This window comes from Amia ocellicauda, chromosome 2, assembly GCF_036373705.1.
Source record: "Amia ocellicauda isolate fAmiCal2 chromosome 2, fAmiCal2.hap1, whole genome shotgun sequence".
NCBI classification, from domain to species: domain Eukaryota; kingdom Metazoa; phylum Chordata; class Actinopteri; order Amiiformes; family Amiidae; genus Amia; species Amia ocellicauda.
In genome coordinates, this window is record NC_089851.1 from 35146084 (window position 1) to 35434441 (window position 288358).

A 288358-nucleotide genomic window follows, 5' to 3' on the forward strand; every position below is an offset into this window, starting at 1 on the left:
TTGATGCACGTGGGGAGCGAAGGCTGGCCCGTGTGGTCCGATCCAACAGACGAGCTACTGTAGCTCAAATTGCTGAAAAAGTGAATGCTGGTTCTGATAGAAAGGTGTCAGAACACACAGTGCATCGCAGTTTGTTGCATATGGGGCTGCGTAGCCGCAGACCAGTCAGGGTGCCCATGCTGACCCCTGTCCACTGACGAAAGCGCCTACAATGGGCACGTGAGCATCAGAACTGGACCACGGAGCAATGGAAGAAGGTGGCCTGGTCTGATGAATCACGAATTCAAGGTGTTGACTTGGCCTCCAAATTCCCCAGATCTCAATCCAATCGAGCATCTGTGGGATGTGCTGGACAAACAAGTCCGATCCATGGAGGACCCACCTCGCAACTTACAGGACTTAAAGGATCTGCTGTTAACGTCTTGGTGCCAGATACCACAGCACACCTTCAGAGGTCTAGTGGAGTCCATGCCTCGACGGGTCAGGGCTGTTTTGGGACCCACACAATATTAGGCAGGTGGTCATAATATCATGGCTGATCGGTGTATATATATATATATATATATATATATATATATATATATATATATATATATATATATATATATATATATATATATATATTCTATCTACATTTATGTACACTGCAAGTTCAACCTTATCTGAAAAAATAAACTGTGTAAATGGGCAACTGTGTGTAAAATAATGCTATATCTTGAAACAATTGTAAATAACCCTTAATAAAGTGCATAGAAATATGAATAAGAAAGAATATTAATAAGAAATTAACTGATAAAGAAATGGACAGTATTATGATAATTAAGTGATTAACACTCTATTTGCTTTGCAAACTTCAGGAAATTATGTTGTTAATCCATTTCTTCACAGTAATTGCCAATCAAGAAGTAATTTCTATTTTAGTCAATTTTAATATTAAAGCAATGGGTTTTATTAAATCTAATATGTAGTATTTTGCATTTTTGTTTTGCTGTAGACAAGGTTTGTTTAGTCTGCAAAGTAAATGAAGCAATCAAATGAGAGACGGCATGGTTCTTTGTTGTCAATGCAGAAAGTGGTTTCATGGAGCTGCCTTTCAACAAACATCATCAAACCTCCAAAGTATTTCATTTGTGAGACCGGCTTGTAAATCAAAATATTTCTGTTTTGTGACAACAATCTTATTATGTTTTCAATGCATGTTTGGTATTCCAGGCCTGTCATTCCACTTTTATTTTATATATTAGTTTATTTTAAAGAAAGTGTAAATCCTGTGTGGGATTTGGAGATATAGGCCGTCCTTGTTTTCCCCATTATAATCAATGGGCATTGCGTTTTGTCATTCGTTTTAATCTGTCCCTTGTATTTCACAGAAACATCTCTTTCCACAGATTAAGTACGGGTGTGTGGTGTGTGATATTGTCTGATACTTCGTCCACATTGCTGAATGATGTTTTATCTGTGATCGTGTGAACGTCACCGTTTCAGAGATCAGTGCTATTGTGAAATCGAGCGTGATGCTGATTGGCTAAAATTGATATATTGCGTTTTCATCAGTCAAAGGTCAAATTTCGTTTTTAACATTGGGATTACAAGACATAACTAATTTTAGATTAGTTAAAGCGATGCTCTTTGTGATTATATCCATATAACTCGAATTGTGTGTGGAATTGGCTTCATTATCACGTTTTGCCAGAAGCTCTTCAAATGTTTGCTCCCTAATAGGGGTGTAACGATTGCACACATTTTCCATTCGGTTCAATTTGCGATTGTAGTTATTTTCTTCACACACTTGTCTCCAAATTAATAACCTTTTTCTAACAATTATTTGAACATTGCCAGCCAGGAAATCAACAATAACAGTATTAACAGTAAATGAACAGTAAGGGCTTATGAAACGCACTGTAATGGACTTAAGTAGTTCTAGATAGGACTTTTAACTAGCTAAATTAATATAACCAAAACACAATCGTAGTAATTTAGTTGGAATTTATTGAACTGCATTTTTTAATCGACAGCTTATAATTTAATTTGTTTTAAGGGCACAGAGAGAGAGAGCAAGACAGACAGACAGACAGACAGAGAGAGAGCGAGACAGGCAGACAGAGAGAGCGAGAGAGACAGCGAGAGACAGAGACAGACAGAGAGACAGACAGAGAGACAGAGAGAGAGAGACAGAGACAGACACAGAGACGGAGAGACAGACAGAGAGAGACAGACACAGAGAGAGACAGAGACAGACAGACAGATAGAGAGACAGAGACAGACAGACAGATAGAGAGACAGAGAGACAGATAGAGACAGATAGAGAGAGGGAGGCACATCTTTTGGCTCTGCTAGCAGTTCTGATGGGTTGAAAAGGGAAAATCCACAGACTCGGCCAGCACGACTTCCAGCTTGGCCTCAATCTCTTTCTCCTTCACAGCACTGAGGCAGATGTCCTGGGAAGAGAAAGCAGTCACTAGATCCAGTAGATCTCATAGCTCAGCCACCTCAATCGCCAGCTTCTCACACTGGGAGCATCATGTTCGCTACTGGTTCGTTAAGCATGCCGGCTGCTCATTACAGAGGAATCTGGTCCGTGATTGGCTGAAGGGGTATTCAAGTGTTTGATCCCAATGAACTCCAAATCTGTGCTTCAAACTCCAGCCTGCTCAGAGGACCCGAATGAAATGATTTCCGTGTCTGTATAAGTTGGTGATTGAAATGGTGACCTGTAAACCTGCAGGCTCTCAACGGCCGAGGTCAGATACCCCTGGCAGTGAGATCCTGTCCTTTGCCTACGATGATCCTTAATTCAGGTACCTTTAAACACATACATAGATGCACAGATAGATATAGATAGAAGAACATTTTAAATTAACAAAGACGCCACATTTCCCATGTTTGTAATTCGCAATTGGCAGCTGGGTCATATTTTCATTTACCTCCAGCCCTCGTCATGTAATGTTATAGAACGTGTTGTGTGACGCACTAGTTAGTACCTCAATATCCTCCTTGTTCTCCAGCAGAGGGGCCTCCATTACGTGCCTGAGCAAGACGTTGTCCGACTCCACATGGAAATGGTGTCCAGTGACTTCCGCAATGCGCTGCCAGTGTCGAGACAGCACTGCCTGCAGGACGGGGGGATTAAAAGCAAGTCAGGTCGATGTCCGAGTGGATTCTGAGCGGCTGAAACTAGGGGTTTCTCTGAACAAAAGTATTATTGGTATTATTACTTAATCTGGAGCAAATCTTTATTTAAGGCAATTTATAAGGTTAATAATCCATACTAGATTGATAGTACAGCATTACACTCACCTAAAGGATTATTAGGAACACCATACTAATACTGTGTTTGACCCCCTTTCGCCTTCAGAACTGCCTTAATTCTACGTGGCATTGATTCAACAAGGTGCTGAAAGCATTCTTTAGAAATGTTGGCCCATATTGATAGGATAGCATCTTGCAGTTGATGGAGATTTGTGGGATGCACATCCAGGGCACGAAGCTCCCGTTCCTCCACATCCCAAAGATGCTCTATTGGGTTGAGATCTGGTGACTGTGGGGGCCAGTTTAGTACAGTGAACTCATTGTCATGTTCAAGAAACCAATTTGAAATGATTCGCCCTTTGTGACATGGTGCATTATCCTGCTGGAAGTAGCCATCAGAGGATGGGTACATGGTGGTCATAAAGGGATGGACATGGTCAGAAACAATGCTCAGGTAGGCCGTGGCATTTAAACGATGCCCAATTGGCACTAAGGGGCCTAAAGTGTGCCAAGAAAACATCCCCCACACCATTACACCACCACCACCAGCCTGCACAGTGGTAACAAGGCATGATGGATCCATGTTCTCATTCTGTTTACGCCAAATTCTGACACTACCATCTGAATGTCTCAACAGAAATCGAGACTCATCAGACCAGGCAACATTTTTCCAGTCTTCAACTGTCCAATTTTGGTGAGCTTGTGCAAATTGTAGCCTCTTTTTCCTATTTGTAGTGGAGATGAGTGGTACCCGGTGGGGTCTTCTGCTGTTGTAGCCCATCCGCCTCAAGGTTGTACGTGTTGTGGCTTCACAAATGCTTTGCTGCATACCTCGGTTGTAACGAGTGGTTATTTCAGTCAAAGTTGCTCTTCTATCAGCTTGAAGCAGTCGGCCCATTCTCCTCTGACCTCTAGCATCAACAAGGCATTTTCGCCCACAGGACTGCCGCATACTGGATGTTTTTCCCTTTTCACACCATTCTTTGTAAACCCTAGAAATGGTTGTGCGTGAAAATCCCAGTAACTGAGCAGATTGTGAAATACTCAGACCGGCCCGTCTGGCACCAACAACCATGCCACGCTCAAAATTGCTTAAATCACCTTTCTCTCCCATTCAGACATTCAGTTTGGAGTTCAGGAGATTGTCTTGACCAGGACCACACCCCTAAATGCATTGAAGCAACTGCCATGTGATTGGTTGGTTAGATAATTGCATTAATGAGAAATTGAACAGGTGTTCCTAATAATCCTTTAGGTGAGTGTATATCATACAATAGAATTACAAATATAATGAAGAAAACCATTCAATAGGGTTTCAATCAGCACAAGACAGCTGCCCCGGCTCGAGGAGCGATGGACAGGCTTTCACAATCCCACCTTGTTGGCCATCCTCTGCACCAGAGGCCAGGATTCGCTGAAGTCGTCGATCTTGGTCTTCAGGTCATTGAACGCCTGCCACTCCTTCAGTGCTTTGGGAAGTTTGCGAATCCTTTTTAAGGAACCAGAAACAAAAGATGAACGTCACAGAAAGGAAGTGAAAGCTGAGCAGACTGGCCCACTTTGGCATTCCCCACATTGTGTGAAGCACGAACAGAACCACACGCTCTTCTGCACGACGTACCGATTCTGGAAGCCCAGCAGTTCGTTATTGATCTTTTCGTTGTCCAGCTCGCTCCACAGTACGTCGTAGTACCCGCTGACACTCTCCATCACCGAGTCGTGCAGGCTGTAGAGTTCCTGCAGCAGAGCGAGCTCACGCTTGGTCCTCTGAAGGTCAGGGTACTCTGGGAAATACAGGCACCAAAACAAATCACAAGATGGTTCCGCTGGAAAATCGGTGTGGAGGTTTTGGAGTTTTAGGCATAGGCATATAAATGTAAAATATAATTAATATGGAAACAAAATCAAATGCATAAAAAACACGAAGCTCCCCCTGTATTTTCTCTCAGCCCCCATAAAGATAAAATGATGATGAAGTAACGGCGCGGTCAAACAGTCCGACAAAACTCCGTCAGCCGCCCCTTGTATTTTGTCTCAGCCTCCCTAAAAATAATACAATAAAAGAATCCATGAATGAAGAAGTAACTCCGCAAAACACTGTCAGCAACCCCCCCCACTCTGACACTGGAAAAAACACCCTCCTGGACACCATTTCGAAACCCCCCTAAAACTTGAAGTCTAGAAACTCTAAACCTTTCCAATTGCGCCTCTCTCTCTATCTCTCTCTCTCTCTCTCTCTCTAAATACATCGACCGATCAGCCATAACATTATGACCACTGACAGGTGAAGTGAATAACACTGATAATCTCGTTATCATGGCACCTATCAGTGGGTGGGATATATTAGGCAGCAAGTGAACATTTTGTGTTAGAAGCAGGAAAAACGGGCAAGCATAAGGATCTGAGCGACTTTGACAAGGGCCAAATTGTGATGGCTAGACGACTGGGTCAGAGCATCTCCAAAACTGCAGCTCTTGTGGGGTGTTCCCGGTCTGCAGTGGTCAGTAACTATCAAAAGTGGTCCAAGGAAGGAAAAGCGGTGACAGGGTCATGGGCGGCCAAGGCTCATTGATGCACGTGCATTGATTTACTTCTTGTAGGAAGCAGAACCAAACCAAACTTGGATCGGAACATTTTTCTTGGAACTCCTCGTATGTTGCAACAGTGCTCAACTAAAGGAACCTTTTGCTTTTCACGATTAAACCTTCCTGGTCATTACTAATGCAAGCCGTTTTCATATTTAATCCTTACAGTACATTTTTGATATTAAGAATTGTGTTTTACAGTTGTACGCTTGTCGATTTCAAAAGCGTTATTCTGTAGTAATGTAGGCCTAATGCTTATATTTTGCAAGTCTCTCCTTGTTGGAAAAGAGTGAGTCAATTTAACAGCTAAATTAAGTCAGCATATTACATTGTAGCCTTTCACAGGCATTAATCTTTGGCTCATTTAAAGACATCTGTTAATAATAATATTGATTGTAACATCGATAGAATCATTTATGATTTCATTTCTCTTCATTTTAAATGCCTTTTAAGATTGCGAGGATCATGTTGTAGCAACACTCCCAATTAATATACAGCTCTTGACATCAGAGTAATGCATCCTCCCCAGGCAGACGCATCTGACGGGGTTCCTGAGTGTCTTGTGGGCTTCCTCACAAGGTCATTACCATTCACTTTGAGGCCAAACAGCTCCTCTCCTGCAGAGTAAGTGATGTAGTTCCTCCACAGCTCGTCAAACTGGGCCTGGAAGGTCTGCAGCCTGTCACTGGCTTCACGCGGGGCAACGCCCTGCACCCCCGGCCCCCTGACAAGATGAACGGGGAGGGCTAAATGTGACGTGTTTTTAAAACAGTACAGAACAGCATATCGAATGCACCTTGTTAGTCAACTTGGATAAATGCATCTGCCAAATGAACACATGATCCAATCATAGCAATCTGGACAAGTGGTTTCATACATTCTGTTGTAGTTTATAGCCTGTATTTCATTGTTTATTCATTTATTTGATATTTTAGGACAAGCATGGCTTTCACAGAACAGCAGACATGCATGTGCAATATATACAATATAGGATGGCTACTGTTGACAAAATATGATCATATTGACAAAGCTTCAGAAGTGAACAGTAGTAATGTTGTTATATACTGCACACAGTTCTCTGATTACATTTTTTGCTCGTGTTTTCTAATCAGTCAGCTGAACATTTATACTATTAGTATTATTTAAATCTTGGCAGACGCCCTGATCCAGGGCAACGTACAAAATATAAGCGCAATACAAAGTGCAAAAATGCAGTGCAGTTCAAGGCATAAAACATTACAAATTCCAATTTACATAATACAGTGCAATTCAAAGCATAATACGTTTTACAAATTCCAATTTACACAAGTGTATACAATATATGGGGTCTTACATCCTGGACTGTAAAAGCTGAGTGCAGACAAGATGTTAGGTCACAGTCAAGGGCCACAGGAAAGGGAGCATAGGGGAAATCAAAACAACATTACTAGTACTAGTAATACGAGGACGTTTCTCACCGTCTTAAATTATTAAAAGACAATGTTATCATCAAATGTGCTCCGACTTTTTAAACTGATCCTGCCCTCAGTCTCAGTCACTTTTTTACCTCTCCTCGTAGTCGCTGTGAAAACTCTGCACAGCAGTCTGAAAGGCCTGCACCCCTGCGAGTAAGTCTAATTTAATTGCTGGCTGGACCTCCACTAGTGTGTTCTGGGTCTGCTGGACCTGGGGAATGAAAACGGTTAAGAACACTGAGGGAGACAAGCTCCACAAATCCCTCATTTCATTCATTTTGCACAGTTAAGACGAACGGTTTCATTCCCAACTCAAAGTATACCCAGCTTTTCCACGGTGTATTCTGTGCAGCGCACTGCTGAGATGAGCCCAGCTCTTTACCACAGACTTCATCATTTCAATGTCAGCCCAGGAAAGGAAAATGAAAACCTTGACTCTGGCAAGATCTGTTTTAAACTACTGTAGCAATTTCAGGGGCTGTGGTGGATGGCCGTTATGTGCCGGCAAAGTATCTGTCTTTTCTGGCCAACAGGACCACAGTCAGGACCAGGGACAGCTCAGCAGCCACATCCACAGGGCAAAAGAGAGGCGCACCTGCCCCAGGGCCAAGCAAGTTAATGCTGCGAACAGGTGGCCCTAAGCACCCTGTGAGTTTTCCTTCGTCTTGGAGAACTGAACACCCGGGACCGACCTAGGATTGGAACTACCCTTCTGCATGAAGACCCGACTTGCAAAACGAACATTCCCTGTGGTTGTATCGCCTGTCCAACCAAATCAAGCCACAGACTCAAGTCTGTTTTGAACAGCTTATTTGTCGTTTATGCTCTGTTCTCCCCCTTTTCCAGAGGCCCGCCCTACAGCGCTACACTACACTCTATTTTCTACACTGCTTCGACGTCAAAGGTAGTTACAGTTTACAGTAGTTTATATTTACATTCAAATTTTGTTCAATTTTCAATAACAATTTAAAAACAAAATGGCGTTCACACATGGGTAGTTATTCAGAGTCTGAAGTAAAACACTAAGAAGTAGACCGACCGCACAGCTCTTCATTTGTTTAAGCATTTTGAAAATCAATGTCCTAGTCCTCTAGCAAAACACTAAAAACAGTGATTGTTTCTCACGTTGCTGCCATCTGCTGAATTACCTCTATGTACTGATTAGCTTGAATTGAAAAAACATCAACAACAATTATGAAAAGTTTTAGATTTGATTATTAGTTAAAGAAACTTTATCCAGTTGGCACGTGCCCCTCCACCCCCCCCCGCCTGACTGCACCCACCTGTGAGTTGAGTTTCCTCCAGACATAGGCCAGGCTGTCCACCCTCTCTGCGTTGCCATCTCTGAACAGCAGCTCGTGCCGGTTCAGCAGGGCGAAGGCCTCCTCCACATGGCCCACGGTCATGTCGATACGGACCTCGGCCTCTCGCACCTCCTTCAGCGCCGCCATGGCCCCCCGCACGTCCTCCAGGTGCTCCACGGGACGGCTCAGCCTCTTGCCCAGGCCGTCGATGAAGCCGTACACTTCCTCCATATCAGCGGAAGCCTTCCCGTTGAGGGCCGCGCCGAACGCACGCTTCCAGTGCCGGCACTCCTGGCTCAACGAGAGTTTCACCGGCTCCACATCCAGCTGCACTGAGCCCACGGTGCTGGTGGCCGGCATCTCGGCGATCTGGGCCTCCAGACACTTGAGAAGAGAAGAGAAATGACGTCTGCAGAATAGAGCCTTGCCTCCTCTTTCGCTGAGCAAAGAATCTCAGACTGCACTCTAATTAAAACTCCCATCCCACCCACCCCCTTCACAGAAAGACAGGACCTGCTGGGGGGCTGAAAAAAACCTGAAACGTACGCTGAAGAAAATGTAAGCAATGAAAAATGAGATGAACTGATGTAAAAAAAAAATTGAGATGGGTGGGATGTTTCTTGTGCAAAATACTGTCATATATATTTGAAAGGAGGACTCACAGAGTAGGAGGCAATCTGAGCGCTGAACTCAGACAGTGTGGGGCTGCTCTCCAGAAACTCCTTCACCCTCTCCTCTGGGTCCTGAGGGAAGAGCAGACAAGTAAAGCACAGCCAGACACGGCAGGGCCACGGTGAGGGGGCATTAACAGCACCACTGCACTAAGGAGGGGAGATCCATCTAGTGCACAAAAGAAAATCAGGCATTGGCCCGCCGATCCAATTTAAAAGCACTGGAAATCGCAGGACTGGATTAAAAACTACTTGTGTTATAGACACAAAAGCTAGAATGTGTAAGAAAAAAACCTCAAACCTCTACTTGCTCAAAATAACTTTTCTTTACCTTAATGCACTCAAGGTGAAGTGAGAAATAATTGCCATTCCCTTAAGACATTTGTAGCATCACTTAACAATGTTTATGACCAACCCTAAACCTGAAAAATAAGCCATATATTACAAAATTAAGTGCAGTGAAAAGGAAGGGAACCCTCACATTAATAAAATAACCTTTCCTTTCCAAAATTGCATTAAAAGTGCAGGGAGAAACACTCAGTGTCATCCAAACTGATTCCAGAGCAGCATGTGTGGACCAGCAGTGTTTAAACTCCACATAGGAAAGTCCCTTTTAATTAATTCCCCATTCAACTATTCTGCTCACTAGGGCTGTGCGATATGACGATATATATCGTATGACGATAGAAAAGCGTCTATCGTTTCACATTATGCTATATCGTTTATATCGTGGTGTCGCCAATTGCAATCTTTACGGCAGTATTTTTCGTCATTAGGACGCTTTGCGTTCTTCCCGGTTCTTCCACACGTGTCGTATGCGGCATGAGGACATGAGGACAGTGAAGTGACACACAATAACCAACACAACCAAGAGATAATTGAATGCACAAGCGCACACGGTCCACCCCGCATTCATCGCCGGGCTAAACTCGATCTGCAAACACCCCGACCCCCGCTAATTAAAACTGATATCATTTGTATAAAATTAAAAACTTTTGTTTGCATTTTAATTAATTGGAAAGCAATGCAAACGCATGCAGAAAGTATAATTTTCTTTTTATTAAGATGGTGAAGTGGTTCAACAGTTGTATTATTATTATTATGACTATTATTATTACTATTTTGTATTAACAACGTGCTGTACTTGTAAGTAGAATCAAGATGCGACAGTCAGAAAGAAATGTCCCTGTCCCCTAGCAGATGTTAATGCGCCACTATAAACCCGGCTGTGGTAAATCTTCCTGAATCTGTACCATTTTTCAGCGCATGTGTTGCGTGATTACAATTACTTGTCTTATTGTTGTTATGTGACAGTAAATCATACTGTGTATATGTATATATGTGCTCTGAGGAAGATAAGTCGAAACGCGTAAGCATTATGATGTTCACTTTTTCTCTAATAAATAATTTTTGAGACATCGAATATGGACTGTTTTTAGACGGGAGCTGCTGTCCTTCCTTCCTTGACCGGATAATTGTTCTATATAAAATCCCTGGGATAAGGCACCCCGCATTTAAGATTTATTAAAACTATTGTAATGCCAGCTATTTGTAAACTTATGTATATATATCCCATAACAACATAACACACGTAATAGTAATCACACAACACTTGCCCTGTAATGTGTTGCATTCTGCAAATATTTACCATGACAACCTGCATGTAGTATTTGTTAGTTTTGCTTATTGGAGGATTAACGAAATACTTGTAGTTTGAATGTCTTTGGTCTTATTTTGTGGCTTGATTGGATAAAAACAAGAAATATCGAGATACATATCGTGTATCGCCCAAACTTCTAAAAATAGCGAGATATAATTTTTAAGTCATATCGCCCAGCCCTACTGCTCACAAAAGACACAGAAGAAGCCAAGACTCTAGAGTAGCAGAGCGGCCTTGAGAGCCACCAGTGTCTGCAGCACAAGGCAGGCTGGAGGACAGACCTGGCTCCACAGGCTGGAGAAACAAGAGAAGCCCTTCAGGTGGTCCTTGGCATCGGTCTTCAGGGCAGAGACGATGGAGCCCAGCTGCACCACCAGCTTGCTGATGTCCTTGTGCTCGCTCAGCTGCCTGGCCAGCGGCTTCAGCACCACCTGCTTGGTCATCGTGTCGTCATCCCCAGTGTCCCTCAGCACATTCTCCACCTGAAACCAGCCCTATTTCATCACCTGATCCAACGCTTCCCATCTTTTTGCTCGTTTCTTTGTTTCTATAGAGCTTTCTTATATATTGCTTCATTGCTATGGCTTTCTCAAGAGAATCTTAACCCCAATGTTCGCTGAGTAACAAAACCAAGAGGGTTGACTGTACCTGACGTCTGAAGGGGTTCGACTGTACCTGCAGCTGCTGGTGTTGTAAATGAGCAAACGTCCACAGAGGAATGTCCTTCGCCATGGACAGCACGGTGTTCACAGCCCTGTTCAGAGCACTCTGGAAGACGAGCAGAATGACATCACCAGCCAGTGAGGATTGCCCATCACTTTCCCACAACGTAGTGCTGGATACTCCAACAAGCCCACCTGAATGTCATCGAGGCTGGGCCTGATGACCACGTTGGGAATTTCCAGCTGGATGGCGGCTCTGAACAGCGGACTCTGGGCAGCCAGGCAGCGCGTGTTCGACCGGTCCTTAGAGTTCACCACACGGAGACGCTGCTTGAGGGCATCCAGAGATAGTTTGGTGCCTGTGAGAGGAGAGGATACCATAGAGGGGTGAACTCTAACCCCAAACCCAAAGTTGAACCCCAAACCTGATCCCGAACCCTTACCGTAACCCTCACCATAACCTCAGCTCTCTCCTTAAAGCCCCTCCCATATACGTACAGAACACATTTGAATGCATTTTCCTCTCCAGTGCAAAAATGATTCACATCTTTCGTTCTACACAAAACCCAGCACCAACACCAAACATGTGCTTGAGTGACAGCTACGTTTTCTATTACTACTCATTTGCACACATACATTGTCCTGTGCTGGATTTACACAAAAACAGCAGCAAAAAAAGCTTCGCAATCACCCCAGACTGAGTTCTGACGCCACTATATTTTAGGGGGCAGGGGGTGATATTCAGCCTGTCCGTCAGTCTTACACTTAGCGAGGGCATCTGTGTTCTTCTGACACAGCTGCCCCATCATGTTGTAGAAGCTGCAGGGCAGGCAGTCCTGGCAACGAGTCTTCTGCTTGGTATCAGGCTGGAGACAAGGGAAGGCAGCCTGACCGTGACAAACAACACTGTTACACTGGGATAGCAATGTCCACAAGACTCAAGTGTATTGGCATCGAATGCATCTTAATAAACACTGGCCAGGGTAACAAGAAAGCACTGCTGTAAAGTAGGTTGGCTTTCATTACATTCAACATGTATTATTACTGCTCTCCCTTACTACTGTAAAGCTGTAATTAGCATTCTTAATCCACGTTTCTCTTTTAATCACAGAGATCTGTTGACGCAAGGCAGAATAAAATATTGAGACCAGTAAGACTGACCCTCAGTTTAAACAATTACAAGTTTCGACTAACCTCCAAGTTGACCCTGTCTGCAGGTTTCATCTTCCTCTTGAGATCTTCAATGAGCTCATACATGGTCCTCTCCACCTGCTGGCTTTGTCTGCAGGGAACACAAATGGGAACCAGTCTTGGTCGGAGGTGAGGTGAGGGCTTCAGGTAAATGTGCTGTGACTGACATTTCAATTATTAGTGTAGATGCACTGAGGAATGTCTAGGTCCTGTAGAGGATTCCTGTCATTTCAACAGTCAGGAATGGCTTTATAGCAACTGCCATATTTTATGGTTTCCCATTCAATTCACATGCTGCAGAAAAAAGCACTGTGGATAGGTAGTTTTATGACAACTAGCAACATTACTGATTATCCATACACTTTCCAATTATTCTCTCTTCAGAGTAGACTTAGGTTCAAATGCACAGGCAAATACTTGCATACATTGCATTCACCGTATTCCTCGCTTTCAGACCTTCTAATCACACCAGCTACAAATTGAGTTCAAATCAAACTCTGCTGTTCACGATCTTCTCCACCTTTGGAGGATGCTGTTTTGGAGCTGCTGACAAGATGGTAACTATGATAAAGTCCAATGGATGGATGGTATCTGGTACTCAGAATGCATTGTAATTGACTCACACGCTCAGAGCCCTCCCCGCTGCCGCCACCACCCTCTCTGCCATGTCCTGGAAGCTCAGCGGCTCTACTGGCTGCTCATCCGACAGGTCGAGCAGGGCAGTGCTGCACATGGCCTGCAGGACTCTCTCCACACGGCACTCCAGCGCGTCTCCAGACCACTTGCCCATCTGCTGCAGCCCCTCCAGGGCACCGTACACTGTGTCGATGACTGCGATGGGCAACAGGGACACGGGGAGAAGAGAGGCAGAAGTGGACTTAGACATGCAGACTCCTGTTGTTAAGTGAGAACCATGAATATTGTAACGTTCTGCACAAATGGGTGTCTCTGTATGTCTGCACCAGAGCCTGTGACAATTAGGAGGGGAGATCTCACATCTTTCTATGTCCAGGGACGTCCAGGTCAGCATGGTGAGCCCTGGAGAGAGAGCCTCGTCCACTTGCATCACAAAGGGCTGCATCACAGGCTGCAGGATGTCCGGGACCTTGTTCAGAGCTTCCTGGAAATCCTGCAGCATGTCCTGCAGTCTGAACAACCGAAAAGAGATACCTGACACACATATCGAGAATACTAAGTTACTAAACATTGGGTGGGTGAAATGAAGGACTGAAGACATTGTATTGCACAGTGCTATACTGGGAGCCTCCAGGACTGCAGCTGTTCAGCCCCGTGCACTGGTGCAAGTCGGCACAGGACAGATGCTGGAAATTCAAGACATGCACAGCTTTAGCCCTAAAGACGCTGCGCCGTGTTGGGGTTGCAGCCCCTCACCGCCCTCGGACTCCGGGTCCAGCTCCCAGTCTGAAAGCACTGGATCCACTCACCTGATCTGCTGCGCCTTGAGCCGGGCCTCTCTGGCACACATGCCGAGCAGCACCTCAGGAACCTCTAAACCCATCCTCTGCAGATACCGGGCCTCCCGCAGGCACAACAGGACCAGCGGGTCCAGGTTCACACACAGCTCCTGACATGCAGACCAGACAGGGAAAACATGTTGCTGCCAGAGTGCCTCGACACAATTCCTTGAGTTTTTACTCTTATTTGATTTATTATTATTATAGTTAAAGCTCCTATGACCTATACAGCAGGTGGTGACCTTATTATTAAGCTTTCATCCTAAGTGGCTTACATGTTTATTTAAACAGTTGGGCTTTTACTGGCGCAGTCTGAATACCTAGCTCAAGTGCGTCACCATTTGAAACTAACACCCTCCAGTTACACACTGCTGCGCCAGTGGCTAAATTTCTCCACAAAGACTCACAGATAAACAGCGTGACAGGAAGGCGTAGAAATGGTGACTATAGACCCTGCAGTGAATCACAATTAAGGTCCCAAACGAAAGTCCAATATCGGCCCAATAAAGAGACTGGCTTCTTGTGCTACTGTACCTTGGTTTCAGGATGTCTGACGAGAAGCGAGACGCCCAGACTACTCGGCGCAAACTCCACCACCTGGCACCAGACACGGTGATGATCCAGCTCGTACTCCAGCATTGCCTCCGCAATCCTGTTGTAGCTGCGAATGATCTTCCTCATCTCCGGCACCTGCCAGGACCACATCCGTCAAGACACTACGCTGCGGTTTCTTAATTTTATTTACATTTATTAAAGAGTTTGAAACACATGTATATGCAGCAATATATCTGTGCCAGATTCATTCACATGCTCGAGATTCACGCTCTTGAAATGCTCTGGTCATGTATAAACCTTTCCTCAATGTTCACTTTCACTGAAATGCTGACCCTAGACAGTGCATGCTCCAGGGCTGGGAATCCACCAGCAACTGAACCCTCTTGCTATCCATCACAAACCCTCTACTCAGTACATTATTATTATGTCTTGCTTTCTTTGTCTCATGAAAATAAGTTGCTATGAAGTACTGGGTTTGTAAATTGCAAGGTCCAAGTTTTCATTGATGTCCAATGTTCAATGTTTGCCTGTCATTCAAATGATGCTATGTATACATTTAATTTAAATATTATTACTGATCTGTATTTCATGTATAAATCACCCTGCCTGTTGTCTTCTCTGATAAGAAATATGGAAAATAAAGTGAAAGTATGGTTCGTGTACAATGTTCTAATACTAATGCATTATTTCAAAACTTGAGAAAGAATACCTTAAGGATTGCAGGTTTATTTTTCAGGACATTCATCGTTAACTCTATGTTTCTGAAGAGTGTCCGGGCCCACATTATCTTCCCAGCCACCTGTGAATTAAAAAAGTTCAGTGAAATAAACCTTACATATGTATATTGTAATCACTAGATTTAAAATACACACACACACTCAACTATCCTGGAAATACACACAGATACAAATGTTATTTAACAAAGCTACAAACAATTAAAAATAATACATCAGTTGATGAATTAGATGGAAGCCCTGCTGCCAGCTGCAAGAAACAGCTCAAATTACTTTTCCTCAGTTTCCTCTTCAAGTGTTCACAAAGTGTCAGTGTTGCACAAAGCACTGCAACAAACTGTTGACTCACAGGGGGGAAGTTGCGGGCTGTGGGGGGGCAGTCCTTCTGCTCGTTGTAGAGCTTGCAAACCTGGTCCAGGTCGTGGCTGTACCTCTGCAGGACTGACCGGTACTTGTCTGTCAGGTCCAGATGCTCCCCGGCCATCTGTTCAAACCTTGCCAGCAGGGCCAGCATTCTCTCAGTCTAATGGGCAAACGGGGCAACAGCTCAGATTCCCACTCAACTGAAAAGGAAGACCTTCTACGTATTGCAGTGCAGGTCAACCCCAGCCCTGGAGAAGCACAGTCTGCACTTGTGTATTATTATTAGACAATTTAGTCATAGTCAACAGCTGCTGCTAAATACAAGGAAAGATTTTTGTTCCCACACAATGACACTTTTTCTTCCAAGTTATACCTAATTGGAGGAACCTACAATCAGAGATTAAGAGAAGCTTATCCTCTGGTATATTAAAATGAGCACCTTAGACATTTTTGGTGGAGCTTGCATTCCTTCATTTCTAATAGATCTTAGAGTTGGTGAGAGAATGTGCTTTCAGTCCAGATCAGTTGCTGAACTACCCAGAGTGACTTCATTCAAAATGAATGTGGCGTAAACGGAGAGACTCACGGTTAAGCACTGCTCGAAGCGGGAGTCCAGGAGGCTCTGCAGAGACTGGTACAGCCCTTGCACCTGGTACCTGAACTCGACGTAGTCAGTGTCAAACTGCACATGGGAGCAAGAGACATAAGGTAGACAAAGATCTGAAACTGGAAGAATCTATGTACTATATATGTTGCATCTCCTGTTACTATAGCACAACCTGCTGAAATGCTAAACTCTGTACTGAATCTACGGTTATTAAACTCAAAAAACACCTTGTGAAACGCTATGCTCTGTACCTCCTGCTTGCGATGGTCAAGGACATTGTAGGTCTTGGACTCTATGGTGGAGACCAGGGTCTCAAAGCGGATGTACACCTCCTCCACCCCTTCGACCTTCACGTGCTGGAGGGCTGACAGACCCTCGATGGTGTCCACCATGTCAGCGATCTTCTCCAGCCGTTTGCACAAAGTGTTGAACTTCCCGAAGATGTAGTTTTCACTGAGACACCACGAGGGAAGCATTAAGGGGATGACTGTCTTGTCATTTCGATTGCGCTGTCACCTAGTACTAGGTGAGCATCTTGAGCCTTGAGACATGATTCAAGGTCTAATACATGGGGACATTCAAGGTTTTTTCTTGTTTTATTTCTAAGAATGCTTGTATAATGTAAATACAATGAGCGACATCATGTCATAAAAGACAAATATAAGAAAACAATACATATTAAAATTATTTTCAATTACATTTTATATGTATACAACTGTTTCTGATTCTATATGAATTGTCTGTCAAATAGTCTTCATGTTGCTTTAAATTTAAATTGTAAAAAGCTTTGTGGATATGTTATATGAAAGGTACTGTTTACAATTCATTATTATTATAAATGTATCTTTTACCCCCCTCCCCAAACAAACACACACAGTTCAAGTTCATGCATCTTTAGAATACCTGGCTTTAGAAGTCCCCCTGTGACCAGCACTTTCACAACTCTTTTGCACTGTGCATTCAATAGATCACCTGAATTCATCTGGGTTCTCCCTCAGCCTCTCTCGAACCCGCTGGAAGCAGCGCTGGTACTCCTGGTTGAGGTCAGTGCACTCCTTGATCCTTCTCAGCAACTCCTCCCTGCAAAAGAGCACAGGGGCATCCCCCAGCAACAGTCTTATAATACAGTCCCCTGGAGCTGATGCAAAGAACACATCTAAACTCTATCTCAGTCGGTCCTGCAGGTCTCCTAACACCCCCACCTGGAATCGGTGCTTAATTGATTCAGATTCAGCAATTCAATAGTTCAGTTGAGTAACTGAGAGATCGCGTGTAACCAAAACCAGAAGGCACTGCGGGCCATCTCCTGTTTCTCTACACCAGGGATCGGCAACTGGCGGCCCGCGGGACAAATCTGGCCGCCAGCATTATTATTTGGCCCTCCAAAGCCCCCCCGTTCTTACCAGAGAAAGCACCCTCAGCCACTGTTTCAGACATGGGAAAGAGGTCGTGACGGTTCAATTATGTTCGGTTAACAAATTAAGAACCCGAGTGGAAAGGAAAACCAAAAACTCTCGGCTCTCTTGGACGGGATCTGCAGTACCTGCTGTGCTCCCAGATGTTGGAGACGCCCTGGCAGAGGTACGCCTTGCATGTGCTGATCATCTGGTTGGTGATCTTGGCAAAGAGAGAGGTCATGCGCTCCGAGGTGTTATAGTACCGAGACACGCTGTGGATCATCCGAATGCTGTTCATGAGGCTTGGCAGGTGTTCCAGCATGCCGGCCTGAGACGCACAGAGAAAAGTGCTCTTTGGTTTACAAAGCTTTACAAGAACGCGTGAAACCACAGATAGAATTTCAATAAAGCCAGGATCGAATCCTAGGCGAGCATGTGGATCAGAAGTTTGAAACCTTTTAACCAGCATGCTGTCATGAACGCCTGCTGTAGCAGAAGTTTAAAACTGCAATACCATGCACAAGGATCCAAGCAAACCCTAAGAGCAAGAGCACAGCCCTCTCAATGTGACTGACGTAGCTGTCTCAGAATTCACTGCCTCTGTCTGTTGACTCTACAGCTCTCGCCGCGTTAATGATACTTACAGGGCAGCACTTTCCAAGGGCGGTGAACTGCTTCTCCAGCGTACACAGGTACCTCACGTTGTCATTCGCTTCACTGGCTGAACTGGTGATTTTGCCATCCTGAGGGAAGAAGGAGAGTGATCTTTACGGACTCCAAAATGCCTCCTTTTCCGTCTCTAAACTCCAATGGTAAATCTTTCCACCTGAATGGTTTGAATATGCGTTTATTATTTATTTTTGTCGCTGCTCTTTGTTTAAACAATTACATTCGTCCATCAGACACATCTACTCATGCAGCTGTCAGAAGCCATATTTTTACTGAAATAATTGGCCTGAATGGTGAGTGAAGGCTAATATTCAATAAGAAATAAACTGGAACCTTCTTTTCTGGAATTGATGTGCTTTGATAATATGTTGGCCTATTCTACTCACATAAAGGAATTTCTAAGTTGTGCCCTTTGGTATAAATGCAAGTTTGAAGTGAGTGCAATCAAGAAACCCAATCTAAACTCTTCATGGAAATTCACAGAGTGTAACTCACCAGCTGCTTCCAGATCTTCACAGTTCTGGACTTGGCCACCTGCAGGACACCCACGACCTTCTTCACATGTGGACTACTGATTTCATCCCCCAGGCTGACAGAATAAACACATGATTATTACACAGAGCGCAATCCAGCAGGGATCCCCGCAGACAGACTCAGACTCCAAGACACAGGACGTCCCGCAGGTGGCCAAGTGGCTAAGGAGGAAGTACCACAACCTTTCCAAAATGGGGCAAGTGAACTCTTTCCTGGCTGCCAGGTGAACATTATTAAGTGAGTCTAGATCAACAAATCTGAACACTGCTTTTCATTTGTGTTACATAAAAACAAGATGACATACAAGCATATCAACTGATCTGCTATACTCAGATCTTTTTTATCCACCTTGGTGAAACTAGGCTTTATTATTTTTTTAATCCATGAGACACATTTTAGTTATTGGGGGCCTTCTGGTTTGCTTTTTCCACACCATTTACTTCACAGATATTTTACCTGAACACATCTGTATTTCCGGAGTGTGTTAATGCCCAGCAGTACATGCAAAGACAACTATAATGCACAGGTGCTCTACACCCTTGCTCTGTCTCAGTGCTGGGCAGCCCTGGTCCTGCAGTTTGAACTCCCAATCTCGTCACTCTACAGCCCTAGCAACTTGAAAAAGCTGTGCCACTGGTTTCATTTAGAAAAATCAATAAACCACTTCAATTAAAGTGGCTGAGAGCTAATGTGGGACAAAAAGCAGACAGACCCCCACGGGTCGAGGACCCAGCGCGGCTCCTTAGTCGCTCCCGTGACTTGGAGTCGTCACACACCTGCTGAAAGTGGCCACCCGCTTCTTCCAGTGCTCCAGCTCGGCAGACGGCCCAATGTCATCGGCGTCCCTCCTCATCTGCTCGCTCTCTGTCAGCACCAGCTCGATCTGCCACACCCAGCGCAGGAGCTCCGCCTCCATAGCTTCCACCAGCTCTGAGGTCCCTGCTGCAGGAGGGAGGGAGCAGATGGGGGTTGCAAGCACTTGAAATTGCTCTTCACATATTTTTACAATTCATTAATTGATTTATATATGGTCCGTGCAATCTAATTTGGGTTCCATCTGCAAAACATTATAGTCATAATAACATGTGTTACTTAAAACCAGGCTTCAAAAATGAATGCATGAGATTTATATCTTGCTTTACCCGTTTATAGTCACAGTCTAAAACAGGATTCCTATGAAAGGCTGTATTGAAGAGAGTGGGCGAGTATAGAGTACAGCACGCCTGCAAGTGGCAGAGGAGAGATTGTGCGCAGGGCCACACTCAGTCCTGCAGGGTCTGCAGATATCTTTCCCTTACATCCCCAACAGCTTGCACTGGTGAAAATGATGAACCGCTTCAATTGAGGGCATAAGGAGTTGCATTACAAGAAAATTAACTGAGAAGCTGAGGGGAAACAACAAGCAGAAAAGAGGCCCAGCGCCCTCTAGAAACAGGTCTGCCCAGCGCCACAGTGAGGCTGGGGGTTTGCACGTGGGCAGTACCGGCCGCAGTGTAGTCAGAGGGGCCCTGCAGGTTGTCCAGGTTGTATCCCAGGTCCTGAGCTTTGAGCTGGAATTTCCCCTCCATGTTCAGCCTGGTGGAAGACAGACAGCTGACAAACGTCTCCACTGAGCTGAGGAAGTCCTGCACCTCAGAGCTGTTCACTCCCTCCTTCACTGCACCCCAGTTCTGTGGGACAACATTATTAAGTGCAGGGCGACTTACAACATAAGTGTGGGGACATAAGTGCATTATATTACCCATTATATTAATCCAAGGGGGCTGATTTTGCAAGCGCTGCATGCGTCCTACATACACAACATAACAAGAGGAACAACAGCTCTAGAACAGCTTCATTCACAGATTACAGTAATAACATTATGATATAATATATGAAATAGTAACGGCTGAAATGGTGGAGTGAAAGCAAGAAGCAGTCTTTAGATTTTGCCTTGGGTTTACTTTCTGGTCTTGGGTTTTTGAGACAAATGTGTAAATAAAAAGATATACTTTGTACTACACATGTAACTACACACATGCACACACTGCCTCAGCTCCTCCACATACACTGATTTTTTTGAGCTTGACAGCAGTGCACACTGCTGGGAACAAATCTTTGAACAGCCCTGGCTGAACAAACGCAGAAAAGGCATGTAATGTCATCTGTTTAAAATGAATCTTCACTGCATGACTGAATGCAATATGCATTATTGTTATATCATCTTGCTGTAGTTTCTGGGACAGTGTCGAAACCCCTATCAGCCCCCCTGTCTCCCACACCTCTGAAAGTGAGTGTGTACCTCTTGCGCTCTGAGCGCTGGCAGCATGACCTGAGAGAACAGCATCTCCACGCTGTGCAGTATGTTCCCATCGGATCCATCCAGCATCCCGAAAGTCACCTCCTGCAACGCAAACCGTTGAGGGTGAGATTTCCCTCCACTACACAACCGAGCAAGAGTAAGGATGCGTCAACAGAGCAGCTTATTTATGGAGGACCTACGATGATCTGTCTGTTAGAAGAGTCTTGAGAATCACAGTGGCGGCATGGACAAAAGCACTTTAATTTACACCACAATAAGGAAGTTGACTGCTTGGGCTGGTATTTGTCCATTCAGTGGGACAGCCAGGTAGGGTTGCTTACGAGCTCATTTACCAGCGAAGGCTGGCTCAGACTGTACCTGTGAGACATTGGCTGTCGTTATAGCCTTCTCTGTCGTTCTCAGAAAGAATAAACACAGTCCAGTCAAACCCTAAAGGGGGAAAAAGACAATTTAAAAGGTGTTTGAATTTCAAATAAAACAAATCATTCTACAAGAGTCAGAAAGTGGGCCTTTGATTCTCTGTCCAGCTCTGTCAGAAATGAGCAGCAGGGGGACCACAAGCTTTAAAAGGCAATCCTGAATGATCTGAACGAGACGTTATTTAATTCACAGCCCTGAGAGGGACAGTGAGCCTAACCTCAGCACAGCCACTGATCACAAAGAGCTTCTTCTGGGCTTGTTCAGATGGGGTGCACACACTGGAGCTGTCCGTCCACGGGGGAGTGCTCTGCTTGCCCTGAAAAGAGAGAAGAAGGTTTCAAAGGCATATTTGTCAATGGTGTGCGATTGTGAGAGGTTGTAGTTTGGTTGTTTTTTGGTTCTGATAAATATGGGTCTCTCATCACCAGTGCATTACACTTAAAACATACACTTTTTAAAATAATATGAATAATATGAAAAAGGAAAATAAAAATAAAAATCACAAGTGTCTAGTTGATGGAGTAAAAGACTAAAGTCTAAAAACAAAAGGTAACATTACCATGCTGTCCCCTTGGTAGAAGAAAAGCAAGGCCTTTCCTCCATTTTGTGCAAAGAAATCCTGGATGCTGGAAAACTACGAGGACAGACAGGAACACAGGACATCCTCAGTCACATGATGTGTTTACACTGTTCATCAGATCAAGGCTAAAGGAGTTCGCAGGCTGTGTGCAGTGCGCTGACACTTACATTCAAAATGTAACCACCAAAACTAACACATACACACAGCTGCACTAAAATGCTAGTTGAGAGTGTAATTATAGACCGAGTTGTGAAATATGTCAAATATTGTATGTTGTTGAAGGCTAAAGTGTTGTTTTTTTCTTTGATTCTGGAATCAGTCACTTAAACTGTTGATATCTTCAATTTAATTAGAAATTGATACAAGAAGAACATGCCCTTGTATATTATCATTATTATTATTATTGTATACTACTATTATTATTGGTACCTTCTGATCAGAGACGAGGGCCTGCTCCACCTCAGCCTCCCCCAGTCCCACTGCATCTGCCAGGCTGGAGACGAGGTACCGGTGCCGCAGGTCCAGCTGGGACCGGCGCTGCTCTCTGGCGGCCGTCACCCTGCGCGCCTCGGCACACAGCACACAGCACCGTCTTCTCACCAGACATCTGAAACGCCAAACACCATCAGCCACTCTGTGATTTATTTGTACTCGCTGCCTCTTGCGTGTTTGGCGCTGGTGCGACCAAATGAAGGCAATCGTGCAACTTTAAAATCCGTGAAACAAACAATGCACACACGCAGCAGATCTAATGCTGGCAGCACACAGGAGTATTTCCATCCGACAGAAATCTCTCACACAGTGTTGCCACGTCCTCTCCTTAACTTCCCCCCAAATTGGTCCTAAAAATCCTCTAAATCATATATATTCCCCCCAGAATTTGAAATGAAGTGAGGTCCTGAGGAGGGGTTGCTGGTGAAATGAGGTCCGGGGGGAAAGAGGATGGGGGGCTGGTGAAGTGAGGTCCGGGGGGAAAGGGGATGGGGGGCTGGTGAAGTGAGGTCCGGGGGGAAAGGGGATGGGGGGCTGGTGAAGTGAGGTCCGGGGGGAAAGGGGATGGGGGGCTGGTGAAGTGAGGTCCGGGATCCCCCAGGCACTTAAAAATCCCCCAATCTGGCAACAGTGGCTGAACTAGAGCCCAATATTATTGGGGAGTGGGTTAGTCCATCTTCACTGTTCAAGGCCAGGCTTAATATTTTAAAACTGAATGAGAGCATTGTGGGACAATGAGGAATGTTTTACTTTAGCCCCCTGTTTGGTATCCATTTCCCCCATAAGTGTGAGTCTGCAGCCCTGTGCTCTGCCTCACACTGGGGATGAGCAGCTGCCGGCCTGCACTGAGGCTGCGCAGTAAGGGCTCTTATCCGCTGTTGAAAAGTTGCATTTGAATGTCGCAGTTAAACTGTCAAACTGAGCACACGGTGCAGTAACACAGCAGCTACACTCAGGCTGGTTGGGACTGTGCGCACAGTTAGCCCACACAGTGTTGCCAGGTCCTGTCCAGAAATTCACCCCAATGTGGTCCTAAAAGTCCCCCGAATCACGTATCCCCCCCAAACATGATTGCTGGTGAAGTGAGGTCCGGGGGGAAGAAATCGATTGTGAAACCCCCGAATTCCCCCAAGTTCAAAATAATATCCCCGGATGTGGCAACAGTGGCCGCACATAGTGTCGCTCAAACAGACGTTAGGAAGCCGCTCAGCTTAACGCGCACACAACAGAAAATGCGCGACCTACTCGCCAACCGCACACATCGCCTCACCCGCGATGTATTAAGCATGCAAACATAACCTGCAGATAGACATGTACATTTATTTCCAATGTCAAAACACAAACCATCAATAAATCAAATACTTACGGACGTATACTGGACCAGACTAGTTCAATTTGAAAATCGCGATCGGTTATCGACAGCTTGAATGCACTTGACAGCTACGGCAAGAACCGAGGGACAACCCTAGCGCCTGAAAAGTGACTTGCACAAACTGAAGCTACGGCAGGCACCGAGGGACAAAAAGAGTCAAAGGGTGCGCATAGAACTAAATAAACCTGCCAGTATCTGTCGCTTTGCAAAAACGGAGTAGTGGGCAGCACGCTGGTACTGCTTTGCTGAGGAGAAACAACTTGTGACAAAGTGTGAAACAGGGTCAGTCCGGACCGAGAGTCATTGCACTGCAGTGGCTCCTATAGCAGCCCTGCCCGCTGCTGAGCGCCAGGATGCGCGCATTGATGCGCATCTACAGCGCAGATGGCGGTCCGGGCGGCTCGGTACCGGGCTGGACTGGGGCAGGAGGGCACTGGACTCACACACACAGATATTGGCTTTGTTTTCCTCATTTCTGTACATGAGCAGCTCAACTGCGCATCGTTTGACATGCGGACATATTTCAGCCTCGCCTCCAAAATACAGAAGTGCGCGCCCGGCCAGAGGCTGCCGACGCCATTGCTGCCACACATTGAACACACACACACACACACACACATATATATATATACACTCACCTAAAGGATTATTAGGAACACCTGTTCAATTTCTCATTAATGCAATTATCTAACCAAACAATCACATGGCAGTTGCTTCAATGCATTTAGGGGTGTGGTCCTGGTCAAGACAATCTCCTGAACTCCAAACTGAATGTCTGAATGGGAAAGAAAGGTGATTTAAGCAATTTTGAGCGTGGCATGGTTGTTGGTGCCAGACGGGCCGCTCTGAGTATTTCACAATCTGCTCAGTTACTGGGATTTTCACGCACAACCATTTCTAGGGTTTACAAAGAATGGTGTGAAAAGGGAAAAACATCCAGTATGCGGCAGTCCTGTGGGCGAAAATGCCTTGTTGATGCTAGAGGTCAGAGGAGAATGGGCCGACTGATTCAAGCTGATAGAAGAGCAACTTTGACTGAAATAACCACTCGTTACAACCGAGGTATGCAGCAAAGCATTTGTGAAGCCACAACACGTACAACCTTGAGGCGGATGGGCTACAACAGCAGAAGACCCCACCGGGTACCACTCATCTCCACTACAAATAGGAAAAAGAGGCTACAATTTGCACAAGCTCACCAAAATTGGACAGTTGAAGACTGGAAAAATGTTGCCTGGTCTGATGAGTCTCGATTTCTGTTGAGACATTCAGATGGTAGAGTCAGAATTTGGCGTAAACAGAATGAGAACATGGATCCATCATGCCTTGTTACCACTGTGCAGGCTGGTGGTGGTGGTGTAATGGTGTGGGGGATGTTTTCTTGGCACACTTTAGGCCCCTTAGTGCCAATTGGGCATCGTTTAAATGCCACGGCCTACCTGAGCATTGTTTCTGACCATGTCCATCCCTTTATGACCACCATGTACCCATCCTCTGATGGCTACTTCCAGCAGGATAATGCACCATGTCACAAAGGTCAAATCATTTCAAATTGGTTTCTTGAACATGACAATGAGTTCACTGTACTAAACTGGCCCCCACAGTCACCAGATCTCAACCCAATAGAGCATCTTTGGGATGTGGTGGAACGGGAGCTTCGTGCCCTGGATGTGCATCCCACAAATCTCCATCAACTGCAAGATGCTATCCTATCAATATGGGCCAACATTTCTAAAGAATGCTTTCAGCACCTTGTTGAATCAATGCCACGTAGAATTAAGGCAGTTCTGAAGGCGAAAGGGGGTCAAACACAGTATTAGTATGGTGTTCCTAATAATCCTTTAGGTGAGTGTATATATATATATATATATATATATATATATATATATATATATATATATATATATATATATATATATATATATATATCACATAATTATGCGCCAGGCCATTGTCACACAATAACACACTGAACTACAATACAGGAGACAAACACCCATGTCACACGCTGGGGATTGTGTACGAAATTACTTTAGGTTGGGATTTCGCCCCAGGGAAATGTCACAGTATTTGGCTCATGCACACCATGTCATACTAAGCATTAGGACACTCAGGTCAAGGCCGTAATTATAATATATATTGGGGGGACACATCCAAATATGCTCAAAATGTCCCCTACACTATATTGATTTAAAAAATACAAATTAATCAAAATGTGCTATGCTACTACAGGCAAGCACGCACCACCGCCGAAATAATCATTAGCAAATGTAATTATAATCATAACTAAACTTAACAAATTGCCATTATTATTACTGCCGGTTCTGCGTGTGGTTTGTCCAAGTGGAGTTGCCGTAGCCCAGAAGGGGTCGCTGCTCCACTGCTGTGGGTCTAGAGGTGCTTCAATATCAAACACTGTACTGTCTCTCTGTTGCATTACTTTCAAATGCATTAAAAAGTGCTAAACTAGAATGTAACTGTCGATTGTGATCAATACGTCATTTTGTGCTGGAACTGCAATTGTGCAAATAAATCATATTTTGCTAAAAAGTGTCAGTAATTGCATGGAGTGGAAACACGTTTTTGGTGAAAACGGGCCGATTTGCGAGTGCTAATTAATCAACCACCACTAACGTTAGTGATCATAGCTAGTTACCTGGAAAGTTAATTAGCCACACATTCACCAGCGACCCACAATGGTTTTCACTCAATGTGTTTATTGCGTTATATCTGTCAGAAAGCCCATGTGAAGACTGAGTAAAGTGTCATTATGTTGCGCTGCGTGTGTAATCGATGTAGACAGCAGCAGCTTCATTGAATGCATATTCGTATCGTATACTGTATAGCTGTACTTGCTTATGATAAGCAGCATTATTAGTGTCTGATTAAAGTGCAAGCAGTTGTATTACAGTCAGCTTTCATTCACAGTGAGTGTCATCGTGAGCAAGAGGAAGGTGGCAGTGGCATTGGTCAGTTTTTGGGCAGCCTCAGAAAAGAAGAAAAGTAAGTTGAAAGCAGTGAGAAAATGAGAACCAGTCAGATGATAGAAGTATACAGTAGTACAAGAGATATCATAATCGTTGCCATTCAGATCAGAAATGGTTAGTAATCCATTCCTGAACATCATGGCAAGAAACAGCACTTGTTTACTCGCCCAACATTACACTATTAGACATTATTGTAAAAAATAAATAAAAAGTTCATCCCATGTGTGAGTGAATTTTAAAGTATTTTAATTTTTTAAACATTTTTATGGGGGGAGGACCCCCGAGCCCCCGGCAGATTTGGTCCCCCCCAATGTTGACTCCATGGCTACAGCCTTGACTCAGGTGTATCCTTAAGAAACAGCGATTCTTTTGCGAAATGCTCATGTTAAATTAAGCAACACATACATTTATTGTGCAAAGTTTGACATTTTAATTTAAGCTTTTCAACAAAGCTGTTTTATAAACGAAATCCCATAATACTGCAATTCCACAATGGTAAAATACTGATTATACTAGACATTTCAAGGAATGGAAGTCTAATATTCAGAAGATACACATTAAGTTCAACATGTGCATAGGCATGTTTTGTGCGTGTGTCTATGTATGCGTGTTTTACTCAAGATAATAATAATGTGTGAATGTTACAAATAAGCTTGGGGAGTCATATTATAATGCGTGTATGTATATTTCCATCCAGGCTAAAATGACAGTCTGACAATATAAATACTGTGCATTTGTTCAGGATCACTCATATTGAGTATTTTCTATTTTTAAGTTATTAGATTATTACTGTTGTCTCGATAGGATCTGTGTTGTCCCAGGTTCAATTTGAGCGACATTCTCTGTTTGTCCATGATCACATACATATTCCTAATCTTCAAATAATAATGTTTGTAGGAGCCAATTTATGTATTCATAAACATTTTAATAATATATGTTTTGTTTAACTTGTATTTCTGTATGTTGCATTGAGTATACATAATTCAATTATTTTTCATTTGATGATAATGAATGTAATTGATAATTGGATGAGAACAGGGAAGGAGTGAAATAGTTCAGGAAACTGGACAGGATGGGGAATAGATGGTGTATTGTTGGGTCACAAACTGGTTTTCAACCACCTGTACCTTGTTTTCAAGAAAATAAGTAAATAAAGATGATGCAAATAAAATCTGGATGCATGGACTTTGACAAATAAATGTACGAAATATAAGCAACGGGGTATATTACTAATTGACAGAATTGTGTGTGTGTTGGAAAGGGGCATTTGGAGGTGTGATTGTTTCCCCCTGTGGAGTCTGGACCTTGACTATACCTTGACCAAGAATTTGGACCCTGACAAAAAGTAATTGACTACCCCTGGTATAGGTTGCATTCCTCCATTGAGCTGCCTTAGAGGAAACCGGGTCCTTCTTCAGTATTGCAGCTCCACAGGGTCCTGTACAGTATGGATAGTCAACAATGATTGTCTCTGTGTGTTTTCATTTGTGTGTTCAGTTGTTTTGACAGGTTATGCTTTGCCTTGTAACTTTGACATGAAACATGCAATAATGATTGTGTTTGTCCATTGTATTTACCGCCTGTGAGAATTCCTGTGGTGAATGATCTGTGTTTTACCCAAAAAACAACAACAAAACAACAGCAATCAACATGAAAATGAAAAATATGTCCCTATATTTTCTTGTTCTGATTTTGGGAAACTGAACTGAGGGGGGCCCTCTAGTGGGTAAAGCAAGGTATGCCATGCAGGCACATGGTAAAGAATATGGCAATATAAATTCATATTGATATTAACGTTCCTGTTAATTCATGCTTATCAATTACCCCCTATGTTTTCATAGTTTAAGCCAAGAGAAAACGACAAGTACTCCAGTAGAGTCTACATAGGAGCTGTTTAAAGTCTGATTCTTCATAGAAATCAATATCATGGCTGCTAATTGAAAGGAGTTAAGAAAGCGTTGGCCCTCACACCACCCACAGGAAGGTGAATAAGTGTCAGGAGGTAGTTACATAGGCGACCCTTTTGAAAAATAGTCAATCCCGGTGATATTAAATATTAACTGAAAAGTTGTGGTTGCAAAAGTATTCAATCCCTTTGGTGTGGCAATCCTAAATTAATTCAGCTGCTCAAATTACCTTAACAAGCCACACAATTAGTGTAATGGCCTAAGTTCTTCTGTCAGCTTTCTACAAGCACTGTAAATGTTTTATATTTCTTTACCATATTTCAGCTATATGTGCTGTATGGTCCTCGTGACCAAATAGCTGCTGGGGTTCACATCCCTGTCCTGCAGCTGTAGTGCTCCTCCCAAGAGGTGAAGATGCTTTCCTGAGGGCGGACTGTCTCTCCCGCAGGTGCATCCGTGTGAACAAGCTGCAGCGGGACGACACAGAGCTTGTGAGGAGAGCAGGCTGCTGTGCTGCGACCCAGGCCTGCCATGGGCTCACTGTGGGTCGACCCTGGAGAGCTGTGGTGCAGGGGAGCGTTCCTCTCTCCTTATTTCCCTTTCTTCCTTCTTGCTCTCCTCCTCTCTCACGCTTGGTTTCAGCCCAGGGCGCACCCTGAAATCCAGTGACGAGAAACCGTTCTGAACCTGCCATTTGTAACTGTTTGATTTTATTGCTCCAGGTATGGTGACACCACCTTAAAATACCTGAATATGTTTAAAATACTGGACATATGTACTGTATGTATGAAATATTAATAGGAATCAATATTAATCACAGAAAGTTGACCTGTTGTCAGTCAGCTAGTTTACATGACCAAATGTTTGTATTTATTTACACTATAATCTGATCGTTTTTTTGTCTTGGACTTTAATTATAATAGCAATTAAATAGATTTGCTTACTGGCTGACAATAGTAATGCTTCTGTTTTTCTTTTTTCAGTTTTCTGAGAGAGTGAAAATAACCATGAAAAAGAAAGCTTGCATTCATAGTCGCTGTTGTTAACTGATTTCAATATTTCATGTATAAACATTTGATTTCCGCAGACACCCCAATTAAGGCACAATAGCATCACTAAAGCCTGCAGAACACCGGACAGTTTTTGACTAACAAAACCTCAGGGTTTGTATTACAGTTCATTATACACTGTCCTCACTACTTACATTTTAAGAAAACATTTAATGATTAAAAAAAATCTTTAGAGATACAGAAAATACAAAATTAATTGTTACTTCTTCATGGATGACCATTCAGGAGGCCAATTTTTAATCAAAGCAGGAAGTAGTACACAATAATAAAATTAGCCTTGTTTGAAATCATTGATACAAAACACACATACATGGGGGGGGGTGCATATACGTGGCAGCTACTACATCCCTGTCAAATCAAATTTAATCAAAAATCTCTTACATATCATCAAAGGAACAGGAAAGCAACATTGAATACACTTATTTAAAGCAACACAGCTATCCCAGTTCCCCCTGGTATTCATTAGTGTAGTGCTTTGCCACTTTTTACTGGATAGCATATGTATAATCACCTGATTATCAATCAACAAATGGTTCATTCATTAGAATACACTAAACCAAAACAAATCCAATGACACGGGTGTTCTAGTAAAGGATGGCACAACTGGTGAAGTCAGCAGGACAGTAACAATCACTAAAGATTGTAATGCAAAGCGTCTCATAATAGTTCAATCTTCTTGGTAAGCCACTTTTACATGATAGGGCTTCAAATGTTTCTGTCAGCATAGTGTCACCCTGTGAAATAGTTTGCAAATGTATGTTGATTAGCCAGGGCCGGTTCTAGACATTTGGAGGCCCTAGGCAATATTTATGTTGGAGGCCCCCCATCTTGATTGGTGGACTAGCATATAGGGATGTTACATGTTAAATTGGGATTTGTTATGTGGGGGGGCTCTGTGGTTTCAGGCTTTCGAGGGGTGCACATGTGTATGCAAAGTCTACAAAATCTAATCAATTGATAAACTAAAATATAACAAGTTGAGAGAGTCCTCTGCTATGAACACTAAAATCATTCTAGATGCTGCCAGTGTGCAAAGCTACATCTGATGACAATAAAATCTTTCTGTAGGCCTGTGCCCTCTCCTTTGTGTCAGTATCAAATATAGGAATGATGTAACCATTAAAGCAGAGAATATAAATACAAAATATTAAGAGTAGAACAGTCTTTTTATTAGGAAAATTAAACTGGAATTGAGTTATATCCTACAGCATTACAGTACACAAGTTGTACACAGTTAGTTCCATCAAAGGGAGCCCAACAAATTCCATAACTTCACAATGTGCTCAAGTCATTACACTTAAGTCCATCATAGAGAACACAAAATGTAGCCTATGACATAAAAATGCACAAAACTCTTATCGGTATGTTAATTTATCAGATCCCAGATGGGCTGATGAATACACGTTTGAATACACCATACAGGGGTGGACTGGGACTAGAAAGTGGTCCTGGACTCTCTAGCACAGAGGGGCCCACGGTGCCCGGTCCACAACACAGCAAACAATCTGCCCGACACCATATGATCTGAAACGACTCGAACAGCAGGCGTGTAGGCGCTACAACATGCTAGTGAGCTGGCGGACCTGAGAACAAATGAAAAGTGTTCAGAAGACCTAGGGGTCCAGTTCCAAATTTCGGAATTTATTTTCACGAATAAAAATGTTTTGAAAACATAGGCTTTTGCTTCACAAATCTCACCCTGTGGCAACAAACAGGGATCCTACTGTACATGTTAAGTAGTGTCTCAGTGGTGACTAACGCAGGCCTAGCCTAGCTTTTGAAGTCATCTGTAAGCTTCCTCCTCTTTGCCTCTTTAACCTCTGAAACTTTGAGATCGGATCATCGGTAGGAAACGAACTTGCGACTTACAGTCTTGTATAATAAGAATGCAAAAAAACAAATTAAACGAAACCTTACGTACACTTCACGCCAAAGTGGCGGGAGCATAAACCCTCACTCCGATTGCCCTGTGACTGATGCTATCGAAGATTTTTTGAAGCTCTGACATAATCTTGTCAACTTTAGGAGCAGACTTCATTTATTATGTGCTACAAAGGCTACGCTTTTGCATCATTGCTTGAATTAGTAAGAACGAGAAAGGTGTAAAAAAATATATAGCCTGTTTTGTTGAACATGTATGAGGAAAGTCATAAGCCTATGTGCCGGGGCTCAGCCCCGGACGGCCCCGGCCCAATTGAACCCCTGCTCGTCAGCATCATTTAAATTTTCATTGTTATGCGGACGATACTCGGCTTTACCTCTCAGTTACACCTAATGACTGTATTCCTGAAATAAAGGATTGGATGTCATATAATTGGGTGCTGGAGTCCTTATGAAGGTCATTCAGGTTTGGGTTCAGGCTCATCATATAGTAGGTAAAGAAGTGAAGATACTAATCCAGTAATTTAACCGCAGCTCTGGCAACTTCTTTATCTGCTCCTTGGCCTCCAGTGGGAGGCTGTGCAGCAGGTGTTGTGAAAATGGGGACAGAGCTCACAGTAACAGCAAAGGGTCCGTAAACAATTTTATTTATTGGTGGGTCGTAACCACAAAAAATAAAAGAAATGGGCCTTTATTCCGCCACAGCTCCCTGCAGATCCAAGGGGGGATATGTGGCCGTGGTGTGGCTATCTTGTGGCGCCCCCTGGGCCACTGTTGTGAGGTTGATGGTGTGTGATGCCGAGCTGGGGGAGGTGGTCAGGCACGGCCCTGAACTGCCCTGCACTTCCCTGCTCTTCCCTGAACCCTGGAGGAGGGAAGGACCAGTGGAACAGCTAACCAGCCGCTGTTCCCTCCGCAAATGGCTCCCCTCCTCCATAAAACCGAAGGGCACCTGGCTTCCTGTTGAGAGAGAGAGACTTTTAACAATCATTTAACCAAGCATGTATCTACAAACAATACCAACAGAGAACAACATCACCAGACCTGACTGGGGAAAACTCCCCGTCAATGAGTACTAAACAATCACAAGTGTTCTCTTTTCTTCCATTTTTTCCCCTTTAAAAAGAAATCCTTCAACCCACACTCCCCAACCCCACTAAAAATAAAGTTAAATAAAAACATTGAGCGTCCCCTCCACACTCAGCGAACAGAGTGCTTCTCTCACACCCCACTTCCCTCGAAACCCTTCCAGATCATACATTCATTTAAAACAGGCAAGATCCACCTTAAGCCTACTAATCACCATCACTCTGAACAGTCTCTCCAACTGAGTCAACCCTGAGCCCGCCATCTTATTCTTTAAAATTTAAAATAGCCAGCTTGGCCTCCCCAGGAGAGAGTTAACAATCACACACACATCACTGTACCTCTTCCTATAGGGGTCATTTTCTGCAATTTCAAAATTCCTCCCTCCTAAAAAGAAAAATACTGGAAGGCTGTCAAATGTGACATTTGTTTTAGGTTTAAGTGAAAGCCAGACCTTACCCCCAGAATCCTTCATTTGCTCCATCCATTCCTCATCATCATCATCTTCCCCTAGGTGTATGCACCACAGGGATATGAGGATTGAGGCAAAGCTGCACTTCTCCTTTTTCCTGGAGGAATATGTTTTAATTTTCTCCTTCTTCTCATCTACATCAATTAGGCGTTCAGCCTCCAATATGGAACTCGGAGGTTGACCCATAGAGAGAGAATACGATCAGTTTACTCAAATACAATCAGTTCACTCGAATATGAATGGAGGTTCGCCACTGAAATGCACTGTGACCACTCGAGTCAAAATCCTTTCTAGATCAGATTGAATCTGTGATGTCACAGTCACACAGAGATATCCAAGGTTTGCATCATAATGGGTTGATGATGTCACAGCCATGTTCAAGCAGTTATGTGTTTCAGTACTGCTTCACTAATGTATGAAGACCTGGTCTAATGGAGATTATCAGACATTATCACAATGTTGTCTGAGATGGTTCATTGTATGAGCAATTGGCCATCTGGCGGGTAGATCTGCGCCTTGAACTGAAATTAAACTTTTCCACATCCCTGGGGAACCCCTGTCATTTTAATTTCCTTCTTCATTTTTTGACAAGGGACAGATTGGCAGTATAGGCCACAGTTCCAAATGAAATTAAGAAAAAGAACCTGATGCCATTCCTTTACTTAATGGTTGATAATAATAACAATAATAATACAGTCATTATATTATTGCAAGGAGTATTTATTTTATTTTGTACTTAAAAATTGTGTGCATGTGTCTTAAAGAACGTCTTGTACATCAGGACAAGTGTAGGCTACCCCCAATTATTCTGATTAATCAGTTTGGCTTGTCATTTTTAACAAAACGGGAAGTAAAATCCACACGTGTGCACCATTTAAAACCAGTACCACTGGGGATAGTATGACCTGTTATTTTGACTCCCATAATACAAATATTATACTTAATGAAGGCAACACATTTGAAATCCGGACATTATATAAATAACTAGAAAAACCTAATAATTTAAATAAGTGGAAATTACTTATTATTAATAGTTATATTATGTAGCCTATATCTGATATATGGTCTACCACCAAAACTTGAAACAAAATCATGAAAAAACGAAATAGGTGGGATACTAAAAAAAAACACTCATTATGTATAATATATACAGCTCTGGAAAGAATTAAGAGACCACTGCAATTTTTTTCCTAAATCAGCATCTCTACATGTATGGCAGCCATTGCATTCCATTCATATTTTTATTTTGAATTTGGAAGAAATGCTGTTCCAATGCCAGGTCCTCTCCTTAATTTTCCCCCAAACTGGTCATACAAATCCCCATAATCACATATATCCCCCCCAAATATTTAAAACATTTTTTTATACAGAAACCTGGTTTGATATTGTTACAAGATTATATGATATAGCCCTAACGGTGTTTGACACTGGTCTATATCCCACCCTCTTTGTGAAATGACGTGTGAGTATATATGTAAGCAGTTTGTAATGTGACAGCACAACTTCAACTTAAAGCCTACCTTAAAATCAGCATGCCAGTGTGTCCGCCATAATGCCAAATTGCTCGTCATTGCCATCCTGGTTGCTGTTGCTTATGTAGATGTGAGATGTAAAACGTCTGAGCATCTCTCGGCTGGGCTTGAACAGTACATGGTTTATGTTCATTTGTCTCAAGCTGTATCTGATTCTCATTATGGCTTCTGCAGTTTTGACGTGCATTTTTTTTCTTACTTTCATTTTAATACAGTTGTGGTTAGAGAATGCTTGTTCTACTGTTGCATTGGACAATTAGTGCCAGTGTGCTCATATCTTGTATTGCCACCTCAATCACAAGCTCCTGAAACGTCTGCCCAGAATTCTTCTCTTCCACATGTGTGCAGCTACTGTGTATTTGGAATCCATTGACATTCATTTACTGTAGCATTAATGTCACGGCACACTGCTTTAAATGTCACTGCATGCTCGGTGACGTTTGGCCGTACCTGAGAGGTGGACACATTTGGATGCAGCATTGTTATTTTTTCAAGTGTCAAAATATTGTCTGGCAGTCATTTTTTTAACCTCAATACAGAGACCTACAAGGAATTCCTTGCAATGCTCCTTTACCTCAGATAGAAGGACATTATTTTCAGCATTCCCACATTCCGAAGATATTGACTCACGTCTTGAAAGCAACCTAGTGTCAGCCAGAAGAACCAGTTTGATACATCTTTCATTTCCTAAAATGTCAAACAGTTGCCTGTTTTCATGCTGCCTCTTGCTGCTGTGAGCAAACCAGTTGTAAGACTCTCCAACTACAACTCCAGGTTTCTTGGAAGCACACTGCAAGCTGTTTCTGCTGCTAGATGGACAGAATGACAAACACACCTCACTACAACTAAATGACTGCACATCTCTATAAGTACTGATGACACTGCACACTGTTGTCCTACCATCACATTTGCACCATCCACACCAATGCCAATGAAATGGTCGATTTTTAATCCATCAGCATGCAGTGTTTTAATTATAAGGTTTGTCAAAGAGTGTGCTTTTGCCACTTAAATCTTAAAAAGTTTGTAAAATGTAGTTACAAGTTGATGTTGCAACTCACTTGAGTAGCAAATCACACAAAGTAGCTTCACTGTTGATCTGTTTCAGTAGATCTGATTGAGGGTCAAGAGATAGCAGCATTTCTGTCAGGCAATAGAGCCATGTTCTGCAAGGAAAAACACATTTTTTAATTCTGTCTGTTAATAATATTAATGGCACTACAAAACGTGACATGGATGCTGTTCTCTCTCCTCTGTTCAACTTAACGCACTTGTGGTGTTTAGCTGAGTTAGCGTGGACTAACAGATCTTTCTTGTGTGCTTTCAGAATTGCCTGGCGGTACCTACAGCGAGCTGAAAAATTGTCTACAGGAACAGACAGCCATTCTGTAAAGAAACAAAGATAGAGATGCACTTCTCTCATGAGACGATTAAAAACCTTCATAATGCTGAGGAATCACTAACTGTTAATACAACAATAATGTAAACAAAGGTATTTACTGCATTCAAACCACTGCACAGCTGACAATTATAATAATGAACTATTTGATTTTATACCAAATATAAACCACAGGTGATGTGAAAACGTATATAAATGACTTGCCAATAATAGCAAACACAAATATTAACATGTAAATGAAAATACAGCGAAATATAACATAGGTACATGGCATTACATTGATTATTTTCAAAAATCTGTCCAGAACCGCAATTCACAATTAAACAAAAAAACGTAACATATAATTTTAGAAAACGCACTAATATCTTTATCTTTAGACCTACACAAAATAAACCCTACAGCAGAATAATGGCTGCTTAATTCGCTGTCCTTTTCTTTTAATGTAGTGTGGCACCCCCCAAGTGATCTACGCCACGCTTTGATATAGCAGGAGCAAAGGGAACTCCGAATCCAAACTTTACAATCCCCACTCAGATCCCTTCCAAACTAAATGGGAGAATAATGTAAACACCAGCGTGCATAGAGGATGTTCTTCCCTATCACAGGCAAGGATCTTTATTATAAAACACAGATAAAAACAAATAAACATGTACTGGTTACTAAAAGAAGAGAAAGTTCTCCAAGATGTTTGGGCCAGCCTACCTGCCAAATTCCTTCAAAAACTGCGTGCAAGTGTACCTAGAAGAATTGATGCTGATGTGTATTTTTGAAAGCATTTTTACTTTAGAGCATTTTTTCACACCTGCCTAAAACTTTTGCACAGTACTGTATACCTGTGCCTCTGCAGACTTGAACAAAAATACTTGTTTTATCTTTAGTAACTTCCCCTCATACTCCTCATTTTTTCATATGAGCTTATTTTTCTCTGTTGCACCAACAAAGCTCGCAATCTCTGTCCACGGTCACAGAATTGATATGGTGTAAAATGAAATCATTCTGTTCTTTATATTCCTTCAGTGTGAATTGTTTGTAATATGTACATTCATTTCCTGCAGGGACGGCTGAGTGGTGAAAAATGAAAAACAACCCCAATTAAAAACAACCTGAGAGAAAATGACATGGCTGTCTAAATCTATTTGAATTGATCAGTTCAGTATTCTTTGGCCCATTGCAGAATAAACATTTTTATATTATTTAAATTATTAGTATTATTACTACTACTTTATTTATATATTTATTGAGTAAGTCACTTAGGAGACAACTTTATCCAAAGAAATGAATAAAATACATCCTGTATTTCAAGTCTAAAGCTATCTAATTCACAGGTTCCTTTTGGGAGGGGAAGGGGTGTGATTTCATATCCCTTAAACAGATCAAACTAACTGCATATTAGATTTTTTTTTTTTCAGGAAGCCTGACAGTGTACAACCAGCGCTGGGGAACTTCACTTGGCATTGCCTGAGGGAGGTGATTGATGTCTAACATGGATAATGTTTAACTCCCAGATCCTAACAACAGCGATGGGCTCCCAGGCTAAATGTATACAGAAGTTTTCAACATGTATATTTTGTTATTCCTTCAGAACATGGAAAGCAGGAGATCACAAAGGGGATTGCATCAGCCACAACCACAATTTCCATCACTTTGTGTAGTTCTTTCAAAAACATATAATTGCTAGATGTCTCTCTAAAATATGTACCAAGAACATCAAACTCTACACACACACACACACACACACATATATAAATATACATTATATATTTGTGTACATAATGACATGCATGTGAGGAAGGCCATGCTACCCAGCTGCTCTTGTGTTGAAGAGACAACTGTGGCAGGTCCCATTTCTATGTGTTCAAAATATCATTGCCCTGGGGGAACAGTTTTCACTATACAGTTCTTCAAATAGGCCAACTATTCTTGTTTTGTAATCACCCACATACACCGAGGTAGGAAAAGTTATTAAAATATCAAAAGTAGGCTTACATTATCATCATTAGGACTTAGAGTTTATATGCTTATCGATGCAGAAAATATTACACGCATCTTTCACATGTTGGCAAATCTTAAGAAAAAATAATCTGCATGTCAGACTAGTTACAAGTGATCTTTCTTTTATTTTTTTTGGAGCTGTGTGAAAGTAGTACTTCTAGATTTTTGTTTAATAGTATTGGGCAGCTTTTCTCTAACCTCATAATTGCAGTAGAACAGAAATAGATTTTTTCCAGCTTGGTCACAGAGGAGGCGGTTTGGAAAAAAATAGAAATATCTTATAAAATCCCTTTTTCCCCACCAACACAGGAGGAGAAAACATGTCAGCAAATCTTGCAGGATACTGATGGAAAATGAAAAACGAATCGAAATGAACTCAAAAGCCCATGTGCATTACTATTTCATGCAATCAATGTTTCAATTCAAATTCAGATATATAATGAACATTTTTATAGATTAATGGTATATTCGCTTAAAAGTTGTTCTCTAAAATTGTATTAATGTTAATTTTCAATCCGCCTGAAAATGTGAGATTGTTTTGATATACCAATAAATATAATACAAATACATATTTAAAAAAATGCTATTAATCCCACAGTGAAAGAAGGTTTAGGTGTATAAAATATTAAATAGAAAAATGCATATAATTTGTGGCACCATCTCAACAAAATAGTTACGTGTAATTAAGCATTTTTAGAGTAAAAGTCTCTTGTTTTTGTTTATTTCTCTGTTTTTCTCATTTTTTTCTGCAGTTCTGCACATTGCTCTACCATGTTTTTGTATGGTTTGTATAATGTTGTATTACATGTTTTCATGCTTCATTGCTTTTCCTCTGTGTAACTGTATAACTCTGTGAAATATGCTTGGTTTCTACCAAAAAACACTGCTAAAAAAGGCTAAATACATACAAGTTAATACACTTCCATACAAATTAAAAGTTAATTCTGAGCCAGACACACCTATCTTATTACATATTTCATCCAATTGCAACATTTTATTTTGGCTTTGAACATACCACTTCTGGAATATACCACCTCTGTCAATAATCAGTAGTAGTGCTAGATCTCACAGTTCTATAATACCCCTGTTTAAAAAAAAAACACACAGATCATTCTTTCAGACTTCTTTAGAATCTAAAATGTGCTACCACTTATAATAAGGAATTGTTTTAGAATCAGATACTCATGCTCTTCATGAAATCAATCACCTCAATTGAACTGTGCTCAAAATGAATAGCCTTAACATAATCCACTTTCATCTGGGTATTCCACAGGGTAACTAAACCTGAATTTCTGCTGTTAAGTGTTGGGCAGGATAATTGAATTGGTCAGACTAGGCTTGTTTTTATGTCTGTCATTTCCCCTTTGTCCTCCACTCAAAAGAACCCCAGAGTAGCTGTGACAACGCCTGTGATACAGCATTGATTACTGCTACTGTGAGACCTGTGACCCTGCCATGTTGTGGCAAAACCAGCAGTGCTAGACCCAGCTTTAAAGAGCATTCAACAGCCACAGTAGTATCTGATATCTTTCCCTGGTGTAAATTTCAGTCAGCCTGACATGGAAAAGTCACAAAAGTTTTTCTCGAGATGTTTCAGCTGCATTGTTCAGGAAATCAGATGCTATGACATGAGCAGTCAGACCCAACATGGATTACAACCACGTGATCCAAACTAGCCACAATCCCACTACTTCCAAAAGGTCTTTCTGGTGTTGCCACCTTTACTGGCTCATGTTCACTGTCTGTCCTGTTATGTTCTCCCCCTCTGAGCTGTGCAGAAGACTCAGCGACTGAACAACATCAGTTTAAATGATCCAAGTCACCACACCACTCTAGTGCATGTGATCAGACCTCTCTCAGATTTGAACCCCTGTCTCTGGCCCGCCTTTGAGCATCGGGTCCATGCAGCTTCAAATAATAAAAAACTCAACCAAAAAACTGTGACACCAAATGACTAGCCCCTTGATACAAGGTAACAGGTTTTGGTTTACAATAAGCCCTGTTACAGTATACAGTTTTGAGTTAGGAAGAGAAACCTGCTGTCCTAATGCAGTTGTTTTTCTTATGGAAGTAAAGAACAACAGTACTGTTGTTTTGTCAAATTAATTAAAAACTTCAGCTGTTAACAGTTGGGAATAATTAAACTGAAGTATCCTTTTAAACACATGTATAATTCACCTGAAGGTATGTACTGAAAATTGTCAATGCAACAATTACACATCACCATGGCTGAACAACAGTGGAATGGTCCGATTACAGAGGTCAGATCGGGAGCATTGATGCGTGTCTCATATTTCAGGACAATTAACTGCCACACTCCGTAGATCCCCAAATCCCTTCTTTTCCAACTACAATGGATGATGAAATAATCCCTTAGGGGGAAAGACAGACCAAGACATGTGTGGCTGAACAGAACACAAAAACAGCTCCAATCAGCCTAAAACAATATACCAAAGCCTACTCCTTCTCCATGGCTTATATCACAACAAAAAAAGTTAGTATAGAACATTTCTTTGTCATTCCTTTTTTTAAGTAATGCACTTTAATAATAGTTCTTGTTATGTGACGTATGGACTGTGCCAATGGAGTAAAGGAAGTGGTGATTGCAGTTTAGTGGCTGCCATCCTTGGTTGCTCTGACTGGCAAACCAAAAGGTCAATACAAAAAGCTGTGACAAGGATAAAGTAGCATGATCAGGCAAGTGTGGAATTGAGTCATGTATGATTGACCAGAGCAAGCAGCCAAACGCCTCCTGAGAATGACATCATTGAAAGCTGATCTCCAGCACTTGATAAAGGAAACAACCTGTGCACGATCATAATACTTATAAGAAAGAGTAGTTAGTGTTGATATTATTTTAGCTATTATTGTTCTGTAGTCCTTAAAAAATGTTTTAAGTTAAATATTTTCTTTAGGACCCTGGTTCTGCTTTCATTTGGGTGTATCACACATATAATATGATAAAACACAAAACAAATATTGGGAGTTGGTGTTCATCATCAGGATATAAAGGTGCCTTTCATGGTATAGAGCACTGACCCACATTCATGCCTCAATGGTTCACTCATTTTAATGGCATGCCGGAAGCTGACCCCACAAAGACAGCCTCGGGCTCCACTCTGTGTGTATAGATGATCTTGGCAAATTCTGTATCAGAAAAAGCAGTTTTGCTGGCTTGCACAGATTTCCACCTCCTTCAAAGATAAACAAACCAAAAAATACCAGTATTTTTCATGTAATGTGTGTATTAGTTATGTACATGTATTTGGGCCTCTTTCAATAAATGGTATGTTTATATACATATGTTAAGCATGATTACTATGTGCCTTATACATCTGTTATATTCACTAGCACAGATATGACAGTGGTATACCACAGCGGGTGTGGAACATAGTGTGTGTAAAAAGTACTGTGGAGTCATTTACACATAATGCATGTTAGTGTGTGAAAGTATATTTAGGTGAGGTTGAGGTGTTGATGGTACTGAGGTGTTTAATTTGTGGGTTATATTTGGATTAGTTTCAATGCAATAGTACATCAGTCTGCCGCAGTGCATGGCACCTAATAGTAGCAACACATCTTGAAGCTTCACACAGAAGTGTACAAAGGGGAACTTGACCATTCGTGAATAAATCTAATGCAGTATGTAAATAAGGTGTTCATACTTTTAGATTAAGCAGTATTATATGTTTTCTTGGTTTGACACTTTAAGATTTATAGCCCAGACATGGCTAGTTCCAATATAAGCTGTGTCATAGCCAACTGTGACTCATGGTATAAAATACTTTACTTGGATAAATGTATCAAGGCTCCTTATTTTAATTTTATTGTGGTATGTCTGTCCCCATGTCCTAGGAACAGTACATACATATATTGTTTGCAAACACTACACACATTTCAAAAATATTAACATGAATATATTTATTTTAAAATATTTAAAATTATACCTAACTGTAAAATGTACCCTGTGCTGATACTTTAAGTATATGTCAGAGAAATTATGTGAATATATCGGAAGAAGTATATTGGCTATATTTTGCAATGAATTGCTATTTCGATAGTTATATTTAAGCAAAATATAAAATGTAAGAAAATATAAATACAGTTTAGGTACATATACATTTTCATATTTCATGATTTTGTCTCATCTGCCTGTAAAACCAACAACCGTACAACACCACATGTCTGTTAGTGGAGGCGGTCAGACAGAAACCACAAAAGAACAAAGATACTGAGCAAAATTGTAATCTGGCAGCTTGGTTGAGAGTTTAGCTGCAGCCTTCTATGAACAGAAGATATAACACTGATTGCAAGTTTGTACTGTGGCATCCCTTATGAAAAAGTAAAGTACACTATAAGTACATAGTAGTATACCTCAAGTGCCCTTACAGTATACTTTACTATGTTTCTGTTTCGTAAAGGATCTATATCTGTATCATAATTTAAAAGTAATGCCTTATTTACTGGTTGTGAACTAGCCATTCTGGGATGGAAATAACACCCTCATTGCAGGCTGAGCCTTTCCAGGTTTCGTTAGTTTACAGGTCCTTGTATATGAACTGAGCCAACAGAAAGCGCTGGGCGTGTTTTGCAACTCGTTACTCATACATCTGCACAGACAGACAAAGAGCTAAAGTTACAATAATATATTTGCACTTGATCTGCATTTTGTACTACTGCGTTTTAGCTGCAAGTGACTGCCAGTGTAAACGCAGTATAACAGAACTGAACTGTCCTATCCTTGCATGTAGAGATACATGCTTTTCCACAATCCCCAGTGATTAAGTTTATCCAGTTATTTCGCAAATCATTGTGGAGCAATATGCTGCTCTAGCACAGTATCATGGCAACCTGAAGCGGTCTGTCAGGTTTCAGGTTTTGCTGAGGTAAAAGAAGATGTGGGGCTTTTGCTCAAAGCGGGCGATCTCCACACAATCATTTCTGCACACGTGTTCCACGTTGCCTCCCGCGTTTGTGTGGCTTTAAAAAGACGCGCTTTGGCAAGGGCAGAAACCTGGCCACGTTGTTAAATCGTTTCATTTCATCCCTCACTTCTCCCTCTTCTTTCTTTCTTTCCTGCTGCATCTTCTCCGCTGCCCTGCTCCTGCTAATGAGGACACGCAGCCAATAGGAGAGGAGCCCCCGTTGGACACGCCCCCCGGGACAAGCCACGCCCCCGCACTCCGCGCTCAGGGAAGCCCGTGTCTTATTGTCCTCCCGGCCCGCACCGCCCGCACCGCCCGCACAGCCCGCCCTGCCCCTCGCCTGAGACGTGGGCTCTTCCGCGGACAAGCTGACGGTAGCGGCCGCAGGGGGACATGTCCGAGAGGTTTCTAGTTGTCCCTGTGGGGAAGGTGGCAGGTTGCCCGAGCGGGGTGCACACTGACTCTGCACCTGGCCGGAGAGGGGAGGGGAGCGGCAATGGCAGCTGCCCTGTGGCTGAGGAGCACGCTGTGCCCATCTTGGAGTATAGCAGAGAGCCCAACAAATATGGTAAGAAGTTGCATCATCATCATCATTATTATTATTATTAGTAGTAGTAGTAGTAGTAGTAGTAGTAGTAGTTGTTATGGTGATGATCATGTATTTCCGGGACAATGCATTAATTAAAGTTGTAATAAATCGTGTCTAACAGTCTTTGCATGTATTAAATGAAGTATGAAGCAGTATTGATTCATAATAAATCACGACCGGTCTATATAAATGCACATGCATGTACAATTGAAACTATCCAACAAACTCCTATTACATTTGAATTCTGAACCAAATTTGACTTTGTTACACACAGTGTTCCGTCATGATGCGTTTGTTCTTTGTGCCCTAAAAAACTTAATATCTAAGTTGTGTGTGCTAAGTTTTAAACCTAGGCATTGCTCATAACAGTATTTGATCGCATGTCGAGTCTTAAAGCTCGGTCTCAGTACCTGTGTGTGGTTCTTTTAAGTGTTCTGACGTCACACTTCAATTAAGCCTGTTGTCTTCATTTAGACTATGTGTTCAGGGACTGCGGGGGTGAAGGACACCTCTCACTCACAAGTGCATGGTCTTGTGGTTACATTAAACAGATTGCACTTGATTTGGCTGTATGTGCAGGAGGATGTTGAGGGATAAGGCATTGTGTTGTTGCTGTTGACAGTCACAGTCAGAACAAATTGTCCCTCGGGTGTCAGTAATTCGTAGAAGACAGTCAGGCTCCAGACATCGCTTGTGCAAGTATCTCTCGCCATTTTCCCATCCACACATCATACGGCTCAAATGCGCCTGATGGAAACACACAGCTGCCAGTTAACGAAAATGTCATCAGAGCACCTTGGGGTAAGATGACAACCGCATTTATGGTCTGCAGAATAATCCCCCAGAGCTTGGCTTTTTTAACAGTCCCTCAAATAAACAGCAGAGGTTTTATTTTGGGATGGCATGCAATTACACAGAGCCCACACACAGGCACATCATCCACAATGGAAAGTTGCTCTTCGCGTTTCTGAAATTAGACTCAGTGACGGGGCCATTTCAATTAGGATCCCTAGCTTTCACAGTCATTGTCCAGGAACAGAGAGCAGCAGACACGGACTCTGAAAGCATTGATGCATGTAATTTCATTCTCAGTTTTTTTTAGGTCCATTTATAAACTACAATGCCAATAAACTCTGCTCCACCACTTTGGTTTTTGCTATGGATTTTCATGCACAAGACCATACTTTGCTTTGTTGTGGTGGTTTCAGCTGTGTGTTGGTGTTGAGATATCTTGAATTGAGGCCAGTTTAATATTTTCTCTCAGCTGAAGTGATGGACTCATAGCTGTAAGTGACACTAGTCCTAAGAGATTAATCTACACTAGATGTGAGGTTCCTGAGGGTTCTTGTGTTGTTTAGCCAACAACATTTTTCTGTGTAATTTAGTTTTTGCCTCAGTACTTGAATACTAATGACATATGTGTCGAGTGCTACTCAGACTCCCCATTACCTGTAGGAAACATTAAGAATGAAATAACCCAGGTAATTGGTGAAATTCCTTCCTAATAAGATGGTAATATGGGAAAATACGAGGATCATTTACAAATGTTACATAAAACCCAAGACTGCAGTGTATATTAGCACTTGTTTTTCCAGGACCAGCTCCTTAGTTCTTAATGATGCTGAAACATTATTTAATTATGACACGTCTGACAAAACACCCTGGAAACCAGAACAGGCAGGGAAATCTAATTCACTTTCTTATATTTATTTTGTAACAGAGTTAATCATCAGTCATGTCTTACATATTTTAAATTCATGACTGGCTCTGTAGCTCCCAATGCTTGTAATGAGGGAGGTGGGTATTGTCAGCCAAGGGGCCGAATAATTATTACTAGATACATGCAGAAAATATTTGATATGTACCAGCATCTGTGTGTTGTACAAGGTTTTAATATGGAACTAGAATGTGAAACAAGATTGATTTTCTGTATTTAGACAGAACCACAAAGTGATACAGAGAGATGTTGGCTTATAAATTGACTGTTGTGGAGGGGCAATAAACAAACTCTTCTTTTATTGCCGTTTGTAATGTAGAAAACTGTCATAACATTCATGTTTTATATACAGAAAGATAGTGTGTGGGACTAAATCATAACATTAACCCACTTTGTAAGATGCTTCATTCTTCTAATGTGATATATTGTAACAATTGTAAGTTTCCCTGGATAAGAAATGTAATAATAATCATCATAATTCCCACCCACCTACTGCATTTTTGAGGAAACCGTTGTACTGTAGAAGATTGAATGTCTGGTACAATTTGTTATTTCCTGGAATTCTTGGAAAAATATGGATGATGCCAGGAGTTATTGTATTATTTCCCCCAGATCAGTAGTGTTCTTTCGTTTGTAAACGAGACTAATATAACTGTAATCTGAATATGTAGCAGTTGGTATGTTTTATTTTACTTGAACTACCCCCATTTTACTTGTCATTTAAGCATTACACATGCAGTGGTTACAAAAAATGATTATTTTATTTTTTTCAAACAAGAAATGTTGATAATTAGGAATTCAGGAATAACCTAGTTTATGTGGAATGTTTTTCAAGCGTACAATCCATAGTGCCTTGATATATAGCCTACATCCTCATCATCATCATCAGCCTGCCTATATCGATCCACTGCTAGATGAAGGTCTCCCCAAGATGTTTCCACTTCCGCCTCTGCAAGATGCTTCGATGTACAGCTTCTCTTTTCCATTTTTTTAAATCTCTTTGGATCCTTTCAGTAACTTCCCACTGTTCATCTCGCCATGTTTCTAGCCCATTGCCATTTTAACATTTTCACACTTTCAATTATGTCACATATTTTGGTTATTCAAATATATTAGTTACAACTTATTCATTAAGTTCAAGAATTGCGCACTTGCTTTTCAGTGATATTAAGAATATTTTAGACTTTAATTGAACCGTTGAAAATGTGGCTTGTCCGTTTCCCAATCAAACACTACCTGGGAAAGTTGAACTTGGGAAGGAGTTTCTATGAACATAGGAACTTGCGTGCCCCTCTTTGAAAATACTTGGGATTGCTATGCTTAAATCCTACCCAGACACAGCTTTTCTGCCTGGAGGGAGGAAACAAATCCTAAAAAAAAGACATATTTAATGATTGCTAAAGGAAAACTATCTTGAGTGATAAGAGTATATTGCCATTTCCATTGAAATTATAGTTGGAAAACATGAAAGAATCTGTTACAAAATGTAATTGTTATTTACATGTCACAGACACTGCAGCTGCACAAACAAATTTAATTATACCCAAACATATTTATTTTATTTTATGTAGTCAACACATGCAGTCCAGACGTTGCAGTTCTTTGTAGAATAATGGTTGATGTATGAAGGCAAGGTGGTCAAATAAAGTATAAGAGATGAACGTTGGATAAACTAGCAAATACAGACAGTTTGGTCTTTAAACTGAAAACCGCAGTACAAGACATTTAGTCACTCGCAAGTAAAAGGAAATACACGTGCAATTCAGTCTTATTTATTTAAAATGTAAAAACAGGAAAGTTTCTTGTTGTTCAGATGGAGTTTGTAGTGTGCTTTGCCCTAAGGCTTTTGTCCTTTCCTTCTGCCAAACAGATTGGGGTGGGTTGTTTTTTAAAATTAGTAATTTGTTTCTTTTTGAATTTCTTTAAACTAGTTTCCCTTTTCCACTTACCATTCTACACACATGGGCCATTTATTAGGGAAAACTGCTTTGCTAAATTATGAATAGACATTTGTTTAATAATAAAACATGTATGACTTAGTTCTACTTTATTTGTTTCCTTAGTGGAGTTATAACTGACGATAAAGAGCTGTCAGTTTTATAACATTGCCACATCACAGAAATTAGTGATTTGTATCTTCTGTTACTTGGTAATCACTGCCTGTTTTCATCATGCAAATGTTTCTAGGAATCCAGTGCTCTAGTGGTGTGAATTTTCAGAGATATATTCTTTCCCCCTTAAAAGATGTTTGGGCAATATTAATGCTGCCAAATAATGTGAAACGGCCCAGTCGTTGCATTCAATTCTTAATTGTCTACCATTTTCAATTGTGCACATCTATCGGTTTGATCTCGGCGGAGTGAGATAAGTACTTGCTTTTGAATTACTTTTTGATCAAACTTCTGCCATTGAAAAATGAGAAATGGCGGAAATTGCTGGAGAACAGGGAACAGTGATGCGTGCTTTGTTTGGTGAAGGTAGTTAGGAAGGGAGGGTCTATAGTCTACCACCCTATTAAACTGAGCCATTGAAAACCGAAATCCATGGCTATAATGCCCTCTATCTGTGTGGGACTTGGGCTGTGAATTACATTAACAAAAACATGCATTAGCACTTATGCTGTAGTCAGTATAAAAAAAGTCAGTAGTTCATGGACCGTAATTATCAGTCCATTAACAAAGCACTCTACAGCATGGGGTCTCAGTACCTCTGTGTTTTCCACTGGCTGGATACTGGACACAAGTTTTTTGACATTTTCTATAACTTTTTAGCTGATTCCATGTTGTGGAATTTGACTTTTGTCAATTCACTGCTGAAAGTTGACTTACTGTTTTTTAGTTGTTTCTTTAATTCAACAGCATGTGCTGATTTAATGTGTTGAAGCACTCTGGCAACTTTGCAAAGGACCCTTTACCAAATTAAATTGAACAGTTAACTTATTGATTAAGCAACGTGTGTTCTTTGTTTTGTTGTTTGTTTGGTTAGAATTAATAGCATGTGAGAGATGCGTTTGTTCTTTCTGGAAAAATAATTTAGGATACATTTTACTACAAACTTTCTTTGATTCTCCCAAAGTTACACAAGTAGTTTGGAATTTGAATTAGTTTCCATCCAAATTGAGTGACTGTTCATATCAATGCATTAGGCATTGGTTCTTAGACATTAATCAGATTAATCATAGTGACGCACAAACTAGCCTATCTTTGGGTTTGTGAGTTCGACATGTCTTTTGTAGTGAGCCAAGTTTATTTTGTGTGATAGCAATATACATTTTTCATAGAGAATTTTACATAAATTGAAGGTAAGACATGATTAAGTCTAGCAAATTTAGTTTCCAACAGTACATATTATTCCAGGGGGTTAACAGTGGAAGTGTTAACCAAAAATTTTTCATATTTACCATTCCATATTTATAAAACCTTTTTGAAAAATCAATAAAGCCCATATGTCTCCCTCATTGATCAGTCTTTTCTGAACAGTTGGCTGCTTGGTTAGATTGATAGACTGAGAGACAGATTACATACATGAATCAAGTCTGATTTATATGTAAACCGTTGTTGTGGTCTATGTTGCCACTTACAAAAGTACACTAACAGAAGGTTGAAAATGGTAAAGGAGAAATCGGAATAAAATTAAGATCAATTATACTAAAACTTTATAAAAAAAATTACATTTAAAAGTGAGGCTTTGTTTTCCTACCTTGTAAACACTTTTTCTGAATTGTAGCAAGTAATATGTTTTTGATGGAGTTGTATTTTTTTGTAGTGTTTGAAAATGTGTTTGTTTATTCTTGCAGTGCATTTGTGCTGCATTATATGATACACAAGTTTTGACTAAAGCCCTAGTTTTAATAAAAATAGAGAATAATCTGCTTGTCACTTGAGCTCCTTGAAAACAATATACATAATTATGAATTGCATAATAAGAGAAGAATTATGTTCTTCGGCTTTTGGACATCTTCTGCTGGTATTCCCTGCTCTCTGAAAGGTGTTCCTGTCTCCTAATAGTGAAATATTTAGCTTCAGTTTAGATTAAGTGGACCCACCAACTAGATTTAGAGACGCATTTCATCACCTGATGCATCACTGTATCTCCTCATACTCTAAATAGTGCAGTGTCTTAAGAAACAAGCACATTTCATTGAGCACCACCAACAGAAAACGCACAACACTGCTAATGGAAGAAGCGTCACATTTAAATGTTGTTCAGTCCATTTTGTTAGGATTGGTTGCTAATGGGCAATGCCAAAGGGTCAGGGTCATAAAGTCCTTTCATGTCTAGGTAATGAAAGTAATATCAACAACTCCAAAGGCAATACAATGTATGATTTTCCAAAACATGCCAGCCACTGTTAACCATGGAAACAGACTCTGTACTTGTGTGAGTCTTATTTGGGAAATACACAGCCCTGTAAAGTGCTCTCTTAAATCTTTTATTACCCAATTTAATTTCCCAATAGGACAGCATTATCAGACCCTTTGGACACGTCTTTTGGAGAGACCCATCAAATAAAAATAAAAAAAATGCTCAAACAAATGTGAACATAATGTTTGGGTGGACGTCAAAGAACTTAAACGGCATGGCTGCACTGCAAGGCAATTGGTGTTTTGTCTTAATTTCTGTCCCTTGCCCAGTGGTGTTTTTCTAAAGGCAGTGTCTGGTTTTGGAACGGTTAAGGTTTTTGTCTTTTGAAAAATATTATTGAAATAACATATTTTACTGAAGTGTCTCCAGCATTGGAAATATATTATAATTTCTTTGAAAATTGTCACCATAAAAATCTAAATAAATATTTATGCGATTTTAATATTTTTGCCCTTATGTTCTTAAAATAACAAAGATAAATGACTGTCCATAATGTCAAACACAATTTCACAGAAGCTTAAGAAATATATTATGTTTTGTCTTAGTCCCTTTCTTTTTTCTAAAATTATTTTATTGTCTTAAAAAGTTACTTATGCATACTGTCTTTATTATTATTTTTACTTCCTTTAGTTTAGTTTGTTTAGTTGTTTAAGTTTATTACTCTTACTTTGTTAGGGCTTTACCAGTACAGTTGGTACAGTAAATTAATCAAGTTTTGTTTTGTTCAGTCTCTTCTCAAACTTACCGCATTTAAGTAATTGTGTCTTTTACATCAACAAAACATTAGCTGAGTAAATGCGAATTACTGGTGTACAGTTTTATTTTCTATCTTTTTCTTCATGTTGATTTGTCTCTCTGGTCAGCAGGTGGCAGTAGTGCATAGACATTGGATAATAAAATGCTAAATATAGAGCAATATATGCAGTTAGCAGTAGTTTATGTATCAAAGTGGTGATGTGTATATTGATTCATCATAGTCCTCAACTAGACAGAGAGCGAAAGCTGTAGAAGTAAGGCTAGTTTAGTGAAGAAGAGCATCCATGGTAATGATTGCCCCCAAAGAGGTGTCACCGAGAGGTTAAAGGAACTGAACCTCTAGTCTTAAACCGATGGTGAGAGGATAGTATTCAAGTTCTTTAAATACTGAAAAGTTTTGAAACAGTCTTCCCAGGGGATTACTCCAGTTTAAACAAATAAACAAGTAACCAACGTTATAATTGGAAAGAAAGGAAAATGACCAAAATAGAGGCATTGAGTTTGTGGGTATCTAGCCAAGCACCCAGCCAGATAGTTGAAGGTGACTATGTGGGCTCCTCCAGGAAACATCTGGATGAATTTTCAGAGAAATCTAGGGGAACTACTAATTACTAGATGTGGGCAATATGCATTAAACATAATAACAAGGTACTTTAGACCTTACAGATGATAACCATATGTTTCACGGTATTTTAAGCATTTGTATCAAGGTTGGCTTTTAATTATGCTTTCATGTCCTGAATAGGACAGTGGGGCAGAAGATGTAAAAAAAAAAAAACATGATTTAATCCAATCCAACAATATTTGTATCCAGAATATATTGTTATATATATTACCCAACCCTACTAACATCTAGGCTAAAAAACAAATTAGTCAACATGATGTGAATGGCTTCCTGTCAACTATTATCTTATGTTCTGTAGAGGAATATCTTAATTTCTGTATGGAAACTGGAGTGAAGGGCATACTTAAATATATCTCAACATTTTTTTTTTTTTTTTTTTTTTTAATGATGTTCATGTCAAAATGGTTGTCAAGTTGTTAAATGCCTGTCTCTTGTGCTTGTATAGAATTTCAGTCATATATATATAGGCTATACGTGCTGCTCCCTGCCTGGAGCCATCCATTGAAAAATATGTATTTAAAGCCTGATAACTGCCTCACCTTTATTGATTGTGTTGCTCAGTGATGGTACTGATAATGAAGGAAAGCATTAGCAAAGCCCGAATTACAGATCAGGCAAAAGATCCTAAAGTGATTGCTCTTTATGGCAATCCGTTTAATTTACGGTTGAGCTCGCACTAACACAGATAGATGTGACAGATGTATTTGAATTGCAGCTAATTCTGAATGAGCACTCTCTGTCTCTGTCTCTGTGATACTTGCCATAATGTGTTGACAGCTAGTGACAATTTGTGTTTCCATAAAGCATTAACATTGCAGATGTGTTTTATTTTTGGTTTGTAGTTCTCTGGTAGGGACAATTCCACACAATTGACAGTGAATTTATGGGAAGTAAACTGCATAATTCACAGCCCTTGTACCTTTCTTTTCTTTCTTTTCCTGTGCTGTCTTGCATGTAGAGACTGGAAAAAACAAAACAATGTGATGTTCTGCCTGTCAAGATACCCCTTGGAATCTGCTAAACAAAAGCCTGCTTTATGATGTATTAATATTTGTATTTGTAATATTATTGTGTAATATTCTTTTCATACTGGAATTTTCTATACATTCTCGATTGCTCTTCTGAGGGGATAGGTAGTTACAGGGTTGGGTAGTAGTACATCTGAAGCTGCTTTACCTTTCAGTATATAAGAATTTATTGTGGGATCTTTGCAAATTGTTTAAAAACTATTATTCGTCCTTCATTTGCTCAAAATATTGATTTTATACCTTAAAAATGCTCTTCTCTTTAGAAGCAGGAGAGAAAGACATTAGCATTTGAAAGTGATTTTCTGTGGAATTTGATTCATTTCCATTTCAGTGGAGGGGTAACTGTTAGAACAACAAAAGCACTCTGATCGTTGGCTAATCAATGACAACAAGGCAGTGTGCATGAAGCTCCTGCATATATTTGTTTCACTGATCGTGTGGGTGCTTTTCACTGCAACCTAGGACATCAAAGCACTTCTGAGCTTCTGAGCACTGCATCCCATTAAATGCAAATATGCAAAAGTAGTGGAAGGAACTTTAGAGAAGCATTTAAGTTTGATGAGCGAAACTACAGCATGACCTGAAGATAACACGCGAGTAAATGCCACTTTAGGTTGTACACATTTATCCAAGGTACAAAATGTGTTAAAAATACATTGGCTTCAGTCATTTGTGCTCTTTTTTTTCTGTAATCCTGTGCATTGACATCAGGGCAAGCAGTCATGCTTTTTGTCTTGCGGTATACATTAAATCAAATATGACTGAAAATTCCTTTAGTCTTTAGGAGGAATATAACCAATGAAGTTCCTCATTCCCTGGGGCGACATAGCACGGGCAGCTCATAAAGTTTGAGGTCTGTGAATGTTAATTCTTACAGCTGTTGGACTGTGCCCTCTGTAGCACTAATAATACAACTGTGAACAATATGAGGCTGCCAACTCGTAGGAATATTTTCTTCAGCGGTGGCCCGGCCTCCAGGGTTCTTCTGGATTGTCTAGGGATAATTTTTTAAGGGAATCTAACCCTGGGAATGAATCGTCAAAACATTCGGGAATTGTTATCTTATGTTATATTGGAGCTATTTTTTTTAAAATCTTATTACTGTTCTCAATCCTTATAAAGACATGCTAGTTTAACTGGACAAGTTGACCTTTTGCCCTTAATGGTATTTAAAGGGCATTTTCTACCCAGTCAAATTCATGGTCCTGCCATATCCAATACCTACATATATATAAAAAAAAAACATAATAAACTGAGAATTTGTTAGGGTTTGGACTGTTTTCAAGACAATGGAGATGCTTTTTATAGTGTTTGAAGGTTTACTTTTTGTTTCAAGTGCCTCTCTATCTTTAGGGCTTGAGCTTTTGGCCATTTATTTTCCTTATCACTGCTTGCCTTTAAATTTTAATCAGTTATCGTTAGGACATGCATGCTGATTAGTTAAATGTGCAGTAGAGAATGATGCACAACGAGAAAACTAACACAAGAAGCTAAATCGGGGGTGAAAATGAAATGGCAGTTTAAATAGGATGGGCAGCGACGAAGGATTAATATCCTTGGTTAACTGTAGCGTTTCAATGTCAGAGAGAGCAGCAGAATCAGTGGCTCAATCACAACATGAGATCACATCCTCTCAGCCTGTCTCTGAGCATCGTTTTCTGAGATCTTTTTTCTGCCTCAGTAGCTGTGTAATATTCCCTGACATTAATAAGATCATTCACCGCACACTCAACTGGGCTATCCTCTGTGCTCCACAGAATAATGGTGCTCTTGTTGGGCTTTATTATTGTGGAATGTGCCTAATTTAGAATGCATTCTTTATTTTGGAGCCATGTTAAAATAAAAGCATGAGTTTCATTAAAGACCTTTACAGTTCCTTATCCATTCCACCTCTTATATAAGATGTTTCCCATGAACGTCGGATCGGTGTGTCAGTGCAGTTTCCTGGAAATAAATTCACTTTTTTTTGTCTTGGAGACATTCATTTGAAGAGTAAAGGAGGGCTGTTGTAGCAGGAAAAATCTGTGTTTTGTCAAGCGTCACGGAAAGACCTCGCTGCTTCCTGCTTGCTATGAAGCGGATTGTGACCAGACCCTACAGCAGCTTTACTGTTTGCAATATTGGTAAAGTCCCAGTATCAGAAAACACAAAGTATCCACTCTCTGGGACTATAGCGTATCATTATTTGTTTTGGTAATTCAAATACATTATTGATGCACAATGTGTGTGTAACTCATAATAAAGTTAGCATAATCATTATATATAAACCCACAAATGTAGGGGAAAGTTGTAATGGCTAACGTATTAAAAGATGTAATATTAACAGGTTTGGATATCGAACAAAGTCTCCAATGCAGTAGAACTCCTGTATTAGATTGGTAGAAATGATAGTCCAAACTTTTGACATTAAGCTACAATCGAAAACATTTCATATTGAAATCCAAATCCAAATTTTTTTTATTTGTAATTTAAGTTATCCGTGATAAACAACTCTACACGAGTTGCCTTTTGTTCAGATCCAGTTTTCATTCAGGTATATTAAAACAACTAAGAGTTCAATACCAGACTGAGATGATGTAATCATGGCCTCGATTACCTTGTGTTATAAAATCAGCCAGTTGAATTCTGGCCTCTGCGAATAAGCAGCAAAATTATACCCTAGATCAGTTTGCTTTGGATGTCCACTTTTATGATTCTCTAGCTACAAGACATTAATTGTATAGGCATCTAGATTAACAGCATGGAATTAATTTGTCTGCATCTTCTTTGCCCCCATTTATAAGGTTTTATAAGACATTGTGTTTATTTTAATCTAAGGGGGGTGGGGGGGAAGAGACCCCCCCTTCAGTGTCTTCAATGTCAGTTAAAACATTCTTTCCATTTTAGGAATAAATTGCTTCATTCAAGCATTAAAAGCATTAAAATCCAAGTCTGCACTGAAGAGGAAAAGCAAAACACTTCCAGTTTGCACCCTCCATTTGAGGATAGGGCTCAGTATGTATTCATGCCAGCGCTTCATTTGTACATCCCTTTACACATCTGTTGTTAGTAAATTCCTGGCAGGGCTGTGCCTATTGCAATCATATCACGGATAAAGAAATCCCTAATGATTTTAATAAAGTTGTCATACCCCTTGGAGTATACACTGATACACTGACATCCCACCACTCTGATTTAACCCTTAACTGGCTAACTGTGCGGTTGTAGTCTCAAAATGGACTTTAGAATAATAAATGTAGAATACAAACTGTTAGCCTAAACCATTTGCATTTGTGCAAGGCCATTAAGACATGTTAACCATGCATTGGGAACGGAAGAAGTAAAATCATGTTGAGAGTAAATGTGGCCTATAATGAAAATGATAAACAAGTATATTTAAGAACATAAGAGGTTACAAATGAGAGGAGGCCATTTGCCCCATCGTGCTCGTTTGGTGTACATTAATAACTAATCCAAAGACCCTAACCAGTCTATTTTTAAATGTTCCCAAATTTTCAGCTTCAACCACATCGCTGGGGAGTTTGTTCAGATTGTGACGCCTCTGTGTGAAGAAGTGTCTCCTGTTTTCCATCTTGAATGCCTTGAAGCCCAATTTCCATTTGTGTCCCCTGGTGCGTGTGTCCCTGCTGATCTGGAAAAGCTCCTCTGGTTTGATGTTGTCAATTCATGATTTTGAAGACTGTCTAGAGCAGCGATATCTTTCTTGAAGTCTGTAGCCCTGAACTGTACACAGTATTCCAGATGAGCTCTAACTAGTGCATTATACAGTCTTAACATTAAGCAGCGTAGCATCTTCTGGAAACTAAGTAACTCATCTTTATGTGCAAAATAGTCTACAGTAACTAAGAACTCGATGAATACTGGACCAGTTGCCGTATGTGTCTGCCTATATCTTTGTCACATGCCTGCTGAAATTTCACCACCAGCCTGGAAATGATGCTTCCTTCTGCAGTGATAAAACAACCATACACAAATAGCTGCCTGGTGTGGTCCTTCATGTGCTAGTCATATCATTGTAAACCTGACTCCTTTTTTCCAGCTTTTACAATCCTTCTGAGACATTGGATAAAAATCACTTTGGCGCACATCCTCACAGCAAGATGGATGACCTGGCACTTCAAATTGTAGCCCACTCTGTTTGTATTCCAGAAATCTCATATCAAACCTAATCATGGCTGTTGGGATTTTTTAAATTTAATTTTTGAATTGACTTTCTTATTATCACTGACCTAGGAACCAGTATAATGGTTTACAGTGGATTTACAATGTGCACCTGGAATATGTATGATAAAAAACACTTGCTCTTTTTTCCTTGGTATGTGCTTTCTGTTCCCACCATTATACTAAAAGTCTACGGAGATATTTATCATAAACATATAACAATACTGTCCACATTATTCTCTTATTAATGTGTTGTCTATTTGCTTTTAAAGACGATGATTGATGAAGTATCCGATGCCTTAAGCGGTCTCATTCCGTTGCTTCTAATAGTCTATTTAAGGAGTCTGTGTGATGTCACTATCAGGAAACGGCGAACTCCACTCGCCTTGAAACAACTCTCTCTGTCTATCTCTCTCACTGTACATCAAGGTAGTTATCAGTCTCTTTTGTAACTTCTTTATTTTTAATTCATCATTTGTTTGGGAGATTGCATGTTGTCCTCTTTTGGATCTTGTATTAACAAACAGTCTGTCTTTAGAGAGACAGCAGTGCATCTTTCTGAATCAAATTTGATTTTAATGTTTCAAGGCCTGGCAGTAGCAGTAGATTGATCAGGATTAATGGTGTTTATTCATATAAGCTTTACAAAGCCTTCAGCGGGAGACTGGCTTTTGTCTGCAGAATGTTTTTAGCTGGTTTTCAAGGTGGTCTTTAGATCTTTAGATTGAGGTCTTTGGATTTCCAGTAAAAAGGCTATGCACAATTTAATAGTTTGCATGTTTATATAATTTCTTAGTGTTTCTTTAATGTTGCAGAATATTTAGCACTGATGTCACTGATAATGTAATGCAATTGCAAACAATTTTCCTGCTGATAAATGTTTCTGTGGGAGTGAGGTGTGGTGGGAGGGGGCGGGAGCAGAGTTGAACTGCAGAGAAACTCGTAACAAGCTAAGATCTGATGACGGGAAATTGCTAAGCGACTCAAAACCTCCAGAGACCCTTCTTTATAAACCTCCAAGGGTTAAAAGTGTAAGACAAGAGGTAGAACAAAAGCCAAGCACTGTTATGGTGTCACGTTTTTAAACCGGTCCGACTTCATTTTAACTTGATCTGCAGAGTGGTGGGGGTGGGGGAGAAGGGCGGAAGTCAAACTGAAAGCTTTTCCTATTTGCACTATGTATCTTACGTCACTCGGACTGTTAGTTATTGGAAATGCATTCAGGAAGAGGGGCTAGTAGCAACTACCAGAGCTGCCCTTGATTTCTGAGGGAGCTTGATGATGTTATGTGCTGAGTGTATGTGTGTGTGTGTGTGTGAGTGTACAGAAGGTCTAGCCTAGAGGGAGGAGTTGTGCAACACTCCTTATTTGGAAATGTGATCACATGGGCCCAGTATCTAAGCAATAGAGGTGAAACTGAGAACTTCAAACTGTGGTAGAAAGAGTTAGAGGGAGGGAGGGAGAGAGAGAGACGGACAGAAAGCGCAAAGGAGACACATGGTTTGAAAATGCCTGTTAACTTCACAGTGGTCCCCGTTGAAGATGGGGCCAGATCAGGCCAGGACTATGACGATAATATTCTGAGGGAGGAAGACGAGGATGGGCTAACCCTCTCTTCCCGGACCTCAGGTGAGTCAAGTTTAAGAGCCCTGTGCCTTTGGCAAGCTGAAACAAGTGGGGAGGTCTGTGTTTAAATACCTTCACGGAGTGTGTTAGACCTGTAGATGGAAAAACTAGAATGTTGAAGGGAGGTGATTAGCTTTTTATCAATCACATGACACTGCAAAATCGACATGTAAAACATGTGCTGTCAAAGACCTGGTAGTTATGCCTTTCAAGTTCACTGTTCTTACATAATGCAGTTTATCTATGTAAACATGCATGAATATGTTAATGTTGTGTTTCTAGATGTTGGATTTGTTAAGTATGTGCTGTAGATATATATTGTGTGTGTGTTAGCCTATATTTTATACAAATAAGAGTCTCTGTTCTGGCTGGTATTTTTGCATTCCCAACTCTGTATTATTATTTAAGAGGTTAACATGACTTGTCTTCTAACTAATATTGCAAAGAAAATCGTATACCGTTTGTTGTCCTTCCCAATGCCTACAGTCACAATTCTTAACAAATGTAATTTTTTCAGATTGCCTATATATAAGTCCGATGTACCACCTTTACATTTGTTTTTGTTTTGCCTCTGTTTGTGATGAACCACAATCCATTCTCCGTCTTCATTTTGCCATAGTGTGCAATTACTGGTGATCTCACGGCGCAAGTTATGTTTAAAAAGTCTCCGGAAAGAGTCCCATTTATCCCGATTTGAGTTACATAAGCTGTGCCGACAGTGGGGTGCTTGTTCGGTTTGGTTTTTAAATGAAGTCAGATGCTAATTGTATTGACTGGCCTGATTGCCTGCTTTAGGCATGCTCGGGAGAGGAGCACTTTGCTTGTTGTGTGATGAGTTGCAGTTAATAATGCAGTATGCTGGGGCGTTCTGAAATGAAGTGCCTGCTCATGGAGTGTATAAAACTGGAGAGAAAAGCAGAAACTTTGCCATCTGTTTGAAATTAGCCTTTAAATGAAAGTTACTGAAGAACAGCGCAGGATTTTAGTGGTTTCAGATGTTGCATGTATCTACGGTGGTTTATCACTGGACCTCAGTATTGCTACATCATTGACATCATGGTAAAATGTATTTCAGGATGGTATTACCTTTTCTTTACCTTGTGATCATAAGATAACAGAATGGTAAAATCCAGAGCCTGAGATGAGTGTGTTTATTGTATATTATTTCATTATTTATTGAAAGTCTCTCAGCTGTAGAGACCTAATAACTTCCAAAAGCCTTTGATAGTTGCCTAGAGATGAGAGCCCATAGATGGATGCTCGTTCCTTTCCAAATCTGAACGTCCATATTTAAGCACATCAGCAAAGTGGACAGAATCTGGTTTCCAAGTGCATTTAATTTTCCTGCTCCTTTGTTAGGATGACAAAAACGGTTGACTCTGATTGTGTTCTCCCAAATCTTTCTGTGCTTCATCCTTATTTACAATGTGGAGTGATGTAAAAACGGGCTTTGGGCTTTAGCCTAACATGGCTGCAGTGTGGAGCGCTGTGCCAGATGCTGATCTCGTTGGGCGTTATGCATTTCAAATGCTGTAGATCATTGCAGAAATAAATAAGGTCACCTAACCCATCCGAGTTCATTACTGTAAGTTTATGTGAAGTTTGTCTCTGTCAAAACACTGAACTCTTGGTATCAATCTCTTTTGTGAATATTGTTTCTCCTTATGCTCTTTCCTTGCTGATATAGACACTGTTGGATATGTCTGGACTGCAACATGCTGTTGAGGAAAAAAATGCTTTTTGTTTGTTGGTTTTGGTTTAACCTGTAACATAAAAGAGTATTTAATAGATTGATTAATCTAGATAATCTAGATTAATCTTAATACATATATTGTTGTTATTTTTTTGTACTGGCTAGGCAGTTGACATGGTCAAATATCAGGTCTATATCTGACAGAAGCCAGTCTTGATGTTTATTATTTTGGTATTTTCCACATAGGCAAAGAACATCTTGTGATTGCATACACTGAGGCAAGCAAATAGTTCCTAACAGGCCACAGTAACTGGGGAGGGCGGGGGAGATAAGTGAAATTGAAAGCACACAGGGTAATGAAAGTAGGATGTATAAAATCAAGGCTTAGATTGTGTGCAGAATACTATTAAGTTCAGTGCTCAATACTAGCCAATGCATTGAAGTAGTTCAGTTTCCCCTCAATTTTACTCTTCAGTTTTCCTTGGGTTGAACAAAATATATGGATTCCTTAATTGCACTATATTTAATACTGAAGTAATTAAACACACAAATCTTGCCTTCTTTGTATGATACAGTAACAACTTTGGAGCTTTCATTTTGCTTTGCTTAATTGTATTTTACCATTTAAATTACATTTGTGAATGCCTTAATTCTGCTGGCTATTCCACCGAAAACAGGCTCCTAGCTCTTTGAATGGTTAACAGTCGGAAAACTCCCAATAGCCCAAAAGACATGAATTGCTTAGGCTGAACTGAGAATTCCACCGGGGGAATGACTTCATATGGAGTTAACAAAATTGCAGCTTTTTAATTCCTCGTTATATGTTTCAGACAACAGTGGTATTAGGGAATCGTTATGAAAAGCATTTGACAAATTGGGAAATAAGTCAGAATATCTTGATCCAGTTGGATAACAATCCTTTTCAAATGTGTTTCATCCTGTATGTTGAAAGCCACATTTCTATATGTATCACGTGGAATTGGGATGCCTGACATTGCCAGGGTTTTGCAGTTCATGGTTATGTTTATGTTGAAAGGGAAAAAGGTTACATAAGGAAATTGATTTTTTCTTTCATCTCTTTCAAAATCGTTCTCAGTCCCATTAAAATCCTGATTAAGGAATCCAGCACTTGAGTCAGATAAGGGAGCATTTTGGAAACCAGAAAGCTTTACAAGTGTCCAGATTTTGCCTTTTGTTTGTGTCAAATCCTCTGCAAAACAAAACCGTATTGTTATTATCACAGAATCCATTACCCTAGCTTGCCTGTTGGTGTTCAAGATATACATTCCAAACAGGAAGAAGTTATTTATTGAATTTGTATTTTGGATTACCATGCATCACCAAATACTAGTACAATGTCCACATGATGTCTAAATTTAGGAAACGATCAACTATCTAGACTCCTGGTAGATTGTTATAAAAAATATTACAGGCACAGTGTGCCAGCAGGAGCAGTACTACCTCAGAGCGCCATCCCAGACTGTGTTGGGTACATAAAAATGAAAAAATATAAACAAAAATACAAAGAAACTGAGTGTAACATATTGCAAGTAGACTATGAATCAAACTGTAAACTATACTTTAGTTACTCATACATAAGCAAACATCTTTGTTGGCTAAAATAAAGGTTTTTAATGATTGTTATTTCAGAACATTATGACACTGAGTCTGACTCAGATGTTAAAATTGAAAACATACACATCATATGCCAGAATGCAGACGTGTATGGAAAGGTGTGAATATACTGTGCAAAATTAGGTTTGTAGGCTACAATGAAAACGGCAATAATCAGAAACCAACCCCAACACTCTGGTGGGATTAACCTCAAGAGCTGAACAGCAATATTTGATTAAAATTATGTGGCAACTGTAATATTCTAGCAGATTACGTGAATTATCTCTGTGGAGAGGGATCAACAGCTGAGCACAGTGGGCCTGACCTGCCAACACCTCTTGGCTCCTCTCCTTCAGTAAAGTTCAAGGTCTGATTTACTGAGCTTGTCAGACCAATATCTAAGACAATTATATTAATATAATGTGCATATTTGTTTTTCCAATTTGTATTTCACTTATTCCTAGTATTGCCATCTATTGTGGTTGTTACTGTGGAAGCATATAGTGTCTAACAATATATATTTTCTGGTCCAAAGCTCAAAAAAACAAAACAATAGATGATGTCAGGAATCATTTTATTGCTTATTTCCTTCAAGCTGGTAGTGTTCTTCTGTCTGTGAATAAGAATTAAAGCTACAATCTGAACACTGGTTGGTATGGTTTAATTTCATTCAAAATGTTGGGTCAGTAGACATTGCATTGTATGTCCTTTTGTCCAGTTATCAGTCCAGTCTTTCAATTGCATTCAGATATCTGGGGGGTTTTCTGCATACTACGAAGAGGTGTTCACTGAAACAATTTTCATTCCATTTTCAAACAATTTTACTACAGTTTGTGGTAGAACACTACTGAACTTATATTGCTTTGTTGGTTTGCTTTCATTTCTTTTGTGGGAACATTAACTCAGGAAACAGTTGCGCAAACTGCTCTTAAGCAACTTCATGTTTTTGTGCGCTTACAGTATCTGTAATAGGAGTTACTTGAAATCATGAATTTTACCATGACCTCCGCCCCAGCTCTAACAGGGCTCCCCAAAGTCAGGGGCCTCTAGAGATCATGAGAAATGAACTCAAAGCAGGGTCCTAGCATAGAGTATCGATGGTGTTTGCACAGCGAGTTATAGTTCTGAATTATGCAATGATGTCCAATGTCCAAACTTTCTAGAACATCCTAACAAGGTTGTTGCCGATAGAGACGAGCTTTGATTATCTGCATTGCTCTTGCAAATCTGGCAGCATAGTTTTGTTTTAAATCATTGAAAGTATTTTGATGCAACTTTTTTTTGTATATATTGTCAGGATCAAATTTATTTTTGTGATAAAGCACATTTTTTTTCAGCTCTATTTATGTGGATTGTTTTGATCTTGTCATGACAATAAAATAAATAATATATGAATAAAGTAAATCAATTTTTCATAGTTCAAAAGCCTATTTATGTAATTAGACATTGGGCCAGATTAAATCAAAACTTTGACCCACCCGCTAATAGAAAACTACAGAACTGTACTCGGTTGTGGCTTCATTTTTAGTAAGATGCCACTTTCTTCTAATCAGAAATGTAACCGCTATGATGTACAGGTTTGTAATTTGCTATTAGCGGGTGGGTCAAAGTTTTGATTTAATCCGTCTTATTATTTATGATAACATATTTAAAGAAATACAGTCTGCAATTACTATAATCATTAGTTTACGTAATTTGTTTAAAATTAATAAAGATAACTGTAGTAAATCTAAGATGGAAAAAGCAGCGCTCAAAATTTACAAAAAATAAAATTGGAAGCAAAAAAAAGATTAGGCTAATCCTTATTACAGAACCAACCTGTTAAAATACCTTTAACAGTTGTAGACAACTGACTTTCTGCAAATTATGGATGGCAACCTCTGTAACTACTTCCAGATATTTTGATTGTAAATTACACCTGTTTAATTCCAGATTAAAATGAATACAAAATGTTAATATTCCTTATGTATTTATTAGAACACCTGATTTGGTGCCCAAGTGTTCTGCGCTTGTATCAAAAGGCCCAGTCCATGCCAGTGAAACATTATTTGACGGCAACACACAAAGAATCAATGCGTTCATGTTGTCAGTGACACACTTTCAGCCTCTCCTTGTTACAAAATGGCATCAACTGGTTTTCATTGTGACCATGTCATCATATCTTCCAGCCCCAGTGCTGTAGCTGAGCCAAGTCTCTCTGTTCAGGGTGTTTCCTCAATTCTAGCCCGGTCTGTCTGTGTGGAGTTTGCATGTTCTCCCTATGGGCTAGTGGGTTTTTGCTGGATGAGGGGCAGATTTCATTGTGTGTGGTTCAGGTGGAAATGCCTTTTTCCTATTCTGTACTGAAAGCACATTTAGTGCACTGGAAGCTTTCACAAATGTTTCTAAGCATCATTTGTCATCCCTTCCTTGTGAAAGTGACTGTTCGGCATGTTTTTTTTTTTTTTTTTTTTTCTCATTGCTCTTTGTACACCCGTGAAAGGGTTGTTTTGTAAAGTCCTGTGATTGTCACTGTTTTTGGATTGACTGCTTCCACTCAAACAAACAAAGCCATTCTGGAAGTCCATGGACCAACTCGTACCTGTGTGGCACGCCAGCTGTGTGGAATAAACAATACTATCAAGTGACCACCTGCTTTACATCAAACACTTTGTGAATGCAAAGACCCATTTGACAACAGAGCTTCTGTTTATTTATATTTGACTATAATAAGAAATCCTTTACTTTAACACCGCTAGCTTAAACTACTGTAATTATTTGAACAATGTTGGTAGTTTTTATGTATCCTAAACGCTCCTGGTACTCTGAAGTGTTTGGTTGTTGGCATATGGTAATACACAAAAAATGTACTCTAGTCTTGATTAAATACCTGTTAAGGCCTTGTTTTTATAGGCATAATGAGTTCTGAAAAGCCTTGTCTAATAATTCATCCTTATCAGCCAGGAATGCTAGTCTGTCTCACTGTAGTGGACTTTGTTCCATGAAGTTCAGTAAAAGGTTTATTTTCCTGCTTTTAATTGACATTTTCTTTATTTACTGACAGATGTTCAGAACTCTCTATTTGCTTACAAACACTTATGGATTTGCAGTAATCGGAAGATTTACTTTTTGGGACCAGTTTAATCCTGTTCTCTATAGTTAAACTTACTGCTTGTACTGCAGACTTTTTCGATTTGTGTTCACATTACAGACAGGGGAGCCAAAACAGGTGAAAATTAGTCCTTTTGATGGACTTTATTGTGACTGATCTGACTAAGGACAAGTGTTGAAAGCCTGTGCCTGGATTGCTGATCCAAGTCCAAGTTGTGCCACTGACTGCCAGCAGCCTGGGTCCTCCAGTGGCTGTGAAATATTAACTTTGCTTGAGCACAATAAGCTGGGGTTTAATCAGCTTGAGGATCCTATGCCTGGAAGCTTGTGGCTGCCTGGCAGGGAACCAACAGGACTGTGTTTAAGCTGCCCATCTTCCTGTTGGCATCAAGCTGCATTGTTCCTGTTTATACATTGTGGCAGAAACAGAACCAATTGACCTGAAATCAAACCCTGGAAATTATTTGCCATTCTTCTCCAATTGTACACGGATGAAACGGTGGATTAAATGGCAAATTACGATCACCTTTTTGTGGTGAGGAGACGCCAACAATCCTTTATTTGGAGATGATTAAACCATTTTTAACCGGACTTAAAACTTTTTAGTACTAATATACCAGTTTTCATCCTGACTTCGCCTGACTTTGTTTTTACAGTGCCGAAATATCAAGAAAAATGTGTTCTTTTGAAACTCCTACAAGAGTAGCCGTCTGTAACTGCGTCTGCTTCCTAACCCTTTAACCTCACTCGCTAGTCAATGGCATGCCTAGAAATGTGTTTTTAATGATAAGCCCCTTCACTATTTTTTTTTTTTTTAACTCCCACCCCCCCACTCACCCTCCTCGCCTATTTAAAGTATTGTATTATCTGCTTTTTTTCTGTTATCATCAGCCATTAACATTTTGCAAGCATGTGAATAACCTGAATTATTATTATCGAAGTACATTTTCCATGTACAGTATTGCTGTTTCTCACCGTTTCTCCCTTTGACAGCAGTGGCCAGTGCAAATGTCACCACACAGCTCGGGTCCACATCTGAACAAACACGATTAGAAGAGTCCTTAGATCTCATTTCCACACTCTTTTAACGGGGGGCCTTATCAGAGGGTGGTGTCAGAAATACCCTTTCCAGTAAAGTCAAGAGACTCCATTTGTGATTGTCTAAAACTACCCAGCCTTATTATGAACAGCTTTAAACTATTACTTACAACCGAGCTACCCCTTAACCAAGGGTTCCACTGAACAGCCTGCAGAAACTCTGAATGTTTCAATTAGACCAGTGTTTGCGTTTTGCTTTGTAACATGTGTTGTATATCTTGTTGAGCTAATTTGGTCAAACTGCCTTTTGTCAAAATTGCAATCTTTATTGTTTGCTACAGTCTGACCTGTTGGAGTCAGGCTGTTTCTTCTTCGTGTGCATCAGAGAAATGTGGCCCTCATGCACACCCTAGTGAGAAACACAGCTGAGATATTCCACCCAGCTCTGTAACCCTTTTACGTCAGGTGCCTATGCTTTCTTTAGCTTCCCTGAATGTATTTATTCAAATGTATGTAGTCAGATGTACCTTTAATTTTAGTTTTTGTTTTTAACTACACAGTGATTAACCTGCATGTGTTTGTTTATAATCGGAAGGCCACGATTGTGGGTATGAATTTTCAATTGTGTGTCAATATTTACATAACTTTTCATAGTTTGTTTCTAATGAAGGTTATAACATAGGCCATTACATTTTTTTTAAACAATATTCCATGAAGAATTATTTCCTCTGATACAAAAGTTGTGCTTTTTTTTACCTGAGGGTAATACATTGCAACTTTCTCACAGTCTAAGGTAAATTCAATCACCAGCTGAAGAAACGCAAGAACATTCGACCCATCGTGCTCATTTGGTGTCTGTTAATAACTTCTCATTAATAACTTATGGATCATATCCAGGCTATCATTCATCTTTCTGTAAAACACATGACTCTTGCAGACTGGGAGGCGTATGTTTTTATAATTCCACTATGCTGTCTTGAAGTCTTTTGTTCATGGTCAGCCGGAAACATGATGCATATTTTTTAAGGAAGTGCTTAAACAGATAGGATAGCTGTTATACAGTACAGAAGCTTTTCTTAACATTTTAAATGCAGAACACTTCCCTGATTTTGACATTGTTTTTAATGTGTCTCTGAATGTGTACTCTTCATTACTTTTATTTTGTTTAGTCATTTCAATTCTGTAGTACTGGCTGGAATCTTTTGTCAAAGGATTGGCACATAAAACCTTTTTTAATTAAACAACCTCAACATTTGTATATAACCGCTGATTCATTTTATGCTAGATATTGGTAGCTTTGGAACATATCATACAGTTGACTCTCCACGTATTTAATTTTCACCATTTTTCTTTTCCCAGTTCATTTTGGTAGACAGGTTTTAGAGACTGGGAGTCAACAGAAGCAAAATAACATCCCAAAATAAACCACTTTAGGGCAAGGCATGTGGATGTGTTGCTGGTATTTTCATAGATGACTAGATTGTGCTCTGCAGGCCTGCAAACAGTTCCCAGCATCACACTTTGGTTATAAAACATTAAGTTATTCAGCACATGAATCTCTTAGTTGTGTGCATTCAGTCACGAGAGATTCACAAGCAGAATTAAATTAGACTGAATCAATTTCATGCACGTGAAGTTCTGAAAGGAGTGCACCTCTAGCAGAGGAAATAAGACTGTTGGCACACAAATAGAAGTAGAACTCTTTTTAGGGGCAGTATCTGCATTTCTTTTAAATTACTACACATTACATGTAAGGTATGAAAGTATGTAATGTACTCCTCTGACAGAAACCATTATCACACTGGTTAATATTTTAACAAGTTTTCAGGTATATATTAGTGGGATAATCAATAATAACACTGAGTTTAAGATTTGTTTTTTCTCTGCACTGTATGCAGTTTGAAGGACTGTCCAACAGCGACACCTTATGGGAGAGCTTAGAATAACCGGCATGCTTGTTTCCTCTCACTGCTCAGTATTAATAAACTGCACGAGTTGCAACCTGATTTTTAAGACAAGAAGCTGATGGAATTTAATTATGTTTAATGCCTGAATTACATCAATCAAATGACTTCATATAAGGTATAAGGAAGTATGTGAAAGCCTTGTTCATTTCAGTGTGGAATGTTTTAATATTAACTCATACAATCCATTCGGGAACTAGCAGAAATATGATATGATTGCCCACTGTTCTCTTGGGTTGAAATGTTGATCTCTTAGTCTGGAAAAGACTGTGATTAATTACCACAGGGTGTAAATGTCTGTGGCTTCATGCCTGTAAACCAGTCATTCTAGTCTGGGAAGGTGATTTACAAGGTGATATGATTTGCTGAACAGGATGCACCCATGATAATCATCCACACAATGGACAGGGTATCAGCTTGAAAGAATGTGATCATTCGAGATGCAAACTGATCTTTATGTTGTGTCCCCAAACACAAAAGAAAGCAAAATCCATTCCACATTTTTCTAAATATGTAGGCTACTACAGATGGTACATTTAAGGAATTGTTCATTTGAAATATAATGCAAAAATGTACTACAAATATTGTGTGCATTATAGAATTAATTATGGCTTAATCTGTTGATTTGGTGCATTATAGAAAGAACAAATGTTTACTTCAGCTCTTTGCATATTTTCTTGTCTCTGGGACTGACCGACTTTAGCGTTGTGGTGTCAGTTTGGCAAAGAAAACTGATGCTGAGTGTGTGAAAACTCTGCCAGTAGAAGTCTGGGCAAATTTGAACAATTTTAGCAAAAGTGTGACATCATGTCTGATTTTGCTTCAGGCTTTTCACTCAACCTGAAGGAGCTGAAGAACACAGTGCCCTGCTCGACTTGCTTTCGTACACCAATACAGTTTATCCTACTGGTAGCATTGGAGTAAGAACGATGTAAGAACTAGGGTAGCACTTTGAAGACTCGGTGTTAGTCATAGCCTCCTCAGGTTATTTTGACAATCCCTTGCAAAATGAGCAGTAGGAGTGAATGTCTTCAAATCAAAGCCAATAGAAGTTCTTCAACCAGTGGCTTTGAATAGCCCTCTACTGACCTTTTGATTTGTTTAATAATTAAAATATTAATAACAAAAAGTATGTAATGTGTTGTTTAACAGCTATATAAGTAATCGTAAAATATTTTTCTTGTTTGGAAAACCTTTAGTTGAATGGAGTACAAGTGTCAATTCATGAACATCTAGAAAAAACTTCTAAGCAGAGAATGTCAATCCTGTTTGGTGCTGTAATTATCTCAGAATTGTATCATCCTTAGAATCACTGAGTTTAAATACTTAATACTTAAATAATAAAGTGATTGACCTATTTAATTTACACATTTAACTACTAACCTGTGCTTCATATTTTAGAAAGGGTTTTTGTAGGACGTGATATTTCTAAAGCTTCTAGCACCCATAGCTTGTGTTTGTTGGCCATAGCAACAGGGTCCTTGAGGTAACAAACATAAATAGTAAAACCTCCACAAACTATTAAAGAAACCAAACTCTTCAGCTTATGATGTCATAATGATTTAGTTTATTCTCTGATTTGCACTTTCCAACATTTTCTACCCTGAAGAACTGCGTACGAGCAAAAATATTTTAAAGAAATAGTAAAAACTTAGCCTAATTCATATTATTGTGCTTTTACTGTATACTGTACACCACCAAATTGTTTTCACCAGCCAAGATACGAGCTAATTTGTGGCTTGCACTGCTTCATAAGCAAACCTGTCACTTTTTTAAACAATATGTAATTAAAAAATGAGGATTGCCCACCGTATTTCAACTTCTTGAAACATGGGGGGTTCACCTTGCATGTGTTAAAAGATGTTAGTCTTCCACAATCACATTACTAGAATCACTGCCTTGAAATCCTGACTGTTATGTAATCCCCAGTGTTCAAAAGAAGGTCTCAACCGATTATAGCATCACAAAGCATAGTAGCCCAGCCTCTAAATGCAGCTAGCCTTAAATAAGCAACGTTAAAGCCTTCAATGGGTTCACAGACCCACGTCACACATGCACCATGATTTCAAAAATAAGAACTAACAAGGTAATTTTTAAACCCTGATATTTACATTTCTATTTGCAGAGGTCCATCAGGTAGATCAGACAACATAATTGGAAAAATGCGGAAGCTGCGTCTCAGTCCTGTTCTTACTTTGCAACCTGGTGTGCATGAGATTGTTTGTTACTTTTGTGGACTGCCACATGGCATACCACAATAGTGTGCCCTGTACAGAACCCACTGTATTAAAACGAGTCACCCCACCAAATGCAGAGGAATTGTCTACTTTTCTCAAACCATTTGTAAACCTGTAATTTGCATCATTACTTACCGTGTTCCTGTCTCCTCGTTTTTATGGGTAATGCCAAAGCCTACTCATCCATTGGCAGGACTTCATATTTAATCTTGTATAAGTGTTTTTATTTTTTATACAACGCCAATATGTTGAATTCCCCAGCCTTGTAAAAGACCAGATTTCATTAGCAACACTGAGCTCTCGCAGAAAGGTGGCTGGAGTTCGAAGGAAACGCCCTTTGATACGATTTACTTTGTGACCTTTCCAAGGTGCTGAAATCTACATTGCACTCGTGTTGGTTATTAAAACCTTTTGCTCCGAGACAACTGTTGAATGGAAATGTAAACGAGTTGGCCCATACAGTATTTTGTTGTGGAGGTAAAAAGAAATGTTGAAGGTAAAGATACTATATGTGAAGAACTGGATTTATAGCTATAGGCTGGAGACCCCCGCACAACAGTTCCTCACAGCCAATGAATATACACTATATTTAATATCAAAACAAGAATAATTACAATTTGTAATCCAGTGAGGAACGTTCATGTTTCTCAGTGTGCGGTCTTATAGGCAGAAATGTAAAAGTCTTCCTGCACAGGTGTCGCACACAATGGCATACAGTCTAGCCTTGTTGCTTAGTTGAAAGCCCTATCCTACCCCATCTAATATTTCTATTTGTTGTGCACTTAAAAAAGGGACAAGCTTTGCTTAATCTTGTTATGTGATTAGTGCCTTGCTCACATGGTATTATAGGGGAGATTAATGAATAGTGAGTGGAGTATTAGTATTGCTTTGCCTTCCGTTTGGTAGGCGCTACAGTTTTTTAAAAGCATTATGATATTCGCAACATTCTGCAGAGATTGTGGAGGGTGAGGCTTTCTTTAGCTGGACTGTAGTGTAATGACATCCTGTGCAGACACTGGAAAGCCACAATTGATGAGATTGGGATGTTAAAGATTGGTTCAGACTGAGCAAGCTTAGATTGGCCTCGATCATTTAAAAATAAACAAACATTTACATGGAACAAAAGCTTTGATTTGATTTGATGCTGTGATTATGCTGTTGTAATCCTTTTATACAGCCATAGTGATAATAAGAGACTTATGGCAATTTCAAAACAATCGGTAACAAAAATTCGAAACAATACTAAACTAATGAACGTCTAGTTTCGTTTTTATTTACGTGTCATTTTAATTTGTGTACACAAACTTTTTAGTTTTTTGTGTTTTTAAAGTCCTATTGAAACATCTAGAACTCGTTTGGTGCTGTTCTGTAAAAGACCAAAAGAATAGACCGCACAAAATATTAACTTTCAGGTTTCCTGGATGATGTATGCCATATCTTGCAGTAAATGTATGAATATGATATAAAGACGACTACAATTACATTTAATGCTTGCAGTGTAAGTGTACTAGTAAATATTAATTGTACTTATTCAATGTTTTTGTATTTGTTTGTCAAGCTAAATACTTTGGCTTATGAAAATGTTAATTTGTGAAAATATAACCTGGTATATTTGTCTTATTAAACCAGTGCTTTTATGTTTTAAAGGAAAAATAAAGGAATAATATGCCTTATTGGCCTGATGTATACTTATTTGGAATGTTGCCTTTCAATCCCCAACTACTAGCCTATATCACTTGATTCCCAGGTTGTTAAAAGGGGTTCATGCTGTAACTCTCCCACAGGGTAGCTATATGTATTGCAATAATATTTGGAACATACAATTTGAACCTCTTGAAAGGTTCAAAACCCGTGTGTAGTGCTTTTAAACCCACCCCACCATCACTATGAACTCCCTGACCTAGCTGGGTAGCTTTGCAAACCAGCTGGAACCTCATTGTATTGAACTCAGTACTACCTGAACACTAGGCCTGAATATCTTTATAGAATAAAAAGTTTACAAACGAGAGGAGGCCATTCGACCCATCGTGCTCGTTTGGTGTCCATTTAATAACTAAGTGATCCAAGGATCCTATCCAGTCTATTTTTAAATGTTCCCAAATTTTCAGCTTCAACCACATCGCTGGGAAGTTTGTTCCAGATTGTGACAACTCTGTGTGTGGAGAAGTGTCTCCTGTTTTCCGTCTTGAATGCCTTGAAGCCCAATTTCCATTTGTGTCCCCGGGTGCGTGTGTCCCTGCTGATCTGGAAAAGCTCCTCTGGTTTGATGTGGTCGATGTCTTTCATGATTTTGAAGACTTGGATCAAGTCCCCACGTAGAAAAGGTTCAGGTCCCTCAGTCTCTCAGTAGGACATTCCCTTCAGACCTGGAATAAGTCTGGTTGCTCTTCTCTGAACTGCCTCTAGAGCAGTGATATCTTTCTTGGAAGTGTGGAGCCCAGAATTTCACCTGCCAGGAACAGAATATTATCGAAGTCCCTCTGAATAACCTGTGCTGCTGAGATTGTATCTGCTGAGCCACCTATTTTAGTATCATCTGCAAATTTGCCAAGTTTGCTAACTATCCCAGAGTCCAGATCATTAATATAGATTAGAAAAAGCAAAGGCCCTAGTACTGATCCCTGTGGAACTCCACTAACAACCTCACTCCAGTTAGAAGCGACTCCTCTAATCGACACCCTCTGTTTCCTAGACATCAACCAGTTCATAATCCATCTACTTACATTACCCTGAATGCCTACAGCTTCCAATTTGAGGATCAGTCTTTGGTGTGGAACCTTATCAAAAGCTTTTTGAAAATCTAAGTATATCATATCATATGCTTTCACATGAACTACAGCTGCAGTTGCATGTTAAAAAAAACTCTAATACCTTAGTAAGACATGATCTGCCTCGTCTAAACCCATGTTGACTATCTCCAAGAATATGGTTTTCATTAAGATGCTCCTCTATTTTCTGTCTAATCATTTTTTCCAACATTTTACAGGTGATGCAGGTGAGTCTGATTGGTCTGTAATTTCCTGGCTCAGTTTTGTCCCCTTTCTTGTGGATTGGTTTGACATTTGCTGTCTTCCAGTCAGTTGGCACATCCCCTGTTCTAAGTGTCATTTGGAATAATCAAGTTAGCGGCCTATAAATAATTTCCCTAATTTCTTTAACTACTGTTGGAAATATACCCTCTGGCCCAGGTGATTTGTTTGTTTTTAATTCTGCTTGTCCCTTTAGTACCTCCTCCTCATTTATCCTGATCTCTCTTAGGGTTTGACTGGACTGGTTGTTAACCTGTGGCATGTTATCTATTTTTTCTTTTGTAAAAACCTCTGTGAAATACTCATTTAGAACATTTGCCACATCTTGTTCGTTTTCCAAGATACTTAAATTTTTGCCCTTTATCTGTTTCACTTCCTCCTTTATTGACCTCTTGCTGTTATAGTTTTGAAAAAAGCTCTTTGCATTAGTTTTAGTTCCAAGAGCTATGTTTCTTTCTATTTCCCTCTTTGCTTTCCTGATCCCTTTCATAAGATCTCTTTGCAGCTCAACATATTCTTTGTATTTCGTTTAGTTTCCATCCCTTTTGTATGCGCTATAGAACATTTAAACAACTTTCTCTTGTTTTTTTGTATACTTCTATTAAACCATTTTGGCCAATGTTTTTTGTTCCTCAATTTGCTAAGTTTTGGTACAAATTTCACCTGAGCCTCAAGTAGTATATTAAAATAAAACCATCCATTTTCATCTGAATCTGTATCCAGTGTGCTCCAGTCTAACTCTTCTAAGTGCCGCCTCATACCTTCAAGGTTTTCTTTTCTAAAATTGCAGACCATTGTTTTAGACTTGGTCCTTGTTTTTTGAAAGAATGCCTCAGAGCTAACCATACTGTGATCACATATTGGTATCCTAACTAGTGTCCCTCTGACTCTATCTTGGTCATTTGAAATGATCAAGTCAATGCATGCACTCTCCCTGGTTGGTTCCCTGACAAATTGAGTTAGAAAGCAGTCATTTACCATCTCAACCATTTCTATTTCTGCTTCTGTAGTCCCAACTGGGCTTCTCCCTTCTCCCTTCATATGTCAGCCCCATGTTGCTGTGATGCCTGTGCAGTGATGTTTAGTTCAGCTTTCATTGGACTCATGACCCATATGCATAAACACTCTTTGACATTGTGCGCATCCCTAGAGTTTTTGTTTTTGTTTGTTCTTGTGCTTCATTCTCAATCCACTTCATAGCCAGTCTGTTCATGAGTGAGTCTATAGCAGGCTCTTAAAGGTTGTATTAGCTAAATATCACTTCTCTTTACTAGCATTTCATTGAAGTGGAATGCTAAAAAGGTTTCTATTTTTTTGGGAATGGTTAGTTATTATGGATACAGCTGCTTGGAAAACAAAACTGAGGTGCTATTTAAAATACAAAGCTGGACTGTACAGTTGTACCCTACCTATATATTGAATAACTCACTAGTTTGTTTGTGTTTAATTTTTGTTGATATTATTTTTTTTTAAGGCACCATCTTTTTTTCATACACTAGGAATAAGGCATCATTTTTTGTACCATTAATAGAATAGAAAATACTGTAGTAATTAATTCAATTAATTTACTAATTTCTATTGAGTGGCTGTCAAGTTTACACACTCCATTCAATCAGCTGGAGCTGGTTCAGCTATAATTGATAAATAAGTATAAATGTAGCTCTCCTGGCTTCTCATCCAGGGGGACTCTGCTTTTCAGATGTGTGTGTGTGTGTGTATATATATATTTTTTTTTTTTTCCTTTCCCCTCCTCTTTGAACACAATGGAATATAATGCCGGGGTGTTGTTTTTGGGATGAGTCGCTCGCTTCCCTGCTCCTAGTGAAGCTGTTGTGAGCCTCACAAACGCATGCCAGGAGTCAGAAGCGCTGTGGTCGGGTGTGTGTGCTCACAGTTAGGTGAGCTACCACCACCACAAGACTCTGTGAGCTACGAGAGAGAGTAGACCCTCCTCCCTCAGCTGCACGGATCAGGGATCAGGATCTCTGGAGCTGATGCTTATGTGCCGTCTTGCTCAGTGTCATAGGAACTGTGACAGAGACTCGGTGCAGTGCACTCTTCACAGCCGTCAGGATTTGCTTTTGAACTGTAGCCAGGGAAAGAGCAGCTCTCAGTGTACATCCCCTGCTGTGGTTTCCCCACCCTGGACGCTTCATCTGAGCGGACCCCTATCCAGCCCTGCATCATGAATGAGCAGGATGAGGGGGAAAGTGGACTACGAATGGGTGAGTTCCCCGCAGGAATGGGGCAGCTGCTTTTGTGAACCGAGGAGAACTTTGAAGGAGTTGAGTGACAGAGAACCCAAAGTTCTTCTATAGCATAGGCTATATTTTTATGTTTCTGTGATTTGGGTCTCATTTTTATTTCTATTTGTCTACCTGGTATGATTTGACTTCGGCAGGCTGAATGCTGAGAAGTGATTCCTCCTGTTAGATAAGGGGATTACACTCACAGCTATATTTCACAATCAGCCTGAGTCTAACATAGGTCCACCAGCCATCTTGGAGATCTACAAGAGTTAGAGCTTACAGTGTTTAAATAGTACTGCCATTTATTACTATAGAGACTGTTGCTTTGTTTCTTCATTAGCATTACCGGATGCTTTTATACACTAGGCAGTTTTTCTTTTTCTTTTCCTTTTTGTTTTGTTTTTGTATTGTGATCCCTGGACTATTTATTTTGCTTAGATGGCCCTTTGGTGATAATCTGACTTCCTGATGTTCTCTCATTATAATCTTACGCATTGTAAAGGATTTAGTTTAATTGAATAATGGAACTTCTCCTGGCAAACAAAGCACTACTGCCTTTGACCAGTCTTGCTCATGACCTTCTGAGAAAAGGGGGTGGACCGCCTCTCCCACATACGTAGTTTTATTGCAGGCTATCGTAATTCCAGTTAAGGAGAGCAGGTGATGGAGAATGTGAGGAGACCTTTTTTTTTTTTTTTTGGAAGAAAGTTTGGTAAAACAGTAGCTTTTGTGCACAGACAGAAAACATTATTATTTATGATAACAGGTAGTATTTTCTGGCTTACTATCAAGGTAGCTGTCTGTTGCTAAAGAGGCGAGTACAATTTATGTAGTAGTTTTCATTATTATGTTTTAAATGTACAGTGTTTTGTTTTTATTTTATTTAGCAGGCACCCTTACCCAGGGCAACATGCGTGCACACACACACACACACACACACAGATCTGTGTATTTGTATACAGGTTATGTATCTATATGCAGCATTCATTAAAGTAAAATACTTCCGTTATATTATTGAATTACAGTCATGTGGTTAATATTTCCCGTATTTTCTGAAAATATCTGCAAGCATGTGACACACAGTGCATTACACATTGCATTATCGAGTTGTGCTTTATGCTGATTCATTCTCTGTAGGTTGAAACTTCTGTCTTGTACTCAACAAACTATTGCCAAGGCTAAAATGAGCACCATTGTATTTTTCTTTCAGAGTTGGAATTAATGCCCTTTGAAGGGTTGAAGATCGTAAATGTAATCCCCTTCATTACTTCCTTCTGGGTTCTATTTGTCTGTATTCATGTAGTGTACTTGAGTTCTGCTAATTCATAAACTATAAAGGTACATTTTTTGCTGGATGATAATTTGCTCTTGTACCTTTCGTTACTGTTGGCTAGGGACTTTTCCTTGATCTCAAACCAGAATACATTCAAAATATAACTTAAGAATTTCATAGCAGTCCTCTTTTATTTTAGTGTTATCCTACATTTTTTATAGTTGCTGTATGTTGCATAAAACTGTTCCAATCACAGCAACATAAAAGAAGGAAACCATATCCTCCTTCTCTTTTTCGATAAACAACATGGGATATTTTAGGTTCTGTAATTTAGATTATTTTGAAGATGTAAGTCAATTGCTGAAAGAAACATTTCCCAATCATTCTTTAGTATGGGCTTTTGTTTTACATGCACTGCTGAGTATTAATAAGCTATGGGTTTTAATTTGGATTATCCCCCATTGATTAAACTTCACTTTAAACCATTGAAGAAGCACTTTCCAGTGTGCCATCTTCTCTTTTAATATACATGATGAGCCTCATCCAAAAAGTTCCTCACTACTCATTTTATGCCCAGTGCTGCTTGACTGCCACAGAATAAAAACATAAACCTTTGCCTTAGAAGATATTAAGCCATGTGTTGTTAAATTTGAAAACCAAACTGAAAAATTAGTTTGTGTGACGCCAGATCGAGGCCTGACCTGGGTGCCACGTGCCAACTGGGGCAGTTGGGTGAAAGGAAATTCTAACCAGTCAGTTCTAAACAGGAGATGCCTACTTCAGATCAGATTTAATTACTTAAAACTCCTACAACAGTCAGTATTGTTTATTTGTATTGAATCCAATTTCTATAAAAGCAGACGGCAATAAACCGCAATGTGGGTTGGCATAGCAGTTTTTATGTGTCATAGATTTGTCTTGTGATTACATTCATGACTGGGATCCAGGAGCTTCAGAAATCCCCGAACTGTTGTGTGGATTGGCAATTGGAAATAACTTCTAATGCCCAAACGTCTAATGCCTCTAAAACGCTCATACATGCATGACAACTCACGAAACTCACAAGTGTTGTAGAAACCACTTATACAACAAATTAAGTGAAAATGGCTGTGAAATTATGAATTGCTACAAAAACTTCTCCAAAACCAACAGACGCATGCATATGCCACTTCATACACATGCATACCTTATGCTGCACTATTACGCTTGTTTATCAGAAGTTGCTCGGTCGCATGCTTTGTCCTCCATGTTGCTTTCTCTGATTCAAACTATGGTGCCTTCTACTCCAGACCACTAATACCCACTGTGCCACAAATTGTCATGCATGACACTAATACAGAGTCCTATCAAGATTGTTAAAGGTGAGTTACCCCAGTGAAAAACATAGACGACGTGGGCCATTGAAAAAAACGTATTCGCCATTTCAGACATTTTACACATTTCCTGCACATTGGAATACAGTACACACATGAAACTCTTCACATATGTTTATGCCTATGCCTTGAACATTAAACCAGAGAATGAAGTTGATGGGGTACATGGTTAAGCCCCCCCTATTGCATTTAAGATTTGTCTGTGTGAATATTAAAACAGCTACTGCTCCAGAACAATAAAGCCCAGTGTCCTGAAAAGTTGAATATGTTACATAGATACTGCTATCTATGAAATCTGTAAAAGGCAAGTGGCTATGTGCTATAACAGGGCTGCCACAAGCCAATGACTGTGAAATATGCATATTTATAAATGCGTTAAATTTGACCCCAGACAAAACCCATAAGCCATATTAAAAAACTCACCAAACTTGGTACAATAATAAATGGTAATGTTATGCTTGATTTGTGGTTAGTTACACCATTGGTGACACAGCATGGTGACAAATTGCGTTACAAAATATCTTCAGAACTATAAAACCTAATGTACTTAAATTTTCAGTGACTAACACTAGTACAAAGATCTGTCAAAGTTGATGAAGCCAAGTTGATAAGACACATAACATGGCTACTGTACACCAATACATATGACAGCTTCACATGTCAGCTGCATCATGACATTCCTTATGTAGATCCCTACCTCCATCATGTGGAGTTAGGAAATTGCATTCTGCATCTTTTAATGACACAATAATGAAAACTTCACATATGTGCTAGAATTAAGTGAAAATGAAAATTGTACCTTACATAATTGAAGCATGCAATCAAGAAATGTGTTATGATATCCGAGATTGAAATACACACTTCAAAGGACAAGATTGAAAACCTCAAATGTATACTACAATGGATTGAAATTGAAAATTACACATTTAATAACACATGCATTTAAACTACAATGCCTACAAAAATCTGAAACCTACTGATACATCTAGGAAGCCCTAAAAGTTGCATGCAATTTCTAGTTCATAAATGTTTTTATTTTTTTCTGTGGTTTCCTCTTAAAGTAACATTGGCACTGAGTCAAGGATTCATTTAAGTCTGTCTCCACAGCCCCGAGTCCAAGGTGACTGTTGCTATGCCCAGCTGATTGAGGTAGCTTTTGCTATCTGCCTAATTAAATGTTTTATAACAGCTTTTTTCCCCTAGAAAATAATCAAAATGGCAAACACACAGACTGTGTGTGCGTGTGTGTGTGTGTGTCCTGATGTAACATAAGATGTCTGCTGACTTTCTTTATGTATTTGAGCTACATTGCCTTTCCTTAAGGGAGAGGGGAAACAAAAAAGTAAAATCACACAAAATCATTAAAAGAAAACACATTTGTGTTTTCACAGTTGGAAAGGTGGATATGTTGAAATGTGTATGTTTAATTGGTACTACAAACACTTCTCTGTGACAGTATCAAAGTTATTTTAAAATAAGTATTGCTATGAACAAAACTTAGAATTTAACACGTTTACATACCAATTTACTATTCTTCTTCAATAATTCTTTTCAATATCTATTTCAGAAGGAAGTGATTCTAAATGAAAAACATGTTTTGAGATGTATCAGTTTTACTATATAGGCTAACCCCTACTGTTGCGTTAATTGTCTAAGCCATACCTTATTCATTTACAAGCAACATGTAGAAACTGCATGGGAAAGATAGGTCAACGTCATTATCATTGATTATTTATCATTAACATGAATAAAATTACACATTGTAAGGTATCTCTTCTACTCTGGCTTGCTTCGTCTGGGTTCTCAGTGTGGAAATGACGTGAAGTGCACACTGCTGCTGATTCCCAATAGTGACACTACTGGATGTGTAGTCCACGAGGCAGACGCATTGACTGAATTATATGGCACTCAAAATTGTGTGCCAGTGTAGTGTTTGGTAAAAGGGGCCCACAATTAGAAAACAAGATTGTGTAATCCCGTGTGAATGTGTGTGATATTCTGAGATTCAACACTTCTCTGAAGTTGTTGTATGTTTGTTACGGTTAAACAATAAAATGAAAGTTCAAATATATAGATACACACCTTTTTAACAAAAACACATGGATTTAACACGCATGCAGATTTATTCCTGAACAAATTGCCAATAATAAAGAGAGCGAAAAAATAATTCAAACCTTAAACCTGTGTTGCCTCTTATCACAAAATAAAGATGAAAAAAAGGAAAGACACAAAAGCAAAATGCTTTATCTGATAGTGTTAGTATCTTAAGCACTTTACAACACAAGTCAAACATTGTGACAAATACATTAACAGTCATAACAGATTGTGTTTCAAAAAGGTGTATGTCAGCAAGAGATGTTAAAGAAGAGATGAGAAAGTCGATATGGGCTTGACTGATGCAGTGAGGGGAATTGAAGTGTGTTTCACAATCCACTGCCTGGTCAGCTTGAGGGCACAACCTTTTGGAATTTGGAGACTGCAATAGAACAGGCATTTGTCCATTGATTTATAGCTTTTGAGCAGCAGTTTGAGGTGACTCATTCAGGGATCTGACTACCTTTTCATCCTGTGAAGATCTTGTGTGTGATGTGTGCCATGTGTTGTATTGTCACAGTCCTGGCAGGAGAATCTGGAGTTTTCCTGCTGTACAAACTAAGCTGCAGCCTTTTCAGTTTGTAACTTGGCTGATGCTCTAAGAGGGAAGTTCATGTACCTTCACCTCAAAAGTTTGTGGCACAGGGATTTCCACAGGAATGCAGAGAATCCCATACACTTGTTTCTAGCCAGATGGCCTTGTGATCTTAATGCTCGGAGACGCACGCACCTCTCTGTGTGGAAAACAGACTTGGCCGCATAATGGGGCAGACAACTTTAGCTGCTCTGTGTGGACATTGAGTTGTCTTTTCAGGCTCAGCTTGCCTGCAGTAATTTCCTCCGTATTCAATTAGGTCTTAACAGTGAGACCAATTTTGATGTTTTCTGCTTAGTGTCATGAAATAAGCCTTTGACTCTTCAGTTTGCTAACATATACAGAGATAATTGTAGGCCTGTTCCTTTCCAAAGATAACTTTTTAGAATGACAAAAATATTAAAAAAAAAAAAACAACCTGGCAACTAAAGCGAACTTCATGGTTAAGTTAGGCTTAGATCTTAAATTATACCTGTTAATGGTACAACATCTGCCTGCTTATCAGTTTACAATGTGTTCTCGTCTGCTGAAAGCTAATCACGCACTTTGATAAGAGTCCTGCAGATGAAAAAATCCAAGCGTCCGACTTCATAATAGTCTCTCTTGTGTGCTTGTGTAGCAGAACATGGCAGAAAGACTTTAAAAAAGCCAGTCTCTCCCAGCATGACTAAGTAAAGCCATGTGAGGCCATGATACCTCAAGAATGAATAGCATGTAATTTACAAGAATAATAAAAAAGGAAAGCTTATCAACTGAAAGTTATCACAATAAACAGATAAGCTCTCCAACTCCTCCCAGGACTGATAGCGCAGATCAACAGGTGTCAAGTGGAGTTCAAACAAACAATGAACTTGAGTGTTTTTTTTATTGCAGTATGTGACCTACTAAAAAATAAATTCTGAAATGGAGGAAGCCTAGATATAAAGCAGACTTCATAAGGGCATCTGGTCCTTTTAATTAGTGCATCTGATTTCTTTATAATCATGTAATATTCTAGTTCTGGATGTATTTTTCTGTTTATCACAAATACTGTCTCTCTGGACAAAATCTTTTTCCACTGCAGCTGGCTGACCTTCCCAATGGTTTGTTGACTTCATACACAATTTAACAATGCCATTTCTGTGGGTGGTGATTTTCCACAATTAATTAAAAATAGCAATGTGCAGGGAAAATGAAGACCAGTTGGATCACTTTTGTATACAATAAGAGAAGGGGGTTTGCATTTATTTCCAGTTTACAGGAGTTATATTGGCTTTGCACACCAAGGTTTCACGAGCAGGATTTTTTGAGGATTATGTCAACATTTGGCTTAAAAGTTACCCCCCTCCCATTCCCAGTATAGTATTTAATTAACAAAAATGTAGAAACTTTTAATTCCAGTTTGAACAGGTATAACTAATAGTGCCAGCTGTGGAAAATGTCTTGCAGTTGGAAATGGAACGAATATAGGAAAAAACGGGACAGAAAATAGATTAAATAGATTAGTATATAGATTAGACTATACAGGGCGGCCTCATAAGGCAACGCACCAGAAGGCCGCATGACAGACCCTGGGACACATCGACAGGCTCTTAGCAAGTCCAGGAGCAGCTCACGTGGGTGCACGACTGGAAGGCATAGTCTAATGGAAGGAAACACATAGTTCAAATAGCTCCCTCAGGATGCACTTAACAGAGGCAGATTGGGAGAGGAAAAGGCAGGAGGCAGAGCCAGGCTACTGGGGCTCGACTGCAGCCAACACTGGGTTCCCAATGGAAGGAGCCGGTCCCGTCATGTCCAACCTGTAGAACCGGACAGATATAAGTGGCGAAGCCCAAGCTGCAGCCGCACAAATGTCTGCCAATGGGGCACCTTGAAAAAGGGCCCAAGATGTGGCAATGCCTTGAGTCGAGTGGGCGCCGGGGTCCTGGTGGACTCGTAGGCCATGGTAATAGTGTCCACGATCCAATGCGAGAGGCGCTGCTTTGAAAGTGCCTGGCCCTGTGTCCACGCTCCATAAGACACAAACAGTTGGTCTGAGCGCTGAATGTCCTTAGTGCGCTCCAAATAGCACCTGAGGGCCCGCACAGGGCAGAGCAGGTGAAGCCGACTCTCTTGCTCTGAAGCAAATGGAGGAGGATGAAAAGCCATCATCTCAATAGGCTTGTTGACATGGAATGGAGACAGCACTTTTGGGAGGAACGCATGGGTTAGGCCTGTTGGGGCAGGCCAGGTTTCGTGGCTCCACAGACAGCGGAGGAAGGGAGATGAGCGCAGCGATGGTGGAGTTGACCCACGGGAAGTCCACCAGGCCCGCTTCTGCCGCACCCTGGGTCCTGGCATAAGCCTCCCCTCTAGTGCCTAGGGCGGGGGCTATTGCCGGATGGTCCCAGGTGGCCCTCTGTTCAGGAGGTCAGGCAGCAGCTGGAGGGCCCGTGTGGGCAGCTGCGAGCGCTGACCTCTCTCGAACCTGGAGCGCGGCGGGGCAGGATCAGAGGGCCAGGGGAGCTGGAGACACACCATGACCCTCTTGATCACTGCCCCGCAGGAGGGATGACCTCGCTCAATGGAGGAGGAGGGGTGAGTGAGACCAACTCTGCCTCAAGCTCTGAGTCTGCATGAGGACCCAGAGACAGTCCAGCAAGATCTCCTACAGCCCCAGCTGTGGTGCAGGTGCAAGCCGACTTAGGAGCCCCTCACGTGGCTGAGATCAACACACAGAGGGACAGGCCAGGCAGCCGGCTTTTGAAAAGTGAAACTGAATCCGAATGCGCAGCCGGAGCCCCAGTGCGCGGATGGAACAGAATCGGATTAGCTATCAATAATAACTAATACAACAAAAACAGACACACACACACAAGTAAAACGGTGGCGAACAACACAGCCGTGAAGCCAACAAACCGAAAAAGTGAATAATAATAATAATAATAAGTCTGGTACACAGAAGACACAGAAAGCTCATGTTCTCAGGTCCAGCAAAATGGCAAAAGAGGATGAACCTGTGCTGACATCGCGTTTTATAGAACAGGAAGTGGGAAGGGACCTGTTCTGAGTGATGAGTGCATGGGCCAATGGCAGCTTTGATAGTGACGTTTTCGAATGGGTTCCTACAGCAGTGTGCAGAAACCCCTCCTCCTTGGGCAGTGCTTCCTTTTTTTTTCAGATAACCGTGGTAGTATTCGGAACCTATCGTTATAGTCTTGTTTAATTTTTTGCAGTGGTACAAAATATATCCTGTTTACACTGCCTGGGTTTTTTGTACAACTAGGCTGTCTGAGGTCTGTTTCAGGCAGTTGAAATGCAGACATCCTAAAGTTCAACTACCCCCAGAGGTGGACCAGTGCTGGCTCAGAGCCATCCTGACAGCAGTGTTATTATATACCCAATTACGAATGTTGCACGCAGGAGGTAGATGTCAAAATGCAACACCCCCTTCTGAAAACATTTTTTTGACCAATGTGTTAGCTGTCTGTTAAAATAGTTCTTGAAGATTTGCCAAATACATAGTGCTGGGTTCTTGTTTTTCTTTGGTATATTTTCTCTTCTGTGCTTCCTGGTAAAAGTTTGATGAAGTGCTTAGATGCTTTGACTTTAATTCAAATTATATTCTTTCAAAATGATAGTAACTGCTGCTTGAATTTGTTTGATCCCTTTATTTTGGAACTAAGTGTGAACTGTGGCCGAGTATTACTTTTAAATTATCGCTAGATTCCATTGACGGTCTTCTGCTCAAAGGTGAAAACCAGTATTTGATTAGTGGTTCTGGGCAAAGGATTTTTGGGTAATGATTCATATTTTGATGTTCTTTTATGTATTTATTACAGTCAGTAGCATTTAGGTTTTTTTATTTTGTTGCATTATTTTGCATACTGATTATAATATCGATAGCACCATTTAAAGTCAATACATAAATTGTAGTCTGATTTTCAATAATTCCAATACAGCTGAATACTGAATATCAGGTGAATTTGCTTCTGGAAAACACCATACAGTTTTTCCAATTACAGTACAAGCTCCACAATACCACTTGTTTGAAAGATGACTGGTACACATGTGACATAAATGCAGAGTGAAAGACCTATACTGGATAAGATTTTGATTAAAGATTTCACAATCCACCTATGAGTGTGAACAATCACTTTCAATCAGTTTTCAAAAGTAATTGTTGGTCATGGAAAAAGGGACTAATGCATCATGAACGAGATTATGGCTGGCCTGGGAAAAAGGCAACACCGTAAGTGAGTTTATAGCAATCTGATGTGAGGGTACTCACATGTACGCTATTTTAAGTTCAACTTATCAGGCTGCCCTAGTGAAAAGTCAACAGAGATAAGCAGACACAAAAGCACTGAATGTGAGTTTGTAAGAACTTTTATGATGGATTGTGTTTTGATTAGTAAGGTCAACACTTAACTGACTTTTTATTTTAACGATTATAATATCAGGATACATTTCAGTCGTGTACTTACTGTATGCCTTAAACAATGTAATCTATCATAGGATGATGATTTCTGTACTGCGATTCTGACTGGCTGTATGGGACTGTGTCTAGGATGGTTCGAGTCTTTACTCAGCCCATAGAGATGCGGTTTGGTAGAGTTCCTCTTGTGTTAATGATGAGTTCAAGAAGCAAGGTGACTGAGTGGACTGTTTTGAAGTCCAACCACTAAGGGTCCTGACGTTACTGAAATGAAAGAAGAAAAACAAATCACCTGGGGCTAGAATTACATGCAAGAGTCGGTGTAGAGCAGAGAATTAACCCCAGATTTAAAGAGGATTTGGTGAGGTTTGGATTTGCAGTAATTACAACCGCTGCCATGTTATGGTGAGCTCTTGCGGTTTGCTTTCTTTATACCTGGGTGGTGTGAGGCAGGTGTCTTGTTGTTATATCCTACCTGCTCAGCCATTTTCAGTCTTGTTCCATTGGTCCAAGTGATGTTTGTAAATGTAATGACCATGGGGCTGCTTTTTAGTCAAGGACACTGTGACTTTCTGTCCGATTTACCATGCAGCTTAACTGGGAAGCCTCTTATTCCAGCCATGTTGATAGACTAGTAAAAGTTGCAGACAAAAGCCTAATAAGGCAAAGTTCACAGATCAGCTAGTACCTTAATTCCTTCAGCTTCAGTAAACAAGTCATCAGACTTTCATTTTCATGAGTTTAAAGGCCTTTTGCAGAATTCCAATAATTTCTGTGTGTAGTAGCAGCAGGCCATTCTGTTGAGTTCATTGAGGGGTGCTGGTTTAGATCGCTGTTCTGTGATTCAGTGCCAGGATGTTTTTACAGGCTCTGTTTAACTGAAGTCCGATTAAAATGTCAGTGTTAAGTGGCGTACAGCACATGAGAGAGTACCACCTCATGCCTTGCATTCCAATCCATAGAAATCTGATTATTGCCGTGTAAAGATCATGGTTTTATTATTCTTGTCCCCAAAAAACCTTATGACCGCTAAGAACACACTTCAAGTTGTTATTTTTGTGATTGATTATGTTGATTAAAATTTTTGACTTTGTTCTGTTGATTGAGTGTAGGAAAATATTATACATTTGAAAACGGCAAGTTATTGTGGAAAATGTAGCACCGTTAGACAGTCATACTATAATTTTAGTTTTCTATAATAAATACAAAAGTATGTGCCTATTGTCCTATGCAGCTTTACCAAACCACACAAGAACATTTTCATATTTGTTGGAAGGTCTTAGTTCAGGGAAGTTCTGAAGAATAAAAGGCTTGGTAATCTTGTTCCTTTGCATAATTACGGGTCTGTCTCTTCTAGATGGATCTCCACCATGCCAGTAAGTTTTTGTGGATTTTTTTTTTGAAGATGGAAAAATTCAGCATTAAAAAAACAATTGACTTTGATTGGCGTGCAATAAAAACTAGATGTCCAAACCAGATTTGTCGATGGCTCATCAAGTCTTTTCAGACTCTGATTCCCAGATCTATCTCTAGTGTTTTATTCCAGCAAAGTTAACTCTTTAATTTATTGTGAAATACACAAAAATATGTATGATTAATATTAATATCACATTTTCAACCGTTTTTGTAACAAAGATCAGAACACATTTTTCTAAATTATGTAGCACAATTACAGCATAAAGGATTCATTGTTCATTCCTTTGACTTGCACCTGACAATATGACTGATGTTTTCCAGATGCATGTGCATTAATGCTACAACTATAAACATTTCCTGTATGTAACCAGCAATATATTAGCCTACTTTTGGAGTCCCTGGCTCCTCATATACTTGAGTCCAGCTGGGTTGAATTTATACTGGTTGGTTTTGCTGTTCTCACAGTTGGTTCTTAAACATTTTATGGATTTTAACTGCCTGCTTTTGACTGATGATTTTGTTTATGATCACATTTGACTGAAAGAAAAATAAACATGGATAAGGTCATAGAGATTTTAATGCATTTAGAGTTGCTGTTTGTATGTAATTTAATTAATTAATGTATAATTTTGTATAAAATATCTGAAGTAAAAATGCATCATGGTTAAAATGCATTAGGAAGTGAAACTTGAAATATGCTTATATTACAGCATATATAAGAGTTATCGTAATGTTGCTGTTTTTTGTTTATTTTCCACAAGCATTTGCTTTTTTTTAGTGGTAACTTTTTGTAGCTGTACAGCCCAGCATATGGGTACATTTTAGTTTTATATTGTCATCAAGTTGAATTTTGAAATTAATCTCTGATTTCACAGGAAATACAACACACTCTTTAGACTCTTCCAACTTTGGCAATCACTTTTTATTCCAAAGCTTTTAATTCAATGTCTGGTAAAAATCCATTATCCAAAAATGTTTAGTAGACGTGTTCCTGTCAAATCAATATTTGTGGTGAGGTATCATGTTTAATTAATATGTACACCAGGCAGACTATATTTAACATTTTAATGTAAATTTAAAAGTAGTGGTGTTGCTGTATGTTACAAATCAGTGTTTGTCTGAACTTCAAGGTGAGGTGTTTAAAGATGTGTTAATTGGTTTGTATTTCCTTCAAGCCTTTGTGTTCCTTGTTCAGATACCTTTTGTGCTCATTATTGACGTTTATTTGGTCTAGTTTAAGGTTTCTAACTGTACAGCCAGTATGCAGCATATTGTCAAACAAAGGACAGATGGCAAATGGAGGAGATAGACTGCACAAGTGCTTGCTGGGCCTTTTGTCATTGTTTTGATTTATTGTTGTTTTATTATTGTCAATTTGAAATATAATCCTATCAGACTTGGACCCCTTAAATACAGAGTTTATTTAGAACCATTCTGTATAATCACGGACTCTCTTTAACAATCAATAAGATACAAGCAACTGAATAGATTAGGTTAGTCTGAAGGGTCTTTTATAATATGTTCCTTTAATTGTACATACATTTTAAAATCACTCTGTGCCTCCCTTTGAAGTCATGCAGTAAATATTTCAAGTGTGAATGAAAGAAACCTCTTTTCAGAAATGGAAAATGGGTTCATAACCAACACTTTGTATTTGGACTTTGTATTTAACAGTACATATACAGTTTACAGCAGATGCCTTGAAGGTTAAGATTTATTTGGTCTTAGCTGAAAGACATTGGTGTCATTTGGGCTTTCATTTGCGTATGTCCATGTAGTTATAAGTTAGCTTCATGTGCTGAATGTTCCACTTATTTTAATGTGATTTTCCTTACGGCAAAGATAATTTCCCATAATTCATGCTGTTTTTGTTTTTGTGTTGTTTTTTTCCTATCATGTACCAATGAGCTTTTTCTGACTGTATTTCTCATTGTTGGTTTACAGGAGATGGCATCCCAAAAGAAAACAGCCCCTTTATTAACAACAGAGAATCGGACAAAGGGAATCTATATGATGGGAAGAACATGGCCTTGTTTGAGGTTTGATGTTAAAAGTTTTAAACCTACTTGCAGTTGATTTTGTGAAAGGACAAACTAAAGATATATGATGATGGAAATATGTATGTAATGAGACAAAGCCAGTATAATACAATTTGGGGGACAATTGAATTGGAAACTGAAACATTGTGTCTTTCTCAACAGGAAGAGATGGACAGTAACCCCATGGTGTCATCACTACTTAATAAACTGGCAAACTATACCAACCTGACTCAGGGTGTGATCGAGCACGAGGAGGCTGAGAATGAGGATGGGGTGAAGAAAAAGACTGTGCAGGTAATGGATTTGTATCATTAAAAGAACTTGTACTCTTAAGATAAATATGTGGAAAAGACATGCAGCACAAGTATGACGATTCTATTACAGTACTTCCAGTTGCCATTATAGCTCAAATAATTCTTCCAATAACAGTTTTTCAGGGGTCTAATTTTAAATGTGTGCTACTTATGAGTGGCTTTAAAAAATGGGTACAGTCCATTATGAATTAAAGTTCCACAAACAAAGGAGCAAAAGCATAATTCAAATGGACATCTGTGGAGCTCTTTGCCATTTCAACGAACAAGTCTACATTCAAGAATTCTGTGTTTTGGAAGAAAAAAAAACATTTGGAAGCCACATGATATACAAAGGATGTGTGTATTTTAGTTCACTTTTCTTTGTGCTTTCTCCATCCTTAAATGGCCTTCAGGACATTCTCTGAAAATGTTCCTGTGATACCCATGAAGCACAACACTGTTCCAATTTCACCAGTGCAATAGACAGCTGACCTCTTCACGTCATTCCAGAATGGCCAGTTCTCTGTAAAGTGCTATCAAGATTCTCAAGATTTTTAATACCCACAGTACATATACTTTACTAATTAACATATATCACATCCCCAATTGTATTGGGTGCTTCGGGAAAAGTATGAAAGTGTGGAGTGACCTATATTCCATACCGCATACCCTTTGGTTTACTTTATTTATTGTTCTTGAGGATTTCAAACTTTTAGGGTAGAAACCAAACATTCTTTAAAAGGTGGTTGTTCTTGAAAGTGGTTTGAGGTCCTAAGGGATTTCAGTTTTTTGCTGATGTCCTAGCTTGTTTGATGCAAATAAAAAAAATACTACGATGTTTCCAAGCCTTCACTGCAACGCTGCATTAACAATGGCCAAGTCCCTCACCACATCTCCTGCTTGAAAACAGCAATGACGAACATAATTGTCCAGGGAAGAAATCCTGTGTTGAGCAAGACCCGAAATGTCGTTCCCCTCCCAGGTTTTTGTAAAATCCAGGATCGGGGGATATACCAATAAAACAAACAAACACACATTTCTTGCAATTTGTCAGATCATGCTGGAATACTGACATTCGTGAAAAGGCTTTCGTGTCCGAGATTTGGTATGTATTGAGTGTGTGTTTATGGGGAATGCGCTCATCGTAGTGTGGTATGCCTTGATATTTCCTTAAGAAAAAAAATTAAGAAAATGGCCAAATGCAGCAAACTGCTTTTATAAGCGGTGACATTTTTTCCACTTTTATCTGTGAATTTTTCGATTTAAAGATGAGTGTCTCTACAAGTTTTACTTTCATGTTGCTGATCTGTCAAATAATCTAGATGTTGTTTAATGTTGTGTTCAAAAATGTTTCATTGATGCAACATGAGTTTTTCTTTGAGGAATTGTTAAAACATTGATTTTTGTGGTCTCCAAAAGTACTGTTGTAATTTATCTTCTGTCCCTAGTTTCCAGCATGCTTAACAATTCCATCTCAGTGTGCAGTTAGAACTAGGTATTGTTTTCTGAATTAAATATTAAAGATGCGTGTCTTTATTAGATCAGTGCCATCTGAAAGCACTCCCCATGACCTCTTGTAGTAATTTCCCATTACATTCTCTGTTCATTTCCAAAGGGAATAACTTTCTGCTGAGAGGAATTTAAATAGATCAAAGCTCTGAAATGAGTACTGGTTTCGTGAATGAAAATTCAATGATTTTGCACTGTTCAGTTGCTGTGTCAGGGAGGGGGTTCATGCTCCCTCCCTGCCTGCTCATAGACTGCAGATGGTTGGGGTTGATTTGATCAATTAGTGTCAATCAACCCCAGCCACCTGCTATAAAAGGAAGTCTCAGCCTCATATTAAGTGTTGAAAGAGCTTGGGGAGCAATCAAGGTTTGTTTGGGCTAGCTGTTTTGTTGTTTGGGTCTTTTGAGTTTTTTCACGGTGCAGTCAGTGACCATCCTGTGTCTTTTGGTTTGTTTTGTGTACATTTTCTTTGGCCCTTGTGGCTGTTGTGTGTTTCTGTAATAAAAGTATTGTATTTCTGTAACTGCGGTCTGTCTCTGAGCCTCCATTCCTGGCTATCCTGCCACAGTTGCTTACCTGGGAAATGACCAGCCGAAGTCTCTCTCTTGCAGAGTCCACGAATGGGAACCTTCATCGGTGTTTACTTGCCCTGCATGCAGAATATCCTCGGGGTCATCTTGTTTCTGCGGTTGACCTGGATCGTTGGCACAGCTGGCATCATGGAGTCATTTGCCATTGTCTTCATGTGCTGTACTTGCGTAAGTCCTGCTTGATTGGGCGTGAATATGTGCATGCTGTAGCCTAACCCATGTTGGCACACATGATGAAAGCAGATCTGTTTTTAGTTGCACGTTTGGACTAGAAATCCAGTGGCTGTGCAGTGGAAATTTACCTGAGATGCAATCCTGTGTGCTTCGGTAAATTATTTCTGTGTAGGATGGATGTTTCTTCAATAATAGGATGAGATTACTGTGGAAACTGTAATCGGGTGTCTTTCTGACCTAAAGGTAATTATGTCCCTGTCATTTCTGAACTTGGAAAGGAAACCCATACATTTTAAACAGAGAAGACTCATCCATGACTACCTTTTAGTCTAGAGTTTGATTTATTTGCTGAGACCGAATAATACAGTTGAGCCCTGGAGCAACATGAGGTATTTATTTGTACCTAAGGTCTCATGGCCAAATGCTTTTGTAGATCATTCCAAGTCATGAGTATATATAAATACTAGGAAGAATTGTATTCTGATCAAGTTAATTCAGTCATTTTAAAGAGAACTTCGGAATACTAAAAATTGAGTTGCTCTTTAGTCCTCAAGATCCAGATATCCCATAATTGAACAAGTGACTTACTTAGTACCAAGCTGTGATCCTAGCTTTTACAAATGGTTGAAATACAGAAAGCAAGCTAACTGGATAGGGGCTTTCCAGAACCTGGGTTGGAGACCCATCCTACAATATTAAAGTTGTTTTTTTTAGCTGTCTCATGCTTCTTTTACATGCAGGAGAATGAATACTTTTGTCTCTGACTATAAAAATATATTTCTAATGTACATAGCTGGCAAGCGTGCTGATGTTAAACGAACTTGAAGACTATTCAGTTATTTTTGAATCCTCCAGTTGCCTTGTGCAGAGGTATTCAAAAAATCTTAATCATGGCAATTGAATAGCTAATCCATGATTGTCTTTAGATTTTTAAAATATCAAATTGTGTTGAAGGACAGCATCCTAATTCGTTTGACAAGATTCAGAGTTTAAGGTTAGGATGGAATCTTTCCACAAGGACTTTAAAACGTAATGTTTTTTCAAATATAATTAGATTTTCCAGTTAATTACTTCTTTCCTCAGCCTGATGGAATTGATACTAACTCAGATTTTCCGTGTTACTGGAGTCTGACATACAGACATGCTTCTTTACAATATGTGATACCGTCTCTCTTCGTCATTGATTCTATACTACGCTATCTTTTGGTATTGCATATCACAATTTGCCAAGGGAAAGACTCTCTTGTTATTTTTATTACATTTTAAGTACCAGCTTTCCAGTTTACAATTATTTTTAAATACTTTGACTTTACAAAAACAGCATTCCTTAAAAATAAACCTTTTTCATTTACAGACGATGCTGACTGCAATATCAATGAGTGCAATTGCAACAAATGGTGTTGTACCAGGTAGGAATTTTATGTAATTTTAGTGTTCTGTATTTCTAGAAATGGGGAAGCTTTAGTGGCCAAAATAAATAGATTTTTCATGGAATCATTAATTTTATTTTTCCCTCTAATTATTTTTAAGCAATACAGAAACAATGGCCCAGAACCAGTACAACTTTTCAACAGGCCGGTGACCTTCTTAACATTTACTGCACTCACTTTGGTTCCCCCTTTCATTCAATCAAAAGTCCCCAAGTGTTTTCCTGTACTCTCCATCTTAAATTCAGAGCAGTTGCCTGAATGGAGTAAAAATTGTATGCCTGTGGAAACCCAATATACATTATACCATAATAAAATACAAAGAATCAATTTATTGTGTAGTGAAAAACTGGTTTACTTTGACCTTGTAAAAACTGATGCATTTATATTAATTTCACAGCTGGTGGCTCATATTATATGATTTCAAGGTCGCTTGGTCCAGAGTTTGGAGGAGCTGTGGGTTTGTGCTTTTACCTCGGTACAACGTTTGCTGGATCCATGTATATCCTTGGTACGATTGAAATCCTTCTGGTAAGTGTATGGCAGTTCACTTGTTTGATTTGCTGGCTTCTTGGATAGTGTTTCTATCTGTTAGTCAGTGCTATTTAAATCAGCATATTTTTGAAACTAGTTAGTTGCAAAGCAGTTTCTAAAACCTCATTCATCTATTTAATATATTTCATCAGGTTTATATAAAATGTATTGTGTATCATCTTTTCTTTGGAAAACCACAATGGTTTTCTTCACAATATGATTTGCTTCTGTTTGCATTTTCCCTTTTATAATTAAATAATCTGCAAAAACAAACACATTTAGAAAAAATCTATGAATGGCTGCTTGCATAGTAAGACATGGAAATAACTCCTCTCACAGTGTTCAACTGAAATTCTGCCATGGATGACTATAGATTAGCTTTAAAAGATACCCTGAACATATCCTTAAGGAGGATTAGCAAAATCCAACCCTTTCAGGATTACACTTGATGGTAACTCCATTTTACAATGCACAAGAGTGAAGCACTTGGATGCCTCACTGGAAAGATTTCCCTTTGATCTGAATCTTAATTCTGTAATCAGGGTGGCATTTTATCCTTTCACCAATATCACTGAACTTCAATGTTGTCTTGATAGCAAGGATGCAGAGCTGTTACTACATCTAGGTTTCACCCTAACCAGTGGAGCTCGCTGTGTTTGCTGGTGTGCCTGATAATAAATTCAGTAGACTCAAGCCTGTTCTCGATTTCAACTGCAAGATTATTCAATCATCAATCGCACTCATCTCTGAGCACTTGTACTCCAGTGGTCGGGTCCCTGGGAGTTTTATAAGGATTGTAAGGTGGCTGCAATGACATATGAAGTTTGTCAAGGATTGGGGCCTTCTTAAATCAAAAGGATAATTATTCCATAGGTTTCATAATGGCCCTTAATGGGTTTTCTCATGTCATGAAATTGCAAAACTGTGCAATTTGCAGTTTCTGGGCAGGTCAAAGCTTTGATTTGGTTATAAGCCATAGTTGGTTATGAAACTGTGACTTTGTAAAACCTCTTTTAGGCTGATGGGAGAATGTTGCTATGCAAGTTGTACCTGGCACACAAAAAGCAATTCTAATCTAAATTACAGGATTCAGTTTACAGAGCCAGGCTACAATGATGAAAAATATTATTTTGATGTATTTAGTAGACCTCTTTATCAAAGATGACTTGCATGGTTTATCAAAACTTGAAAACATAACATTCTACATTCTACATTATTGTGATAACTACAAAATCTTCTGCACATTGCAGTGAATGCAATCAAACTATAGGAGAAGATGAGATTGAGAATGAAATTAACTAGTTTCACATTCATCTTCTCTGTTAAAAAGCCTGTATTCAGTCTGTTTAACCAGCAGCAGTCAATAATTTAAATACAAAATGTCCATCATGTACAATTTGCTCTTTTGCGATATTTTACTGTATCAAAGTTGGAGCTTCTCCCCGTACTCATCCTGTCCTCTTTGTCTGCAATTTGTTTCAGACCTACATTGTCCCCAGCGCGGCCATATTCAAAGGAGAAGGGAAAGAGAACGAGACTGCAGCCATGCTCAATAACATGCGTGTCTACGGGACGTGCTGCATTGTCTTAATGGCCTTGGTAGTCTTTGTTGGTGTCAAGTATGTGAACAAACTGGCCCTGGTGTTTCTGGCCTGCGTAGTGCTGTCCATTCTAGCAATCTACGCCGGGGTCATCAAAACTGCCTTTGATCCGCCTGACTTTCCGTAAGTAAACAAATGTCATCAGTGTTTTCATGATACGTGTCCTCTGGCATATCACTCCGTGCTCCCAAGTAAATTGAATACGGAAGTTACATTGATAATTGTACCAATTTTTGAGTTTTGATTTAATCTGCCCCTTAAGGTTCATATCACTCATGATCTTGAAAACCAGTCTATCCTCAGAACCTTAACAGTATGAAAAAAAAGGTATTTGAGATAAATATAAATGCGAGGATGAGACAGGAAGGGAATATGAACATTGATATTGATGGATTGATGCAAAGCAAATATACATGTAACAGAGTATTAGACATGTCCAGATAGGGAATGAAAAATATATTTCATTATCACTTATGTAAAGAACTAGCTCTTCAAAGGGATTCTCATGTATAATGTGTGGCCTGTGTTTTGGGATATGAGAGCTTTAGTATTAGCAGCTGCAGTGAGACCATTGAAATATACTGTAAAAAGGAACAGAATACTGAACTGCTCAAATACTGTGTATATTACGTCAGGAAAAGTGTCAATTAATAAATATTACATTATATGTAGGACTCAAGCAAAGAAGAAATTCCAGACCACAATTTTGCTACTTTGACCGAATAAATTATTAACTAGCACTTGCTTAAATTCATAGTTATTTCAATATTTTCCCTTTCTTAAAAATAAGTAATTGAATAAATAAGTGAATGCATAAAGCAATTATCTCTTAAAATGAATTGTCTTCTATACTCCATTGATACATGTTCTACAAAAATCAAATAGTGCTTAAATCCAAAACTGCTATTGAACCACAGTTTGGTAGTAATGTATGAAAAGTTCAATCTACATAAGTGAAACATTTATGTATTAGGAAAGAGTGTTTTAATTCCTTGTTTGACAATCATTCACACAATACATTGTTTCAATCAACATTAAACATTGTGTGTAATGTCAGTGTCAGGTTGAAAAGTTTACCTACTAATGACGTGCAATTCCCCTCCCCTTTTTGTAAAGGATCTGTCTCCTTGGAAACCGCACCCTGGCCGGCCACAACTTTGACAAGTGTCTCAAGACCGAAATAGTGGACAATGTAACAATCACCACTAAGCTCTGGAGCCTGTTTTGCGATAGCAATTCTCTGAACGCCACGTGCAATGAGTATTTCAAGCTGAACAACGTCACCGAAATTCAAGGCATCCCTGGCCTGGCTAGTGGTGTCATAAAAGGCAAGTGCTTTTATAGTCCGCAATGTTTCTAGAGTATCCATTTCAGAGACAGAATTGCTACATTTTAACGTACAACAGGTGCTGCTTCATGACATCCGATGAGACGGTCATGGTACAAATAACCTCCCCAATCTGGACGATGGATGGAAAACTACCAAAAGGGGACAATTGTTTTTATTGGAATGGTGTATGTTGGGTTGTGCCCATACAGTGAGGGAAACACATATTTGATCCCCTGCTGATTTTGTACGTTTGCCCGCTGACAAAGAAATGATCAGTCTATAATGAATATGCAAATCAATTTATAACTTTTTTGAAATGTGTTTTTCTGGATTTTTTTGTTGTTATTCTGTCTCTCACTGTTAAAATACACCTACCATTAAAATTATAGACTGATCATTTCTTTGTCAGTGGGCAAACGTACAAAATCAGCAGGGGATCAAATACTTTTTTCCCTCACTGTATGATGCAGGTGTTTTGTTTTTTGGACTACATTCATGCCAAGAACATGCATTAATGTATGGTGTACCGAGAGAGGCTATAATGCTTTTCCTTGATGGAAATCCTCCTAGGCATTTTCATCACTTTTTATGCACTTTTTCATTAAACTGATATGCTTCCTTTTGTAATATTGATACTTCTGCCTGCTCTACATCTCTCCACACACCAGGGATGAATCTCTACTGTATTTAGTATTTGGTTTAGCTCATAGCCACTAGGATGTATATTCATCTTATTGTATTTTGCACTTATTATATTAACAGTATGTTGTAATGCATTGACAAATATTTCATGACAGCTGTAAATTACCCTGGCTTAGGGCGTCTGCTTTGAAATAATAATAACGGCAAACCTGAACTGAAGGGTAGCATTTCATTTTAATGCGTATTGTATGCGCCTAACAATAGGCTTATAGACTTGTAATTTGACTAAATTATAAACTATACCGGGAAGAGCAGAGCAACCATGTCTTCCAGACTGGGTCCAACTTGTGAAAAGTACAAAAACATCCTTTTTCTTGCCCCTCCCAGATAACCTGTGGAGTGAATACGGGCCGCAGGGCATGCTTGTTGAGAAGAAGGACCAGCCCTCCATTCCTGCAACAGAGACTTCCTATCCTTCTACTTTGCCCTACGTGTCAAATGATATCGCCACCTTTTTCACTCTGCTTGTTGGAATCTATTTTCCCTCAGTGACAGGTAAGAACATGCCTCACGTGCTAATGCTTGCATTCACAAAAGCTCACACACATGCACACACACACACACTTATATAAAAAATAAATGGTGAGTGGTGTCCATTATCCAATCTCTGGTCATGGAGAACTATAGTCCAATTTGTAGTAAATTGCCAATTTTTATGCACCGGGAACACATAAGTTATGGATAAACAGGCAGATCTCTTCTACAATTTGCTTCATTGAGGGTTAAAGGTGTTTTTTCCAGTTGCTTAATTTAACAAATTAATGTTAAATTTGTCCAAACCTGTATAAATTGAGGATCTACGGGAGACCCATAAAACCTGCTTGCATTAGGCCCTCCAGGACCTTCACTTCCATTATAAAAGAATTGTAGACGCATGGAAATGGAGAAGCACATGAATAACTATTAAAACATGCTTACTTAAAACATGCATTCTCAGTTTTAGCCATTGCAACAGATATAATTGAGCCACGTAAATATCCTCTCCTGGGTGCAGCACTCCCCGGGGTGGGGGGGGGGGGTTAGTAAAACCTAAACCGTCATGAGTTTGTCTTCCTGTTTTATCTCCCAAGGCAACAAAGCATATTAACGTGTGTTATTTTAGGCTGCGTGTTACCTTGGCATGTGTGCGAGCATGTATTCACAGTGTATTAGAGTCAGCAGAGATGAAGCCTGCAGATGATGTTCAAGCTTGGCTCCACAGATGGTAATTGATGCTGCCACAGATTAAAAGCAATGGCAGTTCAGTCTGGGCAAGGTGCAGCAACTCAATTAAAGTGGGAAGCAAAGCATGCGATTGTGAACGTGGTGGACATCGATGTAATCTCCTAGGATTACAGTTTCACACCATCGTATCTTTGCTGTGATGTTCTGCTTTATTATCTGTGCACGGCTGCCAATGGTTTGGAATGGGAATATGAGACTGTTGGATATTTTCCAAAACAATGTGTTCTCTTTAAATATATTGATATTAATCTCCTCAGTATAAATGAAAAAAAAAATATATATATATCATGAGACTTTAAAAACTGGTTAATCCTTTGAATGCTTGTTTTTTTGTTAGTTCTTGGGTTTCAATGTGAATATTGAATTTCTTCCTCTAGATTAGTTTTTAGACCATGTTTATCTTCACATAACAAGACTATGGTATGTGAAAGAAGGTGGTATTAATGACAGTGTGGGTTTTTGCTGTGCACACTGGTTTCCTCCCACATCCCATAGACATTTGGACTGTTATTGAAAATGGATAGATTATATGGTAATGGCCAGTCAATGAAGGAGACGCATGCCTTGGTGTTGTGACTGTATGTTCACTTGTTCACTTATTCACTTATTAATCATAAATATAAGTATTTGTTGTGTTTTCTCACATTTAAGTTCCTCAGCTGCCTTTGAAGTATTGAAAACAATAACAATATATATATATTGATTGGAGAAGTTGTGGAATGTGGCATAAACACATGTGAAACCTGCAGACAAATTGAAATCTTCTGGTTACAGTACTGTATACAAGTGACTAAAAGCAAGTGAATGTTGACTGGATATGATTCTTATGTTCTTAAGGAAGTAAAGCATCAAAGTTCTTAACTCCAAAGTCCCTTAAAACATACATTAAAAAAAGGAAAGATCATTTAGAGAACTCAAGCTTACCTACCAAAGTGTATTGAAAGGATATTTGTCAGTGTATTACAGATCATTGTGTGTTTGTATGATGATGATTATTTTTTTCTTTGATACATCAGCTGCTGGCTAGCTTCTATTAGGCAATAATACAAAAATAATAAAGTCCCTTTGGTATAGTCAGTGAGATTAGTATAGTTTCTTATTCTGTGATTTTTATTTTAATTGCCTGCATGAGAAGGCCAACAGTTTGCAGCTAACCACCCAATTACCAACCTGTTTTTTTTCATGCCCTTGTGCCAGAGGTTTTGTTTTTGTCTGGTTTGTTAGTAACTTAAGAGTATTTTGTTTTCTATAAAAAATAAATCTCGCTTCTCCTCAGTTCCCGCTCAGTACATATCATACACTTTGTGCATCACCATAGATAAAATGAAATGCCAAATGGGGGAAAAAAATTAATAAATGTATTAACAAAAATAAGTAAATACATCAACGATTCTCTAATTTTTCCACAGGAATAATGGCTGGATCTAACCGGTCTGGAGATCTTCGAGATGCTCAAAAGTCCATCCCCGTGGGCACCATAATGGCAATTGCCACAACTTCTTTCATTTGTATCCTTTGGTTAGACAATTACATTTACATGAAATTACTTGAGTAACCAAAGTACTCTTCATTGTTCATGTTTGTCCTGACCATACACATTGTCTTCTGGGAGAAAAGCTTTTCCAAATGCTCTTTGTGGCCCTACATAAATGGTCCCACAAAACGTCTGATTTTAAAAAGGGTAGTCTGAAGGGTTAAACTGTGACATTTTAACCCCCTTTCACATGGAAACACTAGTTTCAGTTGAAAGTGTTTTTATTACTTTTTCCTTAGTTAATACTACTATAAAAACTCTATATATACCTAAGAAATATATTAAACATGTATTGGGTAATATTTTATTTTATTACCAATAAATGCATTTTTAGGTTTGGATTTGAACAGTGTTACAAAACTCTTGATGAAGTGTTTAGTTGTGTCTTGAAAGATAACTTGACATTTTTCAGTTAAAGAAAATGGTGTTAAAGTATTATACTTGCTTCATATCTTGCTGGTTATACCATGATAGTCATTATTGTATTTCATGTGCAGTAATTGTGATATTTAAAGCAGTCAAACATATTACACATCAACCAGGTCTCTATGTATTTACTGCCATGCCCTGGAGAGATGCTTGTCTTAATGAACACCCACAGATATTTCATGTGTTGTGTTGTTTGGTGCCTGCATTGAAGGTGTGGTCTTAAGAGACAAGTAAGTGCTATGTTTGTATTTGTATTTATTTTGGAAGAACATTGGCATCTCAGGCCGAGCTCAGCCTGCAGTACAAATCAAAATATTGTATTGTGGCTGATTTTAGAAAAAGCTTTTGTTACAAAACCAGTATATACAAAGAGGTGGTTGTTTTCACGTTGTCTCCTTGTGATGTGCCGTTTAAGAATGGAGAGAAGACACCAGTTCTCATGCCAGAGAATCACCATTACCACAAAAAAGAAAAACAATGTTGTGTAGCTCTGAAATAGTTGGAATGTCCTCACAGAAGGTTACTCTACAAATACTGAAAAACATCAAAATGCTTGTCTTTTTTCCCCTTTCTTCTTCTGACACAAACATTGATTTTCTGTGATAAAGGGATGAAGAACTGCATTTCCCCATTTCACATCCCGAGTAATTGATGGAGTGAATCCCTGAGTGCAGAGTCTCAGTATAACCATGATATCGTGATCAGTGGAGCTGTCAGGACTGTATTTTATAACTGCTTTGAAGGGACATCTGTTGCTAAGCATTGCACAAACACCTGCAAGACAAGATAGATTAACGGAAACTCTGGTTTCCAGGAAGGGAACTGGAGACTAGCTTGATTTGGGTAAATATGTAGCCAAACCAGAATTAGTGGCAAGCAGGGATGAATATAAATGGCCAACTCTGTGGACAACAAAAGCTTTTTTTGTGGGGGGGGGGGTCATTTATAAATGGTTTAAACTAGAGCTGAATCAATGCTGATTTTCCAACAGATTTGGCGACTCGGTGAAGGGTAACCTGGTGATCGGTACTCTATCGTGGCCCTCTCCTTGGGTCATTGTCATCGGCTCCTTCTTCTCCACATGCGGGGCCGGGTTACAGAGCCTCACCGGGGCCCCTCGGCTGCTGCAGGCCATAGCCAGAGACGGGATTGTGCCTTTCCTGCATGTGAGAGAGCCTTTCATTTTTAATCCGAGTGACCACACATGCTTTAGCTGAATATATTCTACTTTAATAATGAAGCCATGGAATCAACTAAAATAACCTTTGTCAATTGACAAATGGATCACAATGATTTTTTCCAGGTGTTCGGTCATGGGAAGGCCAACGGAGAGCCGACCTGGGCGTTGCTGCTCACTGCCGGCATCTGTGAGATTGGAATCCTCATTGCCTCCCTGGACAGCGTGGCTCCAATCCTCTCAATGTGAGTAATCAAGGACACACCCGCCCGCGCTCTTGGTGCGTTCTCCATCAAGGCATCAGGAGTTCACAGCTGTTCACGTTCTCATTAGCCAATTTCAAAGAGATCAGCGACAATCTGTGTTTTTAAGAAGTTCTATTGCTTTATTAAAAAAAAAAGACACTCAGATTTTCTCAGACCTAGCTAGTATCAGATAAGTTGTCCTCTGTTCTCGCTCAACTGCCCAGATATTATCTGCGGATGAGTTTAGGAACTGTATGAGGTACTGAAATATATTGGGTATTAAACTGCATTCTCAATCATCTGTTCTCTACTAAGAGGTCTCGTCTGTCTTTTGAAGGTTCTTCCTGATGTGCTACTTGTTTGTCAACCTTGCCTGCGCTGTGCAGACCCTCCTGCGGACCCCTAACTGGAGACCTCGTTTCAAATTCTACCACTGGTAACAATTAATGCACACCTGACACTTTGAAAACATTTCCTGTTTTTACATGGGACCACTATACTGTTTTCACTGTACTTTTCGATTGTTGACACTAATGGGACCATGAACTGTTACATTAAATTTCAAATTACAAACTTGAACCCTATCGCGTTCTGATGTGTAGGAAGTAGATGGGGCTATCAAAACTTTGACCTACCATATATGGCATCATCTAAGCAATTGAAAAGAGGTGCTGAACTAGAGTAGAGGAATTGGGATTTACCAGATACTTGGTGGGTAGGTGGGCAACTTGGGGAATGGTCAAATTGAGTGGGTTCCATATCAAAATGTTTAATGTACTCTACATCACAGCTCTCAAGTACAGCAATTATACTATAAAACAAAAAAATGAGGCAGCATCTCTGCTTTACAAAACAAATGGTCATCTCTAAATTTAAAAGAAACTTACTGTTGTTGAAATGCATCAACTGGATCTACAGAATGCTCGGGCATTTTGTCTCAATAACCCGGTGAAAGGGCTGCAGTAAGGATTGAGTATGTGCTGTATGGCAGCCAGGCTCTGTAGCTGATGTTTCCATCAAAAATAGAAATAGCAGGGAGACTGTCGTGCATGACAACCTAGAGACCTGACGTGCCTTACAAGGTTCATCCTGGAGTGTTGGGCGTGTGCCTAATCTTTGAGGAAAGCTGCTTTCACCCTTGTTAAAATCTGGATTGCAAGTGTTTGACCTAATATGATCTCTAATAAAAGCCATCTTGCTGTGTGCAGTAGCGTCTTCAGTCTATTAAGGTCAGAATATGTTCAAATTTAAATCTCAGAACATGGAAATAGGTAGTATTTTTTGTATCTTTCATATAAGAATACAACCGAGAGCATTCCTTGGTTGGGTGTTTTCCTGTCCTAGTGAGAGAGAAATAAGCCGTTAGTTTGCTGTTTGGGGTTGGCAGATTACATAACACAAACTCTTGGTTTGTACAGCCTTATATGAGACCAATGTAAAAGAGTACCATCTTCTGGTGTCTGGAAGAGAAAAATTCAGATAACGTTGGCACCAGTCATGGTAGACATTTAATACCTATAATAATACCTATTTGTAGATATAAGAAAATTAGTGTTTTGGTTGTTTTCAGTTCACAGAAATACATATGCAAAATTAATTTCAAACACTGAGGTTTCAATGATCAACAATGTTTCCACAATGAGTTGAAGGTTTTAAAGTCTCACCATTGCATTAACCAATTTTTCCTGTGTACATTTTTACAAATCTGTTTCAACAGGGCTTTGTCGTTCATTGGGATGAGTCTGTGCCTTGCCTTGATGTTCATCAGCTCTTGGTATTATGCTCTGGTGGCTATGATGATTGCAGGATGTATATACAAATATATTGAATACAGAGGGTAAGAAGAACTTACTATTCGAAATAATTTAATTTCTGCTTTGCATGTGGTGCCAGTTAGGCTCAGCCATGGATTTAAAGTTATGTCAGTTTTATACTTGGTGATTAAACCATGTCATCACTTTAAATGCAACCACAAATGTTTTCTGCCCCCCTCCTTTACCACCAGCACATTCTAAAATTAAATGATCTGTTACAACACTTTTTTAATTAGCTTACATCAGGGGCTGCTTCAGATTAACAGCTCCTACATGGAAAATAACAAACAGCTCTCAAACTCTTTGTCCTGACCGAGATAACACCTTTAGCTAACGCAACAGTAGCTTTCATGCTGTGTTTGTACTGTGTCCGTATGTACACACCTAATAAAGCCTGTGTTTGTGTAGTCGTGTAAAGTTTGTCACGAAAGACTGCCTTCACTGTTAAATCGTGAGAACTGAACTGTTGTGGTTTATTTTACCAGAGCCGAGAAGGAATGGGGAGATGGCATCAGGGGGCTGTCACTGAACGCCGCCCGATATGCTCTGATCAGACTGGAGGAGGCCCCACCTCACACTAAAAACTGGAGGTGAGTGCTGGCCAATACAGACACAAGCCACTGATCTACTCTGCCTTGAACCTTGTGCAGACATGACCACATTGCCCCACAAAGGATCACAACTTTTTAATCAGCTATGTTTGATGGTTACTGTTCATAACCAGGTTTGTCAATATTTGTGCATCACAGTACTCTACTCCCCAGTTTAACAGATCTCCTGGGTACATGGAGACAATCAATGTCAGATCTGTGTGCCCAGTCTTCTTGATAACAACTTTGTGTAATTACTCCCATAGTATTTCTTTCCACTTTGTACCAACCCCTCCTTTATTGGAAATGTTGTATAAGGTTCTGAATTGAGCAAGTGAATGGGGGATCTGCAGAACAAAACCTTTTATATAGATCAGGTGTATTTTACTTGTATTTTAAAGACGACCTACAGACCCAATTACATTCCACTGAGTCCAACAACATTGTGAGCAACAGATTGATTGATTGTTTTCTACTGTGACTTCAAAGCTGCTTTCTTACACAATTGAAATTTTCACCAAGGAGTGAAGGGACTCTAAAGAGATTTGCTTTATAAGAGTCAATGTTTTTTAATTAACTGATTTGAATGGGAAAACAATGTATTTATTGATTTGTATATTATTTTGTTCTATAACACAAATGACAGTCCATGTAGCTTTAAAGTACCTCTAAAATCAACTTCTGTTGACAATTAAAGTGCTAAAACTCAGTCACACTGTATACACACACACACACACACACACACACACACACACACACTACATGAGTTGTTTCTCTGCTTTGGTATCTTTGTATTGTTCATAATTGTAATGTGTTTTTAACTTGCCATGTTCACTTAACCATTGAAGTCTCTGAGCACATAAGTTTTCCAAAAACAATTAGGAAACCAATGCTGTTTAATGCAGACACCTCTGAACATGTATTATATGACATTTAGTTAGTCATTTGAATGATGCATTGCTGAAAACTACTACTAATATCACTACTACAAACGTAGTAGTAATAATACATAATCTAGTCCAGGCAAGGGCTTGGGTATAGTAGAAAATTTGTTGGGAAAGTAATTAAAGAGAAAATGTTCAGTAACCAGATAATTCAAAGTGTGCTGTAGCTTTCTGACCATTCTTTGCCTTTTTAAAATAACTGAGACTGTTACTGCACACTTCTCTTGTTAAGCATTTCTGTATTTAAACAGCTCTGACAGGCACTGTGTCTTTGTATACTTTCTAATCCGAGCACATCTAAAACACGGAAACCTGACACATGCGTAATTAATTAGAGGATTAATCGGGATCAATCTCTTTCTTTAAAAATCAAGACGTGCCATCTGGACCAGCTGATAACAAATCCTTTGGTTTTTCTGTATTAATTAATGACAGATTCAAGCTTCTTAAATGATGCAATTCGCATAGAGTTGAGGAAAATATGGACCTTGTCAGTCAGAGTTGGTCTGAATGATGTTAGTACATTGCATTGCCTTTAATCAGCTCTCCAGATGTTGAACAGCTCTTTCAGTTCAGAAAGGGGATTATGTGCAACTAAAGTGTTTCAGGCAAGTTAAGTACAAAAAACTATTCTGTGGTTTGTGGACTATAGTATATGCACTATACTATGTTACTATGTGTTTTTGAACAACATCAAGTTTTATTAAAGCATGTGTGGTTCCCCCCCTTGGATTATATCTATTGTTGTTATTATTCTTTTAAAAAGTCCCAGTGAAACATTTATATTTAAAGAATATGGTTCTTTTGCATGATGATGATGCTCTGTGGGCTACGTTTTCAGTGTCTCTGATTGTGCTGGGTGCGTTTCCTGTCTGCAGGCCCCAGCTGCTGGTGCTGATGAACCTGGACTCGGAGCAGTCTGTGAAGCACGCCCGCCTGCTCTCCTTAACAACACAGATGAAGGCCGGCAAGGGACTGACCATCATCGGCTCTGTGCTGGAGGGCGCCTACTTGGTGAAGAAACAAGAAGCAAAGAGATCCGAGCAGGTAAAAACAAATGAACAAATGTAGTCCAGATGTGTCTAAACCTGTGGTTACATTTTAACATGACCATTTGGCTTATTGCCAGCAACCAAGCTTCACCCAATTACATTTTCATTGAAAAAGTGGTCGAAAGGCATGCGGTGGAATATGGATTGAAATTGTACTGACAATGAGCTGGCAACCCCATGCCACTGATCTCATGTTAATCTAGTCTTGTACTATCCACAGCACCATGCTCTGTAAGCTGTGAATTGTGTAGTGTAAGGGTTACAGCGCCACCTGATGGTTAACTACAAGAAATACCTCATTCCACTCACTTCATCTGTAAAGGAATGAGCCTGAAAATAAACCTGAGAGTGGGATTGAAAGATTTTTGCTAATAAACTCCACATTAAGCTTAAGGCCAGGAATATCTTTAGTAAGAAAACAAAACCGCAGTGGTTATGTAGTTTGAGATTTCACAAGAGAACTGTTAAAATCCTTTGGTTTTCAGTGCTCATCAACACTGTTTTATGCATCTGTTCTAAAGTGATGTAGGATGTGTGGGACACATTTGTGTGCGCTCTTAATTATTCCCAAAGTGAATTCATAGCATTTTGTTAGAGGACGTTGCTTTTTCTGAGGGAGAATATAGCATTCATGCTGCAGAGAAGCCTAACTTTCTGTTAGAGCCTGCAAACCCAAAGTAAAGAATATTGCTTTTCTTCGCAGGTTTAGTTAGTCTTCCGCAATTAAAGGAGAGTACATCTGTGTGGGTGGCACACAGATACGGAATTTCCATTGATCTGCTTCTGTGACGTATTAAATAATCAATAACAGCTTGTTAGTCAGGGTTCATGTAACAGACTCTCTGCATTTCTCTCAAGGCACTAATGACATGTCATAGTACAGATCCTACATTTTAGATTTGAGGGGAAATATCAATAAAATATTTTATCAGAGCCATTGCAATTTTATTATTTTTTGTAAATAAAAATGGTTCATGCATTTTCTTTCATTAATACAAGCACAGATATTTAAACAAAGTTCACTTATTTAACTTCTTTACTATATTTTTTATGGATTGTTGCTATTCTTTTTGTAGTACTTAGTATGGAGCAGCTGTTTGTTTATTTTGTTTTGTTCTTACAGATCTGTGTGAAGAAATTAAGTGATAACCCTTGTGTGGCCTGTGTGTGGGTTTTTTGGTTGTTGTTGAAGCTGTGTGCTTGTTTTTGCAGAACACTAAACATGCATTGTTTCCTAACAAGATTAACCAAACAGGTATTGTGCCTTGCTTTTCTTTGCTCCTTTAATAATACCCTGCTTTTTTGTGTTCTTGTGGTTGTATTTTTCAGAATATAAAGGCCGCCATGGCTACAGAGAAGACCAAAGGTTTCTGTCACGTGGTGGTCTCTTCTAACCTGCGCGACGGGTTCTCCCATCTGATCCAGTCTGCGGGTCTGGGCGGAATGAAGCACAACTCGGTGCTCATGGCCTGGCCCAGCCTCTGGAAACAGGCCGAGGACCCCGTCTCCTGGAGGAACTTCATAGGTGGGTGCCAGTCCCCTCCCACCCTGTCGCAGGAGCTAAGATGTTACACAGCTTGCTGTCAACTAAAACAAACCCATGTCCAAGCCAGAGGAGCCGCCTGCCAGATTCCTCTTTGCTTTGCAATTTCAGAATCTCAAAGTGAGAATGTTCCCTCACTGGGTACCAAGTGTACTGATTGTTTTCAATAATAATATATAATTACATGTCATTCAGTTCTGAATTACAGTTATGTGCTCTGGCTGCTGCAGGTATAGAGTTCTGTTATGTTTCATCACGAATCATTTTAAATTCAAATTGGTTTTATTGGCATGACATGTAATTATTTACCAAAGCTTATTTTAGTAATGCTAAGGAATAAATAAACCAACCCTCTCCCTCCGTAACAGACTCCTATGCCCAGCCTTCAGTGGATTTATCATTACATGTTTTTAAATATGCATTTACCGCCCAGCAATATGATATAAGATTTTTCCTTTTGAGAGATATTGCAATACACTATCACAATTCTCTCAATAAATAAGTGCACCTTAAATGTATGTACTTACTACTGAAAACATGATTTCAATATGACCAGTTTCCAGTGAGACTTGTATTACATAATCATGGTGCTTTTATAAAGTTGTATTTTAGCATTGTATGTCTGTATATTTAGTTTTAGTCAAAAATAATTGCACCCTTAATTACTTTTGATGATGCCTTTTACTTTAATAGTAGTTGAAAGGTTATACACCCTGCGCTTGGTTTAAAACAATACATTTTCTCATACCAATATACTTATTTATCAATTTGATTTCTTCAAATTTTTCATGTATCGTCTGTAAATTGGCCAACATGCATACCATTTGACAGCCAGTTAGCTGTAATTCCATGCATATAACTTTGTGCTGTGGTAACGTTAATCACACAGAGGTGGTGAGAGAGACCACAGCTGCCCATCAGGCTCTTCTGGTGGCCAAGAACATCGACGCATTCCCCAAGAACCAGGAGCGCTTCAGTGGGGGCACCATTGACGTCTGGTGGATAGTCCACGACGGGGGCTTGCTCATGCTCCTGCCCTTCCTGCTCCGACAGCACAAGGTATTGTGAACTCTCTCATGAGGTGTCAATCTTACAGTTCAATAAAAAAGTTCACGGTCACGCTGTCACATTTCGAAATGGTTTCGGCTTCCATGCGGTAGTTGGAGGACAAGAATAATTTATCTAGCTGGCTTGCGCCTTGGAAAACACCCAGATTTCGGTTTCGAAAGTCACCTGAAGTGTTTGCTCTACATCATTGACCATTTGGAGAAGGTGAATTCAGACAGTCTGACCTGCTCTCTCTGTCGGCAGGTGTGGAGGAAGTGCAAGATGCGCATCTTCACTGTGGCCCAGATGGACGACAACAGCATTCAGATGAAGAAAGACCTGCAGATGTTTTTATATCACCTCCGGCTTGATGCAGAGGTCGAGGTTGTGGAAATGGTAGGTATTTACTTCAGGTTTGTGATGTTGAGTAATGTAATTCAAATGCAGGGAGAACAGTCTTCCTCTGTAGTATGAGTGTGTGAGAATCTTGCTTTCATTTTCAGTGTGACCGAGTGACATGAATGTACTGTGTGCACGGTACGCTCAATTAGCAATCGCCTAAATTAAAATTCTGCCCACACTCACTGACAGCAGTCCTGCCAACAGAATAAATAACAAATCAAAGAAATCGTCATGAAACCACTTATGAAGACCACATATGGATAGAGCTTTCTTTTCTCTGTACTGTCTGAAACACCTGTGTGAGTTGGAGTTTAGAATGGTAAGAAATAAAGAACAGAGAAATAAGTTTTCTGTTGGATCCTCCTTGCATGAAAAGTCAACTGTAGGCAACAATGGTGCAAAATTCAACCTTCATGAATACGGACTGATTTCTCTCTTGTCTTGAGCAGCACGACAGTGACATCTCAGCCTTCACGTATGAAAAGACCCTGGTGATGGAGCAGCGCTCTCAGATGCTGAAGCAGATGCAGCTCTCCAGGAACGAACGGGAGAGAGAGGTAACGCCTGTCAACGCAGTTCCCGAGGCCTGAGACAGAGTCCAGTACATTCTTGGCAGGAATAGCCGCTAGACTATATGCTGTACCATTAAGTAAATCATGTACAAATTCCCCTTCTAAGATAAGAGAATGGCAACACTCTTGCTTGATTCATTTCTTTTTGTTGGTGTTATGTTCTTGTTGATAGTGTTAGTAAGTAGGGAATGGGGGACTTGGAATACATTGTAAAGGCTACAATTGCCAGTACTCAGTACTCTGAATGTGCGCAGACGGATGACAGATGTGTAATGAACTTTTAATCGACTAGTTTTCTTGTTTCAGTAAGTAAAACATTCTTAGTAAGTATAATAATTTTATGTATGATATGTTGATAACAAATGTTGTTAATTTTCCAGTTCAGTAGCAATTCATATTTTGTAGTTAAGCAGCCCTGTATAGAAATGGGGCAAGCCTATTTCCCAGTAAGGAGTTTAATAACTATCTACAGCATATTAATTAGTCATTAGGATGGGTTTTGAGTTGTTAAATGCTATGAATTCAGTTTTGAACAGTTCAGTTCAGTTTTGAGCTTGAATCAGCTCTTGAAAATGTACAACATTCTGTGGTAACTTGGGCAAATAAAATAGGATCTCCTTTAGCTTTTTGAGCTCAACATTTGTAGAAAAATTGAAATGCTGTTTACTGAATCTGTTATTATAAACTTTCAGGTAATGGCTGATAAACCCTCCCTTAAGTCACATAGCTGATTGAGATTTTTAATAATTTAGCTGCACATAAATTCTCATATCTAATGCTACTTTTTTATTATTGGGTATAGCAATGGAATGGCAGAACGAATTGTTTGTGTGGATATGCACAATAAGTGATGCAAATACATGAATTGCCTTTTTTCTGTTTTCCCTTGAAACTACAGTAATGTTAGGCTTCAGAAAGCACACGCCAAAAATAAATCACTATCTTCTCTCAAAGCTTGTTTCTGAGACCCACATTTGAGTTTTAGTTTCAGTTTTAAACGGATAGTTGTGTAGACAACTAACTCAAATTGTATTTAAATACCTCAAAGCTTAAGGTCATCATATTTTTTTCCAAGGAATTAAGAGCAGGGTTCCTTCAATGTACTGACAGACAAGCGCATGTCATAGCACCATTGTCTCTGGGTACAGAATGCTAACTGACTGTGAACTCTCCTGTTTTATTTGCTGACTTGGCTCGGGGCACTCTGGTGTCTCAGATTCAGAGCATCACAGATGAGTCTCGTAGCTCCATTAGAAGAAAAAACCACTCTAGTTGGCAGCCCGACGGCCAAGAAGAACATGTTGTCCAACTCGATGACAAACAAGAGGATGAGGTAGACCAGAGCCCATTTGCCTGCTCCATTCCCATTTGCATGCTTACAGTGCCACAGCCACACTCGCCTATTGATACTGCTGTGAAACTCTGTATCTGAGAATAAAATCAGAAAATGAGGGTCTGTCTTAATGTGTAAGAAATGTCTTGAATGAATGTATAAAAAAATAATATATATGTTAAGATGGGTTTATAAAAACTTTAACTGGCACCATCTAAAGTTAAAGCATTTTTTTTATTTTTTTTATTTGCCAAATTCGTGATCTTAACATCTGTCCTTCCGTCTTTGTTCTTTGAGACTGTGGCACTGTAAGTACTGATTTCTCCAAACACCTTCACCTCAACCTCCAGCATGTTTGGTATTTGAGTCACGTGTGAAGGCATGTTCTTACCCTCGTATCTGTAACCCACCTTAGTTTTCCATGGACACCATCTAGGCAGATAAAATCATGATGGTATTGGGGGAAAAAAAAAAAATCATAATTATTTTTTATGTGCCAGGGAATAGTTGTTTTCTTTTAATAGCAGGACATAACTTTGACCATTTTATAACATGTTTGTATTTTTAGATTTTAGTTTCCTAAAATGTTAAGTGTAGGTGTCTGTAAATCACTCAATGAGATTTGGAAAGGTAGTTTCTGACATTTCTGACCTAAAAAGTACTACATAAATATGTATTTCCTTTGGAAATCCGCACACCCACTTAATTTTATTTTAGTACGACACATTTGTGAGTGTGTAGTGACCTAACCTTTGATATTTACAGCATGATTTTAAAGCCTGGTTTATATCTGTAAAAAAAAAAAACAAAAAAAAACAAAGTGATCACATAATATATTTGATACAATTGTTTATCAAGGTACCCTCCTGAGGTTTTAGAAATAAACTCCTTACAACAGTGGTGTTAGTGTCACGTGTGTAAGCCCTAACCCCAGATCTAGTCTGTAACCCTGACCCTAACCTTGTTAAAAAATGAAGTGAATTATGATATTTTAGAATACTTGAGCAAAAGAGACTTTTTTGGTGTTAGAAACTTTAGTCAGCCCTAAGATTAGTACTGTGTTTTATTGCACTTAGAAGTTAGTGGGAATCCATATATATCAATACTTATTTCTTGTATGAAAGTTGAAAGTAATGAACATTGTGAATATTGGATTAGTTAATGTACTTTGAATTAGATGTATAGTGTGTTCCACATTTGAAATGGGTACCATGACATTTTTTCTTCATATGAAGAACATGTAGTATAATCTGTTTAGATGCTTTTCGTTGTTGTATACAATGGTTTGCATTTGAGTTGGCCAGAATATTGATTTTCATTACGTTAATAGGAAACATTTGAATGGCAATCTTCAAAATGTTTGCAGGCAGATATTTTATCCTCCTCTTATGGGAGTCAGGCTGACCTGCTCTCTGTTTTCCAGGCTATGTAGAAATGTCCGGGTTCTCTGATTAGAGTAGATGTGAATACAATGAAGAATATGAAGTACTAATATGTCAACAAGCATATAAAGCAGTTATTCTCCGTTGTAATAAAAATAGTGTTAGAAGACTATATCCTTAAGTGATGCATGTTCTCCTGTTAAATACTGACGCACTAAGGCTGCAGTATTGGCAGCAAATGCAGTGGCAAAATAAAGGACAATACAGTGTGATCCTGATCCTGTGACCGAAAAGCTCGAGGCTACAACACCAGTTATTTGTGTAATTTATTATTTTTCAGTTTCATTTTGCACGACATATTTATAAAAAGCAATGCTACACCTTTAAAGATGAATCAAAGACTATGAAGGAAACGCATGCCTTGTCTGATGAGTTCACCAGGTTCTCCCTCCAGTTCACAAATGCAATGTGCATGTGCTTATCGTGATTTTTCTCCTCCTTGCGTTTAACCCCTCAGGCCCAACTGATCCATGACAGGAACACAGCGTCTCACTCGGCTCTGGTTGCGAAGGCCAATGCTGCCCCAGACAGAGTCCATATGACCTGGACCAAAGAGAAGCTCATTTCAGAGAAGACCCGCAACAGAGAAGCCAACGTGGGGGTCCGGGACCTCTTCAACATGAAACCGTAAGTCCCTGATGCCTGTAGTCCACATCTATAACTTTGCTGGAGGGAGTCTGGACCATGGCTGATGAAATGGGTCTTGGCTATACTGGGTGTCTTGGCGCTGATTTGAAGAGGCTGTGATAACTAAACATCACTACTTTTTAGTGGTAGAAATATCCTAAACTGTATTATATGATCAAGTACTTTGAAGTCCCCATTTGAAAGCTGCAGTTAATCCAATGAAAAAAAATAGAATAATTTCACAGGTATTGGACTATATGCACTAAATGTGTCCTGAATCTAGTATCTACATATTTTGTACAATCTATCACTAATTTGTTATATTAAAATAGGTTGGAGCTTCTTCTGCAGAGTACAAGGATACTGTTTGAAAAAAATGGAAGCCCCCAAAAAAGACTGTACTGGCAACCTGCTTACTTGACATGTTGTGCACTGGCTACTGTAACGTTGCTTGCATGCTGGGAATAACTGTTCTTTTTTTTTCAGCTTTGCAGTCACACTGAAATTCATGAGCTTTCGGTTTGACAATGGCTGAAACATTTACCATCCCAATAGCGATGTGTCCGCAATAATATTGTCCACCCTGGTTGTTATACACTGGTCAGGGCTGAAAAGAGTATAACAATGATTTCTTCATATTTCAACAGCAAGTGGGTGTTTGTCAATACAGTGTAGGACCTCTGACCTTTATATTTAGCTACACAAGCTGAAATAAGGTGGAGAGAAGAACATGTATTGGTTTATCGTTTTTCTCTGGCTGGTAATGCAGACAATGTGTGCTTTACAGTATGTTTGAAATTCGAGAAATGTAAACGCTTAACCTTGAAAACGAAGGAAAAACTAAGTTTGTTTTTGTTTGTTTTTTGTTTGTTTTCCTCTTTCTAGAGAATGGGAAAATCTGTAAGTCACATTTCTTTTCACCTAGGCTGTGTTTGATGGTAGTTCTGTTCTGGTTTTCATCTCATTGCCTCCCAGCACACAATGACCAAAATGTCTTCACGGTGAAAATACACTGAAATCCAGGACTCCTGATTTCTGTGTATATTCCCCTCAATTGATTTCAGACTTGTCCTGTGAGCTGGAAGGTGCTTTGATATAATTTGCATGTGAGTTTTGGATTTCTATAGCATGGTCAATATAATGCAGCTTAGGCTTACCATACAGAATCCTTGGATGCAGGTTGGTGTGTATTCATCAGTCATATACAGTGGGGGAAAAAAGTATTTGATCCCCTGCTTATTTTGTACGTTTGCTCACTGACAAAGAAATGATCAGTCTATAATTTTAATGGTAGGTGTATTTTAACAGTGAGAGACAGAATAACAACAAAAAAATCCAGAAAAACGCATTTCAAAAAAGTTATGAATTGATTTGCATGTTAATGAGGGAAATAAGTATTTGACCCCTTCGACTTAGTACTTGGTGGCAAAACCCTTGTTGGCAATCACAGAGGTCAGACGTTTCTTGTAGTTGGCCACCAGGTTTGCACACATCTCAGGAGGGATTTTGTCCCACTCCTCTTTGTAGATCCTCTCCAAGTCATTAAGGTTTCGAGGCTGACGTTTGGCAACTCGAACCTTCAGCTCCCTCCACAGATTTTCTATGGGATTAAGGTCTGGAGACTGGCTAGGCCACTCCAGGACCTTAATGTGCTTCTTCTTGAGCCACTCCTTTGTTGCCTTGGCTGTGTGTTTTGGGTCATTGTCATGCTGGAATACCCATCCACGACCCATTTTCAATGCCCTGGTTGAGGGAAGGAGGTTCTCACCCAAGATTTGACAGTACATGGCCCCGTCCATCGTCCCTTTGATGTGGTGCAGTTGTCCTGTCCCCTTAGCAGAAAAACACCCCCAAAGCATAATGTTTCCACCTCCATGTTTGACGGTGGGGATGGTGTTCTTGGGGTCATTCCTCCTCCTCCAAACACGGCGAGTTGAGTTGATGCCAAAGAGCTCGATTTTGGTCTCATCTGACCACAACACTTTCACCCAGTTCTCCTCTGAATCATTCAGATGTTCATTGGCAAACTTCAGACGGGCCTGTACATGTGCTTTCTTGAGCAGGGGGACCTTGCGGGCGCTGCAGGATTTCAGTCCTTCACGGCGTAGTGTGTTACCAATTGTTTTCTTGGTGACTATGGTCCCAGCTGCCTTGAGATCATTAACAAGATCCTCCCGTGTAGTTCTGGGCTGATTCCTCACCATTCTCATGATCATTGAAACTCCATGAGGTGAGATCTTGCATGGAGCCCCAGACCGAGGGAGACTGACAGTTATTTTGTGCTTCTTCCATTTGCGAATAATCGCACCAACTGTTGTCACCTTCTCACCAAGCTGCTTGGCGATGGTCTTGTAGCCCATTCCAGCCTTGTGTAGGTCTACAATCTTGTCCCTGACATCCTTGGACAGCTCTTTGGTCTTGGCCATGGTGGAGAGTTTGGAATCTGATTGATTGATTGCTTCTGTGGACAGGTGTCTTTTATACAGGTAACGAGCTGAGATTAGGAGCACTCCCTTTAAGAGAGTGCTCCTAATCTCAGCTCGTTACCTGTATAAAAGACACCTGGGAGCCAGAAATCTTGCTGATTGATAGGGGATCAAATACTTATTTCCCTCATTAACATGCAAATCAATTTATAACTTTTTTGAAATGCGTTTTTCTGGATTTTGTTGTTATTCTGTCTCTCACTGTTAAAATACACCTACCATTAAAATTATAGACTGATCATTTGTTTGTCAGTGGGCAAACGTACAAAATCAGCAGGGGATCAAATACTTTTTCCCCTCACTGTATGTCAATGGAGGCTTCAGGACATATATCAAAAATATATGCAGCTGTCATTTTTATTACATTCTGACATGACCAATTTCCAAATATTTTTCGTGGCTATGAGCTATAGCTATCGCATCCTTTACAATCCGCTCTTATATGTACATTTGAATACCAGACCATCTGGAAGGAGGTGTATGGAAAATGTAAGTCTGAGTGTGCATCATGTTATAGAAATATTCTAATTGCAAAAACTCATGTGCATAACAAGCTCTGCATTTAACTGTCTCAATGTTAATCTGTGTATTCATGTATTTCATTCTGCTTTACTAAAACAAAAACAAACAAAAAACTGTTCATTTCACCAAAGTAGTTAACCCGGCACATAATTACAGAAGTCACAAATTAGTCCAGTCTCTCAGTGTCAGACACAACATTGACATCATTACTGGAGGAAAGATAGATTTGATGTAGGTTCCATTCATTCTCAGACCACATTGGTCAACAATGTCATGATAAAATATATTTGATCAATTTTTAAATAGATAGAGATGTATTTATAGCTCATTATCAACCAATTTTCATACAATTGTAGGTAATTTCAGTATTTGCATTGTATGTAAACCAAATGGGATCAGTTCTAGTTGCAGAGTAACCTCTCAGACGCAGCTGAGGTCATGACATAAACAGGGTTTATGACTAGGTTGTACACAGTGTCACTTCATAAATAAAAACCAAACCATATTACGGTTTCATTTTAAACCGTGAATCACAATGAGCGGCTTTGACATTCATTAGAAAAATAGATATTAAGAGGGATATTAAAAAGGTTCCTTGAACATAAAATCCATCCAGCATTGGAAATGGTTGTCGGAAAATGTTGACAATAACGTTGTAATTTAGTATTGCACTATTCGCAATATTGCCACAGAGTGCCTCACATGAAGAGCAATATAAAATATGAATTATTTAAAAAGCAAAAATGAACCTTTAGGCACTGAGGAGAGAGAAACAAAGACCCCAACAGGTGACAGACTGTTGTAACAGAAAGTACTGGGTAAAGATAACATGGCATTTGAGTTCCATGTGGCCTTTTGTTCTTCAGTTAGGAACAAGCCTAAGAGCTCCTTTATAAAAACTCATCATTTTCATCCAGCTTAGTTGCTTACTTTATATATTAACTGTTGCCCAGCCTTGAGCATATAACACATTCTGTGATGCTTTTGAAATTGAGCTGCAGTGCACTAAAAATTGAGCTATGCCTATGAACTGCTAAACTGGATTAATAATAATAATAATAATAATAATAATAATAATAATAATAATAATAATAATAATATTATTATTATTATTATTATTATATTGTGGAAGTTTTCAAGGAGGTGGGTCACTTTTTTTTTTTTTTATCCTTAAACAAATCTGCTTGGATGTGAATTAATGTATTTTTCTATCATCACAAAGAGTAACTGCTTCATGTTGTCATAGCTTCAGTTATTCCAGAGGTTTAGTAAGTTAAATACAAATACCTTTTTGGGTACTAATTCAAATTATTTATTTAGCTATGATATGTTGATAACTGTGGATACATCTGTTTTTCATCTTCCAGTTCAATATTAAGCAATGGTTTCGGTTAATCAGACCTGTATAGAAACATAGAAAGCCCAAGCTAGTATGATGTTAAATACATCAGTTTTATAAGCCATCTGGCCTAAAATGTAATCCTGCCTAGGTTTCAAATTAAACCAGATATGTGTTTTTACCAAGTCTTACTCTCTTAGTCTCTCTTATATCAAAACCTGATATGAGTTGCATTCAGCTCCCTTATTAACATCTGAGGAGAGAATCTTTCCAGAAAGTACTTCAGCAGCAATGAAACATTGAAGGTTCTTAGGGTGGTGAGGGTGTAAATCTCGTACATAGCTCCTAACAAACTTAAGCCCATTTGGAATATAAATGACACCAAAATGTTGATCAATAGTGACTCTCTTCTGGAGTTCATCTTTAAAGTGCAGTTAGAATTTTCCAGAAGGCCAAATAGCCTGTGGCCCCCATTAGTCACAGTGTCGGCCTAACCCACGGATAGAATAAGCGTCAAGATAGAGATCTGAGGTTCTCTGTTCCACAAGAAAAAGTGTCTAGCCAACGGCAGCCAATGAGTTTTACAGTTAACATTCAGCAGGAGAATGCTGCTCTTACTGGGAAATTGAGGAGAAGACACAGTTCTCTCTAAACCAGTCAGACTCCCTTCAGCTCTGTTGAGTTGCCAGTGACAACCTGTCAGTCTGAGGAGGTACTTGTATAACAAGGGAGCTGCCATCCCAGTCCATTTCCTCGTGCTGTGTTTCATTGTTCTGTGGATTTAATTTTAGCCCCCATAGAGCAGTACCTCCAGACTGGCTACTCCTTGTTTATGTCCTCCATATTGAATCCGCACAGATACAGACTCATACGGTCCCTCTATCCCTCTCTTCCTGCAGGAACCAGTCCAACGTGAGGAGGATGCACACCGCGGTGAAGCTGAATGAGGTAGTAGTCAATAAATCCCAGGAAGCCCACCTAGTGTTACTGAACATGCCCGGACCTCCGAAAAACCGAGAGGGGGATGAGAATTGTATCCTTTGTTATGGACAAGAACACTTTTCAGTTTGTAGTGCAAAAGGTTAAAAAGGTACAATGGCTTCTTGGGTTTTGAACTCTATGGGGTGGCATGCACACAAGTCCCATACAAACTGCCTATCCATCCAATTACAGGTCTGGGTTCCATATACGCACTTCCGTAGATGCTATTTCAGAACTGCTTGTTCAAATGATTTAAATCTGGTAAAATGCTTTAAGAAACTGTTTCCAGTTTCCAGGTCACTCTGTTTAGTTTCTTTTGTCTTTTGGTTTCTTTTCTTGGGAACTTTATGAGAAAAGCAAAGCTGTCAAGAGCCCAAATGGAGAGCCATTTCCTTGTTGTTGTTTTGATGCTATCTTTTGTCACGTGACCTGGGTGTGCAGCCTTGACCGAAGTCTCTCAGACATGGAGTTCTTGGAAGTCCTAATGGAGGGGCTGAACAGAGTGTTGCTGGTGAGGGGTGGAGGCAGAGAAGTCATCACTATTTACTCATAAAGCTGTAGCAGTCAACGCACAGGAGAGACTGCTACTAAATGGCTGCAGAGAGACTGCTGTTTGGGCCTAGGAGGATAGCCATGGTCAGTACAGGTGATGTCAAGCCAACACAGTGCTGGCGCCTTGCACTCTTAGTGAGATGGAGCACCGCTGTCCGGGAGCGTTTATGATGCTGACTGGAGGAAATAGGATATTGACACTTTATTTTGGTTTTTATTTTACAGTATTTTTATTTGCAATGTTTTTAATGTGTTCTAATGTCTGTGGTTCTAAAGTATGTCCAATGTATCTGAAGACACTAGTGCAATTGTCTTTCTTTCCTTTTCTTTATTTATTTTTTCGTTGCCAGTTGACAGAGTAGGGCTCTGATTTTGCTACATTAATACATGTTCTGTGAGTCTGATAACCACTGGAACTTTATATTCTGTCAGCACCTTTAAATGCATTTCCCCCTGTGTGACTGGTATATACATGTTGTGGTGTCTTCAGTTATGTTCAAGTACTTTGGACATTTTAGAAAATAAAACAAGCATGTTTGGTACTTTTGAACAAACTGTTTTGTCAACTAATGAAAAACTGTACATCTGTGTTGTAACTTGTATCGGAAAAAGTAAGTGTAAACCCTAAGAGAGGACTAGTGGAAACTTCTTGAGACACTGTTTTACAAGTTTTATGCTTAAGGTTGATACTGCACACTCCATATATAATTTGTACTCAAGTCTACAGGTTATCCACAGGCATTTTTTAAATGGTTTTATTTTATTTGTAAACCACATAAATGTAATGTTGTGACATAGGGAGGCCAGCAACATGGTGAGTAAACGGCTTGTGGTGCACATGTCATTCTGGATATAACTGGTATGAAAAACTGTTATGTTGCAAAAAAGAAAATGTTTTTCAAACAGCACTTGTCTTGTGACTGAGATCATTGTCCTGATTTACATATCTAATACAGAAATGGTAAAACATTAAAGGGATTTTAATTTTTTTAAGTATTACTTTTGTTCTCTTATGTGCAGTGAAACCTTTACAGGGTTTTTTGTTGGAAAAATTAAGTTAATGTTTCTAGTATTAACAACAGATGGATGTGCAATATGAGCAAGTGTGCATAGTGCTTTCAAAACCAACATATCACTTTAGCGGGAGAAGCAATAGAGTTGTGATGAGTCTGTAGTAAAAAAAAAAACATTTTCTTTCAGTTTTTCTGTGACGATCAAAATAAGATACAGCTGCAGTATATTCATGCCAGGTTTTCAGGTTATGTAGCACTAGGAGAAATGCAATAATTAATAATGAGGACTTTCAGGAAAAAAATACATTTATTATGCAATAAAGCAACTGCACATCCTAGATCTTCCAGAAATCTGGTCTGCTACAAAAAAATCTAACTCTGACTGCTTTCAAGATAAGAAAAATGCAAATGTCCAAAAAGACTACGTTTTGTGTCATTTCATTGTATTCTTCACTAATGTATTTTGTTAAAATATGTATCTGGGATATTACTAGGTTCCTCTTATTTATTTCTTTATTTCTTTATTTATTAACAGATTGACTGATTTCAAGGTATATGGTAAACGTTTCTTCAAGGAGGCCCTGAAGTCTTGGAAAACGTCTTTTGGTTTAAGCCCTGTTTGGTCTCTAGAGAGAATTTGAGTTACTTTTTAAGTGGCTGCTTTTATTCCTCTGATTTTTATTTAATAGTAGTCATGTTTGTAGTATTAATATTTTGAAACGCAATATATTTATTGGCTAAAGGACAAAAAAAGTAATGTATGGACATTTTTCAACATACCAACCTAGTTCACTGAAAGAAATGGGGGGGAAGGACGTCACAGAAAACAGCGAATGTTCAGGATGTTAATATAATTACATATGAGGAGCAAGAATAACTAAGAAGTGCAGTTTTGGTATCATTATTACATAACACTCAGTGACTGCACATGAATAAATCCAGTGATTTATTTGGTCTGTGCAAATAACACATCAACATAGGAATGTTTCTCCAAAAGGAATGAGATTATAGATATGAAATCTACTTCATGTAACACTGTATGCTTACTGTGACATATTACACTTTCTTTGAGGTTTTCTTACTCTCTTGGTATTCAGGCCATTGATATTTTTTACTATTATCCTGTCAAAAACTCGTTTTTCTTCAACAATGCATGCTAATTGTAACATGCAATATGTTGTAGGTTTGTAAATGATAAGTTTTAAACATGTTGTATGCTTTTGCTATAGGATGAATTTGTGCCAAAAAGGAAACTGAAAATGTTTTTTTTAAAACATTGCAGTAAAAATCCACACCCAAACCCCATTTTTTAGAAAGGGATTTATTTCAAACCAGAAATTAAAAGCTTTGCTGTTATGCAATCGGGGGTTGCGTGAAGTAAAATCATAACTCTGAGCAAAGTTTAATTTTATAGTAAAAAATCTAGTTGTAATTCCTTTTTTATTTTTATTTTAGTTGGAACAATACTTCATGTTGTTGTGTCTGCATATCAGCAAACAAAAAACAAACATTGTGGCTCTTTGACATTTAAGTAAAGTTTTGGTCAGCATGTTTTATAGTAAGCTTTTTCAAATATATTAAGCTGGAATTATTTTTACTTACCCTTCTCTAGTATATATACAGTTTCTATTATAATTTCATAGTTTTGCAGTATTTTATGTGTGTAACCAGAGCATTGTATTTTTATACAGTACTTTGTAAAAGTAACTTCAATTGTACATAGTTTCAGTATCCAATATTCCTGTTGAACTGTTATCTGATATCAAAAAAAAATAATATTGAAACCTATCTGTCTGCAATTGTCCAATTGTAGTGTCTGCACTTTGTAACTGCTGATTTCTGAGAGAAGTGTGTAGTTGTAACGTTGCATTGTGGGGGAGCATCTGTCATGGAAACGCACCAAGTGTTTCAGATCAAGAACAAGCCTACCTGGCTTGGCCATCACACTGTGTATAGAAGAGCAGGGCAAGAAACACTAAAAGATGCTGAAACACTTTTAAATGTTTTTTTTAAAAACTGTTTGAAGTTTAGGTCACCAAAGAAGAGGTCTTTGTTGGGTCTGTGACAAAATTAAAAATAATAAATAAAATAGTAATTTGAGCTAAACAGCAGTAGCTTTGTTTGGATCCAGTTTGTCACATATTTCTTCCTGGAATAAAGGACTCCTGCACATTACTGCTCAGGAATGATGTCCATTTCATCATTCAGTCTGATCAGGAAGCCCGATTCGTCCTGTGAGGGTTCCATAGAAACTCCTGGAAGCTGCAGCAGCATTTAGGCCTGTATTGTTAATGGGGAGTTGCTTTGGTATAAGTAGATTATACCTGTAGAATTTAGGTTACCTGCTGTTTATCTCAATAAGTAACCTCACAGACGTCTAGGATGTTGTTAACAGGTACATAATTCGAGAAGAATAGCCCTTAAATCTGTGCCTCTGGATAATTAATAAAGTGCTACAATAAAGTGAGATCTCATTTTGTGATGGGGATGTTTTTTTATAGAAGGACGATGTGATGACTTCTCTAAAATAACACTCATAAATGTCCTTTTTTTAATAGGTAATACTTTCTTCCCATGGAAATTTAGTTTAACATTTATACCAGATTTTAAATGTGATAATGCATTCCTTTAAGGAGATTTTGTGGACAGACAATTGTTTTGAAGTTTCTATATACAATTTATTTCAAATGTATTTGTCCTAGGAGGGTCATTTTCCACCAGCTTTTGATGGAAATAAGAGGCATGCCTTCCACCGCAGTGTTTAGTCTCTGTAGTTTCTTCCTGGTTTACCTAAACAGTGTAGTGTAGTGTTATATGGTAAAATATTTATTTGTAATTTAGCAGATGCCTTCATCCAAGGAAATGTGTGTGTCCTTTTGTTAAAAAAACAAAACAAAAAAAACGACTTGAATTAGTTACACACTATGTTAAAGAGATTACATCGCAATTCCCCAACCCTCGCCAGGATGAACAAATGAACACCATTGCAACACTGTAAAAGTGGAGGTAAGTTGATTTCTAAAAACCCTTTACAATAAATTACAATTTATAAAACCGATGTGATCGTTTACAGAGCAGTTTGTTGTGATCAAGTAATTTACAAGAAACTGCATGTGTAGTACTTTGGTATCAAAAAACAAATCAATATCAAATAGTAAATACTGTTCGTTTCGTTTTTTTTTAATGATCTGTTGAACAAATTACATGAGTAATAAAATGTCTTTTCATGTAATATTCTGCCTTTCTCAAACTCCCCTCAGTGTTATACAATTATGTAGAAATGAAGCTCTTTTGGTTCCATGCTGTACAAATCCAACCAGATTAATAAAGCTAAAGCAGACAGAAGATAGTGTTTCTGACAGCTCTCCACTACTTTCAGCTCTAGTTTCTGAGAAGGATGAGCAATTTCTAGCCTAGCATTTTATTTTATTCTTTTTGTCGAAGAGTTTCCAGTCTTGTTTGTGGTGGTCTTGCCAAGACTTCAACAACAGTCACTGGAATAACACTCTAGTATAGCTGCTCCAGAACCCTGTCCAAGGTGCTGAAATCGGACTTAAAGTACAAGACAATCTGTTCTTATACTTCATAAAGGTTCACATTATAAAGGATTACAGATCAGTATATCACCACTACTGTAAAGTCTGATTTCAGTTAGCTAGATCGAATTTAGATTCACACCTTAAGATAAATCAATTAAATTAATAAGCAAATCAACTGATTTGTGTTTCTTATTCTGTACAGTAGTAGATAGATACTGTACTACTGTTTTGTAGTACACTGTATATTCTGGATGGTAGCTTTTTTACCAGTAGAGAAACTAGATTGAATTATAAAGAATGCTAAAGCCTCATTTGTTTTTGTTTTTGTCCTTAACCAATAGGGGGCATCAGGAGCCTGAAAAATAATTCAAATTGCCATTGGCGTACGCCTGTGCTTATAAGAATCTTTCACATTGTCTTTGATTTGAAAACCTAAAGCATTTAGGTATCGCAGTGCTTATATTTTGTATCAATCGGAGAGATGATAGATTTATTTTGCTCTGCATTGCATTTCTGTATAAAGGTGTACAATGTAACTGAAAAGGAGTCATCTAATATTTATATTCAGAGATTCGTCACCTAATGATCAGTCCCCATTTCTATTAATTGAGCAATTTCCTTTAAGAATATAAACACCTGATCATACAGTGCATCCGGAAATTATTCACAGCGCTTCACTTTTTCCACATTTTGTTATGTTACAGGCTTATTCCAAAATGGATTAAATTAAATATTGTCCTCAAAATTCTACAAACAATACCCCATAATGACAACGTGAAAGTAGTTTGTTTGAAATCTTTGCAAATGTATTAAAAATAAGAGAAAAAAAAGCACATGTACATAAGTAATCACAGCCTTTGCTCAATACTTTGTTGAAGAACCTTTGGCACCAGTTACAGCCTCAAGTCTTTTCGAGTATGATGCTACAAGCTTGGCACACCTATTTCTGGGCAGTTTCTCCCATTCTTCTTTGCAGGACCTCTCAAGATCCATCAGGTTGGATGGGGAGCGTCGGTGCACAGCCATTTTCAGATCTCTCCAGAGATGTTCAATTGGGTTCAAGTCTGGGCTCTGGCTGGGCCACTCAAGGACATTCACAGAGTTGTCCTGTAGCCACTCCTTTGTTATCTTGGCTGTGTGCTTAGGGTCGTTGTCCTGTTGGAAGATAAACCTTCGCCTAAGTCTGAGGTCCAGAGCGCTCTGGAGCAGGTTTTCATCAAGGATGTCTCTGTACATTGCTGCATTCATCTTTCCCTCGATCCTGACTAGTCTCCCAGTTCCTGCCACTGAAAAGCATCCCCACAGCATGATGCTGCCACCACCAGCTTCACTGTAGGGATGGTATTGGCCAGGTGATGAGCGGTGCCTGGTTTCCTCCAGGCATGACGCTTGCCATTCAGGCCAAAGAGTTCAATCTTTGTTTCTCATGGTCTGAGAGTCCTTCAGGTGCCTTTTGGCAAACTCCAGGCGGGCTGTGAAAAATGTTCTAGGAGGTGTAGACTTTCTACATGCACTGTGGACACTACAAGGGCCTATATACATGGAAAATCTCCGGAGATGAGAATAAATCATTAGAGATGGGTTACAGTACTCTATAATTAGAATTGCTACAGCATTAATGTACTACTCGAATACTCTACAATTATAAATTTGAATACAGTTTCATATAATTTTTAATTATTCAGTCATACAGCTTTTTTCCCCATTTCCATTCCCATTTCACATTTTTATCCCACAAAGGAGCAAAGTGAAGTAACGTCTGGATAGATTTTGATAAAATGGAAGGAATGATGGTTAACGGTAGATTGGCCTATCAATGCTGCACCATGAACAGGTGTAGGAGCACTGGACAAGCCTGCTAGGGCTGTGGGGGGTAGTAATCAGTACAGCCCACTCTTTCTGTGAAAACCAGAATGACAAGGTAACCTACATTACAATCAATAGCAAAAAAAGTGCACGAGTAACTCCCCCTTTCCACTCACTGAGCAGAATTGTATTGAACAGATCAACTGAACAACTTAGTCCATTGAACAAGCTTCATTTCATTGTAAAGCGAACCACACATGCTGCAGGCCTACAGCAGAGGCTTTTAGCTTTTCTGTTTGTCTGGCTTTTGTGCTACACCTATTCATAATTACTTCTTGAAATACAATTATGCAATTGAACCTACTTAGCCTACATTTTTAGTGATAGACAAAGCACATCTAAACTGAGCAGGGCTGCAAATTGGCTAACCCTCGTGTTTTTTCTGTTGTTGTTGTTGCATTTTGTATTCATATTTTTTGCTTTAAACAAAAATAATGCAAATCAGTACAAAGTGTTGCCTGAAAAACAAAAACAGATCAGAGGGTTCAGCCCAACTCACTTTGGTCACAATCCACTCCTCTGAACTGTTTCCACAGAAAGCCCTGGATGAGCTCTATGAAAAACATGTGCAACATTTAAATATAGGTAGTTCATGTCAATTGGAGTGTAGAGACAGGCTAACGGGTTAACATAATGATGAATATAGAAAAAGAGAGCAATTATGATTTAAATTAATATTTTAAATACAAATATACATGTAATTTCTAACACTGTGTTACAGTCTGTTGCCTTAATTTGAAACGCAATGTACATATTGTGAACGCGTATATTATAAGTAGATGTAGGCTATGGTAAAATACATGAGGTTTAAACAAGGGCACTGGGCTCAGCGCCTGCTGCACGGTGCTGTTACGTGCTTTATGGTCCTGAGTGTTTTCCTCGGAAGACGGAAGCGAAAGGCGATATATCGTGATGTTGTGTGTAATGCAGAGGTGGGGAGACGCGCACCGCACACAAAGACCGCAGCCCTGCGCAGCCCTGCGCAGCCCGCCCCCGCCGCGGCAGGGTTAAAATGGGACGGCACACGGGTCGCGTTGAGCAGCGCAGTTGTCTGCACGCCTGCGCCGCTGCTCCAATGGGAGCGCTGGAATTGTGCGGATCTGCGCAGCCAGAAGGCGGCCGCCGGCGCACACGGGCTGCCTGACGGGACGGGATCGCCACATCCGTGCAGCGGCTACACACCGTCTTCCGCGTCGCAGAGGGCGGCTGCACAGGGCGAGCCGGGGCGCTGAGGGCCGGGAGAGCAGCGGCGTTTGTGTTGATTGTGTCTACAGAGGGAGGGCGTTGCAGGAAAAGCCGAAGGTGACACGTCCTTCGTCAGAGAGATGGGCGCACATTAGCTCACACACGGGCGAGTGAAGCATGCGGCGAGCGGGCTGTCCCCCCCCAGCACCGGCCCGCCCGCTGTGAGGGACTGAGGGAGGCGGCGCGGCGGGCGAGGATGCGCGGTGTCGGCTGCACTCCCGCAGCTGGAGGGCTGAGCTGACGCGCCGCGGCGCTGTTCCCCCCGCTGTGCTGCGACAGTGCCGGGCCAGGCGGCCAGACGCGCGGAGCCGAGTGAACGCGGCCGCCCAGCCATGCTGCCCGGGGTCGGGGTGTTCGGGACCAGCCTGACCGCCCGGGTCATCATCCCGCTGCTGAAGGGCGAGGGCTTCGCGGTCAAGGCGCTGTGGGGGCGCACGCAGGAGGAAGCCGAGGAGCTGGCCAAGGAGATGGACGTGCCGTTTTACACCAACAGGATCGACGACGTCTTGCTGCACCAGGATGTGGATCTGGTGTGCATCAACCTGCCGCCGCCGCTCACCAAGCAGATCGCGGTCAAAACGCTGGGTGAGTTCATCGGCGATCGCCGGTGATCAGGGTCACAGTGTCCCCATTAGAGAAACATTACCCTGCGGATCTGCATTAGCATTAGTGTCCCCCAGGTCGCTGGGCTGGAGCAGTGATGCAGTTATTAGGATGAAATGGTCATGGTATTTGGATAATTTGGAAATGACAAGTTTCGGTGCTTGGGCAATCTGTAGTGTAGTAACCTGCCTACTGTAGCTCAGTGTCACAGGGTGATGGTTGTGTGAATGGTACCTGGTTGGCCTTGTGTCCACTGGATGTGTCCTCAGATCAGGCCTGGCACTGTTTTAAACCAAGCATGTAAAACATTTCATCCCAAAAGACCTGATTTTTTTTTTTTGGTATGTGTTTGGGAACTGGAAAGGTGTTCATGCAATGAAAGGACCCCTGTAATATGTCATTGTTTGTTGTGATAGATGTGCTATTAAAAAGCAATGGTTTAGAAACAAACAGCAAGGCAAAACAAATACAAATTCAAACTACAACAATGAAGGAAAAAAAAATAGCAGTAACAGCCTGGCAATATTAATGATGCTAAGGGTGTTTGAGGAGAAGATATTTGATTGAAATATGTATGTCAGTCGTAGGTGTTGCAGAAAGAAGCCAGGTCTTTGATGCAGTGGGGGATATGCATTAGTTAGCTGTCATTTTTTGTGTGTGCTTTGAGTGTGTTTAGCATGAACCACAAACTTGCATTGTTCATATTCCTAATATACATTGATGGGCACATAGTCTACAACATGTATGATTTAATGAAACGGGTGCATACAAGTCAGTTGCCACTTACTTCAGAAGTCTGTGATTCGCAGAACAATCCTGTACTCATGATCAAACGTTATCTAGTAAGTACTATAATGTGCAATTAATGTCTTTATTAAGCAGATGGGCAAGTGCAGGTGTTTGGCCCAAGCAGACGTAGGGCATCAGTCCTGCTGCTTTTCCAGAGTTGTGATCGTGTGGGTATAAAAATAAACGCTACAGGGCACAGAATGGAACTTTATTTTTTTTGGAAACAACAAGGGATAGTGGTATGCTGTCTTGTGAAAAATAATCTAACCGCTTACACTTTCTGCATTATGATATGATAATTGTTGGCTTATCACATAATCTTCATGGGCACAGTGTGAGATAAGTATGTGCCATGACTTTAATGTGCGTCATACTGTATACATACCATTCAGATACTTGCCATTGCTGAAAAGCCTGACAGTGCGTTTTAATTAGAATAATGTACAAGGTTTTTATTAATATTTTTTGTATTGAATTCCCTTTCAAAAAGACAATGTTTAAGTGATGAGGGTTGGATAGGGTGCATGTTTTGAACTGCTTTTTCATATTTGGGTTTTATTCCTAACTAAAGATGGGACTTGCTGTACACTGAGAATAATTATAGACCAAAATGTGGTGTAATGCAATAGTTCCGACTCCCGAGGTACTGTGGAGATGTTTGTGATACACTTTTGAGGACATCTCATAAATCTGATGCGTACTTCAGTGGGGTTTGGGATTGGGGATGTGGAAACATTCTTCAGACATCAAGTTCAACCCATGGCAATTATACTGATATGTGCGTATAATGTATTTATAGTCCCCACAACATTGGGACATTCCAGACAGTCCTGCTCGGACTGACCTTGTCATGTGATACTGTCCCGCTACAGCAACTTCAGAACAAACCTACGTCTGACTTGCTGAATGCAATACTGTACTACGTGGATTTTTATGTAGGTGAATGTGTCCCTTCCCTTTTGGAAAGTTTAGGATTTGCTCATGAATTTCCTTGAACTGCTTAAGAAATAAGATTTAATAATAAAATAATTATTTAGGGATTTATATCAAATGAGTATACGCAGTATGTGCTTTAATAATACAGTTTTCAAGAACAGTTGATTTATTAGTTTTTGAACAGTGCACCTGAGCATGTAAAGTATTTATCCTAAATAGCCATAAAAAGCTCATAAGTATTTGAATATGCAAGTCCCATAACATACATCTACAAATTAGCATACAGAAATTAATACACACAGGCCATGTAGGCTAAATGACAAGGTCAGGAATTAAAGTTAAACATAATGCACTTCAAAATCTATTCACTAAAGTTCCTAATACAAGTGCAATACATGCCAGCTATACATTGTCATTGTGGCTTTCGATATGCAGTTTGTGAAGCAAAAATGTTAATTAGTCCCTCAGCAAAACCTTTATTTAAAGGTTCACGACTACATTCATGAACAATTAATGATTCGGAGTTAATCCTGATGTGACGCATTACCCTGACCTTCAGTTGGTCATCGTGCATATCTGTAATATGTGCTTCACAAACATATCATGTAAACTTAATCTGTAGTCATGAATTCTTCATAAGTAAACATAACATCATGGTCTGCTCTTTAAAGGGGTGACTTGCACAGATATCTTCCCAGTCTTATTTTACAAAACAGTATTCTAAAACAAAATGTGTATTTCTGTAGAAATTAGCTAAGGTCTTCGGAAGGTTGATACATAAGATTTTCTATATTAATACACAACTTTAGTAGGGTCCCACCTACTTGTGCTTTATTAAAGTGGACCCTGTTTATGAGATCTGTGATCATATGTAGTATTAAAAGTAATTTGTCTAGAAGATGCCCAACTTCCAACTTCCAAGTAAATGCAGTTGCAAAGTGAGGATGACTGCAGGCTGTCTGTATAGTTCAGCCAACAGATATTATCACAAATCCAGATTGCTTCTGACTGCGATTTTACAGGCTTCATGTCCTATTTAAACGGAATCCCCCGAGATACTGCTTCAAAAAGCCCCAATTTCTTCAACGATCTAAGCAGAGCTTTAATCCCCTTGCAAAGACATTGCGGGATTCATCATCTAAAACAAAAGGCCCTTGCTCTAAAATCTGTGTAAACTGGAACAAAACAAAGAACAATGGGACAAGGTTTCGTTTCTTTTTTGTCGGCTCATCGTGTGTGTGTTTGTGAAACTCTACACCTGTGTGTTCTTGCGCTACAAAGCCCAGGCCACGCGTGAGCTGCCACTGTTCCGAAGGAGTGACAGACCATAATGTCGTCTAAAAATGCCATTTCAAAAATGTATTTTATGTTGTATATTTCTGATACACAAATAGTTGCCAGGCTTACCCTTGCCTTTGACATTATTATGTGATCAGAAATATGTAGTTTAGCATGTAGTGTTTTTGAAATTGTATACACTTCTTTGATCCTAACCTGTATGTAAAAATACATTTGTCCCAGAGCCTAGAGAACTGGAGAACTCAGTTTTGAAAGACTGAGTGGATACATTCACTAAGAGACAACATGCAAACTATGAAACCATATCATAATGTGGTTTCGTCACAATGTAAATTTTTTTTACGGTGCATTATGTGAGTCGTAGTTACTTCAGAGATTGTGTAATTTAAACCGCAAGCACTGTAGTAGTCATTTTTACTTTCCTATTAAAAGGGAGTCCATATTTAATGGCCTACATCATGAATGACTGAATGTGGCAGAACTGAGTTACGTGTCTCAGATAGCTCATTGATCCCATTTCTGTAAAACCAATATAATATATGAATATTAGGATAATGAGATGTTGTTTTATTTATTATTATTATTATTATTATTATTGTATGCCAGAGCTCAGCTTTTAATATTTAAGAATTATAACGCGTTCTCCGAGTCATTCAGTGAGTTTTAGTTGTATGTTGCCATTTGATGTGGTCATCACCCTCATGAAGCAGAACCCCTAAAACAATTCTCTCTCTCTCTTGCGCTCTCTCTCTCTCTCTCTCTCTCTACACATGCTGCAGGCCAGGTTGAATGGGAAGGGGTGTTTCATGAGAGTAGCAGCACATTGAGACAGAGAAGTGTGTTTTACACCTGATGTTTTTAATGCATTCCTGCTCATTACGTCAATAGACTGTTAGCGTGTGCTCTAAAAACCTCCAGGGGTGTTGGGTAATAGTAGGTTACACTGCCCAGACCATTACCCTCCCTCTGTCCTGTTTATGGTAACTCTCAAGACAAGTGAAAGATATTTTCTCTATCTTTATACGTCTGTCTGTTGGCTACATTCAGAAAGCCTTGTGTATTCAAGTGGCGGCCGCCCAGAACTCCTGTAGGTTTCTTGTTGCTTTGGTGCATGTGCGTTCTTTGCATGGGCTGGATTTAGGCCTCCAAATACATATGTTTGTCCCTTCCCACAGTGCTTGATTTTCACAATGGGGGTAACAACACATGAGATGTCATTTCTGAACCATACAGACTGATATGAGAGGTAAAACACCACCCTCAGACCTTAGTTATCTTTGTCTTGATTCTAAAAAGCTGCCATTACACGACTACACATGGGAGGCTACAGGCCCAGTAAATTGAATGTAAATTGTGAATTTGCAATTGTCTTTTTAAGGAAAATGTTAATTTGCTTGTAATTCAGTGTGGCTTATTTAGAATCTTGCCCCCATTACAGAAACAGTAGACCACTGCTCGAGTGTCAGTCATTTTATCTGTCAGTATGTTTCAAATTCAGATCACCCCAATGCTAAAAACAGCTGCTTGCTTTGTAGTATAAGCAAAACATAAAGCGCATATCATTTCAATGTGCCTTTTTATATTCGGGGCCTGTGTCTGTAACCAAGGTCATCTCCTTTTCTACAAAGTGCTTGGAAATGGCCATTGATTAGCCGAATAGCAGTTTTACACTTCCGAATAATATGGGGAGAAATTAATTAGCAGGATATAAATGAGATTTACATGGTGAAGTCATTTGAGTACGTGATGGTGACAAGCATACAAGTATGTATTCATTAAAGGACTGACATTGTTACTGAGTGAGCAAACCTTTTTGGTTAATCATTTGTATCCTGTTGAACAGAGCATTGATAATAAGGTAATGGTGAACAAAAAAGTCATTCATATACATTTCATGCACAAGGACCAGATATTGTATGGTATTTTTAGTGAGAAGACACAAAAAACTTTGAGACGGAAAACGCTTCCAGATTTAGTTTTATCTTTAAATGTATTATGTAGGTGTTTGAATCCCAAATCATTCGAATGTGTCGAAGTTAATGTGAAACTCCAATGTAGAAAGTATAGAACATTTTTAGTACAAGCTCAACTAATACACATGAACAATTCGAAGTATAAAATAAACTATATGGCTGTAACTGAAATGTGACCAACTGAAAAACTGAAAATCATTCAGGGTATCATTTCCTGTTTTGACATAAACGATGATGTTGTTGCTGTCCTTTACATGACCTGTTTCTTTATTGATTTGTATGTCAACTGCCTCTCTTTTGTAGCTTGCAATTTAGTGTATATGATAAAATGGAATATTGGATTAAGGTCTGGAGATTGCGATGGCCAATCAAGAACTTTGATTTTGTGCTCCCTTAACCATTTGGGCGTAGACTTGGATGCATGCTGAAAAGTACATTTGCAGGGGGACGGTTTTATTCTAAAGTAGATGTTTAAGACACAGGAATTTTACATTGTACAGAATGTCTCTTTTCAGCTAAATGCCATTGTTGGAATGAAAGCAATGTGGATTCATTTCTGTCAGGAACGTCCTGTATTGGAGATAAATGTGCTCCCGGCTTAGCAGGTTCAAAGAGATTAAGCAGAAATTTCCATCTCTCTGTAGCCGAGCAGTAATGGCGACTCGGGTGAAGGTGTTCTAGTTACAATCAGGGAGGAAACTGAATTAGATTCCTGAGGGTTTTATGTAGGTTTTTGTTTTTTAGAAACTCCCCAGAATATAGTAACATTTCCTTTAGTTGGAAGAGATGTTTATCATAGTTCAGATAAGGGTGTCTTAGCTATAGCATGTGATATGAGAGATATGATATGAGATATGAGTGATATTCACTGGAAAGCAGCATCTATAGACCATTCCACCCTTGTATTGTACACTTGATTCATACTGTCTAACTGTTGTTCCCTATCTGTCTTTCTGTCTTCCTTCCTTTTGGTCATTGTCTCCAAAATGTTTTTTTTTTAATTATTATTATTTACCTTCATTATTTTAATTGAGCGTTTCATGTGTGCATTCTCCCACCATTAGAATGAGTAAGAAGCCCATTTCTATTGGCGTTTGCAAAGCATTTCTAGAAGTGGGCAGGACAGCCACTAAGAATAGATGCTTTAGTAGCTGCCTGGGGTATCGCAACTGTCTTGCATTCCCTTTCGCAATGCAAAGCTAATCTTTAATGTTTGTTGTTTTGTTTACAGGCAGTTTTGTAAAATGTTAGTGGACGATTTACACCATGTAGTGTGACTAAGTGTGAATTAATAGGAAGTTGTGTTTTTAATGTACTTTTAGAGGAGGCTGGGCAGCTTGAGGGTTTCAGAGAGATTGATCCACTGTTCAAAATGGAGTTTATTTAAGGTCTTTCTTTTTGCTCATTTCACTTATCTGATAAGTTTAAATGTCCTCGGTGAATCAACTCCAACTACATTACTTTGTATGATAAGCCTTTGTTTGGTTACTTGACTCCTGTTGATTTAATACATTTCACTCATTTATCTTTATGCTTCCTGGTCTTAGTCTCAATGTTTGTTGAAGTAAGCCTGGTTATCTTTCACAAACCATTTAAAACTAGATAATAATAATATTCCCTCATTTAGATAATATATCTTGCTTGGTATATGTCTAACTCTATTAACTGAAACAATATTCCTGTTGAAGTTGCATGACAGTTTTTTTTAGATTGGGCTTGATCTGTTCATTTTCCTCCAGAACTTCAACTTTTTCAATTCTGCTGTGAAAGGTACAGCCGACAACATCTGTAATAACTTTGTTGTGGCTTCAGGTAACATTTGCAGCAAGTCCAATTTGGTTGGGGTTGGGGCTTAGTAACTTTCCTGGCCTAATATTCCATACATTACATTATTCATTGACATTAATAGGTACTTATGTAAGTCAAATCTGTCTTAAAATGTCCTTGCTTTAAAACTTATATAGTACAGAAAGAAATATCAAAGCAGTCTTGATTATTGAGAGTGAGTAGACAACATAATATATTGATGAATTGATGCATCCACTCAGGTTAACTAAACACTGTACTGTAGATACTGTTCCAAAATTCTCAGTGGACAGTGAGCAATTATAGTGTACTTATATCTTGACCAGGACTGTACTGCAGTTTCTGAAAGATTGTGCCGATTGTTCTGCTCTTACACTACTTTTCCTTTATTTGGTGCTTGTATTGTACTACCGCAGGAGAAATGGGCACACACAAATAAATCAGTGCATAGACTATTCAGCAAAAACATTTGACGCTGTTAGGAAGTAGTGTGTAGGGCTCCAAGTGACGATGCTGAGCAGATCCCTTGTGTTTGAGTATATCACTTCCACTGATTTGTCAGAGTTTTGTTGGCAAGACTTTGTTGGTGATGAATAATTTCACTTCACTACTTTCTCTTTAAAAGCATTCTTGACAAGTTTGAATGGTCAAGTTCACTGCTCAATTTCCGACCTTTTCAAGCTGAGTGCATTATAGGTGTGAGAATGAAAGCAATAGGATTTCCAGAGGGAGAATAACATTGTGATTCCCATGCTTGCACTAAATACACTGATTGTTTTTAGTCTCTGGCATTTTCATGTTAAGCTGTTATACCAACATTTAAATGCTAATTTAAGTCAAAAGCAGCAAGGTCCTAGGTTTCTGTAGTATTCTTTGGGGTTGTTTTAGTTACGTCAAAGAATGTCAAGACATACATTCATACATACGTTCTCATGTTTTTTGTTTTTCAAGTACAATACAAATGTATAACTGTCCATACAAAATACTCCAGTTTCAGCCATTGTTTGTTGTTTATCATTGTCCTTTTCTTGGTGGAAAACAATATTTATATACTGTGTATTGTAGCTTTAATACAAGGGAATTTGGTAGTCAATACACACTTCGGAAGGACTAGGTTTTAGGCTTTCTTCCCTTTATGGAAAAATCAATGCCAGTCCTTCTTTATGATTAGTCAGTCAGGTTTATTAATGTGCATTTGTAGGAGAGTCTTGGCCTGCTTAGCTCGATAATGTCTTTTAAAAGACAATGCATTTCAATGGGTGTCCAGTTAGTTTATGAAGATGAATTTAATCTTTAATAGGCTATATATATATATGGTAGGTAGATAATATGTGCCTCAGCTTGATATTTGGGTCTCAATCCACCTGTCAGCAGTGTACAAAAGTTTAAATTTTTATTTAGTTAAATACTATAATGTTTCACTGCTGCAAGGTCAGTTTTATTTATTAATTTGGATGTGTGTACAAGTAAGGAAAAACAGTTTACTGCATTTGATTCTATATCATAATTTAATTGGTCACCTGATTTATGGGTAGTCGGCAGAAGTTGGATTGATTTCAGCTGATAGCTTGTTACTGATCTTAAACGGTCAATGTTTTGCTGAGCGAATATAAACAGGTTCAATAGCTTTTCTCATTACTAGCAGGTGCATGCTTGTGTGTTTATAATTGTTTTCTTTGATAAAAGCTTCAATCCCTTTAATATTTGTTATTCATATTGGGTTGCAGAGGAGTTTCAATCTTCCAGATGTAAAAATACATCCATGATTAGGAATCAGTTTAAGCTAATATAAAATCGATAAGTTCATCCACTTCCAGATCAAAACTAATGTTCTTAGTACTAAAAATGACAAATTATATATCCATAGAAGATCTTTCTTTTTTCCCAACCATTTTGATCCCTCTCCTTAAGTGAATTGAACAATTGCTCTCAGGAACATACGATTTGGAAACTCTAGTTTCAAATGGGCTTTTCGTCGAAGTGCTGCAGCTGGACATGAATATGCCCGGAGTAGCGGATATTTCTTATAGCTTGGATTTAGCTGGACTCCAGTGCCTGGTATGATATTGTTGGCTTTAGCCAGGAGTTCCCAGGGTACAGCACACAACTGTCTGAACGCTGCCAGAGTCAGTGGGTATAAGACGGCTGGCTAATCCTCAGTTCATCACACTCCCAATTTCAGCTTATTCATAGTTCTGGCACCAACGCTCCCGATTTGGTCTAATAGCTGAGCTCTCTGCACTTGCAGCCTGAAAAATAGCAGATGGCTTCAGAGTATGTGTATATACTTTGTCTCATCTTGTATAGAAAAAACAAAAATCTAGATTGCTGGGTGATTTCAATAAAAAACACAACATATTTTATCCTTATATTAATTTTATATGTAGTTCCTTTTTGTTTTCAGTGAAGAATTGTGTTATTCTGTTATGTCTGCTGTAATTATCAGCTCAGCTGCTGCCTCTCAAGTGGTGCACAGACACAAGCTGATAATTGGGCTCCAGGGAACATGCTTATGAAGCAGAGGGCTTTTGAAATGCTCACATGGTAGGATATTGCACATCTATATACAAATGTGATTTTTCTGGGTGGATTCATTTACAAACTTCTTAAAGAAAATGTGTATACACACACGTGACATAAGTAAGTTTGAAAGACCTGTGTAATCTGGGACCATAAGAGGAACAAAACAAGTAGGGTTAGTAGTTGCCTTATGCAAGAGTTGTTTGAGCTGGAGAACCAATAAAATGCCACTTTCCCCTTGTTCATTTGACCTGTGTATAGACAACATTTTCTACAGAGATCATTCTAAAACTGTCAGTGAAAAATAAATATTTAAGAGAGAATTTGCCATCCACAAAAATTCCCCTAATTCTGTTGTGACATAGAACATGGTCAAGATTCATCCTTGCTGATCCCATGATTTGAGATATTGAACAGAGAGCATTTTGTACATGCCTGTATTAGTCACTAAAATAATCGTATAAATGCCATGCCAATCTTATAAATCACTGATTCGTTTATAACAAGTATTTAGCAACACATTGGCATAGAATTACATGTATTGAAGTGGTTTAGATTGAGGGAATTCCACACAACAACAATACATAATAACGTCTTTTCACTTAAACATGTTGCAGTCTCGTTACAGGAAGGAGGAGGGGTGGGGAAGTGAAGTTTGCAGCATCCAACGAACTAAGCTTAAATTGCACCCCTACCCCACGAGACTCATGACACTGTCTCAGCCCAATGTTGTACACTGTCTGTTTCACGCACTCTCTTCAGTTTATAAAAGCATGTTCAGTACTGTTTTTGACAGAAAATATATGAGAAACTTGCAGTGCCTTGCAAAATTATTTAGAGCCTCTCCCACCTTTTTGTTGCTTTAAAGCTTGCAGGCATGACACTTTGAAGTAAGAATTAATGTTATACACAACCCACACCACACATTCAAAGCCAAAGGAAAAAGTACATAGAAAATTAATAAATAAATAAAAATGGGAAAAGTCAAGATTGCATAAGTATTCGAACCCTTTGGTGTGGCAATCCTAAATTAATTCAGGTGCACAAAATGATCTTAACAAGCCACACAATTAGTTGCCTGGTCTCTGTCTGTGTGCAGTAATAGTGGTTCTCGTGATTTCAGGATAAAAACACCTGTCTCTGTGAGGTTCCTTGGTCAGGTAGTGAATTTCAATTACAAGACTCAACCATGAATATCAAGGAGCTTTCAAAACAAGTCAGGGATAAAGTAATTGAAAAGCACAGGCCAGAGGAAGGGTACAGAAGTCTCTAAATATCCCTGTGAGCACAGTGTACTCAATCATGAAGAACTTGAAGGTGCATTGTACCACCCAGACACTGCCTTGATCAGGCTGTACCTCCAAACTGAGCAGCCGGTCAATCAGGAAACTGGTGAGGGATGCCACTGTGAGGCCAGTGACAACCTTGAAAGAGCTGCAGAGTACAATTGCTGAGATGGGAGAAAATGTGCCTCAGTCAACAATATCCAGAAGACTTCACAAAACCCTGTATGGCAGGGTGGCAAGATGGAAGCCATCTCAGAGTTACCTGCAAAAAATGTGACAAAAAGTGTTTTCATCAAACAAGACCAAATTAGATTTTTTTGGTGTAAATGATGGCAAGCATCGTGTTTGGTGCAGACCCAACACAGCACATCTCCCAGTCGACACCGTCCCTACAGTCAAGCCTGCTGGTGGCAGCATCATGCTCTGCGGATGCTTCTCCTCAGCAGGGACTGGAATGCTTGTTAGCATTGAAGGACAAATGTATGGAGCAAAGTACAGCCAAATACTAGAGGAAAACCTGTTTCACTGGAGCAAAATATAATCTTTCAGCAGGACAATGATCCAAAGCACAAGGCCAAAGCTACACTGGAGTGGCTAAAGAATAAGAACGTGAATGTCCTTGTGTGGCCCAGTCGAAGTACTGACTTGAATCCTATGGAGAATCTGTGAAAAGACTGCTTTCCAAGCAACTTGAGAGAGCGCATCTGCCAAGAAGAATGGGCAAAAATTGTACTAAGCCAGTGTGCAAAGTTGTTAGAGACTTACCCAAAAAGACTTGCGTTTGTAATTGCTGCCAAAGGTTCTTCCACCAAATATTGACATGTCTGAATACTAATGCAATCAACATCTCCTATTAAGTTCTTCCTGACATTTTCTGTAACTTATCTTACCCTTAAAAGTTTTCAGTTCGAGCATTCAAGTTTTGCAAAAAATGGGTATACAGTGTGTAATTTCACAGACACTATATCAAACCAGATTTCAATATTGTTTGCGTAACTTCTGTTTTACAAAAGTCTTTAACGAAGTCTTTCTTTTTTAAGATGACATACCAGCCAGTATGCATTCCTCTCAGTCTGGTTTCTCATGCCAGTATTTACATGCGAGACAAGAACCACATATGGTTCCCAAAGTGATATTGAAAGAAAGCAAGTTAATTTTCACCTGTTTTTTAATGTCACTTTTGTTTTTACACTTTCAGTTTTTGCATGAGCATTTCAGCAGAGATGCCCACATTCACATTTTTCAAAATGAGCCCTAATTATTTTTACTACATTGAGTTATGAGCTGTGGCTTTTTCTGAAGTACATGCAATTGAAACCTGTGCTCTTGCCTGTTTTTTCTGTATGTTACCTATAAGACCATAATCATTTGTCGAGCGAAGAAATATGTTGTGTGTGTTGTGTTGTCGGGGTTAAAATTAAGCTCTAAATAGCTCTAAAGTATGTGGCTCATTACAAGCGTTACTAATATGCAGTGTTCATGTATGACGGTGTGTAAAATCAGAGCATCACTCGAGCTCCACAAACAAAAACTTGTACAATTAATGTCTTGGATCCAAAAACTTGTGGGTGGATTTGTACTGTCATTTGTAACACTGCCTGCAGGGCTGAGAAATAGGGACATACATTTCAAAATATGATCAAACCTCTCTTCTGTACTCTCATGTGGCATTTTAAAATAAATTGAAGTAGTGCAAGGTTTTCTGACAATTAGTTAATTCCTGTAATGCCGTTGTTGGAGTGGCTGGGCCCGGTTCCTGAACTTTTAAAAGCATGAGAGTCATAAGTGATATGCTTATTTTTCTGCATGTATTTGCTTATGTCTGTATAATGTAATAATTCAGAAGAGCAAAATTTGATTTGAAACGATTCAATTACTGGTTAGACAAGATTCTGGAAAAATAAAGCAGTGATAATTTCTTTGTAATAATTAAAAAAGCAGTGCTGCAGAAAACATTGGTGGGTTCTTCGAGCACACATTATTATTGGATGTCAGCATCAGGCCAGGCTGACAATCCTGACATTCTATGATTTAGACATAGCTGATGTGTGTCTCTATTTCTCGTCGGTCTACAAATTCAAGCACACTCCTCAATTGCTGAAAATTCAGTATTTCCTCTGTGGGCATGTTGGCCACTTCTAGCAGCAGATTAACAAAATGAGCCAGAAAAACTGGCCAGTATAGCATCAGTGGAAACATCCAGTTTTCCTGATGCCAGTGAAAATGGGGTATAAATATCCTTGCCTGTTTACAGTAGTTACTTAATTCTCGTTTGTCACCCGTTTTGGAAATGCAGCCCAAATCCTTTACCCCTCTATACAGCAGTAAATGAGCACATGAGAGTTTTATAATTGCTAATGGAACAGAATATTGCTCTTGTAAACAGGACATACACCGAGCCAATTTCCTAATCGAGTTATCTATTTGGAATCACTTGCACAGTGTCAGCAATTTTCTCTGTTCATTTACATTGGATGGGCACTATCTTATGAAACTACATGTTTGTGTGCCTCTGCCCTCCAACTCCCCTACTATTCCCAGACCTAAACGCACTTTCAACTTAGATGTAACTTAGATGTAACCTTTTTAGGAAGGCTTTTAGTTAACCATTACTAATGCTACGTAGACTAGTAGCATCAATTGAATATCAAATGAATGCTTGCATAAAGACTATTCTTAAAGTTTGATTGGAAACCCAGATACCGCTGAAATGCACTTTCTGATTTCAATTGACTTAATGCCAAATTAAATAACGCTAGTTTCAGGTCAGTGTTCTCTGCTGAACCAACCAACAACATACCCCTTTTTACTAGTGTATGCAGGTATACATGTGGATGGATGGATGGATGTTCTCTCCCGTATTTTAAAGGGACATTTAACAGAAGATATGGCATTTGAAATGGAGGAAGATTATTACTTCAAAAATAAACGTCTGTTTAATCTTATAGCTGAATCCGTTCACATCACATGGCTAATATGCAGGAAGGTGGTTAATCAAATAAATGCTCCTTAGTTTAGGGCACCGTGGATAAATGGATCGGCTTTTGACAATAGATGACTGTTAGTTCAGCTCTTAATTGTTTGTGAATGCTTTCCGGGTGCTGTGCCGGAAAATCAGTGTTAGACTTTTAGTGACATTGCCCAATTATTTCTTGTGAGCCAGGAGAAAACTTCAGATTCTCATTAGGAAGCAGTATATAGATTTGAAGGGGAAAAGGTCCCTTTCAAACTGTGAAAGAAATTATTGATGCCTCTGGCTGCATACAGGCATCTACACATGTCCTCCATTGTGAGATGAGATGCAATCCTTTTTTCCCTCAATTCCCCTCTGCATTACATGAGGTCAGTTCACACTATGTATTTTCTTGCATGCGTCCATGAGTTTCTGAAGTGCTGCATGTCATACAAAAGCATTTACAATAACCTTTATCTGTATGTACCCGTGACAGCAGTGCACCTCAGATCTGATTATCCTGATTTTGTTAATTTAGTTTGTCAATGGGAATAATTTAGTTAGAATGTGTTGTGTGTGCTCACAGTAATACAATTATATTGTGAATTTAAAATGTTTTACTTTCCTTAGTGGAGTAATACACTCACCTAAAGGATTATTAGGAACACCATACTAATACTGTGTTTGACCCCCTTTCGCCTTCAGAACTGCCTTAATTCTACGTGGCATTGATTCAACAAGGTGCTGAAAGCATTCTTTAGAAATGTTGGCCCATATTGATAGGATAGCATCTTGCAGTTGATGGAGATTTGTGGGATGCACATCCAGGGCACGAAGCTCCCGTTCCACCACATCCCAAAGATGCTCTATTGGGTTGAGATCTGGTGACTGTGGGGGCCAGTTTAGTACAGTGAACTCATTGTCATGTTCAAGAAACCAATTTGAAATGATTCGACCTTTGTGACATGGTGCATTATCCTGCTGGAAGTAGCCATCAGAGGATGGGTACATGGTGGTCATAAAGGGATGGACATGGTCAGAAACAATGCTCAGGTAGGCCGTGGCATTTAAACGATGCCCAATTGGCACTAAGGGGCCTAAAGTGTGCCAAGAAAACATCCCCCACACCATTACACCACCACCACCAGCCTGCACAGTGGTAACAAGGCATGATGGATCCATGTTCTCATTCTGTTTACGCCAAATTCTGACTCTACCATCTGAATGTCTCAACAGAAATCGAGACTCATCAGACCAGGCAACATTTTTCCAGTCTTCAACTGTCCAATTTTGGTGAGCTTGTGCAAATTGTAGCCTCTTTTTCCTATTTGTAGTGGAGATGAGTGGTACCCGGTGGGGTCTTCTGCTGTTGTAGCCCATCCGCCTCAAGGTTGTACGTGTTGTGGCTTCACAAATGCTTTGCTGCATAGCTCGGTTGTAACGAGTGGTTATTTCAGTCAAAGTTGCTCTTCTGTCAGCTTGAATCAGTCGGCCCATTCTCCTCTGACCTCTAGCATCAACAAGGCATTTTCGCCCACAGGACTGCCGCATACTGGATGTTTTTCCCTTTTCACATCATTCTTTGTAAACCCTAGAAATGGTTGTGCGTGAAAATCCCAGTAACTGAGCAGATTGTGAAATACTCAGACCGGCCCATCTGGCACCAACAACCATGCCACGCTCAAAATTGCTTAAATCACCTTTCTTTCCCATTCAGACATTCATTTTGGAGTTCAGGAGATTGTCTTGACCAGGACCACACCCCTAAATGCATTGAAGCAACTGCCATGTGATTGGTTGGTTAGATAATTGCATTAATGAGAAATTGAACAGGTGTTCCTAATAATCTTTTAGGTGAGTGTATATTGACCATTTTCACAATATTTAACTTCTTACAAAACACAGATGACTCCTTATGATTTTAAACAAAAACTGTAGGCCTAACTACCACTTCCTTTAAAATTGAATCTTGTAAAATGTGGGGAGGAAGTGTAAAAGAAGAAGAGAAGCTCACTGTGAAAGATAGTTTTATATGATTTTGTGAGAGAAAAATAAATCAATTAATTAATAAAAGCAAAGAATTAATGATTGTACTTGGGTGTGATCAGGAAGGTGGTACTATACTGTGTTTTATGTTAATGCTTCATTTACAGGTGTATATAGATGAAACATACAACTTGTATTTTTCATGCATCACAAATGCCCTTTTAGTGTGTTTGTGTATGTATATATATGGAATATATATTAGAAACTAAGCTTACAATACATTTTAAACATAACAAACGTAAATGTAAAAGCCATTTACCATTAACAGCCCTTTCAAACACCAGAGTCATTGATATTTCAGTGTTTTGTTTATTTGTTCTTTCCTTCCCTCTTTTCTTTGACACACAGCAATGCACATTACTTTGCACAATGGTGAAAAGAACAGGCAGGTGAATTCAAAGGAAACAAAAGCTTTATTACAACCACCTTATGACAATCGACGCTATAATGGACTACATACCAGACCGAACAAGACACAACTTGTAGAACATGATTTAGGTGTAATAGCTTCCTATAAATATAGATTACACCTTGTGCGTAGGCCCTAACCAAATCAAATAAAACAGTGTTAGGTGGTGGATTTGCATCAGATAGAAGAAATAATCCTTTGTCAAAAAACAGCCACCACCAAGCTTATTTGTGATTTTGACTTCCCATGTGTCAGTGCCGGTCCAGGGCACCGATTGGCTGAGCAGTAGTGATGTTACCCCTGACAATGACATGGATCCACTTTGCTTTAAATTGAAGATGCTGTTATCTTCATGTATATCACTGACATGTGACCTATTTAAATAAAATAAAAAAATTGGTTCTAACTAGATCTTTGTTTATTCAAGTGCTTTGTATTGTGCCTTTGTATTTGTACCTTCAGAGAGCGCATACAATGGCATAATCTGTGTTTTTTGTTTTGTTTGACAGCTCGTCAGACACTCATCCCAAAAACAAGAGTCCTAGAATTTACTGTTGATTGTATTTGATGTGTATGCTATTATTTTGTTTTATTTGTTTCTCACATTCTTCTCTTCTCTGGTTCGAACAGGTTGTGTTTGCCATCTTAAAAATCCTCGGAAAATAGCATGCATTATTCGTTGTGCATTTCGCTTTAGACCAAATATTGCATCTGATTAATTGTATAGCGGGTTTTACTGTAACTATTTATTTTCTGTGTAAATGCAACCCGATAAGGTAAATAGTGGTTGATTTCACTGAAAACCATTACATTTTTCCCAGCTGCTCAATTGACACTACTTTTATTTTGTCCACTGCATTCACTGTTTGCATGACTTTAGCTGGGGGTATGAGGATAAACGTAAACATGAAAATACAGTAAGGTTGTTAATTTATGGTTACTTGTAAATAGCATCTTGAGATGAGTAAGAATTTAAAGGGGAGAACAGGTTTTTAAAAATACACCTCTTGCTTGGTATATTGTTGAAGATTTTGATCTTTTGTGTTATGTTCAGGGTTTTTCTTTCAAACTGTTCAGTGATACTAACAGGAAACTATTGGAGAGAAGTTTGTTAATTTAGGCCAGCATAAGCTCAAGAGGTTCCTTGTGCTTACATTACCACCCACACATGAAGAAGCCACAAGCCAATGACGGTCACATTTTGTAGTGCGGACTCGCATATCTGTCACAGATGAGAAGAAAGTCAACTAACGAACTGCTCATAGACAGCATTGTTCTTTTTCTGCAAGATACTGTCATTTTCTTGAATTCTGAATTCATATCACTAAAACAAGGCCTTGGAATTTAGCAAAGCTTTTGTGTGTGTTTGAAACTTGATGTTTTTTTCTTCTGTGAAATATTCTTTGAATTATTAAATACATGTTTACAGAACGGCATCCCACTGGTTATATAACCTTTTTAAATGTTATTTTATGATTTGACAGGCTTTGGCATTGCAATATAGTTTGGCAATGTAGTGATTTTCTGTCCAGGCCCCTGAACATGTACAGCAAGCAAACCGAGGTTAAGTGAAAGTTTGGTATGGAGAAAAGGATATGCTTTAGTTTGTGAAAGAAAAAGAAAAACAGCAGTAACAGCTGTTGGTGGCCCATTAATAAAGTCCTTCAGTTGACTGGTACAGTGTGTGGTAGGAAAAGGTAAAGGAATATTTGTTAATGAATACAAATTAGCTGGATTAATTTTACTTTAATGCTCCAAAGTTTTAGAGAGACTTTGACTTGATTGATCGTTTTCCCGCGTATTTTATTCAGTCCATCAAAATGATGAGACGTCACTGAACACACCTGCGAAGACTAACCGTTTTCCTTCTCCGGTCCTGATCATAACCCCCTCGGAGAATGATTCTACCTAACTGAACTGTCCGTTGGTATTGCCGTTGGGCTTTCTTTCTACCTTTCTTCTGAATGCAGCAAGTTAAGAGAGGGGGAGGGCACAGTATCCAACCCGGGGAATGTTTTATATTACATTTATATTTATTCATTGTTGCTGTGATTAAAGCATTAATTCCTACAGTGACTGGAAAAGATTCAGGAACTTAATACTTGCCAGTTTATTCCTGCAGGCGTTTTGTGTTCGCGAGCCAATGAGATACCGCCTTCCTGCTTGCAAACGTGTCATTTTGTATGGAAAGAAAGGAGCAATACTCCCCATGTCATCCATACAAATTGGGGTATTATCAGATACAGCAAAATCATTGCCCATATTATTTTACCCATCTCCACTTTTGAGCACAAATTCAACCTTTTTATCTTCCCTTCATTTCATTAATGATCAGTTTCACATAATGCCTGTCGTCACAGTCCTTGGTCTAAATAAGGTAAACTTATGCAAGGCCCATTTAATTGCTGTTTCGTTTTCCATCCAACTCCTCCAATCAAATTAGCGGGTTTTGCTTTCTTTCTCAAATACAAGAAGCAGATTGGCTTTGTGCTCATTAAAATCTGACCTGCTGTGTGGTAAGAGAATGACCTTTATAACGCAGGGTCTGTCAACCCTTTCACATTTTAATTGCCAACTTTATGTCCAGGGAGGCAAATAAAATGTCACTTTTAAGCTCAATGCAGTCGAACAAAGGTGCGTATTACTGTCAGCACTGAGTGGAAAATTAAAAGATAAGGTCTGCTGATGACGTGAGGTTATAAAAGGGCACAGCCATGCAAATTTTGCTTTTAGAGTCAAAACTGTGGGATGCAGAATGAGTGGGAATGGCAAGTAAATAAAGCTTTGTTCCCCCTTCCACCTGGGTAACAGTTTATTAGGGTACTTGTTCAAAAACCCATGCTGCTCTTGTGATTGCAGCTATAATTGCAAATTGTGGTACCACTGTATTCTGAAACCAAACAGTTTTCATTTGGTATTTATTCCCCCCAAAAAAATCCCATTTAAATTGTTTTATTTCCATATCTGAATTTGCATGTGCTTGGTTTACTAGGCGAGTTTTTCTCCGGAATTCAGTCAGCTTTTCGGAACTGACTACATTTTTTATTCAAGGCATTTTTCAAAAGAAAAATGATAATAGATCAGTATTTGAACATAGGCCCTAACCAAATCAAATCAGAACTATGATCCACCCACCAATCACAAGTTCAGACTTGACGGCAACTTTGCATTCTGTCTTCTCTCAAATAAAGCTGTATGTATCTGTATGACCGATACATATACAGATATTCCTACTTTCTTCTTTCTTCTTTATGCAGAGTATTAGAGGGTAACAGGTGCATAATATCTGACATGAAATTACAAATGTATTTATTTGTGTTAAAACAGTTGCCGGAAAGCAACTGGGAATTTAGTTTCATCATGCATTTCATACATACCCACCATCAAATATTGTGTTTTTCATTTGTGGTTGGCAGGTGGGCTAAAGTTCTGATTGGGTTTGACTCGGCAATTAAACCGATCACTGTTTTCAGTCAAGCAGTGGAATGGCTTTCATTCAGTATTTTTATCAAGAATGTTTTTAAGTCAATATTCTCTCCACGGCCTTAGCCTATATCTTTGCACCCAACAGCGTTTTAAGAATCTTTTGTTGTTTTTTTACTGCACTTGAAAAAAGGTAATCAAGCGTCCTAGTTTTGTTTTTCATTGTACAAAGGCAATAATCGGATGCCTGCATTGCACATAAACATTATATTTCTCTTTCACCACTTGAGAACAGATGATTAAACTGCTGGACATTAATGCTTAATTAACTAATGCATATATAATTAAGGATGGAAGTAGATTGATGCAAATTACACAGATGTCAGTTTTAATTAAGTGCGTTTCAGCAGCAGCATTTTAATATGTAGACATCACACGATAGACAGATAGAGAATGAGCTGAGCTGAAATGGCAAAATTTAAATAGATTATAAGGGCTGCAGCATCAATTAGAAGCTGCTGCTGTTTGGTCTTAGGCATGATTTGAACCTATGCTCTACAACCCAGACTGGCTCCCAAATTAGTAGTTTCAATCATTCCCATTGCTGTCTGTACCTATTTAAAACGTAGACTGATGTAAGTGGACTGAAGTTTATCGTTCGTTTGAGAACAATTTGTAGTGTGTTTCCACGTCTAACTGAATGGGGAAATCAGGTGATACGGAAATAGGAAGGGTTCTGTTTACTACTCTTCGGTAAATGTAAAATGTAGGGCTGACAAAAATCATGCTCTCTGTACAGTTTGAATCAATATTCTGCATCTGCATCATAGAAGTTTAGCAATGATTACCCTGTTTTTTAGTGTACACATTGCACAGTATTGCAATGACTGACTAGAGCTTGCACAGTGTGTGCGTTTCTGCTTTGTTTGAACTTTAAGATGTTTTATGACAGTCTGCAGGCTGGAGATATTTATTTCAGCTTCCTCTTTCCTTTGTCTTTTCTGCACTTAGAAAACCGAGTGCTATTGTTTCCTGTATTTGGTGGTCTGACCTATTATTAAACTGTTTAGTTTATTAGGGAGGTTAAAGCAGACTTCTGAGGCCAATTTAAAGAGTCTGACTGCGATTCAGACGGGCTGTTCAATTACGGTCTTATTCTTAGTGGAAAATAAAGTTTAATTTGCAGTTGCAACCCATGTTGAAGGAAATATGTATCCGTTTTATCCACTATTGCAGTGTTCAAATTTCTCTGGGTTTCATTCCACCCGAGCTGTTAATTCTTTAATTGAACGTAACTGAATCAATCTGTCTAAACCCATCTCTGTTGCTGTGGATGATTTAAAGAGAGTTTTACAACTTGCTGCATTGCAGCCCTCGAGGTCTGGATTCAAAGGCCGCAAGGCACATACATACAGCAGCTGATATGTGAGAACCCCGTGTTACACTCTCTTCACTCCAAATATTGATTATGAATTGTATAATATGCAGGTTGTCTGGCTAGGATGCAGTGGAAACATCTGAATCAGGAGCTGTTATCATATTTTTATGTATACAAATGTGGAAACACAGTGCTGCCTACCGTGGGAGCATATCCTGTGTGGTAATAAGAATTGGATTGATTATCTTCTAGGTCTGTGTTTCAGCAGAGATACAACACAAAAGGGCTCTTTGTCTCATAAGGAGAATATAGAGCTATGATGACTTAATTTCTATATTTTCTGTTAACTTTGCACCAGCCAAATAGAGCGCAATCTATCAAATGAACTGCATTTTGTTCATATTTCAAGTGTGCACCTATTGCTAGAAACCAGATAACTTGTTTTAAAATCAACTACACCCTATATTGCTTACTTTTAGTGTATTTTTTTTTTTGTACCATTGTTGAACCTGTATGATTTGAGTTGTTTGGCACAGGCAATAGTGTGGAGTAGTGGTTAGGGCTCCACACTCTTGAGCACAGTGTCGTGGGCACTGCTGTTGTACCCCTGAGCAGGTACTGTACCTACCTGCTGCAGTAAATGCCCAGCTGTATAAATGGGTAAAACATGTACAAATAAAATGTGATATATTGTAAAAATTGTAAGTCACCCTGGATAATGGTGTCTGCTAAGAAATCAAGTAGTAGTAGTAGTACTAGTAGTGTGATTCATGTAGCAGACATATTTTATCTCTGACAAATTATTATTCTCTGGTATTGTTTTGAACCATTGCCAATGCAGCTAATTGAGCCAACATTGACTAATTTCAGCCAGGAGCCAGGATCATGTGTTTATATCTAATTGTGTAAGCACTGGCTTCCTTATCACTATTACTATTGCACAATCATTCTGTTGAAATCAGGATTGTGTTACATGTTCTTTGTGTTACCGATCACCCTGTCTTTGGGTTTACAAATGGGGGGTGGGGATAATTTATTTGCTATTTGTCTTCCTTTTTAAATAACACAAATACATTCTAAAGAATGTATCTGTATGTATATATTTTGCATTATAAGTCAATGGACCCCTAGTTAAAACCCTTGCCCAGTGCAAGAGGTATCTCACTATGCAGCCTGATTCTGACTGAACTTGTCTTGGCTCTGTGAAGAATACTGTGTTTTGGGACATTAGCTCAATAAAGAAGACATAAAACACTTTTATCCTTATTAGAGGTGATCCCATTAAAACACGCAAAGATTGTATCCATCGCTTCAATGTCAGTGTCTACTTGGTCACGGTTTAATGAAACGTGTTGAGTAGTGGTTAATTGGTCTCTGCTGATCATGACAACTGTTTGCATGATTGGACTGAGTCTGAAAACAGCCTGATGCCAGTGCATAGGACAGTGCCAGAGAGAGTAACAAAATACATGTGAGCAGCTCTGATATGTTGTTTTCAGCTTCTGGAGGGTCGTGGGTTCAATCCCAGGTGGGGGACACTGCTGTAGTACCCTTGAGCAAGATACTGTACCCAGACTGCTCCAGCTGCATAAATGGGTAATTGTATGTAAGGGTGTCAGCTAAGAAATATAATAATGTATCATGGCTTACAATACAAGGTCGCTGCCTGTTCGTCTTGGTATCAGTACACTAAAGAACATTGTGTAGCGATGCATTGTGTTGCTATTCAATGCTCTCATAGTCTGATATAAAACATGCAGGTTTTGTAGCAAGTGTTTCCTTATTAGTCATGAGAAGGATGGCTTTTCAATTTCAACTGATGCCCTGTTCCTCATTTATATATATCAGTTTTCAATTAGAACATTACAATCGGAGGCATTGTTGTTTGTTGGGTTGTTAGAAGCTAATTGATCCCTGGATATCAACCAACACTTTCTTGTAGGATCCTAGCCTTATAGAGCACATCGCAGTGATAGATGAGGCAGTTATTTCAAGGGTCCTTGTGAAATAATGGAAATCATCCTCTTGTACCATGCTATACTATTCAGAATCACTAACACTAGACTTCCAAAAGACTAATATGTATTCCATTGCAGCTGCATCTGTAAAACCCGCCAAATGGCCTTCCATCATCCTGGCCTGTTGTAATTGAGACATTTGAATATATTTGTGTATAACCATCCCAGAAAAAATGCAAACAGTCCTTTTCTACCTACATTTTGAGAAGGTCAGTTTTGACTCATCTGTGATCAGAATGCGATCAGACCTCCAATTTCAATTTCACTGCAATTTAAACCTCCTCTGTTATGACCTACATGCTTGGCATAAACAAGGAATGGGGCAGCAGGACAACTTTTTTTTTTTTTTTTTTTTTTTTAAGAGCTCCGTTAAATAATTGTTTAATGGTGGTTTCATGAACCCCTTTAACTTTATTAATATTGTATTATTTTGTATGTACTGTTAAACCGTGCTGTGGTGATGGCAGTTTTGGTCATTTTCATATCCATTAAATAACATGTGAATCATTCTGATATTAAATTGAGGGATAGTTTACTGAGCTGAAAACTGCTACAGTAATCAGATGTACTTGTTTACTATTAATAAACATGTGAAAGTTGGTTTCCTTTTGATAGCCTGGAGAGCTTATTATCTCGTTCTACCCTCATTCGGTTTGTCACTGTACTGAGTGTGTCAGCAGTGTGTCAACAGAAAGGTCAGCCACCGAAACCGTTTGCTATCCCTTTGGTAACTTTGGCCTTTACGCTACATGAGATGTCTGACACAGAACCCGAGGGACGTTCACTGAATGTCATGACCGCATGAAAGTGAATTTGGCCAGGATTTCAAAGAAAAAAAACCTCTGAACAGCAGTGTCAGTGAAAAACTGGATTAGTATTACCTTTTCATCCCTCTAAAAAATTCCCCTGATGTTCACATTGAGATGAGGTGTCACACTTAGTTCCTCAAGACAATTTAGTGCCTTTTTCCCTTTTTATTACTTGGAAAAAGCTGGTTTGGTGCCTGGAGTCAAGTGTTGTATGTATTCAGTTAATCGCAAAAATTGGACAAATTAAACTGCTGAGAGCTAAATTGGAACAACATCCAGAAAATTCAGCGGCCCTCCAGGAACTGAATTTGACTCCACTGCCTTTAGAGAAATATTATACTATGTTGACCCTCCTTATGCTAGTTTTTGTCGAATAATGGATGAATGGGCTGAATACCCCAAAATCCTGGACATGATCTGTATTCTTCCTTCAGAACTACGGGGTCTTTGGGCTTTCAGTCCAGCTGAGCATTTGGGGTATTTCAATTCAAGTTTTTCCCTGATTAGTCAATGTCATATTCTGTCATGGAGAGAAGGTACCTAGACCCCTGAAGGCTTGGGGCTGTCCTAGATTAGCTTCAGAGACCACTGTTATAGCCCAACCTGGAACGTCTTATTGTGCCCTTACAATTCGGTGTTGTTTTTCCTGTTAAAGACTTGCACACGTTTTTACATTTGAACCCAATTTCTTTCAACATTTTGAGAAGAAAAGTCCCGAGTATATAAATGAGGTGGTAAACATACTGATCTCTGCCTGGCAATGAATGATATTGTCACAGTATGAAATATTGTCCAGTGCCTAAACAAACAGAATTATACAACTGGAGAAAGCCATCATCCATCAAGCTGAGCCCTGGTTCTCTTGAAACGCTAATGCTGGCCTGGTCAATGGAGTGGGAACCCAGAAAAAAACACATCTATTAGTATGAATGAGTCAGCCAGCAGCTGTTTGTTTTGTTGACTCACACTCAGTCAGGATTCCAATGAAAGGCCAAATCAACTATGAAGTCTTAGATGGGAAAAACGTGTATGGCAGTGCAGAAACCACAGAAAACAGCATGACTGCAATGATTTTTGTTTTCAGTTTTTCTGAGACTTGAAATAGGAGAGGCATGTTCTCGCAGGATTCTTCATTCCAATCGTGTGTATGTTGCAGGAACTAGATCATGTCTGTAGTGCTTGTAGTCAGACATGAAAAACAGATTGCATCCTAAATGGCATATTCAAGGCAAACGCAGGACCTTGTATTTCAAGAGCCTGCTTTATAGCTTCCGAAAGATTGAAAATTACTTCTGGCTGATAGGATAATTAATCTCCAAGTGAATTTTAGATTAGGTTTGAGGAATTGACCCTTGATGCTTCTTACTGCAAAGATGTGATCTTCTAACTTATTATAACTGCAAAACATATACTCTATAATTGACAGAAGTTTAAAAGATATCAGGGAGGCAAGGAAGCTGTGAAGCATTGTTGTTGTGTTTATATTTCCAATATTTAAAGCAAAATGTAAAATTAAAACAATTTTATTACCGACAATGGAAAGACAAGCATCTTTCACACAGCTGTGACAAATTTGGTGAATACGGTGTCATTTAATAAATATATTATACATCTTTGAAGGTCATTTCTTACATGTACCCCAACAAATTACAACACTAGGCCTATAGCTTAAGTGATTCAGTTAAATCTGCTGACTTGCTAACAGTCTGACTATATCTCAGTTTTGTTTGTTTGTTTTCCATCTGCTTTAAGAAAGCCAATAGATGTTACAAACTACATTCTATGCCTTCCTCAAAAATACAGTAATATATTTATTTACTTATCAAACATATCTGTATGATACTTTTGTAATTAACATTAGTAAGAGGTAGGGCATAATTACCAATTGGATTTTAAAGTTGCCCTGTAGATCAATTTTTATATCAAAACAGATGTAATATAATATTTACTTACACTAAATTGGAGATCTGGCACTGATATAGGGATGATCCAACATAGACTGACTATCATTTTTAATTTTCATTGTGGCTTCTGTTGGAACAGATTTCCTGGTGTCATTCAGTTTAATATTTTGTGTACATGTCGGCTTGATGCATTTTGCTGCAGTCGTGATAATTTGCTGGTGTCAAAGAGAAGGTAGTGGAACATTGTTGTACGAGTGCTGCTAAATGTCTGTGTTTTCCAAATGATGTCATCATTTAATGAACCATCTGTCCCATCAGTGTAGCAGTGCAGCACTTATATTGCCTTAGCTGTCAGTACAGAGTTTCAGTATAATTGTCCATTTATTTTTGTTCAAAAATATTTAGCCTGTTACATATTGACATTGACAATGCAGGCAGATGTATGGTACCCCAGTACATTTAATTTTGCAAACTCCTTATTTTATTAATATTTGTATCAAATCGAAAGAACAAATGTGTTTGCCCAATTATTCTAAAGGGGCAATAAGGGAAGTATTCAATTTCGCTGCAGTTTTTCTGGAAGATTTTGCATCTACACCTTTTACATATTAAAGAGGGAACAGTAATTGTTTTTGAGAAAGCAGCTGGCAGTGTTAAATTTGCAAGTACAATGTTTTAGTGCCACTTTATAGACACAGTAAAATGTGTCAGGATGACAAAATACTGTATGCAGATATAGAATATATTGTTAAAATTGGGAAGAGAGAGAAAATGAGAGTAATATTGTTCTTATCTCTACATGCTGCATTCCAATTTTTTTGCTGCTAAGCTTTTGACCTGTAATGTGTATGTTTACACATAATTACAGTACAATAAGATGCACACAAATACACAGATAGTGTAATGCGTTAGACAACTGGCTTTTCTATATCATGGCTTGCCATTTGCTTTCAGCATGCTCTGGGAAATTAGATATTGAATTTCAGTGGGAGGGTTTTAATTCTTGGTAGAGATGATTGATAAAAAAAAAAGGAATAACTCATTTTGTATGGTTCAGTGGAAACCGTAATGACTTAAGATGAGCTGTCAATTGTCACCCTTTAATCTTTCTGATATGAGATCAGACCTGCTACAGTTTAAACCCATGACTGCAGCCTGATTTCCCTGCTCTGGTGTGTTTGTATGTTGAAAATAAGAGACAATGTTTTTTTGTTTCAGGAGGTATATCTGGATACAATACAAGACAAATGCCATCCAGTGCTTTGCTCCGTATACTGTCGGTACATTCAGTTTGTGGATATCCACACCTTCACCCAACTGGTGTTTTGAGTCATGAGTAAAAAGCTAAACAAACCTGTTTATAGTAATGGTTTCAACTATGGCCTAATCCAATGTTATTTATGAGGAAGACAGACTTAAAAACTGTTTCCTTATATTCACTACATGTATGGTTATTGACTGACATAACCTGATACTTTGGAATATTCAAGATGCCTAAATCTAGACAATAAAATATATTTCCCCTTTTATTATTCAGGTGTTTGCAGAGCTTGCTACAGTTTGTTTCCATCTAGTGTGTAGAAAATGTTATCCTCTTTGGATTTTTTAGTTTTTTTTTCTTGCCTTCAGTGGCTTGGGCTAATTCAATATCGCCACAATGCTAGGCTGCTTTGCCTGAGGGAGCTGTAATTGAATCCCATAGACTGCCTCTGCAGTTTTTCCTGCTGCGTCCTCATTTGTGTATATTTGTGCGTGTCATGTGACTTTTCAGTGGATCCCCATGTGGATATATAGTCCTGTGATATTTGCATTTTTGTTTGTCGAGATGAGCCTGGGCAGGTCTCTTTAAAATACCTGAATCATAATGAACTCGAATTGGACTTGACATGCTGCAACACAGACAGGTAGACCCACAGCGCCTTCTAAACATTGCTGTACAAACCTCCTCCCACATTACTATCATGATTGAGAAATGAAAGCAGGTAGGGAGAAAAACACACTAAACCTGTCTGACTGCCAGAACGTGAGGTCAGCTCAGATTCGGTGTGTATTTTAGGCACTCTGGTATTTAGGTCAAAAGTTAGTGTAGAATGGCTCTTTCAGACATGGAGGTGGAGCGCATTCCTGCTTGGCAGCTCCAAAATGAAACAATAAGCGTGTGGCGCACTTAACGTTTTTGTCAGGTGATATGTGGAACCGCATTGTTTTGTGAATGGAAATACACAAAGGAAACTTTAACCTTTGAAGATTTGCCCTCAGTCCTCTCGTTGTAAAGCAGGATAGTTACGTCAAACGGAGGTCTTTAAGTGCACATATATGATGATGGTCTGTGACACACCTGTAGGGAGTGCGTGACGGCAGGTTACTGAAGCACAACAGCGTTCGGAAGTGTGTCATCATCTGTCATGGTCTATTTAGGAAGAGTTAGAACAAGTTATTAAGTGTTTCATATCTATATTCCCCCCTTAGTTATGGCAGACAGATCTGTTGAAGATAAAACTGCATTTCAGTGCCAGTCAGTTAGTTATAATAAGTATTTGGTGCCAAATTGGGATGGAAAATTCCCATTGAATCTACACTGAGAAAGAATCAACTTCTTTTTTATGAACAGTGAAGGTTTCAAATTTCAAGATGTTCTAAGAAGTATTTCATATAAGTTTCCTAAAAATACAATACAATAATACTTTAATATAATTTAGATGGCTACTGATACAGTAAAACAGTATTGCAAACTGTAGGCTATAGTACTTTTTTATTATTTCAACACTGCAAGAATTATACTACTACTATTGCTACTAATAATACATTTTAGCAATTTTAAAATCTGTCTCCTATGAAGATTATATTGCTTGAACAATAGTTTTAAATTAAATGCTGTACAGAAATAATACATTCTGGTACAATACTCACTTAACTGATGTTGAAACTTTCCTTTTATCAAAGTAAGTATGATATTTTAAAGAAGAATGGGTGATTAACAGAAAAGAGAAAAAACTATACTAGAAAGACATATCAGAAGAGGAGAAATACAAATAAGAAGACAACCGTTAGTGCCTCATGATGGTTAGGTTGAAAATGGCTCCCAAAGTCTGGTCACATACATCACCCATATTCCTAAACCTTGAGCAAAAGCACATCAGTCTGGCAGCTTGTTTTTAAGGGAGGTATCAACTAGCTTTATCTGCCCTTTATCTGGTCTAATCTCACTTTATTTCACAGCACAAAGGCAGTGTGAAAAAGGCAACAAAACAAACTGCAATGCATGAAGCTTATCCTCGAGGTACCATTTGTTAATTAGTAGGCAAACACAGATATTTAAATATTCAAATATCCCCTCCCATAAAATACAATGATTGATTAACTAGTATTGGTACAGCTTGTTTCTCTTCCAGTACCCGAACTGCATAGCGCAGCATTTCCTGAGACAGACAAAACAAATGAGCGAAACGGCCAAGACGTTTCCATGTAAACACTGTCTTTAAAAGAGCAGATGGACTAGCAACTCCATTTGTCCCCCTTTAATGGAGGCTGCTGGGATGTTGTTCCGCTAGCACTTTCCTGGGTGTGGGCAGCTGCTTCTTCCCAAGCAGACAATGATTCGGGCCATTAGGGAGAAAATGTCCAAATTATGCGGCACACTTTAATTCAATTATAATTACATGCATGGTACTAAGCGTGGGTTTTGCATGTAAATTCACAGTTTCCTTTTCCCCCCAAAATGTCACAGATTTATGGTAAGTTCCTGGAAGCATCTTTAATTTAGTAATATCCGTGTAGGACTGGAGGTGTACTAATGTCGCAGACTGTCGTAGAAATGCTTTTCTGAATTGCAAAGCACTGGATTGGATTTGTCTTGTATTGTATCCAGTTATACCTCCTGAATTTTCCTGGTTTGTGCCCTAAATCACACCTGCAGTCACCCCGATAACTCCAATCGAAACACGGTTCATCTCATGTGTCCCGCTGTTTGCTTGTCCTTTTCAGTTCAGCAACCGCTTTTAGAAAATGGTATATTGACATAACCAAGGCCAGTGGAAAGCACTTACGTCTAACAGTTGCACCTGTATTCATTTCAGGTTTATTGTAAAATTGAGGTAGGAAGTACTTTTTGTATGTTTCTGTTTTATTAATATAAATCTTTGTTGAAGCTGATCAAGGGGTCCTGTTTGGGATTTGTAATCACACAACCTGTTTTTGAAGATACAATAAATGCAAACCATGTACGGCAGACATTTGTGTGATGTAGTGTGAACCTGATTTGAAAACCACTGTCCTGCTGAAGAGACTACAAATTAAACAGACTGCATATGTTCCTGTCTTTGCTTTTCTTGGCATTTATATTTGCTTGAGTTATTTTTTTGCACCTCTTATCATTATGTATTTGTTTTATTATTACATTTGAGTATATTCAGCATTTTTAAAGTGTTTCCATCAGATTTTGTTATATTGTGAGTACCTGACTGTGGATTCTGTTTTGCCAAACGACACTGAATGTAGATTATCTTGTAATGGATGTAGATTCCCTAGTCAGGGTAATTCTTGCCAGGCCGGTTCCCTCCAGTGATATATACCCAGTGAACTGAGAGCAATGCTGTTTTGTCATGCTCACTGCTTTTTGTGACCATGGCAATGGGGAAGACAAAAACCATTCAGCTTCTTTCTGCGACTACAAGATAAGACAAATCTCTCACAATTAAGAGTCTAATTTAAATGAAACTCAGGTACACTGTGGAAGATTAGCGAGGGGCCTTGAAGGGACATCCCGTCAGGGCCTTCTGTTGTTGGTTTGAAATAAATGACAAGAAAGATTAGAAAAAAGCCAGCTGACGATTGAACCAAAATGCAATAAAGTCACTTTTTTAAGATTAACGAAACACTCTGAGCAGTATTCTTTATGGACGGGGTGGGGGTGATGAGTCTGTTCCAAAAACCTTCATTCTCTAAATCAATCCTGATAAGTAACGCTAATTTAAACACTTAGTGCCTGATTTATAACAAAATATTTGCATTCATTTCTACACTGTGCTGTGTTTTGTTTTTAAGGAGGCATGAACCCCTTTAAAGAAGCAGCTTGTTCTAATACTCCGAAGCATGGCTTGATCTGAAACTTCAACTGGACTTCAGGCTTTTGTGGGTCTACAATTGTCATGATATTAACACTGATATGACCGGGACATGGCATAGGAAACCTGCAGCAAAACACTGTATTTTCACCTTTGCTGCAGGAAAGACAAGTCTAATAAAGCCACTGCATTGTGTCCCTTTTCCCTGTGATATGGTGGTTACCTGGCTGCATCATCTGTCAATGGTCATGGTCTATTTAAGAACACTTTTCCTTGGGAACTCACAAAGTGTTGTATATTGTTGGCCTCAGTTGGGTCAGCCAACAAGTATTCAAATGAAGCTCATGTTATTAAAGGCTTGTTTCCTTCCAGGCATTACTGGTTTTACATTTGTTGTCTAAAGTTATTTTGGATTGTTATTTTTACTTTGAAAATATTATGCTACATCATATATTTAACATTGCATTTTACTCCAGTAAGTTGATGTTGATATACATATATAATGCTGATGAATGTGTTTACATCAGCCCATATTCATCCACTGCTGGACGAAGGCCTCCCCAAGATGTGCTTTGATCTACAGCTTCTCTTTTCTATGACATGACTGCAAAGTTTAATATTTCATCTTTCCATCTTTTATATGGTCGTCTTCTAGGTCTTTTTTAATCTCTTGAGATCTGTTCAGTAGCTTCCTTTGTTCATCTTTGATCTGTTCTTGCAATGTCTCCAGCTCCATTTTTATATTTTCACTTTCAATTATGTCACAGAATTCTGTTTATTCTCAGATCCATTCATATATATTATCTCTTCTTGTTATTCCAAGCATACATACATGTTTCTTTGTGTCATCTGCAGTTTCTGTAACATTGTTGTGTTTGGTGACCAGGTGATTAGATAAAATACTTTCAGGTGAGTGGGTAGATTTTCCTTTCAAGAGTGTGCCATCCTATTAACTTTTCTTTTGATTACTTCCATAATTTCTCCATCTGCGCTGATTTGATGTCCAAAATTATGTCTACCTTGGACCTCTTCGAGTTGGCTATCCGTTGATCTACTTTAACTCAAAGCTGTAAAACATGACTTTGGTTTTACTCTGGTTCATGTTAAGTCCAGTTTTCTTGCTTGCGTCTGCGAGTTTGTGAAACTGAATTTCCAGGTAATTGATAGGTGTACTGATATCTCGATGGTCTTTTAATATATATATTTCAAATGTAAATGTTTTGCCTTCACTACTCGAGCTGAAAACAAATGCAAATATGTGATTTATTTTAGAAAATACATCAACTGCAATATTTTTTTTTATTTATTTTTTCAATTTATTTAATTAAGCTGGCAAAGTGGATCATGTATGGTTGAAATGACCTGTGTCATGCCTCAAGACTTCAAGGGCTGAAGGGTTGAGAAAATGAAAAACAGACGTGCAATTCATAGACGTGTGCCGATTTATATTGACGATGTTGTGTTCATAGATGTGGGTCACACAGGTGAATATAGCCGTGGCAAATGCATTTCAAATGCATCTGAGATCTTTTTGAAGCAGTGCCATTTTGTAAAATATAAAGAAATACTTTTATTTAAGGTTATGGAAATACCAAACAAACAAGTTTGATAATAAATGATCTTAACTTTGTTTTGGTTCATTAATATAATTATAAGACACATGTGCATGAATTGGCAGTGGAAGAGGGATCATTTCCAAGCCATCTGTAACATCTGGCCTACAGACAATGGTAAAGATGTTTATGCTATCAGCTGCAACCAGTGAATCCTCCAGTCGGTACTATTTGAGCTGCAGGGAGACGAAAATGATTCTCTGCATTATTGATGAAGGAGAAAATGCAGGACTTTCAAAGAGTGTTTGAGAATCATCATTAAGTGGCTGGAGGGGTTTAGCTGTGCTTCCTAAAATGCGTATTTGAGGCTTTTTGGCTGGTGAGCTTTATCAGTATCCAATGGCCCAACTCTTAATGAAGTAGGCTGTACAAGGTAAGTGCTGAGTTTGTCAGATGTGCGGAGTGCATTGTGTGTGTGGACTCCAGGCTAGCGTGTCAATTTAAAGATGAGTGAAACTGATTATAAGCCTTCATAAACCAAACTGGGACTTCATCTGGGCTCAAGTTCAGTCCTGCATGGCCTTAATAGCAAAATATTCCAATTATGTTTTGGCTTGTTTGTTTTCTCCCTCACAAAAATAGCACACCGGAAAGACTGTGTCAGTTTGTTATGGATGTTTGTTGATCTGTTTGAAAGCTCTTGCAGGCTCTCAATGGCATTTAAATCGCAGAGACAAGGACATTCGGGTGGGGGTGAATTCTTGGATCCGAAACAATGTCTGTCAGCTTGTGACTATAGGGATTACTGCCTTGTTGTCAGCACTTACCAATGCAGTGGAGCGGGAGGATAGATGGGAATGTGTGGAAAAGTTACCGCCGTAGCTATTGAGTTTTTGGAGTTAACCATAGGTCTTGATTTTTGGAGTACAAAATCAAGGAAAGAAAAAATGGAAACATCAGTGTTTTCTGGATTTAGTTTCACCTCCGCTCTCTGTAACTGTAATCGTTTAAATATGTGATTTCCTAGATTCATTTAGTACTTCTCTCCACGCTTCAGTGCACTGTGAGGGAAAAGTCAGCAGCATATTGGAAAATATTACATGTAGGAAACAAATAACCGATAATAATAAAACTGCAATAAACCAGATTGAGAAGAAGGCCTACAATTTACCAGTTGCGAACTCCACTTAGAATTAAAACTAGGAAATACTGCAGACCCCCTGGGGAACTGAGTTTGACACCCCGGCTGTAATCTCGTCTGAAACGGGGTGAGAAGGTGCAGTTTTCTGTAGGCTGTGAGGGTGAATGAGCATTCCAGCCGTCTTGGGTTTCATTTGTCCTACAAAGCTTATATCCCAGGATGGCTGAATTTGGTGAGAAAGCTGTTCTATTCATTCCATTAAAAGCACGTCACTCATCCCCTTCACCGAGCGCTCAAGGTTTATTTCCATGTGTATAATCTTCCTTTCAGGACTTCTACTGCGTCTGTAAACCAAAGTGCATTAACTTATTTCTTTATTGTAACACCTGTCACACAGTATTTCCCTACCTGATTAAAACACAGTTGTACTGGATGAATTCATTTTGACTTGAAACAAAACAGACTTTTGGATACATAGGCAAATATAAGCAATTGAAATGTCCCTGTTTAAACTAGAGCCACTGATCTTATAAACAATGATTTAAAATGATGATAATATAGATACAATAGTGTTGTGTGGGTCCCTTGGCCTCACCCTTCAGAGTGATCCTTCCTGTCTTTTCTCTCTCGCTTATAGGATTAACAGCCTTTATTAAAGGATTATGACACTTTCAAGATTAAAGCCGGGGAAATGCAAAGTTGTAAAGTGGTTTTCATCCTCCATATTCAAGACCTCCTTTTTTGGATAGGTTTAACAGTGCAGATGGTTTAATTGCTCCCTTTCCATGTCTTTTAATGTTTACCCCATTTTCAGAATTCGATTAGTATGATGCTCTTGGCAACTGGGGCTCTTGGCTTTCCGGTAGTGTGTGTAGCTGTGTGCCCATAAAGCAGAAGCCTCCATAAAGCGATCAATTGTAAAATTTCAGGGGTGGATGGCTTTATATTGTTCTGATTTTCCTGTTATATAACCTATTTCATATTATGTTCTAGTTGCAGTGTAATACAGCTAGTCTTTTACAGTGAAAGAACTGAAAGTGGAGCACGCATGGTCCCTGATTTTGTGTTTCTATGTATTTTTGTGTGTTGCTATAGTATAAGTAAGTGTAGTTTAGTGTAAGATGTAGGCCTATAGCACTCTTCCAGATTGTTTCTCTCATATAAGCAAATTTAAAAAATGTAAACTGACCAAATAATGTCGAATGTCAAGAGCCAGCATGTCTGCTCTTTCAGAGTTTCAGGATGTGTTGTGTCAACTTCCTGGAAAGCGGGAAAAAATACATAAACACTGAATTTGTATCAAGTATCAAGTCAGCCTCAGAGTTAGATTTTCACTGTTTACACCTTGATAGTATTTATAGTTTCCGTACATATCATGATGTTCCTGTGTTCACGGCTGCTTTTTTGTTTACGTGTTCGCTAGGTAACTGTATATCAATATCATTGATTTTATCACGTTTCCTGCCAACTAAAGTGAAAACATTCAAAGGACGTGTAGTTCATGCTACTCAATTTCTGCAACATAATAATAACCAGAAAAAACGAATCGGCAATGTGAACATGTGAAAACAGCGACGTAATATATAATATAAAGTGAAGCAGGAAAGCAGTACCTTATCAAAAATGCAGTACACATTTTATGATATACTGTAAGGACGTTTGAAGACCCTGATCAGGATCTAAAGCTCTCTCTAATGCTGTTGTGACACACAGAATAGCTTTTCATTTGAGAAAATTGCTTTAACTTTAAGCTGTAGCCTGAATGATACTGACTGAGCTGCTGTAAATTTCCATCGAGCAACCGGTTTGTTTTGTAATACTAATTTGAAATTCATTTGCAGTTTGCATCGGTTTGTGTGGGCCGTATAGGACATGACTTTGAGTTGTTTATATTGATATAATTCTGTTGGTCGTTAATTTCCTCCTTTCATGCCACAGAGATTAACATCTGATTCAGTACGAGTTTAATACACTTCCATTATTGAGGCATCTTGTAGTTCCTTGCAGTGCTCATGATGTGATCAAATATGTTTTTACTGTAAATGCCTGTGAAAGAGCCCTGTGAGATTTACTTTGGCAAAACCACGGAATGAGAGGATCCTCTTTGGAACTAGATGATCCCTAGCCGTGGTTTTGTGGCCAATCAACAAACTAGAATTAAATATGCTGGCATCTCTATCTTTCTTTGGCTTCAGCATCGGGGTTGTACTTTTGCCTTACACTACAGCAGCAATCATAACACCCTTGAGGGAAAACATGTCTAGGTTAATATGTTGATTACTAGATTCGCCCCAGCATTTTCCCATGAATGGAAACATGTTGCGTATCAGTTGAAAGATCTCACGACACCTTTGGTTGACCTCTCCTCTTTGGCAGAGTCTCAAAAAAGGAGAAGAAGCAATGCCTTGTTCAGCAGGATCTGTCAGTACAATGGGAGTGGATGTTCCGGGTAAGGTGCATTGGCATTCTACACGGTGCGCGTCTCTTTGTGTGGAGCAGCTCTGCTATCGGTCGATGTGACCCTGTCTGGCGACAGCTCCCAGAGCGCCCAGGCTGCTCGAAAGAAAAGTTCCACTGAACCTTTGACTGTGACAAATCCCACAACTCGGCCATAAAACTCAAAACGGCAGAGGGAAGTGGGTCACTCGGACCTTTTTTTTTTTTTGGCCTAAATCTGCCATTCCCAGATAATAGTGAATTATGGAGAAGTTTTAGTTTCCAGGGATCTGATAGCTGTGTGTTCATCAGACGTTTCCTATTTGGAAGGGCATGTAGATTATTCTAAAGGGGTTTGGGATGAAAGGGATCTGAAATTCCTGCCTGTCACTGAATTATTTTACAGCCTGACCCTGTTAGTTGTAGGTGTTTATCCCATGGTGCTTTGCCAAGATGTTTATTAATCTGTGTTTTATGTGGTGTAGTCATTTTCTTTTTCAGTATTCTGTTTTACCTGTGATAGGTAAAATAGCATACTGCTGTTATGCAGTACTTTTGGGGATGGAGCTCATATTTGCAGGACAAATGTATGTTCTGGAATTAAATGAGGCTGTATAATAGATACTGCTGTATAATAGATGTTTCTAGCTTGGGTTTCATCTGTGTCTGTCCTTGATTTTTTTTTTTTTTTTTTTTTTTTTATTCCTCAGTGTCACAGTAGTAAGAAACACTATACCAATCACGTAGCAGACTGACTGAAATGTGAAGGTCAGGATCTTGAACTGACATCGTATAATTTATTAATATACCATATATCGGTTACAGAGGCCCTTGGGACAAAATCTATTTGTATCATTTATAATAACACTGTTAAAGAAATGATGTGATATTTTTTTAAATACTGACTGTGACAAAAATATGTTTTGAATAGGAATAACTGGTTGCCAGGCATGTGATTTCCGCGGTTTCTCTAATGTCACTTTTTTCCCAGTCTGATTATTTGCATGTTTTTCAAGACTTCCCTTCCAAAATGTATACTGAACTAGTTTGATCCCAACTAAGATAATCCAAGCAGAAATGTGCCATTCACGTGCTCTAGTGCTCACGTGCTAATAGTATTCTAGTATAAAATCCTGATTTTCTGAAATGTGATTTGCTGAAGAAATGCATTTCCTTAATATATTTTGAGAAGTGAGTAGATTTGTCACCATTAGACCTGCTTTGATGGAACCAGCACTGTAATGATAGTAATGAATGTTTGTTTGTTTAGACAGTAATCCTGTAAAACATTTATACTGTGCATTAATTGTAGTTTTAACAGTAAAAATAGGATGCATAATAGTTTGGGTATCCCACAGTTCTATGTTAACCAATCACCCTTAGAAATTACTTTAATATTATGATTGAAGAATGGTTTGGGTTTGTATTTCAACAAGAAGCTCATTTTTTGTCTCGGTCTCTGTTGTTTTTCAAGGCATCGGCAAGAACGTCATCTGCGACCGAACCGCGACCCCCCTGGACGCCTTCCGCATGATGTCGGCTGCCCACTATTACCCCAAGCTGATGAGCATAATGGGGAATGTGCTGCGATTCCTGCCGGCCTTTGTCAAGATGAAGGAGCTGGTGGAGGAGGGCTACGTGGGGGAGCTGCTAGTTTGCGAGGCCCAAGTCCACAGCGGGAGTCTTCTGGGGAAGAAGTACAATTGGAGCTGCGATGACCTGATGGGAGGCGGGGGGCTGCACTCGGTGGGCAGCTACATCATCGACCTGCTGATGTTCCTCACGGGGCAGAAGGCCGCCAAGGTGCACGGCTTTCTCAAAACCTTCGTCAAGCAGACGGATCACATCAAGGGCATTCGGCAGATCACCAGTGACGACTTCTGCACCTTCCAGATGGTCCTGGAGAGGGGGGCCTGCTGCACGGTCACCCTCAATTTCAACGTGCCAGGCGAGTTCCACCAGGAGGTGATCGTGGTGGGCTCCGTGGGGCGCTTGACTGTCAGCGGAACGGACCTGTACGGGCAGAAGAACAACGCCCCCAGCAGGGAGTTGCTTTTGAAGGACTGCACCTCGCTGGGCAATGCCTCTCTGCCCGAGAAGGCCTTCAGTGACATCCCCTCTCCCTACCTCACTGGGACCATCTGTATGGTCCAGGCTGTGCGGCAGGCCTTCCAGGACCAGGACGACAGGCGAACCTGGGATGGGAGGCCTCTGACCATGGCTGCCACCTTCGAGGACTGCCTCTATGCCCTCTGTGTAGTGGACACCATTAAAAAATCCAACCAGTCCGGGGAGTGGCAGAATATTGTCATAATGACTGAGGAACCTGAGCTGAGCCCGGCCTACTTGATCAGTGAAGCCATGCGACGCAGTAGGATGTCTCTATACTGCTAGTGGACGAGGAGGAATTTGTGGATAACTCTGCAACATGGATCCAAGCAGCCTGGAATATGACTGGGAAGATTTACAAGGAGAGCTGGGGAAAGCATGTGTAGGCTAGTGTTCAGGATGCCTGGGTTTCAGAAGTCATATGACGGCAGGAAGATATCAAGTGAAGCTGACAGACTGGTAATGACACGGGCTGGAATACGTCAGTGTCTTTGCAGACTGTTCTGTAGTCCCACCCCCCATGAATATGAAAGGTTGGGGGTGAGTATGTCTTCAATTACAAGTAGCAAATTAAAATAGCAATACTATCCCCCTCCCCACCAAATTATTGTTTTCCCTCCATCGATACATTCACGTCGGAAAAAACAACTAAAAATACAACAGGAGGATGAAAAAAGCCACACACAAGTTGCTTCAGACTCTGAATACATAAATGACAATTCACAGGTTTGTGTATACCTGTGAACAGGTGAATGTTTTACACTCTCAGCTTGAAATAGTTAGTCTTTTGCTATTGTGTGTCTGTCTGTGTAATACGAAAAGAAATTGCGGAAAAATCAATAATTTGGGTAGTAAGGCTTTTATAGAGAAACCCTTCCTGTTAATTATGCAATAAGTCCTCCTAGACATTCTAGTGGGATTACATCATAATGCCTAAAACAATCGAAGAAGATAAACTGTGTTTTCAGTAAACGTTTGGTATCCCAGTAAAGTTGGTGTATATGCATTCTATGTAATTGTGTAAGTCATTATGGATACAATCGTGTACTATGCGCCATAGTAGAGGCACATCATGCCTTTGCAAGAGGACAGTTTTATCCCAGCACACCCTGGATTTTTCTAACCTGCCATTCAAATGCAAATATTGCCTGTTGTATTAGCATGTCTAAAAAAAAAGCATATTCCTTAGCATTATAAGACTTGGAGTCATTAATCTGGTGAAATCATTTGAGCTCAGAGCAGGGTGAGTCTTGCAGTCTGGAGATTGATAGGATCAGACCAGTCAGGCTGTGCCACTCGCCAAACTGAAGTTCTTGAATCCTGCTGCAAAACCGTACCCCCAGTGACTCACCAGACACCCACGAAAAGGATGGGCGCCAATGCAAGGCTCCTCTTCCCCTTCAGAGTGTCAGGAAGAGTGACGGGGATTGCCATTGCTGACCTTGGCCAGGTGGGGGTGCACAATTGGCCGAGCACTGCTGGGTGGGTGCGGCTTCTCAATTAACTCCCTAGATTCTAAATTGAAACAAACACTCGATTGGGTTGAATGAACGGGAAAACAAAGTGATCGCATAAACGTATACATGTTGGTGCTTTTACAACTGAAATGTTTTTTATAAATCATAAGTAGTTAATCATACATTTATAATATTGTTTCTCGGTTCTTGGTAAGGTCACTGTTTCTTTCCAAGCTTTCCTCCGATCGACTGACAAGCCAAAAAATGTTTTTTTTTTTTTTTATTGTTCAGTTGTTTCTAAAGTTGACCTAGTAGTATTCTCCGGTACAGAATGTATGCTGTATCTAGGTCTCCATCTTTTTCTAAATGTATATGAGTTCACCTGGGGAACAAGGAAGGGTTTTGGCTTTTTAAATAGCTATACATAGATGGCGATGTGATATTATTTTTCTTGAAACATATTAAACATTGCATACTGTACAGAACTACAATGTTTTGTCACCTATCCAGTTGGTAATACATCTATATTTTTTAATTTTCATGAAGTACATGTTGGGTATGGCTGAAGAAAGCTGAGCCAAATAGAAGTTGTAGTGCAAGCAATGCTTTGTCTTCTGTGCAGTTTTCTGGTCTAGCTGTGAATGTGGTGATCAGTGTTTGAGCCAGGCTTGGTCACCCATGGCTGGTCATGTTTGTTTTGTTAGGATCTGTCATTTTGTGACACTCTTCTGTATATATTCTTTTTCTTTTTCTTTTTTACATTATTCTGGAGCTGCATTAGCTTTTAATTTGCATATGCCAGTATTTTAACTTTAGGTTTTTATCTATTTATTTTTTTATAAGATCAGGAGGGGGACCAATTGTTTGTTTTGTAAACGATGTGTAAGATCTCACGTTCGATTGAATTGTAAATTTAACAATGCTTTAAAATACTACAAAGCCTGCAGATGTAGGATGCAAGGAGTGGGCTTTCAAAAAGCAAGTGTCATGAAAATGCTGTTCTATTGTGAGGCTGAACAAATGGACTTAAAATCTGTGTAATTCTACTGAATATGAACTGTGCCAGATAACATTAGTGACAAGAGAGGGCACATAATTAGGCTTGCTAGATTTACACGTTTATCTCTGCTGTCTCTACCTGGCTTTAAAGTTGTAATTAGCATCGTTAATCCATGCCTGTCTCTCAGTTTGAGCGCAGAGATCTGATGACAGATCGTGGGTTTATTAATAATTCCTTCTCATGAAAGGCACCCCATTAAAACTGCAATCAGGAGGTGCAAAAAATGTGTCTGCTGTAGATATTAACTTCCCAATGTGCTCAAAAAGGTCCTTTTAATGGAAATAATTAATCAGTATGTGACCTCTGTGATGTAATGAATGTGATAAAGAACTTGGATTAACAACACTAATTGCAATTTTAAAGGAAGGTAGGGATAGCAAAAATAATCTGTGAAATCTAACAAGCCTTCAAATAATTCTGTGTAAGAATGATTAAGTCTCACACTGGTAAGCCTTCAAAACTTTTCTTAATGTCTTTTTACCGAGATGGGCTGTCTTGCCTAATATTTGGATAAGAAATGTCATGTCACATTCCCTGAAATGATTGCTACATGCAGCAGCTTTCACGTATTGATCGTATGAAGAATCATATTAGGTTATTGACGACAGAAAAGGAATGGGCCTACATGAAATTCCCAGGGTATTTTACTGTAGCTTACATTTATGAGTAACCCTTTTCATGCTGCATGTTTGAAGTTTTAATAATATAAGATAGAAAAAAGTCAGGCAGATGAGATTCTGAATGTAACGTATAGTGATTCTGGAAGATAATTAGCTACTTCAACGAAAGAATAGAAAGTGTATCAGCTGCCAGCATACTGTGTTTCCATCAGCATCTCTTTACAGGGAAATCGAGTTGATACCAAGGATTTTACAATGTGAGACGTACCACTAGCTTGTGACTGTACATATGTATAGCTTTAAGAAACAAATGTATTTATTGTAGGCAGTTTCAGATGAACAGGAAGATAGACAAATTGGGCATCGATGCAGGAAACACAGTTCTACTGATAATCCCTGCCAGGACGACGTATTGATAGCAGAATGGTTGTGATAATCAAGGGTCTTCCAGAGTCCATCTGCCACATCCCGTTGTGGCAAGGCTGGGCTGTGCCTTCAGGGGGTTTCTCATTTGAATCCCAGTCAATCTGATTGGCTCATTCTGACTTGTAACTGGATGTGTTTTGTTGGCTTTTTATAGACGTTTTTCTTTTTTATTATTCCCACAGAAAGGGCTCAGTGGTCTGCAGTATTCCATAGCCAAGATCTAAAAGTTCACTCCGCAAAGCAATGACAGGGGAAGACTAATCGGTACTACAGGTCAGCTATGCACGAGTACAGGCCGCGAGCGAGTGAAATGATTCTATCAAAAACGATGGGAAAATTATGCTTGATTAAAAACAAACACGAACTGCTGTAGAGCATGGGAAACGAACAGCTGTAGAAGCTGTAGTTGTTGAAGATTTGAAGAGAATTGAACTTATTTTTAAGATGTTATTATCAGTATTATTTAACTAATAATAATGCGATGTTTCTGACTTATCCAGCCTGTAGGAGAAAATAACATTCCTGAATATTCCTGCCTTAGTTAGGTATAAGAAATCCAATTGTTTGAAACTTTTGCTTCTTATAAGGTTTATTATCTCTTGTAAAAACATCTGAAAGTTTTCCTCACAGCTCATTCTAGCTCATTGCATTTTCAAACTCCATTATCGGGAATAGATAGGGCTTTTGGTTTTCCTCAATCATTTTTGACCCTGTGATATCTCTTTAAGTGAAATCTCTTAAACTTGGAAAGACCTGCTAACCCATATGGAAAACTCGCATATTTGCAAATATATGTTCATAAATGTATATTGTTGTCTAAATATATTACAGATATATGAAAACATGTTAATTCTGATGTGATGTTGTACATATATGAGATTTCCATGTGGGAATGACCAAACTCTCCCAGTGCTTTGTGTGACCTTCATGTCAAAATTGAGAAGCTGATTCTAATTGGTTACATTTAAATTACAAAAGTTGGCCAATCACATGACGCATCTACCCTCACCGCTAAAGATTTTATTGTAGCTTCCAATACGTCCGTTATCTCACTGTGTGGTGGTCTCAACATTGATTCAGATATTGTTTCCAAGATTAAGGGAAGTAAAACCAAAAGCCCTAATTGAACCCCTGGAGTTATTGGGGATTGTACCTATAAACCTCTACTTTCAAATGTTGAGACCCATTCCCAAGAAAAATGAAAACTGAACGCTCGTCAATCCAATGGCCATACATTCATCCATCAGGGACACTTTGGCATGGGATTCTGATACTATCTGCCACTTGAGAGAACTGCAAATTGATAATTCCATCAGTATGGTCTGCTATTGTATAACATGGTGCAATATTATATGTGTGCTTGTCCTGCTGACCTGCATAGTGTACCATTTGAACATTTTAACCCCAGGAAGACAAAATCATTGCCAGCACAGTGGCACACAATTACTGAATCTGGGTAAAATGTATATGATTTTGTCTTTCTGTTATGATTTCCTGCAGGACATGAAAAGGCCGCTGTAAATTGATTAGGTGTGTAAACCTGTTGGGTATTGAAGATGAGTTCAACATGCTCTTAATCCCATATTCTTTTTATAGCGTCCAGCCACATGCGTTTAGTGTAAAGAAAGGTTATGTGACCTGTTGCCAATGAAACCTACTCTACAGCTGAACTACTCAGTCATTGTCCATTTAGCTGAACCTTTGGCTTTGTAGAGTCCATTTGATTCTCTGTTCAAACTTGAAAGATGGGAGAAATGTTACAACACAATGTTTTGTTTTGTTTTTTGTTGTTTTTTTATAATGTTTTGTTTTGGTGTGTTTGCGCAAATGTGAATTACTGTATATCCATCCATGGGCAGCATTGATAAACTGTTGTTTTGAAACATGCTTACCTGCTGAAATGAGGGGTTTAACTAGTAGTTCCAACTAGTTTCCAATGTCTCTGTCTCCCGTGTGTTCATGCCCATCACTTTGGTCTGTTTCGGTACAGAGGATACACTTGCCCAAGCCAATGGATTGAGTGTTTTACTCTACGAAAAAGAAAGCCCTGTCAAAACTCGGCAGAGATCTGTAGACCTATTATCATTGGCCTCTCTCGTTTATTTTAGGAGATCTCAGGATGCTGTACAATATACTGTAAACTGTGTACCAGTACTCATCAATCTGTCTGTTGGCTGACATGAAATGGAGATTGCACTGTTGAAAACATTTTTACAAAGTCATAGGTCTCATTTTCAACGCCTTATTTGCTTTACTGGAAGATTGTAGTTAACTCCTATTTGCATTTCCTCTGTGTAAGTACAAGATCTATAGATACGATATGGAATTGAAAGCTGAAGGTTCGAAGGTTTAAGACTAGTATGTATAGTTCTGTTTGTTCACATGGCTTTTTATGCCCTGTATGGATGTGTACTTTTTAAATTTAAAGTATGGTCTCTCCAGTTCAGCATTCCTGGATACCTGTATGCTTTTGTCTCAAATCTACATCGAGGTTTTTGTTTCGTTTCATTTGTAAACCGTTTTTCTTTTTTTTTTTTCAACCCAACTTCTGCGCTACCACCAGGATAGTGTTCCTCTAATTACAGCACTGCTGCATTTATATACGCACCACAAGGCATAAAATAGAACCGGGGGTGTTTTATTAATGCAATACATGTTAATGAAATGGAAATGGTGTGGAGGACAATTTGTGTTTGCCGTCTGACATCCCTTTTCTTAATCAGCAGTGCCCGGGTCAGAGCTTCCAACGCAACAGAGGCGAACTGTCGTCTAAAGAGGCGTTTCTCTTGCTCCCACAGACTGTATCCTAGCAGCAGCTCTGCATTACAGCAGTGCCAAACCTTGTCCATCTTGCTTTTGTTCTCCCTTTCGACTGAATAGGAAGAAGTAAAGAATGGGTAGAAGAACTCTTGACACACTTCATACTTTATAATTAATGCTGTAAACAGACTTCGAAACTGTTCAATATGACAGCATTAACGTTGTTCCATTTAAGGTTTTGGCAGATTCTTTTTAAAAAGAGACTAAAAGGAATAGCTTTTTTTTAATGTTAGAAACTAATCTTCAGTTCATTGAAAAGAGAAGATTATCAATCCCAATAAAATCGCTTTAAATGCCGCAGCTTTGTTGAATAAATAATGAATTGTATTTCGCTGAAAATTAAATGTACTGTAGCAATCCTGAATATTGATTACATTTAAATCAATTGAAAGAATATTGATTTTATTGCGGAATTGTGTAGGCTCTTTTTATGCTTACTCTAAATGCATTTTTATTTATTGTATCCACATAACCCGTTTACACTTTTCTTTAAAAAATAATACAATCCAGGAAGATACTGTAATACTGTGAGCTGCAGATTGAAGGTATTTCTTTTTACATGCCAAAAGCTAGGAAGCAGTGAGTGAGGGTCTGTTACCCATGCCAAAACGGAGGACTCATTTCTGAAGTATCTCTTAATTTTGTGTCATATAGATTTACTTCACTTTACTTATTCAAAAGTCAGTCATATCAGCAAGCAAACAAACAAATGAGTTTCCAGTTCCTTATCTTCTGTTGCAATTCCACAGAACCAACAGACTCTATATATCTTATTATTTCCATATTATGTGTTAAATGTCTTGATTAATATAATTATTTTAATAACTTTGATGGCTTTTACACCACAGGTTGAAAATAATAATATTTTCTGTGCTGGTAGATTCCTGAATCAGCGCCTTCACACTATTAGGTTTGTAATGTTGAACTCAATACTTGAACAGCTTTATGTGCATTTAGTAGTGTGCGTAATTCCTCGTAAGGGAGGAGTGTGAAGTGCATCATTTTATGGCCGATAGTTATGCTTTGACTGCTTAATGATTTTAGTTACTTTCAATGCTGTACAATTTCAGTATTTTAGAAGATCACAGTTTGTTTTTCTCTGTTTATAAGTGTATGGGGTGACACTGAGATTTCATGTGTGGGATGAAAATTACATTTTGTGTTGAGGCTGGAGGATCATTACATTTACAATTACAGTAAAAAAAAATGTTATTTAATGGTAATGATCAGATATTTCCTTTTTATTTCTCATTCTTTGTAGGTATTTTTATTTTAATATTGCCAAATAGAACTAATTTCAGGCATATGTTACATGACTGCTCTGTAGGCATTTTAAACAAGGATGCTCTAAGACCAATAGAAACTAAAATGGGGGAAATTTCTTTGAACATGGAGATATTTATATTATATTTTGGCTTTCTTTCATGTCACTTTGACTTAATTTTATCCTGTGATATTACAAGTATGAATGTTTTTCTCAGTTCTTGTGTTTCAAAAGGCCTGTTTTACTAAAATGACTAGACTATTTTAGTCCTGATAAGCTCGTCTTGAAATATAGATTAGAACATAAACATAATTCAATCAAGAGATGATCCCATCCTCATCAGATTTTATTTGCGGTCTCTAGTTGATAATGAATCGTGTCATTTTATGTTTAGGTGACCCACCAAACGACGTTTATGTTTAGGTAACCCAGAGTCAATTAATGGCTCTCCACAAGTGTGTTTTAGTCTCTTCACAACTTTTTCAAGAAGTTTCAAGAAGTGCCTATTTTCATTCTAAAATGTATATCCAATTGTGTCACAGTTCTTGTTGTCTTGGAGTTATCCTGGTAGTTTGCGACCTCATTCGCTGCCCATGCATGACAGCAGAAGTGATGCTAGCTGTTCTTCTGACGCCTCACAGTAATCACGTCTCCGGGCAGAACACAGGAGTGTTGTTTGAATATTAAGTCACCAGACATCCCATCAAGTCCTAAATGGCCTTTTATAGAGCTCTCTTGAAAGTTGTTTTGCACTATTTTAAGACCTTAACAGATATTTGTTTACCCTCAAAGATTTGAAGCCATTTAAAGACCCAACTTGAGACAGATAGACAGGCCTTCATGAGTTTGTTCTGCCTTTTTCATTTATGAATGCTGCCCATTCCTGTACTGTTTTCTTTGTTCGTTTTTTGAAGGAAATGTTTTTTTTTTTTACTTTTGCTGTATTGCTATTGAATATATTTATTGTATTTTATGTATATTGTGGACGCATGGACATGTATATTTTTTGAGACGACGACGACAAATATTTATCAACCTAAAATAGAGAATGTACTGTAGGTATATAAAGTCTATATTTTATAAAATTTGAAATAGTTGGTAAAAGACAAGAAACATGGTTTAAATTATAACAATTGTTTGTTTGTTTGTTTGTTTTAGATGAAAAGGCATGAAATATGAGTGTGTTGCAGATCTATCGCCCTTGTACAGACTGGTTCTATGAACTCGTGTCAGTAACCCGCTGTGGACTCTTGACTTCAGTAACCTGCATTGCTACTTTGTATTGCTTGGGGAATGTGGTTTGTCTGACCTGAACATTCTGGTATGTGAAACTTGCAACATGGTTTGCAACTACAGTACTTGTCCAATGCTTCAGTTACTATGGAATAATAATAAATAAAAAAATCTGAAAACCAGTAAACTCCTCTTTCTCTTTCTCTTTGTTTGCTTTAACATCCAAATCTGTATGGTAGAGATCTATGCCAGAAACTACTGGAGACACAAAAACTCGCCGAACGGCATCTGCATGATTTCTAAGTCAACTGGGACCTTGCTTTATGATTCAGTGAAAAAACATTGAGTAGTTTAAATTGCACTTTTTGCAATATAATTTAGTTACACAGATTTGCAGACCTGAATTTATATTGATAATGTATTCATCTTCTCAAAATGGGGAAAAAAAGGAAGGTAATCTGCCTCTTTGCCTCAGGAGAGAAGTATTTTACCCAGGCATACTACCAGTGCTCACCTTTGGATGCAAAAACCTGGAAATTTAACACGCAAGGGACAGAATATCTCCATTAAAAAACAAAGCCATGTGGAAAGATGCATGCTTTAAATAACAAGAAGAGATTGAAAACGAATGAGTTCTGTTCTCAGAACAAACAGACATGTGACATCACTGAAAGAGTGAAAATGTGAAACAGGCAATTGTCTGGACAGAGCAGAGATGGACTGTAGAAGCACATCTAATGGATCCCAAAAGCTCAGCCACCAAACGCCCAAGAAGACCAGCACATAGAAGATGGAAGTATTCTTTGCTGGAGAAACCTGGGCAAGACATTGGAGAGGCCTTCATCTATGAGAGCACTTACAAAGGTTGTTGCTGATGATGTATTTAACACATAAATCATTCATTGAGCTGAAATTTCAGATGTTTCATGTTTCATCCTTTCACAGCTGCTCTTCTGGACAGTCTTTATGGACTGGTGACCGTTATTGCTGTGTTTCATAGTTAAAGATGTAATGCTATAATCCTCATCACATCAGCATCTCGATTATCTGTCTGTGGTGTCTTTTTAGGAGAGGTTTGGTATGGAAATGCCATCTGCATCAAGTGGAATATAGACTGAGGAAAGATAAGCTTGGATTTCTGAACAATCTGTTTCTTTCCCAATCTTAGTTTTCCTCTTTTTCAGTTGTTCTGTCTCTTTTGTTTATGAGATCAATCATCACTGTGTCATAGGTATGTATCTTTTATTTAATTGGGACGGATAACATTTTAATGGGAGCAGCTGAGGTAAATGGCATGTATTGCTATATGATTGTTAGTTATTGATCCTGGAATAAATAGTTTTCAGATAGTTACGTGTGTGTATCTATACATATATAGTCCTAACCTGTGGACTGTGTGCATTTTCAGATTAAAGAGATCTCTGATGCCACCTTGTGGTCAAACAAAGCCTACCACCATGATATTTTAAATTTGTTCTGCTGTGGGCTGTATGGTGCTTATTTAAAATAAATCTTAACAGTCCTTCTCACTTTATTAGTAGTAAAATATAGCAAATAGTGTCCAAATGTGTAAATTCCCTTTACCTCTTAAGTAATTAATGGCATTTTAATGTTACAGAGTTAAATACTGTAAGATGTTTTCTGAATGTCAAAGCTTGGATATTTCAAACAAACAGAATACAGAAATCTATTTCATAAAGAGTTAAGGCATAAATCAAACTCTCATCTTCTTTAGAGATATGCTGGAACTTCTCTGTGGCTTTCTCCAGTATCACAATTAGTTTTAGCCTGTTTCAGCTACTGAGGTTTGGCAATGGGCTCCCTAAAACTCCATATTTTATTAATGCCACACTAATTGCATGTTTTTCCACATTTACAAATGTATGATGTATAATTTCCTAAAACTCAAATTCTTTATCTATGTATCTCTCTCTCTCATATATATATATATATATATATACACTCACCTAAAGGATTATTAGGAACACCTGTTCAATTTCTCATTAATGCAATTATCTAACCAACCAATCACATGGCAGTTGCTTCAATGCATTTAGGGGTGTGGTCCTGGTCAAGACAATCTCCTGAACTCCAAACTGAATGTCTGAATGGGAAAGAAAGGTGATTTAAGCAATTTTGAGCGTGGCATGGTTGTTGGTGCCAGACGGGCCGGTCTGAGTATTTCACAATCTGCTCAGTTACTGGGATTTTCACGCACAACCATTTCTAGGGTTTACAAAGAATGGTGTGAAAAGGGAAAAACATCCAGTATGCGGCAGTCCTGTGGGCGAAAATGCCTTGTTGATGCTAGAGGTCAGAGGAGAATGGGCCGACTGATTCAAGCTGATAGAAGAGCAACTTTGACTGAAATAACCACTCGTTACAACCGAGGTATGCAGCAAAGCATTTGTGAAGCCACAACACGTACAACCTTGAGGCGGATGGGCTACAACAGCAGAAGACCCCACCGGGTACCACTCATCTCCACTACAAATAGGAAAAAGAGGCTACAATTTGCACAAGCTCACCAAAATTGGACAGTTGAAGACTGGAAAAATGTTGCCTGGTCTGATGAGTCTCGATTTCTGTTGAGACATTCAGATGGTAGAGTCAGAATTTGGCGTAAACAGAATGAGAAAATGGATCCATCATGCCTTGTTACCACTGTGCAGGCTGGTGGTGGTGGTGTAATGGTGTGGGGGATGTTTTCTTGGCACACTTTAGGCCCCTTAGTGCCAATTGGGCATCGTTTAAATGCCACGGCCTACCTGAGCATTGTTTCTGACCATGTCCATCCCTTTATGACCACCATGTACCCATCCTCTGATGGCTACTTCCAGCAGGATAATGCACCATGTCACAAAGGTCGAATCATTTCAAATTGGTTTCTTGAACATGACAATGAGTTCACTGTACTAAACTGGCCCCCACAGTCACCAGATCTCAACCCAATAGAGCATCTTTTGGATGTGGTGGAACGGGAGCTTCGTACCCTGGATGTGCATCCCACAAATCTCCATCAACTGCAAGATGCTATCCTATCAATATGGGCCAACATTTCTAAAGAATGCTTTCAGCACCTTGTTGAATCAGTGCCACATAGAATTAAGGCAGTTCTGAAGGCGAAAGGGGGTCAAACACAGTATTAGTATGGTGTTCCTAATAATCCTTTAGGTGAGTATATATATATATATATACAGTGAGGGAAAAAAGTATTTGATCCCCTGCTGATTTTGTACGTTTGCCCACTGACAAAGAAATGATCAGTCTATAATTTTAATGGTAGGTGTATTTTAACAGTGAGAGACATAATAACAACAACAAATTCCCGAAAAATGCATTTCAAAAAAGTTATAAATTGATTTGCATGTTAATGAGGGAAATAAGTATTTGACCCCTTCGACTTAGTACTCGGTGGCAAAACCCTTGTTGGCAATCACAGAGGTCAGACGTTTCTTGTAGTCGGCCACCAGGTTGGCACACATCTCAGGAGGGATTTTGTCCCACTCCTCTTTGCAGATCCTCTCCAAGTCATTAAGGTTTCGAGGCTGACGTTTGGCAACTCGAACCTTCAGCTCCCTCCACAGATTTTCTATGGGATTAAGGTCTGGGGACTGGCTAGGCCACTCCAGGACCTTAATGTGCTTCTTCTTGAGCCACCCCTTTGTTGCCTTGGCTGTGTGTTTTGGGTCATTGTCATGCTGGAATACCCATCCATGACCCATTTTCAATGCCCTGGCTGAGGGAAGGAGGTTCTCACCCAAGATTTGACAGTACATGGCCCCGTCCATCGTCCCTTTGATGTGGTGCAGTTGTCCTGTCCCCTTAGCAGAAAAACACCCCCAAAGCATAATGTTTCCACCTCCATGTTTGACGGTGGGGATGGTGTTCTTGGGGTCATTCCTCCTCCTCCAAACACGGCGTGTTGAGTTGATGCCAAAGAGCTCGATTTTGGTCTCATCTGACCACAACACTTTCACCCAGTTCTCCTCTGAATCATTCAGATGTTCATTGGCAAACTTCAGACGGGTCTGTACATGTGCTTTCTTGAGCAGGGGGACCTTGCGGGCGCTGCAGGATTTCAGTCCTTCACGGCGTAGTGTGTTACCAATTGTTTTCTTGGTGACTATGGTCCCAGCTGCCTTGAGATCATTAACAAGATCCTCCCGTGTAGTTCTGGGCTGATTCCTCACCGTTCTCATGATCATTGAAACTCCACGAGGTGAGATCTTGCATGGAGCCCCAGACCGAGGGAGACTGACAGTTATTTTGTGTTTCTTCCAGTTGCGAATAATCGCACCAACTGTTGTCACCTTCTCACCAAGGTGCTTGGCGATGGTCTTGTAGCCCATTCCAGCCTTGTGTAGGTCTACAATCTCAGCTCGTTACCTGTATAAAAGACACCTGAAATCTTGCTGATTGATAGGGGATCAAATACTTATTTCAAATCAATTTATAACTTTTTTGAAATGCGTTTTTCTGGATTTTTTTGTTGTTATTCTGTCTCTCACTGTGGGCAAACGTACAAAATCAGCAGGGGATCAAATACTTTTTTCCCTCACTGTATATATATATATATATATATATATATATATATATTATAAACACGCATGCAGACGTGTTTTTATATCACTGTATTATATCATGTATATGTATGTTATGTATGTGTTTATATATAAAATACACAGTGGATTGCAGAAGTATTCACCCCCCAAGGACCTTTTGGACATGTAGTGTACAATGTGGAACAAAAATGAACTTAATTGGGATTTTCTGTCACTGATCTACACAAAGAATTACATATTGTCGTTGTAGCAAATTGCTTAAATTGTTTGTTTAATAACGTGATAAGGGTACTAACACACTATAGTCATCAGTACTGATTACCCATCCATAGGACACGTAAAAGACGGGTAGTTCACCTTCAGAAACGAACAGAACCCATGTAAAGTAGCTGCGAGAAGAATGGAAGCTTCCGGTACTGGTACCACTGTTTGAGGTACCAGGGTGACAGATGGATGAAGTGTTCAGTCAGGAATAACAGCGCATCCTGAACAGCAGGCCGCAGAAGCTGATCAGTAGGAAGAGACGGTAAGCAGACACATTTTCTCCTGAAACGACAAGGTTAATCTGTAACACCTCACTGAAACTGCACAAATGTGATGTAAACTGTGTCAACACTGACTGACATTTTCGACACATTCACAGCAGCTATGGATGTAACTTCATCTGCTCACTTTGATTAGTTTCACGAAATACGAACATCCATCCATCTATCCATCCATATTCATATTCAATAACCTGTACATCCAGTCCAGGGTTGCACTGAGCCAGAGCCTGACCCGGTGGATGTTGGGTCAAGCAGCTTCATACAAACAATTCACAAGTATTCAGCATTTCAGATTCCCGCTCTATCTGTGAATAAGGCGTTGTTTGATTTGAAAAGCTGTGAAAGTGGCTGATTTTTTCCAATATGGCCTTGTACTTTGGGTCTGTTTCACCAACCAGTGCTGTAGCTTCTTTCTCCAGCATTGCTAGCCTGCAGAATCAAGCAAATGTATTATTATGCCACAGATTGCAAATGCCAATGGACATTACTACACATAAAACTAGAAATCTGTGCAAAAAAACACCCAAAACAAATAACAATCAACAGCAAACAAGCAAAACAAATGAACGCTCTTCAATTGCAGGCAGACTTACAAAATCTACTTACCTATTAGGATTTATATACAAGATGCTAAAACAATATTACAATCAACCATAATATGATGTTATATTGTGCAGTATTTTCAAGTAGCAAATGAAGACAGACTTAATTCCCAAAATCCAAATTACAGGCCATATCAGTTGGGACTATGGTATCATTCACTTCTAACTTAACATCTACAGTGTGGTTGGCTTTGCACACGTTTTGATAATTATCTAGGACTGGGTTCCCAAAACTGATTAAAAACAAAATTACATCTATAATCTCCCTTTTTCTCAGAACTAATTCCACATGCAATCTGGTATGCTACACTCACCAAAAGACACTGCAAGTCATCAACTCCTTCAGGTGACTCTTCAGGCTTGCCTTATTTTCTGACACCATTATAGCATTGAGAAGTGCTTTCATTCTTACTTCATGGTTTCTAAAACAAAAAACAAAACAGAGAGAGAGGAAACAACAATGAATTAAAACTAAAATGAGACAAATTCATTCAAATGTCAGTTTCTCATTTTCACAAAGGGTCTGCACAAATGAAAGGATTTAGATTTGGTGTGTTTGATATGGATACATCTCATATAAACACTCTCATAATGATTTATCTGTTGAAATTCAGTGCTCAAGGGCCACATTCCAGTAGGTTTTAATTTAGGTCAACACCTGCATTACTCCATAGTAAACTGGTTGTGTCAATGAACTAATTGAGAGATAAGGTAAATTAAAAAGCATAGGCGCAATGGCCTCGAGGAAAGGATTTCAAGAACAATGCTATGAACTTCAGCCTTTGGGTATTAGGTGTTTCTGCTCAATGTGATGTAAAAGCTGTGAATGATGTTTTACAAACTTACCTTTTCTTTTCCAAGATGACGGTTTCAGTAAGTTTGTTCATAGACATCTATACATTCTGACTGCATTGTTTCAAGGCTATTAGTGCTTTTCTTTGGTCTGATGAAGAATAACACTTTATTTAAAAGTACAGTTATTTCTAACAGCATAATTAATTAATTTATTGGCAGAAAAACTTTACTTTAAATCCAGTTTATTTAGATGTTATTTTAGTCAGATTTACTAAAAATATATGAAATTGCATTAGTGGATGAAGTGTTATTTGGTGCAGTTGAAATATTTTTTTCTAATTCAGATTTATTTGTTACTCACTTCAGTTTTGTTTTTTTTTCTCATAGAAAGCTGTGAAAACAAAAACATTTTAATTAAATTACCCTGAACATTCAGTCGAACAGATAGCAAAAACATGTATGCATGTATGGAATGATAAATCAATAGATCAATCAATCTATAATAATAATCATCATCATAATCATTATCATCATCTTTAGGTGATATAGCGCCTTTCAGAAATATATCATAAAGTGCTTTAGACACGGAGTGTGTAAGCTGCCACATTACAAAAACATTACATGAGTATTACAGGAAGAAATGTAAAGACTACTATTGTAGCTACATTAGCTCATTTGCTTTCAAAGAGACTGTGAACAAGAACTTCCTGGTTTAGAGTTCAGTAACTCAATACAATGAAGATGATTTGAACCCACTGCTCTCATCCTGCAGCAGCATTAACCATGGAGGCAAGTCGGCCGAATTGGTCTGCAGTTCCTTCAGTACTGCTTTTCATCTCACTCCAGAGAACGAAGGTTTGGACCTGAAACAAATGTATGCAACAGTTTCTATAAACCCATCAAATAGTAGACATTATGTATCTATACAAAGAGGAAAAGGAAAAGGTTTTGAACTCAATCGAGATTTCAACACCTACAGTGAGGTAAAAAAGTATTTGATCCCCTGCTGATTTTGTACGTTTGCCCACTGACAAAGAAATGATCAGTCTATAATTTTAATGGTAGGTGTATTTTAACAGTGAGAGACAGAATAACAGCAAAAAAATCCAGAAAAACACATTTCAAAAAAGTTATAAATTGATTTGCATGTTAATGAGGGAAATAAGTATTTGATCCCCTATCAATCAGCAAGATTTCTGGCTCCCAGGTGTCTTTTCTACAGATAACGAGCTGAGATTTGGAGCACTCTCTTAAAGGGAATGCTCCTAATCTCAGCTCGTTACCTGTATAAAAGACACCTGTCCACAGAAGCAATCAATCAATCAGATTCCAAACTCTCCACCATGGCCAAGACCAAAGAGCTGTCCAAGGATGTCAGGGACAAGATTGTAGACCTACACAAGGCTGGAATGGGCTACAAGACCATCGCCAAGCAGCTTGGTGAGAAGGTGACAACAGTTGGTGCGATTATTCGCAAATGGAAGAAACACAAAATTACTGTCAGTCTCCCTCGGTCTGGGGCTCCATGCAAGATCTCACCTCGTGGAGTTTCAATGATCATGAGAACGGTGAGGAATCAGCCCAGAACTACACGGGAGGATCTTGTTAATGATCGCAAGGCAGCTGGGACCATAGTCACCAAGAAAACAACTGGTAACACACTACGTCGTGAAGGACTGAAATCCTGCAGCACCCGCAAGGCCCCCTGCTCAAGAAAGCACATGTACAGACCCGTCTGAAGTTTGCCAATGAACATCTGAATGATTCAGAGGAGAACTGGGTGAAAGTGTTGTGGTTAGATGAGACCAAAATCGAGCTCTTTGGCATCAACTCAACTCGCCGTGTTTGGAGGAGGAGGAATGACCCCAAGAACACCATCCCTACCGTCAAACATGGAGGTGGAAACATTATGCTTTGGGGGTGTTTTTCTGCTAAGGGGACAGGACAACTGCACCGCATCAGATTGCCAGCCATCAGTACATAATCGACTTAAATTAAGTCCAGGTGCATTTATTCATAATTGTATGTATCAGATGTTATGCAGTTAGTCTATTCTTATTTTTATCTCCCCAGAACCCCCCCCCCCTCCACACACACACACACACAAACACAACAAAACAAAACACTACAACCATACAACACTACATGTGCACGACATGCTTTTCAGAATGCCCTCCAGACCAGTCTCTCGTGCTGTGGAGTCAGTGAGCTCACCACGCTCCTCACGTCTCTGTTCTTCGTGTTTGTTATTCCGCACAGCATCATGTAAATCCACTGGAGTTCATCAGCAACGTGCGCCTGTTTTCCAAGCGATCTCCAACGGTGAGAAATATGATTAATCATTTATTACAGTTCTAAGTGGCATGTACAAGAACTGCAGCAGGCGTGTAACAGACGTGGCAAATAAAATAACACGGCTCAAATAGGTTTGCTTAAATTGTTTTGAATGTATTCTTGTGAGGATGCCATCACAACCATTTATTTCTGGATGCCAGTGACTGAGCTTCTGCAACTCAATAACGAAGTTCCTTTATCGTGGTGGTCAAAATCATGGGGTCACCAACTGTAGAGAATCTTCCGAAGGCAAACTACACTTGAAAAACAAGAGCTGCTGAGACAGAATTGGGAATATAGGGAAGAGGCATTGTGAGAGCTTGTCACTGCATGACAATGTGGCTACAATGCATCCGTGACTGAAGTAATGTGGCAGCCTTATGTAACGAACATGAATTCCTCCCATAAATAGATACAGAGACTGGATATAGTTTTTTTTTTTCTTAATACCTACATTAGAGCAGCCAACACCACACCATATACTGTGGGATTGCTACCTTATGTTGAGAAACACTGCACAGATGGAAATGCTGAATGGAAAACAATATTTATCTGAAATGCCTAAAAGATTCATCAGTGTAAGGAGCATACAGTGGAATTATAGCAAACTAATATGCAGCGGGGATCTCATTGCCATCTCTATTTTAGTCAATTACCTAAGGCAGTCCTCCTCTTCAGGATCAATGTCTTTTGTATGCATTGACATCATGCATTTCTTGCCATTACCTTTAGTGGCTGGAAAGAGAATGTCAGGGGAATTGATTATAAACTTTAAACTAATGCTGTTATCTTCTCTTGCCTTATATGTATACATTTTAATTGAATGGTGACACTTCAACATTACAAAATTAAAGAAGGGAAGGAATATTTACAATTTCTCAAATGCGTGGTGTCCATGCTATATAGCTATTTAGTGAACAGATCAAATGACATTTGATCCATATCTACTGTGCTTTTTTCCGTTGGAAGATGCACACTCATTACTTTTATTTATTGATGTGTTTATTTATTTATATGCTCACATTGGTGGCAGTGATAAGGAAGCGAATGACTGCTGAAGTAAATACATTCTGTCATTTCAACACAAAAAGATTTGATGAAAGGACCCAGCCATTCAACCCACTGCTATTCAAATACAAGCTGGGCTGTATCTCAGGGAATAAACATGCCTTTAACACAGGGCCAATTTCCGGAGTTTGCATGGGCGCAATAGAAAATGAAAACATATGAAAACGAAATATGTCCCAAATCATACCTTTTTATTTCCTATACATTTCTGTTTAACATTTATGAACTTTAATTGTTGTTTCATTTTCCCCCAAATTACATGTTCAATTTGTAACAGAAAATGTTCAGAAAGTGTAAAAATACAGTAAAGGTTCAGAAAAGGGGTGGTTGAAGGGTTGGCTCCAAACATCCACGAGGGCCTCATTTGGCCCCTGGGCCGCACTTTGGGACCCCTGCTTTAACACTTTCTGATTTCCTACTCAAATGAGAAATCTTTCAGGTATACAGATATACTGAAATACAGATTAAGGAAAACAAGTCATGCAAAATGCCTTAATATTTATACATGGGAGACCATTCACATTACAGTAATAAGTATGCTTTAAGCTTTAAGTACACAATACTAGCCTATATTTATTCTGTTTTCTGTTATTTTGTGTGTGGCTGCAGTTTGAAAACAACAGCACTGTTACAGTATACATTAATGACAGATGTCAAGCACAAACCTGACAATTTCTTTCACTGGGTGTTATGGTGGGTAAATATTTCTTCGCAGAGGTTGAATGGTCTGCCTTCTTAAAGGAAAATAAATATTTGCCATTCGTATTTGTAAATATAGTAAGCTTGTTTAATTGTGTTGTAGTTATATAAGACTTTTTCTTTGTGATTATAGATTCTCTTCCTGAATACGTGTTTAGTTCTAGTTCTGTATATGGTCCGGTGTACCCTAACAGCATTGCAATTTGTACTATGCATTCATCCCACGCTTAGTGTATGAACGTTTACATGCAATTAACTAACACATTGCCAATGTTTATTTAGGACTGTACATTAACACAAAGAGCAGTTGAGTCTATGCCAGAGATGTTATCCTTGCTTTGTGGCAGTGTGAAATGTGTGAATAGCTGCTTTTTACACTTTTGCTAGTTAAAATCTTTGCTGGTATATTTGTAATGCATTGGGCTTTAATTTTGGTCTTGCCCTCTATGTCTTGAAAATGTTACAGTTAACATATCAGGAGAATTAAAAAATATACTGCTCAAAAACATTTAAGGAACACTCCAAGTTCAGAAATCAATGTTAAGTGTTCCCCTTTTTGAGCAGTATATGTTTCCTACATTTCAAAATACTATAGTTTTTTTTTGTGTGTCTTTGATGCTGCAAGGCATAACCGTTATGTACACATCAGGGGCACCTGATCCAAAACACTACTTATGCAAACTGCCAGAGGCTGTCCTGTAAGTATGGCTTGTTTTATCCAAACTGTCTCTTCCAGGTACTGCTTCAGATATAAGAAACCATTGCTTGTCTGAGATCTAGTCAGTCTGCTTGGAGGTTTGATACTTTCATCCTGTGAAAAAAAGGGGGAAATCATTAAACAAAAAAAAACAGGCATGGAAAGAAAATAGTCTCAGGGATCATTTTTTTCAACGCTCAAATCAGATCAAGCTGTCTCCATTTATTAATGAGTCCACAGTCCCAAATCACAGATTCTGTCTAGGAGTTTACACTACGTCTCTGGAATGGAATTCGTCAGAACAGTATTTTCGAAAATTCATGTTGGCATTTCAACTTAAAAAACTAAAAGTAAATTGAACGTCTTAACTGTTAAAGTATCAAATATGAGTTTCACATGAAAACATCATAACACAGTTTTACAAAAAGCGTAATATATCAGTTTTTTAAAGAATGATTTAGACAATGTACAATACAAGAGAGGTTTTGTAAGAATTATCAGGAATAATGTTGATCACATGTATATACATACACATAAAAATAACCCTAACCTTAACCCTGTCACAAATGTGATCAGATAAAGTGCATGAGGGATATGTGTGTTAATCCTGTTGTATTCATACATTAATTAATTTGGAATCTGTGCCCATTATTTTAAAGTGTGACCATCATATGTATAAAATTAGAGCTGCTATACAGTATGTCCCTCAATCTTGAGCAAGAATGTAACATTAGAAGTGTGACAATAATTTGGTAAAATTTACTCAACAGTAGAGGTGAATCAGCAGTTATTATTAATTCAGCTAGACTAATTCTTCTAGAAAGAATTGCTCACAATATTGTAGATTATAAATAACAGCGTTCTAAGTTAAGTACTGGAATAAATTATGTTGTAACACAATGTTGTGTGCCAAAAAAACTAAGAGAATGTGGAATCCATAATATTGTATCATATGTAAATATTTATGAGGATTAAAGTGGGAATGAGCACCTACCTATGGATTCAACGATATGTTAATAGTTTCTTAAAGGGAGCACACAAATGTGGTAGAAATGCAGTCATTTTAATTGATCAAAGTTTACCTTTAAAACAATTTGATCTAAATGTTAAAACGTGACTTCAGGTTCAAGCTGCTCATTATTTAAGATGAAACATTTATTATGAAGGCTATAAATTACCTTACTGTTTGTTGACAACAGCTCAATAAAACATTTAAAAAGTAGAAATTAGATGAACTGGCAAGATAAAGGGGAGAGGTGATTGGGGCGATATCTAAAGATAGCACAAAGCATGAATTTTAATTTTCATTACCCAATATACATCATATTACCTTTTTTTTTTTTTTTTTGGCTCACATCCCCTGTCTTTCCAAACTGTTTCTGTTATAAAAAAAAGTAATTCACCCAGAATGTTTTAGAGGATAAACACTGAATGCCACATCATAAATTATGTACAAAATGGATGATGACTCAAACCTTTTAAAAAAAAAACACCAAAATACCTTCAACCAGCAAAATTCAATTTAAAAAACCAAACACATAGATAATAGATACGTTAAGTTTACATAGTTTACACTACATTTTCCCATTTTCACTTTTTAAAGTTCTACATGTTTCTTCTAATAGCAGGAGGTGATTTTATCTCTTCTTTTAGGATTTATGTTGCATGAGAGTGCATGGGAGTTTACTTCATACTCTGTTAGTAGATATGTACAGAAAAACACATTTCATTCTGCAGAAAAGATTGATTTTTGAGTTAATCTACTTTTTTTATTTAAAAAACTTTTATCTTTTGACTGGAACTCCATAAAAATAAAAAACTACAATAAATAAAGTAACTATAATATTTAGAGGAGAACTCTGCCTTAAATAAGGCATAAAATAATTTATGATTATGAAACCCACTACCTTAGACCTTAATGTTTTTAGAATTTAGAAAATAATTAAATATATTTTACATTTCTATATTTTCTTAAAGAAAACAAATATAAGGTATACATTTCTATACAGTAAATCAGGGTTTCTTAATCCTGGTCCTCAGGCGTAGAATGCTTTATGTATATTGTTTTCATGCATTAAAGCATAGTTTAAGTTAAAAAGACAGCATGTAGGCTTATCTCATGCAGTTTTCAACAATTGTAATTGGTTGAGCAACAAAATATATATTTTGTTCACAAAATTAAACTGTAAAACAAATACAGTAATGTTGTATGTGGGGGACACACTTTCTCACAAAGAGAAAAGTCACATTTGAATTTCATTAACACAATCTAATGTCAAAAAATAATCTACTCTTGTGTGAAATTACTTCTCCTATACAGAACACTCATTGATAGGCAGCAAACATTGTATGATTAATTAAACAAAATGAAACATGAAATAAACCAGTACCAGGATGTAGAATAGCTATGTAAAGAATGTAAATGGCAAATTGCTTCTTAAGAGAATACAAACAGCTCACCTTGTAACAGCCATATTACATTCAAAATGTGTTTAACACTTGACAGTTAACAAAATAAGAGTCCAACAGTGTGTGTGTGTGTGTGTGTGTGTTGGGGGGGGGTTATGTCCTTATTGTCCCTTGTTCCCAATGTGCTTTAATTACACTCGTTTAGGAAACTATACATTTCTAAGATTCAGGTTACAATTTCCTCATGTACATTTTGAAACTATGGATATGACAAGTAAGCCAGGAATAAAACATTTCCATACAGTATAATAAGAAAATGTGGAATTATTTATCAGGAGGAGAGAAGAACCCGCTGTTTAGGAGCTCCTGTCTCCTGTCATACTTCTCCTTCATACTTCTTACGCTGTTCTTCATGTACACGGATGTAGCTTGTGTCACTTTTTGTTTCCACCTTGACAGGAACATAGCCATGATCTTTGAATACACAAACAATAAAACAATTATTGTCACCTTCATCTAGAACGACATAAATAAATAATATCCTTTACATTTTAGCTTATTTCTCCCTCCCCCCGACCCTTGACTCTGTGGAACCCACTGCACTACCATCTACTAGCGTTATCTTAGTAAAAAGGCAAACATGGTAGACAAAGCCATCTCTGTAACTGTGCCCTGGACTTTTAACCAGATGGTCATTGTGAACATAACAGGGTATTTTATCCATCAGGACAGACAGTTTCAGAAAAGCTTTGCATGGCCTCTGCATTACTGTACAGAGAAGATCCCAGACAACATTTCTGTGATTAGCAGGGCTGAAGGGTTTGATATGGGAGACTTTGTTTCTGTGACTTGGTTTGATCTGGAAACTGCATTTCTCCATTTGGTTATTTAGCACTTCATATACCATAGAACATGTAGTGTATTCACACAGCTGTTCAATGTATATATAGCTGAAAGTGTTTCTGCAAATGTATTCCTTTAACGTTCCCATTTAATTATTCAAATTACTGCCATTATTATATAATTCCTGATGGTTTCATTTACTTTCATCATAAATGCCTGTTTTACAGCTAACATCAATAGGTCTAGATGACACATTTAGGTGACATTATACTGTCTATACTGATCTGCTAGTTTTTACACTTTCCAATCTAAAAAATCACCCGTTGATTTTAATTGAATGAAAATAAGTATTGGAAAAAATAATCCTCAGAATCAAATATTTTAAGAAATGAAAACCATGATTAATAAACAATATAGTTGAATTTACGTATATGTGATTTTAAAATGCTGATTGGGTCACCTTCATATTTTGTCTACCTGTATATCCAGTTCGTGTTTGGGTAGCATCACCTGAGTATGTACAGAGAAAGATGCTTTTAATACTTATTTAGAAGCGAATGATTGTTCATTGTTATCAAAAAACAAAGAATAAAATCAAAGTTTAAAATAGCACTCAACTACTCTAATAAAATATGTAAAAGTCCCAGCCCCATCCTGTTGTATTTTAAATCAAACTCAAATATGACTTATGTAGCGCCCCCTAGGGTTTATGCCTGACTGCTGCAGGTTTGATATAGAAGAGGGGCTTCTGGGAAACAAAGTCTCAATTTCTGTGCAAGTTTCCTTCAATTTGAGTGATGGCCGGCAACAAGGTAATGTGAATTACAGCGGATCTGCACACCACTGAACAAGTGAGCCAAATAACATTGATGGTTTTATCAATGAAAGACATGACTATACAAACAATATTAAAAATCCCTCACTGAAGATTTACAGATGCAAATATGACCTCCCTAAGTGTCTAACTCTCATTTTCCATGTAGCAAATAACACACACACATACTTTGCAATTTTACTCTGCCTTAACAGCTGCAATAATAATAATAATAGAACTACACACATAATAAATGCAAACTAGGTATAACCTTATCACGAATTTGTAGTAATGATATTTATGGACTTTATTTATATTTATGGTGGTTTTAGCAATGCTTTTTTCATATAGAAAAGGTATTTCATACCCTAAGAAGTTGCAGCCTTCATTAGCCTGAGAGTCTTTTCTTGTTCTGTTGACTTCCACTTCACTGCCTGTTAGGGAAATCTCCCACTTTCATGTCTTATCAACTGCCAGACAAGAATAATCTCTGTTCCCTGTGTTGCCCAGCATTTCAAAACCTGGAGCAATGTCTGGATTGTCTTGTTTTCTAGGGCAATGGTTTTATGTTGGTTACATTTATGCATTAGCTCTAATGGAAATTATATTCAAATAATGTACCTTTCAGTTAAGCTGAAATAAGTGTTCATCAGGGGGAAGCAATTGATAACATAAACTGGGAATTTGTTTTCTAATGTTGGATTTGGTTTTAGAAGATCTGACTTAAGATATATTTTTAAGAAGTGTGTTTATTTTAGTTTTGTATGTATATATCTCTCTATATGATCATCAGCCTTTATCAATCCACATTTTAGCATGAGTAACTTCATTAGAGATTGCTGTTACTAAGATTTGATCAACTACATTGTATGATCCACATTGACAGCTTGTTTTATCCTTGATTTTGTTGCAGCTGTGTAGCTTGGCCAATATGAAAACATGACAACATGCAGGGAACAACATAACAGGCACCACAGGTATTATTATATAACCTTTCTTTTCCTTTCATCTTGTATGTCTTGTTGCTGAGACAGAACCACTATCAACCAATACAGAATGTACCAAACACAGCCATGAGGGGGAGCAGATTCCCATGTTCTCATCTTACTGTAAGCCTCATCTTCAGGGAAAACCATATATAAAAAAAAAATCAGAGTCAGTTCATTAGTAGGCAAACCTTGCATTTATTTTAAAGCAGCAGTTGTTAGGTCTTTTCATGATGATGTTATTTCCCTTTTAATTTGTTGCGCATTGTTATCATAGTTGCAAGCAAATGTTTATACTATACTATCACTATGGCTTAGGAGCTGCACATTTACTTTAACTATTCTAATCTACTGTAAACTCTAGTAAACAGCAATTTAACAAACGGTAGCTCAAAATCATATATCCAACATGTTTAATACAATGACAAAATAAGTAAAAATGTATTAAATGTGTAGTTAAACTTTACATATATTGTAGTCATGTTAAGCATAATTGAAAAGTGCAATAACTGAGAAGAATGTTCATATTTACCTATTCATATTCCCAAAGTACTAACATCAACATGAATTAAAGCAGTTTTAGCCTGGAACCACAGCTACATTTTTAGTACGAAGTGCTTCACCAAATGGGTGTATGAACCAATTTACCCTGACCACTTCCTCCCAGCCAGCTTTGATATGTCTTATCAGTAATGAGGTTTTTTTTTATGCTCTGGAATTCATGGTGAATAATAATCTGCACTGAATCAACAAACTCCTGCTGAACAGCACCAATTAAAACCAGCATGGGAAATGTTGTGACTCCTTAAAACATGAATAACTATTATTCAGGGAAACAACCCAATATGTCCTTTCTCTGTGAATTAGTTTCTGTCCTAGGTTTGCAAGAACAGATGCATTGTTTAATGTATTTCTGAACCTGTGTCAGTGCATGGCTTGGAACAGGTTTACGTTTTTGTTGACATTGGTCTACAAAATAATCTCAAAATATTATTCCTTTCACATAAGGCAGTGTTTCAGAATAATTGCAGGGGTATTTGACTTTTTTCTTCCACAATCCATTATACAATATAGAATTAAATGCTGATAATTTGCAGTGTTGATGTTGTTTTAAAATGCCAATGGACAATCTGTTGAAAACATTAGAAGCAAGATGTATTTAGGAAACTTGATAACATTGATAAAAGAAGGGGAAACATGTCAATTACCTTTACTGTAACTACTGTTTCTGTTCATGATGCACTGGAAATGTATTCTACTGAACTGTAATGGTGAAGTAGGAGGGATTTATGAACAGGAGCAAGGCACTTATATATTTGTTGGATGACTGGGAGACCACCTGGAGTGAAGTACAAATCAGCGATTGGCCTGGAATTACCTTTATATTTGTTCAAGCCATCCAAGAAGATTGCCAGGTGCCATAAACTGTTGTTATAAGATCCAGCTGTGGGTTTTGACCACTGACTGTGTTCCATTTTTTTAACTCGCATATATTTCTCTGCACCTGTCAATTTTAGAAACACAGTTATAACGAAACAGAGAATCTGAAACTATTCATATCCATTACAAAAACCTTGCTCTAATTTTAAATGACAAGGTGTCAGTCTAAGAGTTATTCTATCCTCTAACAAAACCTGATATTTAAAGCAATGCGTTTTCCCCTGATAAGATGCATTACCCATGTGTTGTTTTTTCTCCCTTTCTGCTGTAGTCGTTGCGCTTTATATCAGAATATATAAATTCAATCCCTAACAAGGACACATCCAAGCCAAGTTATAAAGCCTGTCTGGCCTAACTTAGATTAAAGACCATTTATAGCCCCTCCTCGCTTTTGAAGTCTTTTGTGATTTCAGCTTATGGTGTGGTGTTCCGGTGCAAAATGATTACATCTGTCCATCCCTGTTTGGTATATGATTATTGGTTCTGCTAGATTGAAAGGACAGTGTTTGTGTGTGCATTTGTGTATTGTGCCAATATGAAAGCTCTCTATTGTATTGGCGCTTCTTATGATGTAAGAGGCTGTTTTAATCCAGGAATTTTCAGCAGCCAATGAATAATCCATATTTTGGAATATTTTGTACATAAAGGTGCATGTTATATAATGGATATAGAATTCCTCTGCCCTTAAATTGTGTTTAATAATTACATTGAACACACTTAGTCTCAGTTTTCTTCATAGCTGATCAATTTCTTAACAAATGTTTTGTAGGAAATGAGAACCACTGTAATCATAGTGCCAATCCCCCAAACTTGCATTTTACACATCTCTTTTTTAATAGGTAAATAGCTCATGTTAAACTCAAAGGGACTGAATGAAACTGCGACTTGCTTGTTCAAAACCAATACAGTGGTCCATGCATGTTTCATACTAAGCACGATTAACAGTACCCTTTAACTCAGTATAAATTTAATGGTAATGAAACCGTTTTTAAGTGTGAAAGTGTTTCCACTGTACTGTATATTTGACATCTGCCATATTTTTTTTCCCATGGCACCATCAATAGCTGTGAAGGGAGCGTATGACATAACTAATTGGGTAAAAGAAAGCAATGATACAGTATGCATAGAAATATGTGTATGAGGGACTGTATTTAACAGCATTTTAATGGTGGTTTATGTACTCCTTTCAGTTGTGGTTGTTACTGCAAGTGTATTATTTAGTAAACAGTGATTTCTGAAACATGTATACATATAGTTTAATCTGCAAACGAATTCAGTGGATTTACTTTATGCTTATTATTCCTTTACTAATTCTTTGCATTTGTGTAGCATGTCATTTCAGAAATATATCAATGGAAATAGCTTTAAATGACCTGTGCCTGAACATGGTACAATTGAATCGACAGCATTCTTCAGTTAGTCAAATGGTGTGTATTCAGAGGCAAATGAATATGAATTGTGTACAGAGAATACTGTACAAGAATGTCTGCTTGTCTTTATTTGTGAGTTTTAGTATGTGCCAAAATGTTTAGACGAGTCATAGGATTTCTTTTTCCCCCTCAGCTTTTCACAAACACAGCCGTTAATGTCTTGCATGAGGTCTCATTTCCAGTATTTTCCACTGGCAAACTTTCTTATCATGCGGCTTGGAATTGCCGATCAGTGTAGCTCACTGTTTCCACAGCCATTGAAGCCAGACAATACAAAAGCCCCGATGTTCAAAATAAACTGCATATCTGATTCTGAAAAAATCCTGATAATCTCTGGCTCTTTCCCTTGATCATGATAACAGTAAGCATAAGACTACAGTATATATATATATATATATATATATATATATATATATATATATACACTCACCTAAAGGATTATTAGGAACACCTGTTCAATTTCTCATTAATGCAATTATCTAATCAACCAATCACATGGCAGTTGCTTCAATGCATTTAGGGGTGTGGTCCTGGTCAAGACAATCTCCTGAACTCCAAACTGAATGTCTGAATGGGAAAGAAAGGTGATTTAAGCAATTTTGAGCGTGGCATGGTTGTTGGTGCCAGATGGGCCGGTCTGAGTATTTCACAATCTGCTCAGTTACTGGGATTTTCACGCACAACCATTTCTAGGGTTTACAAAGAATGGTGTGAAAAGGGAAAAACATCCAGTATGCGGCAGTCCTGTGGGCGGAAATGCCTTGTTGATGCTAGAGGTCAGAGGAGAATGGGCCGACTGATTCAAGCTGATAGAAGAGCAACTTTGACTGAAATAACCACTCGTTACAACCGAGGTATGCAGCAAAGCATTTGTGAAGCCACAACACGTACAACCTTGAGGCGGATGGGCTACAACAGCAGAAGACCCCACCGGGTACCACTCATCTCCACTACAAATAGGAAAAAGAGGCTACAATTTGCACAAGCTCACCACAATTGGACAGTTGAAGACTGGAAAAATGTTGCCTGGTCTGATGAGTCTCGATTTCTGTTGAGACATTCAGATGGTAGTGTCAGAATTTGGCGTAAACAGAATGAGAACATGGATCCATCATGCCTTGTTACCACTGTGCAGGCTGGTGGTGGTGGTGTAATGGTGTGGGGGATGTTTTCTTGGCACACTTTAGGCCCCTTAGTGCCAATTGGGCATCGTTTAAATGCCACGGCCTACCTGAGCATTGTTTCTGACCATGTCCATCCCTTTATGACCACCATGTACCCATCCTCTGATGGCTACTTCCAGCAGGATAATGCACCATGTCACAAAGGTCGAATCATTTCAAATTGGTTTCTTGAACATGACAATGAGTTCACTGTACTAAACTGGCCCCCACAGTCACCAGATCTCAACCCAATAGAGCATCTTTGGGATGTGGTGGAACGGGAGCTTCGTGCCCTGGATGTGCATCCCACAAATCTCCATCAACTGCAAGATGCTATCCTATCAATATGGGCCAACATTTCTAAAGAATGCTTTCAGCACCTTGTTGAATCAATGCCACGTAGAATTAAGGCAGTTCTGAAGGCGAAAGGGGGTCAAACACAGTATTAGTATGGTGTTCCTAATAATCCTTTAGGTGAGTGTATATATATATATATATAAAAATCTCTTATGAAGTTTTGTATAGCTGTCTCAGTAACGAATAAATACCACTTTGAACTTTTAATACATGAAGTTGGAAGTTTTCCCAAATCCCTAATGATTTATCATCTTTATTGCCTAATTAGATCACTAACTCTTGCCAAATGTTTTTTTTTTATTGTTTGTAAACATTTTTCTAAATCTTTCACATGTGATAGAGTGTCTGTGAGCCTTTGTTGTTGTCTATTTAAATCCTTACCCGTGCCCAGAGTGTCCTAAGGATAGAACAGTCTAATAGCACTATTGTCTGAGGCAGGCGCCAAAGACAACCATCCCAAAGCCCTTTTTTTACTCACTGTTAGAAGATGGTGTATATTGTGTCAATAAAATTATATGTTCATTTTTTTTCTTTCTATAAGTCAAATGATATTGTAAGCTTATGCTGTGAGTTTTCCCTCTCGTTTTCTGTGGTAAAACAAAAACTGAGGGCTGCATTCTCAAACTTTCACTCCAGAATGTTTCCTAAAATGATTATTATTTGTTGTTGCATGAATACATATACACCAATAATTCAGGAGTTTGATCAACCCTAATAGACTTATACAGTAGAAGGTAAATAGTTTATTTTGGCCTAGACACGCTTGACTATCAGAGCCAAACCCAGTAGGTGGAACGAGCCAAGGAGCTGCTGCAAAGGATGTGTTTGGGGTGGAGGACGGATGTGAAGCGATGAATGCTGGGAAAGCATGTTTGTTGCTGGAAACTTATGCTTGTTAAGGACAGAAGTGAGATTGGGGTTGTCCTCCACCTGAACCTCAGTTTAAACTCCATTTAAGTGTGATTCAAACAGAATCCCTTCATGGAAAATGTCCATGTCTGTCTGTTTAATGGTTTTAATTTTTAGATATGGTTCTCTTGGCACATTGGATTTTGTGTTTTTAAGTTTAGAACAACCCCTGCCCTGTCCCTGTATTTTCCTTTTCATTGTAAATAGAATGTAATGCAAACGTGTGCTGCAGGTGTTGTTTTATGATTTTCAAAACATGCTGTGATATTGGGGCTTTAGTTCTATGTGTATGATTGTTTGAAGACTTTTTGAATACAAAAATGGCATCTTCCCAATAAACCGTTTCCGAACATCTGTCTACACTTTTGCATGGACTCTCCCCCAGGTCCAAGTCGCCTCATACCCTAAAGAGCTGACTGGACCACATAGCAAAGGCAGTGCCTCCCACACAGACTACATAACCCAAGAACATTATTCTTTCCCAGTCTGTAGGATGTCCACAGCAATGTTTAGTCAGCTTTTATGTCTTAATTTCCTGCATTCCCCCCTCTTTTTTAGTCTGTAAAAGGAGAATATCTCACAAAGAGGGAGAGCCTTACTCAGAAGATTTCTTTGCTACCATTCCATTGCTGCTGACAATATATTTTTAATATCACTCAGACTGTGAGAAAACAAATATGCTGTACCCCCAGATCAGGCCCAGTCATGAGTTGAATGGAAACTTATGTTTACAGCTGGTCAGGACACAAGTGAACTGGAATAGTTTCATTAAACAGCAAATTGTGGGATTCTGAACAATATAAAACCTATAAATCACCACATGTTTTTCTTGCAGCTGCAGATGATGTCAGATAGCAGCTTTAGGGCTACACCCCTACTCTACTACAGACTAACATTTGGAAAGTCAGTGCAGTGGACTGAAGGCTAAAAGCGTGTCAGAATGTGAACAATGAGAAGATACATTGTTTAAGTAAAACATGGTGACATAGGGCACTACATTCAAATCAGAATCCAGCTACATGCTCTTTAAGTGCCATATATGGACAAGAAGAAACTATGGGAAATACTAAAATGATTTCTTACTTCGTAAAGGCACCCCGCTGAGAGTCATAACCTTCCCAATGGAAAGGCTATGATGAATGGATGAGTAGGTTGTGGGAAGCTACGCTAGAATCTCCCATGACAATCCTTCAAGTTTAACTTATCTTTTTTCTGCCATATGTTTTGACAGTGATTAATATTGACACATTTCATATTGAATGAGCTCATAGGTATAGAATTATTAAACTTGACTGGAGAAAAGATACTCCCACCTGTAGTCTATGTTGTACTGGTATATAACCTGAGGACAATTTGATTTCTAATAGGATTCATTAAAAAATATTTGCCACTTTTTTCTATCTACAGCCTCTCTTTTCCATGTCATGCTTAATTTATTATTTCATCTTCCCATATTTTATGTTGGTGTCTTCTACGTCCCTCTTGGATGTAACATTTTGTCATGTAGTGACCAGGTTTAACAACCATAAGTAAGCACTGGTACTATGCATTGATCAAATACTTTTATCCTCATGCAAGTGGGTAGATTTCCTTTCAGCAGTGTGTTGTTTCTTCCAAATGCACTCCATCCCATTTTCACTCTCCTTTTGGTTTCTTCCATAGTATCTCCATCTGCGCTGATTAGTTGTCCAATGTAGACGTAACTTCTGTTAGACTTTGGTTTTACTCTGGTTCATTTTAAGTCCAGTCTTCTTGCTTACACCTGAGAGTTCTTGAAATTGAAGCTGCAGGTCTTAGGTGTTTTTGCAAATCATAAGTTGTTCAAATAAGCTCTGTTTAACGTGAATCCCAATTAAGTTACTCTGAAGGGTTTTGGAGGGATTGTGTCTCATGACAGGTCTTGATCTGGCCAGTGTCTTAGTGGAGTCAGATTGTTGATGTAGCATTGTTGAAGGTATATTTAATAAGAGTTACATAGGTTGCCTCAATATTTAGATTTTTTTTTGCCCTGATGACGGAGTTTGTATAATGATTAAAATGCTTTCACAAAGCTCTTATTCTCTGCATCTTTCCCATACTTCTCATACAACTTGTATATGATCTATTTCTTGTTATATCCATTTCTGAATCATTCTTGCTCTCTTAGTTTAGTGAAGTCCAGGGTGTCTTGAAGATGATGTGTATCTTTGTAAATACTTTGTATAAGATGGGAAGTAGACTAATGGGCCTGTAGTTCTTCATAATATCTCCTTTCTTGTGAAGGATAATGACAGTTGTGTTCCACTTATCTGGTATTTTTTAATTTTCAGAAACTTTGTAAAACGTTCTCCAGCTTCTTTCAGAATAACAGGTGCTTGTATGGCTAAAGCTTGTAGTTATGCAAAGTTGCTGAGGCAGAAAGAGGAAAGTCCAAAGCCAATGGTTTCCTAACTAGCACCCAGCTAAGTTGTAGAGGTCTTTGGAAAACATACATACAAAATAAAATACATAAAAAATACTGTTATGATGGAGAACTGTAAGACGAGCAATGTAGACGAGTGCTGAAAAATGTATGAACATTTTAACTTCTTCTAAAGGAAACGATGAGAAGAAAACCAAGCAATATATAAAGTCTGTGTCTATTGCCTACAGTAAAACACAGCACAAGCATTTTATTGAATCACTGCCAATGTTTTACGGTAATTTGTGTTTTGTCCAGTCATTATGGCTGAATATTAGGATCACATGAATATCGGTCCCACATTTTTTAATTGGCTTGCTTACTCTCATTGAAAATCTTGACAAGGCAATAAGTAATATGACTTGAATAGGTTTCCGCAAGGAAAGCAGCAGGACCTGAGTTGAGAGCCAAGATTTTGCTATAATTTAAAATGGGCAAACTGGGAATAGTGCTAATACCAGAGTTCAGAGGGGAAAGCAGATTTGTGTAATATGTACAATTAAGATTAACCACTAATATTTCTTCATAGCTTGACTTAATTCCCTCACGGGTTCTTATTTGTTGATCTGTTGCTATGGTTTTGGAAGGGTGGTGGTGGTGGGGGGTGTTCTTTCTTAGATCGTTTTTTTTTTGTAAGACTACAGAATAAAAAGCCAATAGACCGTGACCTAATTTAAAGATTACTGGTTCTTGACTGAGTCCTTTTAAAACTAAGTAGGCAGCTATATACTCGTAAGGTCAGCTGAGGTCTATTACAGAAATTGTGAAACCTAACAGTTTATATAACAAAACATTCCTCTCCATTTACGGTCTTCCTGAATTATGACCTTTTATTTCTCTTGAATCTCCCTGTATTCTTTTTTCCCTTTTTCTTGTTTCCTCACAAAATAGCCTCCTGCGCTATTTCCTTCCCAGGCTGCTGACTCATGCTTCTTGTTTACAGAAGAATTTCTGAATCATCAAAGCTTAAAATTGCTTACATATTGTAGCTTTCATGAGATATGATGCACCACAATTTGAGTGAACACATTGGTTTAGGTGAAAGACTCATTTTATTTATGGTACTTTTAATTTGTTTTGGTCATCCAGATTTCAAACAGTTGTGATGAAGATTTCCACATTTTTTTAAATACAATGGTTTACTTACTTTGTACTGGGATCAGTTCCACAAATATAAATTTTGAGATTAACATACAAACATATAGATCAGAAATTGATCGCTACAATCCAATGGCAAGATCAAAGGGAGATTTACATAACCTTCACAATAATTTGCATCCTATACAATGGAGAAACGAGTCATAAAGCATGAGGCCTTATGCGAATTCTCATAGGCAATGTTCCTTCATAGTTCGACCTTTTATGAAACCAAATCTAATCAGATTTTTATTTTATTTCATCTCAGTCTGTTGCTTGAAATGCTAATAAAGGCCCTGAAACTCTTTGTTCAGTTTATTATACATATTCTTTTATCTTGTCCTAATGCCAACTGAATACAGCGACATTTTGCACTGTTGTATCGCCAACAAATTGCTTGTTGTTTTAAAAAATATATTTTTCAAGGCTGTATCTTGGGTGCGGCGAAGTATTCAATTAGTATTGCAAAATGCTTATTGCATAACTCTTCACTGAATTGGTGTCAAATAGTTTTGTCATGTTAATCTGACCACTTTGGGAAGCCTGTAAAGAAGGTATTTGTCATAAGAACAGGAGTTGTTCTTTGTGAGCGAAACACACTTGATGGGGCTCCAAAAAATCTACAAGGACTCGGGATAAACTTCCATCGTAGCCGAGTTACTAGTTTCCCCATTCCAGTCTGTGGCTGCGACTGTAGCGGCTCTCACTGCATTGATAGGGCTCTGTCTCCTGATGTTTCTGTCTTCTCTCACTATTATTAAGCCTGCGTGGAGACGGACCACGCAGTTCTAATTGACGTCGTGCGTTACGTCCGGCTCATCTCTTGGCGCTGGAGCTTTTGATTTCTTTTCATTTGATTTTATGTGCCTCATTGATTTTGGTCTCTAGCCTTGTATCTCCCCGGACCTACCTTCCCTTGTGAAAAAAATGCAGGAAAGTAAAATAAAATAAATGAAGCATCAACATAGTTCAACAGAAACAGGGCCTTTAAAATAAATCCCTTATCAAACATCAACCACAGCCTAATTAGAAGCAATGTAGTTGGAATCCATTGCCATTCGTAAAAATATGCTCCGTTGCATATACAGTAAGTTCACTGTATTTGGTGATGTGAAGTGCATGCAGATATTCCTCTGATTACTCACTCTCATTGTGTTTTTAGTTCTTGCTGTTTGGCACAGATACTCATCTAACTTCAGGGAGAGAATGACTAAATGCACAACCATGTCTGTTTAATTGCTTTAAATATTTAATTGCAGTGAGCAAGCTACAGGAAATTTTCTAGCACATCCAGTTAAATTGTAAAAGTTCAGTGTAATTAGATATAAGATCACATTTTTATAATATATAATTTATATCTGCTGCTACTTTAAGATTTTCTTCCTTTAACTGTTGGTCTGGCACGCATGTCCCTAGTGAGGATGAATTTATGTCCCACATGACAAGAGGCCTGGCTCACTCAAAAGAAGTTTCTGACAGTATAGCATGCAGATTTTCCAGTCTCCTGAATTTCCATCAAAAACAGAAAATAGTAGTTGAATAGTAGTTCATAGTAGATGTGTCTGACACTTGCTATGAATTGCATTATGTTTAAATAAATAAATACATACATATTTTTTAGGATGGCCATCATATGCAGAATTATCCTTTTGAGTTTATCATTGCTGATTCTGACAGTTATAGTTATATTTGTTACCAGCAAATAGTATTGACCAACTGCAAATTAGTATTCATGAGCAACTGTTTCATGCCAAAATACCCAACAGCAATGCACACTTGTGAGGAGTATTGTGCTGGATTATTACTGTTTCAAATGTAGTTTTTAAACTTAATTGTATGCTTTAATTACAGACATATTCATGGATTTGTATGTCAGAACCATATGTACCTTTCTTAAAGTTGCTGTACAGTGTAACCGGCAGATTGTTGTTTAATATTGTAGCTCAGCGATCTCATAAAATGGGTAATATTGAGAAAGTGTTTGGCATTGCACCTGAAGAGGCAGAGCTAAAAAGCACAAACAAGACAGGCATTCGGGAGTCTTAGAATAACCCAGGCTGTTGAGAGCACCAACCTGCAACGCACCATGACAAAACAACTGCTACAAATCTTAAAGCTAAATAAGCAGAAGCCAATGTTTATTTTGCCTTGTGTCTTCTCTACCTGCTCATTGGGGATCAGCTAAAGGCAGTGATACAGTCGTGTATGAGAGCCTAATGATGTGGCACTAATGAGATGTGTGCTGCTTTAGGTGCTTTTGTCAGGAAAGTATATGCAATTGGTAATGAATTGGTAAAAGAATGCAAGGCATAAACATGAAGATTTTGCCCATTCTAATTCGCCAGCCTGGATGAATGGACAGGATATAACTAGAATACACTGCTGCTTCCTTGAAGTGCACAGAGAATAACAAATAAAGCTGGCGAAAAAACAACAACAACAGGTTGATGAAATCTTTTAAACCATTCATGAAAGGCATTTATTCACTTATACTAGTAAACATCGAAATGTTTTTCTGTGTTGCTATTTTCGATATTCTGTTCTCCAAAGAAAAGCAGGATGTTGCCTATTTCATTAAAACAGACACATGTGCACCTAGGCCCGAAAATAGACAAATGTGTGTGGCTGAAGTGAATGCATACTTTACAGACTTTCAAAAACTCTTCAAATAGGGGGCCTGTGTGGATAGGTAATATTAGGGCTCACAAAGGAAATTGCATTTGTTGTGAGAAGAAATTCTCTCAGAGTAACACTACAGCTTTTGTGTTTTTTGGTTTGTGTTTATTGGAATAAAGGGGGAGATTACAAATACTGGAAAAACATTGTATAGCAACGGATGGGAAAATTACTGTATTTACTTACTTACTTACCAGAAAAAATAAAACATGCAAAACGAGGAATATAGATTTTAATAAATGTAAAGTATTAACACACTCTAAGTTAGTACACAGCTTTTCCTAATTTGGTTTGATTGACAACAATAATCATTAGCAATGCAATGGTTTTGGAAAAAAATAAATGTCCTTTTTAAGCTTATTTAAACAAATAAGCATTGAAAGTAAATATGGACACTCATGCAGAAAGGCAGTGGATCTTCCCTGGGCTTTTAATCGTTCATTATGTGAGGTTAAAAATGAAACCGCTGCCTTCATGTGCAACCCATTACAATGCCAAAAAACAAAGAGATGTTTAGATGCAGAAAGAGCTCAATCTTGACTCTTAACTCTGGGCTCCCTATTATTGAGAAATGAAATCTCTTTGTCGGTCACTGAAGGGTTCATTTGACCTATGTTTGACAGAGCTCTTTATATTGCCCAGATAACACATCAGTTCATTAGACTCAAGTGCGCCTTGCACTATCACTTTGCAAATGGCTGTCCCCTCCACTTTATCAGAAGAGCCATTCATAAGTGTAGAAGTGACCAAACAAAGACAGAAACAGACATTGCTGTGCCCACTCCTCCAGAGTTCAGATATATCAGCAGTCACGTCAAGTGGAATTCAGAGTTACAGTAGTTAGGGCAGTAGAGGGATAGGGAGTCCAGTGTCTTTGTGTGTTAGAAACACTAGATGTCTTAAGCTGTTCTTAATCGCTTCTCTAGAAATACTTTTCCCACTATGGATGGTAAATGTGATGCTGGCTATTGCCCGTAGAGAGCTTTAAATTCTTATCTTTAATCCATAACACATAAGTTTATTCATAGTGAAGGAATTGAATTAAGTTTTACAGATTACAACAAAACGCAAAAGGTTATCAATATGCAAATCCACACCAAGAGAGTTCTTTATTCTTATACAAAATGTAACCTCACCTATCAGGATTAACTGGCTAAATTCCTAAAGGAAAAACGTTTTCAGATTGAGATTAAAAACATTGGCATATGAGTGGTCTGTAATATGTGGTACTGAAAAACTAACACATTATTTTAAACTATGTATTTACTCTTTGCTTACTTATATAGACACTGTGTCAGTGCAGTGTGCCTCCATCCATAGTCTTTTAGACATTTGTATGAATATATGAATTTATCCATTTCCAAAGTGATTCATTACAATTTCTGGGTCTGCTAGCGCTTGAACATTGCCTTCACAGTCATGACTATGTGACGTACCATGAATTTATTATACACAGGTGGTGTATCTATAAGGCTAGAGTCAAATGCTTTCTCAAATTCAAAATTGCTTTATAATGCCTTGTATGCTGGAGCATGAGTTGCGCTTGAGCGTGAGTCTCACAAGGTTTTAGCATTCAAGATCCTATTAACTTGACCTTGGGCCAGATTAAATCAAAACTTTGACCCACCAGGTAATAGCAAACTACAATCCTGTACATCATTACATTACATTATTTGTCATTTAGCAGACGCTCTTATCCAGGGCGACTTACATTTGTACCCATTTATACAGCTGGGCATTTTACTGGAGCAATCTAAGTTGAACCCACAACCTTCCAGTTATGAGTCCAGAGCCCTAACCACTACTCCACAGTGCTACATCATGGCGGTTACATTTCTGATTAGAAGAAAGTGGCGTCTAACTAAAAATGAAGCCACAACTGAGTACAGTTCTGTAGTTTTCTATTAGCGGGTGGGTCAAAGTTTTGATTTAATCCCAGCCCTTGTCTCACATTACTCCCCAGCACAAAAGAAAAACAAAGTCAAACTCACAAACTAATCCATGCAAATTGTGGAATCTTCATGGCAATACACTATGCTCTCCTCAAAATATGAAATGTTCTGTCCTTAATTAGTGGGCAGCTGCAGAAATTGAAACATCTCCTCCAGTAAATTGTTATGAATGGAGTAATTTGAATTTGCTGGTTTCTCTTCCTGAATGAGAATTGCAATGCAAACACATTTCCTGAAAAACATCACAAGAAAAACATGACTTTTCTATGTTAACATGGTCAGGAACTAGATAAACATAGTTAGTCTAAGTTAGATCATGATGATGAAAAAAGTTAATAAATCCTATAACATTTGAATAAATACTTAGAATTGCTCTTCATGATCTGAAGACCAGGGTCAAACATCTTAAATGTCTCCCTGCTGTATGTTGCAGTATCCTGCACTTCATATGTCTTTAAGATTACTACTTTTTAATCTGGACTCTTTCCACTAATACAAGATCCGCTATTATCTTTGTCACATTGACACATTATCATATCATATCACTTGCAACTGGGTTTGGTTCCTATGACCTTTTGCAGCTTTGAGATTATAAATAATCCCCTTGAGAGAAAACTGAGAGTGAAATAGAACTACAAGCATGAATTAGATGCACTAGTCCTGGTTTTATCATTACTTTTGTAAGTATCATGCTGATATGATGAACCACAAAGGAGGCAAATCAATATAAGGAAATAAATAAGTCTAATTATCTACATTATATTAATGTGTGTGTGATAGAGATCACAAAGTTCAATCAGTGCCTCCAAATTCATCTTTTGAATGTCAGGGTACCTGTTCCAGTAACCTAAGAAGTTCTAAAAAGAGGCCACTTATTAGAGGGTATATTCAGGATGAAAGATACTGAGCAGGTGCCTTATTCCATATCTAATTGTTTTTTTCTTTTACCTCTTCACTACAGTGAAGTGCTTTCCTCCTGCCTGTAGTTTCATGTGCTTCAATGTTTCCAAAACATAAATTGTGAAGCTCATCCCCGTGGTAGAAACGATTCTATTGCCAACTATTTCTTCCCAAGCTAACACCTGCTTGTAACACAATATACACAGACTGTGACTGCCTCATTATAGATTGAGTCTGACCTACAAGCTTCTGTGAAACTGAGCCATCTGTATATTTTCTGTGACCAAACTGCAAGTGGAAATTATACAAATGATGTATACGGTAAACTGACACTTACATGATCCCCATCAGACAACCCACTTAAACAGATCTGTATCAAAAATCTGATCTGTGTGAAAAAATGTAATGTGTTAATTTGGAGGGTCCAACTATATAACAACAGTCCATTACTGCATGACATCTAAAACATACATGATACTAACATACAATATACATTTTTATATTTCAGAGTATATAGTAGACAGTCTAACCTCACAAAATATGGGCTTCTCATCAGTTTAGGTTGAAGAGAAGCATTTTGGAGTTTATCATAGTAAAGTTTTAAAAATGTTTTTACCTGTTTATAGGTCTTGGAGGCCTTGCAAGCCTCATTGTGCATTCATTGCAAAGTTACTGCGGTCCAGACCAAATTAAAAGTTTGACCCACCTGCAAAGCTCAAATTACGAAGTTGTACCCCATTGCGTTTTGATTTATAAATAGTTAAGCGTATTTTCTAACAGTAAATTAAACCATGACAGGGTACAGATTTGTCCTTTGCAATTCTCGGGTGGATCAAAGTTTTAATTTTGTCTAGCCCTAAATCTGAATTGCTTTGGTGAACTTGAAATATAGGTACACCTTAAAAACATTGCTTGCACAGGGTCTAATCTGGCTGCAAGTGAAGGAATCATTTTACACAGACCTGTCATTCCTGTCTGATAAAATAATGACCAATGATAATCAATACAAGCATATGTTAATACTAGTTTTATCAAAGAATAATGATGATGCAAAACTAGAAATAATAATATATTTTAAGTAATTAAAACAATTTCAATTTCACTAAAGAAAGCTTAGATAAAATTTTAATTCAAATCTTCAAAAAGTTGCAAAACTAAGCCAAGGACTTGTAAAGTTTGTTTATAGGTTTTGTTATTAAGCAGTATTATGTTGCATGTTTCCACTATGACGCCCTTGTCATAACTAAAGTATAAGATTCTTTCCTGTGCCTGTGTCCTTTTGCAGTTAATCTTAAGAGACGGCTGTAAGCTATCAATTTCTTACAATGCATACATCCTGTATTTATTCAACACAGCTTGGGAAATACTCATTCTCAAGGAACAGCCCACGGATTGTGTCTACAATGAAATCTGGAAGCTGCTTTGAGTGTAAATTGTACGGTGCTTTGGGATACCCATAAGGATTTTGTTGGGGTCTAATATGTAACTAGATACCCATAACTGTGACAGACATACACTTTCAAGTAAAGGCACATGGAGAGTTTGTGTTAATTAATCATGAACAAGAACCACATAATGTATCCTGAATGTGAAACTTGTTTCTCACCTTGTAGCACAGACAGACAAACCAACTCCAAATAAAAGCACACTTCAGCTGTCACTTAAGACTAACTGCAAAAGGACACAGGCATAGCAGAGAAACTTTACTTTAGCTATGACCAGGTCAAGGAGGGCAGCCTAGGTATACACCCAGTTCATTTTGGTTGTGTCCAAGTCCAATTTTGTCAATGAACATTTTCCCCCAAAGCAAGATAGTTTGTACTGCTCTAATCTACACTACTTAATGTCCTTTTCAAACTTACTTCCAATTCCAGTTCCAAAAATGTTATTCTCCATTAAAGAGTATAAATGGAAATTTACAAACAAACATTGGACAATGCATTATGACACACCTGGTGGTTGTTCACATGAATCAGGGTTGGTCAGACAACAAAACAGACAGAGATGAGGTGTAAAGGGGATGTAAATTCTCTATCACTGTTGGAGTAACCTTAAAAATGCTTGAAAAGAAAATAACAAACGTAGCCCTTTGTTTGGGCACTGACTCACTTTGTAGACTATCACCAGGTCACTACTCAGTTTCCCTGACTTCTCTTATTGTCTGACAATTTATGCTCTAACAGACCAAAAGTGTCCAAAAAGCAATTGTCCTCCTCCATTCCAGCACCGTATTCCAAATCAGGTTCCCATTCCAGTCCAAAGATCAAAGCCGGTATAGTGAGACATCAAACACAAAAACACTGTAGTTCTTCTGAAAAACTAGAAAATGCTCTCCCAGTTGCCCTCCACATCTCTCCCCCAAAGTACTTGACAACAAACTGCTCCGGGTGTGGTCCTTTTATAGGGAGCACAAAGAGCAGGACCTGATTGCTGTGACATGCCTTCCCCCGGGCCTCCTGGGTGTCTTCAGTTTGACCAGTGCATCCTTTGGGGTCCACTTTACCATAATGTGTCTGTTTCTTCTGTGTCATTTAAGTCAGAGGTGTACCTTTGATAGCAAAGTTGGGGATGAACCTACAATAATAACTGTTTAGTCCAAGGAGCGCTCTTACCTGTCTCTTATTCACAGATTTTGGCCACTCCTGTTTTGCCACCAGCTTCCGTTCTTGTGGTTTCATCAGTCCACAGCCAAAGGTAAAACCTATGTCCTCGGCCTCTTTGCCATTTTGCACTTCTTTGAGTTGACCATTAATTCAGTCTCTCGCAGCGAGGCTATACATCTGATGATGGGGCTTCAGGACTTAAACTCAGTCCTTCATGTTTCTAAAGTTGGTGAGGCACATAATCCAACATTATATACTGAAATAGTCCCTCTGGGTTTGAGAAGGCTTTTCAGGCACCTGCCCATATCCTTTTGTGAGATCCAAGCTTGTGAGGAACCTTGCCTTCCTCAATCAGTCTCTACTTGAGGCATGGGGTATGGGGTATGTCAGACATTCAATTTTCTGAAATCATTCCAAAACTGTATAGTGCCATCATGTTTTTGTTATCAGGACAATGAGGTTGGACCACCTATTATGAGATTCTTTAATAATTCCTAATTGTTACATTACTTCAATGTCTTCACTGATAGCTTGTCATCTCACTTCTGGAACTGGTAGGGTTTTTAATCTTTCCAGGGGCTCTATGAATTTAATGTGTGATCAAAGAAGTCTTCCCTGGCAGGGTGGAGAGCACATCCAGGTTCCTGTCGATCAATTTGTAGACTTCTTGTGCTTAGTGGTAAGGCATGTCCTGGATAACTGTTATCAGCTGGCAGGGTGGTTCTTGTGGTTCATGGGTTGGCAGGTAATTAAGCATTACCTCTCTTCCAGTCAATTTCTTTAGAAGATATCTAAGTTTTGATTGATTTAACTTTATAATTCTTACTTCTTGGGAATTCTCTGTTTTATTGTCTGAATCACTGTTGGAGTAGCCTTTAAAAAGGCTGGCAAAGAAAATAATGCGGGTGCATACTATGTGTACTTCTTTGATTAGCCAAGTATAATTTAAGCTAAATTATACAATGCTGTCATCCTTAACCACCTGTTATTGCCTAATACCAGTTATTACCTAGAATGTCTGGTATCGGGTAGTCAGACCTAAGTGGCCACCCCACATTAGTTGGACCTTTAGAATCACAGGATCCATACGAGGCATGTAAGTCCTTTTGAGAATCTCCTTGTGGAATCGTGTCGTTCCACCTTGATAGATTGGCTTGATTTTCTGATGTTACCAAGTATGTTCCAGTCTTCACCCACACATTTAGTAAGTAAGTTATAATTTTATTTCTCTGGAGGTCTTAAGTTTTGTTTCTAATGTAATGATTATGAAGTCACACGGCCTCACTTACTACCACATATCATGCTTTGTTTAGGCTGTGTTTCTTTAATCTAGGAATGTGTCATGTGAGAAATGTCTTCTAAGTTAAGTGAATGTATCTATAGCAAGCAGTGGTGCCTATCTGTGGTGATGGTTGGAGCTTGATAAGGTAGATGAAGATCAAACTGGCCCATGACTTCAGCCTTTTACAGATAAAAATATCAAAACAACAACAAAACCAAATATCCTCTGTGAAATGTAAAACACTAACCTTTACAAATACTTGATGAGATGTTTGGCTTTCTGAAATCTGGCCTGATCTTTTCATTTTCTTGTCCAGTTTCCTTTGCTACCAGGATCAGCAGTTTGTAAGGTTTTATAGTAACTACAATATGAATATAAACAATAAGAGGTGCTGCTTCCCTAACAAAACAATCATAAGTCAAAACTGCTGTAGACCCTTCTTTAGTTGTAGACATCCTATTGTCCTCTTTCACATATAAAATAATAGATTAACAACAAGGTACTTTTCTACGTGATCCTAACTTGCGAAGACATGTACTTAAAGGCACAGTTACGGAGCATAAAACCTTCTGTACAGGGACAGTTGCGATTTGGTCAAAGGTCTGGGCACCCTAAATGTGTGTGGGGGGCAGTTTGAAAAGTGAGGTGGTCATCACACCCCTTGCTCCCCTGGTGACTGTGTCCCTTTTTCCATCTTCCATAAGTTTGTCAAGTCTCACCTATTTGGTACTGTCAGGTCATCCAATTTTTTGGTCTTTCAGGAGACCCTCTGGTTTTCAATTTCCATGGTAATGCCAGGCAGTAAAATGTGTGGACAATAGTAACTGTGCCTTTCCTAATTCCATACTGGCTATCTGGCAACAGTATCCCAGCTGCAGACAGATTTCCTTGCTTTGACAATCAGGAAAAAGCATGTATATTTGTCTCACACATTCTCTACCCATAGTTTTAAAGTTTAAGAGGGCTTGCAAGAGGTAAAATATGACACCATGGTGAAAAAAACATTTGCTGTCCCTGTGAATGCTGCATAGTGTATATTTCTTTATTTTTTTCTTTATATAAAACACCAGGTTTTTATATATTTTGGCATACTTTGGTATTTCATATTGCTTTCTGAAAACCTTTTCAGTAGAAACTCATAAATTGTGGTTATTGCTAGTTGTTCCATGTGAAAAAAGGCAGAGTTGAATTGAGTCTGCATGTCTGTATTTTCTTCATTCTGAGATGCAACCTATATGGTTACTACTTTTGACTGAAGTGTGGTGGCAAGGAAATGTCAAGAGAAAATGAAGGAATCCACAGCAGGGACTACATTTGATACAATAAGGGAGAACTTTGCCATGAGAGTCAGCCAAAACAGACAAACAAAGTACAGTTTTGAAGATAGGCTAAGATAATACGGCAGAAAAGTAGGTGATGACACAAATCCACAATAAAAGATGAAAACTTTTTTTTTTTTCTGTTGAAACTTAAATCAAGAATTATAGTTTATAAAAGATACTCTGAGACCTGTATAAATTACATAGTATACATGCATATAGCTATTTATACACAGCACTGCCTATTTGATATTTTGTTTTTTATTTTTTGCAACTGTGCTTTGCTATCTTTGAAAACAGAATGCATAACATGCATTTTTAAGAAGAAGGTCTGCTATTTAAAGATTGTATGAGGTACAGTCTAAAGAAATAAATACTTTGGTCAATATTTATAAAGATAGTGTCTTTCCTCTAGTTTATTTTCTAAGGCAGGCTTTTTAATGTGTGTCCATTTTGTAGGAAAACACAAACATTGAAGGACAGGTTTTTCCAATATATTCTTTAGTCCATGACACGAGTGCTACATTAAACAAGGTACTGTACAGTTCAATATTGTGTGCCACTGAAATTCACATAGCAACATATACAGTCCACAGACAGAAAAAGGCACCACCTGTAAGCACTCTTATATTAGTTTACAATTGCGTTTTGTTCTGGAATTTTTTTTGCTGCAGTATATAATGTTAATAACAGCTGTATATGTATTGTATTAAAATTGACTCCATTACCCCATACTTTATCTCCTGTGATTTACTTATTCGGTCACACTTTGCAATAATGGACACTGATTCTTAATTCATTGATGTACAAATACCTCACGAATAACATGTGAACACTTCAGGCACATCATTAGGGTCAGGGTTAGGGATGGGGTTACAGCCTAGGCTTCATACACGTTATCAACATCAGAATTCGGTGGAAGTGCATGAGGCATTCATATTTACTTAATTGGTACCCATTATTGTGTAATTCAGACCTGTAATTCCAATACCAGTCAATTCAGCTTATTTAGGTTGTTGGGGGCTGCAGTTAGGCTAATCTTAGCATGTGCCATTTTCCTACCTCCTCTATAAGAAGAAAATCATTGTAGATTGCTTAACATTGCAGCACCATAATTGTGAAAATACATTAGAGCAGTTCCTGTACCATCAAGGTGGGCCAGCATTAATCGTGGGTGGTTCATTGGGTGGTTCTTTAAATCCTTTTTTTCTGATAGTAATTTGTTTACCCTTCCTTCAAATTCTCTCCAGGAGGTCCTACATTGTTTTATTGTTATTCATGTCAGACTTGGTGGGATTATTTGTTTTCTTGCAACATTTTTATCTTTGGATCATACTGTTTGGATCAGACAGTTCTGCACTGTCACTGGATATGTTTAAGTCTTTGTGCTGTTCAAGGTCATAAACTGATGTGCTCAATCTGTCAAAAGCTTAAATCAATGAAAACAAATTACAAGGTGTTAAGTCAACATTCAATTATCCAGTCAAGTCAATTACCCCTTTCCCCATCACTTTTGAAATTATTATGTATTTAAATAATTCTATTTTGTTTGTTTTTTGAACTCAAAAACATGTGCAGCGGCCAAAAGCTTTTCTAAAGAAAATAATCATTAAGAAGGTGCATAACCATTATAATTCATATTTTTTTTTAAATTATACAAAAAAGAATTGTGTTGATTTTTGTATTGATGTCTGCTCTTTCAAGATACATAAGTTGAAGATAAATATTTCTTAGTGTTAGAAAAATATTGCAGATTAGTTTGTTTAATTTACAAATCTTTAGGAATATCCTCCCCATTGTTATTCTGCTGTCTTCACATGTTTTGGTTGCCTTGTCTTTCGAACATTTTCTCAAGTGTCTACCACAAATATTTCACTGAATTAGTTTCAGAATGTTGTGGTGGCTCTTTCATAACTTTGATATGACCAGGTCCTTTAGTGGATTAGGCTTCTTTCCTTGGATTGTAATTCAAAATAAATGTGAATATCATATTTGGAGACAAACAAAGTGCTTTGCCAAAAGGGTTGACATTGTCGCAGGCTGTTTCTATTAGTGCAATGTTTTTCTTTCTGTATTTCGAGAAGGATGTTATTTGATACCCTCTTCAACATGTTATCTGTTTGTTGGCTTACATTTCCAAACGTCATGAAACGGTGGAGAAAAATCTAAACTAGAATTGTTCAGTATTGATACAGAATGTTTTTAGCCATCTATAGAATCAACAACCTGTACAGTAAAATCATCACTACCTACTTGCAAGGGTAGTTCACCAAAAAATATCCAAGACTTGGCAGATGGTTTTGTTAAATGCCATATGCTGACACAAACTTGTACAGCAATGAGAATACACTCTGTCAAAATGTAACACTTGGCATCATAGTGAAACATTGAGTTACTCTTGGCATATAGCTGATTAGCGTCTAGACATGAGGGGGCAAACACTTGCACTTCTTTGAGCTGTGGGATGTCAGTTTAAAAAGCTGGAAAAGATCATAACTCTCTGTCCTTGACACTATTTGCTCGCTTGCTTATGGACGACCGAATAAATGGGGAAAATATGACCAGGGATGTCAACTTCTCCTCTCTGTACCCACATCTTGTCATCTTACCACATCAAAGACTATGGAAAGCTCTTTGGAACACATGCAGAACAGGCGCTGGCTTTCTTCTTCCACATTCAGTTGCTAAAGGCCTGTTTACATCCCCCTTTTGTTTTTTCTGAAATGGCAATCCTCCCCCCTCCCCGAAGCTCCAGACCTGCTTTGTCTCTCTTACATCGAACTTTGATGTGAACAAAGATATGACCAGTGTGTGAGGTGAAGACTGGGCTTGGCTTTGAGTTTCTACATACTGCTGGGGGGGAGTGTTGTTTGTACAAAACAGCAGTCTGTTGAACTCCAAACAGTTGCCTGAAGTGCAAAGATGAAGGGCTCTGATCCAGGTCCACAAATAGACCTTAGACTGGCAGAGCCTTTTCGATTGATTTACATCTTGGATTTAAACAGAAACCACTTCACAATGAAGGTACATTCAGTGCCTTTCAGGGTGTATGTATAGTGCCAGGTTGTGGAATGTATGCGCTCAACGCCTCGGACTTGCACGATCACAAAACTCCTGAGGTGCAGGTCCTGGAGCCAACCCTCACAAAACATCTAAAGGAGCAGTTGCAAGCAAAAAGCTCAACCAAAATGACTGGAAACATTATCCTCATTATTGCCGTATTTATTTATTAACTTGGCAGATGCCGTCATCCAAAGCAACTTAAAAGATTTACAAGAGCATAACATAATTAATCTCAATAAAGACTCAATACAACACAGCACTTCTGTGAGGTTACACAGTGCAGCACTGAAATATAAATATCACAAAATAGTGTAAATCAATCTAATGAATACAGTGCAATCTCTCCATAAATTAGTGATTTATTATTATTATTTATTTATTAGCAGATGCGAGTGGGTTCAATCCCCGGTGGGGGACACTGCTGTTGTACCCTTGAGCAAGGAACTGTACCTAGAGTGCTCCAGTAAAAACAGCTGTATACATGGGTAATTGTATGTAAAAATAATATTGTAACAATTGTAAGTTGTCAGCTAAGATAAATAATAATAATCCTACCGCTGGAGAGAATTATGTGACGTAACTAGAATTACAAAGACAAAAACCCATCCAAAACAGCAAACCTCAACAGTACTTTGACAACTACAGCATCGGGAGTCCCAATACTGGAAATTTGAATGGGTGCCAGATCATATTGCAAAACAGTTTGGAGACGTGCATTTGGAAATGTATCAATCATTGAGTTCTCAGTTCTAGATCTTGAAGGAGTGTACAAGAACACAGAGTCTTTTCAAGATGAAAGTGGTCCTATTTAAATATTCTCAGAGTAGTGGTAATGAGATTGTTACTTTACAGAAAGAGACTTTTTGGCACAGTTATAGGACTCATTGGGAGGTAACTGACGCTGAAATAATTGAATTATTTTTCCATGTATAGTTCCGAGGTTCATTGGCTCTTATGTACATTTTTTATACATATTGGGACAAGACGTAAAAATCAAAACATATTTTTTGCACATGGTCTGTTATTTATATGAACTCGGTATGAAGTGCACCCAATTCTAACTGTAGTTTGGCAATAATAATATAAAGAAAAGATTAAGAAAGGCCATTTACAGTCAATGTGTGACACTGCACACTTGGAAATGCCCATTCAAGCGAAGCCTTGTATTTTGCAAGTCATAGTTTTTGTTTATGTAGAAGAAATCCTGTTTTATTGTATTAACACTTTGCTACAGATTGTGATTGTCAAGAAACAAGAGTTACATTTATGAGGTGGCTTTTATTGCTGTAGTGCAAAGGTAGGTTTCAGTAGAAAAATATACTGAAAAAGGAAGATAAGGCATTATTTAGAGCAGTGATTCCCAACCCATGTCTTGGCTCTGTGTCTGCTGGTTTGATCTGGACAATCGCTACCTCTTTAAGAGCTGAAAACAACTGACAAATCATTAGTTCAAGTCAGGGTTCAATTTAGCTCCCGGTTGGAATGAAAAGCAGCAGAGACAGGGCTCCTCCAGGTCCAGGGTGGGGAGCCACTGAATTACAGTCTTCTAACAATGACAATGGGAAGTTCCAACCAATCAAAACCATATTTTTGTCTAAAATTATTTAACAGAATAATTCCCTTATCTAGATATTGTGTGTATCATGTATAAATGGCATCAGATGCACTGAACCTATGACAAATTCTGTTCATGTTGTTGTACAATGCTTCTTTCAATGGGGAGCTGGGCCCATTCTTAAAAACATTTTGGAGTCCTGAGTTATGTTCCAGGTACGCAAGATAGAGTTCAGTTCAAGAGGTCTTGTTGGCTAATCCATTCTCTGGATTGCTTCCTGTTCAGGATAAGCCTGGTGTTCTTCGCTTGATATTTAACAACAACCCACATTAATGGGGAAAACTTCACAAGCTAAGGATGTGACTATCAGATAGAGGATCTCAACTCTGCACCAGACAGCAAAGACGGTGCTGGCCAAGGCAAATCCTTTGTCCATTACCATGTATATGTATTAAAGACGTCACTGTTATGCAAGCGTTTTTAAGTAAGGTACAGCATTCACATTCTTTTACAAGAAAAGCGCACACACTTGATTTTCCTTGATCCTGAATTGTGAATCTCTTATGATTTTAAATATTGGTTCCCATCCCCTTAATTAATTTGGACACTTCTTCAAGTCAGGCACTGAGGAATTGATGGAGATTTGGGATTTTATTTTTGTGAATCCAGTGTTATTCTAATAGTCAACAGTACGCCTGTATTCCTCATTAGGCAAGAGAGGTTTGAATGGAAAACTCAGCCATACATTCCAGTAACTGCACAAAGCAGCTTCCCCATGTGCAATCTCAGGATAATAACTCATTTAATTTGGCCAAGCTTTAACGTGGAAGAATTGGTGTGCACATGCAGGACAATTATCTAGCTTCAGCTGCAGAAGAAATTATGCTTCAAGACTGCTGCAGCATCTTTTTCTATCTATTTAGCCCTACAAGTGCATCAAATAGCTTAATGTAAGTAGATTCTGGAGTGCACTTTTATGGTATGATGACTGAAATTGTTATCTAAGATATGTTATTTACAAATATCAAGTCAGCCAGCAGAAATATATCCTGTATCTTTTTCAGGATGTGTATCCACAAGCATGAATATGAAATCACGTTTAAAGAATGTTCCGGACCTAAACATGAAATTGCACATCATAAACAACTCCAGGACATTACTTAGTTTTGTTGACAATTGTGTCTCACACCTAAGAGATTTAAGTTATTCATAAACATGGTGCTGTTGTCTTGGTGTGTTTTTGCTAATGGATGTTTCCAACAAGCCAGTTCTTTCTTTTTTTTAATGGGTGAAAGATGAAGAGATTAGACATCAATTTGTATTCAGTAGGTCAAAGGGAGCTTTACTACTTATGTGGGTAGTTCAAATAAAAATGTCCTTACCTAAAATGCCTTGAATGGCTTCATCAGGCACCAATCCTCAGATGTAAAGTGTATTTTTCTTGAAGAAGTTATGTAGAGACTGTAAGATTGACTCAGAGGTTACAAAAATTAAGGGGCTGGGGATATCCCATCTTCAAAATGATGCACTAGATAGTGCTTCATCCAGAAAATAACAACAGCTTGTTTGTCATTCCTTCTTCAGACAGTTTACCTCTTTTAAATATGCATGGAGGAGATGTGTATTCTTTATTATAAATATATGTGTATATATATGTATGTGTAGGTATATATATATATATATATATTTGTACGTTAAAAACAAATAGCTCTTTTAAGTGTCTATCAAGTACAGCCAAAGTACAGCTTTTGCTTGGGTGGCCAGTGTAAGGATATCAGAGCCCGACAACCATCTTATGTCTTCAGACAATAAGGTTGATTTGAAAGAATGATTAGGGGAAGTATTAAAGAGCTACAGTAGATTAAAGCCAATTCATAATCAATATTGTGACTGGTGTCTTTTTTTATCTCAGAAATTCGCATCCTCGTCTTAATTGATTTAACTTAAAACGGTGTGTGTTTGTATGGAATAGAAAGTCAGGAGTTGTTGTGGTCATTGGGAAAGAAAAGGTTTTCTTTCGTTTATGTCATCTCAGCCCCTACTCCCGTTTAGACTGAAACAGTGGGAATCTAGATCAAATGTATTAATTAGTATTAGTATTAGTTTACTTAAAGAAAAATTGTTTGATGTAATTCAGGATACAGCAGCCTCTGTAGAACAATAAACACAATTAGGTACCCACATGGAGCATGTTTTAAATACCATAACCTTTGACAGGTCTGCTGCTCAACATGACAGTTTTTAGTGTCCTATATATAAATTAATGTCTGTTGATTTATTTAATGGTTGCATGATCTTTAAAAAAGTTTACAAAGCATACAAACAGTTGAATATTCTTAAATATCTGTGAAGCATGGTGCAGGAGTTATTAATCTTAGCAAAAATATAATTGTTAGTGGAAAATCTTTGTACATATTTACAATATCTATAGAGAGAGTGTATATACATTGTTTTATTGCCATTTATACAAGAAGGTTAAACAGTTATGGTTATGATGACCTCATTCCAAACCACAAACACAAGCAACAAACAAATCACAGCACTGAGAGGCTGGGATTGGGAAACTTCCCAGTGGAGAATTCCCAAGCATCTTTACAATGAAGTTAAACTGACAAGTGGGGTTAGGTAACCCCATTATATTACAAACAAACCATGGGAATTAGCATGTGGGGTGAACAGGTCAATGCACAGTTTTGGTTTCTGCTACTGAGCTTTTCCTCTCTCAGATATCTGAGGTCAGGGAAGAGTAGAGCAAAAAACATGAAATATGTATTGCAGGAGTCCCTTTGTCATTGTTGATTATGCAGAGGACCTTGTTGAATCCATCTGGATACGAGCCACTGGTTCTGCTACCTGAGCATCATAATTGAGACAACCAACACAGCAGTGGATTTCTTTAGTACGGTTGTAGCCAAAGTTATTCATGGCCTTCCAGCTACATTCCGCCTAGAGAAGATTGTAAATCAGGGCCAGGTGCTTACAGACCTCAAGGACCATCGGGTAATTCCACCCCAGATATTAATGACTTAATTTAACTGATTATTGGGATAATAAGTTAAACCACCTATTATTTTATAGCTGCTAATTACAGGTTCAGACATGAATTGACTTTAACTATTACAGGAGTTTATTATATTATTAATCATAGAGAAATAATTTTGAATGTTAACAGCCATGCATAAGATAAATGCACTAACAAATATATGTTAAATAAAAATAATCTGTGGGAAATATGCTATTATTCATTTAAATTGGTTCTACAAAATAATAATAATAATATTATTATTATTATTATTATTATTATTATTATTATTATAATAATAATAATAATAATAATAATAATAATAATAATAATAATAATAATAATAATAATAATAATAATATGTTCTCCTTAGTATTTTTTGTTTGTGTCTTTATACTTTTGGATTTTTTAGGTTTCCTTCTTTCCACTGGTATAATTGATTGTAATGCAATTATTTGATTATGAGTTAAATGGTGCTTCTAGAGTTAGACATTGCTGATTTAATATGACTCGGCATCGCCTGAATCCAATTAAAATAATCCTTGTAATGTAGTGCTCACCATGTGTGAAGCAAAATGCTGTGCTGTTGAAATTCTCACCGTTACAGTCTCATTTCTGCTTCTTGAACACCAAATTACTCAAATCCACTTCCAGTGTGTAATTGATGTACTTTCTTGACAACCTGTTTAATGTAAATTAATGTAATGAAATTATTATTATTATTATTATTATTATTATTATTATTATTATTTATTTCTTGGAAGATGCCCAAGAGGCAACTTACAAAACATAAGCGCAATACAAAATGTATATAATGCAAGTATTATTGATCATATATTAAATAATTAAAATGGAACCATTGAAAACATCCTACAATAAAATGTGGCATTTATTTTCATGTTGATATATAACGATAGGTTATTATCATAACCCCGGTTCCCTGAAGAAGAAAGACAGCCATTACCTAATGGGAAGAGCCTTATGACCTGCCTATCATTGAAAGTATGTACCAAAGCTGCCCTATAGGGGCCCTGCTGGCAGGAGGAAGACCTGCCCCCCATGTCTGTGAAAAGTCTCCTCCTGACTGCAGCTCCCTGCCATTTTTTCATCAGGAACGTCGTCTGGTCGAGCGACCCCTGAAGAGTAATGGCTGTCTTTCGTTTTCAGGGAACCAGGGTTATGCTAATAACCTATTGTTGCCTTTCAAATAACAGCCTTTATCTAAGGGGAAGACTATACTAGAGCTGTCGCGGGTACTGATACCTGACTAAGCCTAAACCCACAATGACAAGGATAGCAGAGCCTCACAACACCTGAGGGCTGGCAGTTTGAAATACCTGGGAGCCCAAGCTTGGGCGCATCCGGTCCGCCACGTTGAGGCGGTAGAACCTTGTGAAGGTCTGTTGACTGGACCAGGTCACAGCATTGCACAGTTCTTCCAGTGTGAAAAAGAGCCCACGACGTGGCTTGTCCCCTCGTTGAGTGCGATGAGATGTGTTCAGGCATGGGAACATTAGCAGTCTTGTAGGTGAGCCAGATCGCATCCGCCAAACAGCGGAAACATCGCTGTTTCGAAACTGCCCTCCCTCTGTAGCAGACAAACACCTGGTCGGATTTGTGGCTCTGTGCAGTCCTCCGCATATAACACCTCAAGGCCCGGACAGGGCAAAGTGTGTGTAGTTGCAGTCCTCATCCAATGTATGTGGAGGGGGATGGAAAAACTCCAGGACAACAGGTTGGTTTATATGGAACGCCGCCACGACATTGGGCAGGAAGGCCGGGTTCGTACTGAGAGTGACTCTGTCGTTGCTTCCCGAGAAGATCAGACAGGCTTTGCATTAATTCTCCTTGCCGACGTCATCACTACAAGGAAGGCCACCTTGAGTTGTGTCCTTTATTGGTGGTCTCAAGCATCTCGCACCTTCAGAAACTGGATTGACAGGAAATGGGCTCCTGGGGAGACATGGTTAATTTTATCGTGGCATGCTGAGATGGCAGCCAGATAAACTTTCAGTGTGGATGCAGATTTCCCGTCTTCAAGTAGGAAGCACAGGATTGTTGATATGGGGCACGACACGGGATCCACATGTTTCTCTAGACACCAGTTCTGGAAAGCTGACCACTTGTAAGTATATTGGGCCCTGGTGGAGGGGGCCCTGGCCGACAACTGCAGTTGTGCTGGGTTGGGATGCAATAACTTTCCCTCTGCTTGGCTCAGTAAGTCCTGTCGAAGCATTGCGAACCACAATCGTCTCAGCCACTGGGGATCGATCAGGAGAACCCGAGCTCCTTCCTGGCGAATCTTCTCCAGTGTCAGTTGGAAGAAGTGGCAGTCGGGAGAAGGCATACAGCAGCTCCTGGGGCCATGAGTGAGGAAAGGCATCCGCACCCGGGGGGACGCCTCCCGTCTCCAGAGAGAACCACAGAGGACAGTGGGTCGTTGCCTGTGTAGCGAAGAGGTCGATCCAAGCTCATGCCAGCCTCAATCCTCCACCACCTGAGGATTCAGTCTCCACTCCGAGCTGTCCGGACCTCCCCTGGAGAGAATGTCCACCACCGTATTGGACACGCCCGGCAGATGTATTGCCCGTATGGAGATTGTCTTATGCCCACAGGTGAAGTCTGCACACCACACAATGTAGTCTGGGGGAGTGTAGGCCTGCTGGGTGACGTGTTGTCCGTCTGAACCAGCATGTGTCTGCCTGCCAGACCATGGCGAAAGTGGTGCAGCGCCAGTTGCACCGCTTGCAGCTCCTGTACATTGATGTGTGCGGCTGACCAGAGGTCGCTACACACTCCTTGGACTCCCATCCCGTTCCAGACAGCTCCCCAGCCTGTTCCAGAGGCGTCTGTGATGATGACTTGTGACGATATGCATTCGCCCCTGTCACTTTAAGGCAGTTGAATTTTTACGTTTTGTGAAGCCTATAAAATGTCCCTACTACGACCCGTAGAGGGGGTAGCAAAAGAGGAAAAGGTGTGGCAAATGAGAGAGAGCAATCAGTAACAGAAGGCAACGTGTCGGAGTACGTGTGAGGGGAAAGTGGAGACAGGGGAACCTTTTTTCTGGACGGACTACTCAGTCCAGGGATGTGAGAGGTGAGAGGGCGAGGTGATTTTGCTTCAGGGTTTTCATTTCTTCAGAATCTTGTTTTTACTTCCTTTTCATAAACTTTCTCTAAAAATGTCGGGAGACTAACTTTTAAAAGCAACCCTCGTTTTTTTTCTCTTCATCACGTCGCCACAAATTAATGTTGTCTGTGTATCCCAGCTCTGAGTCTTTTTGAAGAGGGAGCGGACTGGATCATGGACTGGCACTCTCTGCTTTGGCGTTGGTTTGACTCTGTTTCTATATTTTTCTTCCCTGAACTGCCGCTACCATTCCCTGCACCTCTCTGCTATTATTATTATTATTATTATCATTATTATTCTTTGTCATGACTTTGCCATGTTCTTCTTTCTTCTTTTCTGTCCTTCTTGTATTTTCTCAGTGTGTATTTTCTAGGTATTTTCTATTTTCTTGTGTGTGTTTGTTATAGGGCCGGCACATTAAAGGCTTGGTCTGCTATCTTCACCCCACTGCTCTCTGGAGTTCGCTGTTCTTGTAATGGTCAATTTTCTGCAGATGCACTTGTGCTGTCTCTCTCACACACACTATCATACATCTCTCTCTCTCTCTCTCTCATTCCCTATTTGTGCCTTAAACTTAGGTTGAGCTCAACCAGGGGGGAAAATAATAATACATCGTACCTTATTTGGAAAGTGACATTGAATGTTTGTTTTGTGATGTAAATGTGTTCATTTTGATTTTGATTCTCCTCCAACCTTCATTGAACTACTTTGTTTAGTGTTACATTTACATTTTTCATTATTTAAACTGAAAATTGAAATCTGTTGTGTAGTTATTGACCCTATTGGTCTTAAGCTCTGGTTAGCTGGCACAGGATACAGGTCATGTGACTTTTCTTTCTTTGTATTTTCTTACTCTTGCTTCCTGTTTCCTGTGTCCTGGTGATGTTCCACGATTTCTTACATGATTTTCCCTTACTATTTGTCTTTTCTGGTATGCTTTTATCACATCTGGCGCCCAACTTAGTGGAACCGTTACAGACTTCCCGTCTGTGCCGGCATCCATGGGGGGAACCGAGGTGCAGATTGTTAAGATTTCTCCACCAGGACAGTTCCTGCCAGTGGGTGGTGTTTGTGTCTTGCTGGGTGTACTTTGTGGGCGTTTACCCAGCATTGCAATGGGCGCATGTGCATAAGCCCCAAGGGAAGAATATTGCAGGTGGCCACCATCAGCCCCAACAGTTTTTTAAATTTGACCAGCTTGAGAGTCAATGCCCTTCGGAATGATGCCAGGCATTTCTCCAACAACTCGATTCTGTCTCTAGACAGGTAGGCAAGCAGTTTTTGAGAGTCCAGCTTCATTCCCAAGAAGCCCACTGTCTGTGTGGGTTCGAGGGAGCTTTTCTCTATGTGAACTGTGAGACCCAGTGCAGTCACATGACGTATGACCTCCGCTGTATGTTCCTCCGTGTGAAGCCTGGAGTCTGCACACACCAGCCAGTCATCCAGGTAGTTCAGCATCCTTATCCCCTTTGACCTGAGGGGGGCTAAGGCTGCGTCCATGCACTTCGAAAATGTGCGGGGAGCCAGTGAATGGCCGAATGGCAGCACATTGAACTCGTACGCCTGGCCCTGATATGCAAAGCACAGGTATATCCTGTGCACCGGGAGGATGGGAACATGGAAGTAAGCATCCCTGAGGTTTATTGACATGAATCAGTCGCCTGGCCGTAGGATAATCTGCACCGTCAACATGCGGAAGGGTCTTTTCTTCAGAAACATGCCCCTCAGATCGAGAATGGCCCTGAAGCCTCCATCCTTCTTTGGCACCAGGAAGTACCCCGAGTAGAAGCCTGCTCCAGAGTCTTCGTTTGCAACTAGTCATATCACTCGTTTCTCTCGCATCACAGCGATCTCTTGAGAGAGAGCTTGAGCCCTTTCGGGACATCCGACATTAGTGGTCAGCACCCCTCTGAAGAGGGGGGGGTGGGGGAAGAGCGGAATTTGAGGACGGTCATCGTCGTTCGTACCCAGGGGTCCTGGGTGCAGGCTTGTCATTGGTCGAGTCCAATCAGTCTTTTGGGGGGGAGGGGTGAAGGATAGGAAAAATTCAAAACGCACTCCGAAGAACAGGTGAGCACGCTTCTCAAAGAGAATCGCAAGAGAAAAAGCAGTAAAGCATATTCACAAGCAGGTGAAAGAAGAAATGGCAGGCAGCTGCATTCAGGAGGAGACTTTTCACAGACGCTGGGGGCGGGTCATCCTCCTGCCAGCAGAGCCCCTATTGGGCAGCTTTGGTAAATGTTTTCAATGATTGGCAGGTCAGAAGGCTCTTCCCATTAGGTAATGGCTGTCTTTCAATTTGAAAGGGAATTAGGCTGTATCTGTTTCAATGCAATGCTCTCTACGTGCCTTTAGTCAGAATTGGCTTATTGGTCTTTTGGTCAGAATTGGCATTTTCCAAAATCAAACATGAAAGCTCATTACTGTGGATTCTACATTACTAACAATTTAAATCAAACTTGAATATTTATTTCTATACACCAAATGAATGGATATGCTTGTGAAACTTCAAGCAGCCTAAACCGTTACCCCAGAGCTCCTGTTGTGCCAGTTCTTTAAATTAACCTTGTAGGAACTATGTATTTATTCTAAAAATATATAAATATGCATAACTATGAGTAAAATATATATCATAATGTTAGGCTGATTGAATCTTTTCCTCTATTTGATGTAGTTTAAACATATTGGTATTAAATGATGTATGGCGACATGGTAAATGTTTTGTTTCGTGCTTTAATATTTATATATACAGTATACACTTTATATTAATGGGCATTTGCGATCACAGAGAATTATGTATCATCTTAATAACACAGAGGAACAGATGATTAATATCAAACCCCCAAACAACAAAATCACTTGACATGTTATTTAAAAACATAACATCAGTTACATACTTGACAACATTACTTCAGAGTATTCGAAGCATACTGCAGACTGCACTTGCTAATTTTCCTTTAAACTAAAGCTAATTGTATTGGAATGAATATCATAAAAATTGTTAAATGCAAGCCTTTGGTTTGACATCTGTTTTAACGCCTGTGCCTTTTATCAAATTATGAAATGGTTAGATTTTATGATATCCATAAATTTAGAATGAGTTTTCACAAAATAATTCTTCTTAAGATGATTGCAAACAGCTTATGATTGAATTTGAACATAAGAAAAAGCTAAAAACTTGAATTTATAGACATAATACTGAAATAAATAATTACATACATAAGAAACTCATGCAGAGGAATAAATCTTATCATGCAGTGTTTGTAAGATGACAATTATCAAGTGTTTATATTTGTTATTGAGGCTGGCATTAATTTGAGCCAATAATTGTGTCATATATTATTATTGATTCATTTTAAGCATACCCACTGGAAATGTAAATCTACCTAGTGTACAATTTTCAAAGTAATATTTCCTGTAATCACACTACATTTGGTGTAACACTGGCTCTTAGTGTTGTCAACATGTGATAGTTTTAAATTTATTTTCTAAACAGAAACAGCACACAAAATAAATATTCAACACAATGACAGAAATAACACAATAAGAGCCAGAATAAACAGGTCTCCAAATGTAACAAAACAAAAACTATTCCGGTTGGTCAAGGCGTTCAGTGAACATTGAAAGTCACATGTTGAGATTCAAATTAAGCTAGCTCCCAAGTTTGAGAAAAAATCCTTGTTATCCTAACTTCTGCCAGGTGGCTAAGTAACTGCCTGACATGCAAGTCACGGAAGTAGTTCTAAATTGAAGTCCATTTTGTCAGACACATTTATACACCTGTACTTTTACTATTGGGGGAATACAAATGGTGGTCAGGTAATTGCAATGAGTAGATGTTTTTGTTCCTCCAGTCTTAATTTAGGGTTAAGCAGGAGGAAATGGAGGAATTATTGTTTCGCGGATGCCACATCAGCTGTTCTCTAGTTGCGCCAGCTTCCTCCTCGCAGTCACAGTCAGTTCCACAGCTTGCCAAGAGCCCGGTTTTCCTGTACAGAGACATGGTGTATCCCTTGGTCGGGCCTCACATGATGTCAACATTAATCCATTATCCGAGTTAGCTTTTAACTACGTTATTAGCAGATGTGTGTTCCTATAGCCTCTTTCTTACACACAGCAAACATTGCTCCTCTTTCAAAACACAGACATTGAATTGGTCGTGGTGAGCTTTAGTTTGGAGGTTTGGAATCTGAAAAGGAAGTTCTGACAATGTAGTGCTTGGAGTAAAATATGTTGTTTTGGCATCTGCTTTGCAATTATTAGTAGTTTTTTTTGTTGTTGTTGTTTTTAGCCAGAAACCATTGAATCTCTTTCAGCTGAAATAACACACAAAGCACTCTGGATTTTTACTTTTCCCAGGGTGGGACTGTCCACAGATGATCCCAAACGTGTCCAGAAGCTGAACCACATCCTTCCGCATTTAATAATTACTAGCAAATTAGGGGGGGAAGAAAATGAGAAAGTCATAACCTTAAATTTCATATCCTCCTTCTTCAAAAGTTCTCCTTTCTTCAGTATCATGTCTATGCACATGTGCTGTCAGTACAGCACAGCCATTTATAATACTTACTATACGTTTCTTTTTTACAAATAGGAGTGAAAAACTATTTGGAATGCCAAATTACTGAACTGCAAATGCTACACTGCTTCAGGATGCATGAGACATCGCACGCATCCTGTGATACACATGTTGGCAAAGCCATCTACTATCACACTGCAAGCTCAAATGCTGATATTCCATTTAATACGCCGATGTGAGGAATTAATGCAGACAGAATAGCAAAATTTGCTTGATCATAGAGATCAGAGTTTTCTCCATGTGGCTGGTTTGAGACTGATATGTCAAGTTGATCGGATGCAGTGTAGTGTCTGTACATTTCTGTGAATCTGGCAATTGCAATAACCTTTACAATCATACACTGTACAATGGGAGATAATAACTAATGATACATCCAGTTTTAGTTGATTAATTCTTGTTTTGTTTGTGTTGTTATATATTTGCTTCATGTGATTCAGGGATAGCTAACATTCTTATCTTCATTCCACTCTAATCACTGACAATTTCAATACCTGTCACTGACTTACCATTATACAGAGGACTGCAGTCAGTACTCTAGTATTGTTACTCCAACACTAGTAGACCCTCGACCTTTCTCCTTTGACTTTATCTGACTGCTGTACTTCCCTGCTGAATCTTTGTTTTTGTTGTTCAAAGGCACTGTTCTCATTATCCTTTTTTTCCCTATTGTTTCTCTCTGGATGTGTTTATACAACAGCACTTATGAAATTATGTGAAAGCAGTTCTGCCCATTGATTAAACTGGACTGGATTTTTAACAGGAATCATACATGAAATGAAAAATAAACATATACCACCGACATGGATTCTAATGTGGATGAATGTTGTGTACGTCAATTGTAGCATCAATTGGATGCCCCTTGGAGCACTGCTCTTCAAGTTGCACTCACACAGCACTTTCACAAACACAACAAGGTTACGGTAGCTGACAAAGGAGACTCATTTAGATTTAGCATATACATTTTGTCCCTGTGTGCAACTCTCTTTTCATCCATCATGAGACCTGCATACTGTATTTGGGCTGAGGAATGAAGGTATACGTCATGGTGCACTCCATTCTTAAAAAGTCACGTTTAAAGGTGTGGCATGGTTTGCCAGAATCATTCTTTATTGGCCTTTGCCGAATCGGTTCCATGTTGGTTTGAAGTCATGCAGACTGAGCTGTTGGAGGAAGCTGTCCTCCCCACATAGCTCAGTGTGACATTGATGGTTTCTTCATGTGGAATGGCCCACATTTCCACTCCTGTCATGAATTTGCTTGTGAACACATTTAGCCCAGACTGTAGTATCAACCATAGCTTTCCCATGCAACTGTAACGGATCAGATGCATCACTATCGTATGACTGCTCTACCCACACTCAGGCACATAACTGCCTAACCAGAGACATGCTTATCTTGGCAGTCCTGCAACATTGTAATGTACCTAAAAGGAAATTTCCCTCCGACCAGTCATATATTGAACAGTTATTCTAATATAGCACCACCTAATGGATATCTTTCCACTGCAATTCTATATGTACCTGGTGAAATTCAAGGAAATTAGATGCAAAGTTACAGAAATATTATACTGTGAGGTATTTGCAACAGTATGTAACTTTATTGCATATGTGGATTTGTCTGTTATGCATAAACATACACAATAGAGAGAGATACAAGATGTAGACCAGATGTAAATAGACATCCAAGTTGGCAACGAACAGCTGTTTCTTCTCCAACTGTAAATTTCACTGCCAACTATGGCTGGGGTTAACACTTGATGGTGCCATATTTGCATTGTGCATTTTGTAGACAAGATCAGCAGTCTATTCCTGGCACAAGGCTTAATGAGGGTGTCCCAGGAAATGGGTTTAGTGGGACACTTTCTCAGAGGTTGGGTGAGGACAGCCTGTACACCCTCAATACAGAGTATGTGCCTCGAATAGGCTATAATGCCACAGACTGTGAGTTCACGTCTCATCCAAACCATAATGTAAGTGTATCGCTGCCTTGAATCCAAAATGGTTTGGTAACACTTTAGTTCATGTGGTTCCAAATACCTATTTATAAATGATTCATTCAAACATTACATTTGCCCAGAATTATACATTTATAAAGTGTGAACATATGGGAACATTTGCCCTATTTCTTAATAAAATCCAGTTAATCAGTCCTGGAGGTCAGTTAGTACCTGATTAATTAAATTGCATTTTATTACTTTATTAATTTGAAGTAATAAAGCATTTATACACATCATTTGCCTCCCCTGCTCTATGGTGTCACAAAGCATTACCCATTTCATAATTTGCTTTTTGCATTTTGATTCCAGAAGATTCTCTTATCAAACTCAAATGACTTACTTATGCTATGTTCTGTGCATAATGCTATTTAGCTATTTATCTGGCTGGAACATGTAATAGTTTAAATATTGACACAGTGTGGCCTTTTCTCTTTTACTGTATATGAGTCATGTTGATAAACCATGATCTGGCTGTGAACCAGGAAAAAAGAAACTCACATGACTTGATTTTTGTATTTTCCCTTCTTTGCTTTTTAAGGAATAAATAACACCTAAAGATGGCAGGTGGCAGAAGACTTGATTATGTTCAGTTTTTTTTCTGTGCTGTTGAGACTTTATTATTGTGAGTTTTATAGGTATGGATAAGTATTTACTGCAGATCTGCTTAAAAAGCTGCTGGGGTTTCAACACAAACAAAAAATCCTACCTCCGTATCCAACGTTTCGAAACTAAGTGAGGTGGCCCGTTAATCAATTTCAAACTCCTGAAATCTGTCCAAAGAATAATTCTCAACAGCTTTTAGACGTCAAATGATTTCTGTACTGCACTTTTGACTAAATATAAAATGAGGACATTGATAATACCTCACATTGATGTAGCTTGGTGAATTGAATGTTTCAAAATAAATTAACTTCTTCTTGATTTTTTTCTCTTTTGTTTCATCATTTATACTGCTCCCTTTTAATATCTGTGATTAATGTTTTCTTAAACATTGGAGAACATCAGCTGTGTAGTTTTTGAATTAGGTTTAGAAAGCAATGTGTTTGTCCTATTTGTGTATAAACCCAAGGAACATTGGATGCACTAATAAACTAAAAGTACACCAATCACAGAATTCTCACATTCTCACAGGGTAGAGAGTGTATTGTATTAAATAGACTACCAAAAAGCAAACTGCAAACTGTGCATAACTGTTATGAAACTGGAACACAGAATGCTGCACCTGCTATTTTAGTTACTGAGAATTTAAAGGATATTAATATGAAATAAATTCTGAGCTGTTGTTGCTGTTGTTTCCCCCTCAAAAATTTGTATTTTATATAGAGAGTTTTTGTTTTTTCATTCAATATTCTGATAACTATTTATGTCCGTATCCATTCAATGGAAATTATCAAAACACTGCAGAAATGTTAAGCAAGTTCAATCATTGAGTAGGCAATGCCAACTGACACCTACTGCTGTGCCTGCCATTGGTTGTATCACTGAACAACATTCGTCATTCGTTGACATGTCTTCAATGTGATACAATTTTGACATGCTATGAAGTATTTTTACCAATGTGCCTCTGAAGTTATGGAAAGGCTTAAGTGTTCAGACAGAACTTCCTCTCCATCTGTGAAAAAGCCCATATTTTATATACAAATATGTCAAATACAAATTTGCTAATTCCTGTACTTTCCAGCTCTTCCATAATCTTTCAAGTACTAGGAGTGCAGCCTTACAGAAATGCTCTTTGCTAGTCATTATACGTTGACCTGTAGGCCTGACCCAATAAATCACATGAAGTTCAGGTTCTTGGTGCCTTAAATTCCTGTTTTTTGTTGAGAACCCAGTGGAAGCTTAGTGTCTCCATAGAGGGAAGAGTTAATCTACACTCAGAGTGAGGTTTCACTACAGCAACAGTAACACCCAGCCAAAATCTTATACCAGTATACCAGAAAGCAAAGACAGCCTGGAAAAAAAGATTCCAAGTTTATTTTGGATGAGGAGGCAATGCCTGTGTGGTAGGTCACTTGGCAAGGTGTTTTGGAGTTGGGAACAGATCTTATGAAGGCAGCAAAGTGTCCATAAAAAACTGCATTTATTGATTGGTTGTAGCAAAAACAAAACAAAATAAACAAAATATCAATAAAGTTAAGACTATTGATGGAAGAAAGGAAAACTAAAATAAATCCTAAAGCAGTATTACTATTGAAGTACCAGCACTAATTCAGCCTGCTTTTGTACCCTTGTTTCAATTGCCCTGCCCCCAGACCAAACCATTTCCCAACATAAGGAAACAAAAAGAAAAACACATTCAAAATCATGCATAAGTTATCATAATGGCTCTTTAAATAGAAATAACAAAACAAAACCTATAAACCTTAGATGCAAAATACAAATACACATAATGTACTTGCCAAGCAAAGAAAAACATCTTGGTATACAATCTCTAAGAAAGATGGCCTCTGTAATTGCCCTTCCAACATCCCCACCCAAAATACCCCAAAGGTGAGGTCATACCCCACATACAAAAAAATGAAATAATGATTGACTGTTATATTATGTACCTTGGATATGGACACCAATTCATACATTAGCCTGCTGTGTAATAAGGATGCTATCTGTTTAATCTCAGCTGGGAGAGTTTTATTATGACACCCTTTTCTGGTCTCCCCAGATTGAAACATTTGTGCCGTTTTTAGATCCTTTTGTAACATAGTCTGTTAAATAATTAATCCCACACTCCAGTTACTTCTGTTTCACATTAATATACTTGTCTTCACAACATTCCCTGTTTAAGGTTAAATGACATCTGTATGCTTGCATCTGTGTGGGAGCATAGAGACCCATTTGTCTTGGGTTTCCCTTTAAAAATGCTGATACTGCATTATGCCTTAGTTTTCCGTGAAATCGCATGAATTAATGATATAAACACATTACATACACCTATTTCCTTTCAGTGTATGCTTATGAATAAATGTGTGATCAGGTTTTGTAGTTGCTTATACTATAGTATAGTACTAACTTTTCTTTAAATCTCTTCCACAAAAAGATGTTAATTGTTTTGCTTGTTTTGTTTTTGTCTTCATAGAGATATAAACATATCAGAACAATAGCAGATAAAACTAAGCAACATCAACAGGCTACATACTTTAAAAAATGTATGTGTCAAAAATGATTGTGAACAGTATAATTTCCTCACAGAAACACAAGTGCCCACATGCTTTGCAAATAAAGGATGTACTGAAAAATGTAGGAAAAATAATGAATAATGAATAATACCAAGAATGTACATTTGGAATTTCAATAAAAAATTACATGCAGAATAAACAAATTAACAAAAATACTTTCTCATAATTAAATCTGTTACATAATTAAATTAGTACATGTTTTGTAAATCCCATGATCTGCAAATCATTCATAAATTTAACTTCAAAGCTGTATCTTTTTTTTTTCTCCCTACACATGAATAAGCTTTTGGGTAAAATACAGTGAAGCTGTTATTTCAACCTAAAAAGCAGCAATGTTTCAGATGTTTGCCAGCAATATTTTCTTTTACTAAGATGAAATAATTGCTGTAAGTCAACACCCATGTAACACTGAATAGCTGATATTAGGTGAACTGCTTGACAGAGTCCATGTTTAATTTGTTTAAGGGCAATGAGGTATTTGACTGTATGAAAACAATCCTGAGATGCATACATATATCGTATTGGCATAATGGGAAATGTAAAGCTATTACCTGTCACTTGCAAGACCCATTAGTGTGTAATGTTTTTCACATTTATGATAAGTTATCTTTCTTTCCTTCTTCTTAAACATAGGCAGCACATCTGCAAAACTACTGCAAGAATGAATGAACAGTATTTGGCTACAAGGTCCGATTCTTGCCGTAACTCACAATCCATTGCATCAGAAATGCACATGGGACTAAGCCTTTGGCATCAGTTCATTTTTCCAGGTTATGTAAAGCTGACAAATAAATAACCTAACAGAGTTGTCTAGACCCGGAGTTCCTCAGTGTCTGGTTTAAACCTGTTTGATGGTTGTAGTTACAGTTAAGTTCGTTTGCAATGAAAAAGATTATACTTTGAAGTGCAATACATTACATTATACGGTGCTCTCATCACCTAATAAAAATGGCCCAAGCTGCTTTTGCTAAATATAAAAAGGAGAAGAAAAAGAAAGAAAAAAGAAAATGTCTAAAAGTTTCCTCCCCTGCCGATGTACTCTACTACTAAACTACTTAGAAAAATCTTTAACATATCAGAAAGGTGTGCTGTATCATCTCTCTCACAGCAACATATCTGTGACATGGTTTTCTGTGAAAAGCTTGCACTTATAGATAAGGCGTGTATGACATTACATCAAGAAGAAAACAGACCTGCTCCAGCTTTTGTATTAACTGGTACTTTGGTACACATTCAGAAGGCTGATATTTATACCACAGTAGTCAAAGTGTTTTAGTAAATTGAGTGGTGGTGTGCATGTGTAAGAAACAGTCCTTCTTTCATCCTCTACCAATAACACAGTGCAGGGGCTTAAAGTGATTAACTGAATTTGAAAAGGGGCAAAATAAGAAATGGGCTACAATTAATTTCTAAAACCTCTTTCAGGTCACTTAATTAATTGCAAAGGGTTTATATCAAATTAATCATGTATCTACTTTCTGAACCTTTAAAAAACTAAATTTTCAGTTTCAGAAATAAGGCTAAAAAAATCACTTTGTGACTGACTGCTTATCTTACTCCTTGTCAACATTAGGCTGTAAATGTATTTCATCATTGTGGGTCTTTAGATACATTTGAATGACAAGAGACATTTGCAAATACAAGTATGCATCTTTTCACGAGACAGAAGAAGCATGTCTTAATGACGCATTTTATTTTGTGTTTGGAGGAAGATATAGAAAAGGATATATTATGACATTTCTTATATGAACTTTTGGGTGGTCCGACAGTTGACATTGAACAATGCATGCTTGTTGAATGGATTCTTCTGGCTTAATAATAAACCCACTTATTATAGGACACAAAAAGACACCTCAGCATCTTCATATGAATGCAGACGGGAGAAACAGTATGTATTTAATGCTGATCATATAGCACACCCAACCCAGCAGCAACAAAAATATTTTGCAAGTTTACAGCCATTAACAGTGTTTCAGGAAAATTGTTTGTTTTTAAACTTCAACATAGTTACTTCAAGAACGTAACGGATTACTGAGTGAGAATAATTTATTTTTAATGGTTAGTATCTAATTTTTCTTTGTCGTTGAAAGATTTTTTACTTACATATACCGAGATAAGATAAGCCATTTACCTTTGGGTTTACCATTCTGGTCTGTTTTCTGTCTTAAAGCACAGTTCAAAACAATATGGTGTAAGAATGGGAAACGTGTGAACAATGGTGGTTTTTCATTCTTTCTTCTTTGACCATTTTTTCTCATTTTGTGAACAGGGTTATTGGACTCTGATCTGCAGTGTATCTTCAGGGGTGAATAGAAATCTTTCACTCCTGTGGTTATATGGGATTTTATTACTGTATTCAAGTGTCTTTGTTGTGGTATGGAAGTAGAATGCTTTTGAAAATGATATGTGTGTGTGAGTTGATTTCAGTTCAGCAAAAGGCTGAACATACCACAGTTATCTGTATTTTCAAAAGCGTACGGGCAGCAGTAGCTAAAATGTCTCAGTTTTCTTGAAATAGATTACAGGTATAGACCTTCTGTTACAGTTCTATTGACTACAGTTAGGTTGTGAAAATAGTAGAAAAAGGGAGGCAGGATATTGGGGTGAAATGTGATGCCGGGTGAATGAATGGTTTCAAGTAAAGCAGGATGTTATTACTTAGTGTTTCTAAGAAAGCCCCATAAGAAAGTGATTTACGAATGAGATAACATACTGTGCCAAACATTGTGAGGAAAGATGTCAACAGAAAGGTAAGACTGTTTGTAAACAGTGTGTTGGCAGAGCTGCCTTTAGCTGCAACGTTGCACTGTAAAGTTTTTGTTTTGTGCACTAGACTGCAAACAGCACCTGGAGTCCCTTCTTCAGAAGCTAGCTTGGTACCACTGCAGAAATGTGAGTCATTTGCTAGCATTAGGATTATTGTTACCACCTATGTAGAAAAGCGATGGTTCAAGCAGGGAACTCACATTACTATAAACAACACTCAAACGTCATGACATAATAGATGAGTTTAGTAAAGGCATCACCACATTGTTGGCTCAAGCAGCCATATGATAACAAATAAACAAAAACAACTAGTGAATGGGCGCTGACAGGACATTTCAATTTGATCCAGCCACCATGTCAATCGTGTTCCTCCTCCTCAGCCTACACCTGCTTTGTGGCTTTGCCTGCGTCCTAAACCACTCATCCTACTTCCTTCAGTAAGAGTGCGTGTGATGTTTGACTGAAGTCACAGAGTGTGAACTTTAAGTGTGAGAGAGTGTAGGGAGCCCAAAGCATTCAATGGGACATCCTTCGACACGCACTCCCAGCCCAGCTTCCTGGTGTTTGTTTTCCCTGTGAACAGTGCATTATTTGCTGCAAATAGCTGGATAAGCTTCAGAGTTTATTCCTCTATTGCAGTATATCATAAAAATAATAACTTTGAAATATACGAACATGCTAACTTACACCGATCAGCCATAACATTATGACCACTGACAGGTGAAGTGAATAACACTGATAATCTCGTTATGATGGCACCTGTCAGTGGGTGGGATATATTAGGCAGCAAGTGAACATTTTGGCCTCAAAGTTGATGTGTTAGAAGCAGGAAAAACAGGCAAGCATAAGGATCTGAGCGACTTTGACAAGGGCCAAATTGTGATGGCTAGACGACTGGGTCAGAGCATCTCCAAAACTGCAGCTCTTGTGGGGTGTTCCCGGTCTGCAGTGGTCAGTACCTATCAAAAGCGGTCCAAGGAATGAAAAGCGGTGAACCGGCGACAGGGTCATGGGCGGCCAAGGCTCATTGATGCACGTGGGGAGCGAAGGCTGGCCCGTGTGGTTCGATCCAACAGACGAGCTACTGTACCTCAAATTGCTGAAAATGTTCATGCAGGTTCTGATAGAAAGGTGTCAGAACACACAATGCATCGCAGTTTGTTGCTTATGGGGCTGCGTAGCCGCAGACCAGTCAGGGTGCCCATGCTGACCCCTGTCCACTGGTGAAAGCACCTACAATGGGCACGTGAGCATCAGAACTGGACCACGGAGCAATGGAAGAAGGTGGCTTGGTCTGATGAATCACGAGTTCAAGTTGTTGACTAGGCCTCCAAACTCCCCAGATCTCAATCCAATCGAGCATCTGTGGGATGTGCTGGACAAACAAGTCCGATCCATGGAGGCTCCACCTCACAACTTACAGGACTTAAAGGATCTGCTGCTGACGTCTTGGTGCCAGATACCACAGCACAGTCCATGCCTCGACGGGTCAGGGCTGTTTTGGCGGCAAAAGGGGGACCTACACAATATTAGGCAGGTGGTCATAATGTTATGGCTGATCGGTGTATAGCATGTGTAAGGCTGTAAGGGGAATGATCTTGGATGGGAGGTACTATAGGTGGAAATGGCAGTTTGAGGTACTGCGTCCCTACATGGAGAAGATCCCAGCCCCACAGCAGGTGCAGGTGATTGGAGTCCACCACACCTGGTGCTCGTTAACCTGACTCAACTTCCTACATAAGGGGATGGGTTTCCATTGTTTGAGAGGGAGTACAACAGGGAGGAAAGGAGGGAGTTGGAAATAAGGAACCTGAACCTGAACCTGAACCTGAACGGGCCACAGACCAAGAGCCTTCCTTCTTCCTATTTGTTTTGTTTCCTAACCCGGTAAGCCTCTCAGAGGTCCGGAGCTAGTTAAGGCCGACGCCCAGCAAGAGGTTAGCCAGGCCCAAGCACGGAGTATAGGTTTCTTTTTGTTTTTTTTCCCTTTTTTTTATTCTTTACAAGACCCTGTCTCGCAAACCAACTGCCGTTAAAAAAATAACGGAACGCTCCGTTTTTCAACCCATCTGTGGCTTCCTGGTTTGTCTGTCTCCCTGTGCACTAACCTTGACCCCGTGTCAACACATCCCAACCCCCAGCCGTGTTACACTTGGTGGAGAATGCAGGCAGGCTCTGGTGGTTCATAAACAGACCTGTCACCTTGGAAAATGGAAGCAATACTTAAACAACTTGTAGAAGCCAATCTCGCTCAATGCGCGTCGACTCACGAGTTAATCCAGGAGCAGCATCGGAATACAACAATGCTACAGGGTGAGCTGCGACGCCTCACAGAGGGATTGACTGCTGCCGGAGGGGGCTCACAACAATCTCCCTCTAGGAATAAAGTGGCAAGCTTTATCCCTAAAATGAATGAACATGATGACGTGGAGGCGTACCTGAGTTTCTTTGAAAGGACTGCAGAGTGAGAGAAATGGCCAAAAGACCAGTGGGCTGGGCTGATCGCACCATTTCTAACTGGGGAAGCACAAAAGACATACCACAACCTCGAGGCAGAGACAGCACGAGTGTATGACACCCTCAAGGCTGAAATACTGAAACGTATTGGCCTTAACCCGTATGTGAGAGCGCAGCGCTACCATGCCTGGACCTTCCAGAGTGGACAATCACCCAGAGCCCAGATGCATGGTCTCATCCGCCTCACCAAGAGATGGCTGCAGCCGGAACATGGAGGAATTTCCGCGGTCCTGCAGAGGATTGTCATGGACCGCTATTTGAGAGCACTACCATGGGAGATGAAGAAAGTGGTGAGTCAAGGGGACCCTACGTCCGCAGATCAGCTGGTGGAACTAGTGGAGCGCCACCAAGCCACCATGGAGTTATTACGAGGCCCCAAGTCTGACAAACCCCAAGGAGTGAAACCAAAGAAAAGCCCAGAAAGAGAGGCAGGACTCCGACCTAGTTGGAACTACGAAAGAGGCAAGGAAAAGGGACCTCAACAACAAGGAAAGGGGTCGAGGGGCCTAGTTGACCGAGATGCTCGGACGTGCCACCGCTGTGGTGAGACCGGACATATCTTTTCTTGCTGTTCAGCCGAGTTGGCATACCGAAAGAGATACTGACTGACCAAGGAACCCCCTTCATGTCTCGGCTGATGAAAGACCTTTGTCACCTCATGCAGGTGAAACAGCTAAGGACGTCTGTGTACCACCCCCAAACAGATGGATTGGTGGAACGGTTCAACAAGACTCTCAAAAGCATGTTGCGCAAGGTTATAGAGAAGGATGGGAAGAGCTGGGACCAACTGCTGCCATACCTCATGTTTGCCATCCGGGAGGTCCCTCAGGCATCCACAGGATTCTCCCCTTTTGAGTTGCTATATGCCCGAAGACCACGTGGCCTACTGGATATAGCCAAAGAATCATGGGAGGAGCAGCCCTGCCCACACAGAACCCTGACTGAACACATCGAGGGGATGAAAACCAGAATGGAACAAATCATGCCAATTGTAAAAGAAAACATGGAAAAAGCTCAACATGCCCAGCAGCAAGCTTATAACAGGGTTGCTCAGCCATGGGAGTTCCAGGTCGGAGAAAGGGTCATGGTTCTCATCCCCACTGCAGAGTGTAAGTTCCTGGCTACCTGGCAAGGTCCGAATGAAATAACTGAGAAAGTTGGCGAGGTGAATTATAAAGTGAGGCAACCTGGGAGAAGAAAAGAGACCCAACTGTACCATGTCAATTTGCTTGAAAAATGGATTGAGAGAGATGCTCTGTTCAGTTGTCTTCCCCAAACAGGTTCCAGCCAACCACCCAGAGAGACGATTGTCACTGGACCGGAGCTGGCTCCTCATCAAACCCAGGAAGTGCAGGAGTTTGTCGACCGTAACACTGATGTGTTCTCAAGCAGTCCCAGACACACAAAGCTGGTCCAACATGACATCAAGACGGCACCAGGGAAAAAGGTAACCCTTTGACCCTACAGGGTACCCGAGGCCAGACGAGAGGCCATCAGGAGCGAAGTGCAGAAGATGCTGGATATGAGAGTCATAGAAGAGTCCCACAGTGCCTGGTTGAGCCCGATCGTACTCGTTCCCAAGCCTGACGGTTCCATCCGCTTCTGCAATGACTTTCGGAAGTTGAATGAGATCTCTGACTTCGATGCGTATCCCATGCCTAGGGTTGACGAGCTTATCGACCGGTTGGGGAAGGCACGGTTCATCACCACCCTGGACTTGACCAAGGCAAGTCCCACTCACTCCCGCTGCCAGAGAGAAGACTGCTTTCTCAACCCCGGACAGTCTCTTCCAGTACCGCATGCTGCCCTTCGGACTTCATGGCGCACCTGCAACGTTCCAGGGTTTAATGGACTGAGTTCTGAGGGACCACTATCAGTATGCCGCCGCCTACCTCGACTACATTGTCATCCACAGTGAGGATTGGGAAACGCACTTGCCAAAGGTACAAGTTGTGCTTAATTCCCTTAGGAGAGCCGGACTGACGGCCAACCCAGCCAAATGCAAATTGGCATTCAACGAGGCAGACTATCTGGGGTTCACAATCGGTCGGGGCCTGATTAAGCCTCAGGAGAAGAAAGTGGCAGCAATTAAAGACTGGCCTAGACCTGTGAATAAGAAACAGGTGAGAGCATTTCTGGGGTTAGTCAGTTACTATCGCCGTTTTATACCCAATTTCGCTACGATAGCGACTCCCCTCACAGAAATGACAAGGAACAAACAACCGCAGATGGTGCAGTGGACCACGGCTGCCGAAGGGGCTTTCAAGGAACTGAAGAAAGCGCTGTGTTCCCAACCGATCCTGGTGACCCCTGACTTCAATGCACCCATGCTCGTACACACGGACGCCTCCGAAACGGGTTTGGGCGCCGTCCTTTCACAAACCACGGAAGGTGAGGAACACCCGGTTCTCTACCTTAGCAGGAAACTCCTACCCAGAGAGCAGAAGTACTCCACTGTGGAAAAGGAGTGCCTGGCTATTAAATGGGCACTCGAGACCCTGAAGTATTACCTCCTGGGCCGCCAGTTCACCTTGGTTACTGACCATGCTCCACTTACATGGATGGCACAAAATAAGGAGAAAAATGCCCGAGTGACGAGATGGTTCCTGAGCTTACAGCCTTTTAAGTTTACTGTCATCCACAGGTCCGGTTCCAGACACGGGAATGCAGACGCCCTGTCGAGGGTCCACACTCTCTGGGCTTCCATCGCTCCCGGCCCCACCTCAGAGCTGGAAGGGAGGGTGTGTAAGGCTGTAAGGGGAATGATCTTGGATGGGAGGTACTATAGGTGGAAATGGCAGTTTGAGGTACTGCGTCCCTACATGGAGAAGATCCCAGCCCCACAGCAGGTGCAGGTGATTGGAGTCCACCACACCTGGTGCTCGTTAACCTGACTCAACTTCCTACATAAGGGGATGGGTTTCTATTGTTTGAGAGGGAGTACAACAGGGAGGAAAGGAGGGAGTTGGAAATAAGGAACCTGAACCTGAACCTGAATCTGAACCTGAACCTGGACGGGCCAAAGACCAAGAGCCTTCCTTCTTCCTATTTGTTTTGTTTCTTTTGTTTCCTAACCCGGTAACCCTCTCAGAGGTCCGGAGCTAGTTAAGGCCGACGCCCAGCAAGAGGTTAGCCAGACCCGAGCACGGAGTATAGGTTTCTTTTTGTTTTTTTTCATTTTTTTTATTCTTTACAAGACCCCGTCTCGCAAACCAACTGCCGTTAATAAAATAATGGAACGCTCCGTTTTTCAACCCATCTGTGGCTTTCTGGTTTGTCTGTCTCCCTGTGCACTAACCTTGACCCCATGTCAACACATCCCAACCCCCAGCCGTGTTACACATGTTACAATATAACTTCTTTATAAATTAATTGAAAACAATTTCTTAGTTTTAATCCTTTACAGCTAGGGTACTGAAATGCTTTTTTGGTATAATTTCTAACCATATATTGAAATAAATAAATAGTACAACTATTAACTAAGCAATTACATACAACAAACATTTCGCAAATGAATCACTTGTTAAGCAACAAGAGGTATCATTTGCATGTTTTTTACCAATCGTCTCCGCCTTTAACACAAAGAATTCTGGGACAAATCTTTTTTGCAGAAATGTACAGAATCTTGTGCAGACTCCATCTAAGGGTGCATTGGAAGATACCTAACACTCTAAAGATCCCTTCACTCATTCCCTAAAGAATTGGGTCACCCCTTAAGATGGTGAATGTACTACATCCACCCCAAAAGAGAAGGTAACGAGGGAGCGGTGTAGGACACTGTCTTTATCGATCAGGGAGAATGGAGCTTTCTGGATGTCTCTGCTCCTATCTGATGCCAGTGTATTGATCTCTAGGATCTTTGTAATACTTCTAGCCCTCTCACAGTTGTTTTAATAAACAGTATCCACAATTGTTTGTATGTGTCACTATGATCAGCTTTCACAGATAGATTATCACTAGTATTGGACTATCGTGTAATGTTAGATGGGGTAGTTCTGTACTAATCTTCTTCTCGTAAGGAATATACTGAGTACTTTTCATACATGACATCTTCAAGAGTTGTACCTCCCATTGAAAAAGTACATTTTCTCTGCAACTGCTTTTGGCAAAGTGTAATACTCTATTCTTGAACTTGATTAACTCTAGGAAACTTTAGTATTCTAGCCAAGTCTACCTCACTACAGTACAAGTGATGACAACAAATTATGGTTGCCATGAGTGTTCATATCATAGCTTGATTCAATAACAATTTCAGCCTACTGATCCAAGAATCATATTTGCCTGCAATATAGTGATTCATTATTCTTGTCTGTGTTAAATGCACTCAGCTGACAGTTGTATGCTGGATTGAAACAAAGAGCGAATCATCCAGCTAACAAAGCAGTATGAGAGTTCATGTATTCTTTTGGAACAACAAGAAAACTGGGTGGGACAAAATCAGGACAAGTGAAACCAGAAAAGAGACCGTTTGGTTAGAGAAGCTCAGACGGTGTCCTGGCTTCACCTAGAAAGCTGGGACACAACCTTTTTACATTCGTTGTCACCCACATAATAATTTTCTTGTATGCAGCAGTTAAATTTAATATAATTATACTGACAAGATTTTCAAACGTGCACATTTGAAACATTTCAACAATCTCGTTGGAATAAGTTGTTTAAAGTACCTTTCCATTGTTTTCTTTGAATTGCTACTTTTACTTTTTATCGTTGTGTGAGATAGTTTGTGTCAGAAGAACACCAGAAGTTGTAAACTTCAAAAGGCTATTCTAAAAGCTTCTGGCCTTAGCTGTCAGGTTTGCGTGACCTCATGTACCCAGGCACATGGCCGCTCCATTACCTTTCACCCCATAAATGACAAGGATTTTAGCCAGCCTTATTAGATTTACTACTTACCATAGCAACAATTACCAAAAATATTATTTTTGTTGAAATATAAATAGCAATGTCTAACCATACAGCACAATTGGTGTGCACCTTTTTCTCAGCATGGCACATTGTACTGCATCTGCACTTACAGAGAATAAAATAGAAAAACCAGTTTGAAATAATAATAAGACCACTGATACCCTCCCCTGGTCCAAGCACCTAATGACATAATTGAAAGTTATTGACATAATTGGTCTAAATTACCACTTGTTGCCAGGTGCTTAGCCATTGCAGATGTGAAGTCGCTTGTAAAACCTGCAAAGCTGTGCCTCTGCAGGACCAGTAGTGGGTATCACTGAATTAAGATGTACACCTACAAAGCAAGCCCACATCTAGAAAAATACACATTCACTGAGATTAAAGGCCAACAAAAACACACACTCCATGAGAGGTATAATTTTTGACTCAGCATTTTTAAAGGTGTGCCAAGGTTGTGGGACTGACTTCCCAACTTTCTCCCAGTCATACAGTCATTTATTTGAAACAGAGATTCAGCTCAGCCTATAGTTAATTACATATACAACCCACTTCCACAGTTTAGATAAAAAATCAAATTCCATCCAATACACTGACACTCATTTTACAAAAGTAAACATTAAACAAAAGAAATACAAAAGATGATAGTGTAAATAATAATCATCATAAAGTCCTAAGATATGTTGTTAAAACAACCTAAACAAACTGAATAAACATGATACAGAAAATAATAATGAAGTAATAAATTATGCTGTTACAAATTTGTAACATTATGTTTACAAAATTGAGGATTAATTATTAAAAGCAGCTTAAGCAGCTTATACAGTAATTGAAAGACTATTCAGCTTGTAATCATTGCTATAATGTCGGTCTTATTTACACAACCTAATATTCATACCACCAGCGAAGAACATGTTCCTATGCTCTATTACATGAGCTTCAAAGAACGATCACAAAATGCCTTTCAAGTCAGAATCAGAGCAAAGTTAAACAGATGTAGAAAGGAACTTCTAAAGATGCTAAAACACATGTCCACACCCTTCTGTTGTGATGAAAACCAATATCATGTGAATACCTCTTCTTGGCATCACATGCTATGATTCATAGCTTCTAATTTGCGACTGTGTTTGATAAATCTGAAATCTATTTTGACATATTAGTTTAAGTGGGCTTCAAAAGCATTCCTATTTTTTCTTTTCTTTTTTTCTCATTTCTCATCAGGCCTGAGGATGCGCTCCAGAATCTGATACAGCTGCACAGAGTGAAATATTTAAGAAAGCGCTATTTTCTTGAAGGAAAGAAAGTCTGTTAAAAGATCCCAGCCTATTCTCTCTGTAAAGACATAAGATCAATACTATAGAGCAACATGAAGACAAAGACAAAAACAAAACAAGTCCATGAATATGTACTACACTTCCAAGACTGCAGACAAGCATCTTTGACCCAAAAAGCACCTAAATTGACCAAACTGGTTTGGGCAGCTGTAGCAGTATATATGTATTAGTATACATGTAGAGAGGGATCTGGGTTACAGTTTGGTAGACTAGAGGGGCTAGGTATTCTTTGGGGATTTTGGGTCTGTTTATTTGTGTCAAGTCACTGTGTATAATAAATCACTCTCCTTTCACCATATTTCTGTCCCTGATTTCCTAGAGCCTGCCTCTTTTTCAGCCCCAGCACTGTGGTCATCCCCAACAGTACAACACTATATTATATATTTTTATATGTGGATTTATTCTTGGTCTTTTTTAAGCTCTTGGGTTCCATTCAAAATCTTCTTTCATTCATTTTCTGGTCTGTTTATCTTGTAATGGGGTTCGGGATAACCATAAGGCGTCTAGTTTTAAACACGGTGAGACATCCATGAAAAAGTAAAACAAAATATATCCTCCTTGCAGAGGAGTCTTCAGACTCCTGAGAAGGAGCTCTAAAACAACAGACTAACAAATCAAACTAACAAAAGAAAAGTACAATTAAAATAAACCGGTAAGGGGACTTCTGGGAGTCTCCATTGGCATTCCAAGGCAGAATCTGGGGCTGTGGTTCATGGAAATGGGCAGTAAGACAACAATAAGGAAGCTAAATAAGGAGAGGCACAGCTGTGGTAAGCGCTGATTGTGGTCATCAGCACCTCTGCTCCATCCAAGTACCTGCAATGCATGGGGTGTAGCTGCAAGTGCTGATGAGAAGCAACCCCACCCCCACCAATACCTGTGCCTTCACAGGTTTGACCTCTCATAGAGATCTTATGGAAGAAATCGGGATGGGATGAAAATGAAAATGGGATGTAGTACATTTAGAAGAAACGACACGCTGTTGGAAAAAGGAAATCTAACCACCTTCCTGAAGAGAAAAGTATTTGATCAATGCAAACTACCAGTGCTCTCTTATGGCTGTGAAAACTGCAAGAAGAACAGACCAACGATGGACTAACCAAGCTATTTCAGTTACTATTTTTAATACATTTCTACACATTTCTAGAATATTCTTTTCACTTGTAGGATATGTAGATAAATTATTTTATTTTTTTACTTTAATTCCAGGTAATAAGGTAACAAACGGTGAAAAGTTTTGAAATGGGGTGTAGACTTTCTATATTCAATGAATATGCATATATACAGTTATGTCCATAAATATTTGGACAGTGACACATTTGTCATCATTTTGGCTCTGTACGCCACCACAATGGATTTGAAAGGAAGATGTACTTGAAGTGTAGACTTTCATCTTTAATTTGAGGGTAGTTACATCCAATTTTGGTGAATGGTGTACACCCATTTTTTTAAAGTAGTCCCCCCAATTTTAGAGGCTCAAAAGTATTTGGACAAACTAGCAAAATCATGAATTAAATTGTGAGTTTCAATACTTGGTTGTAAATCCTTTTAACCCATAGACATCAGCAGATGCTGGGTTTCTTCCCTGCTGATGTTCTGCCAGGCCTGCACTGCAGCTGTCTTTAGTTCCTGCTTGTTCTTGGGGCGTTTTGCCTTCAGTTCTGCCTTCAGCAAATGAAATGCTGCTCAATTGGATTCAGGTCAGGTGATTGACTTGGCCATTGCAGAACATTCCACTTCTTCACCTTAAAAAGTCTTGGGTTCCTTTTGCAGTACGCTTCGGGTCATTGTCCATCTGCACTGTGAAGCGCCGTCCGATGAGCTTTGAAGCATTTGAACCAGTTCCCTTGTCAGCCATACATGCCCATGCCATAACATGCGTCACAGATGAGGTGGTATGCTTCGGATCATGAGCAGTTCCTTCCCTTCTCCATACTCTTCTCTTCCCATCATTCTGGTACAAGTTGATCTTTGTCTCATCTGTCCATAGGATGTTGTTCCAGAACTGTACAGGGTTCTTTACATGTTTTTTGGCAAACTAATCTGGTCTTCCTGTTTCCTGTGTACATCTTGTGGTAAACACTCTGTATTTACTCTGGTGAAGTCTTCTCTTGATTGTTGACACAGATACGCCTACCTCCTGGAGGGTGTTCTTGATCTGGCCAACTGTTGTGAAGGGGTTTTTCTTCACCAGTGAAAGAATTCTTTGTCATCCACCACAGTTGTTTTCCGTGGTCTCCCGGGCCTTTTGGTGTTCCTGAGCTCACCAGTGCGTTCTTTCTTTTTAAGACTTATTGATTTGGCCACACCTAATGTTCTTGCTATCTCTCTGATTGGTTTGTTTTGATTTCTAAGGTATAACTGAAGGCAAAACACCACAAGAACAAGCAGGAACTAAAGACAGCTGCAGTGCAGGCCTGGCAGAGCATCACCAGGGAAGAAACCCAGCATCTGGTGATGTCTATGGGTTCCAGACTTCAGGCAGTCATTGACTGCAAAGGATTTCAACCAAGTGTTGAAACTCACAATTTAATGAATGATTACCATAAAACTTCCAATACTCACCGGGTCTCAAATAGCATGTCTCCAATAGTCGCTGGGTTGATTTGCATAATCATGTAAACAAAAGCCGGTCTCTAATTAACACCGGGTTACGCATCTTTCTTCTTTTCAGTAAATATGTATACCGTATATTCATTTACAAAAACACCATCAGGTGTGTTTTAATTAATTTCTCACCTTAACTATATATACACTCACCTAAAGGATTATTAGGAACACCTGTTCAATTTCTCATTAATGCAATTATCTAACCAACCAATCACATGGCAGTTGCTTCAATGCATTTAGGGGTGTGGTCCTGGTCAAGACAATCTCCTGAACTCCAAACTGAATGTCTGAATGGGAAAGAAAGGTGATTTAAGCAATTTTGAATGTGGCATGGTTGTTGGTGCCAGACGGGCCGGTCTGAGTATTTCACAATCTGCTCAGTTACTGGGATTTTCACGCACAACCATTTCTAGGGTTTACAAAGAATGGTGTGAAAAGGGAAAAACATCCAGTATGCGGCAGTCCTGTGGGCGAAAATGCCTTGTTGATGCTAGAGGTCAGAGGAGAATGGGCCGACTGATTCAAGCTGATAGAAGAGCAACTTTGACTGAAATAACCACTCGTTACAACCGAGGTATGCAGCAAAGCATTTGTGAAGCCACAACACGTACAACCTTGAGGCGGATGGGCTACAACAGCAGAAGACCCCACCGGGTACCACTCATCTCCACTACAAATAGGAAAAAGAGGCTACAATTTGCACAAGCTCACCAAAATTGGACAGTTGAAGACTGGAAAAATGTTGCCTGGTCTGATGAGTCTCGATTTCTGTTGAGACATTCAGATGGTAGAGTCAGAATTTGGCGTAAACAGAATGAGAACATGGATCCATCATGCCTTGTTACCACTGTGCAGGCTGGTGGTGGTGGTGTAATGGTGTGGGGGATGTTTTCTTGGCACACTTTAGGCCCCTTAGTGCCAATTGGGCATCGTTTAAATGCCACGGCCTACCTGAGCATTGTTTCTGACCATGTCCATCCCTTTATGACCACCATGTACCCATCCTCTGATGGCTACTTCCAGCAGGATAATGCACCATGTCACAAAGGTCGAATCATTTCAAATTGGTTTCTTGAACATGACAATGAGTTCACTGTACTAAACTGGCCCCCACAGTCACCAGATCTCAACCCAATAGAGCATCTTTGGGATGTGGTGGAACGGGAGCTTCGTGCCCTGGATGTGCATCCCACAAATCTCCATCAACTGCAAGATGCTATCCTATCAATATGGGCCAACATGTCTAAAGAATGCTTTCAGCACCTTGTTGAATCAATGCCACGTAGAATTAAGGCAGTTCTGAAGGTGAAAGGGGGTCAAACACAGTATTAGTATGGTGTTCCTAATAATCCTTTAGGTGAGTGTATATATATATATATATACATATACAGTGAGGGAAAAAAGTATTTGATCCCCTGCTGATTTTGTACATTTGCCCACTGACAAAGAAATGATCAGTCTATAATTTTAATGTAGGTGTATTTTAACAGTGAGAGACAGAATATCAACCAAACAATCCAGAAAAATGCATTTCAAAAAAGTTATAAATTGATTTGCATGTTAATGAGGGAAATAAGTATTTGACCCCTTCGACTTAGTACTTGGTGGCAAAACCCTTGTTGGCAATCACAGAGGTCAGACGTTTCTTGTAGTTGGCCACCAGGTTTGCACACATCTCAGGAGGGATTTTGTCCCACTCCTCTTTGCAGATCCTCTCCAAGTCATTAAGGTTTCGAGGCTGATGTTTGGCAACTCGAACCTTCAGCTCCCTCCACAGATTTTCTATGGGATTAAGGTCTGGAGACTGGCTAGGCCACTCCAGGACCTTAATGTGCTTCTTCTTGAGCCACTCCTTTGTTGCCTTGGCTGTGTGTTTTGGGTCATTGTCATGCTGGAATACCCATCCACGACCCATTTTCAATGCCCTGGCTGAGGGAAGGAGGTTCTCACCCAAGTTTTGTCGGTACATGGCCCCGTCCATCGTCCCTTTGATGCGGTGCAGTTGTCCTGTCCCCTTAGCAGAAAAACACCCCCAAAGCATAATGTTTCCACCTCCATGTTTGACGGTGGGGATGGTGTTCTTGGGGTCATTCCTCCTCCTCCAAACACGGCGAATTGAGTTGATGCCAAAGAGCTCGATTTTGGTCTCATCTGACCACAACACTTTCATCCAGTTCTCCTCTGAATCATTCAGATGTTCATTGGCAAACTTCAGACTCAAGAAAGCACATGTACAGGCTCTTTTTTGTTGCTATTCTGTCTCTCACTGTTAAAATACACCTACCATTAAAATTATAGACTGATCATTTCTTTGTCAGTGGGCAAACGTACAAAATCAGCAGGGGATCAAATACTTTTTCCCCTCACTGTATATATATATATATATATATATATATATATATATATATATATATATATATACACACATATATAGCTGTATACTGTATTTGTATTGCTGTTAATTGTAGTGAATAAACTGTCAATTGCGACATAAACAATGCATTAATTAAATATAATGTTGATGGTTTGGTTTAAAGCGTATTTTCACAGTTTTGTTGAAGTGCTTTTTGTTTATTTAGTGAGAGTTCAAAGTATATCGAATCTTAGACTGCTAACAGAATTACCAGTATCTTGTTTTCAATTCAGTGTATAGTTCACCATACATTGGATGTGATTTGTCTGCATCTTTGGAAAGCAAATTATTAAAAAAAAAAAAAAATAATAATAATAATAATAATAATGAAAGCCTGGTCTATTAGCCTGCTTCTACAATGAAGCAATGTCTCCAGGCTCTTCTCACCATACATAAGTCTGTGACGTCTTTTTATTTATGAGTGTTAATTACAAACACCGGTCTCCTACAATCGCCGGTCTCCAATTGACGCTGGGGCTTCTTGCATTTATTTGGAATAAACGCCGGGGGTGTTTAATTGAAGCTTTACTTTATTTAACTGTTTAATGTTAGTTTGTCCAAATACTTTTGAGCCCCTAATACTGGGGGGATCACATATAAAAATGGGTGTAATTCGTACACCGTTCATCCAATGTGAATGCAACTACCCTAAAATTAAAGATGAAAGTCTACACTTAAAGTACATTTTGATTGACTCCTTTCAAATCCATTGTGGTGGTGTACAGAGCCAAAATTATGACAATTTTGTCACTGTCCAAATAATTATGGACCTAACTGTACACATGTATGTAGTTATATTCTGCTGTTGTTAAAAAGAAACCTACAAATGGTTTTCAAAGACCTAGTGGTATCATTTGCACTTGAAAGTATGATCTTTAAATTTCAACATGGCATAATTCTATGCACAATAATTATTAACTGCTAAAAGTAAAAGTTAAATCGGTCACTGATTAAATAGGTCAGACCTCAATGTTAAGTCCTCAGTCTCTTTACAGACGTGGATCTGTAGAAGTGGAGGAGGAAGTGCATTTAAACTGCCCTCTTACTGGCCAGTCATTTTTGTATAGTCACACTCTAGCAATCCAGACACTTTGGTTGTGAGTAAAGTGTAGTGTCCATCTGCATTTGTAGCTTTGCCTTCAGAGTGCATCCAGAATTCTTAGAATGTCAGATTGATCAATGGACTGGATTTAAACACCGATTTCCTGAGATAGTAATGAAAGGGAAATTAGTTAACACACTGTTACATTTCCTGTCAAAATTATCTGAACTCAATCACTGAAAAGCACAAAAAGGTATCTTACAGGGTCACTGAAGCAAAAATCTATGTCTTAGATTGTCCTTTAGTAGCATTGTGATGTTTTCACCATGAAATTCCTGGAATCACCATTAGAGATTGCTGATGCCGCTGGGATTGCCATTGAACTTCACCTTGATCATCCCAAATTCAGCCTTGTTTTCCCAGCTTTCCATACACTTGTTACCAGTCACTTCTTCTTTTCTCTGCAGCCTGCCATACCTTGCCCTGATATGAACCAGAGCCCATGCAGCTTGGCCGCACTAAACTTACATCCGAGGAAAGACGGAGGAGGTTACAACAGTGCCTCTGCCTTTATTGTGGCCAAGCCAGACACTACCGTGAATCCTGCCCAGTTCGCCCCAGTTCTTCCCAAGATACCACTGTGAGTACCGAACAGTGTCTGCTTCTGCCTTGTTCATCGGGTCTAGTCACTGCTCAAATCTTGTGGGATGTTAAAAGGGCATTTGTGTCTATATTATTGGATTCAGGTTCAGCTGGGATCTTCATCCACCAGGCAATGGCAATGAAACTTGGAATTCCCCTCCTGTCCTGTGTTCCTTCACTCCAAATCAAAGCAATAGACAATCAACCCATTGGTTCCGGTAATGTCTCTCAGAGGACCATTCCCATTCGCCTCCAGACAAGCTGTCTTCAGAGGAGCTGTCTCTGTTAGTCATCAACTCTCCCGGCGCTGACTTCGCTTTGGGTCTCCCTTGGCTGGCATACCATAATCCCACTGTTTCCTGGGAGGATGGAGAAATACTGTCTTGGGGTCCTCAATGTTTCCATCGATGCCTCTCTCCCCCATGCTGAGTCACACAGAATCCCAGACCATGGAGGAGAATATCGGAGAAGCTCTGGAACAGGGAATCATCTGCCCCTCGACTTCCCCAGCAGCCGCAAGTTGTTTTTTAATTGCCTAAAAGGACGGTGGACTGCAGCCTTGCATTGATTACAGGAACTTACAATTACAATCAAGAACCGCTATCCTCTACCCCTCATGCCAGCGTTGCTGGAGTAGGTCTGGGGGGCACATAATTCAATTCACATCTGTGAGGGAGTGGAAGTGCTTTTATCACACACATTTATCAACACTAGCGGTCATTATGAGTACTTAGTGATGCCCTTTGGTCTGGTAAACGCTCCCTGTATTACAGGCTTTCATGAATGAAGTCCTGAGAGGGTTTTTAAATCAGTGTGTCATCGTATACATTGATGATATTCTCATATACTCCCTGACCCTTTCAGAACACATAGCTCATGTGCGCCAGGTCTTGCGCTGTCTTCTAAATAATGGACTCTATGTAAAGGCAGAGAAGTCTGAATTTCATTTCCTGTGCATTTGTTTTTAGGGCTACATTATAGATGTACAAAACTTTCATATGGTTCAGGAAAAGGTTTGTGTGGTTACTGATTGGCCTCAGCCCCACACTGTCAAAGAACTACAAAGATTCCTGGGGTATGCAAATTTCTATTGGCATTTTAATCACACTCTGTACACTCTCCCTTAACTTCCCTTCTTAGGGGACTGCATGTAGTCTGTTCTGCACTGACACAGCCACGCACACTTTCCATCAGTTGAATACTCTGTTCACCACAGCTCCCATACTGAAACACCTAGATTCCTCTCTTCCCTTTGTTGTTGAGGTGGATGCATCTGAATCAGGAGTAGGGGCAGTGCTCTCTCAATGTCATGGCACACCTTCTAAACTGCATCCATGTGCATTCTTCTCTCAAAAGCTGTCACCTTCAGAAATAAATTATGACATCAGCAATTGTGAACTTCTCGCTATGAAACGATGGATGGATTAGAAGGCACCCAACACTCTTTTCTAGTGCTAACAGAACACTGCAACCTTGAATATACATGTGCTGCCAAAAGACTTAATCCTCACAAAGCCCATTGGGCTTTATTCTTCATCTAGTTTGCTTTTACCTTGTCTTATTAGCCTGGCTCAAAAAACACTAAAGCAGATGCCCTCTAGTCAATTTGGTTCCTCAGCTCCTCCAGTCCCCACAGAATCTATACTGGCACCTTCCTGCGTCGTTCATTGCTCTAATTCTAATCTCTGACCCGGCTCCTCCTAATTGTCCAGCCTCCTACACCTTTGTTCTGGCTTCCATGCGCTCCTGACTCCTCCACTGGCTACATTGCACTCCAGTTTCTGGGCATCCTGGAATCCACCAAACCCTGCACACATTCTCGCCAACTCTCAACAGGACTTCTAGAACCTCTTCCCATTCCACATCGACCCTGGTCCCACATTGCAATAGACTTTATTACAGTAGTACCTTACTATTTTTAGTAGTAGACCAATTCTCCAAAGGCTGCAAACGCATTCCCCTGAAGTGCCTCCCCACAGCCTTGGACACAGCTGAAATCCTCTTTCATCAGGTATTTAAAGTTTATGGTTTTCCAGAAAACATTGCTGATTGAGGACCACAGTTCACCTCCAGAGTCTGGGCAGAGTTCTTTTAAGCTCTTAACATCTCTATTAGTCTTTCATCAGGATACCATCCCCAGTCCAATGGACAGATGGAGCGACTAAATTAGGAAATCGGTAGGTTCCTGCACATGTACTGTAATAATAACCAGAAGGACTAGAGTAGGTATTTGCCTTGGTGGAATATGCCCAGAAATCATTAATCATGCAATCCACAGGTCTGTCTCCCTTTCAGTGTGTCCTTGGTAATCAGCCATCCACCTCTGTTTCCCTGGTCTGAGGAGCCCACAAATATCCCGGAAGTGGATGCATGACTTCATCGAAGAGCAGAGGTATGACAGGCAGCACACACCCACCTCCAGCGGGCCATACTCAGGCAGAGAACACAGGCAGATTGATGTAGGCACCCAGCTCTACAGTATTAACATGGGCAGGAAGTCCCTGCTACATTGTCCTTTCAAGGTACTGTGCCATATTAATCCCGTCGCCTATCATCTGCAACTTCCCCCTAACTACAAGGTCTCACCTACATTTCACGTGTTGCTCTTAAAACTAGTGGTGGCAGACCCTACACAGTCCATCCATTCGACCACTGACCCATGCCCATCCCCTCCTCCTCCTCGTCCTCTGGATTTGGAGGATTGTCCAGTTTATGTGGTTAAGTCCTTGCTCTGGTCCCGTCGTAGAAGGGGGCGCATACAATACTTGGTGGACTGGGAGGGGTATGGACCTGATGAACACTCCTTAGTCCCGAGGTCCGATTTCCTGGATCCTTCCCTCATCCAGGAGATTCACAGGGTTCTGCGCCTCGACCATGTGGTCGTTCCCTACGAAGATATGCTGTGGCGTCAGGAGACGACCGTGGGGAGGGGGTACTGTTATTTTCTCAACCTGAACTTCCTGGAATCACCAGGAGGTCACTGATGCCCCTCGGATTGCCGTTCACTTTGATCATCCCAAATTCAGTCTTGTTTTTCCAGCTTTCCACACATCTGTTCCCAGTTGCTTCTTCCCTCTCCGTCACTATATAAACCCCTTTATTCCCAGACTTCTTTGGAAAGTCTTGATTACTCTGGAGTATCATTACTGAGCATTGTCCTCTTTGTTCTGACCCTCATTGTGTATTGACCTTTGCTTGTATTCCTGTACTCTGATTCTTTGATTCTCTTCGTTAGTCTGTTTGCCTGACCGCCTGACCTATTACCTGCCCCGTTTGACCACGTCTCTAGCCTGACTCCGTGGTTCCTGTTGCCAGCCCACAACCCCTTGCGGAGTATACATATAGAAAAAAGCCGTTTGCGTCCATACTAGTCAACACATTGATGCCTTGTTATGTGGCTGAAAGCAAAGCAGACCCTACCTCAAACTGACTTGGATTGTATTTCAAGTTGACGTCCACCAGTAAAAATATCTGAAGCTCTAAAATGCTTGTGTGATTGAAAATCTGAGACGGTCTGTGAGTGGATGTAGCTGTCACGAGTGGTGCGTGATGGCATTAATCACTTATTGGGTTGATTTATCACTGATTGATAAATGTTAGTTAGTGGTTGTTGTCTGGTGGTTTGATTGTGGATATATTTGTCTAATTATATTATTATTTGGGTGATGGGATTATTGGTAAATTGCTGGGCACACACCACCGGTAGACATTCCCATGTGGATTTCCCCTTGTCATCTAATCAATCGTTGTCACCTGTCCCCCTAACCCAGTGAATCGGCTATCAAAGCTTGGAAATCTCCTCTCTCAGGAGGATTCATTCGGCACAGGTAGCAAGCGTGCAGAGCAGCCAGAAAGAGAGTCACAGCAAACCCCATAGACCAGGGCAGGAGGGAAAGGCAGAGGAGTACGGCGGAGATCCAGCTTGTGTGAATAATCACTTATACTGTGGATTACTTATCATTAGAGAAACTGGACGGGACCGGAGGATCCAGTGTGGAAGCAACCAACAGAGCAAGCAGATGGCAAGAGGCTCCTGAAGGTTGGAACTGGAAACCAAAGTTATAAATGCATTGTAGAATGAAATGAACAAAGCATAAACACAGCTGTATTGAGGGAACAATTATCCCTGTTATCTCGTGGTTGGAATGAGGATATTGATTGCCTTTCCCCCTGCTGTGGGCACTGTCCATTGCGGTGATGTGCTTTGCAGCATCTGAGGAGAGAGACAGATATTATTAGACTAATTCACTATCTTTGTACAGAGACTTTCCTCGTTTGCATCTTTGCACAAGGACTTGTTTACATTGTGTGATGAGCTCTTCACTTGTGAACAAATAAGTGGCATAGTCATGTTTAACGTGGTCACCCCTAGCACCCATAGGTGATGACATTGTCAAAAATGTGGTAAGGCCTGCAATTTCCATATACAAATAATATATGGACAGTTGGAACCTTGCTCAAGCTGCCATACAATATGCAATAGAAATACAATAAAAAAATTTATCAGTTGCATGCATTCGATGGTCAGTCTCTTTGTTGAATGGAAAATTGTTAATTCTCAGTATAACAAAACCTTGTTGTTTGGATTTTTTGTTTGTCTTCTACATTCCTGTCTGCTGTACTGTAGCTGTACTGTCTGCCACTGATGATGTGTCTGGCCTTTTAGCCTTGTTCCTGAATAGGCTTGAGAAAGGGATCATGAGATGTTATCTTTGCCTAAGGGTGAATCATTGACAACTGCTGATGGGAAAACTATGATAAACTCCTGAAGAAAATATCCTATTGCCGAACAATTACCACGTCAGCTATGCACTCATCTTCTACAGGGAAGAAGATATGTGCACTTAGAATATTTTATTTTGAGTATAATTTCCCAAGTCTTTTTACATTGTATTTTAAACATGAGAAGGATTAATATTGGTATTGATATATACAAAAGTGGATATACAATTCTATATCAACAAGGCTCCATAATTGCATAGTAATGTGTGTTTTCCTTTCATTAAAAGCAGTGAAACCTTTTAAACAGATGGTTATCTTTATGGACTGCAACTGTAAATTCTTAGTGCCAAGAGCTGCATTTCTGGACATTGAAAGCTGGCTACAAATACCTTCTTGCCAAATACTTTATTGTTATCTTAGTAGAGATATGGCAAGTATTTGTGCTTACATGATTGCCATGCAATGAAAGTAATTGAGGCCCATCACAAACAAAATGTTTCTCTTACAAAGCTACCCCCTTTGCCCTTTCTAGGTACCACAAGTGTAACAGAGTTCATTGTACAGATGAGCCTGTAAGGGTGATGTCTCTCCTATACAGCTAAGAAAGCATTTGAATCCCCCATGTTAGGATACTGGTCTTTTGCCGTAATGATCTGTTGAGGTAAACACATATCTATAGTCCGACAAAAGAACCAACACTTTTTGCATAGCTGTAATGGGAGTTTCTTGTGATTCTTGCAGTGATCAAATCCCACAGGCAACACAATGAGAAATTAACAATTACCATTACATTTTGTGCTCAAATAGTTTAACCCCCACTTCACATGAGTTACTGTGCTATGTATGCCAAGTACTCTTTGATAACCTAGGGAATTCCGGCAGGATTAATTTGTCCTGAATTGTGTGATTCTCAGGAACGTAATGATGTGATGAGGAAAACCATGTACAGTAATCCCTTGCCAACCGCTGGTTTCCCTAAGGTGGTTTTGAGTATCCACGCAAAACAAATGTTAGACCGTTTGGCTGTTTGGTACAACCCTTTGCCTGTTTTCTCCCAACAGTGACTCTTTAGGATCGCTCGCATTGCTCAGTTTGCCTGTTTTACGACCTCCTGCTTGCTTCTCAGACTGTGATTCTTGGATTTCCTATGTTACTCCTGATTGCCGGCTCTTGACCTCTTGCCTGACCAGCTTGCACTCCACACCTGGGTCCTCGCCATTTCAATCTGTTTCACTATGACAGACATTACATTGTTTTTAAATTCTGATAATCTACAGATCCCCTTCTGGTTAGTATTAGCAGTGTGATGAGTCATTATGGGAGTCCACATTTTTATTGGTGACTCAGCACCCAATGGTGTACTTCCCTAACATGGACCTATGGCACCCTCATCCTCTCAGCCTGCTATTTCCAATAACCACTGGTCAACATTCTTTAAAATTGATCACAAAAGTTGACCAAGTAAGGCTAGTCAGCAATTTCCTGAAAGAGGGAGGGATATGCAGGACTTACTAGCTTGAAAGGTTCATGGATCTTAACCAAAAGTACTAATGGATGAATGTATGATTAGGAATGAACCCTGGAAATCTCAGAAACTTCCTCTGAGCTCTGATGCTGAAGACACTTATAAACCTTAAAACCTTAACCTTATCCCTATCCCTGACTCTAAACCAAGCTGTAACTGTTCTGCAAGTAATCATAAGCAGACTTGAGATAAAGGGAATGAGATTTCCAGGTGTTATTCCTGTACTACTCATGCATTAATTACTTTGGATTTTGCAGTCATGATCTCTAAAGTGGGACCCATTTTTCTATTGGTACACTTTGAAACTTGTGTAATGTTATTGGCTATTTTTTTTTTCCAGTTATATGATCAGGTGATTTCCCTTCCCATTGTTTTGCATTTGGATTTTCTTTAGCTGATGAAGAGAGCAAACTGTGCTCATGGTGTTAACACTCCTCAGATACACTAAGGTGAGGTTATTTATTCAAGTGTTCATAAAGTAAGTTTTTCCAGCCTTTTTCCTTTTTCCTGGACTTGGAATTACTGACAAACAGAAATGTAACGGCCTTCTGTGGTTTTTGACCCTACCCTGCCTCTTGGGCTCAGGCCATTGCTTTCTTTGGGCTGGGTTTCCCAAAATAGTTACACTGATTTCAAATATAACCCAAAGGTTCATGTCTGGGAGACTATGTCATATGTGTTTCACTCTGTCCTTTTATTCTGAAGTTTGGCATTCACTCTGGACACATATCGGACGCATTGTGTCTCCACACAAGGTTCTAAGGTTACGTCTTTTGTATATTGTATATTCAGATAGTTATCTTCAGGTGGCTGAAAGCTTCTCCTCTGCATATGGTTGATGTTATAAGCACAATACAAAGTTTAAAAGTAGAACATATTCTATTGGGGTAACTATATTCACAGGACCAGTACATACACATCCATGGTCAAATAGGTATTTTTATGAAAAAGAAATCGTTTTAGATATTATAGCCTTTGTGAAACTTTATATATGGAACCAGACAGAGAAAATAGTTTGTGTGATTATAAATTAGTGGTAAAGGAAGCACAGACATGAATAAATTATTCAGCTTTCCCATTTATCTTTGAAAGCTTAATCTACAATGTTAAGCCTGCAACTATGTGTGACACAGTAAGGCAAAACTGTAACCTCCCAATTGTTTTTGTGGTTTTGTGTAAGAAGCCTTGTCATGTTAAAAAAAAAAGGCTTAACTCAGTACAATACGCCACCCACCAGCAAAATGCCATGGCTTCTGTTCAAATACTTACAGCCGACACTGCATTGTCCACTGACAGTGTGTGAAGGAAGTGCAGTTTGAGAGCTGATTTGATATGTGCTTCACAGTTACTTCATAGCTTTTACACATGTTTTCAGCAATTAAAAAAGAGCCCTTAGTCATAGAACTCTTAATATTTCATATTTTTATTTATTTGTATAATGTAATCTACCTAATTTACAAGACTGTCTCAGTAAAAGTCAAGCTTGTATTTAGAGTCAACTTTGGGATCGCAGGATTTGCAAGAACTTGTGCATGTGTCTGTTCATTCTACTGATACGACGGTCAAACCTACCAGTATCTACATAGCAATAATACTTGATGGAGCACAGTGCAAGTAGTGTGGATTAAAATGTATTGATCTCGGTGGTGAATAGTTTCCTGATTATTCTCACACGGTCCAGTGTGGATTCTTAGAGACCTGCGGATTCCTAGACCCCAGTTTAAGAAGTACAGATGTAGTGAATTACCATTAAATTTTCCATTCATTCATTTGGAATTATTGCATTTTATATCCATTACTGCTCTGTAATGGAAAATATGCACCATACTTTCAGTTAACAATACGGAAGCACTGTATTACAGCATTAAAATCAAGCAGTATGCTATTTAAACTGTGGCTCCCAAGTTATTCTTAATTATTGGGGAAGAGCAACTCATGCATAATTATAATACTTAGATCCTGTTAAGCCATCATTTCCAGTTGACTTAATCACCTAACAATGAAGAACTTTATTTTAAATGTGCACGTATTAGTAAACTTTGCCAATGGCTTTTTTCTCTGCTTGATGTTCCTGACACATGCCTTCCTTCCACTGACAATCCCAGCTCTGTTTGAACTGTTCAGCTTGGGCAGGAGAGCATTAAGATGCTCATTACCTTGTGATGTTAGAGGGGTATTTCTATATTGTATCAACGAGGGGTTTTGTTTTGGTTTGCTTTATGATGACCCTTTGAGTAGTTCAATTTAATTAATAAATGTATACATTTTAAAAATATATAATTAATGAAAAATTAAATGTACTGCAGACTTTTAGGAAAAATAGGACAATTAAAGCACATCAGTAGTGAATACCTGTCTTTTGAACATTACAATGTAAGTAGAATAGAAAAAAGAAACTCACTGCTTTACAGTTCAGGTATTCTGACTTTAGGCTGAATTAAATTAAAACTGCCCACCTACTAATTGCAAACTACAAACTTTAACATGATTGTATGTATGTTTATGAGTAGCAGAATGAAGCATCTGACAATAAATTAAGCCACTACTGAATACTGGTTTGTACATTTTTATTAGCGGATTGGACAAACATTTGATTTAATGCCAGGTCTTGTCTTGGTATCTGTGTACTGTCCTTTCTCCTAGGATTGCCTGAGAATGCTATATGTGTGGACCTAAAGTCTGGCCCCTGAAATACTAGGGCTGTCCTTGTAGATCGACCAGTTCACTGAATTCATCCAGTCCCAGAAAAGGTTCCCTTCCACAACACGTGAAACAAAGCACCATCTTGGGTATAAATCAAATTCAAAATGTAGGCCACTTAATTATATATATATATATATATATATATATATATATATATATATATATATATATATATATATATATATATATATATCTTCTGATTCTTGACATATCCTTTGTGCATGGATTTAGTTTTTTCTGACTGGTTCAGGTGTCTAAATCAGTCTAAATACACACCTTTCGTCACCTATGAAACACTATGGTAGTGTTTCTAACATACAGTAGGTTCAAAATGCTGGGCAGCATTTTCAAAGTACATTCATTCATAATTCCAGATTCAAAACACTGCTGTTCCTCTGAAAACACTGCTCTCCATGTTGAATGTGCTGCCTTGTTTTTTCTTAATAAAGGTATGATGTTAAGTCCGTCTAAGGATGAATATATAAATGGCTGGATTTGTGTCTGGATTAGGGTCAAAGTTAATTTTAGAACACTAGTATTTCCAACAGTTCCAGATTTCTTGGATGAACATGTAGATCGTGTTTTGCACTTCAGTTAGAAACAGTGCTGTAGTGTTTTGGACACTATGCCACTCCCTCTAGTCCATATGCATTAGGGGAGAGGCTATTTCACTGTTTTGGTTACATTTTTTTATATTTTAAGTCCCATAGAATTGATTACAGCTTTCACCACAGATGCCAGAATTGCTCTGTATACACAACAAATAACTCTGAGATTTATCCTGACCCAACCTTAACCTTAACCCCAACCCTGTGTGGGAACTGAAGGTATGCTGTTGATAAGTTAAAACGCAAGCAGAATTGATTGAGGCAGTAAAGGATTAAAAGTCTTACACCTAAACTCCATGTCAAAGTGAAAACATGTAATGTTTGGATAATGGGCAGCAGCTGCTGGTTCGGACCAGGTATGGTCCTCTTAGGTCGTGTATTTACATTTAAATAAATAAATAAAATACAAAATACGATTGTTACTAATTAGAAATATATACTTAATGGGAAAAATAAACAAAATGTTATTACATGCTGCTGTAGTATAATTACATTGTAATTTACACAATGTTTTTGGCGTAAGTTTTATTTTAAAGTGTTTACAGAACAGAATGAATAGGTGCAAACAACGACTCGATCATATAGTCTGTATGCAATAATTGCAGTTTTATTTTCATGAATCCGATTTATTGTATAAAGTATATATTTGAGAAGCATTTGAACTCAAAGTACTTGTGAACTGAGCATTAGTTATATTCCTGTGGCTGTATACAGCACATTGTACAGCGAAACAGTTAATTGATTTATTGCTTCTTTTTCCCACCCCAAGGTCACTTGGTGTAAATTAAAATAACCCTTTCAAAGAAATGCCATCGGGGGGAAGGCACCGGAGTCGGAGGGGGGTGGTCGCTGCAGATCTTAGGTGGGAGAGGAGGTTAGAAAGTTGAAGGCGGTGGTCTGCCGGAGGAGTCGGGGGAGTCGGGTTTCAGTGTTGAGGGCCGGTTGAGTCACTGAAGGACTAAGCTGCCTTTGTTTCATTTGGATCTGCAGGCAGCCAGGAGAGAGACTGCGAGAGAGAGGGAGTGAAAGAGAGAGCGAGAGAGAGAGAGAGAGAGAGAGAGGGGCTGCGACTCTGGCCACACGCACATATGCGCAAGAAAACTTGATCCGCCAGCCTTTTCTGTCACTGAAGCGAAGATGCATTGTCGGTAAGTCACTTGCACGTCCTTTTGCATCTCTTGCTGGGCTTTCCCCGGCTTTGCTCTTGAAAAGGACAGTGACATGCTCTCCTCTGACTCGCAGGCTCTCCCGCTGGACGGTGGGGTGGCAGCTGCTGCTGTGGTCCTGCCATCTTTTCACTGCGGCTCAGCTCCCGGAAGGTAATGACGCGCACGTTTTGCACAGGTCTGCCAGCCCAGTCTGTGCCACATGCGGAAAGTGGGCTGTTTGCGGAGCACGCTTTAAACCCATCTTCATGCATTGTTTAGGATATGCATGGCAGTTATAGCAAAGGTGCAATAGCAGCGAGTACTGTTATGTCCCGGAAAGGATGTTTAAAACGATGGGCTTCTTGTTCTGTGCTGTGCAGAAACTTTCTATTCGTCTTTTTGCGCGCTGTGGTCATTTCCCAGTTAGATGCCCACCTATAACCAATCGATAGCAACATTGCATTGTAAGCTACTGAGTTTTTTTTTTTTTCTCCCCCAGTATATTGTAAAAAGTCCCAACATGCGCTGTTTTGTTCTTTATAGTGTGTATGAAAGAGTGCAGCAATCAGACACAAGCATCAGTTAGACAGCCGGTGTGGGAGTCTGACATGAAGAGCAGCATTGAGACGTGTGGTTGGCCTTTACTGACATCCAGTTGGTGGTGATTTTGTAAAGCAGTGCGGATCTTAAACTGGACAATCATTTCACAGCTAGTCAATCACTAACAACGCGGCATGGGGGATTATATAGTCATCTATTACTGGTGATCTACCCCTGCTTAAAACGAGTTGTGTCAGACCTGCCTGGCAAATGAAAGGTCCCGTTAGATCTAAACCGTTTGAAGAAAGGGATATTTCTTCTGGCACCTTGCACAACTTTTTTTTTTTTTTTTTTTTGTCAGCCCCAAAGAACGCACAAAACCCCAGGGAACCGCAGACATTTGCGCAGGACTGAAGCGCAGCAGACGTTGTGTGTCCCTGACTGCTTCATGTGGTTTGGAGAGATGGTTGTAACTACATTGTGGAAACGTTCCGGCTGTAACTTGTTCTTTGAAAGTCAGTATTTGACTATTACTAACTCTCTGCTATCCGCTTAGACAGACGTTTTTTGTTGTTTTTCATTTAGGAGAGTTATTATGCGCAACCGTGACACGTACTACACATTAGAACGCACAGCGAGTTTAATTGTAACAAATTTACATACTTAATAAATAAATAAACACAAGTTACCATAGGAACCTAACCATTTAATTAACCACAGTCCTGCTTTTAAGGAGTTACATCGGAGTAAGGAATGCAGTTAGATTTAATTCGTTTCTGCGTTTATTATATTAGCCAAATACATAAATCAATAAACCACAACAATAAAAAAATCTAAATACATGTCCATATAAACGTTTTCATTGTTGCCTATAAAGCATAGAGTTAAATTCATATATTAGGATCAAATGTAAAGAAAATATCGAACTCTTTTTTTGTTCTTAAATCAGTGTGAAGTCGGATTAAAATGCTTTTATCATGTTTGTCTTCAGAGTTTCTGTCTAGAATTTATATATGAAGTACTTCACATGTATTTCTCTACTGAACAGCTTACATTAAGTAGTATGGCATTACAATATATAACAAAGAAATAGTCATAGAAAGATTTTAATTGAATGTGGGAGGCATATGTTAAAGCATTCATTAGATGAAATGCCTGAAACGTTGTAACTCCAACCTAATGAATGCTTAATAGCATCGGGATACATAAAAGTCTGAAGTGTTTTAGATTTTTTCAAAAGAAGCTGCCAATTAGTGATTGAGTGAGGACCACCAGCTGAAACTTCAGGAGGAATTAAGTCTAAACTAAACCCATTACCTTTGCAGTATTTTATGAGGTCTATAGCAGAATTGCATGTTTCACAGAATTTTAACTAGCCCCCCCTAATACATTCATGCTTGCCTGCTACTTAGATTTGGAAATTAATCAACCTCCCATATATTGTTCAGTGTCTACATAAATAAATCCAGGAGCTGGGTAAAATGTGCCCTGTGTATAGCGACTAAACAGTTGTTTATTGTGTGTTGAGCTGACCACAAAGATCATATTTTGTTGAACAATTCACAACTCAGCCTTTCAATTATACCACATCTGAGGATCAAATGTTGTGCACAGTAGATTCCAGTGTACAGTTATATAACAAATGGATTCCCATTGAGCTGAAGCTTGACACGCCTTCGTCATATACAATACATGCAGATGACTTGTCAGCTTCTGCAGTTGCTTCTGAAACGTAAACCAAATCTGCACTTCCCTTTGCAAGATGGAGCACAGTAAATGGCAAAGTGCTGTTTGGAGCTCCAGCATCACGAATGGCTGAGCAGTTCAGTTCTTGCCTGGGGTTATCGCAGAACGTGCTCTTGCTAGCTCAGAGGATGAACACCGCACACTGCTTAAATGTGAACTTCTCTTGAACTTCCACCATGCCTTCTGTGACTCCCCGGCACAGCACAAGCCCTCCGTCGCAAGCCTGTTGCTAGCTTGGTTTGTTGATTTAAAAGCACTCTAGTTTCTCTCAAAAAGGTCTTTGAACCGGATTGCAGATTGGCCAAGCAGTCTTTCAACCTTCACACAATTCCCAGATGTGAGATCCCCTGGAATGAGTCAACTGTCCTTAGGAAGGAGATGGCCAAGCCAACAATCTGTTTTTGAGGATGATGACTAGACTTGGCAGCTTTACTTTCTCAAGTACTACTGTGCTGGGAACTGCTACTGCCATTGGATGTGTAGAACAGAAGGGAAGCAGTAGGTTTGGGAGGAATTTACCTTCTGTGGCGTTCTTGCTGTAAGTCGTACAGCAGCTGGGTCAGAATTCACACGTTTTAGTGTTTGAGGTTCCGAAGCAGATGCACCACAACCAGCACATTGCAAACATCATACCCACTCTCTGAATGGCAAAATACTTTTATTCCTATCAGTCCCATTATTTAACTGGTCAGGCTTGATTGCATTTCACGTGCAGTCTGGTGCGCTGAACTGAATCAAGTTACCGGGTCCATTTTCACTTTCCATTCAGTGTCATCATCGGTAACGCATTTTTGAAAGGATTACAAAAAAATATATATAATTGCAGTCTTGAGCTGAAGTGCTCCGACACTTGGCTTAACCAACATGCGTTTAACAGCAGCACTTCAAAATGCAATCGAATGGTTGATTTCCACAATATCACTGCATTGACTACACATTTTTCTGTAAACCTTCTTTTACATTTTATAGACCATAAATGCCTCCACATGTCTGGTTTTCCTATTAGACCTAAAATAAGTGTGTGTATATATAAATGTATTTTAATACAATGGTTTAGTTGAGCGCAAAAGCCATGTTATATTTCCTGGCTACGTAAGCTCACTTTTTCTGGAGTAGCTCATTAGTATTGAAAAACAACTGCTGAAATGAACAACTAAAAAGACTGAGGAACACATACAGTGAATTATGTAACTGGTGAGAAATAATATTGTACAGGAAGATGATTTAGTCCTATTTTATTTTCGTGTTAAACAGCTTGCAATGTGTTTGCATTAATGATTACAGTTACTTTCCAGTACTGTTTTGGAAATGGAGATTGCTTTTGAATGTCTGCAGCTTGACACATTGTAGTGAGCACATCTGTAGTCTTGAGCCTATGCAATAGATATTCTGGCTTTGATTATGGATTTCAGTAGGGTATTGTTACAATATTATTGCTGGCTATGATGAACAGAACTGTGTATTTGGATTGTATTATCTTTTGTTTGCTTGTTTGTTTACAACTAGTATAGGGAATTTCATGGTTGACATGTAGATCTACTGCTCTTGTGAATGAGATGACAAAACATTTCATTCACTTTCACCAGTGTCTTCTGCACATCAGCTGAGATAGTGCCAGCCCAAATATTTGAGGCTTCTTGGCTTAGCTCACAATGGGAATGTTGTGAAAGGAAGTAAGACATGATGAATGAACCCCAGGGGGATCTTACAATTTGCTGCAAACACTTAAGTCATAAGTATGCCTCATGGCCCTCTATTAATTGTATTTCACTATACATTCCCAGTCCCTCTTTGGGCTTAACTTTAAATGCTTCTTGATTAACACTCTATTGCAAATGTTCTATTGTTATAAGCAATTGGCCCGGTGTGGCTTTGACTTGAGAAACTCTGGAAAATATTAAGCAGACCCATTAAGCTGACGTATTAAAGGAAGTGCTTAAGGTGACATTTTTGAAAACAAAATCTTTATTAATGTAAGGTATTTCCACACAGTGGAAAATATGGACTCTTTCTTTCCATACTCTTGCTGTTAAAACATGGACACACGTGTGTGGTTCTGCTAGGGATGAGCTGTATTTTAGCAGACCTGAGACTGTGATTCATGTACTTTCCCTGGAAGGATCTTGAATGTGGTTATATTTAGACTTATAGACTTTCAAGTACAGTACCTCATGAAACTTTAACATGGCTTCTCTGTGATGTCTCCCCAGTAAAGCCAATCCACAAAAATAACTACAACAGTGGCTCTTTGAAGACCAAATAAAATAAAGAGGTTTTGTTATGTTGTGGTCATGAGATCATTTAACTTATGCTCAATAGATATTTTATCTCAGGAAATCAGTGTTACAAACCAACAAGTAAGATAAAATAAGTTTGAAATCCCAAAATGACATTGAAATTATCCCCCCCCCCAAATAAAATGTTTTTATCACCAATTCTAAACCAGCCACCCTACGAGTGTCATTGTTTTAACCATTTATTCATTATATAAATGAACAAATTGAGCCCATATTTTCTTCATTAAACTCATTAGGTTCACAAGTCATGCTATGCTGATTTAAAGACACTGTGCCAATAGAAGCATGTCATTTGACAGTTTATGAAGTACACCTCTGAGGTAGACATTTTGATTATTTTAATTCCATTTAAATAAAGGCAAAGTTGACAGGATTCTCAGAAAGAAAGATCCTAATATTGATATGTTTTGTATGATGGGAATTGGGATGAGCCAGATTCTGCAAAAGTAATTATCTGCCACCTCCTCATATTCTTGTCCTGTTAGGTAACTATTGATATGAGCTATATATTTGATATATATATATATATATATATATATATATATATATATATATATATATATATGTATATATATATATATGTATATATATGTATATATATATATGTATATATATATATGTATATTAAAACAATAGGTTAAATTATGTAACTGGGTCAATGACATGACATGCATGTTTTGTGTCTGAAGCCATTATTATAAATAAGTATGTAATGTATAAAATGATTATATGATATCTACTTTATATGGAAGCAATTTCATTTTATTTAAATATAATACATTTTTTGAGTTTTGATGTTCCAAAGCCCCACAATGTCAGGTGGTGCAACCGTCTGAACATATATGCAGTGAACACATTTGTAGTAAAAAGGTTATTTTACACAATACAATTCTTAATCAAATAGTTTGGCATAATTGTATGTTAATTTGCTTATACATTATTAAAAGTTGTGAAACAGTGCTATGTGAAATGTATTCTATTAAATAAAACAAAAACAAAAAACACTTTTGTCCGAAAATGGCACAAGCATTATTATGTAATATCACTTTAAGACAACTATGAACAGGATATGGCATCACAAAAGAAGACCCCGAATGACCCCTATGTTTGATAGTTGTATGTAATACACTGAATTTATGGTCAGGCTTATACATTCATACATTTCATATAGAAAATGTATTTTAAAAATATTTTCAAAGATGTTTTCACTATTTTATGTATGTTCAGAAAAAATAATGCCTTTTGTATTTAATGAAAACAGTGATTTTGATTTATGTTTTAGCATTTTGTGGTACACATTTTCTCTAAACTTTTACGCATAGGTTAGATTTCAATTGCACATTATTCCTTCATTTCTTATGCTATTTGTGTAAGTGTAAGTGTATAAGTGTCTACAAAAAACGCATTTCTGTTTTTGTGAGAAAAAAAAAACTTGGTAGTAGTAGTAGTGTAATATAGTTTGTCTGATCATGATCACCTATGCAGAAAATTGTAGTACAGTTTGTCTATTTTCATTTGAAAGGTCTCACATACCTGCATTGTTTATAATGTCCATATTAAAAATGTAATTTAAGAAAAATAGATTTAAACTTATTATAAGAAGTTTAAAACATTTAAAAATGGGGGTGAGTTATAAGCCAAAAGAAACTAGAATAAAATACATGAACTTCTTTCTTGTTATTTTGTGATACTCAATTGTTATTGAGCATATCAGGTGGCACAGCCAGTCATGGTCATCAATTTTCATTGCAACTGCAAAGTTAAGTCATACATATAGCTTTAACACCTTATATAATGTATACAAATATTTTTTACAGTTTTAAAAAAGTTTTTATTTTTCCCTGTGTGAAATTGGATGCTTAAAAACATAAATAAGTGTCCGTTTCTAAGAAATGTAATAAAAGCCCCATAAATAAATAATTTAAAGGGAAATTTAGTATGTCTTATGTATTTTAGACAGTACAATGATTCATATGTAATTGTATCCAGTTGTGGGAAATGCATTAAAATTATTTTTTTAATGATTATATGGTATAAATCACAGCGAAGCACAAAAACAGAATCCACAGTTAGTGTGTGTAGCATAGTTCATCACAGTATTTAGCAACCGTTTAGACTTGAGATTTGTGCCATTGCCTTTGCGCGAGGCCGTCATGTATGAAGTGCACTCTCGGACTTGAGTCAGAGGGGTAATATTTAGGCTCTATTGTAGGAACCGGCTGGAATAAATATTTACAGATGACTTTGATGCTTCATGCAAAAGAATGCATTAACTGCCTTTTGGGCACCATGGCTATACGCCACCTAAAAAAAAAAAAAAAAAAAAAAAAAATGTCATCTTAAAAGCTATAAAACAAACAAGAATACACACAATACATTCTTGTGAACATAAACATGTATTTTGCATCCATTTTGATGTACATTTTTTTTTCATTTTGAAAACCTTATTTGTCATTGACCCATCTGCGGCTGTCTGAAAAAGACAATAACAACCAAAGGGCACATTTTTTGCGAGCACTATGTCAGTGTGATAGACCAGCACTTATAAAGGTTCCTCTTGTCACTTCCAATTGTCTGTTGATTCATTTAGGGAAGTCACAAAACTCAGATTGTACAGTATTAAGGTACCATTACAAATATTACAGAAATTAAATTGTGCAGGAAGTATTGTAAAGCAAAGGACCAAGAGGCAAAACTGCCACCACTCTGCTTTATTTCTGGTCAGGAGTGTGATGTCAAGGCAGGTGTGCTCATGCCTGTCTGAATGAAAGGGTTATGTTTGTTTTTTGTTTTCAGTCTTTGCACTGATGAATTCTATTCATGTGGGTTTACTTCAAATAAAGCACTTACCCTTTATCTCCTGAGCTCTTAAAGATTGATACTATGATACTAAGCTTCTCATCATGCTATATTGGATCTTATAGTATATTACTAACATTATAAATCACACATGAGAAACCAGTCAAACACAGCTTATCTTGTATAAATGTCATACTATGCAGAGAATTGTAATAAATAGTTTCACTACATTTAGCTTGCTTTAAAACACAACACAGATCAGCCTTATGTCTATACCTTACATGTGTGATTTTATAATATAATACACATCTATAGAATAATGCTTACATTTTGTGAACAATTGGTATTCCTTGTCCCCCCAAAATTATTTTGCTTACTGTTTTGTTTTTAGCTTTCAAATTCCCCTAAAGTTTCTGTCAACAAGATAAAAATTGAATAAATATTCTGAAATATGCAATGAAATTTGGCATATTATATTAGTTTGTGCAATAGTGTGCTGTATCCAGACAGCAGTGTTTAAGCATCATGCCTACACACCAAAATACAAAAAACAAATGTTCTCATGAAGGGATAATATTTCAATACATAAAGTGTGCATTCTTTTCTATGTTTAACTTTTTAAGTATCCCTATGTACTCCTCCAGTAAAAACAATCTTTTCTATTGATATTCTAATTCTGTTTCATGGCAAAGTGTGATCTGTACTTATCGTGTTTGTGAGTATCACCCCCAACAGAACATTAAAAAATATATGAGGAACCTAATGATAGTCCAGCCCCTGGGTGTTGACAGGATTATAAAGTTTATTCTGAAAGTCTCAAGCTCAAATTTGGAAAGCCATATTTTTGTTTTCTGTATTACAAATACGTGTCCCTCCTTATTTAAAAATACATTTGAGTGTTTTCTATGTTCCCAGACAGCTATCTTGTTATAAAAATGCAAGGTCAGGAGACCTGGCTAAGGCGACTTCAAGATGTCAAATTGTCTTCTGTCAGTTGGCAAACCCTGTTCTGAGTCAAAGGGCTGCATTCCTGGAGCCAGCAATGGGACACAGATGAGTGAAGGCTGATGCACTGCTGAGCCAGCATGCGGTGCCACAAAGGAATAGACTTCCAGCTGTTACAATTTGGAACCTATTCTGTCTCTTATCCACTGAATACAAGTCCATTTATTAAGCAACAGTTATTGCAAACTTTCCGCTGGTTTCTTCACTAAGGGACATACAGTGGCTTCCATACAGCCTCTCACTATTTCTTGTAAATTATTTGGTGTTCCCTGGTTTTCCATCTTATTCTTCTCATCCCTTGTGAGTGACTCCAGTAAGCACTTGTGCATGTGGCGTTCAGATTCCACAGCTACCGCGTATCAAAGGCATAGAAACAAAATGCATTCCCAGTTGGAGTGATAAAAGTGAGATAAGTCATGCAAGAGCCTTGAGCCTGCTTTGAGTCAAGTGGGATTACTTTCTTACTTAGTGACTTACTGTCCTCAGACTTATCAAACATAAGTGTATAAAAAAGTATCCAGTGAGGATTTTTAGGAGTGAGAGATGCCATCTGACATTTTGTAATAGTCACACTGCCATAAGGTACTAAATTTTTCCAAAGACTCAGCGGATAGAATTTGCTTTAAAAAGGTCTAATTTATTTGGTTTATACTGGTAGAGAGTGTGCAGCTGCACAGCAGCTGTGTATTTTTGGTGATGCAATATTATAAATGTACTTCCAGAAAGTTTGTTCTAATTTGATTAGAAATCTGGCTTTGATGAGTCTCTGGCCTTTGAACCAACTGGAAAACACCCACAGTCATGTTGCCATGTATATTCCTTAACAATCAGTTCAGAGGGCCTTCAGCTTATTGGGCTCTTTCCCATATATTTTTCATCCTATCCATCGTGCATTGGAACAGGTATAGTGAATGATTCTTGCTTCTAGAGTGGTAGTGCTAGATGTGTTTCACTTCAGGGAACTGGTGGAAAACTGGCCCAAGTATTCCAGTTAGTGGCCTTTTTCAGTTTATTAAACTAAATTTAAAAGAGATGCATTATTTTACCAAAGCTTGGAAAGTTAATTAATAGGGGATTTCTGGGGAAACTGCGGTGCTTACAGTGCAGTATATAATGCAAGCACATAGGGGCTAAGAAAAACTATTTAAGATTTCAAAAAGGTTCCACATTTCTTTTACATATTTTTTTTCCTTGGAACTCTCCATGTTAACAAGGCCAGCAGTCAAGAAATATTCATGACATGTAATGTGATGGGTTGATCTGAGGTGTAAAGCTTCCAGAATATAAATATATTAAATGCAAATAAGCACTTCTTTATGTATGTGACTTTTGTAACTTTTACTTTAAGATTTTGATTGTCAAAGTAGTGAGCGAATGCTTCTGGCATAAACTACCATTCCAAAGTAATAATGGATTTCATGATTCTATCATTAATTATACCAATGACATTCCTGAAATCTGATAATATCATTTGTTGCTTTATGGAAAAGGGGGTTAAAATAAATAAAAAGATGCTGCCATAGTTTGCCAAGTTAGTTATATACTCATTTACAAAATGTAGAATAAACATGTATTAATCCTGTTTTTACCAGATTGTACAGATTACAGATGGGTTGATTCAAATTGTACTTCATACATTAATGTTAGAAATAAACTATCATGAGTTACTTCACAAATACTCAGAACAGTATCAGTATCTTGCAAAATACAGAATAATGCCCTTACATTATAATACCACCTTATCAAGATGCTTTGTGGAGGATCTTTGTGAAGATCCCTTTGGATCTTGTTCTCTGGATGAAGTTTGTTTCGGTTAACTTTCTCAGTTCCTTTCAGGACTTTAAATATTTGAATGGCATTACGTGTCGACTGAGTTCTTTTAATTTGTGTATGGCATTCCTTTCATCTAAGAATTATCCTTGTTGCTCTTTTTATTTTTTAATGTTTTCCAGTGCAGCGTTATCTTTAGTAGTTCTGTTCTGTTCATAGAGGGACATATAAGCCTTCACATAACATTGTTGCTTTGAATTCAGGACTTTTCACAATGTATGTACGCATTCTAGACTTATCACTTCCCTGAACCATCTAGCAGAGAGCACTGAGGAGTCAATTTAAACATTTAAACAAGTCTTTTGCATAGGTTGCCTCGTCAAGTTCACGTCCTTGAGCTTAGGACTAGATACTCACGAGAAGCCTTGAATTTGTGTCCGTTAACCAGATCCTTATCAAAGTGCTTATGTTACCTTGGATTTTTACATGTATCAACGTGAGGATGAATGTTTTCAATATTTATTGAATTTGATCAAAACCCATCTGAGAATTGAAGAATTTTGTATGATTTACTGTTATCCATTTAATAGTTTCCTTAAAAATGGCTTGTTTCTTGTGTTTTTGTACAAAAACTATAGTTCTGAAAACTGTTTTAACAATAAAGTACTTATATTTATTCATGTTAGTCCCATAGCTGCAGAAGGAGAATCAATAAACCTTCAAAACCAAAAATAAAATTTCTGCCATTGAATTTTGTTTTATTGCACTGTACTAAATTAGCTTTTCTTCATGATTCCAGAGTATCCTGCAGTTTCTCTGGCAGGGCAGGGTGTGGAATGAGCCCCACGTCACAGATGTTTTTTCCATGGTATTAAAATTAGCCACGTGTCTCAAATTCCATAAATCTAAATACACATTGCCAAGTGCCTTTCCCAGCTATGTTCTCATTTTAGGTTTTATACATGCATTTAATAGATGTATTGGTTTTAGTACTTGATAATAGTTCTCTGTGATACAATTAAATAACTCTACCTTAGTGCAAACAATGATGTGATGAGCTATTGATGTTAAGACATGACAGGTGATATTGTAATGTATAGAGTTACAGTAGACGGAATATATTGTTTTCAATGTATTAAAAACATAACAGTTTTAACAGAACATATGTTCCTAAACCAGATAATCTCACTGGTGACATGTATTAAGCATCGCGGCATCGTGTGACCTCAGCATGCATTGCAATTGAAATGTAATGAGTATTTCTTCAAATATTTTAAGGAGCATTGAAATAAGTGGGTACCTGATTGATATAATTTGTACATCAACAATCCTTGTATGATCCTAAAATAGAGAAACATTTCACACTTTTTTTAGGTTAAATTCATAACTCCATATACAGACATTTCAATCATTTTACTGCTCTACAAAATAATAGAATAAAGGTTTGTTATTTTATGAAAGTCAGTAGTCAGCATAGCTATTGAATTCCATTGCTTCCACAGATAACAGAATGAACCACCATGTGCAGTTTTTCACAGTTGTTGACATTATAGTATTCCAGCTTGGAACATACTTTAATACCAACCCAGCTGACTTTGACATCCAGTTGTTAATTTTTTCTTAAAAGTTTCAGCTAATGTAGAGTAAATATGTCAAACTTAATCCAGGAACAAGAAAGCCTGTACAAGCACAAGTGCACATGCAGTGTGGTTTCAATAAATCACAGCGAAGCACAAAAACAGAATCCACAGTTAGTGTGTGTAGCATAGTTCATCACAGTATTTAGCAACCGTTTAGACTTGAGATTTGTGCCATTGCCTTTGCGCGAGGCCGTCATGTATGAAGTGCACTCTCGGACTTGAGTCAGAGGGGTAATATTTAGGCTCTATTGTAGGAACCGGCTGGAATAAATATTTACAGATGACTTTGATGCTTCATGCAAAAGAATGCATTAACTGCCTTTTGGGCACCATGGCTACAGACAGGTCCTTTGGCTTAATTGTTGGGGAGGGTCACTCATTGTTAGTGCTTTGTCTTTGTGCTTTAAAACAAAAACCGCCTGTGAAAGAGTACCTCTTGAGGTTTTACTCAAAAGAGAAGGCAGTTTAGTAGATTTATTTAACAACTTTATACTTTTAAGGTTGCCAACCAACCAGCTGGAACAAACTGACCAGAAAATCAAAATGGCCCTCTTTTGTCCTTACTTTATGTTCTGCGTTAAGTGAAATAGTAGCAATAGCACTCCGTAGTGTGCAAAAAGAAAAAATGTGTTCCCTGCAACAGTAGTGTCTCAGTCCCCATTGCTGTGATTGCTCCTTTGTTTTGAGAGTGCTCCAAGCTTGTAAAGAGCTTACGAGATATCCTTCCTGTCTTTGCACTCACGATGACAGGTATTCTACCTCTCCCTCTAGCCTGTAGCTACGACAACTTTTTCCTATATTAGTTCAGAAACTCTTTTGGACTTCCTTAGGAAGCTCACAGTTAGTAAAGTAAAGGCTTTTGCTATTATCCTCACTTCTTTTGTAACCTTTTCACCTTGTTTTATAAAAACATGAAAAGCTATGAATATGCCAACTTGGCTTTAGTCGAAAGATTTAAAAAAGAAAAAAAGAAACTTGAGATGAGGATGAAAGGCAAGAATGTCTTTTGTGAGGTGAAAAGTGAAAAGAATGTGCATTCTTGCATTTGGCTTCTTCCTTTTCATCCCATCCGTGCCCTTTGACATTGGCTGTCAAAATGCAATTATCTGCTTGAGACTGTAACGCACTGTTAATATATCAGTCTTTAGGTTTTATAACCAACTACACCGGGGATTAAATGTTCTGTAAGTCACATGAACATGTATTAATTGATTTATTTGTATTTGTCTGTAAACAAATTACATTTTCCACTCTGATCTGTTGCTAGGGCAGGTAAAGAACAGGTAAGTTTATGATATATTCTCAACAACTAAGAAGTGAGAAGAGAGTTGATGCTTCATGCTTGACTTTTCATTTGCTGACATTTCATTTCTGGAAATGTCTCCAATAATGATTGAATAATGATTTTTCTGTATGTATTTATTTATTAGAAAATAGTTGTTTAAATTGGGATGCTCTAATGCTTGGACATCTCCTGTATCTTTCTTTTCTAGATCACAACTCTCTTGACCCCCAGTGTCACATAATGTATGATTTAGCACAAGATTTTAGACCTTACAAGGTGAAGAAAACCTTAAATTACGAGTCCCATGATTTCCCATATGGAAGGTCAGTTTTGACTTTGGATTTATACTAGAGAAGTAATTAAAAAAAATAATAATGTTGCGAACTCAAAGATGCATCTGTGTCAAATGCTGTATTTTGTATGTTCTGTTCTGCGGTTATCACCTGTTGATTTATTGACTATAATATGGGGTGATTCGGAGTCCACAGGTTAAAGCTGTTAATCTGTTCTTCCACAGGGGGTAACTACAAGAGATTCATACATCAGATGCCAAATTTAATTATCAGTTGGTTTTCAAACGAGGCACTTGAGAATTATCTTCAAGTACACGACTCAAGAAGATTACATCTCTGTTGATTAAATCTCTGTTCAGTACTTGGCTGGACAGCAGCAGCACTCCCTGTTCAAGTCTTAGTTGTTCAGTGATGCCCCGAAACATTGATCCTGATCACTGGAACATTTCTGGCTCAAGAAGCACAATGTATACCTGAAGGGAGTTGATGCAACATCACCTTAAGTTTTAGGATTGTTAGAAATAGGCGTTGTAAGTCGAACATGGCTGACATGCACCTGAGTTCATCTCGGTTTATGTGGAATAAAGCACTCTGACTCCAGTCCAAAACCCCTCCTACACAAGAGACTTGTCCATCACAGGTTAAAGCAATGTTGGTACACATACAACTGGGTGGATTGGAGTAACTGGTGTAAAGTACTGTGTGTAAGGTGTCCACACTTGGGACTTAAACTCACTAACAGATTATAATAAGCCCAGAGCCTCGACCAAGGTCCTACACTGTGGCCAAAAAAGTAGAAGTACACTGGATGTGAAATGCAAAGGGCTTCCTATTAAGGAAGTCAGTGGTGTTGAGTGGTGTAAGGTAGTTTATGTTGGAATTGCACTTTACAGTTGGAAAGAACACAAGAATTCTTTTGATTTGCCAGTTTTGTCAGCTGTTCTGCCCCGAGGAGAGAATAAGAAACTCTATAAATGCTTGTTTATGTTGTTCGCCCTAAGTCGGCTAACAAAGGTCACAAAAGAAAAGGTTTCTGTGGCACAATTGTACTTCCTGACAACTGAAAATTAAAAGGCCTGTTTTTTCTTTTCAGATTGTAGTTGAGGATTAGTTAGTGGCTTGTTTTCTTGTGATGTGTACAGATGCAGCTTTTCAAATAATGTGTTCATTAATTTCCAGTGATCGCTTTGATCATAGTGAATATTCATGTTCTTTTGTTACTGTTAGCAGCCAAAGGTCAGTCAAATAACTATTATACGTATATCAAAATCTATCTATCAATCTTTCTTTCTACCTAAATAATACTTGTTCCTACTAATACACAAAATTATAATCTAGTTAAATAATATGCATTACCATATCCTAGTACTATGTTGTCTTTGATGTCCAAAACTAGGAGACGATTGAAGCCAGCTTCTGTGACATATACCCAGACCCCTGCTTAAAATGGTAAATGGTTATTACACTAATTTTGCAGGATGCAAGCCGGAGCAATACTACCTTGGGAATTTCCATGGCAATCCAGAGTTCTTGTTGGGTACACAAAAACTGTAAAACCCAAACATACATTTAGTGTAAAAAGCAAAATAAAATCTTACCGGTCCACAGAAAATGTGTGTAACACATTAGTAGATGGTGAAATGAATGGTAAATATTTTAGTATTTAACCAAATGTTTATTATACTTGTTGGTTTAAATTAAGGTGCTTACGATCTTCCTGCTGCTTTAACGAGTGTTATTTTATCCACAACATTACTCAGATTCTGAAACCGAGCTTGTAAAACCAGTAGCTAAGGAAATGTATGCAATCCCCAAAATGAGAAAGTGGCATATGCTTCATTGTTGCATATTGTGCTTTTTCCCAGTGCTTTTGTGGTAAACATTTGTACTATGGAAGATAGTGGTGTTAATGTTTTTGCTCCCTGTCCACGGCTCAGATTCATGAAAGAAATAGTTAACAGGATTTAAAATTATTTCTACATATCAGTATGGTTTTGTACACATAGTAAATATAGGAGTAAAGTTCATCTGGGGCACGGAGAAAATTAGGGTTTGCGTTGTGGTAGATTGACCATGCCCAGAAAATACATACATGTACATTATGGGTGTTCAGGATAGGCAATGCTACTAATAAAAGGCCGACTTAAAAGTGTTTTTACTCTATTTTAACCATACTGACTATATATCAAAAATAATCACAGTTTGCATTTTCCTTATGATCTACTTTAATTGTCTCAGTTTTCCAATATCTCTAATTTGTTCCATTTTGTAATGTTTATAGTCATAGTAAGTGCATTACAAAGTATCACAGAGTCTGTTCTGTACTCTGTTACTCTTTTAAAGTGATCATAAATCTGGTATTAAAAGGTTATGGTGAATCATAAATACAACCCTAGTGATGTTGTCTGTATTTAGTCATGTTGCCTTGATATTTAGGTATTTAGTAATATTGGTTAAGCTGCTGAGGTGGACTAAGTTCGGTTTTACCTGGTTCTGTGTGAACTTAAGAACTCTGAATGTCCTTTCCAGCAAAGTATTTCTCTCTTCCCTGCCAGAGGCCACTGCCAAACTCCAGGGCATATCTTTTTACACTGACTGGCAGCATTAAATACTTGTTAAGAGGATATAGATCATCTCTCGAAACCATGCCTCAATTACCTCCGATTGGAGGAAATAAGGTAATGTTATCCACCACTGAATGGGTAAGCAGTGGAATAAATCACACACACAGGAGTTGTGGGACAGCAGGCCAGTTGTTTTGGTCATAATTTGCTTTCTGTCTTGGGACAGATGTTAACTGCCAAGCAGAGTATCAAGTTGTAGTTGACAGTATGCTAATTAGGGTTGGAATTTGGGGCTATGCGTTTTAGGGTGTTTTCAAATTTGAAAAACAACAACAATAATAGCTTTTTTTCTGTATTACAGCAAAGGATGTTCAAATGTTCCTTGCTCCTTATCCCAAATTGTGCGTGTAATTTGTCACCTATTTCCAGAATTCATTCTTCTAGTTTCTCTTCACATATTATGGAATGGTAACACATTTCATAAGATTGGAGCAAAATATACTCAACATCTGGAGCAGGTAAAAGGAAAAAGTACTTATTTACTCAAGGGAAAAGTCAGTACATCTGTGGGCTCTCTTTAATCAATTTGTTAGGGGTTAAAGAATAGGAGATAATGAAATGAATAGAACAGTCATACATTACACCTACATCCGAAATATGTACCAGACTCTACTGCTGTTTAAGCTGTTTTTTCTTTTGCTTGCATATGCTTCATGTATTTTACTAACTTGTTTTAAGTTCTCTGCACTACATTTCAAAATTAACATTTGCAGGGGGCGTCTTTAAAGCTACAGTCTGCATGATGTCTGATGAACTTCTTAGAAGTCCTTTTTTCCAATCCTGATGTGCTGTAATGCCTGTGGTTGTTGTTTCTCCATAAGAGAACAGCTGTTCAATGTACTGAACCTGAATATTTTAAATCAGTGGATTAATTACACTTTAATTGGTAGAAATGTAATTAATTGAAATATGTTGTAACCTCAAGTCAAAATAACTTTAATATTAGCTTTAATAATGATGTATTTGCATGTGTAGGTATTTCCAAACAGCTGTTTAAAGATTTGCTTTCAGAGTACTGCTTAAATAGCTGGTCTTGAGTGATGACTGTTTATTCTGGTCATGTTTGTTATTTCATTTTAATAAGAAATGTAAATGTTTTAACCAAACTTTACTTCTTCAATATATGCCTTCACTCATGTATGCCAGTCTGGTTTCTTGGAAAGGAAGACAGGTATGAAAATAAAAACAAACTTACTGTCTGAAATGGCCCTTTTAGCACTGTAGGTTCTAATCTAATAGGAAATTAATGTTAACCTTTGTTAATCCTTCAACATTTCAAATAGCTGCTTTAGGGGATAAGTAAGTAAAGGCTTGAGACAGAGGACGCTGCCAGGATTACTCACTGAAAGTTATTAAGTGTGAGCACGGAGAATGCTATGTATGGTGGCAATAATGTTGACTTTCCACTTTCTTAATTTATATAACCATTCATCTGGAGACCGTTTGTTTTAAACTGATGGGACACCAGTCTACATGTTGCTTGAAAAATGTAGAAAGGGCATTTTTTGTTGTTGTAGAATCATGCTTGCAACATGATCAAATTAGTATTGACTTTGTAGAAGCAAAATTGTTATTGAATTATTTAACTAATCAAAGTCAAATTCAAAATTCATGTGACTACCTGCTTCACTGCTAGAAAATAAAAATACAAATGTCAGAAACGAAGAAGCCGAAACCAGTGTGGGCCACTGTCAGGGAGACTCTCCTTTTTGAGCCATAGCCATAGCATAAGAAAGCACATACATTTCTATTGCATTTTATATCTAGAGTATAGTTTACTCATTCTATAAAAAGTATTTTAAGTTCCCGCATTGTATTGTTGATTTTTGTGAAAAGTTGTTGTATATCCTAGTAGAATACATGTTGCACAACCATAGCTGATTCTTTGCCTTGTTTGATGATGGTACTCTTAAATAAATGGAATACACACATTTGGACTTCATCCTATTACAGTTAGGTTCATGAACACTATTATTTGCACAATAATTAGCTGATAATAATGCACTTACTACCGGGCTACCCATAAACATTTTATTTACATTCCCAACACATTATAGAATGGTGTCCCCTGAAAGTAGAAGCAACATGTAGAAGGTATCCCTCCGCTGTGATGTTCTACATGCCATGTTAAAATATTGGAACATGGCTAGAAGATTAATTTTAAGTAATGGACATGTTGCTAAACCAACTTTGAAATGGACTCTGAAATACATGAAAGCTCTGCTTTACTTAAACTTCAGAGAGTTGGCAGCTCAGTAGATTTGTACTGACCTAAAAGGTAAGATGTATCAAGAAGTGTCACCAAATTGTGACATTTCTTGCAACACACAAAGCAAACGCGCATTGTAAATTGCCCAATTAAGTCAGTCTCTCTAAAACAAATATAATCTCCAAAGTCAAGACAGCTGGAATTGCTCTTACTCTTCTGCATATGACTCAGGCCTCTGGAGTGATCTCTCATTTCCAAATAGGGATTTGCAGATTTATCTCCTGAAGCTAGAACATGTGTGCATCACCTTTGGTGTTTGGCAAAGAAATCCCTTATAGACATTGTTGTTCTTTTGTAATGCAAATGAAATTAACATCTTTTCTTACCCTCAAAGCCAGGTTTTCCACAGCTGTTAGGGATTTACCAAGGAGTAAAGGCAGTACATAGGTTTATCATACCTACTCTAACATACTTACAGCTTATATAAAAAACGTTGCTTCATCTCAATTGATGATATTGAGTTAAAAATGCTGCTTAATCTTAGTTAATCTCAGAGCGGCATGTAGATGTTTCTAGGTCAGTGGAACTCACATGCTGAACAGGTGAGATTTGTTTCACACTCAAGGTTGAAAGATTTTCAGGAAAAAGTTACATTTTGGAAGCAAACTGCCAGAAAGGCCAACAATTCGAGCCACACTGCCATATCCCCTACACTTTATTTACAGCACTGAATACAGCTGTTCAAACACAGCGGTCTGCTGTGAAATAGATATATCACTCTGACGATAGGGTTCAGTGTATCAGGACTTAGTGATGTTGTTATGTATGGCACATATTCATAAACCTCATCAACTACTGCTGGAAGCCCATTTATTTCCTGAACATATTATCTGTGATTCCATTCACTGTGCCCGGCAGGCAAAACAATGTGTTTTATCAACTTTATAATTCAAAAGATAAGGTGCTGGATACCTGACATTTCCATACATCATCTTTTAGCGACTAGCTAATATTATCAGATCTCTTTTCAAAACCTCTGATAGTAAACCGTATCTACTTTGATAACTAGCCAGTGTAATTTCTAATTGACAATTACATTAATCATGTTCAGTACAGCTGAGTAATATTTTGTTTTTGTTTTGATGAAATTTAGATGTTGTTTTAACCGAATTATGCAGTGAATTACAAGTTTATCTGTGACTCGGGGCAGAGAGGGTGCTTCTTGCATGGTGGATGTTAACATGTTAACGGCATCTCTGACAAATGTAGCGTTACTGCATATTTCCCTCCCACCATTACTTATTACTTATTTCATTATAAGATTTTATTACATACTTGTGGTTTGCTTGAAATAGCTGTAAGTATAAATCAGCTAGAGGCACCATTACTCTTGGGCCATGGTGAATGTATTTTGCTATCCTGACTGCTGCCTTTTGTTACTAAGAAATCAATTCAGAATTATTTTTGGGTACTCGGTTTACAGAACCTGAGACCACTATTGTTTTGTAGGCCTAGGAATTCCAAAGGAGGTTATTTACACAGCTTAAAAATATACACATTCTTTTCAACAGACAATGTACAAACTGTTCTTTCGCTGTGTTTGTTCGAACTGAATAGTCCTAAAATTTAAGATAGCTTGGCAGTCTTCTAGTTCAGGTGAAAACACTAATAGCCGAGGAAAGTAAAGGGGAAATGTATTTCCTATATACAAAACCAGAGACATGTTTCTCTCATTACAGCTGATGAAACTGTAGACCTTTCTTCCAGCTCAGTCTAATAAGTGCACAATTGACAAAGGAAGAGCCTATAGAGCTGTGAACCAGGCTTACAAAGAAAGATCTGCCACAACCATCTGTACAAATGACCTACTACACTGGGCTATTCAACATTTCCTTTCATGTGAATTATCTGTTCACAATGGAAAATATACATCAGAAATGTCACTGCTCCTTAAAAGTGTACTTCTAAAGGCCCTGCCTTGTAGTAAGGCAAAAATGTGGGCGGAGATGTATGGGTCTTTTGACAACAGAAGCAATGGAAACAGTGCCTTTACGTTAAACTGGTGGAAATACTAAGAGGAATTTGTAGCAGCATGTCAGAGGTTTTCAATATTTTGGTGATGTGGTAGCATGTGCAACTGGAGCATGGGAGATCAGGGTTCAGTTCCTAACACTGACTGTAGCTCCCCCCGCCATACATACAGTATCTATAGCTTTCCAGAGAACTCTGGGATAACATTGTGGAAAGGCGATGGGTCAGAGGATGGGTATAAGATTTCAAAGGCATTAAATATCCCTTGGAGTACAGTCAAGTTGATCATTAAGAAGTGGAAAAAACAAGGCAGCACCTAGAATCTGCTTAGAGCAGGCCGTCCTCCCAAACTGAGCAGCCAGAATAAAAATAATTGGAAGAAGCCACCAAGAAGCCAGTCACAACTCTGAAATACCTGCAGCTTTCTATGGCTGAGGCAGGTACTTCACAAATCTGGCCTGTATGGAAGAGTGGCAAGAAGGAAACCAATTATGAAAAAACCTCTGTAAAATCCCACTTGGAATTAGCAAAAGGGCATGTGGGAGACTGGAAACATGATGCAAAAGATTCAGTGGTCTGGTGAAACACAAATTGATGTATTTGGCCTAAATGCAAAGCATTATGTCTGGTGCAAACCCAACACAACACATCACCCAGGTAACACCATCCCTACTGTGAAGCATGGTTGGTGGCAGCATCATGATATGGGGATGCTTTGCATCTGCAGGGACTGGGAAACTTGTCAAGGTAAATGGATGGAGCAAAATACAGGCAAATCCTTGAGTCAAACCTGCTTCAGTCTGCAAAAGACTTAAGACTGGGATGGAGATTCACCTTTCAGCAGGTTAATAACCCCAAGCACACAGCCAAAGTGACACTGGAGTGACTTAAAAACAAGATAGTGAATAGAGTGGCCCAGTCAAATACCAGATTTTAATCTGTGGCAAGACTTGAAGATTGCTGTCCCCTAATGATCCCCATTTAATTTGACAGAGCTTGAACAACTTTGCCAAGAAGAATGGGCAAGAACTGTACCACCCAGATGTGCAAATATGGTTAGAGACCCTAAAGACTCTTCTCTCTTCAAAGTATTTAGTAAGCTGTTTTAATCAAAGGGGAAACAATCCCATTTAAATGCATCAAAATGTATATCCCTGTACTGTAGATCAAAACAAGTGGAAGAATATTGGGAAGGCCTTCATCCAGCAGTGTATTGACAAAATGATAAAAACACATTATCCCACTTCATGCCCATAATCCATTCGGTTAGCAAGAGCTTTATAAAAAGTTAATTCAGAAGCGATTTGATTGCCTCCCTGTCATTTCAGGACCAGGTTCAAAGCCGATTAGTAAATCTCTATTCAAACAGATTGCTTCACCTAATATCTAAACTTTTTTAACAAGCGTAAAGACAGGGAAGGGAACTTTGCAAGGCCTCCCATGCTTATTCAGCTCACCGGTCAGTGACAGATGCATTGAATCAGTCAAATTATTTCTTCACATGATTTATTTTCATATGCACCATTTCATCCATTTGATTATTGCTGAGTGTTTTGGGCAGCTCTCTTAAAAAGAGGCTTTCCTGTTCTCAGTGAATGCTGGATAGTGCTCAAGCTTAAAGAGACTTCCAGCTCCATTTATTTGCCTTTCATACCAACAAGATTGATGATTGAAAAGACACTGGATTCTAATTTCTCTTTCAGTCTTTCCACCTGTATAGGCTACACCTGTGGTCAGTCTTTTATATTTGTGTCAGATATCTCATAAGCTATTCATTAGTCGATTCATTCAGGCAAAGAAACAAAACTGAGGTGGTCTGACAAAGCTCACAGTGGAGCTGTCACACTAATGGCTGTTTTAAGGAGGGTACTCACAGAACACATTCTTCAGATTTCTTAGGTCTACTGCAAGGTCAGTGTATGGGGTTCCCAAAACACCACATTTGTCTGACTTAACAGTGAAGCTGTCTACAGAACCCTGTTCACCCCTCTCTTCTCTTCACCTGATCTCTTGTACCAAAGTTCTGCAAAAGAGGATGTTCAAAAAGCAGCAGTACTTGTTAAGGAAGTATATGAATAGTTATGGAGTTGTTGCTCTGTTACTCAAGAGACAGCACAGACAGAGAACTGTTAGTCTGCCGAGTCTTCCACTCCCCGTGGATCAGAGATGCAGGCGATTCTCTCAAAGTGAAGCAGCTTCAAGTTGTTTACATGGACTCCTTTGTTAGAAGCATACCTTGGCTTGGGTTAGCTGAAGCTATGTATTGTTGGTAGGCTGCTCTTGGGCCACATTGTTATATTCTGCAAATAGATCTTTGGATCCTTACGTGTGTGTGCGCGTTTGTTTGTTACCAAATAAGTCTGATGCTTTGAAAGATGCAGAACCTGCTTGAGTTGGATTAGACCGGAGCTGCAGCAGTAACTAAACCGTATTACATAACAGGGAGAATAAGGGTTCGACTGCATTCAGCAGTTCATTGCGAGACATCCTCTGGGTTATAAGGCCTGGCTGTAGTTTTGGTTGCTTACTCTAAAATTGGCTACTGCTTCTTTTCAATAATGATTACCTACAATTAGGAAGTCAGGTGGCCGAAATGGAGTGCAAATAAGTGACGGATGGGAGAATTAATACAAATAATTGACTACAGCCCTTTCAGAAACAGCTGGTGGATTTAATCTAGTCAAAACTCCAGCTAATAAGTGAAGGAGCAGATGTTTATTTAATAAGCCTGGCTCACCTGTCAGCACAGTTTCATGCTTTCTAATACATTTTATATTGCTTTCCACTTCTTCCTTGTCATAAATTCCAGACTATGCAATTATGTGCAGTAAACTGGCACTGTGCACACAGTTGATCTATGGAATTGTATTTTGGAATTGTACCTACTATATTATAGAAAGAGAGAGGAATTTTCCTTTTAGTTATATCATTATTCTGTGTATTTTGGTAGCTTTTTCAGATGTGTCAAGGATAATTTCAAATCTACAGGCAGGCCTCTTCATCAATCAAGAATGTAGTTATGATAATTCTTCTGTATAAAAAGAACAATAGTTTTATATATGGATTTCACTGATAATTTGATGTACAAATGGGACAAAATAAGAAATAGGATATCAATTTTAAGCCTTGGTGCATCATTGCAGAAATGGCCTAGATGGTGTTTTTGAAACTTCAAATACATAATCAGTCTTCTGGTTGAATTACTCAGAGCTTTAAATTAAAGTTAATTCACTCCATTTTGGTTCTTACATTTGCTGCCCACTCTTTTTTTTTTGCTTTCCCAGCCTGAAGTGGCAGTGTTGCTACAGTAAACCTCAGGAGAGCTAAAAGTCACTCAGTTGACAGCCATCGATCACATGGGAGACACCAAAGATTCTCTTGCGAGTCCCAGATCGAAGAGAAAAGAACATGTCTTGGCTCCATGTTTCAAGTGTGGTTTTCTGCCCCAGGTGGTCAATTGATCAAGTGATAGGCCAGTCATTCCTAGCATTCTTGTGCCAGTCAATCAATCACAAAAAGACCTTCCACAGGACAGTGGGAATCCAGGCACGCTGGGGGCAGGGAATGCTGACTCCATCACACAGAGATATGACATTTCTGCCTTTCGGTTGCGAAACAACAAAGTGTTTTAATTGAACAGCTTACTTTGGGATGTCAGTGTTCAGCTGGGTAGTCAGCCTTTAAGGAGCAGAGGTCCTGCTAATTTTTAAACTCCGAGAAACATCACTGTACAAATTGGCAGATTTATTTAACAATAAAACAATAAAAAGGTCTAACAGTTTAATTATGTGTATATTATGAATGCTCTATTCCCTTATTGGGCTAATCAGTCTTGAGAAGACAGCTATGGTCAGGCTTGGATTCTGCTTATTTGTACGATACAGAAAGCAAAACAAATGTACACAAGGAAAATTATTTTAACACAAGACTTGTAACAAATGTTTGAATGAATATAGTTTTGGCCAGTCTTGCCCTGTGTTTGTTGCTCTGAGAAGTGCTTTGTTAATTGCTTGTGTGTAGCAGCAAGTCACAAACAGCATGCGATATAGAGTCTTGAAGTATAACTTCAGTTTTGTATGGATGTGTGTACATTGGTCTGCCAGTATGTTAGCAATGCATGAAGTTCCTCTACCTTCAGACCATGAAGCAGTCAAGGAGAGGCCACCTTTAATCCTTTCTCATTGTGGAACGAAGGAGCCAGGACAAAACACACAAAACTACCAAAATTAAAGTTCCTGTAGCCATAAAGCCCTAGCAGAGGCTTTTTGATTTTGTCCAAAAGCTGTTTTTGTTCTTAGGAGACATCCAAATTTAAACGTAGTATTTAGATATACTTCAGCTGATTTAAAGAATAGACCAGAAATCATGATGATAGAAGGCTCTTGGTGTGAGTTTAATGTAAATTTGAAAAAGCAACATTAGTAGGATTGTCTTACTTTGTGCAGTAACATTAAGATTTCCATTGCAGAATGTCTCAAAGGCAGAATGTAGGTGCAGGAACAACTTGCAAGTCTTAAGTCCTAACTATCCATTCATTCCATCACTACAGATTAATACATGTTTTTCTGTTTGGATGTTTACATTAATTATTTTTACATATTAAAACATTTCAAGTAGTGAAAAGCAAGTAGTGGGGTTCAAGAAAGTATAGCATAATACTTCCCCACAGTTTTCCACAGTAACGCACCTGCCCTCCCATATGGAAAAGCAGTTAAATATACTATAAGTAAACACTATACTCAGCGTGTGCCTACAGTGTACTGAAGTATTCTTCAAGTGTACTTAACTGATCCTTTTCTTAAGAGCCAGTAATAACAAAGCATAATATCATGAAACAGAAAGAGCATATATATGTGTATTGGGAGGGGTCAAAGGACATTAAACAGGAGCATGCATAGCCTTCTGTTGGAAAGAATCTCTTCAACTTCAACATTTACTGATTTTTAGCTACAGGTGTGTAACAACGATTTGAGCAACATGTGGGAAAATATATTATTTAATACATGTATTTATTTATTTATGTAGTTTCAGAACTGATTGAAAGTTTGTTATACTCTGGAAGGTTCTTATGATATTCCACAAGTTTTAAACATACATTCGCACATCAGAAATATCTGTAGAAAATTAAGTGAATTTATGATCAAAGTATAGAACTATGATTTGATGCATTTTTCATTATTTAAAATGTTAGGGGTTGTTTTGGGATCACAATCAGTTCTGAAGTATATGACTTTTTAATTTTTTTTAATTACAATCAAAAGTCCTAGAAAGCTGAATTCAGCACAAAATAAAAATAAGAAAAAAGACTGGTGCATAGATAAACATCCACGTATCACCAAGAATGTCTACTTCTTCTTTAACTGAGACTTCATTGAGTAGTCTGGCGGAAAAGTAAACACCCTTGGAGTATATTGAGGCCAGAAATTTTAAAATGGGATAATTGCATATCTCAGAGCTGAGAACAGTTGGGCAGTGTTTGGTTTTTAGCCAGTTACTTTTGGAGTCAGGTTTTCAGCAGTTGGTGCTGTGGATCTCACACTGAGAAAACTACAGCCCGGCCCAGCTGAGACTGGCTGTGCGCTCTCTTTATTTTTGTGTGTGTTTTTTTTAGTTTGTTACAAGATAGTAATTGCCTTTTTAAAGTAAAGAGTGTGTGGTCAGCTGCCTTCCTTCAATCTGATCAAAATGTCTTTGAGCCAATAATGCTCTATTAAGACAACTGAGTTTCTTCCTTAACATTGTTTCCTTGATGAAAACACCAAATTTAATAAAAACATACCCACCAGTATACACTCACCTAAAGGATTATTAGGAACACCTGTTCAATTTCTCATTAATGCAATTATCTAACCAAACAATCACATGGCAGTTGCTTCAATGCATTTAGGGGTGTGGTCCTGGTCAAGACAATCTCCTGAACTCCAAACTGAATGTCTGAATGGGAAAGAAAGGTGATTTAAGCAATTTTGAGCGTGGCATGGTTGTTGGTGCCAGACAGGCCGGTCTGAGTATTTCACAGTCTGCTCAGTTACTGGGATTTTCACGCACAACCATTTCTAGGGTTTACAAAGAATGGTGTGAAAAGGGAAAAACATCCAGTATGCGGCAGTCCTGTGGGCGAAAATGCCTTGTTGATGCTAGAGGTCAGAGGAGAATGGGCCGACTGATTCAAGCTGATAGAAGAGCAACTTTGACTGAAATAACCACTCGTTACAACCGAGGTATGCAGCAAAGCATTTGTGAAGCCACAACACGTACAACCTTGAGGCAGATGGGCTACAACAGCAGAAGACCCCACCGGGTACCACTCATCTCCGCTACAAATAGGAAAAAGAGGCTACAATTTGCACAAGCTCACCAAAATTGGACAGTTGAAGACTGGAAAAATGTTGCCTGGTCTGATGAGTCTCGATTTCTGTTGAGACATTCAGATGGTAGAGTCAGAATTTGGCGTAAACAGAATGAGAACATGGATCCATCATGCCTTGTTACCAGTGTGCAGGCTGGTGGTGGTGGTGTAATGGTGTGGGGGATGTTTTCTTGGCACACTTTAGGCCCCTTAGTGCCAATTGGGCATCGTTTAAATGCCACGGCCTACCTGAGCATTGTTTCTGACCATGTCCATCCCTTTATGACCACCATGTACCCATCCTCTGATGGCTACTTCCAGCAGGATAATGCACCATGTCACACAGGTCGAATCATTTCAAATTGGTTTCTTGAACATGACAATGAGTTCACTGTACTAAACTGGCCCCCACAGTCACCAGATCTCAACCCAATAGAGCATCTTTGGGATGTGGTGGAACGGGAGCTTCGTGCCCTGGATGTGCATCCCACAAATCTCCATCAACTGCAAGATGCTATCCTATCAATATGGGCCAACATTTCTAAAGAATGCTTTCAGCACCTTGTTGAATCAATGCCACGTAGAATTAAGGCAGTTCTGAAGGCGAAAGGGGGTCAAACACAGTATTAGTATGGTGTTCCTAATAATCCTTTAGGTGAGTGTATATAGAGATTATATTTACACTGTTTTTCTTTATTAACTGAATAACCGAAAAACGATAAAATAACCCATGGGCGCCATTTTATTTTTTCTAGTCACATCCCGGAAACCAGCCAACTGGAAGAAAAACGTGTGTACGATTGTATACGTCTCCTGCACTACAACCGTTTCATGAATAGCGCAGTAGGCAGTTCTAGTGACAGACATCTGAATACTAGACACGTATAAGTAAGCTGCATATAATGAGAGGAGCAATAGTTCTGGAGGGAAGAAAATATAGATTTACAATGAACTCACAAGCAAAAAAACAAGTGGACAGTATTATACAATATATACAAATAGGGAATAGCTGTCACAAATGTGCATTGCTCCACTCTCAGTAGAGGGACAAGCCCGGTACGTCAGGAGGCCAGTCTCTGCACATAGGGGGTTAACACCCTCTACTGAATTCAGATATATGTGATGTTTTTATACATATTTTGTTATCCATACGAAATAAAGTATTTCAGTGGCATGAACAGATAGTGTCAGAGTGAGGACATTCTTATTTAAAATCTTTTTTTTTTTTTTTTTCTTTGCTCATTCATATACTTCGGACACCTGTCAAACGTACTGAAACTAAAGACACAAATAACTGCAGGCTGATAATTAGGCATTCACTGATATTCGAACAAAAGCACATGAAGTATACAGACCCCTTCAGTAAACTTTATTATTATTTAACATTTGTTCATTGTGCTTGTGCTTTACCTCTGAAATGTAATTTCCTTTAGCTTGTCCTGGTTTAAACTTTTTATCCAAGATCAGATCGCTTTTTGACCTGTGAAAGCTGAGCACTAATTAAGCATGTTGCCATGGGAATTTTAGGAATGTTGTTGTGTGGAGCTGTTTGTGTCCTGACCTCCTCGCTCTTTATATTTCTCCTCTCGTTTTCCTGTCTCCTGGTGAGGTAATTAACGATAATAACTCAAGTTGTTCTCCTGGTGTCCTGCAGAAGGGAAATCTTTTATTCCACTTGAATACAGTGTTTAAAAAGACATTTCCCCTTGCACTGAAAGGGGGATATTGAAAAAAAAAAAAAAAAATTAAGTATTAACTTGGCATCCTCACAATGAGCTAAAATTGCCAAAGAAATGACTGACTGACTGCAATTTTAATGAAATACAGCAGATGTGACATGGTAAAGTTGGCATTCGCTTTCCGCTACGTAATGTCGCCCTTTCAGTACAGCAGGATGTGTAGGAGGGTTTCATAGCTAAGATTTCTTTAACCTACTCTTTTCCCACTGTCTGGAATAAAGAGGGTGGTTTGTACTCTGTAGGATTCATAATCTTATTTTCTGCAGCCTCAAGAGAGATGCCTTTGACATGAGCAGAAGAGACCTCCTCCTCCTTACTTCTACAGCTTTGAACAGCTTTAAGTTGTGGTTCTCCCATAAAAATACCATTTGAAGTTGGAATTACAAATCTTTGAGCTGAGCCCCTTGATTCTGATCTCTGCTACCAACCAAAGAATGATAACATTGTCATGAAAATATATTTACTGATCAGTATATTAAAGGCAGGTTTTTACTACAAAAAAGTATTGAAATCTATTTATAAATAGAGCCAGGATTGTTTATGATCCTCTACTGCCTGTTGGGACATTAAAGAAATATTGCTCTGTTGTTCACTGTAGTAACTTATTGATAGTAAACTATGAATATAAACTACAATATTATAACTCTTACTTTTTCAGGTTCTTCCCATGACTTGTGAACTGTCTATCAAACTCTCAATGTGTAACTGACAATACTGTTGTCAGTTTTGTTACTGTTGTGCTTATGTTATATGCAGTGTTCATTGTTTTACGTAGACACCCCTGAGAGACTAATACCAGGCAGCCCAGGTCACACGTGTTATTGGTGCTATAATAAAAGAGCAATCCATCATCGGTTATCAGGCTTACAGGTGGCTTTTGGGTCTAGTAAAGCCTTCTTTTGTTTCCCGTCTCCTCTTACCATCGCTCAAGATAATAAATCACGGCAGAATGTATTGCAGAGGCATGGCGACAATACCTCTCACCTGCAAAACAAACTTTTAATGTGGAAAGAGGACATGAAAAGAATAAAGCTGCCTCCCAATTGTAGCTGCCACTCCCAATAGACTTTGATGCCAAATTCGCTGCGCAGATGTGTGTGGGCAC

General features: G+C 38.9%; 7 protein-coding genes and 2 long non-coding RNA genes across 14 annotated transcripts in view; 4 read left to right on the forward strand and 5 right to left on the reverse strand.

The window, feature by feature from the left end:
* Nucleotides 1-1971: 1971 nt before the first annotated feature.
* On the reverse strand, nt 1972-8518 carry LOC136769822 (dynein axonemal heavy chain 5-like). Its single transcript, XM_066723342.1, has 6 exons — nt 7381-8518; nt 6422-6558; nt 4871-5033; nt 4627-4738; nt 2982-3110; nt 1972-2438 (listed from the first exon to the last, which is right to left on the reverse strand). Exons 1-6 carry the CDS (start codon nt 7563-7565, stop codon nt 2334-2336), a joined length of 831 nt encoding a protein of 276 aa, XP_066579439.1. The 5' UTR covers nt 7566-8518; the 3' UTR covers nt 1972-2333.
* A 2-nt stretch (nt 8519-8520) lies between these two features.
* Nucleotides 8521-12842, reverse strand: LOC136713001 (dynein axonemal heavy chain 5-like). The gene is made up of 7 exons (XM_066689893.1): nt 12780-12842; nt 12349-12472; nt 11781-11944; nt 11599-11691; nt 11205-11405; nt 9255-9335; nt 8521-8976 (listed from the first exon to the last, which is right to left on the reverse strand). The coding sequence occupies exons 1-7, from the start codon at nt 12840-12842 to the stop codon at nt 8521-8523; spliced, it is 1182 nt and encodes a 393-aa protein (XP_066545990.1).
* A 482-nt stretch (nt 12843-13324) lies between these two features.
* LOC136769838 (dynein axonemal heavy chain 5-like) lies at nt 13325-15599 on the reverse strand. Its single transcript, XM_066723343.1, has 5 exons — nt 15516-15599; nt 14786-14941; nt 14222-14361; nt 13773-13924; nt 13325-13607 (listed from the first exon to the last, which is right to left on the reverse strand). The coding sequence occupies exons 1-5, from the start codon at nt 15588-15590 to the stop codon at nt 13396-13398; spliced, it is 735 nt and encodes a 244-aa protein (XP_066579440.1). The 5' UTR covers nt 15591-15599; the 3' UTR covers nt 13325-13395.
* A 4253-nt stretch (nt 15600-19852) lies between these two features.
* LOC136713009 (dynein axonemal heavy chain 5-like) lies at nt 19853-29703 on the reverse strand. Its single transcript, XM_066689905.1, has 8 exons — nt 29543-29703; nt 22842-23019; nt 22392-22466; nt 22050-22148; nt 21770-21841; nt 21392-21493; nt 20594-20780; nt 19853-20052 (listed from the first exon to the last, which is right to left on the reverse strand). Exons 1-8 carry the CDS (start codon nt 29701-29703, stop codon nt 19853-19855), a joined length of 1074 nt encoding a protein of 357 aa, XP_066546002.1.
* A 3049-nt stretch (nt 29704-32752) lies between these two features.
* LOC136712722 (uncharacterized) lies at nt 32753-33957 on the reverse strand. Its single transcript, XR_010804877.1, has 2 exons — nt 33667-33957; nt 32753-33081 (listed from the first exon to the last, which is right to left on the reverse strand). It is a non-coding gene; the product is annotated as an uncharacterized LOC136712722 (long non-coding RNA).
* Nucleotides 33958-43841: 9884 nt separating this feature from the next.
* Nucleotides 43842-119500, forward strand: slc12a7b (solute carrier family 12 member 7b). 6 transcript variants are annotated; one of them, XM_066723344.1, is made up of 27 exons: nt 43842-44095; nt 58296-58397; nt 88403-88497; nt 88660-88791; nt 90911-91057; nt 92418-92472; nt 92891-93021; nt 94507-94748; nt 95742-95953; nt 96985-97152; nt 99291-99389; nt 100017-100074; nt 100836-101010; nt 101148-101266; nt 101604-101702; nt 102984-103103; nt 103566-103670; nt 105493-105661; nt 106996-107191; nt 108099-108268; nt 108521-108652; nt 109108-109215; nt 110447-110563; nt 112463-112632; nt 113518-113532; nt 117879-118012; nt 118422-119500. In XM_066723344.1, the coding sequence occupies exons 1-27, from the start codon at nt 43921-43923 to the stop codon at nt 118511-118513; spliced, it is 3537 nt and encodes a 1178-aa protein (XP_066579441.1). In that variant the 5' UTR covers nt 43842-43920; the 3' UTR covers nt 118514-119500. The 6 variants fall into 6 exon arrangements, with proteins under 6 accessions (XP_066579441.1, XP_066579444.1, XP_066579442.1 ...); XM_066723347.1 differs by lacking the exon at nt 110447-110563; XM_066723345.1 differs by lacking the exon at nt 113518-113532 and having other exon boundaries at nt 43843-44095.
* Nucleotides 119501-126093: 6593 nt separating this feature from the next.
* On the forward strand, nt 126094-173696 carry gfod1 (glucose-fructose oxidoreductase domain containing 1). Its single transcript, XM_066723351.1, has 2 exons — nt 126094-126760; nt 163995-173696. Exons 1-2 carry the CDS (start codon nt 126508-126510, stop codon nt 164912-164914), a joined length of 1173 nt encoding a protein of 390 aa, XP_066579448.1. The 5' UTR covers nt 126094-126507; the 3' UTR covers nt 164915-173696.
* Nucleotides 173697-184756: 11060 nt separating this feature from the next.
* LOC136712727 (uncharacterized) lies at nt 184757-241743 on the forward strand. The gene is made up of 3 exons (XR_010804878.1): nt 184757-184815; nt 189794-189857; nt 241401-241743. It is a non-coding gene; the product is annotated as an uncharacterized LOC136712727 (long non-coding RNA).
* Nucleotides 241744-258676: 16933 nt separating this feature from the next.
* The window catches only part of col15a1b (collagen, type XV, alpha 1b), a 93555-nt gene continuing 63873 nt past the window's right edge, over nt 258677-288358 (forward strand). Inside the window, exons 1-2 of the mRNA XM_066723359.1 lie at nt 258677-258926; nt 259021-259097. Of these exons, the coding sequence (XP_066579456.1) occupies nt 258916-258926; nt 259021-259097 (88 nt within the window). The 5' untranslated portion in view covers nt 258677-258915. The remainder of the gene's footprint in view (nt 258927-259020; nt 259098-288358) is intronic.

Coding starts and splice junctions, on each gene's coding strand:
- LOC136769838 (XM_066723343.1), bottom strand. CDS start 15,590: ATGTGGGCCCGGACACTCTTCAGAAACATAGAGTTAACGATGAATGTC. Junction 14,942..15,515: donor ATAAACCTGCAATCCTTAAG/GTATTCTTTCTC, acceptor TGGTCCTGGCAG/GTGCCGGAGATGAGGAAGAT. Junction 14,362..14,785: donor TCAGACATCCTGAAACCAAG/GTACAGTAGCAC, acceptor TCTGCATGTCAG/GAGCTGTGTGTGAACCTGGA.
- slc12a7b (XM_066723344.1), top strand. CDS start 43,921: ATGTCCGAGAGGTTTCTAGTTGTCCCTGTGGGGAAGGTGGCAGGTTGC. Junction 94,749..95,741: donor TTTGATCCGCCTGACTTTCC/GTAAGTAAACAA, acceptor CTTTTTGTAAAG/GATCTGTCTCCTTGGAAACC. Junction 109,216..110,446: donor GGAACGAACGGGAGAGAGAG/GTAACGCCTGTC, acceptor CTGGTGTCTCAG/ATTCAGAGCATCACAGATGA.
- gfod1 (XM_066723351.1), top strand. CDS start 126,508: ATGCTGCCCGGGGTCGGGGTGTTCGGGACCAGCCTGACCGCCCGGGTC. Junction 126,761..163,994: donor GATCGCGGTCAAAACGCTGG/GTGAGTTCATCG, acceptor TTGTTTTTCAAG/GCATCGGCAAGAACGTCATC.
- LOC136769822 (XM_066723342.1), bottom strand. CDS start 7,565: ATGAATGAAATGAGGGATTTGTGGAGCTTGTCTCCCTCAGTGTTCTTA. Junction 6,559..7,380: donor CACAGCGACTACGAGGAGAG/GTAAAAAAGTGA, acceptor TCATCTTGTCAG/GGGGCCGGGGGTGCAGGGCG. Junction 5,034..6,421: donor GTTTGGCCTCAAAGTGAATG/GTAATGACCTTG, acceptor TGTATTTCCCAG/AGTACCCTGACCTTCAGAGG.
- LOC136713009 (XM_066689905.1), bottom strand. CDS start 29,703: ATGGCAGGCCTGGGTCGCAGCACAGCAGCCTGCTCTCCTCACAAGCTC. Junction 23,020..29,542: donor TACAGCTGCAGGACAGGGAT/GTGAACCCCAGC, acceptor TTGGCGTTTCAG/ATGTCTGGTGAGAAGACGGT. Junction 21,494..21,769: donor CGACAGCCAATGTCTCACAG/GTACAGTCTGAG, acceptor TTTGCGTTGCAG/GAGGTGACTTTCGGGATGCT.
- LOC136713001 (XM_066689893.1), bottom strand. CDS start 12,842: ATGTATGAGCTCATTGAAGATCTCAAGAGGAAGATGAAACCTGCAGAC. Junction 11,945..12,348: donor CACAGATGCCCTCGCTAAGT/GTAAGACTGACG, acceptor CTCCTCTCACAG/GCACCAAACTATCTCTGGAT. Junction 11,692..11,780: donor CCAGCCTCGATGACATTCAG/GTGGGCTTGTTG, acceptor CTCGTCTTCCAG/AGTGCTCTGAACAGGGCTGT.